The sequence below is a fragment of the Schistocerca piceifrons genome, chromosome 5 (assembly GCF_021461385.2).
Source record: "Schistocerca piceifrons isolate TAMUIC-IGC-003096 chromosome 5, iqSchPice1.1, whole genome shotgun sequence".
In the NCBI taxonomy this organism is placed as follows: Eukaryota; Metazoa; Arthropoda; class Insecta; order Orthoptera; family Acrididae; genus Schistocerca; species Schistocerca piceifrons.
Genome location: NC_060142.1, coordinates 237,586,069 through 237,813,255, shown reverse-complemented (window position 1 = coordinate 237,813,255; position 227,187 = coordinate 237,586,069). Strand labels below are relative to the sequence as shown.

Sequence of the window (227,187 nt, the reverse complement as noted above, 5' to 3'; positions counted from 1 at the left end):
AAAGCTAGATTCACACACGCATATAATTTGGCGCTACAGCTTGTGGCTTGGTGTAGTGGCATCGTGAGCTACCCTTAACACAGGGCGCAACAAATTCTACTTAGTTGCACAGCTTTCAGTATGGTGTCAGCTGAAACCATATAGGGTGGTATGAATTTTAAACTACAGGTCTGGCCTTAGTGCTGTGACAGGAGTTAAATACAAGGAAGACGAAACCCAAATGGTGGATCCGAAAATAGATTTCGCACACGGATAAATCAGGGGAAACAAACACATTTATCACAGAAATGACACTCAGAGACGAAAATGATGTCTGCAATGGCAAAATATAACCAACAGCTGGCATGTAAATATCATCTGCAGAAACACCCCTCTTCCAGCATTTTTTACTCTTATTGTATTCCTTGGTATAGGCATTTCAAATAACTAATTTTTAGTTTAACAGCTCCCACATCACAATCTGGCGTTATTTCCTGCATAAAATCCACAATTTATGCAATACCTGGTCTCACAAGTTACAAAGTTATTATGACTCACTTCTTTGGTTGCTTATATCAAGTTCATTTATTTATTCCTTCGTGGGATGTGTCATTGATTTGTTACACTATGTGATCAAAAGTATCATCTGGCTGAAAATGATTACAAGTTCGTGGCGCACTCCATCGGTAATGCTGGAATTCAATAAGGTGTTGGCTCACCCTTAGCCTTGCTGACAGCTTCCACTCCCGCAGGCATACGTTCAATCAGGTGCTGGAAAGTTTCTTGGGGAGTGGCAGCACATTCTTCACGGAGTGCTGCACTGAGGAGAGGTATCGGTGTCGGTCGGTGAGGCCTGGAACGAAGTCGGCGTTCCAAAACATTGCAAAGGTGTTCTATAGGATTCAGGTCAGGACTCTGTGCAGGCCAGTCCATTACAGGGATGTTATTGTCATCTAACTACTCCACCACAGGTGCTGCATTATGAACAGGTGCTCGATCGTGTTGAAAGATCCAATCGCCATCCCCGAACTGCTCTTCAACAGTGGGAAGCAAGAAGGTGCTTAAAACATCAATGTAGGCCTGTGCTGTGATAGTTCCACGCATAACAACAAGGGGCGCAAGCCCCTCCATGAAAAACACGACCACTCCATAACACCACCGCCTCCGAATTTTACTGTTGGCCCAACACACGCTGCCAGATAACGTTCACTGGGCACTCGCCATACCCATGCCATACCCATACCCTGTCATCGAATCGCCACAGTGTGTACCGTGATTCGTCACTCCACACAACGTTTTTCCACTGTTCAGTCGCCGAATGTTTACGCTCCTTATACCAAGTGAGGCGTCGTTTGGAATTTACCGGCATGATCTGAGCTTATGAGCAGCTGCTCGACCATGAATTCCAATTTTTCTCACCTCCTACCTAATTGCCATAGTACTTACATTGGGTCCTGATGCAGTTTGGAATTCCTGTGTGATGGTCTGGATAGATATCTGCCTATTACACATTACGACACTCTTCAACTGTTGGCGGTCACAGTTAGTCAACAGTCGAGGTCAGCCTGTACGCTTTTGTGCTGTATGTGTCCCTTCATGTTTTCACTTCACTATCAGATTGGGAAAAGTAGACCTAGGGATGTTAAGGAGTGTGGAAATATCGCGTACAGACGTATGACACAAGTGACACCCAATCACCTGACCACGGTCGAAGTCCATGAGTTCCGTGGAGTGCCTCGTTCTGCTCTCTCACGATGTACAATGACTACTGAGGTCGGTGACATGGAGTACCTGGCAGTAGGTGTCATCACAATGCACCTAATATGAAAAACGCATGTTTTTGGGGGTGTCCGGATGCTTTTCATCACATAGTGTAATGTTGAGCTCTCTCTCTCTCTCTCTCTCTCTCTCTCTCACACACACACACACACACACACACACACACACACATACACACACACACACACACACACACAGACGCACACTGCTGCAGAAAATCAAACATAGGTTGCTGTTCTTGTAGCTCTACAAGCTGCGAAAGTGTACCTGTCGACCACCGTTTTCATTGTTTTCAGAAATAAAATAAAAACACGTTGGAGTACTGTATAATACTCGTTTTTCGAAAAACTCCCGCCAGAGAGCAGTGGTGGTAGATAAGTGGCGCAACAAAGTACAACCCAGCTGCACTTCTTGAGGCGAGACAAAAGTTGCATCTCTAAATTTACGCCACTAAAAAGTATGAGTTCACACATACAACTGCAATGCAGCTCCAGTACACCACTAGTTGCCGCGACACTGTTGTTGCATTTGCAAACCCCACTTAATTAGTCAGAAGTTTATCTCATTTAAGTCTGATTCCTCACAATCTTTTACGGGGCAGTATGGTTTCTTTTTAAACTACTTTGCTAAAACACCTTCATATGCACTGTAGGGAACAACACAATGAGCAGGTTTTGGAAGTCTGTTGAAAAATCTGGGGCGCAGATATTTGTGGCTGTTGAGCACCTCAATATAGTCTACTACATTTAGAAGACAACTATACATATAAAGGCTAGCGACTGTCATAATATTGAGTTCTTTTAAGTGATCTATAAAAGGTTTTCTTGGACTAACTGCTGTTATATATCCAATAGCCTTTTTTGTTGCCACATGAATGTAGTTAAGGCAGTTTTTCAGCTGGGGTAGTTTCGGCACAGAAGAGTTCCATAGGTGAGGTGGGAGTGGAAAAATGCAAAACATGCGTACATTAATGGGGTACTGCTTACATTATCCCTCAGTTTGTACAACAGGTAAATGACTATGAGACAGTTTGTAGCATAATTTTTCTGTGCGGCTAAGCCAGCTGAGTTTCTGTTGGAAGTGGAAACTTGTGAGCTACATTGAAGACACTTAAATAGAAAACTATGTGTTAAGTTTTATTGCTATTAATTTGTAAATAATAAGTGCATTGGTCCATTGCTACAGTTACATTACATTGCTGCTCCAGAAGAAGATCGCCAACTTCTGTGATTAGAGTTGTATCTTCTATGTACAATACAGCCTGACACAGTAAGGACGAGCATAAATCGTATATATATAATGAACAGGAAAGGATCCTGTACCTAGTCCTGTGGAACACCTTTTGTAACAGATTATGAGTCTGATCTTTGGTTGTTTATAGCTAACATCTGCTCCCTATTGTGTAGGTATGACTCAATAAGGTGCAGAGCATTCTCTCCAACTCCATATTACTGGAGCTTTTTGATTGGTATACTATGGGAGACAGCATCAAAAGCTTTTCTCAAATTCAGAAGAGTTGCACAGGCTCTTTCCCTACTTTCAAAATAATAATATCTTTTTGTGATGATGGTCTCATCTACTTTGACTGTAGAAAAATAAGGTATGAAACCATATTATGAGGTGCTAAGTAGATTATTTTGCTCGAAGTGCTGGCTCATCTGTTTGCACATACTATATTCTATAATTTTTTATATGATTGGTATGAGTGAAATGGGATGATAGTTATAAGAGAAGGCTTCATCAACTTTATTATGGGTATGGGTTACAACAGATTTTTAGGCAGTCTGAGAGGATTCCTTCACTTAGCATTTGGATAATGATTTTGGTTTGTGGCAGTAGTATTTCTTTCTTTATACAACGTGTAAACAAATGTACAGCACTAACTGCAGGACACATTCCTCACACATACACGAAGTCATTATATTATGAGAAAATGTGTCCAGCAGTGCTTTGTTTCCATGTTACAACTCATTTTCTCCAATTCATTAATCATGGGAAACGCATAAGAACAGAACATTAGAGTCATTGGGAACATGCACTCTTGGTGATGTCTGACTATGTTGTGCACCACTAGTGTTTTGACTTGCAAGTCCCTGTTTCCATGGATGTACATCATTGCTTGTTTACAGGTAACATCAACTTTTCACCGATTGGTGTGACCACTGATAACACACAGGTTACTATATAGAGTTAACCACAGGCTTGGCTCATGCAATGGGAGTGGACACAGGTGCAAATATGGCAGATTCCTATTTGATGCATGAATTAGCTGACAGCAATGGTGCTCAAGCTCAATGCGTGTACTGGGAGAAACGTCAAGGACATCGGTGCCCTGACAGGAAAATGTTGGAAGCCATTGATCGTAATCTTAGGAAACATGGGGATTTAAAACTAATACTCGCTACTATGGAAGGCCTAGAAGGACGCAGACATCTCAATGGGAGGCGACACTTCTTTGTGCAGCTGACGATGAGCCAAGTGCCATTACAAGACATGCAGCTGCAACACGGAATGTTGACTACATGACTATCTGGCGAATGTTACAAGAGGACCAACTGTATCCATACCACTGGCAGTGTGTGCAGACACTATTGGCAGCTGATTTTCCTGCATGGGTATTCCTCTGTGAATGGTTTATTTAACAAAGCGACAACCCTAATTTCAGTGCAACGTTGCTACTTACAGATGAGGCGTCGTTTCAATGATATCAGATTGTAAATTTTCACAATCAGCATGTATGGGCAGACGTGAATCCTCACGCAAATGTTGAACCAAGTCATCAACAAAGATTTTATGACAATGTTTGGGCCATCATAATTGATGACTGTTTGGTAGGGCCTCACTTTCTTCCACCTGGGTTCAATGGAAAAAGTTGTCATAATTTCATAGAGAAGGTTCTATCTCACCTGTTAGCGGATGTGCCTTTAGCTGTGTAACAAAACATGTACTTCATGCACGATGGATCATCTCCTCATTTTAGTGTGACTGTCTATTGGCTTCTAAATACAAAGGGTGTTCAAAAATTTTTGCACAGTCCTCTCTAATTTTTTTTATTTTTTTCAGGAGGAGAATGAAATTTTTTGTTAACATACTTGGAACATTTAGCTATAAGTTGGTAAATAAAAGTATTTTCTTTTATTTACAGGTGAGCCATAATGGACAGTGAAGTAGATGTCAGATTGCGACAATGGTCGGTGATGGAGTTCCTCTTCAAGATCGGCGATGACTCTGTCACATCGATTCACAGGAAGTTGCTCCCTGTTTATGGGCAGGACACAGTGGATTGCAGCAGTATCCAGTGGTGGTTGCAGAACTTTAAAGAAGGCGATTTCTCTCTCCTGGACAATACACGATGTGGTAGACCATCAATGGCAGTGACTTTTAGGAACCTGGCTAGACAATGAACTGGGACCATTACTGTTTATCGTTGGATAAGCTGTGATGTGCCATCTAGATCCACAGACCTCAGCTTGAGGGTCAGCTCATCAGACTACACCATGGCAATGCCAAACCCCATACAGTCTTTATGACACAGGAGAAAATCAGCAAATTGCGTTGGAAAATTGATCCTCATCCTCCCTACAGTCCGGACTTGGTTCTGTCTGATTTTTACCTCTTCGGTCGTCTGAAGGCCCACCTGTGCGGTAAAACATTTGATAGTGAGAAAGACCTTATTTCCTGTGTCAAGCGATGGTGTAAAAGTCAAAAATATTTCATTCACCTTCTGCAAAAAATTAAAAAAATTAGAGGCGACTGTGCAAAACCTTTTGAACGACCTTTGTAATAGACTTGAATAAGCAGAGATGGATGAATTGACTGGCACCTTCTCTCTCTGGGCCTAAAGACACTGGAATTTTATTTGTGGGGACATTTGAAGGCTCTTGTGCAAGGAACCCCAGAACAAAATGTTCAGAGTCTCCAGGCCAGTATTATGTAAGGCTGTAAAACCATACTCAATACTCTAGTGCTACATCAGGACAGCCGAGATTCACTATGATGGTGAATTGATGCATTTATCAATGCCCACGGAGGGCATACTGAACATCTTCTGCGAGAAAAAGTTGCGTGTAGTATGCTGGTGCATTCAGTTCGTATGTGTGCCCATGATTAATGAGTCAAAGAAAATGAGTTTTAAAATGGAAATAAAGCGTTTCCAGACATATGTTCATATAACATAGTTTCTTCATCTACATGTGAGGAATGTGTCCTGTTTGTGCTGTACATTTATGTTATATCCTGTATTTTTTATTACATAATTCGAAGGTCTGTAGAAATCTTCTGCTTTTGAGTTGCTAATTTTAGCAGTTGCTTCACTAACTTGCTTGAAGTTGTTATACAGTTTATTATCTTGAGGTGGGAGTAAAACTTCAACTTTATTTGAGTCAGTACTGATAAAGTGTCATTTACAGTATTTGCTTGATCTGGAATGTTGCTGTGATTATTTTCGGAGCTTATCTCTGTTTTAATAACTTTCCACATTGCTTTACACTTATTTGTCAAATTGAATTATTGTTGTCAGTGGCTTTCTTGTTGGCTGCTCTAATTTCTAATATATACGCTCTTCTTCCTACTGAATAAATTTTCTTCTCACTCGACTCTGATGCAATGTGTCATAGTGCACTATCATTTCCTTCCTAAATTTGCTCAGATGTGGCGTGTACTACTTCCTCAGTTCTTGAGGTTTATTACACTGGTTCTGCTTTGGGTGTTTTTGTGACATATGGCACTACATGAGTCAAAGTTTTCCACTAATAATTCTACATGTTTCTATGTTGATTCATTGACAGATACGTTATTAGTGGTTAAGATTGGTTTTTAACTGATTCAATTTATGTTAATTGTTTGGTCTGATTACCAAGAGTTGAAGAAATGTTAAAAAATTGTTTGTTTTGTTGCGTAGAGGGTTCCTAAGCCATGACCCTCTATGATATGGAATCCTGAGGTTTACAGTTATTTGGCTGAAAGTCGAAGACTGTAATACCTAAGCAGCCAGTGAGCTGCTAGATTTGCCATTTAGGTAGTAGAAGTTCAGTAATCTTAATTTAATAATAGGGGCTTCACATTTTTAGTCTTATACATAAAGTCTGTCTTAGTATAACCAAATATCAATACTCTATAGTTTTTTATTGTAACAGCATTATTATCAATTTTCAAGATTTTCTATAAATACTTCTCCGTTATTACTAGGGGAATGGTAGTCTGCTACAGCTATTAGCCCCTTTCTTAGTATCAGTGTAGCTGAAACTTCAGAAACAGTTTCTTTACAAAACGAACTTTAATCTGTAGTTCCATATTCTACATTATTTGTTTCCTTGATAAAGACTGAAACACCACCATGTTTCAGATTTGTTCTATAGTAACATGTTGCTAATTGGTATCAATAAGATGCACTTAATTCAAGTTCACTTTGAATTATCCAGTATTCATTTACTAGTAAAACATCACAATTTAATTCTTCAAACCAGTCTTCCATTTCTCTAAATTTATTTTTAAGAGAATGTACATTAACACGCAAGAAAAACACACATTTTGCCTTGATGTTTTGAGTCTCCTTGTCTAACTGGTGACACACAAAATACTCTACTATTGTCATCTAGATACCCCAAGTGAAATGTATCAGATGACTTAGTCTGCCTCATCCTTGGGTGGCTGAAGTTTCTTCCTGTCATCTGGCTGCTCCAAGTGAAATACATCAGATGACTTAGTCTGCCTCTTCCTAGGGTGGCTGAGGATTCTTCCTAGAGTCATGTCACACAAGGTGTTTTTTCTGCTAACGTTGTTGATGATGGAGGTGTTGGTGTTATCTCACCATACTATGGGAGTGCCAGTTTAATATGATTTCACTTTTAAGTATTTGATTCGTATTCTTGGAACTACTGTTTATATTTTTAATGAGAAGTTTTCTCCCAGACTATTAAGGTGTAACTCAAGTGACATGTGGAATCTGTGGCCAATGTTGTTAATATCCAGGAGTTGTGCATTTACATAACACTGATTTTTGTTCATTAGCAGCAGCAATTTCCCTGTTGACTGACGATCACAACGGCAAGATGTATAGTGTGGGATATTTAGCACAAAAGCATTTTTATGTGTCAGCTGTCTAAGCACTTATTTTAATTCCAGTTTTGCTTTGCAAGTTTCTTTTCTGTTTACATAATTTGAATGGGTGAAAACCAGCACAGCATAAGTGAAATTTTTTGCAAAACTGACTTAAGTACACTTTCGACCATGAAACAAGGGATACTTGTCAGTGACACCACAGTCTAACATAATCGCGACACTCACTGCTGCAAAAGTTGTTACCATTTGACTGCTGGAACGACAATAGCGCTCAAAGTGGCCATGAAGGAGAACTTCAGATGCGTTGTAAGCATCGTGTTTGTTTTGCATCCCTTTCCTAAGTGATTTAGAAAATATTAGAATTACTTTTCTGCCTCCAAGAGTTTGTGTAATATCAGAAGACATAGATGTTCCTAAAAATGATTCTAAAATAAGCACAAGTAGGGATAAAACTCATAAATCCAGTGACAAGTTACAATATGTTCATGACGAAACACTTGTGATGTTGGATAGAATTGCAACTTACCATGTTGATATCAACGGAATATAAACACACAGATACAGGCACATACAGCACAGACATGTACCTCTACATGCAAAAGGAATCGATGTCCCATTTGTCTTTTCATAGGCCTACTGTATTTTAGTCATTGTCGCCTGTTGCCACAAGTACGACCTTCATCTTTATATAATTCTAAGTGGTGCAAGCAACTACCATATAGTTGGAGAAATATACTGCGAGTGTAAACCCCAAATCCTCAAGGCCAATAACACTGTCAGAAGTGCTATCGTTTGTTAAATTTGCCATTAGAGACTTTTCATCCAATGACATATATACTAGTTTATCAATATCAGAGAAATGCTGTACCTTCTGCTTTAAAAGGTGGAACATACTGTCGCTTATCTTACATTTTATTTGTATGCCTTCCACATACATCTGTAATGTACACACTGACGGAAACATAAAACATTCTGACAAAACCTGTATGCCTGAGTGCTGTAATATAATAAATTTAGAGCAAACAGCTTAGTTTTGTCTTTCTATCCTGCAGATGGCATGCTAATCTGGTTTAACAACAAGCCAACGGCATCTTTTTTTTAAATATTGGGATCCTATAGTCTTCAAAATTCGTTTGTTCTTCTTCACTTGACCCTTCTGATACAGTTTCTGTTACTGTCTGTACTTAAAATGATAGGCACTTTCTTTGTCCCATAACAGTTTTGCATGAAGTGTAGCTACCTGCACATTCTGATACTCCACACGCTTTTTCTAAACCCGAGTAACTGCTCTTAATTTTATCACTTCATCATCGAAGCAGGTCTGTGTTAGCGATTCAGGTGAAACTGGCACTGATAAATGGAGAGTTGAACTGGTTGCTTTTGTGCTGTAGGAGTAGTTTACAGCTTTAGACGGATTGTCGAGCCTCTGTGGCAGTTACCTCACCATCGTCAGCTGAGATGGTTTATTTGGAATGTGGTTAACTGTACACCACACGAGTTTATTATCGTCTGAATTCATGAACTGGTTTTGTTCGATGTCAAACGGACAAAACTTAAAATTTTTATAAAGGTAAACAGGATGTTTTTCATTAGATCTTCTCATCTGCTATTCACTAGCCATTTTCTACCCCTAAAACAAAACATTAATCATCAATATACATGTAATTTACAAGCGAGTCGTGACGATGCAGTATAGTAACATGATCGTTCTTGTTGTTGCTGCAACCGTTGTACAAAACAAAATAAACAACGACTATTCGCTTTCGCTATCACGAGCGCGCCGAACTCAACAGTTTAACTTACTGGCCGCATGGCCTGCTGCTGGCGCAGTAGGCAACAAAGTAGAGGCGAAGTGTCGCGACTGTTATGTTAGACTGTGGTGGCACGAAGATCCAGTGCCTACTGTTAACGTCTGCCATCTACCGATATGTGGTATAACTACATTCATCTTTTTTATTTAATTTAGTCATATAGCTAGGGCCCCCCATTGGGCAGACCATTCGCCGGGTGCCGATCTTTCAATTTGACCCCACTTCGGCGAGCTGCAGTCAATTAAGATGATAGGATGTTGATGAGGCAGCACAACACCCAGTCTCTGGGCGGAGAAAATTCCCCGACCCAGCAGGGAATCTAATCCGAGCCCATAGGATTGGCAATCCGTCATGCTGACCATTCAGCTACTACAATTATCTAAAAACAATCGATAGGCAGTGTCAGGACGGTGCAAGCAACAACACGGCGGACGCTCCAAAGAATCACGATTTAGGCTCTCAATTTCGGACGAAATCTCGATCAGAAATGAGTAATTCTACCTTTTAAGGTATTCAGTGTTGTTCAGAAACGACTGATGACGATTTATCAGGTTATGATTCAGTCGCAAAGGAAGATTATGTTCCTGTTCAAGGTAACTAAAGTTCAAGAATTTTGTGTAACATTTTAGTGTTTACATAAGGTTTTGTTTTGAAATTTTCAATGACTTGTGGCCATTAGAAATGTCTTAAACTATTTTTTTTAGTATATAAGCACACATCAAACTAGCATAATACCTTCTCCTTACTGTCAACAAAAACTATGTTCCATGTGAAAAATAGTGTCACAAAAATATTGTCACTTGTACTGGTATGTGACTGAAATGCATACCATCCTTGAGGTATGTTAGCATTCCTTCGACACAATTACATTCACCAAAACGACGAGATTATTTTGGGAACTATATGTATGAAACTGAGTTTTGTATAGACATTTGCTTTATATCGATGCTTCAATGGTATATTTCCTTTCCTATCCAAATGCATTATCTTCTGATGAAAAAGAAGATCGTAGTAAGCCAGAAAAAACCCTAACAATAAAAAAAATCCATAAACTCAAGAAAACGTTTTTTCAGAAAATAGAAAAAGGAATGTAGAGTCACGGAAAGTGAATAAAAGAAAATGCCTAAGAAAGCTGGGACAAGAATATACATCTACAACAGGAAAAACTATGCATGCAAGAGTCATCCAGCCATTTCAACATATCTGTCGATATGAATGCAGGACTTTCATAGAAGAAAAGTGAAGAACAATCCATGAAGGGTTTTGGAAAACTGTTTCTTGGCAACAACGAACGTCCTCCATAGTAAAATATCTTTCAACTGCCAAACCAAGACGTCCAAAACAAAACTGTAAGAACTAAAAAACACAAAGTACTGTCATAACCCTGCATGGTAATCGAGTGTGTAAGGGCAATCGCCAGTTTACCACAGCTGCATTATACAAACCAAGAGCCGAATGCCTATCTCTGGTTGATCATCGAGGTAAACGTGTTCCTGGAAATAAAATACCACAAGATAAAAAGCATTCCTCATTACACAAATGACTATTCTCATAAACATAATCCTTACAGGAAATACCTGTCACCAGATTTATCTGTCTAAAAAATCAATATGCTTTATACTAAGAAGTGTGAGGAAGAAAACATTTTGCCAGTGAAGGCCTGCATTTACCCTAAAATGTTAAATTTAGAATTTAATCTATCATTTTATAGGCTAAGGATTGATACATGCAACTCTTGTGACCGATTAGAAAATGCCAGTAAAATTAACAATCTAAAGCTGGAGAAAGAGTTTCACCCAAGGAAAGTTGAGCAAGCAAGAGCCGCTGAGAAAGGAGATATACAGAAGTCAAAATAAGGCTCAACACATGTACTTACCTTCAACCTAGAAAAAAACATTATCAACTCCAATGTTAATAACCAATGTTATTTACTACAAGAGACACCTTTAGACATTTAATCTTGTAATACTTGACTGTAGAAAAGATCATGCTTTCATGTATATGTGGTCAGAAAATACTGCCTCATGTAGACCTACAGAAATTGGTTCTTGATTACTGAAGTATGTATAATCATTGCCATCTGATATTAAACCTGTTATTACCTACAGTGATAGTTGCGTTGGGAAAAACGGAAACCGAATAATTGCTCGATTTTGGCTCTATATTGTTGCTCAGACATCTATTGAAATTGTTGATCATAAACTCCTTGTGCCTGGAGACAGATACCTTGAAAATGATGCTGATTTTTCCCATGTTGAGAGGAAGAAAAAGCAAACCCAATTTATATTTGTGCCACAGGATTGGAATAAGTTTGTAGAAAATTTCAGGGTGACATTTCGTGTGAAAGAAATGAAGCAAGATAATTTCCTATCTACAGAACCAATTGCAAAACTTCCATCAACAGAAAAATAGACACTGAGAAGCAAATACTGGTTGACACTCAGATGGATGCAATACAGAAAAGCTGAACCAAAATCATTCTTCATCAAGGAGTCATTGAACGAAGACATACAATTTCTAAAAGTAAATCTTGCACATCCATGCAGTTCTGGAACAATACCTGAACAACTTCCACTACTTTTACATGGACCAGTATCTTTAAAGCAAGTAAAACTTGAAGACTTGACGTCGTTGTTACAGTTTATTCCTCCAGTGTACCACAACTTCTATAAGAGTCTGACACCGATTCAGAGCTCACCAGAAAATCAACCAGGACGTCGTAGTCGCCCTTGTGGTCGTACCCATGGTCGTGTCAGAAGTCAGCATTGTCTTGCACACTTCCCACAGTACACTGCACAGCCAGGTGATGAAGAATGCTACCCTGACAACTGTGATAGTGATGAAGTGAATGAAAGCGAGTAAGAGGAAAGAGTTTATTCTTTAAAGGCATAGTGATACAAGTGACATTTTATGAAGACATTTTGAAACAATAATGGTACATGTGAACTTTATGGATATTTTAAACTATGACGCCTTAAACACCTAGGACCTTCAGATACGTATCATATATATGTCCCTCAAGTATAAAACTTTGTATAAGTCTTTTGTTTGATTTTGTATAACCCGTGACTTTATATAAACACTGAAATGTGTGAGGTCGTTTTTCTCACAAGAAAACTATATGCTACTTATACCATTATGATTTTCATCCATTCATTTGTCCTGCCTTGAAGCACAGTATAACCTTTTGAGGACAAACTCCTTCTATTGTGGACCATCCTTGTTTGCATATTCCGGACATAGGTGTGCCAGGCTTTATGAAGGCACTTGCATTTCTCACATGCTGTTCATTAATAAGAGGAGCAAATCCTTGACCATGACCATCCACCATTACAATTACTTTATTCCTCTGTTCAAGATTCTTACCACTTTCAGATTGGACAATTGTATAATTACAATCGACAGCACATACATTTCTTGGACCAGTTTTTTCGTTATTTTTTCATTTTCAGCTAAGTCCAGCACTTAAAATTTATTAAAAAGTGAGATATTGTCATGTTCCTGGGATTTAACTGTGGTGTTTTGTTTAGGAAACACAAAATCGGACCATCATTTTGAGAATTCGTTTCATTCAAATCATCATTGCTCATGCCAGTACTCTGTAGTTACAGAGCTTCAGTTCTGTTGCAGTATAGTGCAGTGCAGTGTTGACTTGTGCCACTCGCACACGAACGTATATGTATAAATATCGTTATGGCGCAGCTGTCAGTTGGCTTTCCATGCCAGCCATCAGGGGCGCTGGTACCTATGGTGAATTATTCCGAGCCATCAGAGAGATGTTATGATTTTTGTATGTATTCTTGTGTTCTTTTTCTTATCGGAAAGAAATAATTTTGTTCAGAAAAATTTCATCTATACTAGGATTGCGTGTCATTAAGCCACGAACTTGCTATTGTCTTGTAAAGAGTTTAACTCCTTAGGCAAACACAATAAAGGGACAGTTCGCATATGCAGTGATAAGTCATTTCATGCATCTTTAGGCTAGACAATGAACCGGTCGACGACATATCTAGCATTATGGCCATAGTGGTGATCACAATGTGATCTAGCCTGTGAAATGACAGCAGATGAAACAGGTATGATGGCATCATCGGACATGACGATTCTGGCAGTTTCATCACTTACAGCGTGCTTGCTCCATTCTGGCTGCACAACCTGGCGCTGTGGTTCATGCAAGTACAAACCAGTTTCCTCTATGTGGGTATTACAGCAGACTCCACTAAATTTGCATTGGTATTTAGTCAGCTGGAGCATTGGTACGCCACAGAAGTGAAAGATGTCATCACTACACTGCCCAGAGATGGTGCATACAAAAAGCTGAAACTGGAATTGATACTGGGATTCTGCATCACAAGGGCAACGCCTCTGGCAAGTGCTAACCCAAGAGGATATAGGAGACTGAAAGCATTCCCAATATTTATGGCATCTGCACAGCAAGTTGGACACTGCAACTGTGCTGGACAACCTGCTGCACACATCATGGAGCAGCTGCTTGTCTCCACAGGTGAAAAAACTTCACCAACACGATAGCATATGCTACATTTTTGCTCCGGTTGGTGCATGAGACACTGTGTAACAACATCTCAACAGCGTCATGTAATCCAGTATCATCAACGATGAGTGGTGCACTGGCTGTGATGTTTCACAGCCTAACATCAACAATGCTCACAAAGGCAGATTGCAATAATCCGGCAGCTAAGGTCGCGACTCTAACAAAACGACTCGACTAGTTGCTACCCCACCACGAATGCAGTGACAATAGAAACCAGTACTGCAGGAGGTCTAGAAGTCATTCCTCTACTACCTCACTGACATATGAACAACAAAAGCACTTCGTCTGCTCGTATCACAGTAGATTTTGGACCCAGGCACTGTAGTGCACATCACCATGAATGTACCCAAATGCCAGCTGGCCAGAGTGGCCGTTCGGTTCTAGGCGCTACAGTCTGTAACCGCGAGACCGCTACGGTCGCAGGTTCAAATTCTGCTGCGGGCATGGATGTGTGTGATGTCCTTAGGTTAGTTAGGTTTAAGTAGTTCTAAGTTCTAGGGGACTGATGACCTCAGTAGTTAAGTCCCATAGTGCTCAGAGCCATTTGAACCATTTTGTACCCAAGTGCCAGTGGCAGTCAGACACATGCACTGCCTCCGATTGCCAAGTGTTAACCCAGCGCCTTTTTATCAGTCATCGGAAGTTGGGCTAAATCATCTAATGGATACCAGGTCAGACTTGTGTATTTTTCACCAGGGACTGATACACTATCAGAAACCAGCAACCTTATTTGTCTGTCCACTGTAAACATCTCTTTAGTACCAACCTATGGCAACCAACATAGGGAATTAGACCTGGGGCCATGCTGAGCATTCATATGGGGTTTTATGATAGCAGATGTCACTGAGCGCATCATCAGTGCTGATCTGTTGGTTTACTACCACCTAACAGATATGGTAAACATGCAATTATTGGATGGCGTAATGAGCCTGGTGGTTTTGGCTTTCCATCGCTGTGCAGTGCTGCACTCAGCTAATGTTGTTCAGGCGGATGCTGCGGAATGAATGCACTTGCTTCAGTGACTCCTAGCCTTGACATGACCCCAAGAGCACCGAAAGAGGTATGTCATGATACTGTATATTACACTCCTGGAAATGGAAAAAAGAACACATTGACACCGGTGTGTCAGACCCACCATACTTGCTCTGGACACTGCGAGAGGGCTGTACAAGCAATGATCACACGCACGGCACAGCGGACACACCAGGAACCGCGGTGTTGGCCGTCGAATGGCGCTAGCTGCGCAGCATTTGTGCACCGCCGCCGTCAGTGTCAGCCAGTTTGCCGTGGCATACGGAGCTCCATCGCAGTCTTTAACACTGGTAGCATGCCGCGACAGCGTGGACGTGAACCGTATGTGCAGTTGACGGACTTTGAGCGAGGGCGTATAGTGGGCATGCGGGAGGCCGGGTGGACGTACCGCCGAATTGCTCAACACGTGGGGCGTGAGGTCTCCACAGTACATCGATGTTGTCGCCAGTGGTCGGCGGAAGGTGCACGTGCCCGTCGACCTGGGACCGGACCGCAGCGACGCACGGATGCACGCCAAGACCGTAGGATCCTACGCAGTGCCGTAGGGGACCACACCGCCACTTCCCAGCAAATTAGGGACACTGTTGCTCCTGGGGTATCGGCGAGGACCATTCGCAACCGTCTCCATGAAGCTGGGCTACGGTCCCGCACACCGTTAGGCCGTCTTCCGCTCACGCCCCAACATCGTGCAGCCCGCCTCCAGTGGTGTCGCGACAGGCGTGAATGGAGGGACGAATGGAGACGTGTCGTCTTCAGCGATGAGAGTCGCTTCTGCCTTGGTGCCAATGATGGTCGTATGCGTGTTTGGCGTCGTGCAGGTGAGCGCCACAATCAGGACTGCATACGACCGAGGCACACAGGGCCAACACCCGGCATCATGGTGTGGGGAGCGATCTCCTACACTGGCCGTACACCACTGGTGATCGTCGAGGGGACACTGAATAGTGCATGGTACATCCAAACCGTCATCGAACCCATCGTTCTACCATTCCTAGACTGGCAAGGGAACTTGCTGTTCCAACAGGACAATGCACGTCCGCATGTATCCCGTGCCACCCAACGTGCTCTAGAAGGTGTAAGTCAACTACCCTGGCCAGCATGATCTCCGGATCTGTCCCCCATTGAGCATGTTTGGGACTGGATTAAGCGTCGTCTCACGCGGTCTGCACGTCCAGCACGAACACTGGTCCAACTGAGGCGCCAGGTGGAAATGGCATGGCAAGCCGTTCCACAGGACTACATCCAGCAGCTCTACGATCGTCTCCATGGGAGAATAGCAGCCTGCATTGCTGCGAAAGGTGGATATACACTGTACTAGTGCCGACATTGTGCATGCTCTGTTGCCTGTGTCTATGTGCCTGTGGTTCTGTCAGTGTGATCATGTGATGTATCTGACCCTAGGAATGTGTCAATAAAGTTTCCCCTTCCTGGGACAATGAATTCACGGTGTTCTTATTTCAATTTCCAGGAGTGTATATCAAGGACACAGACAACCTGTCAGTTTCCTGTCGAGCATTATATTTGGATCCAGAACAGTTAGCAATCACGAAGGCAGAATTTAACGCCATGCAGAGAGAGGAGATTACACTGTTACTCTTGCTCAATCTCTTGCCGATGGAAGATAGTGCACGGCATCCATGCAGTGATCACAATGCCTTTAATGCTTGATTACGTCAGATCGTTATGCCGTTCTTTTACTACATTATGCATTACACAGCGTGACAATTTTTAGTATAATAGACTGTGCTGAGGCGTACACACAAATATTTGAAGTTGAAGAAGACATTCCAAAAACCGCAGTCATCACTCCACTTGGATTGCTGAAGAATCTGTATATGATATTTGAGTTGCAAAACGTCACAGAAGCATGATAGCCATTTATGAATCTGCTACTACAAGGACTAAACTATTTCATGTACTTAGACAACATCCTCATATTCTCATCAACCATGGAAAAACATAAGCAACAGTTGATAAAAGTCTTGGAAAGGCTAAATAAATATGGTGTGGTACTGAACGCAGCCAAGTGTGTTTTTGGAAAGCCACAGATCGAGCTTTTTGTGCCCCGAATTTCGTCCAAGGGCTCACTTCCTCTGCCTGAGAAGCAGAAGCTAGCTTACAATCATGCACCCAGGCATTGTTTAGAAGTTACGGCGTTCTCTCGGTATGCTGGACTTCTGTCACCCAAGACTGCAACATTCAGTGGTCTACAAGAATCTCTTATCACAACACTTGCTAGCCCAAAAATCAATGGGACTTTGCCAATCCAGTGGACTGACGCCATGGGTTTGACCTTTGAAGTGATGAAGCATAGGATAGCGGATGCAGTTTTCCTCTCTCATTCAGAATTAGAAGCATCCCTTGCTCTGGTGGTCGATGTGAGTCAAGTAGCGGTCGAGGCGGTTCTGCAACATTCCATGAGCTTGAGTGGCAATCTTTGGCGTTCCAATACCATAAGCTGTCGTCATCTCAATAGACATTGAGCACTTACAATCGCGAACTTCTCGAAATAGACGTGACTTTAAAGTACTTCCGTCCTCAACACGAATTTTACAGACCTTAAGAGATTAACATAAGCATTCCGCAGAAAAACAAGTGCTCACCTTGCCAGCACAACCAACTCATAGCGCAATTCAGCATAGATATCAGGCACATATCTGATACTGACAATGTGGCAGCCAATATCCTGTCTCACCTCTACGGCATTTCGAACAACTCAAGCACTAGAAATCTGACAAGAACTTCAAAATTATTTAAACGATCCAACGACAGCGCTGGAATTTAGGTTAGTCGATGTGCCTATCACTGACACCTAAATACACTGTGACCTCTCAGTGGGAAAATCAAGACCATTCTTGCCAATATCGTTTTGCAATCCAATCCCATCTTTGACGACCTGCATAATGTGCCAGGCAAACAGTCACCTAGTCTCTCACTGCTTTGCGCGGCCAAGAATACAAAAAGACTGCCATGAATGGACACCCACGTGTGTCAAATGCCAATGAAGCAAGATCAATCGTCACACATGTGCTCCGACTGGGAACTTTGCTATTACTAATGTGCGATTTACACACATCCATATCGACGTCATGGCCAATTGTCTTCTTCCTATGGGCTACAACATATCCTTGTGTGGTCGATTGCCTTACACTCTGACATGAAGGAACCATGGTGGATAACATACCCACAGAAACTTTGGCATCGACCTTCACATCAAGTTGGATTTCTCGCTTTGTTTGTCCACTGCATATAACGACTGATCATGGCTGCCAATTCGAGTCGGACCTGTTCTCCAATTAACTATGTTCTGCATCACACTGCATCATGGACCACCATTTACTACATGGCCAGTGGTGATATTATTGAGCGCTGGCATTGCTTGCTCGTAGTGGCGACCATGAGCGAAGATTCACACTGGAAGAAAAAATTACCGATGATATTACTAGGCTTCCAAACGACACATAAACCCGATTTAGGCGTGATACCACCAAAACTTTTATATGGCGAAACCTTGCACCTACCAGCAGAGTTTCTGGAAGTGCAACTTTCGCAGTTACTTGGCCTCGATAACAACAACTTCACATGTCGACTGAGGGAACACATCGCCTGGCTTCAGCCATTTCAAGCTTCAAGACATCGCACCTTTGCAACCTACATTCTTGGGACACATCTACAGGCATCCATGTCATGCTCCCCACAGACAGTGTCAGATCGTCACTGTAACCATTGCACACCAGCACCTATGTGGTGTTGCAATGAGGGGAACACACCTTCAAGATACTGGTAAATGGCAAGCCTTCCATTGTTTCCATAGACAAGGAAAAGGCAGCGTACGTTTCACGTGATGATACACTACCCAATGGTTTACGACCTCGCCCACCAATATGAGTGCCAGCGCAGGCATCAACGCTGTCACAACCTATCATAGAACTGAAGCTGATATACAAAGAGATCTGGACGGACAGTACACTTCCTGGCGTGCTATCCACTTCCCCTCAGGTGGCTGATATAGCGACCAAATTTCTGTTCTCACACAGTGTAGTGCTGTGAGCACGAACGTATACTTATAAATATCGTCATGGAGCAGCTATCAATTAGCTTTCCGTGCCAGCCACCTGGAGCGGTGGTATTGTTGGAAAATTATTCCAAGCTGTCAGAGAGTTTTTTGAGTTTTATTTGTGTTCTTGTGTTGTTCTCTTTCCTAGCGACAAGAAATAATTTTGGTTTAGGAACATTTTATCTATACTAGGATTGTGTGACATCAAGCCACGAATTTGCTATTTCCTTGTAAAGAGCTTATCTCCTTAGGCGAGCACAATAAAGAGACAGTTCACTTATACAATGATAAGCCATTTCAGGTACCTACAGGCTAGATGACGAATCAGTCGACGATAAATCTAGCAGTATGACCACAACCCGATAAGTGCTCATTGTTTTGATCACGTACCTCTTTTTGAAGACTTGACTGTTTTTTAAGATTTTTAGTTAATTCACACTTCAGTTTCAAGTCTATTTTGTACCGATGTTCAGTTTCCACGATCCATAAACCAAATCGCCAGGTCGTTATCTCATCTAGGTATTTAAGATTGACGCCTGCACATTTTTCATTAGAGTCAGGTTTTTCATCGCTTTTTTTGACACTTACCAAACTTATTATTATGTAGAAAATCGTTTATATCATCCTTACGTTTCCAGTTGTAGTGGGAACCATAAATAAATTTATCCCCTTAATGGGTGAACATGTTATTGAGCTTTGCCATTGTGAATGCAAAAACGCTGATTACTGTCATGCAGTGGTGACAGTAGTGAGTAGATGTATCACATCGGTAATAAGTACAATACTCCACATAGGTGAGAAGCACAATATCCCATACAGTCCCATTTTCTAGATTTATCGAAACTTATATTGTGTCAATTACACAGCTAAAATTGATATGTTGCTGTTATGATTGCTCATACAGTAATATTATGATTTTCAAAACGAATAGGACGAACTGAACAGGATGATAAATTCCACATAACATAAAATTACGAATTCTACTGTGACTAGTATGAGAACAACAGAGAATTTTATAAATGTCGCTTTAAGTTTCTGGTAGTATTATTCTCTTTCCATGAACCATGGACCTTGCCATTGGTATGGAGGCTTTCATGCCTCAGCGATACAGACAGCCGTACCATAGGTGCAACTGCAATGGAGGAGTATCTGTTGAGAAACCAGATAAACATGTGGTTCCTGAAGAGGGCAGTAGCCTTTCCAGTAGTCGCAGGGGCGACAGTCTGAATGATTGACTGATCTGGCCTTGTAACATTAACCAAAACGGCCTAGCTGTGCTGGTACTGTTAACAGCTGAAATCAAGGGGAAACTACAGCCATAATTTTTCCTGAGGTAAAATAGTCCCTTAATCGGACCTCCAGGCGGGTACTACTCAGGAGGACATCGTTATAAGGAGACAGAAAACTGGCGTTCTACGGATCAAAGTATGGAATGTCAAATTCCTTAATCGGGCAGGTAGGTTAGAAAATTTAAAAAGGGTAATGGATAGGTTAAAGCTAGATATAGTGGGAATCGGTGAAGTTCGGTGGCAGGAGAAACAAGACTTATGGTCAAGTGAATACAGGGTTGTAAATGCAAAACCAAATGGGGGTAATGCAGGAGTAGGTTTAATAATGAATAAATAAATAGGAGCGCACTTAAACTACTACAAACAGCATAGTAAATGCATCATCGTAGCAAAGATAGACACGAAGCCCATGCCTACCACAATACTACAAGTTAATATGCCAACTAGCACTACAGATGAAGAAGGGATTGAGGAAATGCATAATGAGATAAAAGCAATTATTCATATAGTGAAGGAAGACGAAAATTTAATAGTCATGGGTGACTGGACTTCGATAGTAGTAAAAGGAAGAGAAGGAAAAGTAGTAGGTAAATATGAAATGGGGTAATAAATGAAAGAGGAAGCTGCCTAGTAGTATTTTGCACACAGCATAACTTAATCATAGCTAACTCTTGGTTTAAGAATCAAGAAAGAAAGTTGTATACATGGAAGAGGCCTGGAGATACTGGAAAGTTTCAGATAGATTATATAATGGTAAGACAGAGATTTAGGAACCAGGCTTTGTAACAACAACAACTGTACATACAATAATTTTTTTCTCCTGATTTTCGTTAAATTAGTGTAAGCGATGTTCTGATTTCATTTCTTTTTTTTTTCATGTCATTATGTTAAAGAAACTGTAAACAATTTTCGATGTGAATATTAATGTTTATGTCAAATTTCAAGCAATGTTGTAACAAAATGGAAATGTAAGAAATGTTGAAACTTTTGTAAGATGTTAAAGTTGTACTTGTGCGTCTGGTCCATACGTAGGCAATGTATTAGGATATGTGGAATGCAAAACCTTTGGTGAATACCCTGTCTGTAGGGGAGCGGTAAAAGGTGGATGGCAGGCGAGCGCGGGAAAATGCACACGGGCGCGGCATGGCATAACGGGCTCAGCAGTAGTAGTCAGAGTTGGGCATCGGTCTGAGAAACACGCTCTGGATCGAGGAGGCTCTCCTGGAAAACGTGATTTCATTGAGCCTCGGATGTGCCGTTTCCGACGACTATACAGTATGGCTATATTCCATAGGCACTAAATGGAAAAGTATTGCGACGCTAAGAAGAAGCAAAGTGCCGATACATCAAGAGCCATAGCTGTGCTTGTATGTGTGCTCTGCGCCTCGCCATCTCGCCGCCCGCCAACCGCCGCATCGATACGAACAGGTTGAAACTTTTAGTACTGTATTCGTGTGGACCAGTGTTACTTTTGTTCCTGACTGTTCAATAACAACTTAACTTTTACCAGAACTGTCCTATCATTTAATTATCCTCATCACTAACCTAGACAGGGTCCTTTCCACATGTTGTGCAATCCGAGTGTCCCGAAATGAAGATTTAAAGTTTATGTTAATAATACTTACCTGCAGACCTATCTATGTTGGAATGATGTTTAAAGAACTTTGTTGTTAATGAATATATAGGTCTGGCAAAGTTGGAAGATAATGTTGAAATTGATTTAGTAATGAAGTTTAATTATTTGAGGCAGATAAAATGGTAATTAAATGAGCAGGAAATGAGCTAAAAAGAGTAGTAACTAACCTATTGGAAATCTTGAGTGCTTAATGAATCCTTTAATCAATATTTTCAATACAGTGATCATAACAGTTTCAGGGTCTCCCCCTCCCCCCTGTTTTTTCTCTATTCATTTAAATTCTGAAGTGTACTGAACCGATTTGACCAGCAAAGTTTAAGTCAATATAAAACCAAAATTTAGTAGTGTTTTACCCTTTTCAAAATCGACATTGTATGTGTGTTTCGAAAGTGCTATTTCTAGTATAACCTATGCCCGATTTTACTCAGATTAATAAACAGTACGAATTTGGTAGTAAACATTATAGTGTATTGTTGTGTAATTTTGGCTTGTCCATATTAGTACAGAAAGTGAAATCATTAGTTCAGTAGATTTTCTGGTTCTAAAATTTACCATATTATGCAGTATTATTACGTGTTGTTTTGTATGAACGTACTTCAACTTGTACTGGGAAGAAACTCAGTTAATGCCTAATTAGGCTGGCGACCGTGTTATTAACAATTTGGTAGCATCTGCTGGGTTGATTCTTGTCCGTCCTAACGTGTAGCTGCATTTCAGACTTGCTTGACGTATCATTGTTGTTACTGAGTGGGTGAAAGTCTGATTTTGCCTCCATTCAGGTACATGCGGTCAATATCTACACCAAAATCCTTTCTTATGAGGAGAAGCCCGTCAACTTACCATAGTACAGGCTTTAATAAGTATCGTGTGCAATAGCATAGTGTTACAGCTTCAAATTGTAAGACATATTCAGGTGTGGACGTGGACTCAGACCACAATTTATTGGTTATGAAATGTAGATTAAAACTTAAGGAACTGCAAACAGATGGCATTTAAGGAGATGGGATGTCAATAATTGAAAGAACCAGAAGTTTTAGAGACATTCAGAGAGAGCATTAGGAAATTATTGACAAGAAGGGGGAAAAGAAACACAGTAGAAGAAGAATGGATAGCTTTGAGAGATGAAATAGTGAAGGCAGCAGAGGATCGAGTAGGTATAAAGACGAGGGCTAGTAGAAATCCTTGGGTAACAGAAGAGATATTGAATTATATTGACGAAAGAAGAAAATATAAAAATTCAGTTAATGATGCAGGCAAAAAGGAATACAAAAATGAAATCGACAGGAAGTGCAAAATGGGTAAGCAGGGATGGCTAGAGGACAAATGTAAGGATGTAGAAACATATATTAGTAGGGTTAATATATATACTGCCTACACGAAAATTAAAGAGACCTTTGGAGAAAAGAAGACCACTTGTATGAATATCAAGAACTCAGGTGGAAAACCAGTTCTAAGCAAAGATGGGAAGGCAGAAAGGTAGAAGGAGTACATAGAGGGTATGTGCAAAGGCTATGTACTTGAGGGGAATGGAGGAGGACATAGATGATGATGAATTGGGAGATACGGTACTGTGTGAAAATTTTGACAGAGCACTGAAAGACCTACGTCAAAACAAGGCCCTGCTGAGTATACAACATGCCATTAGAACCACTGATAGTCTTCGGAGAGCCAGTCCTGACAAAACTCTACCATCTGGTGAGCAACATGTATGAGACAGGCGAAATACCCTCAGACTTCAAGAAGAGTATAATAATTCCAGTCCCAAAGAAAGCAAGTGTTGACGGGTGTGAAAATTACCGAAATATTAGTTGATAAGTGACAGCTGCAAAATACTAACACGAATTCTTTGCAGACTAATGGAAAAACTGGAAAAAGTCGTCCTTGGGGAAGATCAGTTTGAATTCTGTAGAAATGTTGGAACACTTGAGGCAATACTGACCCTATGACTTATCTTAGAAAATACATTAAGGAAAGGCAAACCTACGTTTCTAGCATTTGTAGATTTAGAGAAAGCTTTTGACAATGTTGATTGGAATACTCTCTTTCAAATTCTGAAAGTGGCAGGGGTCAATAAAGGAAGCGAAAGGATATTTACAATTTGTACAGAAACCAGGTGGCAGTTATAAGAGTCGAGAGCACGAGAGGGAAACAGTGGTTGAGAAGGAAGTGAGGGGTGTAGCCTATCACCAATGTTATTCAATCTGTATATTGAGTAAGCAGTAAAAGGAAACAAAAGAAAAATTTGGAGTAGGAATTAAAATCCATAGAGAAGAAATAAAAACTTTGAGGTTTGCTGATGACGTTGTAATTCTGTCAGAGACAGCAAAGGACCTGGAAGAGCAGTTGAACAGAATGGACAGTGTCTTGAAAGGAGGATATAAGATGAACATCAACAAAATCAAAACGAGGAAAATGGAATGTAATCCAATTAAGTTGGCGATTCTAAGGAAATTAGATTAGGAAATGAGACACTTGAAGTAGTAGATGAGTTTTGCTACTTGGGCAGCAAAATAACTGATGATGGTCGAAGTAGAGACGATATAAAATGTAGACTGGTACTGGCAAGGAAAGCGTTTATGGAGAAGGATTTTTTTTAACATTAAGTATAGATTTAAGTGTCAGGAAGTCTTTTCTGAAAGTATTTGTATGGAGTGAAGCCATGTGTGGAATTGAAACAGGGATGATAAATAGTTTAAACAAGAAGATAAGAGGGTAAAAATTGTAGCAGGAGACCAAGGCATAAATACACTAAACAGATTCATAAAGATGTAGGTTGCAGTAGTTACTCCGAGATGAAGAAGCTTGCACAGGATGGAGTAGCATGGAGAGCTGCATCAAACCAGTCTCTGGACTGAAGACTACAACAAAAATAGTATTATCCTTTCGCCACATCAGTCCAGTAAATGTTATATGATAGCTATGGTACCCAATGTAACCACCCTACTTTATTTTTTACATAACTTTCGTTGGACTGCTGTCAAAATATGTGTCTGTCAGCTTAATTTTTCTGTTGTTATTACCTATAGATATTCAAGATGTCTCAGAAACAAAAAATACATAAATTATTTAATAATGCTGCACCCTAGTCATGCTTGCAGTTTTGGTTGGCGATCGATGAGCTACATTTGCTTCTGATTCCATTACTTTCTGGTGGAAAAGAACATTTTTAGTATGAGTAATAATCCTGAACACTGGTTTATTTGTGTCTATGATTCTTTCTAACAACATCACCTGAAATTTTGTGCATGTGAGCTTATCTTTGATCTGCAGACAGCAGGTGGAAATCAGACTTCGTGTCTTCTCCTTGATGGAGTCACATTCTTCTAGCTATAATTATATTTGGGACTCTCCGTTATGGTCGGTGGATTACATGGTGAAGGTGGCAACTGGCTTATCACCATTGAGCTCAGTATCCAAAAATGACATTAAGTCTTATCTTTTTCAAAATTAGGAATGGAGACAGGGCCTTTGTGTCACCCAATTGTTCCAAAATGCACTGAGCTCTACAAGAAGATCTTACAGACTAATGGCACACTGAATGTCCTAACACTAAAACTGGATCATTGGAAAATCCTTCTTCTACGATGTAAGAAGAATCTACCTACTTATACAAATATCTCCATACTTCAAGATGTTCTGCTTCCACTTCTTTGGATTCTGCAAAAATATTTGTGAAAGGTTACTCATGTAATATTGCTATCCTTCACCCCACGTCTTTGAGCAAAATAATTTGCTGTAAAATTTTAAATATCAAATTTCTAACATTGAAGCCACAACAGAATAAGAGTTGGCGTGTAGAGAATCAGTCCATTATGCACATAAAAAGCAAGCTTAATAATTACTGCACAAACAGCTCTGACAATTTCCATGGAACAAGGTATAGACTGAACTTACTTTGACCAGGAAAGGGTAAGTATAAATTTCAAAAGAGCATTTTCTACCAAGGAATAAAACTGTACAATAAGGAGATTTTTTTTTAAAAAGGTTAGTTTACTGTTTTTGGTACATGGTATCTCCTGTTCAATCTGCACTTGATTTAGTATGGGCAAATTAATTTAAACATCTCATTGCACTGTAGTTATTAAGATATGATTCAAAACATCTTTCTTCCTTTTGATATAAGAATGAAACTGAACAAGAATAAAAGGTTAGGACATCTTGGGAAAGTATGGAAAGGGTTTCAGTTTCAAAGGATATGAGGAAAACAATACAAGGGTAGACCTAGCAACATTTGGTATTTTAGTTGAAAACAGTTTTAGCTGCGTTTGGTCAGAAACAGAGCTCTAAGCGATAACAGAAAATGCACAATCTCAAATCCTTGTAGGACTAATAGATAGCTAAAGCTGGAGATTTCAAGGATAGTTTTTCAAGGACCTAATGGTGTTTAGAAAGGACAGATTAAATACAGTTGGTGACGGAGTGTTTACTGTTGTTAGAAGTGTGGTGTCACCGCCAGGCACCACACTTGCTAGGTGGTAGCCTTTAAATCGGCCGCGGTCCGTTAGTATACGTCGGACCCGCGTGTCGCCACTATCAGTGATTGCAGAGCGAGCGCCGCCACACGGCAGGTCTAGAGAGACTTCCTAGCACTCGCCCCAGTTGTACAGCCGGCTTTGCTAGCGATGGTTCACTGACAAAAAACGCTCTCATTTGCCGAGACGATAGTTAGCATAGCCTTCAGCTACGTCATTTGCTACGACCTAGCAAGGCGCCATTACCAGTTACTATTGATGCTGTAAAACATGTACCATCAAGAGCGATGTTCACCAATTATGGATTAACGTTAAGTATTCCAGCAGCTACGTACGTTTTTTGTTAGTCTCATTTCCTTGACCTGCTCCAGACCTCACACCAGCCTACGTGAGCTAAAACGCGTGCCTTTCGGCTTCCTCTCATAGTGGGTTGGCTGTCTTGCCAATCCAAAACAAGAAGTACTTTACCTTGAAGGGAAATTGAAGTAGATACTTCCTATGAGTTAGGATGTATAGAGGGAATACTTGACAATTAGTAATTGATTCCTTTTGCTGACCCCTCAACTCAGTTGATGCGGTTGTTGAAAAGTTCAAGGAGAACTTGAGTCTCATTTCAAGTACATGCACCACTCATGCAATTACAGTTGGTGACTTCAATCTACCATCGATATTACAGCGAAAATACTTGTCTAAAGTTGGTCATAGGCATAAAACGTGGCCCAAAATCGCACTGGATACTATCTCTGAAAATTATTTTGAGTAGTTGGTACAGAAGTTCACTTTAAGTGCAAATGGTTGCAAATACTTTATCTGTTACCAACAGATAACACAGGCTTGCAAAATAAAATACATGTTCCAGGTTTTTGATCCTGAAGGATGATTTTTATTAATTGCTGCCCTCTGCTGAAGAATTTGAAGTGAAATTTTTGCTATCACATATTATAAAACTGTAACAATACTATGAAGTGTTATCATATTTATACATTATTAAGACATTTTAAAAATTACTAAAGACACAGCTATACTAGTTACCTGTAAACTGTTACAAATGTATGCAGTAAACAATATCATAGTAGGGCAAACTATATTGTGGCGCATTTTGTTGGGGGGTTGCCTAAATCAGGGGCAGGTATGGACTCATGGGCAAACTTATTGTTCTCCTTTGACTGATAGGTGATTAACCTATTGTTCTGCTAAGAGGATCCTTAACCTATTGTTCCCCACCCCTCCTCCCTGCACCCACGCCCCCCACTCCTTAGGACATTCCAACCCCCTCCCCTCACTGATACAAGTACAATTCGGGTCTGAGTTATTGGAATAGCTCCCTACCTTATCAATTTCATTGACTATTTAATTAAATTGATGAATTAATCAACCTATCCTCCTCTGATGAACCGACCCCCTCCCAGAAATTGGCATGAAAAAGATTCAGTGGATTGGTCATTTGAAGGGAATTCGATGTCAGTGTGTGGAATACTGTCTAAACAATTTAGACAATGTATGGAATATATTTTAATTATTAGTGGCAGTGTATGGAATATAGTTTATTTATTTAGTTAAAGAATTTGATAGGAAATCGATTGCAGTGTATGGAATATTGTTTAAACAGTTTAGACAATGTGTAGACTATTGTTTATTGAAACAATTTATGGGATTCAAAGCAGTATGTGTAATATAGTTTATTTATTTAAAGAATTTTTCAGAAATCGATCCCTTCCCACACCACGCAATTCTCCCCCTCTCCCTCCCCTCCTCTACCTGCAAATTGGCGGCTATGTCGTGGAGAGGAACGCTCTCGTGACAGGAAATTCAAGGTATATTGTTTATTTACAAAAAAATTCTCTTTGTGGGGGTTGGATTTCTCTTGCTCATCATTCTCTGCTTTTTGGGAAGATGCAGATCTTGTAAGAAGTAATTAAATGGATCACCTTTCTTTTTGTTCTGATCGCACAAGGAATACCATGATGAAACACACATCACACGTAGTTACACAGTTAAAAATCTTTCGATCGCGAAGCACGCACCACTCGCCGTCCCCTCTGTCCACTGGACCCCACTGAACGCCACTGCACACTCTGCCAGGAATCGGGGTGCACCGGCATGCCCCGCAAAGCGACGACGTGGCTGTCAGCTGCAAAGCCACGTGCAGATGTCCATTCGGGTCCTACAAGCATGAGGCGGTGGCATCCCTTTCATACTTGACACCTGAGGAAACTCCCTTCGAAAATTTCGTTTACCTAGCCACCGTGATTGATGCATAGCCTTTGTACCTGTGGTCCAGCAAAATGTTTGCATAGTGGCTCACCCTCACAGGTGCACCTGAAAGGTTTTCAGTGTTATACTGACATCTCATGTCTATGTTAATAACAGCCAAGTCCCCCTCTGCAAGCGCTAAGAATTGTTTTGCAATGCTTCCCAGAATAACAGTGTGTACATTCTTCCTAGAGATCCTAATGAGACAGCCTGTCCCACATGTGAGACGCCTCTGCCCACGCAGGTTCTTACCTTGCCACTGTGCGTACCTGCGAGTCCAGCGCTGGCCTAATTGCTGAGCGAGAAGTTTCCCTAGCGACTCACCCATGCAGGCGCAGCTAAAAGGTTGTCAGTGTTATACTGACATCTCACGTCTCTTGGAAGTCGTAAAGTGGCACAGAAATAGTTAAAGGTCGCTTTTGTTGTTGGAGCTTTTGTGATGTCTCAGCTTGTCTGCATGGAAGTTCTCGCCCTAAAAGGAACTGTTTACGAAGATAATCCAAAATAACACCGAATGAATCCTTCCTGGTGGTCCTAACGAGGTATCCCATGCTACCCTTCCTGGAAAATGCGACGTCCTGCTTTCAACATACGTCTCAGAAATGGTGAACGTTCTCACCAATACAAGCCTTCATCATGTATGTGCTCGCTTGCAAAAAAACTGTTAATCGTAACATTGTTTTTTTTCTGCTGTAACACACTTTGTACACTGTTATACATTTTGTTTTTACCGCGACTTCGATGTCTGTGTCAGTTCTAAACTGACATTAACACATTCTGATCCATTGCCTCTCACAGAAAACTAAGCGTCAAACGGTGTAAAACACTTTATTGCTGCTGCTACCACAACACACACGTACACACACACACACACACACACACACACACACACACACACACACACACACACACACACGAACCATTGCGAATGTAGATAGATGACTGTGCAGTAAGTCCCTTCATTGTTAACTCTCGAACATATATATCATCAAAGTATACCAGACAGCGATCTACATATTTCTAACAGCTCGAGCTTAGTGCATAATTTACGACCTTTGTCTATGGGGATCGAAGTCACAGGGCTTTCTCTCATTCTTAGGATAAAATTAGAGACTGAAAGATCCCCTCACATTGTCTTTGACCAACCCGCCCTGTAGCTCCGTTAACGATTTAATCCGCAGCTGACCAGAAGTAGACCGCTACATTTCGTGTCTCGTGAATGAAAGGAGCTAGCAGAGTGCGTAACTGCTGTTCCGCACCCATCCAAGTCCACAAGATTTCTCCACGTGCGCACATGTCGAGGAGGTTAGCACCCCGTAATGGTGTGTAGTAGTAGATATGGAAGTGTTGTGAAGTAATTGCTGACAGTTAACAACCATGATAGAGCTCCAGACGGATGGAGTTTGAAACACTTTACGTAAATCAATTATGGTGTCAATTCTAAAGTATTGTTCTAGTGTCTGGGATGGGTATCAGGAAGGTGTCGGTAAAAGAGACCATAAACACATGCACTCCTAAGGCTACATGGTTCTGCAGTTAAAACAGGCTATAATGTTAGATCCCTTCAGTTTCCGACCTATTAGTCATGTGGAATGTAACGATTTTAATATTCCAATGTAAGAAATATACTTCCAGTGCATGATATACATCCTTCTTGCAGGTTTCTTTATGATAAACTATAGTAACACAAAGAAAATGAAAAAAAACTTCTTCCTTAAAACATCGATTCTGTGTCATACACGCACAATATAGCTTTCCAGAGATTTATAGCGTTCACTGTTCACATCCAATTACGGTTCAGAAATTATACTTTACTCACATCAGCCCTTCATAAAATGATCGTTAGTGGCAGAGAATACCTCTTACAGGGAAACAGATAAACGAATAGCAGGGGCGTTTTACATGTGAAATTACGTGTCATGCCCCCACTAACACTGTAAACAAGACATCTGTCAAGCAAATGTATACACGGGGATTGTAGTGCCTGACAAACACCTGTCGCTAACTTGGAATCACCCTACTTATGGAACTGAAGTCTGGATTTTGTACCCAAGATGCGACACAGGAATGGAGTACATCACATAAATCTTAGTTCATGTAATGGATCGAAACAGGATGGTCACGTTTCATCACACATGCGATGGAAGTCGTCTGATTACCGAGAGGTTTGCTGTTAACGATCGCAAGTAGATAGTGCTCTAAGTCACACACAGAACACGCAGTTGTGCACAGGTCGAAGCAGGCGATGTCACACAACTGATGCGTCCTGACACAACAACAGAAAAAAATCTCCCTTCCTCTCTAGAATACATCAGTCTACCATTAAATTGTACTTCGTTACAATTCCATCTCAACTGATCACTCCGTCCACTCTGTCATCCTTTAACGCACATGCATCTAAGTTTAAAGGCAAATGGTTCTCTGTTTTCCTGGAAAGCGTCAAATACAGTAGTCAACTCGAGTATATCACTGTTACCCCAATAGACATACAGTAGAATGTTGTCTCGATGGAAAAAAAGTGACTGTTTCCCTGTTTCCTGGCGCTTCCACGTCAATGTTTCAATGTTTTCTCGGATTCCTCTTACTGTCGCACACTCGTTTCCATGTACGATAATTTGTACGTCATTTTTCGTAATTCTATCGATTTTATGTAAGTTTTACATATGCGATCATGACATCACTTCTCGTTTCGTGTTCTGAAACTGCTTATAAATGTGGTTCAGATGCCAACACCTAGCGCAAATGCACTATTTTTCAGATTGGGCGGCATAGTATAGCACTGTACTCGAATGCATCCAGTCACCTCCACCGACATATTCTACATTTGGAGTGCGTTTGTTCCGTTTTCTGTATGTTTGTGCAAGTGCATGTGTTGCAGACAGCTCCCAGGACCCAACTCCAACGTAGAACACAACGTAATGCTTGGCTGGTCCCCCTTTGGGCCCTATCCAGGATGCGATGTGTGGTGGATCCACCATGCACAATGTCCGGAGCGTTGTTGGGATGCAGAACCACACTCGAGCGCTAACTCGGAGTTGTTATACTGTGGATCTGCTTCCCAACATTGCTCCGGATACAACACGCATTGGATCCACACTCAAGCGCCAATTTGAGTCTACTGTGGAGAATATGTGGGTGGAGGTGACTGGTTGCATTCGAGTACAGTGCTATACCATACCACTCGACCAGAAAAATAGTGCATTTATACTAGGTGTTGGCAGCTGTACAAAATTTATAAGCAATTTTAGAACACGGAACGAGAAGTGATCTCATGATCACAAGGGTAAAAGTCACATAAAATCGATAGAATTACAAAACATTGACATTTTAATTGAGGGAAATACACGGAAATGCAGGGAAATTTAAGAAGTACTTGCGTGTCTTCTGGCTGGCGCAGAACAGTTCTCGTACATGGGAACGAGTACGTGACAGCAAGAGGAATCCACGAAAATGTTGGCATGGAAGCACCGGGAACCAGGGAAACAGTCACTTTTTTCTGTCAAGGCAACATTCTACTGTATGTCTATTGAGGTAACAGTGATACACTTGAGTTGACTACTGTATTTGACGCTTTCCAGAAAAACAGAGAACCACCTGCCTCTAAACCTAGATGTATCTGCGTTAAAGGATGACAGAGAGTGGATGGAGTGATCGGTCGAGATGGAGTTCCAATAAGGTACAATTTAATGGTAGACTGATGTGCGTTCTAGAGAGGGAGGAAGATGTTGCTGCAGGTTATTTGATCATTTTTTCCGATGTTCTCTCAGGATGCATCAGTTGTGCTTCGACTCATACACAACTGCGTGTTCTGTGTGTGACTTGGAGCACTGTCTACTTGCGTCGTTACCAGCAAACCTCTCGGTCATCAGAGGACTGCAATCTCATGTGTGACGAAACGTGACCATCCTGTTTCGATACATTACTGTACACGAATGAAGATTTATGTGACGTACTCCATTCCTCTGTCGCATCTTGGGTTTAAAATCGAGACTTCAGTTTTTAACTAAGGTGATTCTACGTTAGCTTCAGGTGTCTGTAAGACACTGCAATCCCTGTGTATACACCTCCTTGACAGGTGTCTTCCTTACAGAGATAGTGGCTGTATTGGTACGTAGGAAAAGCCAAGGATAACCGCTGTAAGCGCCCACAAAAGATATATTTTGCTACGCCAGAAGGAGAGAACATACTATGTCTTGGATTCTCTTGGAGAGAGGACGTGTTTAGATATGAGATACGTGTAGTATCTGAATAATAATTTTCTCTCAGTGCAAAAATATGAGGCCTTTTTACCACGAAAAGGTCATGTCGCACCTGCTGCCTGCAGATGAGGAAGAAGTCCGATAAATGAAAAATACATTACCTACACTGTTAACAATAAGAAGTTTTGCGGCGTCGGAAGAAGAAGCACCTAACAGAAGTGTGTAGATCTTAACAACATGGAAGTAAGTTCAACTTAATACGGACTCAAAGGAGAGAAGATATGAAGTTACAGATTTTGGCCATTGATTGCAAAACAAAATAATTAACTTCTGGTTACAAAAAAATTAACTTCCTTATTTAGGTACTTTTATTATTACTAAAAAATTTGCACAAACCATTGTGTAAATTAAGCAACATTATTTACGACACTACGATAAATTTTTGCATGTACTAAATATTTTTTTAAATTTTCATGTGCAACATCACGACTGGGAGCAAAATAACCAGAACCAAAAATTCTTATGAAGAAAACCAATCCAAAATGGAATCAAAAGGAACCGGAATTTACGGAAAATTTTGGAAAATATGCTGTACGTTTCATCGCAGTAAAGGTAGGATCGCTACACAACCGCTTGCTTAACTATACTTGGTGGCGCCTCCTGCATAATAATTAGATATACCTTTCCTTATTTTCCCTTCCTAAATGCATTGATGTGAATTTTTTCAGAAATTTTTTGTAATGAGTAACGAGAGAAAAGTTTGAAGTTTTTTGTGTAACAACATTTCGTGCGTCATCAAAGTAGATAAATATCGCTTGACGACACGTAAATCGCATGTTTAAATTCACAAAATAATATATTTCAATTTTCTGTTTTCCATAAATTTTAATTTTAATATTCAGTCAAATATGGCACAAAAATCAGTTTCCATTATTATTAACAATGGCGTAAACGCAATGAGCCAAGATGGCGTACAATTGCAGAAAAGAACATCTGAAGTATCAGCGCCATGTCTTCCACAATTATGAAGTAGTTCAGAGATGAACATGACTGAAATGACAAGTGCTAGTGAGCTTTCACAAAGTTCTAACCACAGTCTAATATATACAGTCGCGACACTCTCGCTGATTTTTGATATACACCGCGACAACAGCGCCCCAAGCGATGGAGAAGCTACGCTGCTGAATACGGTATTCAGTAACTGTAAACAGCATCGTTTATATTCATTTTTAACATGGTTTTTACGAAAGGCAGCGTATGCAGCGCAATCAATCGCAGTAATAACAGGAAGAAGACACCACATTTGTCATTCTGCAGGTTTCCTAAGGACCCTGAGAGGTATGAAACACCACATTAGAGCGCTCTTTATTTACGTTTTTTTTTTCTAAACTGTTTCGAATTACTGCATTTGTTTTTCTTTTTAGGAGCAAGAAATGGTTAATAAATTGTAGAAGACAGGACCTGCTGCAAAAAGATGTCCTTTATTTGCATAATAACGTGAAGTTTTGTGCGTTACATTTCGAGTCAAATCAGTTCATGAGCGCGGAAAAGAAGACATTGGTATGGAATGCAGTTCCTGCGTTATTTGACGTGCCGAATAAGCCACAACTAGTGACAATATAGAGGAAATAGCCATACAAACGTGAAAGTGTTCCTGTAAAAACAATAAAACCCCTGACACAGAAGAAACAGCTACCACAAGTCTTCCTACACGAGATACATATATGAAATCACTAACAACGGAATCTGCAACACAGATATCTTTTGAAGATGAAATGCTTAGATTACGTGAAATTATTCGCGTGTTGGAAAATCGTGTGAAATGTAAAAACGTGCAAATCATTAGACTTCGTACAAAATTACTACCTGACAAGGAAAATGCCCATCGTAAGAATAACCTGTAACCACAACGTCACAGGATACAAGTACAAAAGGACAAGCTCATTTTAAAAAGTATTGGTTCCAAGTACTTGAAAAAAGATGGTCTCGATTTATTCACAAGCCAAATCAGTATACCATTGAATGGAAAACGTGGTGCGAGACGGAAAGATGAAACTACATTATTTGCACTTAATTTGTTGTATTATAGTACCCAGGCATACAGTTTTTTATCACACCACTTTAGCCTTCCATCAGCGCGTACCTTACAAAGGTATGTGGAAGATATACAATTAAATTGAGGGATGAATAATAGCATATTTCATCTTTTAATGCAGAAATTGCAGCAGTTACCAGAAATTGACATAATTGTTAATTTGTCTATGGATGTGGTGTCACTAATGCAAAATTTGACGTATTACGGCTCTAGGAATCGTGTTATTGGATTTGAAGACATGGGTTTCATACGTACATCTGTGGTTGCCAATACTGCATTAGTTATAATGATTAACGGCATCTTCTCAAATTTTGAACAGCCACTAGTATATTATTTCTCCAAAGGACCAGTAGGAGCCACCCATCTGATGCGCATATTTTTTGAAGTTGTCAAAAAACTCACAGAGATTGGTTTGGTTGTAAAAACATGTGTGACTGACCAAGGCTCGAATTTTGTGGAGAGGAGGCACAGACTGGGTATCACACCAGTTAATCCATGCTTAGTACACGAAGGGAGTAAGATCTACTTTTTTATGACACCCCACACTTGATAAAAAGCATACGTAATAATTTATTCAGGAATAACATTATCCTCACAACAGATGAAGGATGGACTGGCACTGCTTCATGGAAGGACATTTATCAGTTGTACTCAAGTGATTGTGAAAGAAGGTACAAGTTGGACCCCAAGCTCACTAAAAGAGCTGTCCAACTGCCAGAATTTTCAAAAATGAAGGTAAGCATTGCAGTTCGTGTGTTGAGCCATACAGTAGCAGCAGGCATTGAGACACTTGTTACTTGTGGCACCATAACTTCTGCTACTGCAGATTTTTGCCAAAAAATAAACGATATTTTTGACATATATTTAATGCATATAGTGTTAAAGGGCCTGTATCCTTAAGGAATTGCATTACAAGTGACTCAAGACATTTGGAAATATTAAGGACACTGAAGCCATGGATACAGTCATGGAAATTTGTAGATGTTGATGGGAAAGATTTTTCATCTAAGATTAGGTGTGTTAAAGACTTCTGGGTAGCATAAGCGCTTTGAACATGTTTGTTGATGTTTTGGATGTATCCAACTTATATTTATTAACACACAAAATTAATCAATATCCACTGGCAAACGTTTTCTCAGTGATAAGGCATAAAAGTGGTTTTTGTAGCAAGCCACCAACACGACAGTTTTGTGCTGCATTCAGTAGTTGTGCTTTAAGAAGATTAATGAACACCTCCAATTGTAAGGGGATCAACTGGGGTCAGACAATAGTGGATATTAAAGCAGTGCCCAAATTACTTGTTTCACCACTGTTGGACATCAGTGACACGTCAGACTACCAAATGTGGAAGTCCAAACAGACCTCGGAGAAGCAAACAGCCTGAGATACGTGTTTGGTTAGTATTAAACAAACTGCTTACAATTCATGACTGTTATAAATGTAGGACAGTACTTGTAGATGGCTGCCAAGACTTAGATGCAAATGACAAAGTTTATTGTCATTTTAAAAGTTATGAAGGCAACTTTAGAAGCCTATTTGTACAGAAGTTCTCAAAAAAATTTTAATTCATTGTGAGACTAAGATGACTTCTACTTTTGATGAATATGCTCACATAACTAATTGTGGTGCTTTCTTTGTGAACATGTTGATGGACATCCCCAATTTTCCACCTGGGTGCTGTGCTGAAACCAAGCTGCTGTTAATAAGACTGTTTGTGCAAGTGAGGCTCTTTTACATTATTAAATTCAGGAATCAAGACTTAGTCTGTAGGAGCAAGAGAAGAAATAAAAAGTGATGAAGCTGGCTCATTTGGAATTCGGGTTGCTAAAGTGTTAGGACTGACTCATTCATTTAATTTTATTTTCGTTAAATGTATCAATGGGATGTAATAAAGTTTTAGAACAGTCATGCTTTTTATTGAGATAGCCTGATACCAAAAGGATAAGACGGAAATTGTATTTTTGGAAGCAGGCTTCCTGCAAAGCAGAACGTAATGAAAAGTGATGTGTCACTTCATTTTTACACAAGGAAGAGCATCTATATACTTCATATATGGGATATACAGAGTGTATTCTCTTACTTTCAGTGGAATAAGTGCAATTGTATGCTACTTCTTAATTATTTCTTCAAGAATATGTTGCAGCTTATGTCACTTCATTCAATAGTTCGTGCTCTGTTTACTTATACTTCACGATCATTTATGTCTCTCACTGTTCTCCTAGCACTTGTGATGCAAAAATATACTAACTATTTTGTAAATTAGGTACAAAACGAATTAAAAACAAACATTATTTTCACGTCGCATCTGCCGTCAGAGGAAGGCGAGCTTTCTGGCCGCTAGGGGCGCTAGTGTCACTTGAACTGTCAAATGGTAACAACTTTCACAGTAGTGAGTGTTGCGACTGTATATATATTAGACTGTGGTTCTAACTTTGAGGACACGTTGATGACAACACGTATCTCCGCGAGCAACATTCTGTTCGCACAGGAAAACATAGAAAGCGCAGATAACATGATTTTTGACGACAGTTTACCGTCATCCATCACACGAAGTTCAAATATTGATTTGCAGAGTACAGTTATCAACAACCAAAGTACATTAATTAGCAACCACAATGACGCACTTGCCGTAATACTTCAAAAAACTGGATAGTATGAACACCAATTACACCAATTTGTGGGCAGGCGTACAAAATACAAACACAATTGCACAATTGCGTGCAGAAATAAAAATTATAAACACCAATTTGCGAACGGACATAAATACAAAATTCGACAGTTTGTCGCAAAACCTTACCTTAGTTACACAAGACATAAACAAAATAAAGCAAGAGCAGAAACAAGTATTAAAGGATTTTCAGGATACAGTCACACAGCAGATCAGTGATTTGATAAAGAATTTTCACGAGGAAATGAACGTAAAATTTAAAGACATGGAACAACAGCTAAAACAAGATGAACTTTCTAAAGTAAACAATTACATTACGGAAATAAAAACAGAAATTACACACTCTTAACGAACACAACGATACAGTAGAGCAGTAAATAAAAGCGATGAAACACACACAAACCTGGAAACAATACAAACACAATTAACATCCACAGTAAAGAACATCTCTACCATACTAAACAAACTGCATAAGGATTACGAAAATTTACTACTTTCTGCGACAATGTCGCAGCTTGAAAAATGTGAAGCAGGAAATCAATAGAATGTGCAAATGGGGGATCATACAGCCATCATTTTCACCATATTGCAGCCCAATACTACCAGTTAGCAAACCTGATGGATCAGTACGACTAGTTTTAGATGCTAGAGGCATAAACCAAGTCCTAGTACCAGTAAGAACCAAACCAGATAATTTAGATGAACGATTGTTAAAATTTCATAACACCAAACATTTCAGCACCCTCGACCTTAAAAAATCCTACTGGTAAATAAAGTTACATGAGAAGAGCAGAAATAAACAGCATTTTTCTGCAAAGGCAGGAGTTATGAATTTCAAGTTCTACCCTTTGGCTTAAACATTAGTGCAGGCGTCTACATATAAGCTTTGGACCAGAATTCTTCAGTAAAGTTACCATTAATGTTGACAATATGTTAATAGCTACACCAATTTGGGCAGAACACATCAGTATAACGGAAAAGGTATTTCCGAGGTTTGCAGAATACAAAGTAATAGTAAATCTAAAGAAATCTAACTTTGGCAAAGAGCAAGGAAAATTTTTGGAACATATATCTGAACAGGGTGTATTACCAGACCCAAATAAACTAGATGCCAAACGTAATTGTCAATCCCCAATGAACAGAAAACAATTGAAAGCATATCTAGGACTAACTTCCTTTTTCCGAAGATTTATACCACAGCAGCTTATGAATAGCGATGCCCTACTTAAACTATTGAGAAAGAATAAACCTTGGTTATGGGATGAGAGATGCCAAGACTTCATCAAAATTGAAAATGCATTGATATCAGCAAACATTTTGAGTCATCCTGACATGTCTAAGGACTCCTATTTAAGCACAGACGCCTCGTCTCAGGTCCTGGGGGCACGTTTGCCAGATGCAAGAGGAAGAAGGAAAAACAGTACCCAAAGTCATCAGCTTTGCCAGCAGAACTTTATCAGAGGCAGAAAGATCATATTCTGTATCAGAATTGGAAAGTTTAGCAGCAATTTTGGCGTTTCAGAAATCCGAGTACTTTCCTTGGGGTTAAAACATCAAAGTCTATAATGATCACCAATCATTATCTGTTCTCTTAACATGTAAGCTGTTACACCGAAGACTAGCAAGATGGTGTTTGTGCCTTCAGGAATTTAATTTTGAAATAATATACATAAAGGGCCATCAGAATATTATTGCAGATGCAATATCCAGGTTGCCGCAGAGACTAGACGAGTTCAGTGAACTGTCTGAATACGATTCAGAATTCCGAACATTATTGATGCAAAGTGTTGTGGGTTGGCAGGAGAGCCAACACCGGGTACTAGAGGAAGCCGAAAGGCACGCGTTTTAGCTCACGCAGGCTGGCGTGAGGTCTGGAACAGGACAAGGAAATTAGACTTTAGAAAAACGGACGTAGCTGGTGGAATACTTAACTTTAATCCATTAATGATGAGTGTCGCTCTGTACATGATTTAGTATCAATAGTAATTGGTAATGGCGCCTTGCTAGGTCGTAGCAAATGACGTAGCTGAAGGCTATGCTAACTATCGTCTCGGCAAATGAGAGCGTATTTTGTCAGTGAGCCATCGCTAGCAAAGTCGGTTGTCGAACTGGGGCGAGTGCTAGGAAGTCTCTCTAGACCTGCCGTGTGGCGACGCTCGCTCTGCAATCACTGATAGTGGCGACACGCCGGTCCGACGTATGCTAACGGACCGCGGCCGATTTAAAGGCTACCACCTAGCAAGTGTGGTGTCTGGCGGTGACACTACACAAAGTAGGACACAAAAATCAAAATACAAAAAAATTTGCAAACAGATGAGAATGATACAAAATATTAACCGAAATGCAAACCACAAGTTAAGTAAGTGGTATCAGTTATACAAAGGCGTTTTGTTTCACCAGGAGCACAAAAGTTTTAACCATTGGTGTGTATGCCTTCCGGAGGAATATATCGACGAATTTATCAAACACACACACGAAATTTGGAGACACTACGAAGTAACAAAGTGTACAGAAAAGATTTCCAAACTTTGTTATTTTCTTAATTTACGACGAAGTGTTTCACAAATATTAAGAAAGTGTGCTATTTGCCAAAGAACAAAACCATCCAATGTGTCAAAATTTACAAAACTACACCTCATACTAACCATAGCCCCACTGGAAATGGTTTCTGGAGATATCGCAGGGCCATATGCTAGAGCAAAAGGAGGTGTCACATACATAATAGTTCTTTATGATATTTTCACAAAATACATCAAACTTTATGGTATCAAAACCACTACAGTCAGTTGCATCATAAGGAGTATTGAAGAGGATTACTTACAAAGAGAAGGGAAACCCAAAGTAATATTAACAGACAACGCAGCCTATTTTGTGGGAAGAAAATGGAAACAATTCATGAACACATAGAGCATTAAATACATCTTAGTGAGTTTTTTACACCCAGAAGCAAGTCCCCTTGTAAAGAGTGTTTAAAGAATTCAATAGATTTATAAGAACATACACTCATAATAAGCATTCACGATGGATTGAATACGTGACTCCATTTATGCAAATAGTATACTGTCTCCCCCAATCTTCCACAGGTTTCACTCCTAATGAACTTATGTTTGACACAAAGCAAAATGACAAATGGGAATTACCCATACCAAAATTACCTACTACAGAGTTAACTTTACAGGATAAAATCAAACGGCAATAATTACGCTGGAGAATAGAGCAGAATACAGAAAGAGAATACACAACAAAAAGCTAAAACGAGCTACACATTTTTTGAAGGTCAACGAGGCCTCTTGAGAACACATCCCAAATCGGCAAAGATCGGTACGTTAAAAAAGAATGGCAATTCATGCACTCAGGACCCTACATTATTATAGAAATACCTTATCCTGGAACTTATAGTTTAGTATATGAAAGAATGGGGCAAGACAAAGGTCTCCACTCCCTCACAAAGATTTAAAGGGTTTTCACGAGTAGTGGTGACACTTTATCACAGCAGTTTTGTTTTCGGAGAAATAAGTATGTACAAATAATATCATGGTTTTCATTATTATTATAACGAGTATCCCCACTTTATTTTTGGAGAGTGATTGAACTAGAACTCACAATTTCATTTCCGGCAGTTTTCTCTTCTTTGCTTCACGAAAACTTTTCGTCCTCTTGTTTTTTGAATTTTCACGTTTGCAATCTGATTCTGGCACCCGCTGCGGTTTTGAGATTTTTATAGTGATCTTCTACAGATCCCTCTGGACCGCTCTCTGACATTCTGTGCCACATTTACCCTTTGTTATAATATTGAGAGTTTTCCTTGGAGTTTTCCATCCTGTAGAGGCACATATAAAATAGTCTTATAAGCAAATGTTATAGTTTTATACAAAAAAATTAATATGCACATTTTGAATGAAATATGTATAGACTTAAGTAATTTACTTGTTTTATAAGCAAAAACAGACATTCGACAAGAGGGAAGTGTAAAAACACAGCTTCATGTAGAGCGAAATGCAAACGGGAGTTGCGTACAAATCAGCTGTGTGCGCTCAACAATGCATTTTTACGTCAGTACTAGGGAAGAGACATTGACTTTGTGCAAGCGCAACAGGCTAACTCGCAGCGCCATTGTCTCCGCCCTCGACACTGTTGTATGTATGCAATGTGCTGCCTCTACTTTCATTTCAATGGGGTTTCTTTCTAATGTAGGCCAGGTTTACCATAAAGCAGGAAAATTAGTGTTCCGCAGTCACAGATCACAGGACACATTATCTGAGCTACAGAAACAGGACATTTTGCCTCACGGGGGACTTGTTTTTCACTCTTGCACCTCACATCAGTTAAATATGACAAAATATTAAAGTTACACTACACTGAATTTTGAAATTATACTTCACGCTAGTGCACTCAAGGACAGTACAATACAGTTGATTTCTCTTATTAAAAGTTACACTCAATCTGAAATTATAGTGTCTTCTTACTTACTATTTATTAAGTAATTGATGTTCTCTCATTATACTAAGTTACTATTGTACTGGCCCACCCGGTTACTTGTGTGATCTAACGCACTGCTTTCTGGGGAGGAAGGCGTGCAGGTCCCTGGCACGAATCCACCCCGCAGATTAGTGTCGAGGTTCGGTGTGCCGGCCAGTCTGTGGATGGTTTTTGAGGCAGTTTTCCATCTGCCTCAGCGAATGAGGGCTGGTTCCCCTTATTCCGCCTCAGTTACGCTATGTCGGCGATTGCTGCGCAAACACTTTCTCCACATACCACAAATACCCTACCACACAAACATTGGGGTTACACTCATCTGGTGTGAGACGTTTCTGAGGGGGGAGGGGGTACACTGGGGGCCGAACTGCACAATAACCCTGGGCTCAGTGTGGGGCGGCGGTGGGGTGAGTGGACAGCTGTAGCCTGTTGTGAGGTTGCAGCAGCGGGGACAAAGCCTCTCCGTTGTTTCTAGGTCCCCAGTTCCTTTCAATACAATACAATACTGTTGTACTGAATTATTGGCTCAAATGTTTTATTTCATGTCACTTCCTTCCACAAGCATATGTTCCTCTAAATTTGCGTTTATACAGTACTTTACATGTGGAGGACGTAGTCAATTTTTGGAGCCATTACCCTGACATTGGCTATAACCATCAGGAGAAGGGTAGGATGATGATGAAAAGACATATTTAGTTGGGTTTGACCCTGGCTGTGTATGTTCACTCTAGAACACGTCAGATGCTATAGAATGATTAACACATAAATAAATGTATTTGCATACATATCTTTGTATTCTACAGACTATCTGCAGTCTCTCTCTGCTCCACAAGTACGGTTATCCATGTTCACCAGCAGTTGGTGAAGCACTAGTGTTGTGTTAGGTTCATAAAGATTTTGCTACACTCGAAACCATATGCTAGGCGTGACCTGAAAGCAGTCTGACGATAATCTGAGGACAACCTGACATGGAGCCTTGAGTATAGTTGCTTAAAAAGATGTGCAGTGAAATCAGAATTGCGGACAGTGAGTGATACGAATTGAGTGTCCTCTGGTGGTGTGTGTAGCGCCACGTGGTGGCACATGGCAAACCTTCTACAGCAGCGGCTTGCAGTGGCCATTTTAAATGTCTATTCTGCGAAGATATGAGTTGCATGATACACATGATGTGCAGTTCATGTAGACACTGTTTCTTATTAAAGCAACAATGTAGGCTTAAAGATTTGCAGGAATTTCTTAACTTCATGAGAATGGAGAGTAGTAACGCTATTGTGATCCTAATTAACTTTGTTTATATTTGTGACATCATATGACCTAGGTCGCTGACATAGTGACATCATCCTTATCATTGGTATCATCATAGTCATCAGTGGGGAGCCACAAGCCCTCCTTACCTCCAGTCATTCATAATGCAGTATTACACATCCTAGATGACAGCAATATTCCAATTTCATTAGTGGAAAATTAAAAACTCTCTTCTATCCCCCTCTCTCCAGCTAATCACTATGTGCAGTACTTCTTATCTCCCGTCAACAATTGCATAATATTTAAAAAAAAATCCAAGATGATGGAAAGAGTCCAGTCATGTTAGTGCGAAAATTTAAAAAACACTCCCATCCCCTTATCTCCAGCCAGTCATGCAGTGCAGTAAGGAGTCAATTGTAGCATAGAAATAGACCAATTGCATGCTTTATACCCCTAGTTAGGACTGTTGATATTTTTAAAAATATCGGAATCCGAAATATCTATAATTAAATTCAATATTATTGGCCCTCGAGTCATTCAAATTATTATCGATATACTGTCAGAAAAAGTATCGACATACGGGCCAAATTGTAAATATACTGCCACAGGTTGTATACGACCCGGGGACAACCGGGAGATCCGGGAAAAACCCGGGAATTTATTCATCCGGGAGAAAACCGGGAAAAACTCGGGAATTTTTCATTGTTTTTAGTTAAATGTTTGTAATTTTGACTGGTAAGAACCGATACTCTAACAAAGGATATTACTGTATCCCGCTACTGCAGAATAATACCACAGTCTAACATAACAGTCGCGACACTTCTCCTCGATTTTGTTGCCTACTGCGCCAGCAGCGCCCCAAGCGGCTGGTAGGTTGAACTGTGAGTTCGGCGCGATCGTGAAAGTGAATAGTGATTGATTATTTTGATTTATACAATGGTTTTTAGCATCGGGAGCGTTTGTAGCAACAACAGGAAGAAGACACCACAGCTGTCGCTTTTTAGGTTTCCTAAGGATTCTGAGAGGTATATACCATCATGTTACTAAACTGTATCGTCAGGATTCACTTGCAAATTATATGTGTATAAATGATGAATATATCGTTTTAGGAGCAGAAAATGTCTTGTAAATAGCAGACGAGAAGACCTTATGAAGAAAGAACCAGTTTACCTGTATAATAATATTAGGTTTTGTCCGCTACATTTCGAAGAAAACCAGTTCATGAACGCAGACAATAACAAACTCCTGTGGAATGCAGTACCCACACTGACATCCTAAATAAGCCGCCTCAACTGACGATGAAGAGGAAACTGCCACAAAGATTCGACAGTCAATCTAAAGCTGTAAAACAGTCGTATGACACAGAAGCAGCCAGTTCAGCTCTCCATGTATCAGTGCCAGATTCGTGCGAATCGTCACCACAGACGTGCTTTGACGATAAAGTGGTTAGATTAAGTGGAGCTGTTCATGTCTTACAAAAGCGTGTGAAGTGTCAGAATGTGCAGATCGAGCGAAACTATTACGGGACAAGGAAAGTGCCTACAGACAGATTGTTTGAAAATTATTCAAATATTTGGTTTTTCGTGAAATGTAATGTAATCAGCTCATTATAATGTTTTCAGCATATTTCTGCCTTTATTTGGCAGTTGCTTTACCCACTTTGAATAATATAAAGATTAAGGTCGTACTTGTGACAACAGGCAACAATGATACACACAGTAGGCCTACAGAACGATGAACGAGTTGTCGATCGCTTTTGCATGTAGAGGTACATGTCTGTGCTTCTTACATGTGAATCTGTGTGTTTATATTCTTTTAATATCAACGCGGTAAGCTGCAATTCTGTCCAATGTCACAAGTGTTTCTTCACGAATGTGTTGTAGCTTGCCACTCTATTCATGGTTTTTGTCCATACTTGCGCTTATTTTAGAATCATTAATAGAAACATATATACCTTCCGATACTAAACAAACTCTTGGAGGCAAGAAAATAACTCGAATAATTGGGAAATTACGTAGGAAATGGACGTAAACAAACATTATGCTTACAACGCATCCGTCTGACGTTCACCTTACCTGCCGCTTTGAGCGCTAGTGTCGCTCCATCTGTCAAACGGCAACAACTTTTACAGCAGTGAGTGTAGCGACTCTTATGTTAGACTGTGATAATACTTCAGCAATAACACATGAACGAGAGGGAAAAAAAATGAAAGCCGACCGGAGTGGCCGAGCAGTTAAAGGCGCTATAGTCTGGAACCGCACGACCACTACGGTCGCAGGTTCGAATCCTGCCTCGGGCATGGATGTATGTGATGTCCTTAGGTTAGTTAGGTTTAAGTAGTTCTAAGTTCTAGGGGACTTATGACCACAGCAGTTGAGTCCCATAGTGCTCAGAGCCATTTGAGTCAAAAAATGAAAATCAAACTTATATTGCCAAGGAAATGCGCCATATACAGCAACAAAACACAGTGCTCATACAAGCGTCTGACAACAGCAAAATGTGTCAAAGGCTTTAGGAAGACTAAGCAATGCTTCATAACAACAAATTGCCTCCGCTGAGTGTGACGCCACAACTGCTTGCTTTTGATTCATTTGAGCAGCTGCGAGCGAGCTCATGCGCATGTGCAGTTGAGTCGCGTCTGAGTAGTACCTTCTCCCGCTTCTGGCTACAAAAGTGTGGCAGTTAGCTGCATATGCAATAGCAGCCAGATGCTACCTGGAAAAAAGTTTACTTGCGCGCCTAAGCTGTCAGATTCACGCATGCGCAACAGGCCTGGATATAGGGGGCGGGGGCAAACTTGGGTATCTGCCCCTGGCAGCAGTTTCTGGGAGAGGGTGAAAGACTTTGTTTCACAAAGCGCCTAGTATCCAGCGTACGTCGGTCTGTCGATTATTTACATGATTATGAAACGCAACCCTGTTGAATAACAGGAAAGAAAGATTACGTATTATGTTCTCGGTGTATCCAAGAAAACCAAATTTTGGCAGAAAGTTTTTTGCCAGAACGCTACACTGGCAAGGGCCAGTTGTAAAGCCCCGGCTAGCAGCCGCTAAAGTTCTATACTGGGAGTAGCGCGGAAAACGCGATGTACGAACACGTAATAACACCTAACCGGAGAATACACGCGGGATAACTGAAACGGTGATTGTGGCAGGGTTAGTCACGTTAACCGGAAAATAAGTTGTAACCCTGGCAAGAATAGTTACAGAATTACTGATGACAAGATTGTTTGTTAGAACGAGGAAGGAGAAGAGACGGGGACATCACACAAATATGACGATTCTAAATTTATATAAAAATTTCGAACTGCTACTTTTCGATCTCATGCTTCAGAAGCTAGAGCATATGAATGAAACGCGTAACTATTTCCTAACATGAAACTTTTTGCTTATAGTAGGCCTAATAAGCATTTCATATTGCTACTTCGTGATTATATTCTGTCGTGCTATAAAATGACCATTTGTGGCAAAACAGTGTCGTTTATTCGGTGTGTGTTACAATTGCTGCAATATTAGGCAGACCTATTTCGTGTTATCTAGCAGACAGTGACAAAATACACGTAATCAGACCGAGAAACCGCACCAGTCTTGGGGTACTATTCGTATTAATAGCTTTTTCAGTATTAGGCAATGACATTTGGTTTTTTCGTGTAGCAAAACGTTTGCCGAACTTTGATGAGCTAGTAGATTCCTTCCCAAAAGGAAAGCAAGCCATGTAAAGCTGTACTAAGGTTAGAGAGAAGAGCAGTGCAAGGACTTAAGGATTGAAGAAATGTGTAATGTCTTGCTTGTCTATTGTTTTTACTGGTTTTATGTATCCTATATTTAATTTTATGTCAAATAATCCCATTCAGCATTTATTGTGAGTTTTTAAAACAGGGGCAAGTTGTCACACTGGCCGACTGGGAGCAGGAGAGGCACCACAGGACATTTTAATTTCCACTGTTCTAAATATACACTCCTGGAAATGGAAAAAAGAACACATTGACACCGGTGTGTCAGACCCACCATACTTGCTCCGGACACTGCGAGAGGGCTGTACAAGCAATGATCACACGCACGGCACAGCGGACACACCAGGAACCGCGGTGTTGGCGTCGAATGGCGCTAGCTGCGCAGCATTTGTGCACCACCGCCGTCAGTGGCAGCCAGTTTGCCGTGGCATACGGAGCTCCATCGCAGTCTTTAACACTGGTAGCATGCCGCGACAGCGTGGACGTGAACCGTATGTGCAGTTGACGGACTTTGAGCGAGGGCGTATAGTGGGCATGCGGGAGGCCGGGTGGACGTACCGCCGAGTTGCTCAACACGTGGGGCGTGAGGTCTCCACAGTACACCGATGTTGTCGCCAGTGGTCGGCGGAAGGTGCACGTGCCCGTCGACCTGGGACCGGACCGCAGCGACGCACGGATGCACGCCAAGACCGTAGGATCCTACGCAGTGCCGTAGGGGACCGCACCGCCACTTCCCAGCAAATTAGGGACACTGTTGCTCCTGGGGTATCGGCGAGGACCATTCGCAACCGTCTCCATGAAGCTGGGCTACGGTCCCGCACACCGTTAGGCCATCTTCCGCTCACGCCCCAACATCGTGCAGCCCGCCTCCAGTGGTGTCGCGACAGGCGTGAATGGAGGGACGAATGGAGACGTGTCGTCTTCAGCGATGAGAGTCGCTTCTGCCTTGGTGCCAATGATGGTCGTATGCGTGTTTGGCGCCGTGCAGGTGAGCGCCACAATCAGGACTGCATACGACCGAGGCACACAGGGCCTACACCCGGCATCATGGTGTGGGGAGCGATCTCCTACACTGGCCGTACACCACTGGTGATCGTCGAGGGGACACTGAATAGTGCACGGTACATCCAAACCGTCATCGAACCCATCGTTCTACCATTCCTAGACCGGCAAGGGAACTTGCTGTTCCAACAGGACAATGCACGTCCGCATGTATCCCGTGCCACCCAACGTGCTCTAGAAGGTGTAAGTCAACTACCCTGGCCAGCAAGATCTCCGGATCTGTCCCCCATTGAGCATGTTTGGGACTGAATGAAGCGTCGTCTCACGCGGTCTGCACGTCCAGCACGAACGCTGGTCCAACTGAGGCGCCAGGTGGATATGGCATGGCAAGCTGTTCCACAGGACTACATCCAGCATCTCTATGATCGTCTCCATGGGAGAATAGCAGCCTGCATTGCTGCGAAAGGTGGATATACACTGTACTAGTGCCAACATTGTGCATGCTCTGTTGCCTGTGTCTATGTGCCTGTGGTTCTGTCAGTGTGATCATGTGATGTATCTGACCCCAGGAATGTGTCAATAAAGTTTCCCCTTCCTGGGAGAATGAATTCACGGTGTTCTTATTTCAATTTCCAGGAGTGTAGTTTTATGGCACCCACTACAAAATGGTATACGTTTGAGTTCCTCAGAGCGAAATACAGTGATGTGCGATAGAAGAATGCTGTGTGAAGAGGCGTGACACTGCACTTTGGCACGTTTAAAACAAAATAATATGTCATACATTTTCTCAAACACACGTTTTATGTATCAGACTCTTCAGAAAGATGTGGGCTTCAAAATGGACATTTTTTGAAAAGTCGATTTTTTAAATTTTTGGATTCCTACCTCAAACCCTTGAGGGTTTCTAATATTGCTCCGGTTTGGAAATGTAGATCCGGGACAGATACTACAGAGCAGCCTTAAGTTGTAATGGGGAGGTGGGCAGTCTCATGTGACCCCTGTTTACGTTTAGTGATTTTGCTGTTTCCTTTTCGTTTATTGCTCTCACGTCAAATAAAAACAAAACGGATTTCTGTGAGCAGGAGTTATCAAGTGAATTAAAATATATTCACATAATTACGGAAGGCTAAAATATGTTATTAGTTTCAGATTTTATTTTATTTCCCCTTTCTGACAGTCAAGCATTAATCGGATTGCAGAACAATGAAGTTATTTTTGTCGATTTGCTAAAGAAATTTGGCTTTTATTAGCTTTTCTGCTTAAACAGCCAATTTATTTGAAACGGACTGTTTAATTCCACATTATTGGCTAGTTTCAACTGTTCGCTGCATTTCAGGTGCACGTTTTTATCTTATAGCACATATGGCCTTATGCCATAATAAAGAACCAAAGATGAGATAATACAATATTGGTACTCCAAGAAAATTTACATCCGAATCTGGACATACGATTGTGCACTTTGAGTCAAATTATGCATTTCAGTATGGTTCACGAAATACCCATGCTCTTGGAGTATCCTCTAATGTCTTGTTTCTTTTATGACATTATGTAAGATCTTTTAATGTTTTACACGTACCAACATACAGGCTTCCTGCGTCATCGTAGCTGTGCAAGCGCCGAGACGCTTGTTATCTAGCGCCCTCTGGCAACTGCTGAAATGAACCTATTTCTAACAGGTCCCGGAAAAATATTGCGAATGGTGGATTGAAAATCGTTACTTCCACAGTAAATTTCCTTTTACGCAAGATGAACTATATGCGAGAATGCACTATGAATTTCTTAATCGGAGTGCTTTTGACTCTCATTTAAAAATCAACTCTTTGAGGACGACCATTTAGAATGATTTCGAGCGCACAAGATCTGACATACACTCCTGGAAATTGAAATAAGAACACCGTGTATTCATTGTCCCAGGAAGGGGAAACTTTATTGACACATTCCTGGGGTCAGATACATGACATGATCACACTGACAGAACCACAGGCACATAGACACAGGCAACAGAGCATGCACAATGTCGGCACTAGTACAGTGTATATCCACCTTTCGCAGCAATGCAGGCTGCTATTCTCCCATGGAGATGATCGTAGAGATGCTGGATGTAGTCCTGTGGAACGGCTTGCCATGCCATTTCCACCTGGCGCCTCAGCTGAACCAGCGTTCGTGCTGGACGTGCAGACCGCGTGAGACGACGCTTCATCCAGTCCCAAACATGCTCAGTGGGGGACAGATCCGGAGATCTTGCTGGCCAGGGTAGTTGACTTACACCTTCTAGAGCACGTTGGGTGGCACGGGATACATGCGGATGTGCATTGTCCTGTTGGAACAGCAAGTTCCCTTGCCGGTCTAGGAATGGTAGAACGATGGGTTCGATGACGGTTTGGATGTACCGTGCACTATTCAGTGTCCCCTCGACGATCACCAATGGTGTACGGCCAGTGTAGGAGATCGCTCCCCACACCATGATGCCGGGTGTTGGCCCTGTGTGCCTCGGTCGTATGCAGTCCTGATTGTGGCGCTCACCTGCACGGCGCCAAACACGCATACGACCATCATTGGCACCAAGGCAGAAGCGACTCTCATCGCTGAAGACGACAAGTCTCCATTCGTCCCTCCATTCACGACTGTCGCGACACCACTGGAGGCGGGCTGCACGATGTTGGGGCGTGAGCGGAAGACGGCCTAACGGTGTGCGGGACCGTAGCCCAGCTTCATGGAGACGGTTGCGAATGGTCCTCGCCGATACCCCAGGAGCAACAGTGTCCCTAATTTGCTGGGAAGTGGCGGTGCGGTCCCCTACGGCACTGCGTAGGATCCTACGGTCTTGGCGTGCATCCGTGCGTCGCTGCGGTCCGGTCCCAGGTCGACGGGCACGTGCACCTTCCGCCGACCACTGGCGACAACATCGATGTACTGTGGAGACCTCACGCCCCACGTGTTGAGCAATTCGGCGGTACGTCCACCCGGCCTCCCGCATGCCCACTATACGCCCTCGCTCAAAGTCCGTCAACTGCACATACGGTTCACGTCCACGCTGTCGCGGCATGCTGCCAGTGTTAAAGACTGCGATGGAGCTCCGTATGCCACGGCAAACTGGCTGACACTGACGGCGGCGGTGCACAAATGCTGCACAGCTAGGGCCATTCGACGGCCAACACCGCGGTTCCTGGTGTGTCCGCTGTGCCGTGCGTGTGATCATTGCTTGTACAGCCCTCTCGCAGTGTCCGGAGCAAGTATGGTGGGTCTGACACACCGGTGTCAATGTGTTCTTTTTTCCATTTCCAGGAGTGTATATGTTGTTCTTAAAAAATTTTACTGGCACATTTGTGTGATGTATCTCAAAGTGTAAAACACGTAAAAAGGGTTAACATTATATGTGAAAGCTTTTCTTTTCTTGTAGCAACACTACGTATATTAATTTAAACCATTTACTTTTCCCATTAGTGTGTTCGCGTTACTTAGTAGAGATGTTGCTATTGGCTGACTACTTCGCTTGTCTTATGTTCTGAATATCCGCTGTTGTCGGCTGGCGAGATCACGTGATGTGAGCTCTGACTGGCTTACAAAACCGCATCACAAACTCGATTTCAATGCTTCGGAAAGTAACATGTGGTGATTGGTGGAATTCGAGTTTATACTTTCGTAATACGAAAATATTCAGTGTACGTGCTGCTGAAAGTCAGACATGTTCCCAAAAAGTTTTTTGTTCCCTGAGTTTTGTTTTCTAAAGTGCCTGGAAAGTGTACGCCAGTGTATAAAACCATAACCATGCGAATGACTGGTAAGTGCTACAGTTCCGAGGAGAGTATACTCACATTTAACACGGAAAAAGTGTACTTTTAACCGGGAATTCCGAGAATAATCCGGGAACTTTTTTTTTCCTCGTCCACATATACACCCTGTGCCAGTTTTAGAGCTGTATTTTTAACACTGGAATAGAGGCAGGGGTCAAACTGACTCCTGTCATACGTGTTTTTCTTCATTGTCTTATCCAATTTATTTACTTCGTTAATGAAATTATATGACTTCTTCTAAGTTTTTCTCCTCTTTCTGAAGATGTTTTAGTATTTACAAAATATTTTAATTTTCGTCGCCATTTCATTCAGTATACCTAGAACGGTGGAAGGGGTCAATTTGACCCCACTGTAATTTCTCTTCTGAATATAAGTAAATTAACCAACAATACAGTGGCAATGGTGGGCAGTAATGCAGAGCAGGTGCTCCTCATTGTTGCAACATGTGTACATTCCAGTCAGCCACAACTTATGTTGTGTCACTCAGGCAGTCTTTGTCTGTGAAACACATTTTCGAACATGCGTTGTTATGAAGAGACTGTGAACGAGGAGCAATTAGTGGAAGAGGATTCAGATGCTGATATACGTTAATTATCATCTCTTACACCACAGCAGCTACAGTAGGAAGCGTCTACAAAGATGATTGCTAGGAATGGAACTGTGTGGGAGATTGAAAATTATTCATCTTCTGGAAGGTGGTCAGCTTTGAATGTTCTGAAGTAGAGAGGAGTTCCCACTGCTTATGCCTGCCAACGAGTAGACAGCTGTATCATCAGTGCCTTCTGTCTTATTTTTGATGAAGCAGTGCTACATCTCATGAAGAAATACACAGAATCAAATGCTCCAAAAGTTCTAAAAAACAATGACTGGACTGTGTCACTTGAGGAACTGGAGAAACTGATAGCCATCATGTTTGTTCAGGGTGTATTGGTATGCCCTTTGGATGATCTCTGGTCTCACTCTTGGGGGCCTGCTATTATAAAGGACATTATGCCAAGGGACGATTTCAGGAGATTTTCAAATTTCTCCACTTTGATGAAAAATCAACCTGGGCTGAACGCCTGGCAGCCAAAAAATTCACTCTTGTATCTGAAATTTGGGGAAAGTTCACCAAAAACAGTATTTGCAGTTACCGCCCTGGAGAATATATAACTGTTGATGAGCAACCGTTACCAAGTAAAGCAAGATGCAGGTTTATTCAATTCATGTCCAACAAACCAGACAAATATGGTCTCAAATTCTGGTTCGCTTTTGATGTAATGACAAAATATATATGTAATGCTTTCTTATACCTCAGCAAAGAGGACATGCACTTCGAGAGTACATTGCTCTGCATCTCCTGGAGCCATTTGTGAATGAAGGAGGAAATGTGACCACAGACAACTTCTTTACATCTCTTCAACTTGCAAAAAAACTCAAAGGAAAGAAAACCTCATTAGTTGGTACAATGAACAAGATCCGCCATGAAATCCCAGATGAGGCAAGGAAGCCGAATGCTGAAATACACTCCATCACAATACTGCATAATAGCAGCAACATGGACTGCACCCTACCCTGAGTGTCTTCTGAGTACGCTGCATGCTGAAGTAGCAATAAGCAAGGAAGGAAATAAAAAACCTGAATCCATAACATTCTACAATGGAACAAAGTACAGGGTGGACGTAGTTGATCAAATGACCCATAAATATACTACGAAGGTTGCATGTAGGAGATGGCCAATGCATGTCTTCTACAACATACTGAACATGGCGGCAATAACATAGTAACAAACAAGAAAATGGAAAGGAAGAAGTACATACTTCGACTGGCAAATGAACTCAGGGGAACAAAAGAGCAAGAACATCAGGCAAAGGAAGAGTATATGGGACTGAAATCACTTAGAAAGTGAAGGAAGTGCCAAATCAGGCTCTGCAAAGGCAACAAGACCAGCGAAAACTGTGTAAAGTGCCACAAAGGGACGTGCAGAAAATGTGCGCGTAAAACAAAACTCGTCTGTGCTAAGTGCATCTAGCAGCTTCAAATGACTTGAGTGAAAAGTGATACAGAGCTGATTGTAAAACACATGTGATAGTACGAGGGCAGTTCAGAAAGTAACCTCCGATTGGTCACAGTGCGGGTTGTGGGGGGAGTAGCGACGCCATCTGTGCGTTCACGCACTCAACAGGTCAGTCGGCATCAAGCCGTGGTCGAGTGAACGTCGTACCTGCGCTAGTTTAGTTTTTGTGGCAGTTTGAAATGTGTGCTGCAATAGAAAACCCCGCCAAATGCGAAGTGCGTCCTGTCATAAGGTTTTTTACAGCCAAAGGATATTCTGCAGCAGCTATTCATCGTGAGCTTTGTGCCGTGTACAGACCAAGAGTTATGAGTGAAGGAGTTGTCCGTGAATGGGTATGTTTATTTAAAAGTGGACGAGAAAACGTTCATGATGAAGAGAGGAGTGGTAGACCATCATTGGTGACCGACGAACTCGTTCAGACTGTTGATGCAAAAGTTCGTGAAAATCGACGTTCCTCAATGTCGGAGTTGTCTACTGGTTTACCACAGATTTCTAAGACTCTCTTGTACGAGATAGTGACAGCAAGATTGGGTTACCGTAAGTTCTGTGCACGATGGATGCCCAAAATTCTTACCGACCACCACAAAACTCATAGAATGGCCTCTGCATTAGACTTTCTGTCACGTTATGAGGACGAAGGAGAACCATTGTTAAACAGAATCGTGACCGGTGACGAAACCTGGATTAAGTACGTGAACCCTGAGACAAAAGAACAATCAAAGATGTGGGCACATTCAAATTCGCCTACCAAACCAAGAAAAGCCTCGCAAGATTTTTCTGCCAGAAAACTGATCGCAACGGTGTTTTGGGATGCCAAAGGGGTGTTATTGGTTGAATTCATGGAACGTGGTACGACCATTAATCAAGACGTGTACTGTGATACAATAAAAAAGTTACGACGGGCTATACAGAACAAACGCTGTGGTATGCTGACTTCCGGTATCGTTTTTTTGCACGATAACGCCCGTCCTCACTCTGCTCGCAGAACAACGGCCCTTCTTGAGTCCTTCAAGTGGGACGTTATCAACCATCCACCTTACAGCCCAGACCTGGCGCCAAGTGATTATCACCTCTTCATGCATTTGAAGAAATGGCTCGGGTCACAGCGGTTTGATGACGACCAAGAGCTCAAAGATGCGGTCACAGGCTGGCTCCAAGCACAAGCGGGTGATTTTTATGCAGAAGGAATTTCAAAGCTTGTGAAGAGATACGATAAATGCCTCAATCGCTATGGAGACTATGTAGAAAAATAGTGCAAAGATGTAATAGTAAGATGTATATATTAAAATATTTTTATTTAACTTGGTGTATTTTTTTAAATCAACCGGAGGTTACTTTCTGAACGGCCCTCGTAAAATGGACCAAATATACTAAATGTGTCTACAAGGTTGTGAAATAATTAATCAATTAAAAGAAACTTGTCAGCAGTAGGAACAATAATTTTGTATGATATGTTATTGTTCAGATAAATTAGTAATTATTATTTACAGTTGCAGATAATTGTTGTGATTACTAGAAATAAAGTGTGAATAAACAAACACTAAAAAAAGTACTTGTTTAAGACAAATATGAAAATATTTTATGTGGGGTCAAAATGACCCCTTTCCGCCATTTTAGGATTGTCAGAAAGTTCACCATTTTAGTGTTAAGTATTGATTTATTACTAGATATTCTGTACATCAACAAGCTAGCCACCAGCTTATCCCCCTCAGAGCAGGAATTGAGAGAAAAATGATGCATGTTACCAGTTGGCAGTAACAACTTTCCTAACAGTGGTAACTGCAGGTAAGTGTCACAATAAAAGATGTCCAATTCCGTCATTCAGTTTCATCACAAGTTAATATATATATATATATGGGATATGTGTGTGTGTGCGAGTGTATACCCGTCCTTTTTTCCCCCTAAGGTAAGTCTTTCCGCTCCCGGGATTGGAATGACTCCTTACCGTCTCCCTTAAAACCCACATCCTTTCGTCTTTCCCTCTCCTTCCCTCTTTCCTGATGAGGCAACAGTTTGTTGCGAAAGCTTGAATTTTGTGTGTATGTTTGTGTTTGTTTGTGTGTCTGTCGACCTGCCAGCACTTTCATTTGGTAAGTCACATCATAGCTGAAGTGGTGTGAACACACAAAGGTACTTGCAAACAGAATGTCATCAGCATGTTGTGCCCTTAGAATCCTATCGTCAGTGTGTAACAGGCAGTGTCTTCTAGTTACATATTCTTCATATGTACACTCAGTTTATAGCTATGGCATTCTTTTTTGAGGAACAAATGCACAAAATAAGAACATAATTTTCAAACTCCAGGAAAGAGCCATAAGAATAATAATGAAAAATAGTATTCGAGCTCATTGTAAAGATCTGTTCAAAACACTGAGGATTTTAACTACTCCATGTGAATATATTTACCAGTCAGTTGTACACATCAAAAATAACATTGGCAATTACTTCACAAACAGCTCTGTCCATGACCATGGAACTCAACTTACATTTACCCAGAAAAAATAAACACAAAACTCAAAACAGTGTTTTCTGCCAAGGAATAAAACTGTACAATAAATTACCAAAAGAGATTAAAGAAATTGCAAAAATACACTTATTTAAAAGGGCAGCTAATACATTCTAGATGTTGAAGGTTTACTTAGATTAAACAGAGTAGAAGTTCGATACAAAAAATGTTATACAAATAAATAATAATAATAATGATTATAAAACATCGAACATTCCACGTAACACTTTCACACTATGTTTTTTTCGACATCTGTCGATGTCTTCTGGAAGAAAATGACATATTGATACTTTAACAGCAGCCTTACACCATGCCCCCTCCTCTTTACAGCATTTTAATGATGTCTAAAAATTGTGTCATATTGTATTACTTCCAACGTACACTTCCCTAACTCCAGCTAGTCAGAGCGTAGCATTAAGTACAGTGTCAAATATGCAGTAAAAAATTATGTAACCCTCAGATTAAAATTAAAGATGTTCATTATTTCCGAAAGGCATTTAGCTTTGACATAATAGTAGTGTCAAATTACATCGTTCACTTGTACATATATACTTGTAATGACTGCAAGGTCAAAGATATGTATTGTATATGAGGACTATCTAGAAAGTTACAGATTTTTTGGTCTAATGCGGCAGTGGGTGGGGCTACAGCCCTTTCTTAGTGCCAGAATATTCCTACACACAGTATGCTTCCAGTGGTGGTAGCATTTGGTCCATGTGTCTGCTGTGTTGCTTTCTGTTTTAAAATGTTTGCTGCAATAGAAGAACCCACTACTTGTGACGTGCGTTCTGTGATTAGGGTTTTGTTGGCAAAAAAAACTGAAAACTAATTGAAATCAATCGTCATTCATGTGCTGCGTTTACGGAAAAGTAATAAGTGAATGAAAGCTGAGTGAGGCAATGGTGCAGGGATTTTAAAAATGGCCATAAGAGTGTTCATGAAGACGACTGCAGTGGTAGGCCTAGCCTTGTGAATGATGAAATATTGATGAAAATCAGTGGCAAAATTCTTCTTTGATCATCCACCATACAGTGTAGATTCGTACTGAGTGACTACCACCTCTTCCTAGCAATGAAGACATGGCTCACTCCACAACGCATTGAAACTAATGCCGAACTGCATGCTGGTATAATAAACCAGTGGTTGCAATTGCAGGTAGCAGATTTCTATGGAGATAGTGTTGAAAAAGTCATGCCACAATTTGATATGTGCCGTAATCCTCTCCTCTTCTCCCCACCTTTCATCCAGTCAGAGCCTACTATCGAAATGCAATAGCGAAGTACAGTGCAGCCCTATCTGGGCTATGCTAAAAAATAACTGAATGACCTGAGTCATTTATTACCCCCACAGGCCTCTCCCTCATCTCCTCCAGTCTATGTTAGTATTGCCCTTTCAAAGGAATCCCATCAGGACTGTGCTAAAATGTATCCAAAATATGTATCAAAGAGAAATCAAAGTATCTGAAACGCATAAAATACCAAAAATATTTGCAACTACGAGAATCACTCCAAAAGAAATGCACACTATTTTTGTAAAAATACAATTTTAATTCTGCATGTGTGAAAGTTTTACAGTGTGTAGATACATCTTTCCCGCTTGTTTTCAAACTTAGTTCAACCTGTTCCCATGAGAGGCACTGTCACAGCATTTCTTCAAAGTGGCTGCTACACTTGATGTTTGTCAGAAGCAAAGTACTGTCATAGAATTCCTGTGCTGTGAAAACAAGACAGTGGGAAACATCCACAAGAGGTTGAAAAAGGTGTATGGAGATGCTGCTGTCGATCGCAGTACAGTTAGTCGGTGGGCAAGCAGGTTATGTGATGAAAGTGGGCACGGCAATATTGAGGATTGTCCTCGCAGTGGCAGGCCTCGTACTGCACACACTCCAGACAATGTGCAGAGAGTTAACGAATTGGTGACTGCTGACAGACGCATCGCATCGCAGTGAACGAATTGTCACGCTACATTGGGATAGGGGAAGGAAGTGTTTGCAGAACACTGAAAGTGTTGGTGTTAAAAAAGGTTTGTGCCAGATGGGTTCCCAGGATGTTGACAGTGGCTCACAAAGAAACAAGAAAAATGGTATGCAGCAAACTTTTGGAACAGTACGAGGATGGTGGAGATGAATTTCTTGGAAGAATTGTGATAGGTGATGAAACATGGCTCCATAATTTTTCACCAGATACGAAGAGGCAATCAACGGAGTGGCATCATGCAAATTCATCCAAGAAAAAAAAATTCAAAACCACACCTTCTGCTGGAAAAGTTATGGCTACGGTGTTTTTGGATTCCAAAGGACTCTTGCTTGTGGACATCATGCCAAGTGGAACCACCATAAATTCTGATGCATATGTGATGACACTGAAGAAACTTCAAACTCAAATGAGTCGTGTTCGACCACATTGGCAAAAGCAGGATGTTTTGCTGTTGCACGACAATGCACAGCCACATGTCAGTCAAAAAACCATGGAAGCGATCACTAAACTTGGATGGACAACACTGAAACACCCGCCTTACAGTCCTGACCTGGCTCCATGTGACTATCATCTCTTAGGGAAACTGAAAGACTCTCTTCATGGAAGGTGGTTTGAAGATGAGGACTCCCTTGTGCATGCTGCCAAACAGTGGCTCCAACAGGTTGGTCCAGAATTTTACCATGCGGGTATACAGGCACTGGTTCCAAGATGGCGTAAGGCAGTTTAGATGGATGGAGATTATGTGGAGAAATGAAAATATTGTTCCTAAAGTATGTGTCTACACACTGTAAAACTTTCAAACACGTTGAATAAAAGATGGATTTAAAAAAAAATAGTGTGCAATTCTTTTGGAGTGACCCTCGTATATTATCATTACTTATTTCCCAAAAATTGTTTATGGACTGTCTTGCCACTCACATCAGTGAATTTTTTTTTATTGTAATCCCCTGCCCCATATGGGCAGGGGAGGGCTGTTACCGGCACAATCCACTGCTCTTCAGCCAAGTGGCATTACAAAAAATAAAAAGTGGAAATTTATACTTAAAAAAGGGTGGAAAAAGGGGGATATAAAAACACAGTAACTGGAGGACAATAGGAGTTAAAATACACACTGACACAGGGACATTCATTAGGGGACACTTATAAAAGTCGACATAAAATTAAAATACACTGGAGTCACACACACACACACACACACACACACACACACACACACACACACACACACACACACACACACACACAAGTTAAAAGTTGGCCACAGTATAAAAAAACACAGGGTGAGAGACACCTAAAAAATCACTGTACGCGGCGGAGAACACAAGAGGAATACGAAACCAAGGGGAGAGGAAGGTGCAGTGGGGGAGGGGGGGGGGGGGTCTGGAAGGGGTGGGAGGAAAAGAAAAAGGGGGCAGGGGGCACACCAAGAGGCAGGAGATGGGTGTGGCAGGAGATGAAGAGGGAAGGCATATCAGGAGGGAGGACAGAGACACAAAAGGGGGGCACGGGAAAGGGAGGGGGTAGGAGGGAGGAAAACTGCTCAGGGGAAGGGAAGAGGAGGGGGTAGGAGGGAGGAAAAATGCTCAGGGGAAGGGAAGAGCAAGGGATAGAGAGCCCTGAGGAGTAGGAGGGGGAAGGTGGGTTCAAATGGCTCTGAGCACTATGGGACTTAACTTCTGAGGTCATCACTACCCTAGAACTTAAAACTACTTGAACCTAACTAACCTAAGTACATCACACACATCCATGCCTGAGGCAGGATTTGAACCTGCGACCATAGTGGTCACATGGTTCCAGACTGTAGCACCTAGAACTGCTCGGCCACCCTGGCTGGCGGGAAGGTGGGGTTAGAGATGGTAGGAGGGGTAGAGATCAGGGCAAAGCTCATCATCCATGTAGGGTAGGTGCTGGAAGTTGTGTTGGGAAAGGAGGTGGAAGGTATGGAGATGGAGAGACAGTAAAAGCGGGGCAACAGGCTGGGGGTGGAGAGGAGTGAAGATACCAGGGGGTGGAGGGGATCAAGTCAGTGGATGATGTATGGGTGTGGATGTGTTCGAGGAAAAGAGCAAGATGGGAGAAGGGGATGAGGTTGTAGAGGATTCACGTGGGGGAAGGATGGCGGATACAGAAGCCAAGGTGGACTGCATGGAGTTCTAGGATTTGGAGGGCTTTATAGAATCTGGGAGGGGCAGATATCCAAGCAACGCTGGGATAACAATGATGGGGCGGATCAAGGATTTGTAGGTGTGAAGTACGGTGGAAGGATACAGACCCCATGTCCAACTGGACAGGAGTTTCAGGAGGCAGAGTCTATCGTGGGCTTTGTGTTGGATCGTAAAGAGACAGGGAGTCCAGGTGAGATGATGGTCATGGGTGAGGCCAAGGTATTTCAGGGTAGAGGTGAGGTGGACAGGAAAGCCATTAACAGTGAGGTAAAAATCGTGGAGCTGGAAGGAGTGGGCGGTATGACCTATGATCATTGCCTGATCTTGGATGGATTGGTGCGAAGGAGCCACTGGTTGCACCCGGTGCTGAACTGGTCAAGATGGGTTTGATGGGTAGGTTGGGACCATTGAAGGGTAGGATAAAGGGCCAGGAAAGCGGTGTTATCAGCAAATTGGAGGAGGTGAATAGGCGGGGGAGGTTTGGACATATTGGCTGTATACAGGAGATAGAGAAGAGGGGAAAGGACAGAGCCTTGGGGCATGCTGGCAGTGGTATAGAAAATATGGGAGTTGGTATTGTGGATAGTCACATAGGAGAGACGATGGGAGAGGAAGGAAGCAACGAGATGGATGAAATTGATGGGGAGAGCATAGGCCTGGAGTTTAAAGAGGAGCCTGGGATGTCAGAAATGGTCGTAGGCATTCTGGAGGTCGAGTGACGGGAGTTAAGTTGAAGGGAAAGAAGATTAGTAAGGTTACGGTGCCGATCATTGTCTGAGGTGGGCCGGACGCCCCAATGGGTAAGGGGAAGAAGGTGCTGCCGATTAAGGTGGTGATGAATATGGAGGGAGAGGATGGACTCAAAGACCTTACTGAAAACGGAGTTGAGGCAGATGGGACGATACGAAGAGGTGTCAGAGGGGGGTTTGTTGGGTTTAGGGAACAGCAGGACATAGGAAATCTTCCACAGGTCAGGGTAAAAGCCAGTGGAGAGGAGGACATTGTACAGGGTAGCAAGGGCAGCCAGGAAAGGCAGGGGGGGGGGATTCCTTGAGGTGGCAGTAGGTGACACTGTCATGACCAGGGGTGGTATTGTGTTTGGAGTGGAGGACGAGTTTGATGTCATGTGCAGTGATGGGAGTGTTTATGTCTGAGGGGGGTAACTGATCAAAGTACCAGAAACCAGGGACGAGTGGTTGGACAGGGGTATCAGTGTGTTTGACGACAGTGGGGAAGAGGTAGTAATTAAAATGGGGATTATTGGGAATGGAGACGACCTCGGAGAAGTGGGAAGCAAAATGGTTAGCGTTACTGAGGTTGTCAGGGAAGGGGCGTTTGTCATGGAGAAGAGGGTACTGTGGGACGGGATGGCCACCAGTAAGGCAGACCAGTACTTGGATAAGTTGACCGAGAGGGTGGAGTTGAGACATGTACATGTATGGCACCAGTCCTGGCGTTTCTTGGCTGTGAGGTTTCAAAAGTGTCGTCGTAATTGCCGGTAGCAGAGGAATGTATTCCAGTCATGGGTGTGGAGGAAGGAGCCTGCGGGATTCACGGAGAAGAGGAACGGCCTGTGGAGGAAGTGTAGGGTGGTGAGGGTGGATGAGTTTGGTAGGAACAGGGGCCTCCACAGCATCAGTGATGGTCTTCTGGAGCAAGGAAGAGGCAGGGGTGAAGTCAGCGGCGTGGTGAAAGGTAAGGGGGTGGCTTTTGACCTGTGAGGCAATGGATTCCCGGTAGGCATCTCAGTCAGCATGGTGGTAGTCATGGACAGACTTTGGAGGGCCAGCAGGGTGCTGGGGCAGGAGGGGGCCATAGGCGGAGGAGATGGTGAGAAGGATCAGGAGATGTTCACTACCAATGGGATAGAGGACATCCACGACGATATGACCAAGGAGGTTGTGGGGAGCGAGGATGACATCCAGGGTGGAGTTACTTTCAGGATGGGTGTGCTGTGGGAGAGGAACAAGGTCACCGTGGAGGATGGCAAGGAACTGATGTCACCGCCAAAGAGTGGCAGGGTCACAGCTGTGGATGTTGAGATTGGCGGCAATCACATGGGTGGACAAGGTACAGTCAACATGGGAAATGAAGTCACAGAGGAGAGGAGCTGCGGGACAGACATAGATAGTGGCACAGGTGATTGTGAGGGAGGGAAAAAGATGCTGAGGAGAAGGTGTTTGGTTGGGTCATTGAGCAGGCATTGTGGCCAAACAGGGATATGCTTCAGGTGGCCAATAGTAACCCCAACTCGCACAAGGGGAAGGGGGTGTGGTGAATGATATTGGGAGAGGTGCGGACAACATAGTGAAGTTGGAGGAAGGTTTAATTAAGGCTGAAGGAGTCGACCTGGTGCTGGGACAGGGTATACATGAAGAGGTATTTGTTGGCAGGGAGGGAGTGAATGTTTAGGCATAGTAGACGATACTGTTGACGCATCAGGAAGGGGAAGGGAGTGGGGGGGGGGGGGAGGAGGAGAGAGGGACTTAAATGATGGTGTCTAGGCAGGTGAATATAAAGGGGGTATGATTGTGGGAGTAGGTTGTGTATATTTTCAAATGGAAGACGGAGCGGGTGACAAGGGAGATCTGCTGGAGGGTGTCGGGGTACTGGAAGGGGTGGACATTCTGCAGGATGATAGTCACGAACCAGATGATGTCTTCAGCTGTAGGGGGAGAGTGGACAGAATTCTTGGGGTGGATGGGCTGGTCGATGGGGCGAATGGAGACAGTGAGCTCAGGGTTGGTGGGAGGGGGTTTAGTTTTGCATTTGGAGGATTAGGTGGGTTGGGGTTTGTTGCAGAGAGGTGACGTTAGGACACTGAGGAAGTGGGAGGCTTTACAATGGGGCCAGGTGGGATGGTTTCTTGCAGTTTTGTGTGACGTGGTCGTTGCAGAGGAGACATCATCAGCAGTGGTAGGATTCAGGAGGGGAACAGTATGGGTCAACAGGGTGGTGACGGTTGAAAATCAGGCCCCTCTCAGTGCGGAGGTGATCTAAGGAAGAGGCAGACTCTGTAAATACATGCATGAGGAAGGCAGGACCAGAGTTGTAAATACGGTGTGCCAAGCAGATTGCCAGGGTGGGGTGGGCATTCAGTTCCGCCAACACCTTCACCTCCGTGATCACAGTGTTGAGAGTTGGTGGACGATGAGGGGGTTGAAGCTGACGAAGAGAGGAGGAGGTAAGGAAAGGGGGTAAGGGATAAATGTGGGCCAAAAGTGATGAGGGGAAGTCGCCGGAGGAGATCAGTGTGGAAAGAGGGAGGGGGGGGGGGTATGGTGAGGATAGAGTCTGCGGGGGATAAGTTGGGTATTGGGGCACTGGGGATGTACTTAGAGATTTTGAGGGAGAGGGTGTGGACATCTAGGAATTGGGGTTGGCAAGAATGAAGGTATAAAGGGTGGGGGCTGGGGAGGCGGGAGGAAGGGTGGTGCCTGCTGAGGGATCATAAGAAAGAGGGGCAGTCAGTGGTTTTTTGAAGGAGGGGCTGGAGATGAGGTCGCCACTTGGGTGCTTGGAGGTTTTTTGGCAGGTGAGGCCTGTGACGGGGTTGAGGGACTGGTTGGATTGGAAGGTGGTGGGAGGCAGGCTCCTTTTGTAACTCTGTGGTGGTGACTGTGCCAGGGTGGGCGGTGACTTTGGTGGGGGAAGCAGGAGCAGTGGTAGCTGGGTGGGTGGGTAGGGGGGAAGTCTCCCCTGTGGGTGATAGTGGCAGGAGGGGGGGGGGAGGAGCAGGAGCAACATAAACATGGGGATACAGGGATGGGGAGGAGATAAAAGGGGAGGGGACTGTGAAGAGGGGAGGTAGAGGAGACGGGGAAGCCCAGAGGAGGCATTCCATGAGGTAATGGTGGTTGCAGAGGAAGGGGAGGTGTAAATGATGGTGGTAGTCAGGGTGTCCATGATAGGATGTGTTGTCCACTGGCGACAGGAGTCGCCAAAGTGGGGAAAGAGAATTAATGTGGTGCTGGACAGCAGTGGTAGATGGCAACGATAGATGGCAGTGGTTGACTGCACCCTGAGAGTAGCCCAGGTGGCAGAATCTTCTGATTTGGAAGTTGTGGGATTCCAGCCCACAGGATGTCACATCAGTAAATTTCATTCGAAGCTATATATCATTCGTTATGGAATATTGCAATGAGTATGCAATATATTCTCAATAAATAACGAACTGTGAAAAATTGTTCCATTTGATAGGATTACATAGTTTTTGTACATGAATTTTAACTCAAATACTATTCTGTAAGCCCTAAAACCGAAATAAAATCCACTGCTGTTTTGCATTCCATTTCCTTACTGTCACCTACAGATGGCTACACTGATAAAGAGCATCACAAGTTAGAGCTCTGTACTACAAATTCTGTCCCCAAGAGGTATCTGCATCAGTAAAAAGTTCAGAATTCGATCTATGGACTACACATCGTTAAAGGCACAACAGAGCTTTAAATTAATTACTTGGCACATCAGTGATGTCAAAAAATTCTAAAACGGTTGCAAAATATGTTGGCAACAAAAAAGTGCACTGTGTATGTCCATTACCACAGTTTTTCCATCACGTTATTTTTTCACTATTAATACATTATTGTGAACTCTAAATTATTTTTGTGGGAAGGGGGTAGGGCAGAGTGAAGATAATAAATCCCCAAAAATCGTAACTGATAACCATCATAAATGACTGGGACACAGTGGAGGATAAGTAAAAAAAAAAACTCTTTTTAAGACTCTAATCAATTATTTTCACTCATTTAAGGGGCTTGTCAAAAAATGTCACAATATTCTAAAACACATCACAAAATGTAATGTTTATGTTGCAACAGTACTTAAACACATATTCATTTATGGTTTTATATGTGAGATTTCTTGCACTTTGCAAGCACTAAAAAGCTTCAAATTAAATATGTCAGCATTTAAATCAGGGCTGGCCAAGGCATGTCAAACTTCACATGGGCCAGGTATACGGGCTATGCTAGGCCTGTTTTCACACTGCTCGTTTCTTCTTGGATGTACTTGGTACAGCGAAACATTTCATTTAATATCGCAAAGTGGCATTTTCTGGTCACCACAAGTCTCTCCAGTTTAGCACAATCATGGTATCACCACTGTTTACCCTTTGCTACATCTTCATGTATGAAGGACATTCACAGGTCCAGTGGGTGTTTGCACAAAAATAGGCAGTCTAGCGGACTATTATCACAAGCCTTTAAGAATGAATGAGAATGACAGAAGAGAGGGATGAGAATCCTCACTGTATTTTATGCACTTGCAGAGTCTGAAATATTTATGTTGTTATGCGAAGAGAGAAAGAAACAGCTTTCCTCTCAGGGAAGATTAATACACTATTGGCCATTAAAATTGCTACACCAAGAAGAAATGCAGATGATAAACGGGTATTCTGTGGTGTCACCGCCAGACACCACACTTGCTAGGTGGTAGTTTAAATCGGCCGCGGTCCATTTAGTACATGTCGGACCCGCGTGTCGCCACTGTGTGATCGCAGACCTAGTGCCACCACAAGGCAGGTCTCGATATACGAACGAGCACTCGCCCCAGTTGTACGACGACATTGCTAGCGACAATACGGACGAAGCCTTCCTCTCATTTGCCGAGAGACAGTTAGAATAGCCTTCTGCTAAGTCCATGGCTACGACCTAGCAAGGCGCCAATTGTAACAGTGCATGTATCTTACGAGTCGCATTTGTATAGTCAAGAGAGATGTATCACAAGGATCATTAAAGTTAAGTATAAAGCAGCTACGTACTTTTCTTGCTACCATTCAATAGTTATCCTGTTCCAGACTTGACGCCCGTCGGCGTGTGTGTACGCGTGCCTTTCTTTCGGCAACTACAGTGTGGCGTAACAGTCTTGTTACGTCACTACAGATTGGCGACGAGTAAAAACTTCTTTCTGATTCCTTACATTTATTTGTGTCATGGCTTCGCCAGATGTACTGTCCGAATTTTATCGCTTGCAGAATCAGCAGACGCAGGCGTTATTGGATGCCCTTGGACAGCTCGTCCAAGGTCAACGTGCCATTCAAACCGATGCAGCCGCCGCCGCTTCACCGGTACCGCAGCCACAACCTGCCGTTGCACCACCGTTTCGCAGTTTTAATGAAACCCACGAGACTTGGCGGGAATGGTCCCGCCAGTTTGCGTTTCACCTCGCCGCCTACAGAATTCAAAGTAATGAGCGGCAGCCGTTTTTGCTTTCTTGTGTCGGTGTGTCCACCTACCGTGTGATAGTGAAGTTGTTTCCCCGGCGCGACATGGCAACTCTGTCCTACGAGGAAATTTTGTCTGCTTTAGATGTCTATTTCAAAGAAACAGTTAATGTGGTTGCAAAACGGTATACGTTTTTTCGTACAAAACGTACGGCCGGTCAAACAAATAGGGAGTGGGTAGCAACATTGCAAGGACTTACTAGGGACTGTGCCTTTGACTGTGACTGTGGCCTTTCTTATTCAGATACAATGGTGCGTGATGCAATTCCACAGAACGTTTCTGATGTTCGCATACGGGAGCAAATTTTGAAACTAGTTAATCCCTCCCTTCAACAAGTGATAGACATATTGGATAGACAAGACACACTTGACTGTGCTCAGGAATCTTTTGAAACTTCGCCAGCAGTGTGTAACATTAACCGGCCCGCCGGGCGAGCTGCGCGGCCCGGTCAACTGCCCTCGCGCAAACAAACGCAGCTGCCGCCGCGCTCTAAGCCACGTGTGCCGCGCCAGCACACAAATGCAGTGCAATCATGCCCGCGGTGTGCTACTAGACATTCGCGTGAACATTGCCCGTCACGCCAAGCTATTTGCTTTTTCTGTAATAGGAAAGGACATGTTCAAAGTGTTTGCCAGAAAAAGCTCCGATCAGACAATCACAATCATTCCAGGCCCTTTGCTTCGCGCCGGAATCGAACCAAGGACACTCAGGATCGTAGACCTTCGCCCATGGACATTCATGTCGTTAATTCCGATTCGTCCAGTGACACTTTCTCTAACAGTGACTGTGTTCGTCCCACAAAAACTGTGCGTCAACGTCGCCGGAAATCACGTCAATTAGCAAGTGATTCTGTACAAGTGTCTGTTCAAATTGCACAAAACAGTCGCTCTTGTCGTCAGCAGGACAATAAACTTTTTGTGGACTTAGACTTTCAAGGCAAAGTGATACCATTCCAGCTCGATACCGGAGCTGCAGTTTCATTGCTCAATCACGACACGTACAAACAACTGGGCGCACCTCCGTTGCGTGCCGCAAATGTTCAGTTAAAAAGTTATTCAGGACAGAAAATTCCTGTGTTAGGACAGTGCAGCCTTCTTGCAACTTACAAGGGACAAACAAAACTTGTGTCATTTTACGTTCTTCGTTCTTCTTCTGCAGTGAACTTGTTTGGCTTAGATTTATTTCAGTTGTTTAATTTGTCTATTGTAAATCAGGTCCTATCAGTGAATCAAACTGTGCCTACAGACAGTGTTTCTAGTGTATGTGAAGAATTTGCAGACATTTTTGCATCGGGCCTTGGTTGTGCTAAAAACTATGCAGCACCATTGGAACTGAAAGTAAACGCGCAACAGCAATTTTTCAGAGTGCGCAATGTTCCTCACGCATTGCGTGGTGAGGTCGTACGACCATTGAACGATTTAGAATCACAAGGTGTGAGTGAATGTGCGCAATGCCTCTTCTCTTTCAGCTCCGCTTCATCGCGTGCACCGTACAGGTGTTCCGTTCGTCTGGACGACAGAATGCGAACGCGCCTTTCGCCAGTTGAAATCGGCGTTGCTTTCTAATACTTGCCTCACGCCTTTCAATCCCCAGAAACCCCTTTTGTTGATGGTAGATGCATCGGATTTCGGGATCGGTGCTGTGCTTGCGCACAAAGTTGGCTCCCATGATCGCCCTATTGCCTTTGCGTCAAAATTGCTCTCATCTGCGCAAAGAAATTACTCACAGATAGAGAAAGAAGCTTTGGCTCTCGTGTTTGGTGTTACTAAGTTCCATGATTTCTTGTATGGTCGTCACTTTACCATCATCACAGACCACAAACCTTTGACATCGCTTTTTCATCCGAACAAGCCTGTACCTCCGCGTACAGCGCAGAAATTCATTCGCTGGTCTATTGTTCTCTCGCAGTACTGCTACGATATCTTGTATCGGTCCACTGCTAAGCACGGAAACGCCGATGCGTTGTCCCGTTTGCCTGTTGCTGAGGATAAAGCATTCGATTCTTCCGAACTTGCTTGCCTGTTCATTGATTCGGAAACCGATGAAGTGGTCGAATCGTTCCCGATTGATTTTCGTCGTGTAGCTACAACCACAGCTGCTGACCCTGTCCTTGCTACTGTTTTACGTTTTGTTGCTACGCAATGGCCTTTGTCAAAGTCTCGGATCGAGGATCTGTTGGTTCGCCGATTTTTTGCTCACAGGGAGAGACTTTTTGTTAGACGTGGTGTTTTGTTGTTGCGTTCTGATACTGATCAGTCCAGAGTAGTGGTCCCACGTTCGTTACAGTCCTCTGTGTTACGGCTTCTTCACCAAGGACATTGGGGTATAGTGCGAACGAAACAACTTGCTCGTCAGCACTGTACTTGGTTCGGAATCGATGCTGCGATTACGAATATGTGTTCTTCTTGCATGGCGTGTGCCGAACAACAATCCGCACCGCCGCGGAAAGTCTTTGCATGGCCAAAAGCCACTTCCCCTTGGCAACGCTTGCACATTGATTTTGCTGGTCCATTCTGGAATGCTCGATGGCTGGTTCTGGTCGATGCCTTCAGTAATTTTCCTTTTGTTGTCCGGATGTCTTCCACGACGTCCTCCGCCACCATCCAAGCGTTGTCTGCTATCTTTTGCATTGAAGGTCTTCCGCAGACTATTGTTTCCGACAATGGCCCACAATTCATGTCCGCAGAATTTCAGTCATTCTGCCAGGCCAATGGTATTCAACATCTGACATCCGCGCCATTTTCGCCTCAGTCAAACGGTGCCACTGAACGATTGGTCCGGACTTTCAAGTCACAGATGTTGAAATTGAAAGAGTCGCATTCTCGGGAGGACGCATTGTTGCTCTTTTTGTCTTCGTATCGCTCTCAGCCCCGAGATGGTCGCTCGCTGGCTGAGTTGCTCCATGGTCGTCCTCATCGCACCTTGATGTCTTTGCTGCATCCGCCGCATCAGGTTCCTGTGCAGCGGCAGACTCCTGCTTTTGCTCCTGGCGACATTGTATTTTATCGCACCTATCGAGGTTCACGGCGTTGGCTCGCAGGGCGCATTCTTCGCTGCCTCGGCCGCGCGATGTATTTGGTTTTGGGGGCCTCTGGTGAGGTGCGTCGGCATCTCAATCAGCTGTGCCTCTGTCGTCGCACGGGTTCTGCCGCTCCCCGTCTGCTTTCAGCGACGGTGCCGTCCGGTCAGCGCCCTGGGGACCCATCTACTGGCTCGCCTCATCCCCAGGTGTTACCGACGATGCCTTCCATTTTGCCCCATGGCAACGCGCTGCCGCAGCCGCCGCCGTCGCCTGTACTCCAGCCGGCGCCGCCCGCATTCGACTCTTCGCTGCAGCCGCCAGGCGCCTCCCAGGGTCACGCGCCGCCGATCGCTTCCCGTGACCAGCTGTCCTCCGCCATGGAACTCCCACCCGCTCTGGACCACATGACGTCATCGCGCGTCCGCTACCCCGACGCAATGGAGGTCGACCCTTCGGCCCCTCCTGTTTCTTTACGGGCGCATACACCGCATGTTGACGTGCACCCTGGACTAGGTTTTCAGGCGTTTCCTAGCTCCCCTCGGACCAAATGGCCGGGTGCGGGTGGCACGGCCTCGCCTGTTGTTAGGCTCCCCACCTCATCGCATACGTCAACATGGGGTCCTCCCCACGGCGGGCGGAAGCCTTATCTCATGACCGTTCGCCGATTTGCGGGGGAGGAATGTGGTGTCACCGCCAGACACCACACTTGCTAGGTGGTAGTTTAAATCGGCCGCGGTCCATTTAGTACATGTCGGACCCGCGTGTCGCCACTGTGTGATCGCAGACCTAGCGCCACCACAAGGCAGGTCTCGATATACGAACGAGCACTCACCCCAGTTGTACGACGACATTGCTAGCGACAATACGGACGAAGCCTTCCTCTCATTTGCCGAGAGACAGTTAGAATAGCCTTCTGCTAAGTCCATGGCTACGACCTAGAAAGGCGCCAATTGTAACAGTGCATGTATCTTACGAGTCGCATTTGTATAGTCAAGAGAGATGTATCACAAGGATCATTAAAGTTAAGTATAAAGCAGCTACGTACTTTTCTTGCTACCATTCAATAGTTATCCTGTTCCAGACTTGACGCCCGTCGGCGTGTGTGTACGCGTGCCTTTCTTTCGGCAACTACAGTGTGGCGTAACAGTCTTGTTACGTCACTACATATTCATTGGACAAATATATCATACTAGAACTGACTATAACAGAGGGAAACATTCCACGTGGGAAAAATATATCTAAAAACAAAGATGATGTGACTTACCAAACGAAAGTGCTGGCATGTCGATAGACACACAAACAAACACAAACATACACATCAAATTCAAGCTTTCGCAACCCAAGGTTGCTTCATCAGGAAAGACGAAAGGATGTGGGTTTTAAGGGAGAGGGTAAGGAGTCATTCCAATCCCGGGAGCAAAAAGACTTACCTCGCACACACACACACATATCCATCCGCACATATGCAGACACATGTCTGTGTGCGAGTGTATACCTGTCCTTTTTTCCCCCTAAGTCAAGTCTTTTTGCTCCCGGGATTGGAATGACTCCTTACCCTCTCCCTTAAAACCCACATCCTTTCGTCTTTCCTGATGAAGCAACCTTGGGTTGCGAAAGCTTGAATTTTGTGTGTATATTTGTGTGCCTATCGACATGCCAGCGCTTTCGTTTGGTACGTCACATCATCTTTGTTTTTAGATATACTAGAACTGACATGTGATTACATTTTCACGCAATTTGGGTGCATAGATCCTGAGAAATCAGTACCCAGAACAACCACCTCTGGCCATAATAACGGCCTTGAGACGCCTGGGCATTGAGTAAAACAGAGCTTGGATGGAGTGTACAGGTACAGCTGCCCATGCAGCTTCAACACGATACCACTGTTCATCAAGGGTAGTGACTGGCGTATTGTGACGAGCCAGTTGCTCGGCCACCATTGATCAGACGTTTCCAATTGGTGAGACATCTGGAGAATGTGCTGGCCAGGGCAGCAGTCGAACATTTTCTGTATCTAGAAAGGCCTGTACAGGACCAGCAACATGCGGTTGTGCATTATCCTGCTGAAATGTAGGTTTTCGCAGGGATCGAATGAAGGGTAGAGCCACGGGTCGTAACACACCTGAAATGTAACGTCCACTGTTCAAAGTGCCGTCAATGCGAACAAGAGGTGACCGAGACATGTAATCAATGGAACCCCATACCATCACGCTGGGTGATACGCCAGTATGGCGATGACAAATACATGCTTCCAATGTGCGTTCACAGTGATGTCGCCAAACACGGATGCGACCATCATGATGCTGTAAACAGAACCTGGATTCATCTGAAAAAATGACGTTTTGCCATTCGTGCACCCAGATTCGTTGTTGAGTACACCATCGCAGGTGCTCCTGTCTGTGATGCAGCGTCAAGGGCAACCGCAGCCATGGTCTCTGAGCTGATAGTCCATGCTGCTGCAAACGTCGTCAAACTGTTCGTGCAGATGGTTGTTGTCTTGCAAACATTCCCATCTGTTGAATCAGGGATCGAGATGTGGCTGCACAATCCGTTACAGCCATGCAGATAAGATGACTGTCATCTCAACTGCTAGTGATACGAGGCTGTTGGGATCCAGTACGGCGTTCCGTATTAGCCACCTGAACCCACAGATTCCATATTCTTCTAACAGTCATTGGATCTCGACCAACGTGAGCAGCAATGTTGCAATACGATAAACCGCAATCGCGATAGGCTACAATCCGACCTTTATCAAAGTCAGAAACGTGATGGTACGCATTTCTCCTCCTTACACGAGACATCACAACAACGTTTCACCAGGCAACGCCGGTCAACTGCTGTTTGTGTATGAGAAATCAGTTGGAAACTTTCCTGATGTCAGCACGTTGTAGGTGTCGCCACTGGTGCCAACCATGTGTGAATGCTCTGAAAAGCTAATCATTTGCATATCACAGCATCTTCGTCCTGTCGGTTAAATTTCGCGTCTGTAGCACGTCATCTTTATGGTGTAGCAATTTTAATGGCCAGTAGTGTATTACAAAGAAATTTTTACAGTTGTCTTTAAAGATGGATATAACACTCCTAGCAGTATTTTCTCACATTGTGTAGCTGAGACTACAATTGGTGTCCAATAAATATTACCTCAAAACAGTTTTCCTTTTCTCTAGAGCTGATAGATTTTGCCATTGTTTCAATACTGATTTTATGCCATGTGCATTTCTAACAGAATGTGATCAGACTTTTTAGCTGTGCTTTCCTCTACCATACATGATTGTTTCAGACTAGTTTTTAAATAACTCAGAGAGAGAATATTTCAAACTTTCATGAAGTATACTTCAATAAAATGTACAATTTTTTTCATGAATTATTCGGACAGGCACTACTTAATGTGTAGCTCATGCAAGTACACAGAACAGAAACGTGAGATAAAAGAAGATAAAAAATGTTCATTTTAGTTAAGATCCATTTGCCCTCTTCATCAATATGTCTTAGCTTTCCTGTACATCATTTTGAAACATAATTACAGATTTTCAATAAAAATTTGTTTTAATCATGTGCTTGTACCATTTGTTATTAAAAATTATCATCTCATTTTTTCCGTACATAAGTTACATTAAAAGTCAATGGGTACTGCAGATTTCCTATAAAACAATATTACAATAACATGCAGAAAGAATTTAAACATATAGTTTATTACAAAAGAGCAAAAAATTACAATGATAGACAGAAGGGATCCATTTAGCACTTTGTACTAAATCAGATATGCTGCACATGAAGGAATTGGTGGTATGATTAGTAAAACTCCTGAAGTCACACACAATATTCCACTGTCAGTTGCGACATTTTTCGATGAAATTGAACTAAGAGTATGGAGGGTGCAAAGTATGTCGTTTAAGTCAAGGGGCATGCCTGGAATGATTTTTTGATTTAAAACTCGGTATTGGTGAATTTATGAAGGAACAGGAATGCTGGAATGACAATTAGAATATCTGGAATGGATTTCAGACCTCACATTTTAAGCAGACTTGACTGCACACTGTAGGACACTACAAGGTAACAAACAACTTATTAATGGGGATGCACTTAAAAACAAAATCAAATTGCAGAAGGGACAAATTCTGACAAAAACACAGTCCAGTTCGACAAGCTCACTGGCGTTAAACAAAACATGAGGTGTGAAGAACTCACTGTGGCCTTTAAAGAATTACGGGGTTTACTTTCTAAACGTTTTCAAGACACTGCCAATCTTACAATTGTTTTCAGGACCGCTATTGCCATTTCAGCTAAAAGCACCCATATGCATGTGCAGGTGGAACTGATCTATCTGCAATGTAATTTGCATTTTAAGGACAAATCCTCTTACATTAAAACTGTCCAGGATGTCTATACTGCTTCCCTCAGTCACAGTTATGTGGCAACCAGAGTGGCACCAACTCCTATGGTGGATCATAGCCCATCATGACTCTGAGCACTGATGTGTTTTGTGCCCATAATGTTGGCATGTGCCACATATATACCGATGAGTCAAAACACTGACACCTGTTTAATGGCGTGTTGGTCCACTATGCAACACAATACAACAGCAATTCTGCTTTGTACAGATTCTGCAAATCCTTGATAGGATTCCAGAAGCATGTGGCACCACAAATCTATGCACAGGTCAAGGAGTTCCCGTGAATTATGGGATGGTGGTTTACGGGTATGCAGCTGGCGCCCGACATGTGTTCCAATGGCTATGTATCTTGCACATTTGCTGAACAAGAAATCAATGTGAGTTCACTATATGTTGCCCCAAAACCACTGTAGCATGATTGTGACCTTGCAACTTTGACAGTTATCCTGATGGAAGATGTCACTGCCGTAGGGAGAGACATGGAGCATGAAGCAATTCAGGTGGTCCACAATAATGTTCATGTAGTTCACTGCTGTCATGACGTCTTTGATTACCACCACAGATCCCATGGAAGCCCAACTCAGTGTACCCCATAGAAAAACTCTGCCCTCACCGGCCTCCATCTGTGTCACGCGGTGCATGTTTTGTGCAGCTGTTTGCCTCGATGATGGTGCGTAAGGACCCAACCACTGACCTAGTGTAACAAGACGTGATTCATTTGACAGACAACACGTTTCTATTGATATCATGGTGAGAACTCAGTGATGCCGTGCCCATTGCAATCACAACTGATGGTATCATGGGGTCAACATAAGAACACACAGGGGTGTGTGATGTGGAGCTCAATGTTCAACACTGGCTTTTGAATGGTGTGCTCCAAAACACTTGTGCCGACACCAGCATTGTACTCTTGTCATCAGATCTGACACAGATTACTGCATCTCTCTACATTTTGTGATGAGATGTGGTCGTCCAATATTATATGGCCCACTCATTATTTCACCGTCTTTCAACCACTTTCCACAGGTGTTTATGACAGCAGTACACCAACAGCTGACCAGCTTCGCCATTTCAGTGACAGCGCAACAACAATGTGCCCTTTGTCAAAATCACTTATATCAGTGGATTTCCTCATTTGCTGGCTGTTTCTTTGCTACAAATACTGCCCATTCATCTCTCTTCCACTTACATTATTTTCTTACTGCAACACATGCCCATAACACCACTGGAGGCAATCAACCTCACGGTGAGCAGTGGTCATAATATTTTGTCTCACAAGTGTATTTGGTGCTGTCTGCATGTATGGTAGTTCATGACCTACTAAATTACAATAATGACATCTCACTGGCTGTGAATAGTATTCTTCTTAATTCCGTTTAAACCGTGACAAATCTACAGGTTCCCATTTATTTACCATGGTCGTGAACAGAAGAAAATGGAAAGGTCACCAAAATAAAAATTCTCACCGAAACCATACTACTGAACCACATACTGCAGCTATAGATGTGGTCCTGGATCCCACTGCAGGTGCCACCTCCACTTATGTCACTAATTGTAGAGGCCACACTGGGGCCTCTATGGTGAGAAATGGAACAGAATAGTTGGACACGAAGTAGATGGACCACTTTACCTCTTATACTTAGTGTTTTATTTCTATTTTTTTGGACAGCCACTTTCTTGTCCATCTTGAGCAGGAACCACAATTGCACCTGCATATGGATTGACACTCATCCAGAAATGCACAAGTAACTTCAGGCATGCCTCAGGAAAGTGTGTTGAGACCACTGCTGTTCAAGTATTATATTAACAACAATATTAACAGTAGCCTTACACTTTTTGCAGTTTTCTACAATAAAGCACTATTAGCAAAGTGTTTGCACAAAAAACCTTAGTAACTTCTGACTGCAGTCTCAGTGATTCACCATTTGACTCTCTCAACTCGTACAAACACTTTTGTTTGACAATTTGTGGGGATATGGAAATGATCAAAGTGACTCAATTGTAGGTAAACCAAGTGGGAAACTTTGGTTTATTGGTAGAACACTGGGAAAATGTAGTTAGTCAGCAAAAGAGATTGTTTACGAAACACTTGGGTCACCATCCTACAATATTGCTGAAGCGTGCAGTACCTATATCAAAAAGTACTAACACAGAATATTGAGCACATACACAGAAGAGCAGCATGAATCATCACAGACTTCTTTGCCTATGGATGAGCACCATGGAAATGCTGAAAAATCTTTACTGGTGGGTATATGAAGGTAGAGGTAAGCTCACCTTCAAAAGCCTACAAAACTGCAACAATAAATATTATGTAATGAACATGGGGATATACTGTACTACAGTTTCTGCAGGAACAGCAGTTACGAAGTTAAACTAGCTCCTGGAAGAACAGCAATTATGAGATTAGACAAATTACACCACACACAGTGTCATTTCATTTCAGCAGTCATTCCTCCTGTGCTCTGTGTGAGGAATAGGAAGTATCCTCTGCCACACACTTCACTGTGGTTTACAGAATACAGACATAAATGTAAAGTGATGCCCATTAAAATAGCTTGACTTTTCAATCAGGTTATCTGGGTGGAAGCACCAAAGAACTTCAGATCCATTCAGCTCACTGGGAAGGATAACATTACACTTTGTCCAGAGTTTTTCCAGTGAGCACATTCCCTTCTTGAAGCTCGATCTTGAAAGGTTTGCACAGCACTCGTCTATGGCTGCTATAGCCTTAATTCAAAGCATTTTCCAGTCACAGATTTCTTTAGACGTTGGGAGCTTCCAGTTTATATGCATGAGGTACATTAAAAAAAAATTCCAAAACTTTCATAATTTCACACCAATGGTGCGGCGGAAAGAAACACAGCTGGGATCCCTGCACAAGCGCTTTGTTAGCTCTGAGGAAGGTCATTACCTGAAAGTTTGCCTGTTCAGTCTTGTTTACACGTGTATTTACCACTTAATGCAAAAACTATATGGTGAGTGTTATTATTCTCGCCCGTTTGCATTCCACCCAGAACTTTCCAGTACTGTATGACTAATTTCTTCTTCTAGTTACTGGAAAACTTTGTAGTGTTAACAGTATGACATCATCCCCAATGATGTAAGCTTGTGCTACCACATCAGTATTCTTCTGTGTACTTTGAATTTTCATGTCTTCTATTAGATACAGCTATATAGTCAAATACTCATGTTTTTATCTCCTAAAATATGAAGTAATGTGCAGATATTGAAAATGCAAGATTTGATTAAACCTTTTGTAGGCCCCTTGCCAGTCAATTGTTCTGTCAGTTCACAATAGTGTGGTGGTTTACAAAATGACTGGCATTGCTGTGCCCTTAACACAGCATGCCATGAGAGAAAGGTCCAACACCAAATCTTATCCAAAAACTGAGCCACTTTTCCTGTCTAACTTTTTGAATTGGAACAAAACAGTGAATTTATGCATCTTCAGGTTATTAAATGATTGTTTTGGTACATTATTTTGAAAACAGTGATACATTAAAGGGGTCTGTGCTCCTGGAGCTGAGGAGCAGGTCTTAATGATAGTGATTATTATTATTATGTACAATGTAGTGCAAAACAAGGTTATCACCACATTTAGTGAGATTCATCCTTTTTTCCTGTAAAATAACTAAAGTAAAAAATACGAGGTACTTCTTTCAGCACAATGTTAATCTGCCTGAATTATATCTTTTGTATACATTAAAGTTACCACTAAAAATAAAAAGTGTAAACATTAATAGCTAAACATTTTATTCTTGCACAGAATAACAGATTAATGTATTTGATCAAAGTTAACAGTAAAACTTGTAAATCCAATTAACATCAATAGCATTTTGTAGTTCTTTAAAGGTTTTTACAAAGTGATTCTTATATCTTTTCTCAGCATTAACGTATTATTAAGTCCAGAAAATACACAACAGTATTTTAATACATATTGTACAAAACAGGAAGACAGTGGAAAAACATCCACAAAACTATATAAACAGCACAGCACTGAAATGCATCATGTGTAATGAACTAAGAATGATAAACTTCTTTTTACATAACATGAACAGATATATTAAACAAGTCTTATGCAATATATTCATTTGATAAAGTCTGTGATTTTAAGCCTACAGGAAATTCTCAGACTATAAGTATCTCTCTCCATTCCAAAACAGGCATTTCCTTTTCAAAAACCCAATTACAACAGTATAAAAGAATTGCGCTTCAAAACAACAGACTGTATATCCCTACAAGCGAGCCACTGATTTATTTCATGGGCTAGAGGTCCTACCAAAATCAAGCTGATAAATCATGGAATTTGAACTGTAATTAAAGCCTTTATCGTTTCAGTATCTCTTACTTGCCTCAGTATCTATTTGCAATATTTTAAGGTTTCCAGAATGAGTACAATATTTAAACTTCGTGATGAGTTTTTCATAGCATGATCATGTCAGTTCTCATTGTCCACAGCAATTCTGACAGCACAAATACTTTCAATGGCAACACGTTACAAGTATCAAAGGATGCAAAACAAAATGCACAAATTATTAAATTTTGCATGGCTTTCTGCAAAGGCCATCAGAGCTTTCATGACTCTAGGATATTATAAACTCAGTGTCTTCTTTATAATAATGCAGGGCTCTCTTAAGTACATACTGAATAGATACTACATGCCAGTGCCGTACTTGAAAATGAATGCACTTTCTCCATCAACCTCATTAGACACCTGGAGTATGATCTCTGATGACTTCTGACAAAATTTGAAATTTTCTGTCCTCTGGAGAATTTTACCTGAAAGACTGAATATTATCTAATCTATAAATATTTTACTTTTGTTATACTGCTCTGCGTAAGTCCTACCTTTAAATGCTTGCCAATATCTCAACAATCTATTATATATTAAGATCAGAATATAATTGTTTTATAACATTCATGAAGTAATTTTATGTGAACATTTGGCAAATGAATGTTTACATGAAATAGTACCACAAGAGGATTTTAGTAACAGCCACAATTCTGCATAAGTTCTACAAGTATTTCTTCCTAAATGACTAAATGAACATGATGTACCATTACATAAGGTGTAGCTTAATGAAACAGAATTATTCAGACAAAATAGGAGTGAAACCTATCTTTTACAGATGTATTTCAACACATATACTAGTTATTTCAAAGCAATTTCCTACAAAGTAACACACACCTGACATATCAGAATTGATCCTAGACTACAAATATTTGTCCTTAATGGCAAGAATGACAAATTTTCCAGTGGAATGTAGAACTACTATTTGAATAAATGTACAAAATATTCATTGAATTATGTAGATGACATGTGATCAGAAACATCCATTAAATTTGAAGGGTGTGCTTTAATATCAATGACAACCTTAATGACTATTGTACTGTATTACATGCCAGTTGAAACAAGTATGTTATCAAGCACAAATTTATTACATTAAATGGAACATTTATTCTGAAAATGACACTCAAAAATAAAAGGCCAGTCTAACTTACAAGCACATGAAATGGATGATACACAAACAAACAATAATAATAAATAGAAGATATAAGCTTTCCCTCCAATTTTCTATGTTTCTCGCAGGTTTTTGTTGTTGGAAAATACATTCTTTTGTTTACTATTCCTACTTCATTTTTTCAGATGAATGAAAGATAAATCTCTTACATCCATTACACTATCAAACATTGCTAACAGACAATTTTCTCTTTCCAGCAGTATCATCTCAAACCAAAGAGAGGTGTCTCATCAAGCACAAGAACAACAAAAGACAAGAAACAAAAATTTGAAAATGCAACCACTCACTTGTAGTCAACCAATAAGTGATGGGGAGGGGGACAGTAAGTCAGAGATAAGCTGTTTTTCATTGTCCACTCAGCACCTCACATACGTCACCACTTAGACAACCAAATACATCCACCAACAGCAGCCACAACAGTGTCATCACAGCCACTATCTGGCGGCACTTTTTGTAGTTGTGTGTGAAAAGGTATGTCCACATGATGCCTTTTTTTCTGTTCAAGTTTGTGCAAGAGTTTACATTTCCAATAGCACAACTATGCCTGTGCTTTTGTGCATGTGTAATTTCCTCAAAGTGAAGGCTGTGCATGAAAGTCCATTGCTTTCCAGGTTTGGTGGAAATCTCTTGCACTGCTCAGCAAATGACAGGCAACTACGGTCCATGTGGGTTTCATTGTGTAGTGTGTTGAGGTTATGTTGACTCCACAGAAAGCATGGGGAAATTTATAAAATATTACAGACAAAGATACGTCATATGGAATGCTGCTTCTAAGGACTGTTTCAATAAAAATTTGAGATGTGATGCCGTGAGTTTCAAGTATTAGATAAAAAGTCTCCAATCATATTACTGTAAAGTAAGAGACAAGTCTCAAAGTAGGAAAACAGAGAAGCAGCACCTTACAAATTTATGAAAAATGCGTATGAAATCTGTGGACAAATATTCATGTAATGGCGACTTAATAGCACAGTTGGGGAGCCTGGCATCTGAACAAAGGAGAAGATGGAATAAGTGGCTTTGCTCAACCACATACTAGGAACTGAAAAGCAAGAACACTGGTAATACAAAATTGGGAAAAACAACTACCCTCTAGTCTATTCTTGGGTCTATGGCATTACTGAAATTGTCAGTCAATCTTTATATAATAATTTTTAATTGAAGTTGTGAGAACAACTTTTTATAAAATTAAATATAAGTGACTCACTGAAAGACAACCTTCACAGAATGACTAACAACCTCCCTTAAGCATTTCTCAGTTTCAGGAATAATCACGGAAATTGTTTTTTTATGTGAAATTAATAGCTCAAACTGGTCTGTAGGTCTCTATTTTCCAGCCAACGAAATGTTATTGCCAGCCTTACTCTTACAGTTACCAAGCAGAAAATCTTAAATCTTGCTGTGACCTCATGAAATTTGCAAACTAAATGTTGCCATCACTTTGTATTTCTTATACATCTGACATTTAGATACTGTTTTACACACAGTTACCCTGTGTGCACTACTACTGTCACCTTTCATCACAAACACAGCACAAACTGTCAAGCAAAGAAATGGATGTATAGGAAACATGCAGACACAAAGACACGCATGTGTACATGCGTTCTTTCCACTAATTTTTGCACTTGCACTTTTGTTCGCATGCCTCAGCAGCTGCATACCAGGAAAGAGGCATTCTGTGGACATACCTTCAGAAAAAGTGCTTACACTAGAAAAAAGCAGTAGTTTCAAAGCTAGTGGCATCTGTATGTTGTTACACATCTGTTTGTGCATTACATCACTATGCATAAGGGGATCAGTTGCCATTCCTCATTATTGTTTCTTGTTTGCACTCTGGAATTACCAGACTGTAGGACAGTAAATTTCCTAATATGGCAAAAGTTGATCTTAATGTAGTAGATCTTAGCAGAGGACAACAGTACATAACACAACAACACATGCTTCATCTTTAAGCATAAGCAACATATACTTGAGAGCGTTAATTGTAAGACACAATACAGAAGTTCTGAAATAGCAGTCACTTAAAAATCACTGCAATAATAATCCAAATAACACCCTTCCTACGGTTCTTAAATATGACTGCAATGGGAATATCTTGCGACTACTGCTGAAGTCCCTCAGCATGCTGAGAGAAAACTCTTTCAGCAGATAAGCTAGTGTACACAGTGTGTAACCGGCGTAAGTGCAGATATTTTTATTTGTGGTATCTTAATATGTACATACAGCAGTGTGTTGGTTGTTTTTCTCTTTGTCAAACAGTCTTCCCATAAACAAGTAACATGATTTGCTACCTGATGTTTTTTGCACAGTTGTAACTGCACCACTAAGTTGACCACACCTATCAATGTAGACTAACCATTTTGTGTCCACACATCCGCACTTCAACACCTAACCTGCTGCCCAGGGAAAATGAGTATTAATGGCTTGCTCTTGCCACACATAGTTGGAGGTACTAACCAACCTAAAAACATTTGTCTTATCATAGCTAGAATTATTAGTCTGCAAATGACATACATACTGATGTGATATTGTTCAGTACACTGACTTCACTAACCAACAGAAATATCTGCACTTATACCCTTTACACCCTGTATAAGGCAAGTCAAAATGTAATCTGCACGATCTCCTCTTTTATGAAATTCATTAACTGCTTTATGGGTTTATGGAGCCACTCTGTGGAGTTCTAGCTTGGTACATGTGAACTAGGGAAAGTTGTCTCAGCACATCCCATATCTTGGTATACCAAACCAGAAAACTAACTGCAGTTGTGTACAAATGTGGTCTTTTGCATTGAGCAGGCATGCTCAGCTTCAAACAAGTAACGTTTCAGTTTACCTCTCAAACTAGTCTGTACCTATTGAACTATACCACAAAGATAGAGAATTCCAGTATTTAAAATATATTTTTTGCTTTTCCTCCTCCAATTCTAATTCCCACAAAATATAAATACAGCACAAAGAATGACAAACTGTATAAAATGGATACATAAACAAAGCCACTGACAATATTACAAAGAAAGTCAAATGTTACCTGTGTGATTAAACACGTGAGTTTATTATACCCATCCTGAGTCAAGACATAAAATGAATATAATATACAAGAACAGATATGCAGAAAACATTCTAATGCACCTGTCAGATGATGAAATATAGTCTGTTTGAGGGTGGCAACCTAATGCCTTAAGCATGTCTGTTTCTTGACCTACAAGTGAAATCTGAAGCACATGATGGACCATCCTGCTACATTTTCGTATGACTGACAAATGAACATGTACTAGATGAAACTGAGAGACCCACAAAGGGAACCAAATTTATAAATTTATCTCAGTATTTTGAGCACACATTTACAATGGAAAAAATATAAAAACACTTCATTCAAAAAATAACGCATTTCTATTGAATCTGTTCCCTCATAAAACCAACTGATAAAGCATGAAGTGCACAACATGATCCATTGCCAATTTAATTTCATTTGAGCATATTTTAAGATCTGAGTTTGGACAGACAAGTCTCTTCGTTGTATCAACAGAAAGCGAATTATGAATCCGAAGGCGATTCAAGCATCTCCATAAGGAACGTATCAATTGGAACATCTCCAATAAGGCGAAAGAAAAACAAATGCTCCAAACACTTAAGGCCTATGGAACGTAAAGAAGGCAGACGAAGCAGAAGTTTCGCAAATCGTCCTGGTTCGTCAGGGTGTGTTGTTCTAGTATATTCTTCCAAAGCTGCATATACTTTTTCACGAAGAAGTTCCACCTCCTGGGCAGATTTCAAACCCCTCACCTCTGCAACAATATACAGAATTTATGAAGTGTTTCAGGAATAAAACATGAGTGCATAAAATATGATTATAAATGAATAAACTACAACATTTCTACAACAAAATGAACACATTATGTAGGGAAAAATTTTTAAAACTGAAAACAACAGAGTAACAACACATTTAAATCTATCCTCATTATGGCAAGAAGCATGGCTATGTCCACAACAAAATTTTTTGATTTAGGAAATATGATATCTTTGTTGGAGATAACAGCTGGTTAACAGTAGATTGGAGGAGGAGACAAGGGGCAGGGGTTCATCTACATCTACATCTACATCCATACTCCACAAACCACCTGACGGTGTGTGGCGGAGGGTACCTTGAGTACCTCTATCGGTTCTCCCTTCTATTCCAGTCTCATATTGTTCCTGGAACAAAGGATTGTTGGTATGCTTCTGTGTGGGCTCTAATCTCTCTGATTTTATCCTCATGGTATCTTCGTGAATTATATGTAGGAGGGAGCAATATACCGCTTGACTCCTCGGCGAAGGTATGTTCTCGAAACTTCAACAAAAGCCCGTACCGAGCTACTGAGCGTCTCTCCTGCAGAGTCTTCCACTGGAGTTTATCTATCATCTCCATAACGCTTTCGCGATTACTAAATGATCCTGTAACGACGCGCGCTGCTCTCCGTTGGATCTTCTCTCTCTCTTCTATCAACCCTATCTGGTACGGATCCCACACTGCTGAGCAGTATTCAAGCAGTGGGCGAACAAGTGTACTGTAACCTACTGCCTTTGTTTTCGGATTGCATTTCCTTAGGATTCTTCCAATGAATCTCAGTCTGGCATCTGCTTTACCAACGATCAACTTTATGTGATCATTCCATTTTAAATCACTCCTAATACGTACTCCCAGATAATTTATGGAATTAACTGCTTCCAGTTGCTGACCTGCTATTTTGTAGCTAAATGATAAGGGAACTACCTTTCTATGTATTCGCAGCACATTACACTTGTCTACATTGAGATTCAATTGTCATTCCCTGCACCATGCGTCAATTTGCTGCAGATCCTCCTGCATTTCAGTACAATTTTCCATTGTTACAACCTCTCGATACACCACAGCATCATCTGCAAAAAGCCTCAGTGAACTTCCGATGTCATCCACAAGGTCATTTATGTATATTGTGAATAGCAACGGTCCTATGACACTCCCCTGCGGCACACCTGAAATCACTCTTACTTTGGAAGACTTCTCTCCATTGAGAATGGCATGCTGCGTTCTGTTATCTAGGAACTCTTCAATCCAATCACTCAATTGGTCTGATAGTCCATGTGCTCTTACTTTGTTCATTAAACGACTGTGGGGAACTGTATCGAACGCCTTGCAGACGTCAAGAAACACGGCATCTACCTGTGAACCCGTGTCTATGGCCCTCTGAGTCTCGTAGATGAATAGCGCGAGCTGGGTTTCACACGACCGTCTTTTTCGAAACCCATGCTGATTCCTACAGAGTAGATTTCTAGTCTCCAGAAAAGTCATTATACTCGAACATAATACGTGTTCCAAAATTTTACAACTGATCGACGTTAGAGATATAGGTCTATAGTTTTGCACATCTGTTCGACGTCCCTTCTTGAAAACGGGGATGACCTGTGCCGTTTTCCAATCCATTAGAACGTTACGCTCTTCTAGAGACCTACGGTACACCGCTGCAAGAAGGGGGACAAGTTCCTTAACGTAATCTGTGTAAAATCCAACTGGTATCCCATCAGGTCCAGCGGCCTTTCCTCTTTTGAGCGATTTTAATTGATTCTCTATCCCCCTGCCGTCTATTTCGATATCTACCATTTTGTCATCTGTACAACAATCTACAGAAGGAACTACAGTGCAGTCTTCCTCTGTGAAACAGCTTTGGAAAAAGACATTTAGTATTTCGGACTTTAGTCTGTCATCCTCTGTTTCAGTACCATTTTGGTCACGGAGTGTCTGGACATTTTGTTTTGATCCACCTACCGCTTTCACATAAGACCAAAATTTCTTAGGATTTTCTGCCAAGTCAGTACATAGAACTTTACTTTCGAATTCATTGAACGCCTCTCGCATAGCCCTCCTCACGCTACATTTCGCTTCGCGTAATTTTTGTTTGTCTGCAAGGCTTTGGCTATGTTTATGTTTGCTGTGAAGTTCCCTTTGCTTCCGCAGCAGTTTTCTAACTTGGTTGTTGTACCACAGAGGGAGGGAGGGAGGGAGGGAGGGAGGGAGAGAGAGGGGGAGAGAGAGAGAGAGAGGGGGAGAGAGAGAGAGAGAGAGAGAGAGAGAGAGAGAGAGAGAGAGAGAGAGAGAGAGAGAGAGAGATATTTCGGGTTTAGCATCGTAGAAGCTCGGATTAGGCAGCATTTGTGTGAAGTGATTTACGGAAATCGAGGAAAACTTATATCTGAAATGGCCAGATGGGGATTGCAAACTCCATCCTCCCAAATACCATTTCAGTGTAGAAGCCAATGTGTCACCTCCCTTGGTGTGAAAGAGAGGGGGGAGGCAAACAGAGGAAAATCTGAGAATGTGGAAGGGATGGTTGACGCATGCGGTGGAGGATAAAACAGACACAGAGGAAATGCAGAACAAGCAGTTTAAGTGATTACTACTACTAGCACCACCACCACCACCACCACCACCACCACCACCACCACCACATTAAGAATGCGCAAGACATTTTTTCGGATGCACATTCATTTGTAACAATATATTCCAGTTCTGTGATTGGTGCAACATTGTAACAGATAAAACCCAAGCATGTGAATTACGAAGAACACAACCACGATTTTCGTAACATTTTTCTCTTTCCTACATTAGGTACGCAGATATATTTACAGATATTGTCTTTTCTCTATCCTTAAAACCTCTAACATGTTCTCTCTCCCCTCTTTTTCTCCTCTAGTCTTGATAAAATGGACTTCCAGCGTAATGCCAAAGACTACGTTCTCATGTTCAAGCCCCAATTCACAGCAATTATTATATTCCTGTAAATATGGCCAGTCAAGCAGTAATGCCTTCTTTTCTTTCTCCTTAAATAAAGTGTGTTAAATGAAAAATTTGTGTTTGGGAGTATTCTGCAAAAATGTTTCTCCAATCCACTGCAGTAGTAACTTTGTGTGTCAACAGAGGTCAATACTGCAGTCACTTACAAAATGGCCAACATCAATGTTCATACAGCTCTGCGATAAAATTCTTGGTAATAGAAGGTGAAAAGCTCGTTCACATTCGTGAAAGAATGGTTTGTGGCTGTAACAAAGCTGAAGAACAATCATCATTGGCTGACGAAACACAGAGCAGCAGGCTGGTGACTGCTGCGACTCCACACAACATTCAGCGAGTCTACAGCATCATTCGCCATGACTGCCTGATGACTGCACATGATTTGTGTCACATTACCCCCCCCCCCCCCCCCCTCTCAACAAAGGCAGTGTGACGACGATTACTCAACAGCTGGGATACTCAAAGGTTTGTGCAACCTGGGTACCAATGCAAGACCACACACCAGTCATCATACCACTGAAGAGATTGTGAAAATTGAATGGGAAGCCTTGCCTCATCCCCCATACTGCCCTAACGTGGCACTATCAGATGTCCATCTGTATGAGCTTCTAAATGTTCATCAAGGGATTCACTGCAACAACGTCTGTGTGAAGTGGCTCCAGAAGCAGGATAATGCACTTTACCACATTGGAATAAATTTCCTTGTTAAAAGATGGAGCTAAACTGAGAAAATGGATGATGTTGAAAAGTCATAAATTAATCATAAACATTGTGGTTTTGAACCTGTATAGTTGCATTTGGGGAAAAGGAGGAGGAGGAGGAGGAGGAGGAGGAGGAGGAGGATGAGGCAGCATTTCTTTTTGACTTACTCTGATAACCCCAGTGTATCAAGACCACTCACTAATACACAAATGACAATGAAAGTTGAGAATTTAGAACATATTACTTGTTGTTGTGGTCTTCAGTCCTGAGACTGGTTTGATGCAGCTCTCCATGCTACTCTATCCTGTGCAAGCTCCTTCATCTCCCAATGTACTGCAGCCTACATCCTTCTGAATCTGCTTAGTGTATTCATCTCTTGGTCTCCCTCTACGATTTTTACCCTGCCACGCTTCCGTCCAATACTAAATTGGTGATCCCTTGATGCCTCAGAACATGTCCTACCAACCGATCTCTTCTTCTAGTCAAGTTGTGCCACAAACTCCTCTTCCTTCTCCCCAATCCTATTCAGTACCTCCTCATTAGTTATGTGATCTACCCATCTAATCTTCAGCATTCTTCTGTAGCACATTTCGAAAGCTTCTATTCTCTTCTTGTCTAAACTATTTATCGTCCATGCTTCACTTCCATACATGGCTACACTCCATACAAATACTTTCAGAAACGACTTCCTGACACTTAAATCAATACTGGATGTTAACAAATTTCTCTTCTTCAGAAACGCTTTCCTTGCCATTGCCAGCCTACATTTTATATCCTCTCTACTTCGACCATCATCAGTTATTTTGCTCCCCAAATAGCAAAACTCCTTTACTACTTTAAGTGTCTCATTCCCTAATCTAATTCCCTCAGAATCACCCGATTTAATTTGACTACATTCCATTATCCTCGTTTTGCTTTTGTTGATGTTCATCTTATATCCTCCTTTCAATTACTTAAGGATTTAAACATGGATAAATTTCTAGGTTCCAGTTGTTCTTAGTGATATTAGAAACACTGAAAAGCCTCTGCTTTCACAAAAGTGCAACTTGTGGTCTACTTTATATAATGGTTGGTTTATAGAATAAGCAATTTAAAATAATGAAGATAGACAAGGTGGAATGGTTGCAACGAGGCTACCAATTTTGCCACTGGCTACATTTTAAAATTTTGGGCAACTACTTGACCTTCAATCTGTTTATGGTTAATTTTGCAAATGCAATAAAAAACGGAGTGCTCAAATTCGATTACAATGTTCTTCTTGTAAATGAATGTGCATTTACACACCATGCATTCCAACTCTCCACCTTCACTTCTGCCATTTCTCCAACAATATAGCAAGTGCTCTGTCTCTATTGGAAACAGCTATACAGAATCAAAAATTGTGACAGTGAGAATTACAATACTGGACAAAGGATAACAATGAAATACCAAAAATATAACAGGCAAACAGTAAGAGAAGGTAACAATCACAGACAGATAACAAAATAAGGTAAGGCAAATACTGTAAAAGAAGGTCAAAAAGCCAGTTTAGTGAACTGAAGAAGACAACACTACTTACGGCAGCAACCTCTTTAAAAGAGTTTGGCAAAGAACATGGCATGTAGGTCGTCTTGCTCAAAAGGAAAAAAAATCAGCTGCCTTGTTCACGTAGAATTCCATCTGTGCGTATTACTACTTGCTTCTGTATCTCATGGCATACTACCCGCGAGTCTCAATTAAAATTTTCAGACTGAGAGATGTGACAGAGCTGTACAAAATCAAATAAAAATTGCAGGAAAATTATACAAGGGACGTCAAGGGTGTGAGAGAGGTTTATTGGAGGAATAGAGCATGAAACTGCTTGGAAGTATGCTACAAATTTTCAAAATAATCAGAAGCAAGATGCCCCACCTCCCTCACCACCCAGGCGTCAATACATTTCAAGGGTGTAAGGAGGTTTATTGGAGGAATGGAGCACGAAACTCTGACTTTTTAAAATCATATCCCGAGACGAGATCATCTCTCACTGATACCCTTTTCACATATCCACTATATCCTTGTAAAACCATACGAATATATCACATTATCACTGTATATCAAAGTTCTTACTCCTGCAATCATTCCTCTACTAAAACCTGCCTCAAGCATCCACACACCACTACTTCCTTCAATCTTATCCTTGGTAAATTCTACATCATCAGAGATAGAGCAACACTTGAAACCACTCATGATGTTTCCCATGTAATTTGACTCAAGAGATCTGAAAATTTGCTACACCACATGTGCAATTTGTATCCTCCTTGAACACAGGGTACAGAAACTGCTCTCCAACATATCCTTGCATCATCCATGACCTTTATTAATACTGGAACAGATGGACTGTCTCTCTTAGACACAGGCAGATTTTGTTTTCAAAATATTTGTGAGAGTATATGGTTTATGAATAAGCCATTCACTGTAGCTTTCACTTAATGTTCCCACAGGTCTCTACCTGTTTCATCATTCCTCTTTGTTAGCCATTTGTTTGTTGACACGGCAAGAAATGTACTCTGGGTCTCAGACCCAGTTTGTTTACATTAGCTTTTTCTACTTTTGCACTTGTTACTTTATCTGCCTGAAAATGGCTAGGCAGCACACACTGAATGAGGAGACAACTGAAGAACTGTTATTTGAATGTGATAATGACGATTCGGACATAAATCACAATTTAGTTCCTGAAAGTGATCATGACACATGAAAGTGATATGAGCGATGAACAGCTGGACAGTGAAGATGGCACCATGATTCCTGTCAGAAATGTGAGTACACTTACAAATCAACAATCAAGATTCTCTATCAACTAGTGTGGTTGGTTCCAGTCCCTATTCCACGGAATCATCACCCAGCGATTTGTTGAGAGACAGACAAAGTAAATCCTGAAAAATGTTCCCGATGAAAATGTCCGTACTAAATCTCGCAATATAATTACACATTTACCTGGTGGCAGTGTAGAAGCCAGATATGCTAACACCATTGCCAAGGCCTGGAAACAGTGCATTAACGACAATTTGCTCGATTTGATAATAGAAAGCACAAATACTTACATGGATCACATAAAATCTCTTTTTAAAGGTTGACCCAAATACTGAAAAAAAGATGAGTTCAAGGTATTTTTTGAGAATTTTGTACATTTCTGGCATTCTTCACAGAGGCAAAATGAATGTGGAAGAATTTTGGGACACTTGTGGCACAGGGACAGGAATCTTCCTTTCCCACAGGTCATTGTGAAGGTTCCATTTTCTTTTGAGATGTGTTAGGTCAGACAATAGTCACACAAGACAGAAACACAGAAAGAGTGATAATTTGGCCCCTGTATGTGGTGTTATGGAGGGATTCACAAAAATCAGAAATCATTAATCAAGATGTGACTACCTTACAGTCAATGAATTATTGTTAACTTTTTGGGGACATTGTCCTTTCAGAATGCTCATTCCTTCAAAATCTGGAAAGTATGGGATCAAAATATTTATCACAACAGATGTAAAAGGACACTATGTAGAGAATTTAGAAGTATATGTGGGACAACAACCTTCAGGTTTGTTCCCAATGAGTAACACAGCTGATGATGTGTTCAGACTTTTAGAGCCAGTGAAGAGAACAAGAAGGAATATTACCCTTGATAACTGGTTCATAAGCTACACTCTTGCTAGAAAACTTTTGACATTTTGTAATCTTACACTTGTTGAAACACTGCACGAAAATAAAAGAGAAATCCTTTAGAATTCTTTCTTCCATGAAAAGAGAAATCCATTCACCCAAATTTGGATTTAATGACAATTTCACATTGGTGTCACATGTGCTGAAGAAAAATAAATGTGTAATTTTAGCATCATTAATGCAAACAAACAATAAAATCAGTGAAGAAACAGGTAATGTGAGTGGATGTAGTTGATGCCATGTGTTCAGAATATAATGAAGAAAGGCAAACAAGACAATGGCCATAGTCCATGTCTTATGCCATTGTGAACATTGCACTGTATACTACAAATGCATTTATACTAGCAAACACAAGACTGGATATATCAAGAGGGCTATTTCTCAAGCAACTGGGTTTGGAATGGATAAAAGCACACATGGGACAGAGCTAACAAAAAGACTCTCTTGGGGAACATTTGCCAACTGGCAGCGTGGGTATCTGGAATTACCCATGAGAAGGTTGTACCAGAAAGCAAATGAGGTGGTTGTTATAAACGCAAAGACAATACAACAAAATATTTTTGTGTAAGTTGTGTAAAGTGGCTCCGTCTGTCCCATTCGGTTATGTTATGTGAAGACTATGTAGAAAATACAGATCAGTAAACATGTATATCAAAAGAAGTGACAACCATTTTTTGTTAGCTTGTACTATGTACTGAAATTGATAAACAGTACTTTTGGGACTGCAGCTGAAAATTTAAGCCTTGCTTATTCCAGAAATCCTTCCTGCCTGTCTGTTGTAAGGGTTAATCCACCTACGTTTCCAGTTTACTTCTTAACTGTATTATGCATTGCACTCATTTTTTTCCTCTTTACCTCACATTAACTCTCAATCCACCCCTTTTATCACCTCTAAACTGAAGTTAAAACAGTTCTAATTAATGTACTATTTTTGACCTACTATCCTTTTTTCTGACACTTTCTCTCTCCTCTTTTGCATAATATGTACATCTGTCTTAACCTAGGATTTCAGCACCTTGCCTTCTTTTTTCAATCCATCCAAACCACTCCCTCTTTGCTCCCTGAAAACGAATACAGAAGCTCCAAATGCTAGGATTAGTGCTTTCTGTTTTAAATATTTCCATCAGTAGTACTAGGAACTTCACCTCCTGAAGGTAATTACCGGACAGCCACTCTACTTGTCTTGCAATTTTAAGTATTCTCAACTAAATTTTCCTTTGCTAGAATTAATACTAATCTTATACGTTTTTACACTGCTAAATAAAAATAATGGTAGCTGCTTCAATAACTTTTGATTTTCAGTACATGAGAAAAATGTTAAGAAACTGGTGGATTGTCTTGTGACCTGCCTTCACCCAGAATTTTATGTAAAAAAGAAACTACTGCATATAGCAACTAACCTATCTTATGATACATGATACATGCTCCCCCCCCCCCCCCCCCCACACACACACACACACGGAGGGAGAGATGGGAAAGAAGGTTTTTTTTTGGGGGGGGGGGGGGGGCAGCAGGAAAGAAAGGTGTTTATAGAGACTATTTTCACAGCTCCCAAATAATGCTTACCTGGATTGAAAAGAATTACAGATCTCAAGCAGCCAAGTTCTGTTTTATCCATTTTCATTTCTCTCATCTTTGCCACCAATTCTGTCAAAACACGGTCAAATATTGTGCCCACTCCCGCTTGATGGGCAGAATTTCGATGCACTGTGAGTCCAGTGGCAAGTACTATACCATCTTTAACATCTACAGATCGATGTGAGAATGCTGCAATTAGCAGCTCATTCCAACCTGTAACAAAATAATTTCAAACTAAAAACAATGAATACATTTGTTAAACTGGCCAAAAATGTATACATGTCTTAATATAAAATAAATCAACATGAAGATGGAAATGTATGACAATTTTTCATTCTTACATTTATTTTGCCCTCTAATAATTATGTTTTTCTCCCTCATATACATATACTGACTCCAATTTGTCTCATTCATATAATATTTTCTGTTAAATATTCCAGTAGAACAGGCAATTTTTAAGTATCTCATCTTATTTAATGATCCACTTGATCTTTATTACCACATGCAAATAACAAATCCTCACAGCAGTCTTCACCTATTTTATCTTTTTCAGCCCACAGTTGAATGACTTGGATGTCCAATTAGTAAAACCGAAACATGACACTGAACTCTAGTTTGGTATTACTTTATATGAATTTATGACTAATTAGGACCAACACATGCTGAAGCATACAAAATGACAAAATCATAAGCAATTATTATGGGCTGAGGAAATAAGAGCTTTAACTCCGGCTTTCACTTATTGCACTGTCTTTTTTTTAATCACAAAAAATAACACAGCATGTGGAAATACATGTGTATAAACAATGACACAATTAAATGAAAGTACGTATGATGATAAACAATTTAAACACAATAGAAAGAAACATATTTTTCAGCAGAAATTTAGTTCTTAGTAATGCAACGGAAAATCCCAGCTGGAATGCCGTTGACGGTATGAGGGAAGTCAACCACTCACTAAGATTAGGAGTTTTACACCCAATGGCTTTACTGGAACTAGAAATGGAGCACTTGTTTCAACAAAAAAGGACATAGAAGTTTCTATGGTGTAGTTCCTTTGAGGGAGATCTCTAAGAATAAAGAGTTTTCTCATTATAAATGAGAGAGGAAATAGCTGAGGAAGTTTAAAGTAGTACTGTTGGACGCTGCTCATGGAAGCGTCTAAAACCGACAAGCATTGTTAAGTACCCTAAGTGATCATACACTTGCGATATATTATGTTAAAAAGGCTTTGACGAAGATACTACTTGCATTTTATGGCTAACGATTGCAAATAAATTACTAGTTGTAAATTTTATAAATGATAATTGACCATTTGCAAAATGTCCAAATACTTTAGTCTGTTAATTTTAAGTCTATGAACCAGCTTATAAGCAGCAATTTATAAAATAAAATTAAGTTTCCTTCTACTAAAAATGTATGAGTTTAGTCTTTCTTGGAATAAGAAATAATAAAAAAAGCAATTATCAGACACGTAAACTATTAACTCATATGAGGGTAGGTGTAACTACACCTATCAAACAGTGTTTGTCAAGATGATGATCTCTAGGTGAAAAATGGTAAAGAAAATTATCTACGTGAGAAAAAAATCAAACATAAACCTTATTCTGAGAAATACATAAATGGTAACACAAAAGCATGATATATAGTTCAAACTTGGGTCAGGATCGGGAAAACAAATTTTTTGCTTATATGTACTCTGTGCAACATATATTCTGCACAGAGTAATTATCAACCATAACAAGGCTCAATGAAGTACAGTTAACTCGTGGAAATGCTTCCCATATTATGATCTACTTATAACCTGTTTTAGTCCATAGGCCTTTAAATAACGGTACCGTAAATAAAAAAAAAATTAATATCAGTTTTCTCTGCAAAAATGAACACTGATTCACTTCCAATCATTCTGTTGCAGTCTTTCTTATTAAATGCAACCGGTATTATGGAAACTATCCATCTGTATTCATAAACAAAGAGCAATGTTTCATAAAGCATATGTAAAAACTGAAATAAAAATTTCAACTATATAATCATCTAGCACTCTTAATGATACATCAGCGGGGGCAGTCACTAGAAGATTTGATACCACTCTAACTACATACTTTTGGTTCCCCCACCGAGACCCCCCCCCCCCCCCCCCCCCCATTTTCACTGATGGTATAACACATTAATAACTGTTGCTAACTATGTAAAGCTTATTTACCAACTGATGCATGGACTGAAATCCTTTCATTATAAATTTATTACAAACATATTTAGAGACTCAGTAGGACAAGAAAGAAAAATGATGCTTACCATGTGAATTAAAATGAATTTACAAAAGCAATTCTTGAACTTTATAATTCAATATGCTCTATATGCTCAACTCTCATGCTTTTTATTTGTCTCTGTCAACACAGAAGAAACAGTAAAAACTAAGCTGCTGCTAAGAATGAAACATATGTCCATCTCCCATTCCAAAGTTTCTCCAACTTTTAGATAATATCTGAGTGTCCACTAATAACATAAATAAAGAGAAGCCTAGCAGAAGAATATGTATGCCATATTGTAAATACCTCATTTCTGGAGTATTTATTTTCCAATGATGTGCTGGCATTATATCTGGGCAATTAAAACCACTTTTATGTCACCACCGTAATTTCACACTGACCTACTGTCATCTTGAGATATACAGATTAGGTCACTGTTTGTCAACTTGATGGCAGTCAGAAACTTACTAGGGGTTTCATAAACTACTGTATCTAACTTCATGACAGCACGGGAATATTTTACTTGCTACACACATGTATGGAAGGAAACATTATCTTACTGATAAGAGAATTAATGAGGATTGTTATCTATAATAAGGAAAACACTGCCATGAAAATGGCTGCTAAGCTTACAATAGCATATAGCCAATGAAAATGACAGAAATTGTGGTGACTGAGTTGTTATTGGCAAGGTCTGATTAACTCGGTGAAAGCAAAGAAACAACTTCAGACATCCAATGAGAAGAAACACTTGTATTGTCCACATGAAAATTGTAATATGGCCGAACAACTGCACTTATATTAACAATCAACATAACAAGGGAAGCACACAATCCGAACGTACTCGTTCCAACTGTGAAGGTTCTGTAATTGTGCAGTCATACTTTTATGTAGAAAACAGATAAGCACCTATTACATTCCTCCAGACTTACTTTGTTGCATGAAGTCAATCTATTGTTACCATAACAATTATAAAAGGGGTACTTTGAAGGAGGGAATCCTAACACTGACCAAACTGAGGATATTATGTGCCTTTAATTCTGATAGGTAACAATAAAACAGTTTTTAAATGAATCTACTGACATAAAGAGCAACAGGAAACAAAAGTTAAGTTTACATTTTCATGTAGATTGAGAAAGTAAATATGTGTGTGTGTGTGTTTAAAATTAAAATTCTGTCTTCATTAAAAGTGGCCTTATGAAACATCTGTCTACAGTGAATCAATGTACTGTAAAAATTTGAATCTCTAACATGAAGATATCACTATTAACTTCCTGTAGTGGTGGAATTCTGATTCACAGATTCATAACATGTTAATATCACTGAATCTTCTCCTTCTTTGCTTCAAGCAAGTGTTTAAACTGAAATGCTTGCAATATTGTTCTAATTCCTACTAACAATGCTATCTCAGAATTTACAGTGCAGCACTATGAGGAATATGTATTTTAATGAAAATGCAGTTTATCAAGCTGACCCCCCCCCCCCCCCCCCATCCTCGTTCAGCCTTTAGTAATAGTGTCATGGTGTCGCATTATGAGAAATGAGCATTATAATTTAACTTGAAATCTGTTATGTTTTGGTACTATTAAATGTAATTGTAAAGTTTCAATGATCACCTTCAAAAATAAAGTTATGTAATTAATTTTTTGTTTGTTTGTAGGTACATGTTTGTAGGCATGGTAAACATTGAAATCTTTGTGCCACAGAACCACAGCAATCCACTAAGAAATTGGAGATAGGCTACTACATCTTGCTTTGGCTCCTCTAATGATATGCAACAGTACTGTGGCATGGGGATTTCAGTGTGTATAATGGCTGCAGACATTTACCTGCAAAACAAACTTTATTATAATAATTAAAACTTGATGACTATCCCTTGTATATGACCAGATTTCACAACTTGAAGACCTGTCAAGAATTTTATTTAAATAATTTGAATTCATTAACGACTTTTAAAATGCGCTTCAAATACTGCAGGTCTTGTGTATTGAACACTTTTAGTAATATCACTGTAATTCACAAAAAATGGAAGCTAGTGTGACTTTTGGCAGTGTTAATTTTTCCTCTGTTATAACCAGCCAACAAACACTCTAACATCAGTAGAAATATGACCACAAACAATATGATATTTACTCTCTAGCAGGGCTAATTATTTTTAGGGTTTATTACCTAAACAACTAAAATCAATCTTCTTTTTATTTTCTATTCACACTGAACTTAGGAGTAAAATGGAGGAAACCTCAGTAACTGGTTTGTGTGTAGCATCACTTAATCATTTAGCTTCAGGAGACCATCTAAATTCTTGAAATGTTAAGGTAGGACAGCTTGTGAGAACTAAAGACAGTGTCAAAAACCTTTATGTACGAACACTGCCATATTACACATGAACATGCTTAAAATAAATGAATAACCATAACAACTGTAAGAGATGGGCATGTTTAGATAATTGTGAACTTCGGAACACAATCAAAATAATGCATCATATTTACTAATCACATGAAGATTTTGACAAACCTCTTTGATACACACATTACATTAAAAAATCAATGGTAATAACCTCCCCCCCACCCCCTACGCCATTTCCAAAGGACACCGGACCTGATGGACATCAGGATATCATAAAGATTCTAACTTATATGTGTGTCCTAGGAACTCTACTGGATATATCTGTGGAAGCAAAAATCATCAGTCACCCATTTGCAATGACTAAATGTGCTGCTATAAAAATAGAGCTCTCACCTGCTCTGAGGAGGAGAACCTGGTCCTCCAGAGGTAGGGATGTGAAGTGCGGGATGTGTTTAGCCCACTCCACCAGCTGAAACAGTTGCTTGTTGGTAGCTTGGCAGATATTGGCAGCCTGGCAAATGTTATTCATTGTACTCTGCAACATTATGTTACAGTTATGTGCTTGAGAATATTCGTATGGTATCTACTCCCAGAGTATATGCTGTTTATGTTACACAACACCTATGCAACTTACAGAAATCAAGATCTCAGTAGTCAGCAAAACTAAATAATGCAGTAAGATTAAATCAAATAGATACATAAGATAACAAGACTATACTCAAAAGCAGTGAAAATTGCACTGTGCTAGGAACATCCTAAATTCTCATTAAAAAAATATTTAACCCACAGACAGGATTTCTTTTTCCTTTTATTCTATTCTTCCATAAGAGTTAAAAGAATGAAATTCCACTTCTGAAAGACAAATGATGTTTACACTGCCTTATTCAGCACACAGCACTTACAGATTGTCACTACAGGTGAGCATTGCCCGTTATTTACACTCAAATTTAATCGTAAACCATATGTATACACTGTGTCTAACATATATCGTGCCACAGCCGTTATTACTGTATTTGCATAAATCAGATGTGAATACTTGAACTTAATCTTTAAAAAAATACAATATGTAGGATGGTATAGCTACATTATTAATTATTGGCAACTATCTGAAAAATAAAGAAAAATAATGTTTATAAAAATAAAATGAAGCAACTTCCCAACCAAGTAAGAAAATTACCTCATATTCCACTTGGTTTTCTGCTTTGCACTCCACTCGTTTTTCAGCTTCGAGAATGCGTTCAACAGGCATGTCTGTATGCAGGCTGCTTGTTGATTCAACTTCATTCTGATCACGTTCCTTTGTTCGCTGCCTTTCCTCCTAACCAAATAAGGCATTATTAATATTAGAGTGCAATGTAGGCAATTTAGCTATCTACAAGGGCTTCACATTAACAACAACTTTATTAAGCATTAAACATTTTCCCAACTATGCCGTCTTTAGATATCTGAAGACTAAATGATAACCAAGGACAAGATATTGCAAAATTGTATCATATAAGAATCAGGCTTCAGAGATTCTGTGTGAAAAAAGTGAAAATACTGAACTAACTCAAGTACAACATGTTCATATCAGAAACAATAACTCACTCTGACTGCAGTTTGAGATACATACACCAAATATTTTTTAAAAATCAGAACATAGCAAAAATATATGTTCAGGGTGTGCAGGGTGTATGCATAGGTAAGGAAAAAAAATTCCCGGATCTCCCGGTTAAAAATACACTTTCTCCTGGGTGAAAATACAATTTTTCTGTGTTAAGCAACAATATACTTTCCCTTGGAACCATAAACCTTTATCAATCTGTCGATTAGGAAACGAACCCTAGGGAAAAAAAAGTGTCTCTTGGAAAGATCTTTGATGTGCAGCAACATGTATGCTGCATATTTTCGTATTACTTAAGTATATAGTCGAATTCCACCAAACAAAGAACATTAGTTTCCGAAGTATTGAAATCGAGATTGCGGTGTGCTTTTGAAAGCCAATCATAACTCATGTCACGTGATCTCGCCAGCCGATGATAGCAGATTTTCGCCATGTTCACATGGGACTTCCAAAACCAGATTTTGTAAAGCGATTTCCCAATACTGCATTGGGTGGTCATGGAAACACTTTAAAATCGATTTTGGCATTCCGCTTCTGGTTGCCGGTTTTCGAATTCTGCAACCGATTTTTGCTCCCTTGTAAACGCAGCCGGTATTTAAATGTGCTTGGGCTGTCAGGTTTCGTCTTGTTTTTAAAATTTTCAGCTAATACTTTTTTAAAGCTGTTTCCGAAATTCGGTTTTCGTCTTTTGGAAGATGTGTCGCAAGTAAACGTAGTGATTCAGACCACAGGATACGTGATGCAATCAGCCTATAGCAACATCACTGTTAAGTAGCACAAACACACAAATAGGAAAAGTTAATGGTTTAAATTAATCTACACAGTGTTGCTACAAGAAAAGCTAAGCTTTCGCAAACAATATTTGACTTTTATGCATGTGTTACACTTCAATAAATCACACAAATGTGCCAGTAAAATTTTAAGCAATGACATAAATGTCTGGTCTTCTGATCTTGAAATTCTTCTAAGTGGCTGGCCCTCAAAGTGTTTAGCTTTAGATGAGACTCAAAGCCGCTGTCATTTAAGAAATTCAAAGCAAGTTCGCCCACACAACATAATTCACGTTCTGTAAAATGAAATGTACTTTGAAAGTAACACTTTTCAAACCACCAATCGCAATATTTTCCCGTGACTTGTCAGAATTCTTTCCAGCAGTTGTCAGAGAGTGCTAGAAATCAGTGTTACTGTGCAAGTGTAGCTACGATGATGAAGGTAGCCCGTGTGTTCATACACATAAAGCATTAAGAGATCTTACATTACATCATAAACGATACAGGCCATCAGAGGGTACTCTAAGAGCATCGGAATTTCGTAAACCATACGAAAATGGATGATTTGGCTTAAAGGGGACATTCGTATTTCCAGATTTACAAAGAAGTAGGCCCCAACCTGATATTAAACCTTTGAGTGTTGTTTTCGGGATGCAAATTTTATTGGAGTATCAGTACTGTTATTATTTTATGTTGCAAGGCAATTAATGCCTGACTGCCAAAAACCTGGAAACAAAATGAAATCACAAAACTGAAACTAATAACATATTTTAGCTTTTCGTAGTTATGTGAATGCAAAGGCTCCCGACCACAGAAATACGTTTTGTTTTCATTTGGCTTGAGAGTTGTAAATGAAGAGGAAACAGCAAAATCACCAAACGTAAACATGATTCACATGGAGACTACTACCCACCCCACAACTCTGACTGCTCTGCAGCTAGGGTGCACCAGAAAATTTTTTCTGGTTAGCATCTGGCTGTTTGTTGCTATTGCAGATACAGCTAAGAACCTCACTTCTAGCAGTCACAAGTGGGAGAAGGTACTGCTCGTATGTGACACTACTTCGCATGTGCATAAGCCAGCAGGTAACTGCTCAAACGAACATAATGTAAACTTGTGACGTCACGCTCATCGAAAGATGTTTTTTGTTATGAAATATTTTAATGGCAGTAATTTCATCAAACAGACAAACAAGAGTCCTACCATGACAAAGATACACAACAGGGAGAATATTGGACACCCATGAAGTATCTTAATGATGTGACAATCAGTCTTGAAAAGATAAAGCTAATTTTTTTGCTTAGTATTTAAATATTTCACAGTAAACTGGACATCATGTTGGGGGACATATTGGGTTTGACAAACTATCTACTAAATATGTTCTGGACAGGTGATTTTCTGTGGGATGGATGAAAGGAGTGAAGATTGGAAAGGAGAATAACTACAGAACATAATAAAGCTGTTAGAATAGTTTTGAAGAGACTCAGCATAATTGCAGATAAATCACATGTAAACTGTAGGGAAGGGTTACCAAAGATGATACGATACCTTTGGTTTTTGAATATGAAGAAAATATAAATGTTGAATAAGTTAGAGGTTTTCTGTCTCCCTCACATGACTTTCCTATATCTATGCCACTCTTCCCAGTGCTCACGTCTACATTACTGAGGACCATCATGTTATTTATTTACAATTGAAACCAAACAGCAATCAGTAGCATTTACTTCAGGAATGAGATATTGTTTTGTGTAATGTGTCAATAACTTGTACAACATTATTTGTAGTGACAAAGTACACTACCTTTTATCCCCATTTGTAGTCTAGAAAATATATTGAGGACATACCACATGGTATTCAATACATACACAAATTTTCATAGATACTAAAAGGCATATTTTTATGTACAAAAACACAAAAATGTTCATGCTTTGCAACTGGACTTTTTGGGGGAGGCCTGTGTCTTACATATCTTGTGTTGATGAATGATGATAATAATAATAATAATAATAATAATAATTAATCAACACACGAATCTTCTAGAAGGGAATAAATCTAGGTTTTGTTGTTGACAATGCAATATGAATTATAGCTGTAATCTGCCCATGAAGGTATATATAATTTAAACAGGCAAGGAGTATTCATTTTGAAACACGATGCATTATATCGTCATGGTACACCATCGGATGTTGGCGATTTTGGAATTCTACGAGTGTTACTGTAACTATTCTGAAAATGTCACAGCATTTAAAAATATGAGTTGACTAAGGAGGAGGAGGAGAAGAAGAAGAAGAACAGTAAGCAGTCACAGTCATCTGCCCGGTCAGATGTGGCCTGCCAAGACTTCCTCTCCTGTGCAAACCTCTTCCTCAACTGCTTATTGGATATATTCCAATCTTGGTCTTTCCCTACAGTTTTTATCCTCTACAGTACCTTCTGGAAGTTATTCCCTGAGAACTGAAAACTTGTCCTGTCCTCTTGTCCCTTCTTTCAATATTTTGCAAATATTTCTGTCCTCACTGATTCTACAGAAAACTTCCTCATTTCTTATCTCAGCAGTCTATCTAATTTTAGGCATCCTTCTGTAGCACTATATCTCAATCACATTGATTCTCTTCTTCTCATGTACTTTTCTCACAATCCACGATTCACTTCCATACTATGCTGTTCTCCAGACGTCTATTCTCAGAAATTTCTTTGTCAACTTATGGGTGATGTTTGATACTAGTAGACTCCTTTTGGCCACGAATGCCCTCTTTGCCTGTGCTAATCTGGTTTTTATGGACTCCTTGCTTCTTCATCAACTTTGTCGCCCCAATTTTGATGTAAATTTTATCACTAATCTCATTTCTTCTAGTTGTCATTACTTTCGTCTTTCTTTGATTTACTCCCAATCCAGTACTGTCCCATTTTCATAGAGGATAACAACGACATGAGCAAATCTTGTTGTTGATGTTGTTTAACCCCAAATTTTAATCCCAATCCTGAACCTATCTTTTACTTCCATCATTACCTCTTCACTGTACAGACTGAACAGTAGGGGAGAAAGGTTGCAACCTTATTTTATATCCTTTCAATCTAAGCACTTTTTTCTTGGTCTTCTTATTGTTCCCTTCTGGTTCTGGAATATATTGTATATTACTTGTCTTTCCTTATAGTTTTCTCCCATTTTCCTCATACCTTCAACCATCTTGCACCATTTTACATTGCTGAGTGATTCTTACTGGTCAAGAAACCTATGAACATGTCTAGACTTTTTGTTAAAAGTCTTGCTTTCATCGTCAACTGCATCAGTGCTGCCTGTGTGCTGTCTTTAACTTTACTAAAGCCAAACTGATCAGACCTGATCTGGGATGTATGAACTAACAAGGTCATTGTGCAACAGTTTCCACAGTTATTTGCCTTTGCTATCTCTGGTCTCATATATTCTATACACTTAACTTGAATAGCCATCTGACTCCCACCTCTTCCAATGGTTTCAGAAATTCTGAAAGGGTGTTATCTATGCCTTCTGCAGTATTTGATCGCAACTCTTCTAAAGTTCTGTTAAACTTTTAACTGTTATAATGGATCACTTATGTCATCCATATCAACTCACAATTCTCCACCTATCACATCATCAGTTAGTATCTCCACCTCATCAAGGCTTTCAATGCACTCTTGTACTTTTCCAGCTGTCCACACTTTCTCTTCTGCATTTAACAGTGGAATTCCAATGGCACTCTTAATGTTGACTGCTTTAGTTTTAATTTCACTGAAGGTTGTTTTGACATTTCCATACACTAAATCTGTTCTGAAGACCATTACTCTTTCTATTTCTTCACATTTTCCTGTAGATATTTCACCTTGGCTTCCCAGAACTCCCTATGTATTTCATTCAGCAGCAACTTATATTTCTGTATTCCTGTCTTTTTCATGAACATTTCTGTACTTCTTTTTTGTCAACCAACTGAAGTATTCCTTCTGTTGTCCAAACTTTCTTTGTAATTGCTTTTCTTGGCCCTATATTTGCATGTCAATCATTTGCGATAACCCCTTTTAGAGATGTCCAGTCCTTTTCAACTGAACTACCTACTGTAGTGTGCATTATAACAGTATCTATAGCCTTAGAGAATATAAACTGAAAATAATCATTCCTTAGTATTTCAGCGTCCCACTTCTTTCCATGTTGATTATGACTGGTAATTTCCTCAAACTTCAAGCTACTCTTCATCATTACTACATTGTGGTCTGATTCAGTATCCGCTCCTGGGTACACCTTACAACCCAATATCTAATTTCAGAGTCTCTGTCTGGCCATGATGTAATCTAGTGCATATCTTTCAATGCTCCCATGCCATCACCAAATATACCTTCTCCTCTTGCAATTTCTGAACAGTGAATTCACTATTATCAGTTGAAGTTTACGGCAAAACTCTACTAGCCTTTCTCATCTCTCATTTCAACTATCAACCCCATACTCTCCCGAGGTCTGTCTTATATTCCTTCTCCTACAACCACATTCGAGTCACCCATGATCCACATATGATCAGTAACTAATAATGTAAACGTGACACTTTTGATTTCTTTGGTGTTGGAGTAATATATTTTAATATTGTTCATTCCCCACACTCACTTTGCATATTGAATAAGAAGAGCATATGTTATGAGCTATTTGAAATGCACGAACTTTCCCTAACATCAAATCAATTTTATAGTCACTGTCTTACTTACCAATATAAAAACATTTATTTTGCTGATAACGTTAACTGATAGGTAGCAAAGCCACGATGCGATTTTATGCTCTTCAAAGAATTTACAGAAATGTAAAGGAAATGGGATTTATGATTTGGTTATCATCTTGAAAGTAACTTACCTGAACTGCCTCTCTCTTCATTCCCATAGCGAGGCATTTTTGATATCTACAATACTGGCACCTGTTACGTTGGCGTTTGTCTATTATGCAGTTTTTGTCTTCCCGACATGCATATGACAAGTCTTTTCTCACTGTGCGTTTAAAAAATCCTTTACAACCCTCACAGCTGTTAAATTTAAAGATAATATCAGTACACCAAAAAGAAGGACAATGAATATGTGAAAGCAGTGGCACTATAACACTCTTCATTTGTTACTATCACTGTTCTCTCAAGATATATTTTGAATAAGAAAGACTGTACCTGTAAACACCATAATGCTTTCCACTCGCTCTATCTCCACAAATAGAACAAAGGTGTTTGGAGCCACTGAGTGGATGATTTGGTGGATACTGTGAAGATGAACCTTTTGCCTGGTTGCTTGAGTTGTTCAACAGGCTACTGTGTCCAATTGTAAATGAACTGAAAGTAACAACGAAAAGGTTAACCATGCATCAGAAAAGAACAAGAATGCTGTACAATGGAAAACAAAAATTCACCATAAACAGGAGACGGATGAAGAGAAAAGATAAGGTGAAATTAATATTATTATTATTATTCACATATGGGCTCAATAGGACCATGCGAGTATAATCATCAATGTCGCGTTTCATGGTTGGTCGTCCTTTGTGTCCAAATCTGTTTCATACTTCCAGAATGAAATCTCTTTCTTTCATCAGACCACAGTGTTACAGTCCGTCGTCTTATTTCCCTCTGACGAACAAATCAAATATTGTTTTTCTGAATGTTTTTTATCTGTAATGTCTACCTGAGTTATACCGGCTACTTTAAGATTCTCCTTAATCGCAGCGATCCATTTAATTGGCTAAGTTTTAGCCTTACTTCTGTTTTCATAGAATTCTATTTGTTTTGTCAATCTCGTGGCTGAAACTCTTTTTTAATGTGCCCATCAAATTTAAGTCTTCTTTTTCTCATGTCATCATGTATATCTGTGTTTTCTTCTATTTCCTTACTATTTCTCAGCCTATAATTTTCTCCATGAGTAATTTTGGCAGCCTAATACTTCCCAAATAATCTTCCTTTCTTTCTTTCAAGGTTCTTCAACTTCACTCTTTCTATTTAAAATTAAAGTTCCTGCTCCATAAAGACATTCAGGTTTTATTAAAGTGTTGTAATGCCTAAGTTTACTGAATTTAGAAAGTGATATTTTATTATAATTATTTTGTGTTAAATCTGAATGCAGTTGCCAGTTTTTTATAGTGAACTTTGTTTGCAGCTTTTTCCAGACCATTTTCTTGTATGATATCCCCATGTATTTAAACTGAGAAACCCTTTTTATTTTTCCATATTTCGTGTTCAAAAATTTTGGTGCTGGTTTGTTGCACGTCATATATTTCATTTTTTCGGATGATATTTGTAGTCCTACTTTTTCCGCAACTTCAGGTGAGGCAATCTACTCTAATATTACTTCTACCCAACTTGATTTACTGATCTATATTTTGACTTGACTTTTGCTCTCACCATTCTGCAATTACCTTTCCCTAAACACAGTTAAACAGTAATGGGGAGAATCCATCTCCTTGCCTAACACCAGTCTTTATATCAAATGGTTCAGAAGTTCCTCCCATGAATTTAACTTTAGAGCTAGTGTCAGTTAACGTTTCCTTAATCAGCGTTAAGAGTTTTATTATCTAGCCCTTGTGCTTCTTTAAAATTCGGAAAAGACATTCATGATCAACTGATTCATAGACCTTTCTAAAATTCACAAATGTACATACAATTTTGATACTAAAATCCTTTGTTGCCTATGGATGAATTTTAAACTAAGAATTTGTTCCGGATAGCACCTGTCTGGTCTAAAGCCTGTTGGTATTCACCAATTTTAGGTTCTAACTGTTCTTGGCTTCGATCAAGTAAACAATGCGAGAGAATTTTCAGCAGAGTGATCTCAAAAGTGTTAGGGCCAGGTGATTTAAGTAGTTCTGCAACTGTACCGTCTTCTCAGGATGCTTTGTTGTTTTTAAGTCTCTTAATTTGTTTGGTTATTTTGATTTTGTCAGATTCTTTAGAGTTAGGATTGTGTTATTAGTTTCTGTGGTTGGAATTAATCTGCTGGTTCTGGACAGTTCAATAGTTTTTCAAAGTAATTAGAAAGTGCCTTACAATTTTCCTGGTTGTTAAGAGCCAAACTGCCATTTTCATTTTTGAAGCAAAGACTTTTAAGGTTGGTAGCCATTAAGTTTTGTTTTGAATGTTTTATAAAAGTTTCTTGTACTGTTCTTCTAGAAATCTCTTTAGATTTCTGTAACTTGGGCATTTTCGTAGTTTATTTTGTCTATTGGATTAATTTAGATATTTATTTTCTTACAGTTAACTTTTATTTGCACTAAACAATGGTCAGAACCAATATTAGCCCCTTTCCTAACTTGGACATTTAAAGTTTTTTTGTAGTTAGGGCATGAAATTGCTACACATGATCAACTTGAAATTCCCCAATAAATGTATTGGGAGCCTGCCATGATTTTTGTTTAGATGGGTTCCTTTTAAAAGGTGTTGATATGATTTTAAGGTTAAAATTTTTGCACATTTCAACAAATCTTTGCCACTTATGTGCAGGAAATCTACCCACAGTTTCCTTATATTTTTTCTCTCTACCTAACTGGCATTAAAAAATTCATTTTAACATGGTTTGGGGGAATTTTCGAGATGATGCTTTCTAATGTTTCATAAGCTTTCCTAAATTCTCCAGTTTTTTTACATTTATCATCACTGACTAGCATAAGGGCTAAGTGTATGCTTTATTTGCGCATTTACGAGAAATTCTCATAAACCTATTATTTATGGGTTTTACCTTCATTACTGAATTTAAAACATTTTTGGAGACTGTAAAAGCAACCCCCAGATATGGTGTATTATTAAGTATTCTTTTATCGGCTTTACTTTTAAAAATACGATAATTGCCAAAATCCATGGAGTTATTGTCCATCACTTCTGTTTCTTGAAGTGCCAAAATTTGAATCTTCTGTTTTTTTAATGTATCTCCCAATTTTTGAAGTTTACTTGGTTGCAAATGAAATATTGATAAAAACACAAAAAAAAAAAAAAAAAAAATTGATCCACATGGTAGGGAGGAGCCGGGCATTCAGTTTACCAAAAAAGTGCACTTCTTTTTTTATGTCAGCACAGATATATTTAAAAATGGGCATCTGGAATGTGACGCGTGAGAGAGAGAGAGAGAGAGAGAGAGAGAGAGAGAGAGAGACTCTGCCAAATTTGTTTAGTTTGCATACTGAATGTGAAAGAACACTGATAAACAACAGTCGTGGACAGCTCTCTACATTGTGCAGTGATCTTCCAAATTCACAAACATCTCACAAAATCAGCACAGAGCTTCAAACTAACACTTTCTTCCTCCTCCCACAACTATGAGTGCTGCTTAATTCTCAGATAACAAATATAATTAAAATACAACTAGCTACATAATAAATGATTGTGTAGTGAATGAATTATGATCTGCTCACTATATGTACAAAGGTAAAGGCTTACAATTTCCCCATAATTGTTTTGCTGGGCTATCTTCTTTGTGTTAATGATACACCTTACAAAAAGTACATTCACACACAAATTCCAGTTAATTTCCCAATACTTTTTAATAAAAATGAAAGATTTTCAAACATCAGAGTTTGCAGGAATAAGAATAATAGTAGCATCAGCAACAGCAGTAATAACAGTCGTACTGGTGAGTAGCAGTAGCAGCAGCAAAATATAAAACACAAATACAATGACAAAGATGTTCATACATACCCTGGGCTGTTAGGTCCTCCAGTGGGACTAAAACTGCCAGAGCTAATTAGGCTAGCTGTATCTGGTTTCATATCCAATGGTGACTGTGGACCCATTGAGCTTATCGAAAGATTGTTCTCTAAGCTTATTCCTGGAACAAACATTGAACCTAATTACTTCAACAGAACTCATTCCATCATGAATGTTTGAAAAACAAGAAGTTATGACAAAATTATTTTTCTTTCATGGTGATCAGTAGAGAAAGAGATTAACAGAAGCCAAGGAGACATCAAGTAATCTGTCTTTTCTTGCCTTCATTCCAAATACACGAGGAATACAAGTCAATTACATACACGAATTTATTGTTTTTGTCTTTATAGAACAGTTCTTGACATGTAGCACCTATCTTTTATCTACCACCATCACAACACATTACTGAAAGAAACTGCTCAATAAATATGTGAAAGTGCCTCATTGCTAGTTTTAATTGAAGACTCTTAACGTTCCTTCCATTGCTTTTCTGAACAATCTTCTTTATAAATCTATTTTTTATGCATCACAAAAAAAACACATTTACACAAAATGTCACAGTAATCCCTGAAGGCATTAATAAAAAATGGAAAGCCTGAGTCTTGGTTGAAACATCTTCTGAAGACCATTTTCTAAATTTTGTAGTAAGGTTTGGCACACACACACAGGCCCATTTCATATCAAATAATAAGTTCTTTGCTTTTCAGTGACTAGCTGCTTGGGGTAGACTTAAAGCCACTATACAGAAACAGCTTTTCTGATTACACAGTATGCAAGATTTACCGTGCAGACTGATGCACGACTCTACCAAAAAGTTTTAAGCAGAAAATATCCCTGAATAACTCATCGGCAATATGCGTAAGAATAAAAAGAGATAAATATATCATAGACGAAAGTCTGTCAGCTTCAACAAAATGGATAAAGGAAAATGTGCATGTAGTGAAACTTTGATTAATGTTCAAACAAATTAAAAAAGTCAAACTGCATTCAGGCATGTGACTCAAACACCAAATCATTACTTTTTAAGGAAGATCTCTTCTAACTGGGTACTCACTGAAGTACAATTCACCCATGACTCTCAGACTCCATCCAAAAGTGCTTCTGTTATTACAGTACTAAGCACCCATAGTTACTTACTATATAAGGACCAAACTACCTGACTAAAACTTATGGTGGCCTTGCAGAGCACCACTACAAGCAATAAGACGTGGTTGAGTCCTGGTGTGACAATTTTTTATCCTGTGCTGACATACTCATTAGTGTCACATTCTCCAAATGATAAAAATTGTTTACTCATTAAATATGAAGACACAAAAACTGTATTCCCAGTGTGAGTGTTTACAGGAAAATAAAATAAAACTGATATTGAAGACTTCTTTGTTATAATAATAATGATGATAATAATAATGATGATAATAATAATAATAATAATAATAATAATAATAATAATTATTATTATTATTACTTTTCACATTAGATTCTAGGGGGTGACCAAAGTGAAATTTAACTACTTTTTTAGTAAATGTTGTTAGTTAAAAATGACAACTAGTTGGTCATGATAACATCAATCATAAAGGTGCAAAAAAATCAGGAGCACAGGTCGTTTCCATGAAGTTTATATTTATAGCTCACATTTTTTTTTCCAATACCAAACTCATCTTCAAGATAAAGAAGATAATAATTTGAATGTACCACATTCATACACAACAGAGCGGACAAGCAAAGAATGACAATATCTGTAAATATCCAACTCTCATTACAGCAGCACAATAGGAACCAACAAGCATAATATACATATATGCATTCCATTTTAAAATACTGACTTCAGCCATGACACATCAAAATAGGCAGCAGCACTTTTAGCACAGTTATTGACATGAAAATATATTTAATAATTGAGTTAATATACGAACTTCAAAAACCAGTCAGTATAAATCACAAGATAAATCAAACACAAAAATCTACTGTGAACAATAGCCAGTTACATTGCATACAAAATCTAATTCAACAAAATACTTGAAGAGGTACACTGTGAAACAATAGGCACTATGTATAGCTCAGTAATAGGCTTCACAGTATTATGAAAAGGACAGATTGCTACTCACTATATATTTTGACATGTGCCACATCATGAGGATCTCCTCAGCACGGATCTAAGGAACGAAAAACTAATCTAATCTAATCCAAAGGAGATGCTGAGTCGTCATTTCTGTACAGGGAGCAGCATTGTCATTATTCCACCTAGCATTTTTCAGTAATAAGCTTCATATTGTGTGTGTGTGTGTGTGTGTGTGTGTGTGTGTGTGTGTGTGTGTGTGTGTGCGCGCGCGCGCGCTCGCACGCGCATGCATGAATAATGGGCAGCGAGAGTGGGGAGGAGGACTTTGATACTCCATTTTGTCTGTGGAAAACTAACAACTCCAGGATACAATTTATACATAAAAGAAAGTAAACAAACCTCTGTATTTTACTGGAAATGAAAGAAATGATTTCATTCTTTTTTCCATCAATAGATAACATTGTAAAAAAGGTTTTTACATTGGGTCTGACACTCAATTTTAACCTGTAACACACTATACACCAAGATTATTTGCTTGACGCTGAGGCATGTTAGCTGTTAGAACAGACTGAGGCTCGCTACTAAAATTATATGATATATGGTGATTATTTTGTGTTCCTTTATACGGCTGTTGCGGAATGGATCTGTTTTATCTTATATAAAATGAGCTTCTTCCTCACAGTCTAGTCAACACTTATCCATCCAAAGCGGTGGAGGGACTACTATTTGCCATTTAGCTACATATTTCTCGACAGCTGATTTTCCGTATGTAAAGAAGTAGATGTGTAAGCCATCAGCCGAATATTAGGAGAAAGGAATGAGGGAACGAACAATCGGGCCTCGTTACCGCGTACTATACTTGCCGCGTAAACTGCCCGTTTCAGTAGCGGACTGTTCTGTGCTGCAGTATGAGACAACTGACTTTGACGCTAGTTTCGTTGGTATACTTCTTCACAACAAAAATAAACTAAAATCCACGTCATAAACTAGTCATCGATCTCTATTCAGTCTGTAGCGGGCAGCAACACAAACAACATAGCTTGACTGCGTCTAACTGACTTCTATTTCCTATATTAATTTTGTACACGGATGTCTCCTGTAGCCTTCTAAAACATTTCACGCTTTGACCAGCGAATACAATGCCAGGATATTTTGGACATTCGCTTTAATTGCATGTTACGTCTCAGTGTACTACCCCGAAAAATTACTGCTCGGAGATCAGGTGCCGCCTACACACTGTGCGAGACTACTTCAGGAGACTCCATTCCTCAACAGTTGGCAAAACTGGCGGGTGACGAGTGTAGCCGGCAGCCAAGTGCGGGGTCAAGCAAAGCTTCCCGAGTCACGGTACGTCCCTGGCTCTTGGCTGCACCTTCCGGCACCCAGGCACAGTGGCCTTGGCTCAAGAATACGGACCAAGCGCGCTCACGCTACAGACAGCTGCCAAGGTCACGCTGTGCAGGCAAACCTTCCACAATGGAGCACTGCGTAAGTGCCCCTCGTCAACCGCCTGTAAAAAGCGGGCGTAACAGTCATGAAACCGCAACGACGTTATTATTATTATACAAACACTATATTCAACGGCATTGGAGCTCGCTGGAGAGATATGCGCAGGGAATTCATAACTAGAAATAACGACAGATGATGTATGTACTGATAAACTTGCTGCAATTCGTAGTATTTGGTAGGATACGACAGGAGTACTTCCTAAACTCTGGAGGCTTTGAGGAAATGTCGACGAACAGTGAGTGGCATTTAGTGGTGGTTGTTGCTGTCCAGTAAAACAGTATATCCCAAGTAAACCACCAAAATAGGGAGTGTGACAGCAAATAGTCATCCGTACTGAAACCTCAAACTTACACACGAAAGGAGAGCAGAGTGGCACCAGAAAAAAAAAATCAGAGAATGAGTGTAGTTGCTGCTCTCAGTTGAGAGGTTAGATGGTTCAAATGGCTCTGAGCACTATGGGACTTAACATCTATGATCATCAGTCCCCTAGAACTTAGAACTACTTAAACCTAACTAACCTAAGGACATCACACAACACCCAGTCATCACGAGGCAGAGAAAATCTCTGACCCCGCCGGGAATCGAACCCGGGCGCGGGAAGCGAGAACGCTACCGCACGACCACGAGCTGCGGACTGAGAGGTTAGATTATCAAACGTGAGCACTCATTTACGTCATACAATATGGGACAGCTGCTCCTTAAAATGAAATGAACAATGTGGGGAACTATACGAAAAAATAATCCACAGCTTCCAGAAAATAGGACTAACAACGAGGTTCACAGCTCTTCATTTTACTTCACAAATGATACTACTGTAGTCAATTATCTTCCTTAGAGAATGAAGATGTCGTACTGAGCACTCTCCACCATGATGAAACCAGTAATAGGGCTGATAAGAAGCCAAAAATGATTTCCGATTACAATTCAACGAAAAGAGCAGTAGGCACACTTGACTAGCTAACCGGTACAGTCGACCAAACAAAACTGTCGGCGTGGAAAATGGGTGAGACCCACATCGGGAATTCTCGGTGCATACAGCCACGCCACAAATTGTGGCAACACTCTCGCCCCATTAATGTCCAAGTTACGTTACACCAGTAACGTATACCAGACAGATGCGCTTATACGCGACATTGGAAAATAAAAATTATACACGGAAGTACAGGATGATGTCAGCGATCGCGAAATACGTAGTGATTTGGCCGGCAGTACTAGATGCGGTTCGAAGGAGGTGTTAGCGTCGCAGTGCAAGTGATTCCCGATCAAAGTACCTAGTTGTCATTTGGTAAATCAGATTTCGGTTCCGCCATCTGGTCAATATTTTTTTTGGCATATGGCCAATATTTTTCAAGTCCCCGTCGTGGTAGGTGCCAAAGGCCTTTCTGTGGTAGCATCTCTTGTCTTGAGTGCATAACTCGTGCATATTATTTGTAGCCTTTGTGAGAACTGATATAGAACGAGCTAACAAAAACTATCACATAACTCTCAAAATTTTACACAAAATTCAAGCAAGTTATATTAAGGGCATTCGTTTTTTACGAGTGAGAAAAATATTATTTGAGGAATATGTGATTTTTAGATCAGTCAAAATTCTATTAAAATTGTATCTTTTAAGAAGCTCGTATTTCAAATTGTGGAGAGATTAATCGAATAACTGTGCAGTTCTTTGGTACTATTGAAATTGGTAATGCTGTTCATATGTAAACGCCAAATTCAATAGCAATCCTTTTGTTCTTTTATTCGGGGACAGTAAAAATCGGGATAGCTCTTAATTTCGAAAACGATAGGTCCAAATTAAATTGTCAAAGAGAAAGTTTTGTCTGTAGGCATAAAACTGTTCACAGAGCTAGCAGATAGACTGGGAAAGTAGATTCGTAGAAAAAACCCATTAAGATGAAATTGAGTAAGAGAATAAATGTTTAATGACTAGCTCATAAATTTTGGTCCCTATATAAAATTAATAATACGTTGAAAAAAAAAAAACACAAATTCAACTATTCGGCGTAATGGGTCTGAATAACACAGTAAATTCTGTCATACTATTTATTAAAATCCGAAAAACGGCAGGTACGAATGATGATGAAGACACAACAACCTGCCCCATCATCTCGGGGCAGGTGAAAATCACAGATGCCGCTGGGATTCGAAACCCGGGACCCCGTGCGCGGGAAGCGAGAACGCTACCGTGAGACCACAAGCTGCGGACAATTATAATTTACTCTGCGAAAATAGTCAAGTTCTGATTTGATTTTTTTTTAATTTACGCAACTGATACTATCATTACTGAAAATGATTTTGAATACAGAAAGAAGTTGCCCCTTGTGTGTGTGTGTGTGTGTGTGGGGGGGGGGGGGGGGGGGGGGAGTTTGGTAATGTGAGGCAAATTCTGTCTACAGTAAGTGCTCAGCTCTGTTGGGAAACATCTGAACATAAAACTTCCTGGCAGATTAAAACTGTGTGCTGGACAGAGATTCGAACTCGGGATCTCTGCTTCTCGTGGGAAAGTGATCTTGGGTAGATCAGTCGGTGGAGCACTTGCCCGCGACTGGCAATGGTTCCGAGTTCTAGTCTGTCCGGCACACAGTTTTAATCTGCCAGGAAGTTTCATTATTAGCGAACACTCCGCTGCAGAGTGAAAATTTGATTCTCTTATTAGAACAGTTCTCACAACACCTGGGGCGTAAAGCTGCGACCATTTCGGAGCTGGGCGTTGTCAAGAATCCTTGATTTTAAAAGAAGTGAATCTCAAGTTTTTTTTCTGAGTGTATGTGCTGCTGCAACAATAATCATACCATTATATTCTTCACAAAGTACTCTTTCATTCGATGTAATGAATTGTTCTTCAAAACGAGCAGCGTAACTATGAAGTTATATTTCTAGCGCAAGATGCTTATTCCTAATATGCATTACCAAGGGTATTCTAATACGCGACGGTATCAACTGTTAGGACACGCTGTCACGTATTAGGACAACTTCAGGTGGTTACCTTAGTAGTTACATTCACACTATATTTTTACCAAGCTGTTTCACAAATTTGTGAACTTTGTGAAGCCATCTTGTGGTGATCTTGATGGTCATAAGCGAAAATCATGTACAAATTATCCGGTCATCACCCAATTCCTCGCATAAAATGCAGCCTTTTCTTGTGGAATCCCGAAGAAATAGAAATCTGGCGGGCAAACAACCCAGGCTGAACAGTAACCTCAGTTTTGATTACGAGATTATTTGGAACGGCCTATTTGGAAGCAGTAACAACGGAAAATGCTATAAACGACGTCTGGAAAACGGGACACTTCCCATGCAGCAAGCATACACTTAAACGAGATGGTGATTTTGCTCAAAATGGCTCAAACGGCTATAAGCATGATGGGACTTAACATCTGAGGTCATCAGTCCCCTAGAACTTAGAACAACTTAAACCTGACTAACTAACCTAAGGACATGACACACATCCATGCCCGAGGCAGGATTCGAACCTGCGACCGTAGTGGTCGCGCGGTTCCAGACTGAAGTGCCTAGAACCGCTCGGCCACAATGGCCGGCGGTGATTTTGCAAGACACCAGAATTTTTAAATACAGTATCCAAACAAAGAAGTAAATGCGAGTCCAACTGGTTTCCGACCAGCTCTAAAAAGCAGCTAGTCATATCAAGAGCCACCAGCTCATGTAAAATCAGCACGCTGAGTATATAATGCCATACAGGAAACGTTTAAAACAATTCAAAGGGAAGAAAGCTTCAGCGGAATCAAAGGAGGGTGAAGTGAAAGTTTTATTCTTGAAAAAGAAAAAAAGAGAGAAAAACATAAGACGCACACTCTTCCAGTCATTCGGGGCCTGATACAAATTTAATTGAGGAAAATGTTTCAGACGTGCAATCTGAAGAAGAAGAAACTGAACGCATATTCTGCTGCGGACATTTCTCTGAAGACTAATACAGAGAAAAGGGCGCAGTTCATCGGATGTCATCTTTGGGCTCCCAAAGAATGCTAACTCGAAGAGGAAATTTTGTATGCCCTGGCTGGACTTCTTTTGCGCAATAAACGCAGGAAATGTTTGAGAGGGAGTAAGAAAGAGAATATTATTATTATTCCAGTGCTTACCTGTTCTTATATTGATCGATACTACATGTTATTACAATTCCATTGTTTACCTGTTCTTATATTGATCGATATTGTTTTCTTTCACTGTTCCATATTAGGACATTTTTATTTCGATTCAAATTACGTGCTAAGAATTAAGTAGAACAAATCCAATAAATACAACTTAAAGTACAATGATTTCAAGCTGATGTCAATTTAACAATCATACAGTTATTAAATGTCGCGATAAAAACTTGAGTAACGAGAAACCAAGAAAGTTTCACAATATATACCGGGCAGCATGGGGTTCATCTTGCCACTGGCATCAATTACTTGTCTCCGCCAATAAGGCCTGCAGGCTGTCAGTCTCTGGTGATGGCCGGTATCGGCCAGTCTTAAGTTCACGTGACGCTTCATTTTGGCCCACAAAATTTTCAGTAGGATTATATATCGGCACTCGAACAGTCTAGTCGACCAGGCTGACGCCAGCGTGTTGCGAAAACAATTGCTGAACGATTCGACTCGTGTGAACCGATTAGTGGTCCTGCTGGGTCTGGATCACTTCCAAGGGAAGGCGCATTCTCACACTCTGCACCAATAGTATGTTTCGTGAAGTACACATACGATCATAAATTCGAAGAAGTATCCCTGCCCCACGTAATGACATTCGCCCCAGCACGAGACTGTTTGCAGCCTACCTGCGAATATTGCTTCACATACTGTGGGTCGTGCCGCGACCTGTAGACCATCAAAGACCTTCATTTACTGAGCATTCATCAGAAAATATGACGCTGTGCCAATCACAGCCTACATTTAATTCTGCGAAGGCAAGCCTATAAAGTTTGTGATCGGAGAGGGCCTCTTTACCAGCAGCCCTATGAGACGTTTGTGAACGGTTTTGTTCATCAGCGGAAATCTGTCTCATTCTTGAGACAAAAGTGGTAGTTCCGTATAGGGTATCTTGCTGAGATGTCAACACCTCTCCTAAACTCGACGCTCTGAAGCCACCGCTTTATCCACTTCTGGGCACAGCGAGGTCGAACGCCGCACTGGCTGCCGCTTCACGCCATACTGGACGAATGCCAGGGTGCTATCTCTCGTGGCCAGCGTATGCTGAGGCGCCCTGGCAATAAATGGCTGTTTGAGTCCCATGCCCGTCAGTGGCGCAGTGTGTTATCACGCTCGACACACCTCGGTTATATTCGTATTACGCTTGCTATATATCAACAAACAATACAATGTAAAGAAGACGACGAGAGGACGCGAATCCTAATTACTTCAGTGCAATTCCAGAACGTCAAACCCTTCCATGCGTCTACCACGTAACTACTGAGATTTGCTCCAATTTGTTCATTTAAGGCAGAAGCATTTCGGCGTTTCAGATAAAAGTGCTAATATGTATTATATATAAAACAATGTGCGTATACGCAGTGACAGAAAATCAAAATGGTTTATATGTAAAATCGTTGGAATAACAAGGGAACAAATACACTCCTAAAGGAGACTCATAGTTTACTGCCACTGATGAATGGTTGGATAGGTGAAAAAAACCCGATTCGGTGTGCGCCAGGTTACCACTAGTGGAGGGGATTTATCTGCTGAGAAAGAAGCTGTGCCTTTGAAGTTACCTGACGAGGAGCGAATTTCTGGAGAACATCTGTACAACTACGATAGAACGATTTTACAAGCTGCTCCTTACGAAAACACTTGCTTCAAAAAATGGAAGCTGCGCACCCGAATACAAGGAAAGTATGGAACCTGTTACTATAATGGCTTGCAGAAATGCAAGTGGCAACCACAAGGTCCGGCTTACATTAACAGGGAAATCACGGAAATTTAGATCTTTCAAAAACCTGAAAAATGAGGATCAGTGATCCTGCCAGAGACAAACTCACTGATGAGGATATCGAAGCGTTAGTTTTACCAACAAATGAGACTGCTCTTTGTCACCTGAAGGACCAAGGCATCCTTGAAATGCTAAAGTAGTAGTATTGCTGTCGTCTTCTCAGTTCGTTGATATCAGTGATTTAGAATAATGAAGATTGTGTAACAATTTCGAAGAGAATTAACTTGCTAAATGTCCACGTGGTTGGCTGCACCGAGGGAAGAGATTCCTAACGTTATCACTTGTAAGGTGTTGGAAAATTCTTTTAGACCATAAAGGCGGACATTTTAACTTTGAATCCATGTGGGAAGCCGAAGTCAAAGATTGTTTTACTGCTCAAAGATGTACCGGGCTGTGAGGATTTCGATGCAGAGAACATGGATGGCAAATGATGAAGTTTATGAATCGACTGATAACGATATTGTGGAAATGGTGATGCACGAGAAAGTAACAGATGAGAAGCTCTTCACTGAGATGACAAGAGAAACCTCAACCCTCATTCGGAAGGGTTCAAGTCAACTAAGGCAGCGTTGCAGTACATTAGTGAGCAAGATGAAGGAATGCCAGCTGATTTGCGTGTGGAGATCCACTGCAGCATGGTAGAGGAAGGGAAAAGTCATCTATTAAAAACTTTTTAAAACCTCAAACCAAAGTTCCATCGTTTTCGTTAGGCCTGGATTTTCACATGTGTGTCATCTACTCATATTTTACAATGCAGATCGGTTTATGTTTATTGTAATCATTTTTGAAGGGTGCAGTGTATACATAACAAACACTTATAATTGGCATATATCAGGTAAGAAGTCAGTAACTTAACAAAATTCGGTTTTTTTGTTAAAAAGAAAGAAAGAAAAGGAAGAATTTATGAACTCCAGCCTATGAGGCTTGACCTTCCGCCACATTAGGTTGGAGAGTCGGTGTGTGTACTTTCACACCTCTCGCTTCATGGTACACACAAGCGGAGACTACGACTCTGATCTACCTGTTGACCAGAGGTATCTATTTCATTCGAACAGTAAGAGCAAATAGGCTGAAAGATTGTGACATCCCTAGCGAAAAAGACATGAAGGCCGAAGGCGAGGAGTCATAGCTAGCCTAGTAGACCATACAGGGCGATTCATTGTAGTGAGATGGTACGACAACAAACCTGTTTCTCTGGTATCATCAGACCAGCTGTTATCCCAGCTTACAACACTTGTATGAGTGATATAGATCTGTGGGACATGCTATCATCACTATACAGATACCAAATAAAATCAAGGAGGTGGTGGTTGGACATCTTCTGGCACCAATTACAGTTGCGGTAGACAACAGTTGGCTAAAATAGCGTAAGGACTGCAAATTTCTGCAGGAGTGACACATTTCATTGCGCAAATTCCAAACAGAAATTGCGGGTGGACTGATATAGGCAGGGAAAGAGAAATCAAGTATAGATGACATGTCGAAGGAGGAGGAGGCTGCGGCAACAGTTCTATTAGTTGTAGAATGCCAAAAGGACACGTACGGTCGTTGGCCTATATGGAAGGAAACAAGAGGACGATGCAAGACACTTATCAAGATGGTATCATATGGGAGGTGTGAAAAAATGTGAAGTATTTTTGTGCTTAAATAAAGACAGAAATTGTTTCAGAAGAATTCCCACATAAAAACTGACAGATTGAATTGGCTAATAATTTCTGTTGCTTTTTTCTATTTTATTGTAAAAGGAATGAACAGTTTAGTGGATCATCTGCTGTTTTATAATATATAACAACCAGGCTGTGCGGAAGTGAGATATATGCGGCTACTTGCTGTTTGATAATAATCATTTACTTCATACTATATGTGGTAATTACTAAAAAGTGCATGTAAAAGCAAGCTGGTTTTGATATATTCATTCATCAAAAGAGAATATTCCGTAAAAATGAGAATAAAAGATATATTGGAACCAGAACCTAAAATTAAATTAAATTTCAGTCTTAACAACCTGTCCTGCTATCCAATATTTTATGCCGCCTATTACCCTGTGTGACAAATACGTCACATTAAAATTTTAGGGTGGAAAATGTTAAAAGAGTTAGAATTGCACATGAAATAGTGGAAAGAGGCAATAAGAAGAGATTTTGGTGAAATAAATTTTTTGGCCAAGGGAATGGTTATTATAGGGTAGTGTAGAGTACATACAGGGTGTTTCAAAAATGACCGGTATATTTGAAACGGCAATAAAAACTAAACGAGCAGCGATAGAAATACACCGTTTGTTGCAATATGCTTGGGACAACAGTACATTTTCAGGCAGACAAACTTTCGAAATTACAGTAGTTACAATTTTCAACAACAGATGGCGCTGCGGTCTGGGAAACACTATAGTACGATATTTTCCACATATCCACCATGCGTAGCAATAATATGGCGTAGTCTCTGAATGAAATTACCCGAAACCTTTGACAACGTGTCTGGCGGAATGGCTTCACATGCAGATGAGATGTACTGCTTCAGCTGTTCAATTGTTTCTGGATTCTGGCGGTACACCTGGTCTTTCAAGTGTCCCCACAGAAAGAAGTCACAGGGGTTCATGTCTGGCGAATAGGGAGGCCAATCCACGCCGCCTCCTGTATGTTTCGGATAGCCCAAAGCAATCACACGATCATCGAAATATTCATTCAGGAAATTAAAGACGTCGGCCGTGCGATGTGGCCGGGCACCATCTTGCATAACCCACGAGGTGTTCGCAGTGTCGTCTAAGGCAGTTTGTACCGCCACAAATTCACGAAGAATGTCGAGATAGCGTGATGCAGTAATCGTTTCGGATCTGAATAATGGGCCAATGATTCCTTTGGAAGAAATGGCGGCCCAGACCAGTACTTTTTGAGGATGCAGGGACGGTGGGACTGCAACATGGGGCTTTTCGGTTCCCCATATGCGCCAGTTCTGTTTATTGACGAAGCCGTCCAGGTAAAAATAAGCTTCGTCAGTAAACCAAATGCTGTCCACATGCATATCGCCGTCATCAATCCTGTGCACTATATCGTTAGCGAATGTCTCTCGTGCAGCAATGGTAGCGGCGCTGAGGGGTTGCCGCGTTTGAATTTTGTATGGATAGAGGTGTAAACTCTGGCGCATGAGACGATACGTGGAGGTTGGCGTCATTTGGACCGCAGCTGCAACACGGCGAACGGAAACCCGAGGCCGCTGTTGGATCACCTGCTGCACTTGCTGCGCGTTGCCCTCTGTGTTTGCCGTACGCGGTCGCCCTACCTTTCCAGCACGTTCATCCGTCACGTTCCCAGTCCGTTGAAATTTTTCAAACAGATCCTTTATTGTATCGCTTTTCGGTCCTTTGGTTACATTAAACATCCGTTGAAAACTTCGTCTTGTTGCAACAACACTGTGTTATAGGTGGTGGAATTCCAACACCAGAAAAATCCTCTGTTCTAAGGAATAAACCATGTTGTCTACAGCGCACTTGCACGTTGTGAACAGCACACGCTTACAGCAGAAAGACGACGTACAGAATGGCGCACCCACAGACTGCGTTGTCTTCTATATCTTTCACATCACTTGCAGCGCCATCTGTTGTTGAAAATTGTAACTACTGTAATTTCGAAAGTTTGTCCGCCTGAAAATGTACTGTTGTCCCAAGCATATTGCAACAAACGGTGTATTTCTATCGCTGCTCGTTTAGTTTTTATTGCCGTTTCAAATATACCGGTCATTTTTGAAACACCCTGTATGTACTCTACACTACCCTATAATAACCATTCCCTTGGCCAAAAAATTTATTTCACCAAAATCTCTTCTTATTGCCTCTTTCCACTATTTCATGTGCAATTCTAACTCTTTTAACATTTTCCACCCTAAAATTTTAATGTGACGTATTTGTCACACAGGGTAATAGGCGGCATAAAATATTGGATAGCAGGACAGGTTGTTAAGACTGAAATTTAATTTAATTTTAGGTTCTGGTTCCAATATATCTTTTATTCTCATTTTTACGGAATATTCTCTTTTGATGAATGAATATATCAAAACCAGCTTGCTTTTACATGCACTTTTTAGTAATTACCACATATAGTATGAAGTAAATGATTATTATCAAACAGCAAGTAGCCGCATATATCTCACTTCCGCACAGCCTGGTTGTTATATATTATAAAACAGCAGATGATCCACTAAACTGTTCATTCCTTTTACAATAAAATAGAAAAAAGCAACAGAAATTATTAGCCAATTCAATCTGTCAGTTTTTATGTGGGAATTCTTCTGAAACAATTTCTGTCTTTATTTAAGCACAAAAATACTTCACATTTTTTCACACCTCCCATATGATACCATCTTGATAAGTGTCTTGCATCGTCCTCTTGTTTCCTTCCATATAGGCCAACGACCGTACGTGTCCTTTTGGCATTCTACAACTAATAGAACTGTTGCCGCAGCCTCCTCCTCCTTCGACATGTCATCTATACTTGATTTCTCTTTCCCTGCCTATATCAGTCCACCCGCAATTTCTGTTTGGAATTTGCGCAATGAAATGTGTCACTCCTGCAGAAATTTGCAGTCCTTACGCTATTTTAGCCAACTGTTGTCTACCGCAACTGTAATTGGTGCCAGAAGATGTCCAACCACCACCTCCTTGATTTTATTTGGTATCTGTATAGTGATGATAGCATGTCCCACAGATCTATATCACTCATACAAGTGTTGTAAGCTGGGATAACAGCTGGTCTGATGATACCAGAGAAACAGGTTTGTTGTCGTACCATCTCACTACAATGAATCGCCCTGTATGGTCTACTAGGCTAGCTATGACTCCTCGCCTTCGGCCTTCATGTCTTTTTCGCTAGGGATGTCACAATCTTTCAGCCTATTTGCTCTTACTGTTCGAATGAAATAGATACCTCTGGTCAACAGGTACTGAACATGCATATCGCTCATAAAAAAGCTGTCGGCATATACCTTGAAACTGTGGTTTTCTGGTTACGTATCTGTTAATTTTACGACACCTCATATGCGAGCCCTTTCCCTCCTTCTCTCTTTCCTTCTTACATTTTTTGTCTGCTGTCCCATGATGTATATCAAAGCCATATAAGCAGCCAGAAGCTCCTGCCGTACCCTACATTTTTAATCTCCACCTTATAGGATTGTTTTGCATAAACTGTTTCAAGGAGCTTCTGCCTTTAAAAGCAATCATTACTTCATCAACATTATTGTGTTCTTCTGGAACTTCTTTCAAGCATTTTTTTCTGAACTGATTCCTCCAAGGTCGAATTTTCAAGAGCTTATCACTTGTTTTAGTTTCATCAGTTGCTAATAAATTGTTTTCGAAGTAGAGGACGCTCAACCGTTTCCCAAGTCTATTTTCTGACAAAACGTTACAAACCAATAGATGGGCCATGTGGGTCTCGCAGTAGCAGCGAGTTTGAGCAAGTCCCATTCTCAGGTATTGCCTAATATTTTTTTACAGTTCCGATTTGCTTGTGTTCACTGTCTTCCGGTCTTTTGTGCGCTGTACTGGTTCGACAGGTCTACCAAGTTGTGAAGAGCATGTCACACATCACCAGCAATCTGAAATATTCCACAGGACTTATTAGTCCAGTAGGAGCTGATACAGGAACAGGAATAAATGGTTCAATGACTGGAACAAAATCTCTTTTCTTCCACTGTAGTCGATCAAACTTTTCTGCAATTGTTGTCCCCTTGTATGAACTATTCATCTTCTGCAGCTAAACAATCTTCAGCGTCATTTTCAGCAGAAAAAGGAATATTTGGGGATACTCGTTCACGTCCTGGGGAGTCTCTTGTCATAATTGCAATCATTTCTGTCATAACCGCAATCGTTTCATCAGTCACCATCACCATCATCTGAATACAAATCTTCTATGTCACTGACGTCAAGCTTATCCAGACTAGAAAGTATGTCTTCAATCGGTAGCTACAAAGGCGATAAAGAGTCATTTTTACTTTTAATTTTATCACGAGTTCCATTGTTTCTGAAATGAAATAGTCTGGGATTCATGCACAACTGTATTACTCATTGCCCAATGTAACATATTTGTAACATGCATTTTCAAGCTATATTACAGCATACTATACGATAGTTATTCCATTCACAAACAATATTTTCTATTTGTGGTATGGCAAAATAAAATGTAATAAAATATTCCAAAAAACTGCAGTAATATGAAGAAACGAATGCAACTACATTATCTGGAGCGACATGGCTGTTTACAGCAGCGGTCGGATGGCGAAACTGACTCGGTGCGCTCTGTCCGCATGAGCGTCACCAGAGATCGCTACGGAGGCGTTGACAGAAATGTCAAGCCAGGCACTTAAGCACGAAGGAAGCAAATTGTAGTTTCTGCAGCACTTCAAACCCTGTGTGACATGTGTCACGCGGGACACTACAGGGTTAAAATAAGAGTGCGACGCGTCCGTGTAGCACCACAATTACGGTTGCCATTCTACCAGGATCGTCTTCGGGACACTCTGAGATGAAGGTGTCGAAATAAAGTAAAAAAATTATTTAAATTACTTTTTTATGTAGAATACAATGATATGGAACTTGTTGCGGCAGAAATAGTTGGTACACCATATTTTTCGGAAGATTTCACCTTTTTCAGCAAGGTTTTTTTTTTCCTTTTACGCATTGCGGAATTAGGGAGAAGAGAAACTTATGGCACACCTTGACTGGAAGAAAGGATCGGTTGGTAGGACATGTTCTGAGGCATCAAGAGATCGCCAATTTAATACTGGAGGGCAGCGTGCAGGGTAAAAATCGTAGAGGGAGACCAAGAGATGAAAGCACTAAGCAGATTCAGAAGGATGTAGGTTGCAGTAGGTACTGGGAGACGAAGAAGCTTGCACAGGCTAGAGTAGCATGGAGAGCTGCATCAAACCAGTCACTGGACTGAAGTCAATAACAACAACAACAACAACAACAAAACTCCATGCAAGTCAGCTTGTACTTAAACTGGCACTGTCAGAATGAGACCACAGTCCCTGGCAGCAGTCGATTTCTTTCGTCGGTCCACTGGGCCGACATCTGCGGTAATACTCTTTCCCCAATGGCGTTTTGTGTGGGAATAGAAAACAAATACTCGCATAATTCTAGAAGTTGGCATTTGCGTTGCGGATTTTTGGTTTCCTTAAGAAAGTAAATGCACCTTTCTTCCACATTTACACGTTGCGTTAACAGATGGCGATACTTCATTAATTGAGCCAAGCTCGTAAAAGGATTTTGCAAAATCGGGATAAAATTGGGTCTTGTCGGGACACGAAGGTGTACAACGGTGATGGTCCCGATATATCGGGACGCATGGCAACTCGCTCCATGCTCAACCCCCCTCCCCCTCCCCAGTTGCGAAAGTGCCCGTTTCTCGCAGTCGGTGTTGTAGTCGGGTTAAAATGGTATGTGACGTCATAATTACAGCACAGATTGACGATGGCGCCCTCTTCTGTTTGTATGCGTACCGTGAAGCGGAAGATTTGAAAGTGATCCGATTTTCAAATTTTACATCGTACTATTATATTTCCGGACATGGGTTCCTTACCAAAACTTTATCTACTAAATTCCTACTACAACTCGTATGGAAGACGCTACCCATTATTATGTTTACGGAGAGTAAGTTTCTCTCTGTATTCGTTAATGCGTGCAGATTTGTTTAAGGTTTCACGAATCGTTGATCTTCTTCAGCTCTCGCAAAATTTCGATCAGTCCACGTCGCACTGCATTTCTTATTTACAATGAAACTTAACATAATTCAAGTGACGTCTTGGCGTCATGATACAGAAGTGCAGGTATCTTTAGAACGTGTACTGTATTCCCGATAAACTGGCGTATTATGCCCGCATTACCACCGTGACACCATGATGCGGGACGTCAAGCGATATAAAGCGTGTGAAACTTATATTCTGCCTTGTGAGAGGAAAAACACGATTCTTCTCTGCAGATGTGTAGCTGAAAGTTCGTGTAACCTCGTCACAGTACAGTGAAAACGGAGCGCAATTATTTTTCTATATTGGCATAGGAGATAAATGACGTAAGAACACACACTTAAAAGTACCCCGTGAAATCATTAACTGCAAAAACTGTCTAACTGTACAATATGGTAAAGCTTCCACGGTATGAAATTAAATTTCTTCGAATGACTCTACTGACGCACGGACATAAAGTCACTCATTACCTTTTGTAGCTAACCGAACTAAACAGAAAAGAAAACTATTTTCTTTGCGAAATATTGTAAAGATCTTTCGTCTTATGGCAAAATTTTACCTAGTGCGTAACGATCAGCACATTTCTTAAGCGTTATGTTAGTTGTGGCAACCTAGACCAAGATGTTCGAGTCGTTCATCTATGAAACATCAGCGAGTAATCAGAGTAATGAACATCAGTTTCGATGTTTTGTGACAATATGTTCTGGTGCTACCCAATCGGGCAGGTTTTCTGTACTTCTGACGAGTGTCTGTAATGAAATCAGCTACATTGTTTTATTCACACCTTTTCAACTATGTTTAGACCAGATGTGGCCTGAATTCAAAGAAATATATGAGGCAACAGGTTTATACCGAATAAATTACTAGAAGATGGTACTGATCCCCATGGAAAACTGTTGAAGCAACGAAAAAAAGGCATACCAAATTTAAAAGAATTCAAAATTTCCGATATTGCCTCAGTTTTACAGTAGCTCTAAATGTAGCAAAGACTTCTATGCGAGATACTTGTAATAGCTTCCACAACGAAACACTGTTCGAAATCTGACAGAAAATCCAGTGAGATTCTGGCCGTACGTAAAATACACCAGTGGCAAGACATAATCAATACCTTCATTGTGCGACACCAATGTAATATTACCGATGGAAACGGCACTGAAAGGCAGTTATTAAACACAGTTTTCTGAAATTCCTTCGCCAAAGACGAAGTAAATATTCCAGAATTCGAATCAAGTGCAACTGCCAACATGAGTAACCTAAAAGCCGATATAACCAGTGTAGCGAAGCAGATTGAAACACTTGATAAAGGGAAGTCTTTCGGTTCAGATAGCACACCAATTAGGTTCCTTTCAGAGCAGGCAGACACAACAGTTCCACACTTAGCAATAATACACAAACGCTCGCTCGACGCAAGATCCGTGCCCGAGTACTGGAAAGTTGCACAGAACACACCAATATTCAAGGCAGGAAATAGGAGTAATCCGCTGAATTACAGGTCCATGCAATGACGTCTATTTTTAGTAGAATTTTGAAACATACCATGTGTTCGAACATTATGGATTACCTCGAAGGTTGACACACAACACAGGTTCAAAAAATATCATTCTTGTGAAACACAACTAGCTCTTTACTCGTACGAAGTAATCAGTGCTACCGGCGGGGATCTCAGACTGATTCCATATCGTTAGATTTCCAGAAGGCTTCTGACATCGTTCCACACAAGAGACCTCAAATTAAATTACGTGACTATGGAGTACTGCTTCAATTATGCGACTGGATTAGTTATTCCTTTAAGAAATATCACCGTACGTAGTAATCGACTGCGTCTGAGCAGCCATCTTGGACTGCAGATGGTGCTGTCATTTACCGTCTAGTAAAGTCATCACACGATCAAAATCAATTGCGAAATGACGAACGCGATATATCTATGGTACAAAAAGTGGAAATTTTCTATGAATATGTAAAAGTGAGAGATTATCAAGATGAGTACGAAAAGAAATCCGTTTAAATTTAGGTTATACAAATTTTAAGGCTGGTCAATTCACCTAAATACCTAGAAAGTACAATTACGAAGAACTTAACTTGGAACTGTGACAGATAACTTTGTATGGATGGCAAACCACTGACTTTTTTTGGGCACAACACTTAGAAGATGCAACAGGTGTACTAAAGAAACCGCCTACATTACCTCTGTTCGTTCTCTGCTAGATTAGGTATGAGATCTTACAGATAGGGTTGACGGACGACATAAGTAGTCCGAGAAGGCAACTCGCTTTGTGTTATTGTGAAATAAGGTAGAGAATTTGACGGATATAATAAGCGAGTTGGGGTGTCAGTCATTAAAACAAAGGCGTTTTTCGTTGCGGCGACGTCTTTTCACGGAATTTCAATCACCGACTTTCTCCTCTGAATGTGAAAATATTTTTCTGTCGCCAACCTACATAGGGAGAAATGATCATCATAATAAAATAAGAGAAACATGAGCTCTCACACGCGTTGTTACAGAATGGAGCGGTGGAGAAACAGTCTGAAGGTGGTTCGAAGAGCCTTTTGCCAAGCACGTAAGTGTTACTTGCAGAGTAGTGATGCAGATGTACGGTTGTCCCCTTTAGATGTTCGCTGGGCCTGGCTGACGGTGAAGGCTTGCAGGTTTAGAGATCCACATTCAACATGGCTTCGATCCCCGTGACTTCTTGGCTTCCTGTGGTGTCTTAACGTCAGTGGCTACGAGTGATGACTATAAAACGCCAGGAGGAGGATTGAAGTTTAACGATCGTCTGTATCGAAGCCACTAGTGAAAGAGCACTTGCTCTGCTTGGGCATGGCAAGCAGAAAGAACCGGCCATACACAGATAAGAACACAAGTGTAAAGTAAGTACGACAATCATACCTCGTCGCTAAAAGAGGAAATATTATTTACGGAACTATCTAAAACTTGGCAAACTAACCAATATGTAGTAGGTCGTGGCTCTCAGCGACTTCCAGAGCACTTACAGTTATAGAACACAACAATTATCTACAGCAGTAATTTTCTGCAGAAATAACGTGCGGTTTGAAAATTGTTGGTCAGTGAGCCATGGCATGCAATAAAAACTAAGTTATATGCGTGAAACAAGAAACTTATTATAACCTTGGTAATACGTGGTCATCCATTCAATATGCAAATATCTCTGTACTCCAGATTCCAGGGTCGAGAAGGCGGGTAGGCCCGTTGAGGAGCCTGTGCCATTGTGTCTCATTAATCCCTAAGTTAGGAAAGCAGCTGCTCCAAGGTCTGAAAAGTCGACAACGTATGGGAGAGCGTGTGCTTGACGCCATGCCCCTCAATAACGCTTTCGCATGACGCCACGTGGTACACAGGCGCCTGGTCGACATTGCTTTGCCTTCAGGGCGTGATTTCGGAGTTTTGTTTTTAGGGGCAACTACATTTTTAAGTTTCGTGACGGAGGCAACTCTACCTTCTTCGGAACTACAATGAAACTAGCTGCTAATCTTTGCATCAGTCTGATTTGTTAGAAGTATCCTTTTTGATCAGTATACGTCGCCCGGACCTCAAATTAAATTACGTGCCTATGGAGTACTGCTTCAATTATGCGACTGTAAGACTATGTTTCAGGTTTTTAGGCCATTAGGAATTGTGTAAATTCACTGACGCCAGTTGTCAGCATTTTCAGTTGGTTGTTGAGCGACGGTTGCTACTGTGGCCTTGAATGGAAATTGCATTGCGGAGCAGTAGTATTGCCCATCACTGTTGTGCTTACATTAGGTCTGCATGTTGCAATGGCATCACCCGCGGAACATTATGTCAGACCTCTGTTGCACCATTCAAGCCAAATGCAAGCACTGCAGAGCAAAACATAACAATCCATAAACGCGCCAGTACAGCCTTATATCGCGTTAACAGCGTCTGCTAGCAGATCTCAACGGCACAAGAGTTGTACAATAAAATGAACATCCATTTCATAAGGGGTAGGGCTTATTTCAGCGCTAAATAATTTCGTGAACCGTTACGAATTGATTCAAACAAGTTTTCATTGGTGGTTGGAATTTTATTCAAATTTTCTGAGATATACTGTTTTATTTCCTTGGAAGGGGAGGAACCGCTACTTTTTTTTTCTTCGTATACAAGGGGTATTACCTCGGTAAAATTTAAATTTTGCGGTTGTGATTGTCAGATAAGAGGTTTTATTGTATCCTAAAACACGTCAAAACTCATAGTCCCCTGCTGGGATTAACATCTGCGATAGTGAATCGAAATGCCCACCGTCGATTTGGGCGTTTAAACAACTGAAGAATCTCCAGCGTAGTTGACTGTTGGAAGAAGACAGTACCGTACATCTTCCCCGGTGTTTTAAGTAAGTAAAGGAGGTCTGTGAGAGGAATCAGTAAAATTTTTGTCGTCAGACAGTATTTTATGTTTCCATTAGTCGCTGGTTATCGAATCACTAAAGCTTTATGCCTGCTATCTTACAGCCTTGCCGACAGCAGTTGGATCATGAATTATTATTTTTCGATTGTTCTCGTCGCACCCTTTGCGGTGATAACAGTGTTCTCTATGTCACGGCTTCTCTAACATTCTCGGCGGCGATCCCTTTCGTACAGACGCATTTTTTCACGACCTCCGCTCACTGTTATAATTACTGTAATTAGTACTAAGAAGGGATATAACACTAGTTTCTACAAAATGACAACTAAGTGATCGCAAGTGGCAGAAGAATTGCTAAATCCAACACCGCCTTTAACACCAAGCCAGAAAGGGTTAGCGATTTGTGTCAAAGAACAGTTCTGCAAATTCTCCCTAAGATTTTAGCGAGAGATGTTTGTCATGTTCCATCCCTATGGCAAAATGATTCTGAAACCAGTTTAGATATTTGCGAACATAATTTTTACAAATATGCCAATATGGTTAAGCAGATCAAAGTCAAACTTTAGTCACCTGTACACAAAAACCTTTCAAATGAAGTATTTCACAACTAATACTTCCAAATTTTGACTTTTTCTCAAAAGTTTAATTTTTATGTTTCAGTGTACAGATACTCGTGTTCCTCCATGGAGAGACATTTTTCTCGTTGTGTTCCTCAAATATAACCGACAGGTAGCAACAGCTACCTTGTATTGTGGAAAAGGTGACCTATGAGGTGAGTCCAAAAAGCAGTGAGAATTTTTTTACTTTAGAGATTTTTATACATCACATTTTCACCTTTTTTATCTTGTTGGTACACACGATCCTGACGTATGTTTGCATTTTCAGCTGTTTTAAATATTTAGTTTATTGTCGACAGTCGAAGACGTTGTATATGGTTTCGAGTGCTCCGCTAATTTTTACTTTAGAAAAAGATAGATCAAACAATTTGCGTTAAATTTCTTGAAAATTGAAATAAAGTGCAGCACCGTATTCGAAATTTTGACTGTGGCTTTTGATGAATGTACTACGAGTAATACAAGACTTTAAGAGTGGTACTGAAGTTTCAAAAAGTGTCGAAAAGACGCTGGTGACGACTACAGTTCTGGACGCCCTAGAACATCGATTGACTGACGAAAATGTGGAAAAAGTAAAGAAAATGGTTCTGGAAAATCGCCGTATCACTATCAGAGATATTGCTGATGGTGTCGGCATCTCCTTTGGTTCACTCCGATTTTTTCGGATGTTTTGGGCATGAAACGTGTAGCAGCAAAGTTTGTTCCGACCAAAAGCGAGGCACATCGCTTAGGAATTTCTGAATGAAAGTCGACGTCGATCCAAAACTTCTATAGTGTTACAAGGAGTGACGAAACATGGGTATGAGTGTAACGTCGAAATCAATGCCCAATCGTTCCAATGGAAACCGCCTGAAGGGCCAAGACCGCCAAAAATTTGACAATTTCGATCACATGTGAAGTTTCTTCTCACTATTTTCTTCGATTACAATGGGATAGTGCACAAAGAGTTCCTGCCTTACGGTCATACTGTCAATAAGGAATAGTACCTGGAAATTATGCGCCGTTTGGGTGAAACAATCCGAAGAAAACGATCAGAACTGTGGCAAAACCACTCGTGGAAATCTTATCACGATAATGCTTACACCTCAATGCTTGTTCATGATTTTCAGCAAACAACAAAACCATTGTTGGCTGAGCCACCGTATTCGCCGGACTTGGCCCCCTGCGACTTCTTTCTATTCCGGAGGTTGAAGAGAACCATGAAAGGACGAAGTTTTGTCACCACTGGTGAGATAAAAACAGAATCGCTGAAGGAGCTAAACACCGTAACGAAATGTGCGCTCCAGAAGTGCTTCTAAGATTGGAAAAAGCGCTGGCACAAGTGCATTGTATGTGAGTGAGATTACTTTGAAGGGGCAAAGTTGGTGATGAATAAATAAAAGACTATTCATGAAAAACAAAAATTCCCGGTACTTTTGGATAACATCTCGTATTCACAATCATTCTCACACAAGATAAGTAATTCCAGTTTGTACTATGAGATACTTTTCAGAGTTCGTACACATGAGAGCCATTACAAGATTAAAAAAGATTAGGAAAAACAGCTTTTTCCCAGATCATTATACGTTCTCCAGATAAGTTCGAGCTTCCCTTAGTGGGGTTAAGACCTACAGTTCGAGAGGCCCTGCTCTATAGTTTACACGCTCATTAACCCTGGCAATCTGCTTCATATGATGGGTGACGATCGTCTTTAATCCTCCACCTGCCTGTAACAGTAAGTTTACCTTTTTATATCATCATTGTGTTCAGGAGACCACTCTGAATTCTGTATTCGGTCATGGTACTTGAGATAGTACCTCTGGAGATCCCTACCAGGGCAGCAGATGTATAAGTTAAAAACAGAGATGAGGTTCTCGACGTATTCAACACTTATCTGGCACCAGCTAAGTGCTAGGCAATCTATTAGGATGGGGCTTAATTTCGCAGCGTTTTTGCATAAGTTTCATAAACACAACAGATACACATAACAGAGACTTCAATCATCAATAACATGTTCTCCTTAGCTATTTACAACAGTCTGCCAACGGTGGGGAAATTTTTAGATTCCGCGGCTGTAGAAATCACACAGTTTTGAGGTGAAGAACTCATCGCGCCATGTTCGGACGCATTTTCCTCCGGAAAGGAAGTTTCTTGAAGATTGTTCGATAGGGAGGGGGAAAGGTGAAAATATGAGGGCGCAACAGCAGGTGAATAAGGTGAGTGCGGAATGATTTCCCAACCAAATTCCTGTGTAGTGTTTTTTGTCAGTCTAGCCGAATGCGGGCAGGAGTTATCGTGGAGTAGCATTACTTCTTTCACTCTTCCTTGTCTCTGTTCTTGGACTGCGTCTGCAAGGCGTCTCAGTAGTTAATAATAAATGTGCGCAGTGATAGTTACACTTCGGGGAAGTAATTCGTAGTACACCACTTCGTCGCTGTTGCACCAGATGATGATGATAATGATATTTGGTTTGTGGGTGCTCAACTGCTCGGTCATTAGCACCCGTACAAAGAACAAATTTTTACACAGTCCAATTTTTCACGTAATTCAATCGAGCCACTGTCACGAATGATGATTATGATGAAATGATGAGGACAACACACACACCCAGTCCCCGGGAAGAGAAAATCCCCAACCTGGCAGGAAATCGAACCCAGGACCTCGTGATCCAGAGGCAGCAACGCTAGCCACTAGACCACGAGCTGTGGACGTTGCACCACGTGCGTAAACATTATCTTTTCTGGGTGTGCTCGGGTCTTCGTACGGGGAGTTGCTGCTTTGCTCAACTATTCCTTTTCTTTTCCTTATGTTAGCAAAAAGCCCTTTTTTCTCGTCACCTGTAACGAACAGGATAAGAATGGTCGGTGTCGTTCACGAGCCAACTGATGACAAAAGCAAAGATGCACATATGCCCACCCCCTGATTTTTACGATTTTGCCTTAAATCATGCTGTACCCATTCACACGATTTTTTGAAGCTTCCCTATAGCATGCAAATGTCACACGATGGCGGAATGATCATAGTTCACCACATTTTCCAGTTCTCGAATACACTGACATGGATCATTGACGATTAATGCGTTTAAACGAACTTCGTCAAACCCTGAAGGTCTTCCTGAACGAGGAGGGTCTCACCAATGTCATAACAATCCTCCTCAAATCGAGGCAACCATTTTCATGCCGTACTCTGTCGAATGGTATTATCCCCATACACGGCACGAATGTTTCTGGCTGCCTCCGCTGCTGTCACCCCTCTACCGTACTGAAATAAAATATGTACGATTTGTTCCGATGTCTGCATTTGGCACGACATTTTCTAGCGTACACGGCTCCACTCAGTACCTCCAAATGATAAAATGACAATATGTGAACTGAAATAGCAACAGTGAACTACAAAATGATAATCGATAAATAAACCCTTAGCAACCAAAATACCAACATGCAAAACCAAAACGGAAAGAACTTAGCACCAACCTATTAATCCTTTTAGACGATGTTGTTCCGCTTAAAGCATCTAGGATTTTCTCATTTTGTGGCATACGCACAGTAGTTAAATCCGTAGCCAACCTTTACGTCTCCAGCAGGTACTACCCTTTAGCGGCTGCAGCTTGCATAACTTCACATGTTTCAAATCTTAGCAGTTACAGGAGCATGGTAAGAACCATTTTTGTATGCAGTGCATGAATGTCTTTATTTTCAAATTGTAATTGAATTTGTCCTTATAAGGCATGTTTTACGCATGGATTAGGTACAGAAAAGGAGCTGTTCTGTTCAAATTTATACTCTGCGCCCTGCGATAATAATGTATTGTTATAATTATTGTGGTGGTTCCTTTTGAAATAACTGTGGCTCCAACAGCTATGTCAGTAGCTGTGACAGGTTGTTATATTTCCACTTTCACACGACGTACTCTCGCATAATAAAAGAAGAGGAAATTCTGGCGTGACTTTGAAAAAGATTTCTTTTGATGCCGACTCAGATTGACAGTAGCAGTGAAAGTGAAGATGATGTGTTAGCTGAAGACAGTGTTCTCGATTTTCGAACAAAAAAAATAAATAAATAAATCAACGTTGTCTTGCATTACTTCAGAGAGCGAGAGCAAAGAAACAACAGCAAAAAATATAAAACTGTTGTTCCAGTTGGAAAACCTACAACGGCGCACAGCATCTACCACTACATGGCACCCGAGGCGCTATGTTCACTGTAGCACGACTAAAGAACCTCACAGAAGCCGGGAGCGTGTGCTGTCTATCAATTAGCGCTATGCCTATCTGCTTAAAGGAACTGCATTTTATCTTAGCACCAAAAGTAATGACATTTCATGCACAGTGGCTACATATGAAACCATTCCGTTTGTGTTTAATTATTGTATCTCACACCACCTGTTCTGTCTCAATGTATGTCTAACAAAAACAAGTAAAATTAAAAAAAAATAATATTTCGAGTCTGAAAGGGTTAATTTACACAAGTGTATGGGTAAAATACAGAAAAAAACATCGAACGGCTAAAATTTTACAGTCGCGAGCAGTGGAAATGCGCGTGTAGTAGGTAATGAACCCCCCCCCCCCCCTCCCCCAGCCGGTCCGCTTCCTGAGGTGGGCGGCAGCCGCGAAGTGAGTCGCTGCTGGCTGGGAAACTACGGGCGCCGGCCGCGCCGGACAGCGTTGCGCACAGCCGGCCGGCCGGCCGCTGCTGCTGCTGCTGCTGTCAAGGCTGCGAGCGCAGCCAAGGCCAGCGACGCCGCTGCCGCTGTTGCTCACTGCTCCGCCAGGACTGTGCTGGGGCCCGAAAGGTGCCGCCGCCGCATGTGCAACGACCAACACTGCCGCTTACGGGAACATGACACCACGCGAATATCGCGGGCAGCTTCACGGGTGCGCACCGCTGCAAGTTAAATACGACCAAGTGCTAGCGACCACAACTCTCACATCTTTGAGAACATTCAAAAATCAACTACGGAATGTTCTAACACGCTGCACTGTTGCTGGTCTTGTGGTCTTCTGTCCGAAAACTAGTTTGATGCAGCTCTCCATGCTACTCTATCCTGTGAAAGCTTCTTCATCTCCGAATAACTGCTGTAACCTACATCCTTGTGAATATGCTAACTGTATTCATCTCTTGTCTCCCTGTATTATTTTTACCTCTCACACTTCCCTCCAGTACCGAGCGAGGTGGCGCAGTGGTTAGACACTGGACTCGCATTCGGAAGGACGACGGTTCAATCCCGCGTCCGGCCATCCTGATTTAGGTTTTCCGTGATTTCCCTAAATCACTCCAGGCAAATGCCGGGATGGTTCCTCTGAAAGGGCACGGCCGACTTCCTTCCCCATCCTTCCCTAATCCGATGAGACCGATGACCAAGCTGTCTGGTCTTCCCCAAACCAACCAACCAACTTCCCTCCAGTACTAAATTGGTGCTCCCTTGATGTTCCTACCAACCGATCCCATCTTCTAGTCAGGTTGTGCCACACATTTCGTTGCTCCCCAATTCTATTTAGTACCTCCTCAGTAGTTACGTGATCTACCCATCTAATCCTCAACACTCATCTGTAGCACCACATTTCGAAAACTTCTATTCTTTTCTTGCCTAAACTGTTTACCCTTCATGTTTCACTCCCATACATGGGCTAGATTGCATAAAAGTAATTTCAGAAAGTACTTCCTAACTGTTATATCTATATTCGATGTTAACAAATTTTCTTAAGAAACGCTCTTCTTACCACAATCTATTTATACCCTCTCTACTTTCGCCACCATCAGTCATTTTGCTGCCCAAATAACAAAACTCGCCTAGTACCTTAAGTGCTCCTTTCCTAATCTACGAGGGCAGTTCAATAAGTAATGCAACACATTTTTTTTCTCGGCCAATTTTGGTTGAAAAAACTAGAAATTTCTTGTGGAATATTTTCAAACATTCCCGCTTCGTCTCGTATAGTTTCATTGACTTCCGACAGGTGGCAGCGCTGTACGGAGCTGTTAAAATGGCGTCTGTAACGGATGTGCGTTGCAAACAACGGGCAGTGATCGAGTTTTTTTTGGCGGAAAACCAGGGCATCTCAGATATTCATAGGCGCTTGCAGAATGTCTACGGTGATCTGGCAGTGGACAAAAGCACGGTGAGTCGTTGGGCAAAGCGTGTGTCATCATCGCCGCAAGGCCAAGCAAGATTGTCTGATCTCCCGCGTGCGGGCCGGCCGTGCACAGCTGTGACTCCTGCAACGGCGGAGCGTGCGAACACACTCGTTCGAGATGATCGACGGATCACCATCAAACAACTCAGTGCCTAACTTGACATCTCTGTTGGTAGTGCTGTCACAATTGTTCACCGGTTGGGATATTCAAAGGTTTGTTCCCGCTGGGTCCCTCGTTGTCTAACCGAACACCATAAAGAGCAAAGGAGAACCATCTGTGCGGAATTGCTTGCTCGTCATGTGGCTGAGGGTGACAATTTCTTGTCAAAGATTGTTACAGGCGATGAAACATGGGTTCATCACTTCGAACCTGAAACAAAACGGTAATCAATGGAGTGGCGCCACACCCACTCCCCTATCAAGAAAAAGTTTAAAGCCATACCCTCAGCCGGTAAAGTCATGGTTACAGTCTTCTGGGACGCTGAAGGGGTTATTCTGTTCGATGTCCTTCCCCATGTTCAAACGATCAACTCTGAAGTGTATTGTGCTACTCTTCAGAAATTGAAGAAACGACTTCAGCGTGTTCGTAGGCACAAAAATCTGAACGAACTTCTCCTTCTTCATGACAACGCAAGACCTCACACAAGTCTTCGCACCCGAGAGGAGCTCACAAAACGTCAGTGGACTGTTCTTCCTCATGCACCCTACAGCCCCGATCTCGCACCGTCGGATTTCCATATGTTTGGCCCAATGAAGGACGCAATCCGTGGGAGGCACTATGCGGATGATGAAGAAGTTATTGATGCAGTACGACGTTGGCTCCGACATCGATCAGTGGAATGGTACCGTGCAGGCATACAGGCCCTCATTTCAAGGTGGCGTAAGGCCGTAGCATTGAATGGAGATTACGTTGAAAAATAGTGTTGTGTAGCTAAAAGATTGGGGAATAACCTGGTGTATTTCAATGCTGAATAAAACAACCCCTGTTTCAGAAAAAAAAATGTGTTGCATTACTTATTGAACTGCCCTCGTAATTGCCTGCCGGGGTGGCCGAGCGGTTCTAGGCGCTACAGTCTGGAACCGCGCGACCGCTATGGTCGCAGATTCGAATCCTGCCTCGGACATGGATGTTTGTGATGTCCTTAGGTTAGCTAGGTTTAAGTAGTTCTAGGTTCTAGGGGACTGATGACCCCAGCAGTTAAGTCCCATAGTGCTCAGAGCCATTTGAATCTAATCTAATTCCCTCAGTATCACCTGATTTAAGTTGACAACATTCCATCATCCTCGTTTTGCTTTTGTGGACGTTAATCTTATATCCTCCTCTCAAGACACTGTCCATTCCGTTCAACTGTTCTTCCAAGTCATTTGCTGTCTCTGATACAGTCACAATGTCATCAGCAAACTTCAAACTTTTTATTTATTCTTCCCGAACTTTAAAATTCCTACTTTGTTTCCTTTATTACTTGCTCGAAGTATAGACTGAATAACTTCCCGGGTAGGCTACATTCCTGTCTCATTCCCTTCTCAACCACTGCTTGCCTTTCATGCTCCACGACTCCCAACTGCCGCCTGGTTTCTGCACAAGCTGTAACTAGCCTATCGCAATCTGTTAACTCTGTCAAAATCTTTCTCTAAGTCCACAAATGCTATAAACGTAGGTTTGGCTCTCCTACCATCTTCTACGAGAAGTCGTAGGGTCAAGTATTGTCTACATTTCCCCGGAATCTAAACTGGTCTTAGCTGGCGTCGGCTTCTACCAACGTTTCCATTCTTTTGTAGGGTACTATGGGCTCTGAAATTATTAGCTCGTGTCAGTAGTCGGCTTTTTCGGAGTGCTGCGTACAAGGTTCTCATGGATATCTCTCGTAATGTTCTCATGTGCTTGCGTCTCTCATTCAAAATCAAAAACAGAGAGTACATTAACTGACAGCTCAACTTCTTTTAACAAGCGTACGAACGAAAGATCTCTAACAAAAAGTGTGCTGTACATTATTAATCTTCTTAAAAACGACCGTGCTGATAGAAGGAAGTAACTTTTTCCCACCGTCGACAAACTTCCCATATAGCGAATACAATAAAATTATTTGAACCATCGTAACACAAACCCTCACCAAAGCACAAGTGCGTTGCAGCTCTTTCCCTTGAGGAAGCCAGTTAGAACCCAAGTGGTGGGATAAATTTTCATCGACAACATTTGGCCCACAAGGGGAGAAATGTTCCTCATGACCATGAGTGTCAGTGTTTCAAGCTAAATCTCACACTTCTCCGCTGTCCCTCACAGAGAAGGCGCATGTGATTTTGGCGGCGATCCGTCCGTCAGATGGGGATGTTGACCTCTGCTATCGCCTTGGTATATTTTACAGAGGAACAAGCTGTGTCCCGGCATAGAATTCCACCTTTTCCCTTGCCTTTCTTGTACGAAACCGAAATGGCAACAATTAGATAGGTTTGAACCATCGTGTGACCCACACAAAATGTGAAGCAATTATGAACTCTCACAGAGCACAACTTATTCTTTCGCGATCTACACTGGGGATGCTGACAGCACATCATTAAATTAATTTCGTGATATATGACAAAATAAATCTAAGATTGCGGCGCTCCTCCTATTTTTACGTGACCGACGGTCACAGGAGATCGGAAGTCAACTGTAGGATAGTAATTCGAGTAAGCACACAAAAGAGATTATTTTTACAAGTATAAATGTTCCACGGTCTAAAAACTACATTTCAATACTTGGGCTGTGTTAAATAAAACAGACGCATCTTTGACACTGACGCTGTACAAGGCACCAAAGTGTACAACGTGTTGACTGCATACACAGACAAGTGCAGACTGCAGAATATCTTCTCCATACATAAGACACGTCACTTCGTATCGTAAAGTGCTAGTTTCACTCCGCAAGTTGGTGCATGGTAGCTAAGACATTTTCCAAACTGACGTACGCTTCTTCCGCCATGAGAAGGTAAACTTAAAACGTACACTTTTGTTATTAGTCCGCTATTCTCAGTGGATTAAAAAGTTGTAATGTGTCTATGTGATACGCGAACAGTCAGCAATATAAAGGAGGGTTTCCGTTAGAGGCACCAAGTAACTGTCACTAAGAATTTACATGCATGACTGTCAGATAATATTGCTAGGCATTAGCTGCAAAAAACTACATTCTTTTCTTGCCAAAATTCGTAACTGCTACATGCAAGGAGCGAAGCATTACTATGGTACGGAAAGTATGATAAGGCAGGCCATAAAACTTCGCTAGACTTTTAATATACAATTATCCCCCCCCCCCTTTCTCTCTCTCTCTCTCTCTCTCTCTCTCTCTCTCTCTCTCTCTCTCGTGGCAAATAAGTTCTCTACATATAACACCAACTAATTAGTAAAATACGTTCGATCTAAGCGTCATATCGAATTCAGATTAATTGAATATGCCCTTAGGCAAAATCTGCGTAACAGAAATAAAGCTCTGGCTTCCCTAATTAGTATTGCTCAGGCATACTAGCCGCCGGCCGAAGTGGCCGTGCGGTTAAGGGCGCTGCAGTCTGGAACCGCAAGACCGCTACGGTCGCAGGTTAGAATCCTGCCTCGGGCATGGATGTTTGTGATGTCCTTAGGTTAGTTAGGTTTAACTAGTTCTAAGTTCTAGGGGGCTAATGACCTCAGCAGTTGAGTCCCATAGTGCTCAGAGCCATTTGAACCATTTTAGCATACTAGCCAATATCTCACATTTCCAAAGAGGCGAAGTAATTGGAGGTTACTTCCCACTTTAAAGAAGAGGTACAGCTGCTTTCAACTGATCGTAGTCGAGAACGTAGCAAATGTGACTCATTTTGCGTTAGGGCCAGGGGACACCGAAAGGAACGAATGACAAGGGTTCAAGAGAAGAACGCAATTTTCAGAACAGTTCTCCGTCACACTGTGTAAACATCTTAAAAATGGGTAAAGGCTTTCATCTGGGCAACATACTGTGGTATCCAAAATTAAAGCAATAAACGGAAATTTTTCAATGTTGCTTTTATTTTGCCACAAAACAGTATATACAGGTGATAGTAAAGTAGAAGCAATGTAAAAAAAAAAAAAAAACTGCAACATGCATAACGGTAGACCAAAATGTTCTTCGTTGTTTCCAACTTAACGGAATTGCACACACATATTGACAACTAGTTAATGTGCTCAATATGGGGTGTGACCACCTCCGGCAGGAATACCGGCATGACAACGGTGGGGCATGCTGTGAATGACATCATCAATCTAATGTTTACGCAATAACGCCCGTTCCTCCTGCAAAGATGCTCGCAAAAGTCTTTGAGAGTGGTTGGTGGCGCTGACGTGATACAACCCGTCTCCCCGTGCATCCAAGACATGGCTAAGGGATTCAAATCGGGAGAGCGAAAAGGGCACACCATGGGTGCAATATCTTCCGTTTCCAAGGAAACATCAACTACCCGTGTTTATAGGTCGGCCGTTATTGTCCATCAATACGAAGTCTGGGCCCACAGCACCTCGCAATAACCGCACTTGAGGTCCCAAGGTCTCGTCACAATTTCGTGAGGTCTTCGTGTGGTTAACATAACGCCTGCCCGCACCATTTAGGATCCTCCTCGATATCGATCTCTTTCCACAGTGCCTGGGTCCCGAAATTGAGTTCGACGTCCCCTCCAGATGCGAATCCGTCGAGAATCACTCTCGAGACCAAATCGGGAGTCATCTGTGAGAAGAACATTAGCTCACTGTTCGACTATCCAGGTGATATGTTGACGACTCCACTGTAGACATTCCTATCTGTGAAGACGCGTCGGAGGTACACATACAGCAGGTCTCCGACAATAAAGGCCACTCTTCCGAAGCCTTCTGTACACCGTTTGCCCAGATACAGCACCGTCCAATGGATGCTGCGGCGTCAGATGCCAGTTGCCGTGCAGTACTAGGACGATACCGCCGTGCCCTTGCAGCCAAATTACGGTCCTCTATTTCTGATGGCACAAATAGTCGGCCCTGCCCTCGTCTTCGGGATACAGTTTCGTTCTCTATAAACTGTCGCCACATCCGAGAAACAACAGAACGATTCACATTAAGCTATCGTGCCACCTCGCTTCACCTTTCTTCTCTTTCAGCAAGCGATGAAGCCTACCACCAAGCCTCTGTCTGTCATGAATATCTACACCAGGATCTATTTCTTTTTGGTTTATTTCCACCAATTCCTCCATTGCTTTCTTCATAGATACTTTGGCAGTGTTGCATACAGCATCATACATTTCTTTACTTCTTTTCATACCTTGCACAAGGTGGAGGCATGTTCAGAATCCACACAATAACTGATGAATTTTTCTCGGGTAATCAGCCAAGTGGTGGCGTCGTCTTGTCGCAACGTTTCAATGAGTTTCGTACCCATCCTCTTCTGGCGAAGTGTCATGTCGGGATGCTGTGTTCCGCATATATATATATATATATATATATATATATATATATATATATATATATATATATATATATATACGCCGCTGCCTTTAGATCGGAGCGTCCCTGACGTACATGGCGACACCCTCCGTTTGTTCATAGAATTTCGCACCACATTTGAAGTACGTTGTGGTTAACACGAGACGAAAGAGTCTGAGTGTGTCCTCATCGAAGTGATCTTCGAGCAGGGCTAAGGAATCATCCAGCGGTACCCGGGTGAAAAGAGAAGTGACATCAAAGCTGACTAGTAGATCCTTCTCTTCCAGGCGTAACCCTTGGCCGGCCTACAGTAGCGGACGACGGCCAAGCAGCTATATAGATATGCAGAACACAGCATCCCGACGCTTCGCCAGAAGATGATGGGTACGAAACTCATTGAAAGGTTGCGACAATACGACGCCACCACTCGGCTGATAACCCGAGAAGAATTCATCACTGGAATACGCCGAGAACGACTGCAATCGCATTAACCACACAATACATTACCTCCTTCGCTGCCCTGTCCAAGGCATATCAGAGCATATACTAACCTAAAATTGCTTCGATAGGTACTGCCCTGTCCAAGGCATATCAGAGCATATGCTAACCTAAAATTGCTTCCATAGGTACCAGTGTAAGTTTTTATGGGGGAGAAAAATGAAAATTCATAGCCACACGAATTACAAATTAATTTAAAATCACAAGCTATTCCCACTCTTCTTTCTTCAAAAACAATCGTGCATTCCGTAATTTTACAGCTAACACATGAACACGAAACTTTATAGCTTAGCAGAGAAGCTCTAAATCAATAAGTCTGAATTCAGTGGAATCCATATCAACATCATTCACGCACCTGTACAATTCTCCTGTCCCAGGTTTCAATGCCGAAGCTGAGAGCTTCCGTTCTTCATTTCAAGCTGCTTCCTCTTTTTTGTTGGTACACAGATTACCATGAAACCTCCGTTTCCTAAACAAAATTTTTCCAGCACTCATTATGCATAAATCTTGACTTCCACGTAAAGGTATGCGAATTCAACCTTCTTCCTACTAACATGTGTTAGGGATTGTCAAAACGTAAATAAACCACATGCAGAAAGTTTTCAGGCAAAGATACAGATGTGAGCCAAAGATATCCTAAGAACATAGCCTTCACACTGACAAAAATTCCCGTGAAGCAAGCAGTATCTCAAATGTCGGTGAGATTGGCCGCCACTGCAGAGTTAATCAGTTTAACAATTTAAAAGCATTTCTAAAGCTGCTATAACGATAAAATTCACACACAACATAGATCAAGAAAATAATGTTTTTGAAAAATCGATTTTTTGGACCAAAATTCATTACATCCCCCCTTAACGACAGCTTTTCGATTTATATAACTTCGGGGTTTGGTAATATAGATACGTTCTTGCAAATACACTCCGCACAAAAAGCCACAAGCGGGCAAATCTGCTGATCCTGGAGCGATCACGGAAAATGTTCCGCACAACTGCTTATGGGCGGAAAAAAAAGCACGATTACACCTACAGCAGCTAGGCACACCACACGTGGGAAGGTCTTTCAGTAGCTTCGCAAAACCGTTGAGCGGGCTCAAGACGGTAGTTCCCTTTGTTAACCGATCGTTTAAGTGATAATAAATCTCCCTCGCCCCTTATAAATACTACTGCATTTGGGTCGGCTTCAAAGATCACATGCATACGTACGGCGATGTCTTCGCGTTGCTGGGAAGTTGCTATTTTTGATCTGCTGGACCACTACCATTTTTTACGGTTGAAACTTTAAATCCAAACAACATTTTGCTCTTTCACGCTCACGGTGCATATGTAGACAGAATGGATGTTGACGTGTGGACCGTCTTAGATCCCTGATGAGCACCTCTCTGACGATGGTAACGTTTTCCGGCGTCCTTGCTTTTCTTTCTATCGAGAGCTGGCAGCTTCTTCTTAAGAATATTTCTTGTGGTTCAGAAAGCTGCCAACCACCGTAGGATTGCATTGCGAAATGAAATGAAATTATCGTGTGGCATTTATTGGGCGGGATATCCCCTTCGGCGTTCGGCCGACGTATTGTAAGTCATTTTAGTTGACACCACTTCGGCGACTTGCGTGTCAGTGATGATGAAAATGATGAGAAAGGACACACAACACCCAGTCCCTAGCTTGGTAGGCAGCAACGCTACCGCTGCGCTACGGGGACAGCTTCTGCGAAATGGAGATGAGCGATTAAAATCGCGACGAAATATCCGCCGCACTACAACGGCAGACTCGGCATTAAGGACAGAAGTATCGCACACGAACACGAGATGCACTCTCGTCCACTGCTTCTGGAACGGCGGACCCGAAGTGAATGAAGCCGCATACGGTAATTAAATATAACAAAAAAGATAAGTATGCACATAAAAAGTTTCTGTGTCTATGTCGTTGACTGCAAAAGTGAAGTTAATTAGCGAGTCACAGACATCAAGAAAATGTCGCTAAGGAAGGCAGAAGAGCTAAGTATTCCGCAATTTCCATCGCTCCTATTCTGCATAAAATACCTGACTGTAAATGCGATCACGGGATCCACGGAAGAAAGGCGCTTTCAAAAGTAAATTCAAGTTTACGTTAACAAAACACCCAATGCCAAACAGGGCACTGAGGACGCGAAGAAGAAGAGAAAATGGGAGAATCTGAGCATAACACGTTAGTCGTTTTTCTAATTATTAGTTATGTGAGGAAACGATAGGAAGAAAATTTAGGGATAGCATAGACGTCAGATTTCAGAGTCGTGATACAAAGACGCCAGGCAACACACAAGCAGATCGCCTCGATTCTATTTACTGAATAGATGACCGCGTCAAAGAAAAGAGTTTTCTGAATAATTTTAGTCATAATAATATTTTACTCTCGCACGCACACCGATAATAAAATGACAATTGTGTGAGTTCAGGTAACTTAATGTGAGAAAGGGAATTGCAAGTAATGGTTTTCCTACTATTCGCTTAAAAAAATAAAGACAGTAACAATGGCAATGAGCTAGAATTAATGATATCTAGAACCCATTCCCGAAAGATTTATATCCAACCAGAATGACAACAGCAAATGAAGCCACGAACAAATCTCAAAGCATTCGTCATACCTTATTTTGGAGTAAACGTTTGTACATGCATTTTACTTGAATTTAACATATCACACAACCGTCTCAACGATAACTCACATGACTTGCAAAAGCTAACAGGAGACTACGTTTTAATTACCTATTGCCGCACACATTTCTTTGAACAGAAAGGTCACACCAATAGTTGTGTATTCGTTCAGCGCTCCTACAAATGCGTGATTCAGGCAAATGCATTCACATTTCATATGCTGGCGCATTATTCCGCTTGCATTTTAAGTGGCGTGGTTCCACATACATATCTCTTCAATCTTCTCAAAATGCAACACCCCAGTCAACTGATTTCCCTTCTGTAAAAGGGTACAGGAGTGCAAAGAAAACAGCGAACATATGCAACTAGTTCTAGAAACAGTTGTCGCCTACTTTTCCGTAAACTGGATACGGGATGTTTACCTCTATTTACCTTTTATATTCAGCAACATTATTTTCAACTCAAAACGCCGCTTCTACACAGCAGTCCCGATTGACGTGACAAAATCTACGAAACAAATACGAGAAGCAAAAACAATGCTCCATTTACTGCTTGCTGTTCTGTTGTACAGAGTGTATTTTGTGGTACACTCATCTGGTACGGTAAAACAGCAGAACGACGTTTTTGCTACAAATCGCACACAATAGGAATGATTTCAGAGTAGAATACTACAACGTAATGTATCATTTCTGAAGTGACTACTTCTTTAAAGCTGGTATCCACTGGATGCACAGACTTTCTAGAGGAGTACGAGATAACAGACTAAGTGGACATTAATAGGGGGTGCACCAAACATTTGCCTTCGTAACTGCTTGAACTCTTCTGGGGACAATTTCAATGATATATGCGAATGTCTGAAGGGCTGGCAGCTCATTTTTCCTCAACAGCCGAAACCTGGGACGAGAGTGATCTTGGACGCTGGAGTCTGAAGCCAAACCGACATTGTAACTCACCCCAAAGGTATTCCACTAGTTTCAGGTCGGCACTCTGTACAAGCCGGTTTATTTTAGGATAGTTATTGTCCACACACTAGTACCTCAGAAATGCTGCTTTATGACAGGACGTACTAACACAGTGATACCAACAGTCATCGTCCCCGAACTGTTACCCTACTGCAGGCAGTAACTGTTGTAAAATATGTTCATATCCTTCCGCATTTAGTGTTCTCTTAAGCGGGTCACACACTATCACAGTGAGACAAACAATCATCGTCTCCGCACTATTCGTCTAATGCACGAAGTAGACAATGCTGTAAAACATCAGCCAAAACATTATGACCACCGGCTTAATAGCTTTTTGCCTTTCTTTGGAACGAAATGCATTACTGATTCTGAGTATCAGGGATCCGGCAATTTGTTGGTAGATTTGTGGAGGTAAGTGGCATTAGATGTCTACGCACAGGTCATGTAATTCGCGTAAATAACGGGCCGCGAATTTGGGTACGCGGTGATGGCGCCCGACAGCGACCCAGAAGGGTTCCACAGGATTTACATCAGGTGAATTTGGTTGCAGAGACATCAACGTGAGCTCACTATAATGCTCCTCAAACCACTGTAGCACGGTACCGGCTCCGAGACACGAACAATTGTGTTGCCGAAAGATGTCACCGCCGGCGAAGACATCAAGCATTAACGGATGCAGGTGGTTCGCAGCTGTCAGCTTGTCTTCGATTACTACCACAAGTGATATGCCAGCGTATGTCTCGCGTAGCATAATACTGCTCTCACCAGCCTGCGTCCGTGGCGCGCTGCACGTTTCGAGCAGCCGTTCGCCACGATGAAAATGAGATTCATCCGAAAAGTCGACATGTTTCATTGATCGATGGTCGAGTTACGATGGTCCCGTGTCCACCGCAATAATAACTGACGATGTCGTCTCAACACGAGAGCACACAAGGGTGGTCTGTGGAGTTCCATGCTCAACAAGTTATGATGAACGGCGTGCTCCAAAACACTCGTGCGTGAACCACCATTCTGATCTTTCAGCACCGATGCCACAGACCACCATCTATCCTATTATACAGAGCAGAGAATCCTTCGAACCCTACGTTCTGTGAAGAGTCGTGGACGTCCAACCGTTTAGCGCCCAGAGGTGGTTTCAATGTCCTACCTCTTTCCGTTGATGCTCACTATAGTAGCGCATGAACACTCGACTAGCTTCGCCGTCATCGAGATACTCGTTCACAGCCTCTGAATAATAATCTGCCCTTTGTCAAAGTCGCTTATCTCAATGGATTTTCCCATTTGCAGCCCATATCTTCGCTAGGGTGATTCCCCTCCGTGTGTGCTCCGCTTACAGACTTTTGTTACAGAGTCACGTCGCGTTGGGCAGTGGTCACAATGTTTTGGCTGATAGGTCTATGTTCACATCCTTCCGCATCTGGTGTTTCCTTAAACGCAGTTAAGGGGGTCATACCCTAGCCACGAAACACAACCCAGTGCCGTGAAACGACTTCCTCCGTACTTCAATGACTTCATAGTTGGCGATACACATTGTGGCAGGTAACATTCCGGCATACGTCAAACCCAGACCCTTCCATCGAATTTAAACAGTGTATAGCGTGATGCATCACTCGTTTCCAGACATCCACTGTCCAATGGCATCGCTCTTTACATCAAAGCAAACGTCGCTTAGCACTGACTCCAGAAATGTGTGGCTGTTGTCCCAGATAATACCAGCGATTTATTTCGCAATTCCGTGAAGAAAATAAGTTTGCTCTTAGTGACATGTGGTTTATAGAAATGCTATGGATATCTCCCGAAGGGAACTGTCACATCACATTAATTTTTCCTATCAATGTAATTAAGGAACTTGTGGAGTATGAATTGTTCGACACAAAGGAAAAGTAGGTCGAACCGGAGGAATTTTGAGTGGCTATCTGAACACTGTTAGCGATCTTGCAAAAACACCGTGTTTTAATCAAAGTGGGCGCTTGCTTATCAGCGGAGATAATTCAGGTCGCATATTTACGTAGACAAGCATAAGCTGCTGGAAATTGCTCAACTCTACAAGAGACCCTGCAATGTCATTCTAATTAAATTAGAACAACTTGCTTTTCAATAGTTTAGCTCAATGCAAAGATCCACAATTTTCGATCGGGAGACCACTTTTAAAAAAGGGGGTTCTCGGAAATGTCCAACTGTAGTTAGATCTGGTTTCACAAAATACTAAGGGAAATAATTGAAAAAAAAACTTAACAAGATCGCTGCGAAGGCAGATTTACTGGAGGCTTACAGCGCAAGAGGCCTGATTTCCAATTTACGATAGAGCCCATAAAATTTGGAGATTCCAAGTCTATCCCTAACAGACCACATCACACTTGATTGCGTGTAATAGTATACGCAACACATCCAATTAAATTACTCTACATGAAACAATCTAATATAGCAGTGAGGACAGCATTCTGCTATTCACACTGAATGTACGAACATGCTTTAACGCTCAAACTGTTCAACTTAAGTGCAGAGTCTTGTTAAAGAAAATGTGGCCTTGATTACGAAAGCAATGGAGAAGACCTTATTCTAGGGACATCAACTCCGCTCCAATATCAAGATACTGCTGTAGTGAAGGTAAAGGTAACTTAAAAGAACTGCTTCTTGGAGTAATCGAAGAGCGAGCCCAACACAATGCTTTCAGAGCACATACAAAGCGCTGCCTACCATTTTCACTGGTAAAAGAAATGGCCGCGAAACACTGGGAACTGGGCTTCAGTCCTCGTCTGGGAGATGAATTTCAACTTGGGAAATGCAGCAACTACGTTAAAGAAAACAGAAGGAATTTATTAACTAAATTGTCACTGAAATTACAAAAATCCAGGTAGAAATATGTAAGTTCTCGGGGGAAATATATTCCTATTTAACTTATAGAGTAGAAAAATACTTTTTCTCTGTTCCGTCTGATTCAAGCGTTGAGGCTAGATTCTGTTTTTAGTCTGCACCTAATTAAGATCGTTCGCTCTCTGCTCGCTTTGCGCTTGGGTGACACGACTGTTACCAGCGCGTCAATACGGGGCTCGCACGTTGTATAAAACACTGTTCATGATTTCGTTAAAACTCACAAATCCGACTGCTAGAAAATTTTAGTCATTTACATATGTCGTGCAAGGTAAAGTTTATACAGGGTGATTTTTTCCACCGTGTACAAATTCTACGGATTGATCGATGAGGATACGGAATAAAAAAGGTCTAATGAACTTCTCTATAGAAATGAATTGTTTCCATGCTAGAGATCCTTTATTTAATCATACACTGTTACAAAGACTGCGGTTTATATGCGCTGTACCATGCAGCCACAGTTACAATATGCATACTTCCTTGCTAGAGCGTGGTAGACCTACTGTTCCTCATAGGTCATACCCTAGCGCCCCCGCCCCCGCCCCCCCCCCCCCCTTCCACGTCGCCTAACAGGCCGGAACTATCGGCGTTTCTTGCGGGTGAATTTCTCTCCCCTGCTGGAAGAAGCGCAGTTGATGATTTGAAGGATTATGTGGCTGCTACAAGATGGTGCTCCAGTCCACTTCACCGTTGACGTTCAGATGCATCTGCCACAAAGGGTAGCCGCGCGGTCTAAAGCGTGCCCTGCGACGGTTCGCGCGGCTCCCTCCCCCGTGTGTGTGTGTGTGTGTGTGTGTGTGTGTGTGTGTGTGTGTGTGTGTGTGTGTTGTCCTTAGTTTAAAGTACTTTAAGTTAGATTAAGTTGTCTGTAAGCCTTGGGACCGATGACCTCAGAAGTTTGATCCCACAGGAGCTTACCACAAATTTCCAAATTTCCAGATGCATCTCAATCGTGTCTTCCCTGGTCGACGGGTCGCCCTATATAACTGCGTTCTCTTTTCACAATTCGTGTTAAGTCCCTCTACTTAATTATTTTCAGTACTCTTTCGTGTATGACATTTCAGTTTATATAATGCGCGTATAGAAGTAGGAATGTGCACAACCAACCTTTCTCTATATCTAAACAAATTTGACTATTTCTGGTTCTGAGCCCGCTACACTACTTAATCATGAGCTGTGTTAATCACACGAACTGTTGCATCCTCGTTTACAAGCAACTTCATAATGACGTGATGTAAGTTATGTTTTTTTTAACTTTAACAATATGTGAATCTCACTCTCTAAAATATCATTAAATCAGTCATTCAACCCATTGTCTTATATGGAGCGGAAACTTGGCCCACTACCAAACGAAAAGACGTTTCACTAATTCGAAAATAGAAACGTCCGCAGAATGAATAGCTTGGTAAGAGATGCAAGAAAATATCTATGGGCTCTCTACAAAAAGAACCGGTAAATAAAGCAAAGGTTCTGGTTTCCAGGTGGTAAGACAGGCACAACTATTGCACGAACAAAGCAGCTTGTACCTGTGCATAAGAGCAGCACTGAAACAGATGACACTATTTGTGTATTAGGGCAAATAAAAACTGGAGCCCTAAATATAGATTTTTACAGTTCTTACTAACTAAGAAGAAAGAATCCACCTTCAATAGTTCCAAAAGGTATCGTTGCCCTCCAATGCAAAGACTTCGCTTGATACGGTTACAATGGATCATGCAGCCAAATAAATTAATACCATGGCAATGAAACCATGAGACGCTAGTGACCGAGACACAGCTGGTAGCAGGGACGCCAGATATAAATTGTTTCGCGTCTGTCCCCGATGGAAGGAATACACTACTAAGATACAAAATACACGCGAGTGCTCATATTTCAACTGAATTATTCGTCGTGGCGTAACATTTGCGTCTGCATTTTAATCTTTAGCTCCGTCCTTACGCTGTGACTAGTAGACTGGTGTGCAAAACCTAACTACGAAAGCAATTTTCGCATGATGTGTTGTGGCCAAGTAACAATATCTTGATGACACTTGACCTATACATAGAAAGAACTGCTACATTGTAGTACAGAGGGTAACAGATGGAAATGCGGAATGAGACTATCAGAAATGACACTTTTATTCAAAAACAATATTACACTGACGTCATCGCGATTTATGATGGTCCCCTGGGCATTACAAAAGGCGGGAAACGGTGCTTAACAGGGTGTGTGAGGTCACCGCACGCAGCAATGCATGCTCTGCAAAGTGCTCCCGCGCTGCCTACAAGGTTGGTTGGTAGCGGTTCTTGTGGTAGGGCGTTCCATTCCTCCTCCAGCGCGGTTGACAACTGCCGAACGGTCGTTGGTGCACGTGGACGCGCTGCGATACATGTACCTAACGCATCCCATACGTGCTTGATGGGATTTAAGTCGGCGACCGGGCACGCCAGTCCATTCGCCGAATATTCTCCGATTTCAATAGCTCCTCCACGTGCGCTGTTCCATGTGGTCGCTCATTGTCAGGGCCGAATGCACCCCTGAAAAGATGTGCATGGGACGGCGTACAGTGTTACAATAATTCGGTGGGTCGAGTAGTTAATATATTGGGTTATTTTACGTATCTCGCCCTTAATTTCTGCAGAACAGTGTATTTCAAAAGTGTTGACACGTGCATAAATTTACATAAGTCCTCTTTTTTTATACTGATGTAGTTTGTAAAGGATCTTTCAGTGCTTTCAGACCTTTTAACTTGTGACAATTGGATGTTGCCTTTTTGCTGACATCGAAGACGTACCTATGACGACTTGCTTTCAGCGCAGTTCCTTAATCGGATTTCATGGTCTCAGCAATCCTCGATACTAACAGATATGCTAGAAAGTCACTGTATTATATTTGCATATTCTTCAAACTATAATAGCCCAGAAAGTTTCATACCCTAATTGTTCCAAAAGCGTATACGTGGTAAGCCATATTTTTACAGTAATAAAAAATAGGCCTACTTGGAACGTCTTGGGAGACCCACTATTTGCTTTACTTTGCTAAATACTACGTTCTCTGTACCTCTCCATCCTTCAGTACCTCTCACCATTTTCGGATGGAGAAGATTAGTAACTTTTCGTAACGTTGATCCGAACGATGCTATTCCATTACTCGATCGGTAACTCTGTAATGAGCTGCAATACTATATGTCAGTTTTTACAGCTTTCTACGACTTCTATTTCTTTTAACCGCGATTCGTCTTTCCTTGAATTAGCTCGGTCTCATTAATTCAGATACTCAGATAAGACCAAAAAACTGAAGAGCTATCAAGCTTCGTTCCATACCAGATATTCGAATAAATTATCGTCTACCGTAAAGAAATAGGAACATTGGATTTTAACCAGGAAAACTAATGCATCGGCAGTACAAGTATCTCCAACAGAACGAACGATTTGCAAATCAAGTACAGTATGAAGCAATAAGTTACCATTTTACATGGGATTCAAAGAGTTAGAGAAAAGTTTAGACATTGTTCCAACAAAACCTCCACTAACAGCCCTTTGGAAAAAAGGCATCGATTGAGCCTATGTTCCATCAGAATAGTATGAAACTCAGAATTGGAAGGAATCCGACAAGATGATTCGGTATCATCAAAATTATTCTCCGGAGCCATAGACGAAGTTTTCATAGCCTTAAAATGGAAAAACAAGGATGGGATAGAAGAAAGTGTTCAATGGTCAGGTTGCGAAAAGTGGCCACTGCAACTTTTTTTCTTCCGAATAGTGCTGCTGCCTGCCGAGAAGTGGTTAAACTATTACTAATATACACCGCCACTGTAGTTGGTGAGTTTGACAAAGGAAGCTTCTTCAGTTATTCTTTAATAAAAGCTTCCTGATTTTTAGTCGTCTTATGCAACGCGAATCATTTACATCATTCCTGTTACATCACAAACTTAGAGTAATACTTTTCACAGTATCAAGCGTTTAAATAACGTGTTTTGGCTTACAAATGTAATTTCTTGTTGTTTCTTTCGGTTTGATAGTGTCATCTGTGAACCTCTAACCATTTTTATTTTATTTACCCCAATAAGAGTTAGTTACTTATAGATATGATACACAATAATGATTGCCTTCTAAATACTTTTATTTGCAGAGCTATCATCCTTCATTACATTCGTATGTGACGATTCTGGATTATTAATTAATTGATGTTACTTAAAGCCGACTGTTTTGTTCTGTTTAGCCTAATACAAAAATCCGATTGAAAACGGTCAGTTGCAATGGCAATACTAGAAAGTACGTCCGAAAATCTAAGTAACAAACATGGTGCCTAGTTGCGATGGAAAATGCGATTGATGCGATAAAGAATAATGAGATGCTTTGTTCTACAGCAGCAAAGCAATTTCATGTTCCCCTCAATACGACGAAAAAAAGAGTTCTAGGAAAAACTAGAGCTGCAGCAGGGGTTAAGAAGATTATGGTAAGCTTATGGAGTATATTTAATAAAGAAGTTAAATACTTAATTATGTTTATGAAATGGAATAGCAATTTTATGGTTTTACAGTGAATGACCCCTGGGTATTACGATTCCAGTTGTCAGAGCGGAACAAAATACTGCATCATTTTAACAGAGCAGGAGATGGCTAGCAAAGACAGCACCCGAATATTAGTTGCAGGAAGCCCCCCTCGATGGACACAGAACAGGTTCAATGTAGGCGAGCTTTTTGAGCTCCACCAAACAATGGAAAAAGCAGTTTCAATTCTGCTCGTCACATTTATAATGTACGTTAAACTGTTGACAGTTCAGTCAAAGAACAGCACTTAAAGGGAGCTGGTGGAGTTACTTCAGCCTAAATAGTTTTGCTACCTACTTTTGGACTACGTACGAATATGTCTGCATTGTCCACTTTATCCCATTAAATTGGGTAAAGAGGCCATTAGGCAATGGTTTCAGAAAAATGCACATAGGTCCTATTCAATATATATTTTCTTACTTATAAATATTTAGTGTGATACCTTATAATATATAGATTCAAGATACGCAAACGCTAAGCTATGTAACCATGGTGAAAAATCAATTGCCCTTAGAGTAGCCACTTTACCCCACAGTCCCCTACATGTAAATAAATCACATCTGAACTACCTTCGTTTTGCTTCTAGTACAGATAAACTTCAACGACTGTGAGAAGACGAAATAGCGCACTTTGAAAGAAGGCCTGAAAATCAACATAATACGATTTAAATAAAAGAAAGGAAATTTTACAAATTAACAACAAAGTCACACATAAGAGTTGATGAGTTTTGTATTTATGCTAGCTGAAGACACCGACTGGATGAACAGTAACAGAAAGAGAGTAAACATGGGGTGGACTTATTTTTGTTAACTAAATAGGGCTTTTAGGACTAAGCTTCTGATGTAACTGAAAATTACAGTTTACTCTCAGCGTCTTACCAACTTTGACTTACTACAGTAGAACACCGCCATTGCGAAAGCCATTCAAAAAGTGAGCGTTCCTTACCGAGTAATGGAGAGATGAGACAGGTTGGAAATTATTGCAATAGAAAGAATAGCAAATAGATCAGCGAACAGATTAAATTGGAAGGAGTAATTACGAGCGTAGCGAGGATGGAATGGAGGTGGGTGAAGCACGTACCAAAGCGAAGCAGAACGACGGTAGATAGACAAGGAAGTTTAGCAGAGACAATAAAAGACCAAGGCAATGACCTAATGGAAGGTGGGTTGATAACATGGAACGTGGATTAGTAGAACTGAAGACCGTAATGCACGAGCTAGTTTGGAGGAGGCCTTTATCCAGTAGTAAATGTCAAATTATTGATGACGACAAAGACTCCCCTTCAACCACTGAACAACATGGCAAGACCAGGGTTGCATTTTACTGTCTCGAAATTATTTTAACGCTTCCTCCATAAGCTAGCTTCAGAATCACTTAGGACCCATTTTCAGATGTTGGGTATTTATATAAAAACTATTTTGTGAATGAAGATCAAGTCATCGCTAGAGAATCCAAACAGCTGTGAGAAACCTGTTGCATTATACATGTTGGTAAAAGCTTAACCATAATCTGACAGTGGTTCAGTAGATAGTACATGGAAACGGAAAGAAACCGAAAATAATAAATCATGACAGTGTTGCTCCTGCCGCAATCGGCCTCTTTTTACATTGGTGTTCACCAACTAGTAGAATTGGAAGATAAATAAAGCATGGCTTCACAGTAATGAAGAGACTAAATCATCGTGCAAAAGAAACCTGATTTTTTGTACTCCCAGTTTCTCACGAGCTATCCTAGGACTAATATTCATGAGTCTACGAAACATTCAAAGAGATACTCCACAACACATGAACCTAGCGTTGGCGAAAAGAAAAGAAAGCTGGAATCAACGATCGTTTGGAAACGCACTATTGGAAAAATTTATGTCCTCCCTGATACCATAACGATGTGGACGAGGACAGGTGGGAATGTGGTGGGGCGGGGGAGTGGAGGGGAAAGGATTGGAAGGTTAGCCACTATGATCATATAGAGGAGAGCTAAACAGGAAAAGGGTGGCCGATGGAACGCGTAATGGCATTATTCAAGCAAGAATAGTATACGGTATTCGTCTGAAGTGACTTAAAGCCACTACATTTGGATCGTCGAAATGAGGTTTCAAACGTCGCTCCGAGATACTAGTTCTGTGCCTTAAAAAGAAATTCTAATGAATCAGGTGTGTCCTATTTACATGTTATATAATTCTGTCTACTAGACAGACTAATATGGCGCAGTGCTTAAAGAGACGGATAGTTTCTATTTACATGGGAAAACAAACACGGAGTGGAGCCAAAATAAATGATGATTCCTCTCTTGCGTGCCGAAGGCCGAGGGTCATATTATCTCACTAGGTGCTTCTCCTGCACAGTTTTAAATGACAGAATATTCTCTCTTTTCTGTCTTTACTTCGGGTATTATTGTATGTTTCTTTTTAATTCTCTACCTTAAAATATTTTTATTCTTTTTTGACCTTGTAGCTTTTTCTTCTCTGGTTTGGGTTGAGAAATATTATGAACAAATTTATATCGTCAAGGATAGGGAATTTGAGAACAAAAATCTTAATATGGGCTAATAAAATACAAAAGACAACGCGACTTAATAATAATAATAATGATTGCAATACAGGATCAAACAATAAATACCAGATATTATAGCAAGCATATTATTGAAGATCCCAATACCACAACAGATAAATGCAGACTTTGCAAACAACAAATAGAAACAGTAGATCACATCACAAGCGGATGTACAATACTAGCAAATACAGAATACCCCAGAAGACATGACAATGTAGCAAAAATAATACATCAACAGCTTGCCTTACAACATAAACTTATAAAACAACATGTTCCCACATACAAGTATGCACCACAAAATGTACTGGAGAACGATGAATACATATTATACTGGAACAGAACCATTATAACAGATAAAACAACACCACATAACAAACCTGACATCATACTCACCAATAAAAAGAAGAAATCAGCACAACTAATCGAAATATCCATACCCAATACAACAAATATACAAAAGAAAACAGGAGAAAAATACATCCAACTGGCTGAGGAAGTCAAGGACATGTGGCATCAGGATAAAGTTGACATTATACCAATTATACTATCAACTACAGGGGTCATACCACACAATATCCACCAGTACATCAATGCAATACAGCTACATCCAAACTTCTATATACAACTACAGAAATCTGTAATTATTGACACTTGTTCAATTACCCGAAAGTTCCTAAATGCAATGTAACATATACCGTACAGTTACAAGGAAGTCACGCTTGATCAAGGTCCGCGTCACCTTCCATTTTTAACCAGACATAACGTCTGAGACAAGAAAGAAATAATAATAATATCTTCTAATTAATAATATTAACATATGCCACCCTATTTCGTATGCCTGCATGTAATGGCAGATTATAGTTTTCATTTATTAAATTAGTACTAATGGCGAACGAGTAGGTGAATATATCTTATTTCTTTGAATGGCGTGCTAGGACCTCTTTGTTCACTGTCTAAGTCTTCGCAAAGAGGGAGAGAAAAGAAATGGAATCCGCATGTGATTACTACTGCCAACACGAGGGCTACGTTATTTCATCCTCCGATAGTTCGCGAAATTAAAACCACGGCGAAAATACGATTAAGTTTTGCGCGGGGACTGATGACCATAGATGTTAAGTCCCATAGTGCTCAGAGCCATTTGAACCATTTTGAAGTTTTGCGCAAATGTCCTGTGTAGTGCCTCTAGTATCCGTTCTCACTTTTCAGTTCTGAGCGCGCAGTGAACACGTTAAGATGCCTAAAAAAGTAGTGTCTCCCGCCAGGTGTGAAGGGGGCTCAAAGGCTTCGCCTGATTTAATGCAGCCCACAGAACCTAACTGACATGCATTTCCTTCGTCATCACAATTCCTTGCCGCATACTGCACGTGCAACGTAGACTTCCTGCAATGTTTTCGATGGGAAGTGTGATAACAACCATACAGCCCAGACTTGGCTCTTTCTGATTCTCCTCTCTTCACTCACATGAATCACTCTGGCTATGATGACAACAGTGTGGCAATCAAAAGGACTGTATCTTCCACCAAGTGAACGCTCCTCACCACACAGGCAGTTTTTGGCTTAAATCAACATGACACAGGTTTGACACACGCTCTATTCACCTCTCTGTGGCTACTGATTCCTAGAACGGAAGCGTTTACGGGGGCAGGAAAAAAGGTGACACGAAAATTCATAGAGTTATTTACTACGCAGCATAACATCTGACGACTTTTAAAAAGATGTTCCCATCAATGGGAGAACGATTAGAACACATTTCGCCTGTGGTCAATATTTTGAAGGAGAGGCAATTTTGAAAACATTCTCTGAGATATAATACGGGTAATTAAATAATCCTAGCCCCTTTTGGTTCCCACTCTAATTTATGGTTCCTAAATTTCAGTTGATTTAAGTTCAATCACCAAAGGACAGGGTAAATTTCATGCGGAGGATGCTGGTGTCTGGGGACAGCTTCACACGTTTCGTCTGCCTGGTAGATATGAGCAGCCACCCGACGTAACCTACAACACGAACGAGTCACCGACGGTTGTGTTTTTGCAGGAGGCGGTGGCCATTAAGTGCACTCCCGCCATAAACGACTCCGCGTGGTCGTTGCGAACATCCTAATAAAGACGTCCCAAAGCCCACGCGCTCTAGGCAGCTGAAGCTGCCCCGTAACGCATTCGCGCTGTCCACATAGCGCTAAAACGATAAATTACGTCGTATTATTTGAGGCAGGGTGAGCATAAAATTGCTAGTTTATTCATATAACATAAAAAATACAATGTTCATGCGCTGCTACATATGCACCAATGGAAACAAGGCGTAATACGAGGGTTGGAACTTTAATAGTGGCAACTATTTATTTACAGCTCGTACAAAGTAGATACGTGTTGCAAAGTTTTACTGACCTTCAAAGTAGTCACCAGCATTGTGTATAACCCATTGCCAGCGATGTGGAAGTCGTAGGATACTCTTTGCAGTGCCAGCTGTGTTGACAGTTCGGGCGGCACGGTCCATTGCCGACGAATTTGTAGCAGTTCTGAAGAGAAATTCGTGAAGTATTTCCTTCAGTTTAGAAATCGAGTTGAACTTATGAGGGTTTAAGTCAGGCTAGTGCAGTAGGTGGTATAGCATTTAGCAACCCCATCGGTCAAACAAATCAGTAACAGCTTGCACTGTACGTGCTTGAGCACTGTCCTGCAAAATGATGGTCAAGTCCTACAGAAAGTGTCATCACTTCTGTCTCTATGCTGTTCATTTTTGGAACACAGCCTACGACCAGCTTAGAGACAGACGGAAGCACTTCACGGCATTCGCTTCAGAACTGCTATAAATTCGTCTGGCAATAGACCGCGCCGCTCGAATTGTCAACACAACTGGCACTGCTACGACTTCCACATCTCTGGCAACTGGTTATACACAATGCTGGTGACTACTTTGAAGGTCAGTAAAACTTTGAAACACGTATCTATTTTGTACGAACTGTAAATAAATACACTCCTGGAAATGGAAAAAAGAACACATTGACACCGGTGTGTCAGACCCACCATACTTGCTCCGGACACTGCGAGAGGGCTGTACAAGCAATGATCACACGCACGGCACAGCGGACACACCAGGAACCACGGTGTTGGCCGTCGAATGGCGCTAGCTGCGCAGCATTTGTGCACCGCCGCCGTCAGTGTCAGCCAGTTTGCCGTGGCATACGGAGCTCCATCGCAGTCTAACACTGGTAGCATGCCGCGACAGCGTGGACGTGAACCGTATGTGCAGTTGACGGACTTTGAGCGAGGACGTATAGTAGGCATGCGGGAGGCCGGGTGGACGTACCGCCGAGTTGCTCAACACGTGGGGCGTGAGGTCTCCACAGCACATCGATGTTGTCGCCAGTGGTCGGCGGAAGGTGCACGTGCCCGTCGACCTGGGACCGGACCGCAGCGACGCACGGATGCACGCCAAGACCGTAGGATCCTACGCAGTGCCGTAGGGGACCGCACCGCCACTTCCCAGCAAATTAGGGACACTGTTGCTCCTGGGGTATCGGCGAGGACCATTCGCAACCGTCTCCATGAAGCTGGGCTACGGTCCCGCACACCGTTAGGCCGTCTTCCGCTCACGCCCCAACATCGTGCAGCCCGCCTCCAGTGGTGTCGCGACAGGCGTGAATGGAGGGACGAATGGAGACGTGTCGTCTTCAGCGATGAGAGTCGCTTCTGCCTTAGTGCCAATGATGGTCGTATGCGTGTTTGGCGTCGTGCAGGTGAGCGCCACAATCAGGACTGCATACGACCGAGGCACACAGGGCCAACACCCGGCATCATGGTGTGGGGAGCGATCTCCTACACTGGCCGTACACCACTGGTGATCGTCGAGGGGACACTGAATAGTGCACGGTACATCCAAACCGTCATCGAACCCATCGTTCTACCATTCCTAGACCGGCAAGGGAACTTGCTGTTCCAACAGGACAATGCACGTCCGCATGTATCCCGCGCCACCCAACGTGCTCTAGAAGGTGTAAGTCAACTACCCTGGCCAGCATGATCTCCGGATCTGTCCCCCATTGAGCATGTTTGGGACTGGATTAAGCGTCGTCTCACGCGGTCTGCACGTCCAGCACGAACGCTGGTCCAACTGAGGCGCCAGGTGGAAATGGCATGGCAAGCCGTTCCACAGGACTACATCCAGCAGCTCTACGATCGTCTCCATGGGAGAATAGCAGCCTGCATTGCTGCGAAAGGTGGATATACACTGTACTAGTGCCGACATTGTGCATGCTCTGTTCCCTGTGTCTATGTGCCTGTGGTTCTGTCAGTGTGATCATGTGATGTATCTGACCCCAGGAATGTGTCAATAAAGTTCCCCCTTCCTGGGACAATGAATTCACGGTGTTCTTATTTCAATTTCCAGGAGTGTAGTTGCCACTATTAAAGTTCCAACTCTCGTATAAAGTACTAAGAAGACTGCTTTTAAAATATACGGAAGACTCAGTAGCATGAGATCCATATTAAAATTCCGACGACCAGGAGACCTACCGTGTTATACGGACTGTGTAAGACGCTACGGACTGTAAGATTTACCTTAATTTTTAAGCAATTTTTAAAAAATTACCATTTTTATTATTGGATTGCAAGATCAGATTTTTAGTTTATAAAACCGACCTAACTTGAAATCCCTGAAAATCATCATCTGAACCTCCTCCTTCCTCCTGCTCCTCTTCCTTTTCGTCGTCATTGTCGCCCTCTTCATATATAATAAGATGGTCGTCGCTGCCATCGAGAGCGTTACTTATGACACACTTCTTGAAAGATTCTCTCACTCCAGGCCACGACTGTTTTACCCACTGACAAACTAGTTTGATTGTAGGTAGTTTTAAAGCTCCCTTCGGCGTGAATTCAGGTTGGGCTTCATCCATCATCCATTTGATCAATTCCTCTCTCAAATACACGTTAAATGGTTTATTTCTCGTGGCATCAAGAGGCTGCAATTGTGAAATAAGTCCTATCTGAATAACAACAAGCTCTGCATTTCTGTATGAATGTCTTTTTCGCAGAATTCTTCAAACGACTGCTACACTGCTCTAGCACAAGACGAGAACTCTTCTTCAATATAGCACCTTTCCTTCTGTCCCACACTATGGTAATACATAGTTCCATACCAGTCTCTTCCATCCAACCCTTGTACATGTACCTGAACAACATCTGTCGCGCGGAGTAGCCGTGCGGTCTAAAGGCGCCTTATCACGGTTCGCGCGACTGCCCCTCTCGGAGGTTCGAGTCCTCCCTCGGGCAGTTTGGTCCCATAGGACTTACCACAAACTTCCGAATTTTCCAAACAACATCTGGCGGTATTTTAGAAGGTTTTGGCATTGTTTTGCTCTTGAAAATGATCACTAGATTACGTTTAGTACTGTAGCACAGCATGAAAGGACAACAGTGTAGTGTATTTTTTTACGTCCATTGTTGCTACAGTCACAGGTTTAGCACTTTTCATGGCAATAGTCAGGAATTATAATTAAACACTGGGCATTTTTGTATTAAAATACGACGCACCTTAATTTTGGAGACAATTTTTACTTACAGACCGTTAAATACGATAGGTATGGATATGAAGCTGCTCTTTAACTCACCTACATTACAAGATATCTACATCTACATCCATACTCCCGAAGCCACCTGACGGTGTGTGGCGGAGGGTACCCTGAATACCTCTATCGGTTCTCCCTTCTATTCCAGTCTCGTATTGTTCGTGGAAAGAAGATTGTCGGTATGCCTCTGTGTGGGCTCTAATCTCTCTGATTTTATCCTCATGGTCTCTTCGCGAGATATACGTAGGAGGGAGCAATATACTGCTTGATTCTTCGGTGAAGGTATGTTCTCGAAACTTCAACAAAAGCCCGTACCGAGCTACTGAGCGTCTCTGCTGCAGTCTTCCACTGGAGTTTACCTATAATCTCGGTAACGCTTTCGCGATTACTAAATGATCCTGTAACGAAGCGCGCTGCTCTCCGTTGGATCTTCTCTATCTCGTCTATCAACCCTATCTGGTACGGATCCCACACTGCTGAGCAGTATTCAAGCAGTGGGCGAACAAGTGTACTGTAACCTACTTCCTTTGTTTTCGGATTGCATTTCCTTAGGATTCTTCCAATGAATCTCAGTCTGGCATCTGCTTTACCGACGATCAACTTTATATGATCATTCCATTTTAAATCACTCCTAATGCGTACTCCCAGATAATTTATGGAATTAACTGCTTCCAGTTGCTGACCTGCTATTTTGTAGCTAAATGATAAGGGAACTATCGTTCTATGTATTCGCAGCACATTACACTTGCCTACATCGAGACTGAATTGCCATTCCCTGCAGATCCTCCTGCATTTCAGTACAATTTTCCATTGTTACAACCTCTCGATACACCACAGCATCATCCGCAAAAAGCCTCAGTGAACTTCCGATGTTATCCACAAGGTCATTTATGTATATTGTGAATAGTAACGGTCCTATGACACTCCCCTGTGGCACAACCTGAAATCACTTTTACTTCGGAAAACTTCTCTCCATTGAGAATGACATGCTGCGTTCTGTTATCTAGGAACTCTTCAATCCAATCACACAATTGGTCTGATAGTCCATATGCTCTTACTTTGTTCATTAAACGACTGTGGGGAACTGTATCGAACGCCTTGCGGAAGTAAAGAAACACGGCGTCTACCTGTGAACCCGTGTCTATGGCCCTCTGAGTCTCGTGGACGAATAGCGCGAGCTGGGTTTCACACGACCGTCTGTTTCGAAACCCATGCTGATTCCTACAGAGTAGATTTCTAGTCTCCAGAAAAGTCATTATACTCGAACATAATACGTGTTCCAAAATTTTACAACTGATCGACGTTAGAGATATAGGTCTATAGTTTTGCACATCTGTTCGACGTCCCTTCTTGAAAACGAGGATGACCTGTGCCGTTTCCCAATCCTTTAGAACGTTACGCTCTTCTAGAGACCTACGGTACACCGCTACAAGATGGGGGACAAAATCCTTCACGTACTCTGTGTAAAATCCAACTGGTATCCCATCAGGTCCAGCGGCCTTTCCCTTTTTGAGCGATTTTAATTGTTTCACTATCCCTCTGTCGTCTATTTCGATATCTACCATTTTGTCATCTGTGCGACAACCTAGAGAAGGAACTACAGTGCAGTCTTCCTTTGTGAAACAGCTTTGGAAAAAGACATTTAGTATTTTGGCCTTTAGTCTGTCATCCTCTGTTTCAGTACCATTTTGGTCACAGAGTGCCTGGACATTTTGTTTTGATCCTCCTACCGCTTTCACATAAGACCAAAATTTCTTAGGATTTTCTGCCAAGTCAGTACATAGAACTTTACTTTCGAATTCATTGAACGTCTCTAGCATAGTCTTCCTCACACTACATTTCGCTTCGCGTAATTTTTGTTTGTCTGCAAGGCTTTGGCTATGTGTATGTTTGCTGTGAAATTCCCTTTGCTTCCGCAGCAGTTTTCTAACTCGGTTGTTGTACCACGGTGGCTCTTTTCCATCTCTTACGATCTTGCTTGGCACATACTCATCTAACGCAGATGGTACGATGATTTTGAACTTTGTCCACTGATCCTCAACACTATCTGTACTTGATACAAAACTTTTGTGTTGAGCCGTCAGGTACCCTGTAATCTGCTTTTTGTCACTTTTGCTGAACAGAAAAATCTTCCTACCTTTTTAAATATTTCTATTTACGGCTGAAATCATCGATGCAGTAACCGCTTTATGATCGCTAATTCCCTGTTCTGCGTTAACTGTTTCAAACATTTCGGGTCTGTTTGTCACCAGAAGGTCTAATATGTTATCGCCATGAGTCGGTTCTCAGTTTAACTGCTCAAGGTAGTTTTCAGATGTGGTGGTTGTTGTGGTCTTCAGTCCTGAGACTGGTTTGATGCAGCTCTCCATGTTACCCTATCCTGTGCAAGCTTCATCTCCCAGTACCTACTGCAGCCTACATCCTTCTGAATCTGCTTAGTGTATTCATCTCTTGGTCTCCCTCTACGATTTTTACCCTCCACGCTGCCCTCCAATACTAAATTGGTGATCCCTTGATGCCTCAGAACGTGTCCTACCAACAGATCCCTCCTTCTGGTCAAGTTGTGCCACGAACTTCTCTTCTCCCCAATCCAATTCAATACTTCCTCATTAGTTATGTGATCTACCCATCTAATCTTCAGCATTCTTCTGTAGCACCACATTTCGAAAGCTTCTATTGTCTTCTTGTCCAAACTATTTATCGTCCATGTATCACTTTCATACATGGCTATACTCCATACAAATACTTTCAGAAATGACTTCCTGACACTTAAATCTATACTCGATGTTAACAAATACCTCTTCTTCAGAAACGCTTTCCTTGCCATTGCCAGTCTACATTTTACATCTTCTCTACTTCGACCATCATCAGTTATTTTGCTCCCCAAATAGCAAAACTCCTTTACTACTTTAAGTGTCTCATTTCCTAATCTAATTCCCTCAGCATCACCCGACTTAATTCGACTACATTCCATCATCCTCGTTTTGCTTTTGTTGATGTTCATCTTATATTCTCCTTTCAAGACACTATCCATTCTGTTGAACTGCTCTTCCAAGTCCTTTGCTGTCTCTGACAGAATTACGATGTCATCGGCGAACCTCAAAGTTTTTATTTCTTCTCCATGGATTTTAATACCTACTCCAAATATTTCTTTTGTTTCCTTTACTGCTTGCTCAATATACAGATTGAATAACATCGGGGATAGGCTACAACCCTGTCTCACTCCCTTCCCAACCACTGCTTCCCTTTCATGCCCCTGGGGTCTTATAACTGCCATCTGGTTTCTGTACAAATTGTAAATAGCCTTTCGCTCCCTGTATTTTACCCCTGCCACCTTTAGAATTTAAAAGAGAGTATTCCAGTCAACATTGTCAAAAGCTTTCTCTAAGTCTACAAATGCTAGAAACGTAGGTTTGCCTTTCCTTAATCTTTCTTCTAAGATAAGTCGTTAGGTCAGTATTGCCTCACGTGTACCAGTGTTTCTACGGAATCCAAACTGATCTTCCCCGAGGTCGGCTTCTACTAGTTTTTCCATTCGTCTGTAAAGAATTCGTGTTAGTATTTTGCAGCTGTGGCTTATTAAACTGATTGTTCGGTAATTTTTCAAATATGTCAACACCTGCTTTCTTTGGGATTGGAATTATTATATTCTTCTTGAAGTCTGAGGGTATTTCGCCTATTTCATACATCTTGCTCACCAGATGGTAGAGTTTTGACAGGACTGGCTCTCCCAAGGCCGTCAGTAGTTCCAATGGAATGTTGTCTACTCCGGGGGCCTTGTTCCGACTCAGGTCTTTCAGTGCTCTGTCCAACTCTTCACGCAGTATCATATCTCCCATTTCATGTTCATCTACATCCTCTCCCATTTCCATAATATTGTCCTCAAGTACATCGCCCTTGTATAGACCCTCTTTATACTCCTTCCACCTTTCTGCTTTCCCTTCTTTGCTTAGAACAGGGTTTCCATCTGAGCTCTTGATGTTCATACAAGTGGTTCTCTTATCTCCAAAGGTCTCTTTAATTTTCCTGTAGGCAGTATCTATCTTACCCCTAGTGAGATAAGCCTCTACATCCTTACATTTGTCCTCTAGCCATCCCTGCTTAGCCATTTTGCACTTCCTGTCGATCTCATTTTTTAGATGTTTGTATTCCTTTTTGCCTGCTTCATTTACTGCATTTTTATATTTTCTCCTTTTATCAATTAAATTCAATATCTCTTCTGTTACCCAAGGATTTTTACTAGCCCTCGTCTTTTTACCTACTTGATCCTCAGCTACCTTCATTATTTCGTCTCTCAAAGCTACCCATTCTTCTTCTACTGTATTTCTTTCCCCCATTCTTGTCAATCGTTCCCTAATGCTCTCCCTGAAGCTCTCTACAATCTCTGGTTCTTTCAGTTTATCCAGGTCCAATCTCCTACATTTCCCACTTTTTTGCAGTTTCTTCAGTTTTAATCTACAGTTCATAACCAATAGATTGTGGTCAGAGTCCACAACTGCCCCTGGAAATGTCTTACAATTTAAAACCTGGTTCCTAAATCTCTGTCTTACTATTATATAATCTATCTGATACCTTTTAGTATCTCCAGGGTTCTTCCATGTATACAACCTTCTTTCATGATTCTTAAACCAAGTGTTAGCTTGATTAAGTTGTGCTCTGTGCAAAATTCTACCAGGCGGCTTCCTCTTTCATTTCTTAGCCCCAATCCATATTCACCTACTACGTTTCCTTCTCCCCTTTCTCCTACATTCGAATTCCAGTCATCCATGACTATTAAATTTTCGTCTCCCTTCACTATCTGAATAATTTCTTTTATTTCATCATACATTTCTTCAATTTCTTCGTCATCTCCAGAGCTAGTTGGCATATAAACTTGTACTACTATAGTAGGTGTGGGCTTCGTATCTATCTTGGCCACAACAATGTGTTCGCTGTGCTGTTTGTAGTAGCTTACCCGCATCCCTATTTTACTATTCATTATTAAACCTACTCCTGCATTACCCCTATTTGATTTAGTGTTTATAACCCTGTAGTCACCTGACCAGAAGTCTTGTTCCTCCTGCCACCGAACTTCACTAATTCCCACAGTATCTAACTTTCACCTATCCATTTCCCTTTTTAAATTTACTAACCTACCCGCCCGATTAAGGGATCTGACATTCCACGCTCCGATCCGTAGAACGCCAGTTTTCTTTCTCCTGATAACAACATCCTCTTGAGTAGTCCCCGCCCGGTGACCCGAATGGGGGACTATTTTACATCCGGAATATTTTACCCAAGAGGACGCCATCATCATTTAATCATACAGTAAAGCTGCATGCCCTCGGGAAAAATTACGGCCGTAGTTTCCCCTTGGTTTCAGCCGTTCGCTGTACCAGCACAGCAACGCCGTGTTGGTTATTGTTACAAGGCCAGATCAGTCAAACATGGAGACTGTTGCCCCTGCAACTACTGAAAAGGCTGCTGCCCCTCTTCAGGAACCACACGTTTGTCTGGCCTCTCAACAGATACCCCTCCGTTGTGGTTGTACCTACGGTACGGCTATCTGTATCGCTGAGGCACGCAAGCCTCCCCACCAACGGCAAGGTCCATGGTTCATGGAGGGGGGGGGGGGGAGTTTTCAGATAAAGCACTTAAAAAAATTTCACTGGATTCTTTGTCCCTGCCACCCGTTATGAATGTTTGGGTCTCCCCAGTCTACATCCGGCAAATTAAAATCTCCACCCAGAACTATAACATGGTGAGGAAATCTACTCGAAATATTTTCCAAATTATCCTTCAGGTGCTCAGCCAAAACAGCTGATGAGCCAGGGGGCCTATAGAGACATCCAATTACCATGTCTGAGCCTGCTTTAACCGTGACCTTCACCCAAATTATTTCACATTTCGGATCTCCGTCAATTTCCTTCGATACTATTGCATTTCTTATCGCTATAAACAGGCCTCGCCCTTCACTGTCCAGCCTGTCCCTGCGGTATACATCCCAATCTGAGTTTAAGATTTCATTACTGTTTACGTCTGGTTTCAGCCAACTTTCTGTCCCTAGTACTATATGAGCGTTGTGACCGTTTATTAATGAGAGCAGTTCTGGGACCTTTTCTATAGACGCTCCTGCAGTTTACTATTAGCACATTAATATTGTTATTCCCTGTTGCATTTTGCCTACTCCTACCTTGCCGCGTCTCAGGAGGCGTCTTGTCGGGCCTAGGGAGGGAATTCTCTAACCTAAAAGACCCACATGTGCACTCCACACGTACTCCGCTACCCTTGTAGCCGCTTCCAGCGTGTAGTGCACGCCTGACCTATTCAGGGGGACCCTACATTTCTCCACCCGATAGCGGAGGTCGAGAAATTTGCACCCCCGGATCTCCGCAGAATCGTCTGTGCCTCTGGTTTAAGCCTTCCGCTCGGCTCCAAACCAGAGGACCGTGATCGGTTCTGGGAACGATACTACAAATAGTTAGCTCTGATTCCACCTCGCGAGAGAGGCTTTCCGCCTTCACCAATTCCGCCAACCGCCTGTACGAACTGAGGATGACCTCTGAACCCAGACGGCAGGAGTTATTGGTGCCGACATGAGCAACAATTTGCAGTCGGGTGCACCCAGTGCTCTATCGCCGCCGGCAGGGCCTCCTCCACATCTCGGATGAGACCCCCCGGCAAGCGGACAGAGTGAACACTGGCCTTCTTCCCCGACCTTTCCGCTATTTCCCTAAGGGGCTCCATCACCCGCCTAACGTTGGAGCTTCCATAACTAATAAACCCTTCCCCCCGTGTGCCTGCTCGGACCTTGCTGAAGGAGCGGCCACATGTCCACTTACAGGCAGAGCGGGCGATGCCACGTGGCCAGCCTCCACATTGACCCTCTGCCTCGTGCGCCGCGAACGCCGCTGAATCCGCCACTCCCCTTGGGGAGAGGGTGGGCCAACCGCGCCCGGTACCCGCGAAGATGTCTCGACAGCAGGGCCGCTACACTCCGAGGCAGCAGCCTGAAGACGGCTGACCGTGGCCATCAACACGTTCAGCTGTACGCGAACAGTGGCCAGCTTCTCCTGCGTCCGTACACAGCAGTCACACATCCTATCCATCCAAAGAAATCAATTTACTGTAGAGAGTTAATCAACTTTTAATTAGACTGCTAATTCACTAAAGGCGGCTGATTGTTGACTAAACTGTGGTTGCTAGCCACTTCTTGTAGAAAACAAACACTAGCACTACTGGCACTATGGTTGACTAAAGGGACTCTCTCTGACTGTATTCAAAACAAACACGAAATCTATAGAACACTATTACTAGCGCTCGACAATTAAAGCTTCCTAAAAGCAAAACCACACGGAAGAAGAAGAGACAACTAAGAAAAATACAGTTAATACTTAAATTAAGGTAGCTCGCTGCACAGCAGACGTGAAGCAGACGGCAGTTACGACGACACTGACACATGCTGTTCACGTATTCTCAAGAGCTAGTTTTATTTTTGTGCATTTCGCTGGACGTAGAGTTGTTTGTGTGTGATTGTTGTTCAGGATATAAAGCCACTAAAATACAAAATACGTTCGCCAGTCTTGTTCAGTAGAGCTAGTGCTCCGTCTCTAAAGGTCTCGACGTTGACTACAATTAGCTTATGTTGTTTCTTTTTTCAACAAATGCGCAACACGAAGCCACAGCACCATAACAGTTATCATTCCCATAGTGGCGACCTATGTTAGGTATTCAAATATATCTTAGATGAAAAGCCATCTCGTTTACTTCAAAAGTGTGATTTCCTAGCACAGACAAATGGTCGGCATTCCGAATTTGTGTCTACTTTGCGCTCGAGCCCGCGACGTCGTAAACCTGGAAACGTACGCGGTAAGCACTGTACACCTATCAGTATGCCGTTTTATCGCCTGCTCGGCCAAAGCACGCTCGAGACTACTGGGTCTCCAACAACGAAGACCCACTGCCCAAGTAAAAACGCGGTTTGACTATCGATAAAATTTTAGACGAGCACGTTTACAATTGCAAGTAGTTTTGTATTCCAGATGTCCGGCAGTCTTCATGAAACTGAAATGATTTTGTACATATAGGGTTTTTGTTTATTTTAATTTTAAACGTACTGGTATCTGGGTTCATGCCGATCTTTAGACGTCCTAAGGAAGATACACCCAAAAAGGTACGCATGAAAATATATCTTTGATGACAAAATATGTCACTGGTAATGTGAAGCACGCTGCCTCATACATAATACAATGAGGACGTGCTGAAAAACGATTAAAAAGTTAAAGAAATGTCTACAGAAACATCTACAGAAATTCTATGAAGGCAAAATAATAAATTAAATATAAGTACTGGTTAAACTGTCAACACATCCCACGTCCCATACCATGTAATATTATGTAGGGTATTGTTTTGTTATCTTCTGTCGGACCGCTGTTTATGGGTATTTAAACCGATACTTGTCCGCCTACAATAAAAATAAGCAAGCAGCCTTATATATGTATATCAATTGCAAAGAGGTTCGATACTTTTTTAACTTCACAACAAATGCCAAGGTAACTGAAGGAAGCCTCTGAAATGTTCAGGGTCTTAATGTCGGTCTTATATTCCACTGGTTAAAATTATTCCACCTCTCACACTTTGCCGAAATCGAGTAGATACGCATTGTTTCCTATATTTTTCTTCTTTTGTGTAGTAATATCTTATAACAGCCCAAAAAGGAAGCTTAAAATATTCTGGTTTCAGTCAGAATGAAAACCTGTAAATTCTTATATATCGACGTGTCATCCTATAAAAAGGGTTCAAACGGCTCTGAGCACTATGGGACTCAACAGCTGAGGTCATAAGTCCCCTAGAGCTTAGAACTACTTAAACCTAACTAACCTAAGGACATCACACACATCCATGCCCGAGGCAGGATTCGAACCTGCGACCGTAGAAGTCGCGCGGTTCCGGACTGAGGCGCCTGGAACCGCTCGGCCACCGTGGCCGGCTCCTATCTATCATTTCTGATAGCATTAAGCGGATTTACAATGCTATCACGAACACACAAGTAACTCGAGATCACTGTGTACGTGAGGACTTCTGGAAGGACGTGGAACATGTGCTAAACTGCAGTTGTTTATATACTATAATCGCATGCGAAATGAATTTGATTAGGTTATCGATCAGTCACAATTCTGAGTTTTTACTATCAGGCCCAACCTGTATGATGCAAAGTGGACATTTTCACATGGTTCATTTCTAAGCCTTGGTGGCACAAAGAACCGAAAGAAGCAGTAAAGCGAACATTAATTCTAAGGTGGTGTGAACTCCACAGTGCTTTACTAGTCCAGAACATACCAGCAACTATTGGACATCCACTGGCAATAAAGGTCCCTTCTGCACTTTTACATGCATTCTGATCTTAAGCCATATGCATCCATGTTGCTCTTAATGTTTTATAATGACATCCCAACATTTAAAAAAAATCTGATATGGCTGCAGGATAGACCAACACTTTTCACATCGATTAAACTGTAAAATAGCTTTTCGTATTAGGCAGCTAGCTAAAAGTTTTGACTTTCGGAATAGGTTCACTGACTGGGAGCGCTGCATGGCTGCTGTGAATCTTGGAGGCTCGCTTGCGACACAGGAAGGAAGGTCGCGTGCTGCAGCGCAATTTCAAGTTCACAATGCTATGCCAATGCCGCTCTCCAGCATTGCCAAGAGTCACGTCAGGCGACCACCTGCCGATGTTGCAGCCCTTTCTATTCACTGCGGGGAATTATGTATGAAACATTCGAAAATTCATTCATGCCAATTAATATCGCTCCTATGACTGCGCGTTCAATAACCTCCGAGGTCACTGTCATTTTCATGAAACAGCTGGCGATGTCTTACAAGACGTACCCTCGCAAGACGACAGCGACATATAAAGCTGCAGATTGCCACATTTCCCTTTTGAAACCTGTTCTTGTATTTCAAACATATTTACTGTAATTCGCAGCCCTGGAACCGCCTGTATCATATATATGAGTCGCGTAGAACAGGGTCCCCTGTCTGTGCTTCATGCCCTCTTTACTAACTAAAACAGATGGTTACACACGTAGATCTTAGAAACCTACGTACAAAACAAAGCAAACAATACTTACACACTTACGAATTTCGCAACGACTCAATAAACGGAATGCAAGATACCGAGAGAGAATAGTTAAGTATTTAGTGCATATCCACGAGTCACTAGGTACAAAATCACTGAAAATCTTCGATGATACAAGGCAGAGACACTCTACAATATGTTACTGATTAATGGCAAATATCATAAGCCGTAAAAGAGTAAAGCAGAGACTCAAATTACTGTTCTCCACTCTCATTCATAAGCCGCACTTGTCGAGACTACAGTCTTAGCACCGCACAAAAAAATGCATCTGCTTGTACAGTGGGGGTATTTCTCACAGCTAAATACGAAAACATCACAAATCTGGTTTAAAACACAGCATAAAAGTATAATATATTATTCATATTCAACAGATGATGATAATTTAAAAAATCCGAACCCCTGGCACACGATCAAGCAATTATGTGAGCAGCGCAAATATTTCCAATTTATGAAGCAAGAGTTGTAGAAATGGAGTCCTGACCCCGAACCCCACTCTGATCCAAACAATACTAATAGGTCAGGGGGTACGCACTTGTGGCATAGCAACCGTGGGGAACTGTAGTCCTAGCAGCGTCATACATTTCTGTAGACAAATTCGTGCAAAATTTTCTACTTAGTCCTTATTCTGCAAGTCCAGAACCGAGTCACAGAATAATTCTACTTTAAACAAAGATTCAAAATATACAAACTTCCAATTGATGAAGCATTTATTGTTTCTTTACCCACCTTACTGTAAGCACACCGTGCAAAAGCAGTACTACCAACTTCCACTCATTGTAACCGAAAGCCCAAAGGAGCGTATGGTCTATATCTAAGCATTTCCCTGCCGCAAAATATTTTGTTTATTCTTGGTCACAGCCAGTGAAGACAAGACTGCGATACAAGGCATGCTTTTACCCAATACCGATTATAAATTCAATATCAGCATCACAAACGCACTACGGATAAGATAAACTTAGGACGCATATTTAGAAGTCGTGCCGATGTGGTTGTGCTAAACTCAAGTTACTTTCGGTACGAGAACAACACTGGGACAATCATAAAACCTGTTATGGCTCCAATACCTTCACAAAACTTACAACAAACAAGACAAAAAAGGAAGGTTAGAAATGAAAGTCCTGTCGGTGGTAGGATCAATAGGGACGTAGATGAAGCACGTATTGGGGAAGTATGAAGACGCAAATCCGTCGTGTCCATTTCAGTTCCTACTCCGGCATTTGTCTTACCTGGCCAAGTTCCAGAAAAGCCTAGGAAAATGTGACCCTGGTGGGGCGGACGAAGACTGGAACGACCGTTCTCCCGAATGCGGTCCAGCGTCTTAGAACGGCGCTCTCTTGCTCGGTACAGCCAATAAGAGAAACATTTTGCCTAAATTGTGAGATGTCTCGGACATTATCGAAAATCAATGATACGATGGTGTCTCAGAATGCGTGACTATTCCTACCAGAATAAACAATCTATCACGACACGGCTTTAGCAAAGACGTTTGTATGGAATGCCCTGCACTTGGCACAGAAATGAAATGTTACTTCCATTACGCTAAATATTTTTTTTAAAGCAACGATATCGTAACAAGATGATGATAAAGTTGTTGCCATTTCAATGCAAAGCGACCGTAACAACACACCGCATGTACAAAGTGTTTTTGTACACACACACACACACACACACACACACACACACACACACACAAAACCACAACCAAAAATCTTCCAAAAGCATTTCATAGACTGTACATCACCTCTTACAATATTAATAAAACGTTGGGACGAAGGTAGTCAATATTTTACATTGAGTAGTTTCTGTTGCACACCCATCTATTACACTGAAAATAATTTTAAAATATATACGTAATTTCCATTAGTCAGTCTCTGCAACACGACTTAATATAGCACGGTGACGTAGAATAAATTATAACACTTTACATGTACAAACTCATGAAAACACGTGATTAGTTCATTTGCTGCGCCGAGACGAATACGTAAATCATTTTAGTACCTTATTATTTGAAACCTGGGTAGCATGTTATAAAATATAAACATTACTGTGCAATGCATTCATATTGTCGCGTCACTGGTAACTATCATCACGTTTGCTTTGCGTTCTTCACTCTTCATATAGCATAATTTGAACACTAGTTTCAAATACAATACCAAATTATTGCGAACTGATGAAAGTTTACATTAGTTTTGGCGCGTCAACGTACTTTTATCTTTTTTGTTGGTTAAGACCTTGTGCTACAAAATTTTGTAAAAAAAAAATGTGTCAATTTAGGAAAAAATTCACATACCAATGAATGGTTATGTGTACAGTCTTAATCCAACTTCTGTCTAAATCGCACCTTCAACTTATTTCATTCTAGTTACATAATTGTGGCGGTTACAGCGATGAACATGTATTGTAAATAAATGAGAAACAAGAAAACAGACACCGACATTTCACCTAAGTGAAGCCACTCGTATTAAATACTGGGTGCAATACATTATCTAAAACCAAAACGCAATTGCCTGATTAAGCAATCTACAGTAAAAACGCAAGCTAAGTGAATGCTAGGCGGTGAGGGTCTGGCGTGGCGGGTACATATCCTTTCTATTTGTATATTTTCTCAAGGGGGGAAAAAAAAAAAAAAAAAAAAAAAAAAAAAAAAAAAAAAAAAAAAAAAAAAGACGAAGCCGTAAACGAAACTTTTGTAGCTGTCAGGAATAAAAATAAATGTTTTGAAAATGAATTGCAAAAACGTTAAGACGATCTTATTTAATACATTTCGACAAATCACGAAGATACACGAACAATTACTTACAATGTGTGCTGATGAATGTAACGAAACAGAAACAAAACCTAATAATTTACTTTTTGTCACAAGCAAGATGTATAACGGTTTCCCACGACGAATTACAACTTGGAGTATATGTCACGAGTTTGGATGCTGTAACATGGCACATTACAAATTAATTTTAAACAAATGTTTAAACGGCAACAAGTACTACCATGATTTAAAGCCACTGTTTAAAACACCGGGCAGCCGGTATGACAAAGGACTTCCCGCAGCCTCTAGTTGTCTTGCGAATTCACTGTACGATGTTGGGAACTCGGAAGCGCCTCCATCAATATACGTCGAACGTTCCAGCCGAGCATTAAGCTCAACTCCTTCCAAACAGCACTTGTCCACAACTTCGCCTATAGTTCTTCAAAAACTAAACGAGGACTGTAATACCGTTAAAGGGGCGGTGATGTGTGTCCTATGAGCAAAAGTTTCTGCCTCATCAAGTAAGTTCCAGGTATGATCGTTAGGCACGCCAAGCGAAATCTTCCATTTTCTAATATTTTTGGTCATCCAGTGCACTTACACGACTTAACTAAACCAAAATTTCGGATGGCGGTACGTTTGCTTCCTACGACTTCTCCAATCAATACTGAAAATTATAAGGGGATATTTGCTAAAATAAAATCAAAGGAAAGTTTAAATACTTAACTGCAAAATGTCAGATCAGCCATACAGAACGGCTTGGCTACCGCAACAACAGTAATATTGAAGACCACGAAAACAAATTTTGACTCAATTCAGATTTTTTGAAAAGTGATTCATTATAGGAGTTACGTGCATGATATAATACTGTATAAAACAGATGGTGTCAAAGAGGATGAGTTCCATATATTCTAAAATTAAATTTAACGCAGAGTAACTACTCTCTTGATCGTACCATGACTAAACAGTATAAACCATACAACTCGTATTTTCAGAAAACACTGAAATAATTTAAACGAAGATTCATATCTGAGCCGTGGCAGCTTATCGTATTATCTTTGGCTCTAAGACGTTGCCCAGGGAGCGCAACTCCCTCTGGCGTGGCCTGGAGGACCGGCTTGATGACCCGTAAGCAAAGTATGAGAGCTAGTACGATAATGGGAGTATGGTGCAGCAACCAAGCGGAAAGGAGGCCTTTTGCCGCCACCCACCTGTCTTGGACAGGCTTGCAGTGTCGGCCGAGTTGTCAGAGGCGCGTTTACCGGAATTTCTGGATGCTCCGGTTCTGTTTATTGATACTATAAGTCCGCGACTCCATGGAATTTTGCTGGCTGAATTGTATTAGCAAGAATTTGTTAAAAAGGTCTGATAAATATTTCAATTAGATCTTTGTATATTGCACCATACTGGAAGTCTGATCTGTAAATTTTAAATGTCCATTTTGTGTTAATGTTAGCGACCGCCTCTACAAGGAAACTTGAAGAGTTCGTTGGCAGCGTAGCATTTGTGTAAAAGTGCTTCTACCTGCCTGTTACTAATTTTCCGCTTCCTTAAGGCAAATAACTACCAGCTGATATTAGTTCTGGTGCTTTGTGTGAAAGTAGGCTTTCGCGATGCGTGAATATTGTCAGGCTTAGTGTTTACCGTATGACTTATGTTTAATTTGAACATTTTGAATAAACCCTGTACTCAATTTGTCCTTCTGAACTTGGCTCCACTGTGTCTTATTCCTGGCGCTGAAGACCTTGCTATCGTGCGTCCGTATCAACATATCCGTCTCGAGTCTAATGTACTGCTTATTCTGCTTCCTGTCATGCGTATCTTTTTTTTTATTTCATTGAAGTGGCTTTTACAGAAATTTGTTTTCTAAATTTTAGTTGTCCGTTCTGAGCTTTTTTGACTGTAAGTGCCAAGGAACGGTAGAATTTGAGGCAATTGGCTCGGTGTAGGCTTAATCATTCGTTCCAGCAGTTATTTGGTGCAACTATTTAATTCTGAAATTTTCCTTAAGCCAACTGCAGGTGGTGCCTTAAATTTTCTAATTCTTAGACAAATTTGGAGTATCGCTCAGTAAGAAATCTATGGAGACCGGAATCTTTATTAGGAGGGCTGTTCAATAAAGAATAATCACAAGCTTTATGTGCAACAAACACGCCGTAGTAGTTTCATTGTTGGGACTCCTGGTTCCCGCCTGTGAGAGGCAGGCAAGGTCAGACATTTTCAGTATGGAGGTAACACGCAAGGAACAACACGCGGCTTTGAAATTCTGCTTTCGTCTCAACAAATCTTCAGCTGAGGCCTATACAATTTTACACACGAGGCCAATGGAGAGTCTGCTCTTTCCTACAGCGCAGCTCGAGGGTCGTTTAAAATGTTTAAAGAGGGGAGACAATCAGTTTCAAAGGAAAATGGATCCGATACACCAGTTACTGCTCTTACGGAAGAAAACCCCAACACTGTTGCTGTCATTATGAGAGAAGATCGACGAATTACCTCAGTATCACTTTCTGAAATACTAAGCATTTCACTGGGTGCCACCCACACGTTAGTGACAGAAAAATTACACACGACACGTGTGTGTGCGCGATGGGTTCCAAGACTGTTGATTCCCGAACAAAAGGACATTCGCGTGCAGGTCTGCATGCAGTTGGTTGATGTTAGAAGATCCAGTGTTTCTTTTAAATGTATTCACTGCTGATAAAAACCTGGCTACATCATTTTGATCCTGAGAGCAAACAGCAAAGCTTAGTGTGGAAATCTTCATCACCAGTCCCCAAAAAAGCAAAAGTGGTTGCTTGTGCTGGGAAAGTTATGATCATATCATTCTTTGATATTCATGGAATGGTTTCAGCATGTTGTGCCTGCATACAAATCAGTAAATAGACAATGCTACAGGGATGTCCTGAAAACATTGCAAGTCCGTATCAGGCACGAAAGACCACACTTCCGTGAAGCAGGCTGGATGCTGCACCATAATGCGCGGCCGCATATTGCCAATGTTGTTGCTGAATATCTTCCAAAAATCAACGTGAAGTGCATCCCTCACCCTCCCTATAGTCTTATATAGACTTATTTCTATTCCCTAACATGAAGAAACACCTTCGTGGGAGGCATTATCAATCATCAGAAGCAGTGGTGAAGGCTGCAGTGACGATTTTGGAGAACCTCTCATAAAATGGTTTTCAGCATGTATTTGAAGACTGGTAGAAACGCTGGGACAAGTGCATCGCATTCATGGGAGACTACTTTGAGAAGAACCATCAAAATTGAGGATGAGTAAAGGTACGTTGAAAAAAAAAAAAATCATTCTTTATTGAACAGCCTTCGTATAATCTTGGCAGTGACTTGAGCTTGCACTTATTGGAATTTATTCGTGTTGCAGGGAATTTTGGTAAGGTTGCTTGGTGTCTGGCGTCGGCGCTGTTTACCGATTCTTGTCCGGTCCATTCATTCTAGACCCTGTCGACCTAGGCCTGTTAGTCTCTCTTCAGTGCAATTTTAAGCTGACGAAATCTTCGGTTTAGCAGCATGGATAATTCCTGTGGAAACAACTGTTAGGCTGCGGTTAACCTACTGCCACATCCTATATTCTAGTTTTAGTCCAACGTAATATCCTGGAAAATACATATACTACTAACTCTTCGCCGACACACTGAAACCTACGGTTGAGCGCGAGTTGTTTGAATGGCTCAGTTGGGAATAATTATACCCCGCAAAAGGCAACCCCTTATAGTTCTAATCTGACGAATATTGATACAAATCTCACAATATTAAGTATTATACGGCCTCACTGTATGCTGCATACAGTTTTCAATATCAGGTCACACTAACATAAAATCTCGAATCTAAGATATTCTCGATGCGATCATCCTTCAATGTTTAGTCTTAATACTAGACATTGTCAAACACTCCCTGGAATTTCGCTACCTTCCCCTCACGACACAGCTTCTTTGGTGTGGAGTAAGGTAAGCCCACTTCAGCTGTTTGTCGGCCCGTTGTTAACGTAGCTTGCAGAGACGTGCCAATGTCGCGGCCGAATCTCTGTTCAAACACTCCCTGGAATTTCGCTACCTTCCCCTCACGACACAGCTTCTTTGGTGTGGAGTAAGGTAAGCCCACTTCAGCTGTTTGTCGGCCCGTTGTTAACGTAGCTTGCAGAGACGTGCCAATGTCGCGGCCGAATCTCTGTTCTGCGAGTGGACTATCGTTAATTTCGCAGCCACTGTTCCTTTCTCTGTTATCGGCTCGCTCCACATTTTTCACATTCTATTGTACTATTACCAAATCGGGATTTCTGAGAATTGTTCTTCTCTAGTCTCACACAGGCCAATGAAGAAAATTCTTAAAATGTACACATACATCAGCCTGTGGGCTCTATTAGGTACGGCCCTGTGGTCCTCTGACAGAAGAAATCCATCCAGCTAGTTACCTTTCATTCACTAACAACCACCCTAGAGCCAACTGATTTGGGCTCCAGGTACTTGTCTTGTATGAACCACGAAATCAATGTTAAAAACCTCATGTGCTGAATTCGAATGACGCTTGGAGTTTAGTGTTAAAAACTTGACAAATACAGGCTTAAAACCAAAAATAATGGAACCCATTCGAATAAAAAAATTTCTGAGTGGCTGACGAAAGTAGCAACTTCTAAATCTAACAAGATCCGATATTACAATTATCAACTTCTTTGTTCCCTTTCATGAACGGGGTACACACACCAACACTGGCCCTAATTTCTCTGAAGTTGCCGTCATAATACTTAAATGGTACGTGTAGCACTGGTAGGGAAGGAGGGAAAAAGTGTTACAAGTTGACTTGTGTTAGCAGCCAAGTTTCAGGACTTTAGAGGTTTCAATTTTTTATTACACAGAGCGTTACTTGTGCGTTCTACTGTAGTGCGTCTGACGCTGAATAATAAATGACGAGTACTGCAGCTATATGTCAACATATTGTTCTTATGTCAGTTCTATTTCGAAAGGACCAAGACTGTGGAACAGCATCCGTTAATGGCACGGGGAGTTTCGTAAACGAACTCTTCCGTTGATAAGTTATATGTTGGAATTCTTCCACTAAATATCCGTCGAATACTACATTTACACGGTTGTCCTACCTTTATATCGCTTCGGAAAGACTCGCTTAGACGTCTGCTGACCTGACTAGATTCGTCGTTCACATTGTAGTTAATATCTGACATCTTCAACAGATTTACAGCACTATATCTAGTTATATTTCGTTTCAATCGCAAATCTCGGTTCAATTTTTCGGTAACATCCATGTGATCCTTAACCACACTCAGATCTACTGGTATCGCAACTTTTAAGAACGCGCACGCGCCAAAGAATCGATCCATTTAAAACTTCCTGAGACTTTCCCAGATCTACGTGGCATTCTCTTGTGATATTTACCCACTGGACACATAGGTTACAGTGTGCAGCCCGTTCTAAATTCCTTAGTCGAATAGCATATTGGTCAAATACATCAACAGCCGTTTTGTTTCCTTGAAGGACGTGTGAGACTGCGTAGATCTAGAATCTGAAGTCCACGCTCGTTGTTATAGTAGACTTCCAGGAAAGTCTCCAGTCGTGCCCACACAACGCGCTCCATGCTTCTAAAAAGGCAGTTGAATGCTGGTTTCGTCCTATCCTGCCACTCCCGATGGTAGCCGGAACGATATGTGCTTTATTTCAGTTACATACGATGCTCTGCCACTTCAGTGATCCCCTGAAATAAATATTTCTACATGAATTGAGCACTGTAACATATGGCCCAGTGGTCTTTCCTTCACCCAGTGTGTTGCTGCTTTTCGACTTCGCAGTAGTTTCTTTGTATCCTATTTTATGTCCGAGCAACAACAGAAAACTTGAGACTGTGGTGAATTTTCCTCAGTGAAAACAGGTATGAAAAACAAAACAAAATTTCTCAATGATCTTTTATTTTTATTATACTCTACGATCAAGGAGGAAATTAACAGATGTCTATTACCCTTCTCAGGTAGTAAACCATTTGACTGAAACCGAAGACAGATTTTGGGAGATCTGAGTAGGAGGAACTGGTACTAATGGTCCCATTGCCAGTTAATATCGCACTCTGTTACTACAGGACTACTACAAATTATTCGTTTCTTGAGTTCTATATTTTGCAACGTATTACATGTAAAAATTTGATGCATGAATAGGACCGTAAACTCAGTTTGCTTTGAACTCAGTAGTTGGCGTTACGAGTGCAGTGCCTTGACAGCAAGAAAAGATTGTGTGTGTTGCAATCAACGATTTAGGGACACTGGCTGTCTCCACATACCGGAAAGTAGAGGTCGACCAAGTGTGCCAGATGCAACCTTGGAGAGGCTGAGGGGAAAGTTTCGTACGCAGTCCAAAAATAATCAACCGTCCGCACAAGCCACGAACTTGGAATATAGCAGAAAACTGTGTGGGAGATTTTTCGATGGCGGTTACATTTCAAACAATCCTGTGTGCAACAATTTAAACCGGAAGATTATCGCCGTCGCCTTCCATTTTGCATCATAATGCAGGAAGTACTTGATGAATATTTCCCTTTCAAGCTGATATTTAGCAACGAAGCAACTTCCCCTGTATGGAACGGTTAATCGCCACAATGTGAGCGTGGGACTGAAAACCGTCATTAATGCATGAAAGAGATTCGCCGCAGATTAATGCTTTCTGTGAAGAGTTACGGAAAGAAGGAAGATGGAGTTTAACGTCTCGTCGACGTAGAAGTCATTAGATACGGAACACAAGCTCGGATTGTGTCAAGGATGGGGAAGGAAATCGGCCATGCCCTTTCAAAGAAACCACCCTGGTATTTGCCTGGAGCGATTTTGGGAAATCACGGAAAACCTAAATCTGGACGGCCGGACGCTGGTTTTAACCGTCGTCCTCCCGAATGAGTCCAATGTGTTAACCACTGCTCCACCTCACTCGTCCAATGTTAGATGATTCTATAAGGGCAGTTTTTCTTCTGTGAGAAAACTGTGACGGGTAGCTCCTACCTTGATATGTTGCAGTTGTTTGTTCCCACAGCTGAATGGGGATTCCGAGAATTTCATCTTCAAACAAGAAGGCGAAAATGATGTGGCTGTTCTCTTGCCGTGATCCCCCCCCCCCCCCCCCCCCCTCACCTGTCGCCTAACCTAAAGCCTTGTGAATTTCTTTTGGCGATACGTTAAGGATTGTGTTTGCATGTACCAACATCCTGCCTACCGCTTGGACATTAGTCGTGTGACCAGGGATGCACATCAACATTTGTAGAGTGCAACATTCAAACTTGGGGAGTTTACTGTTCTATTCATGCATCAATGATATTTGTACATGTAATACTTTGGAAAATAGAGCTCTGAAAATTACAGTACTCATTTATAACAGCCCTGTATCTTGCACGTGGGTTAAGTATGATCATGTTGCTTTGCTGAATAGCGGCAGTACAACTGCCTGCTCTCTTTGTTTACCATTGCTGACATGATGGATTCGTCCATGTGAAAGTTAATATTTCCTTCTTCACTTGTGCATTGCTTCCGCTCTATAAATATCAAAACCGCTACAGTTCATTACGATGGAGCCATCTATACAGTATGAAAATTAATACAAATTCTAGAAGCGACTGTACTTTCGAATTTACACCAACGGGCCGGTAATTTGGGACTCTTTGGCTTTCCAATACGCCCGAGCGCCACCTGTTCACTGAGCGAATTGATGACTTACCTGGAGACGCACGTCAAAACTCTTTCCAAAGAAGTGATGCACATGATGAGTGAAAAAAAAATTCTTTTTTGCGGCACTCGTGTATATATCACGGTCGCGTGAAAAAAGTGCTGACGTAACAGGTCGTGTAAAACTCCGCATTCTAAAAACTATCTAGTTCTATTTCTAGAGTAGTTAGCGCAGGAATACTGAAAATACTGCATGATCTGTTGACTACTGAGAATACTAGAGCTGTCCACAACAGCCGCTATGTAAGCGTCTTTCAAAAGGAATGTCGTCCTTAAGTGCTGTGTCGAGATCGCATGCAACCGCGAATGAACCAAGAGCAATTGCTATCCAGCAAACAATATTTGCTTGATGAGCGAAAGAAAAAACACGTGTGCAGCAGCGCTCGCTCTCTCTCTCTCTCTCTCTCTCTCTCACACACACACACACACACACACACACACACACACACACACACACACACAGAGAGAGAGAGAGAGAGAGAGAGAGAGAGAGAGAGAGAGAGAGAGAGAGATGATGCTTCTCATGTCGAAGGAGTGCAATGATGTACCACATGTTTCTTCTCTACTCCGAAAGCTTAATTCGTTGTCACTGTTTCTGTCAATTGTTCTTAATTATAATCGGTAATAGTACATAACGATAAAAATATATGCTTCTTAACTTCGCTTAGTGTCTCTTACAACTTCCAATCGAAAGGACAGAACCTTTTATTCAATTCTGCCATAGCTTCGCATACCGCGAAGTTTGCGAATTACGCAAAACAAAAACAAACAAAAAAAATGCCAGTATAGTACACGTAGAACAACAGAACTTTGAGGGTGGCATGGATCTCTTATTACACTCATCCTTAACGTGTGACTACAACTGTTAGCCTCATAGTATTCAGTTCCATTCCTAAAAGGTGGGTGAATTGTTCCTCAGCAATATTAGCGGGGAAGACGACGAGAGATATCGGTGTTAGTTTCTCGTCACCAGATTGTACGCGAATATCCTGACTGTCTCATGAAATATAGGGACGTGAAACTGCGGATGGTGATCCTGCTCCGCTGCCGGTGTAGACAACGCAAACTCAGCGGCTGCCTTGAGTCTATTAGAGGAGGTTAAGCGACTGTCACACAAACACCTACGAAAGTGAACCACAGCTTTGGCATACAAGTCAATTAGTAGGTGGCACACAACGACGGGACAAGACAAACTATAGGCATCGGCGCTGATCAGAGGTACTACTGGTGTTACGACTTTATGAAATTCGGGCGTATTAGGGTCTACGTTCTGTTTACTACGTGGTTACTGAAGCACGAGAACGAGCTCCAATTCAGGAGCTCCAATTCAGAAGGATGTGTCTCATTTACAATGAAATATCTCGGCATTTAATACTTTGGGAAACCACATAAAATCTACACCTGTATGATCAGGCAGCGATTTTAACCCCGATGTTCCCAAATGAGTGTCAGTGTCTTGAGAAACTTCCCTAGACAATGAGCTTGAGGAGATGTAACATGTTATCTAATAACAGCGTGTAAGCGTGGATTTACCTCTGGTCCAGTGCTGCGTCTGCGCGCCCTGTATGATAGCGGCGACGGACATCATAGGCTTTTCCTTCTTGAGCATGGTGGCGTGCGGCCTGACTGCTGTTCCGGTATCGTGACCTTCCAAGACGGCGCCACGGCCAACGGAGCCCGACCGCTGCGCATCCCCGCACGCAATTTACAAAACGAGCCCCATCTTACGTAAAAAGCACACCAACGTAACTGTCTGCTACTCTTTTTTACACTGCACTGCTTAACATCTGTTTAGCGTACATGTAACGGAAAGGAACATTAAAACAAACTGAAATTCTCATCAGATATGAGAGTTTTGGCTGGGTAAAGGAGGTGGGGAGCAAATGAAAGGCTGGCGTTCCTTGTTATAAATTTCAATGCGAGTGTCTTTCGCAGTCCTAAAGTGTGCCAGGTCGTAGCATATGAAATCGGGGATTTTTAAGGATCTAATTCAAAAGTGACAGACCAAAATAAATGTACGCGCTAACTTTTTTGCTCTGTCTTTTGACCTGGTTTGGGGCGACCTCTCACGACTTCCTGTCCTGTGCCAACTTCATCTCAAACTAGCACTTGTCCAAGCAATAATAGAGTACTTTGTTTGTATACATACTAATGTCTTGACCTACAGGTTTTGCTCCCTGTGTGCTGCCTGGAAGGTATTTCTTGATGCCTTTCATTTCGTCAGTTATGGTCAGTGCTTTCCACATATTCCTTACCTGGTCGATTCCGCTAATAACCTATTTTCTCATCTTACGAGTCTACTCATTTTAGGGCCCTCATATAACTCAACACCCCAAACGCTTCTTTTCAAGTTTCGCCACTGTCATTGTGGTTTCATATGTATACGGAAATTTCAACCTGACTGCAAACGAACACGGCACAATTTTTTAATGCATCATTTCTATCAGTATACCCAAGTCTTAAGAGATTTCTCCTGAAAACATAGGAAGGCACCTACGATCGAGCATTAAAAATGTGACCTTAAGCCATCCTTCAGATACATGTTCTTCCGCAATATAACAATTTTTATACAGTAACCATCACTAAGGAAAATCGGCTATATACACGAGGTAGGTGCTGCTGTTTACTGTCATTTAAACTGGCGAAAAACTGCCATCTACTGAGAAGTAATTTATTTTTTAAAAAAATACATAGTTTATGCGCAATATATCAGCCACAAACCACAAGTTTTTTATAGTCTAAACAGAAGTACGTCGTTTTCGTCCTATCAAATTAACTAATACTTGTGCATATAACTGCTCTCGATCAAATGGAACAGTGAAAAAGTCCATAAAAAGCATGAATGTAACTTAAGACACTAAATCGAGTTCCCTACTCATTTGTACGATATGCAATGAAACGGTAGTCAAGCAGAGCCTCTTGGAAATGGAACATCAGTGCTTAATGTTTTAGATTGCTTCCTTTCTCTGCTGAAGAAGTAATGAGAACGAGAACTCCGAATTACCGGATAAAAATTATAAAAAAACTGATATTCTCATGTGGCTCAAGAACGAACCTGCTACAGCCATTAAGGCCGACTTATGTACAAGCAACTGGTCTGAGCAGAAGACATGTTGGAGGCAGTTTGGCTACAGTTAAAACCCCTTAACCACTCACTTGTACAAAATCCAATAGCTAACATGGATTCTGTAGCTACATCAAGCACATACCAGGACACTGACACAGAAATCGTGATTCAGATTGTGTATTTTACTACAAGGTAGACAACTATCCAAAAGCAAAAATCTTGGAACGTAGCGTACTACTGCTGAGAAGGCAGTTTGCTCGTTAGGGTCCTATAATCAAATCCATCTAACAAGAAATTTGTAATACGCATCATACTTCGCATTTGTACTTGGGACGACCATACTACTGTCAACGATGATCAAGGCAAAGAAAGAAAGTTACATTCGGATACGAACTTTACTGTGAGGTAATTTTCATTGTACGATTCTGAATTATTACGAAGATGACATGAAACTAAGCTGCACCCATTATTATCCGGTATGCGCTCCAGGAGCGCGTCTTCTTTCCCATGGTGGAGAGTACAAATTTGAGGAATGTCGGGGGAAATGAACCACGCTCCGGTCGTCCCAATCAGCACTCACAAAAGCGGCGAGAAACTGTGAGCACATTTCAGCTAGAACCTTTGGCTTCTATTTGATCCCGGAGACAGAAAAGGGAGGACAACAAACCACTTAAGACTGAAGAGGCTTAGCGTCATGTATCAACGTGCTGCATTACGTTCTCCTAGAATTACGGAATAAAAATCTTTACAAGAGGTTCCCAAGAACGAAACATCAATTTAATGAGGAAACTGACGCTTAACTGTGAATACATTCATTATAATTAATTTAGCTCAATCGTTTGCTATGGCACAACAATGTTTGGCTGCTCCACCCTTTTTCAACAGCAGAATAACTAAGCCTACCAATTCGCGTGCACTTTAATCACGTGGACTGTCGTAAAATGATTCACAAGAAAAAAGCATTTCAGTAGTTTCTTCTATGCAACACACAGAACTTGCTTGCAATCTCATTAATGCCCTAGTATTGGCAGTAAAATGGAAAACGCACTGAAAGACGTCCCTCAGATTGAATGTTTCCATAGAGATCTCGTCATCTGCATTATTTCATGTACTACAGTCTACCGTAAGCAAGGTAAAAAAAAAATGCTACATAATGCTACGGCGGTTTCTCTTCCGTTGGGCAATATTTCAAACCGCGTAGGTCTGTATTATGGCTGAACCGGAAAATGTAATTCTCTCCCACGAATTGTACAAACCTACTGAATTAAAACGACCTTCTGACCGACAAACTGAATTATTTGGAGACAATCCTCACAGAGTTCATATGTCAAAGGAAAATACAGTATGCCAGTTAGTTAAAAATTAAAATAACACATGCCATAAACAGTTAAATCCAAATAAGCCATTGGAGAACATTGTGCAATAGGCTGCTACCATATCCCTTGTTCCTACCTACATGTTGTGTCGATGGTGTCTCCGTGTATTTTATTTTAAAGTTTGCCTATCCTCACAAGCTTCGTGCATGGATGGCAGGAGGAGAAAAGTGGTTTTGACGAAGTGACGGCAGGTTCAACAGTATGTAGTAAAATCAGTCTCAAATAATCATACTTCAGAGCTCCACGATTTGAATTTCATCTATTAACGCAATATGGTAAAGATTAACACGATGAATAGCTTTAGAGTTGTCTCTAGGAAAAGCGCTAGAGTAAGAAAGTCTGGTTACTTCAGAGCTCCACGATTTGAATTTCATCTATTAACGCAATATGGTAAAGATTAACACGATGAATAGCTTTAGAGTTGTCTCTAGGAAAAGCGCTAGAGTAAGAAAGTCTGGTTACAATGTGTCGTCGTCCTGGAGTCAAAAGTTTTATACCAAGACAGAAAACTAAGGATTTTTCGAAACTAGACAAATGTTACCTAGTTTCATCGCTACCGGCTAACGAATGAGAAAATTTTAGTGTTGGAGCAACCTGCTTAAATATGCCATTTCAGTCTTTAATTTTTAAGGCTGAGTGTGGTTGATACATATTGTAAAATGCACAAAGTTAACATTAATTTGCAAATTTCACAAAAGTTTAAAACTTCTGGTCATAAATTTCACAAGGAAAGAAACTATCAACCTTGCAAGTAATAGCAGACAGCTACATTGGTTACGCTAGCAATGACAATTTTCAGATACATCTAGAACAACGTCAATCCGAAACAGTGTTGCGACTAGTACCCTTAAAGTGTGCTTCACATAGAAATTTTGTGTTTACATATCATGATAGGGATTTGGAACAGACGAAATATGACAGCGATATGCTGCGAAATCGACATGTAAGACCAAAATACGTCACGTAGTTCCCTTTCTATTTCTAGATTAATTTTCCCTTTCTCCAATCGCGAGCCCTCGTGATGGCCTCGTGAGAATTGCACGCGAAGTCCAAAGGGGCGGAAACTTGGCAGTCGACCGCCATGTTAGTGACGTCAGACGACACCTGTAAGGCAGTGTACACTTCTGCCACCATAAAATGCAACGGTGACTTTAAAAATGTAAATATACACCTGCTGGTTTGTATGCTTTCGCGGATGATGGTATATCGGATCACATAGAAATGTTGACTTTTATTAACATTACCAAGTGAAAACACTAAACATTTCGGCGCTCTAAAATATCGCTCTATGATGTGCTAAAGTAGCATGGCAAGGCAGCTAAAAGCAAGGTCGAATGTTCATAAAGTTTGGCTATGTAATTTGACTGAGTTATAGTGTTTGTACCAAAAATTACGGGTTACTGAAAAATATCAGTGCACTTAAAGATAGTGATGTATGCAACGTCTCGCTAGCAAATTGTTATCAAATTTTTTCCTTCGTTTCAAGTGCTACGTACGAAAAGTCAGGTGTGAAATCTCTGCCCAAGGTTTGTTAAAACTCAACTTCATAGTTATTTTACGCGAATGTGGTACGCAATAATATACATAAATAAACAATTCTGAAAGACGCAGCCGTCTATGCAAACTGAACAGATAGGCTACACAATATTACGATTATTCCTCCGCCCATTACAGTGTACTGAAACGGTTTTCAATAATATCGACTGACTTTCATATCCGTAACGTCCTCACGTAATTATTATATTATACCCTTGCGCTGTTAAACAATGAAGTGTATCATTTGCAACAGGGACATATCTTTTCTTTGATGCGAGCCAGACTCTTATCTTACTCCGAAAGGGCGAATACCTCGCCGTGAAAATTTCACTGGGTTAATAACCCTACTAATGAAATCAACAAAATTGTCATTGTTCGTCGAACTGCAAATGACTTAAATCACCTACAATGCAAGTATAAATACTACGGTTCGCCACAGATATGAAACGATGCGGAATTCCACACTTTATATGCGAATCGTGCTGCATAGGCTTGTCAAATGTTTTAAGATAGGAAGCAATGTAGCAGCGTGATTCAAGTCACAACAAGGGTGCAATAAAACCCATATAAATCGAGTTTACTGATCTGTATCCTGTGCTCTAAACGAGGTTGAAGAACCAACAATAACCACGGTAGGGCTGTCACCGTGCAATATAACTGCAACACCAACGAAACAGGTTGTAAAATTTTCTAGCAATAGTAAGCGCTCCAGATTAGTATCGGGCTTTCACGGATTTTAGTGATACGTTTATAAGAATGCCTATCTAGAAAAGTCGCAGAGTTAGTCTGACCAAGGGAGGCAGAAAAAAAAGATACAAAGTTGCGCAGGTAACTGTCCGCAAAATGTAAAACAGCGCAGTCTGCCAAGCACACTTTAAGAGCTGGTGCCACTAAGCGAATCTTAAGCGAACCAAAAGACAGCTATACAACCATCATACAAGTATGAATTCCTGCATGGACTCAAAAGAGCAGCCGTCAGGTCACGCGAAAGTGCGCTCTTCACAGGTCCGCGCACAATGCCACGGCTAGACTAAGCCACACAATACACCGTACACCACGGAGCAGGTGGCCAAGTAAAGCACTCTCACTGCTGCAGCACAGCGATGTCAGTAGGTCAACCTCGCCACCCGGCTCTTCACTGCGAACTGAGGATAGACTGGCCTGACATACTTTTTCGCCGAGAGCGCACAGCGCGTTAGCCGACCGCAGCCGACAACAACCGAACGGCGCTGCACAGGGTGTCGAAGGAACCCACGGTCCTCCGTACCAGTTCTCGCTGCCGAGCGGTGCGATGCTAGGAGCGAGGGACGCCATGCGTAACTTTTTTCTTTAAATGGAAAGGGTCAACATACACTTTATCATCAAGTCCTACAATCTATTATTCCAGTTTCTGAATATTGTCTCCCCAGTTTTATGGCTGCTGCGCCTTCTACAGCGGTCAAAATTACAACATATCAAAGAAGCAATTTTGCAATGCTCAACTATTTCATGGATTCAAGAGAATGAGGACTAATATCTAACAAGTTCTTATCATGTATACAGGGAACGTGTCTTTTTATCAAATACGGCTGAATGTTGGCGGAAGATTCGGCAGATCGGGGCAGAAAATAGAGATATGACACTATTGAACAGTAACTGGCACTGAATATCAACTCAAAAATCAACCATTGTCAAAAATGGCTGCCTGTGTTGTTTGTGTCCGTTTAACGTAAGACTGCGACTTCATGGTATGATGAAGCAACATTGTCACACCACATTGAATGAAGCTGCTTTCTGATAGAAAATCACATTCGTATTAAACTGGAGTGAACATTCTGTAGGCTTAAACACTTTGCCATGAGGGCACACTAGTGCCGCGGCCAGGAATATGCATAGTCGGACATATAAATTTCACAACTGTTTTTGTTTTGCCGCAGATTTCCATAAATTATTTCTCTTTTCTAAATCAACGGAGATTTTCCAATATTTTAAAGGGCGTTCTTTCTCAGGGTCCAAGTTTGTTGGGCAGAAGTGTTTAATATGTTCTATTTCTGGTGTATGAATCACTTTGATTTGCAAAATGTTTCTATACCTGTTCTTTTTCATTTACGTAAAACATTCACTTGATAAATAATTTGGACATAAAAACTGGATATTTTAAAGTCTTTTATGTATAAAATTTTAATGTAGAGGTATCAGTACTAGAAGTGTCCAGGAAATTCTGCAGTTTTCTCAAAAGTAGTGTGTTACTCTTCATACGCAATACCCCTTTCAAAATATGTATACAAGAAATGTAGGAAAGAAGTGTATGAGAAATGTGACATCTGCTCCTCATTAAAAATGCTACATATTCATTTAGAGTTTCATAACTTTTATGATGTTTTAGGATATATCTCTTAACACTAAAACAGGTTTAAGTGCAAAATTAAAACTAAGGAACTATTAACTTAAAGAAGTGAATGTTCCATATGTGACAAGATAGCAAGGATGGAGCGCTAACCCATATAATGTAGGAAAAAGGGAAAAAGGCTGTGATTAAAATGAAACCCATATCTTAATAGCTGGTTATGGATTTGAACCACTGCTCAAAAATGATTCTAATGTGCCAACTTCTGTGTCACCTAGCTCAGTGGAAGGAATGTAATACGTTACTGCACTCAGATTTAAATAAACCTGATGCAGGAGTGTGGACTGCACGTGAATACTGACTGCAACAGAGCTATTCCTCCTCCTCAAGGACGATCTGTCTACTCACTAGCAAATACCTCGTCTGTAAGTTAGGGTGGTCATACAAAAATAAATGACTCTGTTCTGGGGTAGACAGATGTAATTATTACAATAATCCTTTTGATTTCCAACACAATTCAATGCTACTCCCCATTACTGAAAATCAAAATTCACACAGCTAAGCCATTAAATTTCACATTAAGATCTGATTAGGGCATTTTTTTAAATGTTTATCCTTAACACATTGACTCCCATGTGAGTGCCAGTGGCCACAGCAGAGCCTCACAAATAACACTGCGCACCTGGCCTAGTGGTGAAACATACATCACTAGAGCATGCAGCAATCAACCTGTTAATCACGTGAATATAACAGAAATCATGTAGAACTGTGCCAGGGGACTAGTCAATTGAGGAATGTCATATTTCGTCCTGAAAAATCGGCGTATCATATTATAAAATTGCCAGTCCGAGCTAGTAATATTTTGTACTAAACACCACCATAAAAAAAAATCGCTTATCAGTAAAATTCCTGATTTTTGGCCTAGCTTTCTACTTTGGTAGTTAAAATGCAGAAAATGTAAGTACTTGGGAAAATTACACTGGCAGCTTCTACCTTAAGCTCTGTATAAATTTGTACTGTTCCAGACCATTGCCTTGTCAATGCACAGGGCAGCAAGCAAGTCGAGTTGTACTATGTACATATTTTGGCTACAGACTTTTCATTAAATATCTCGCAAAAAATTGTATTAAAATGTGTCATATTTACCATATTTTGTTAAAAGCTGGATTGATACATTGAATAATATCAAGTATAGGTGTACCAGATTTCATCAAATGTAATTAAAATATCAAATGAAAGCTCTGAGAAATATGAACTCTGTGAACAGTGGAGTGCACATTTCACTTAGTTTGAAAATCTCATATGGCTAAACATTACTTCTAATTATACCTTTCTCTGATTAGAGACTAAAGTGTGAGAAACGAGCTAATAATATGAAAGTTTCTTTTCCATAATAATGTCTGCTTCTTCCATTTATTTTCAGAGTTTACCAGCGGGAACAAATATTTTGCACAAATAAGATGTCAAATAATATTAATACGGAATAGATAAGTTCAGACTTAAATCAAGATTTTCTGGTCCTCAAAGTAGTCATGATTCAACTTTATACAATAAAATCTAAGTCATATTATATGCAAAAGAATTCTCGGTGTTTGCTTTGACACAATGTGCCCTCCATTAGTCTATTATGAAGATTAAAGATAAATGCACACTACGGGGCAAACATCAATGATTACTCTTTATAAAACCGAACTGTGGTTTCATCTGGACTTGGCATTATTATTATTTCTTTCTTGTCTCAGACGTTATGTCTGGTTAAAAATGGAAGGTGACGCGGACCTTGATCAAGCGTGACTTCCTTTTAACTGTACATGTTACATTGCATTTAGGAACTTTTGGGTAATTGAACAAGTGTCAATAATTGCTGTGGGGAAATTTTCTAAGTTTTAGATGAAAAATAGTGAGTTTTAAATTGTTTAAGACTTTTAGATATATAATCAACATCAGAACCCCGAAAATTGGACTCTCGATAACTCTACACTCCGGGAAACTTGACACACCAGACACATTTTTGGCTTAAAAAAAAACACTCGCACGATATTTTCGTAAAAAGCTAATTTAATTTACAGTAATGATCATGCTTATAGACTATTACAGAGCAGTGAATACAGAGCTCTGCAAAGACTGAAATTATATTTAAATAAATCCTAAACTATCATTACAAGAATAAAACATAAAATATTGCTCTTGTACAGTAATAGCACTTTGATTAATAAGTGAAATAGCTAATTTAAGATTACTTTCAATAAGGCTCTGGGTTCATTAAATAAAAACAATATCTCAAAGTTAATGCTTTAATACAGTCAATAAAGTTAATACCGTAGGCCTAATACTTTCAGTCAAAAAGTATGTAAATAGCGGGATATAATTGGGTCCTACAACCTAAAAATATTTAAGTATTTGAAAATAACTAATACAGTACTATATATCTAAAAACAAAGATGATGTGACTTGCCAAACGAAAGCGCTGGCACGTCAATAGACACACAAACAAACATAAACTTTAAATATGTCTGCTTTTTTGTGTGTGTGTGTGTGTGTGTGTGTGTGTGTGTGTGTGTGTGTGTGTGTGTGGGCGCGTGCGCGCGAGTGTATACCCGTCCTTTTTTCCCCCTAAGGTAAGTCTTTCCGCTCCCGGGATTGGAATGACTCCTTACCCTCTCCCTTAAAACCCACATCCTTTCATCTTTCCCTCTCCTTCCCTCTTTCCTGATGAGGCAACAGTTTGCTCCGAAAGCTTGAATTTTGTGTGTATGTTTGTGTTTGTTTGTGTGTCTATCGACGTGCCAGCGCTTTCGTTTGGTAAGTCACATCATCTTTGTTTTTAGATATATTTTTCCCACGTGGAATGTTTCCCTCTATTAATTAATACAATACTATAGTAATACAGTACTACAGTACTAAGCTAGTACTAATATTCTGAAACTGAAAATTTAGTATTATGTATGTATTTAACTCTCTATTTTATAAAGATATTTAATATTGCTCTAAATGTCATTATTAGGGTACAGTATCTTTAGAAAGGTGCAAATGTCAACCGCCTGACTGTATTACTGAATATGAAGTCACTGATGATCCAATTCATCCAAAACATCTCGGTGGGCATGTAGAACAGCCAAGTTGTTCAATTGCTTCTGTCCCATTGCTGATCGGAGATATGACTTCAGACGTCAAAGGGCCGTTCTGCTGTATCATGATTGGAACTACTTGGAGAAGCTTCATGCACTTCACTACTTCACATAACATTTCTCCAACTGCAGGCTCTTGTGTAAAGTACTTTCTTACATCACGCATGTTTTTTTAAGACCAGTTGTTTTTTTATTAGCGATATTGGCTAACATATTCAAGTGTAACTGCAGTCTCAAAATGTCTAGGTCATTTTTGAAAATCGCAGTTGATTTTTCCAAATTTTTTTCACCTCTGTTTACTAAAAGCAAGTGTTCTTGTTCAACTGTGATGACCTGCGCGAGTTTCAGTTGAAGCAAACCGCTCAGTAATGGAAGATTGCACTGTTTCACAAACTTCAATGTAAATAGCTTTGTAGTATTCCTTTGGGGTTTTGAACGTTTGCAGTGAGCTGGCTTCGTTGTTTCCATACTTCTTTGGTATACTTTGATTCTGAGGAAGCGAAGAATCATCAACTTGTGAAGGTTTTTCTTTTAAAAACAATTCCCAGTAATGTTCAAAACTATCATGCTTCCCACTCAATATACAAATCAAGCCCTCACATATTTTTTCCAGATCAGCAACACTTAGATGAGGGCACTGAATTTTTTTTATTGACATCCTCTACTGGGTTCAATGCATGGCAATGAAGACATAAAAAGAAATAAGTCTTGAATTGTAACATAAGCTCAAGGTAGCCTGCACATTTGTAACCTGCCTCTGTTTTGTCCTCTGCAGAAAGTGTTTCAAAAAACCTCTAGAAATTCTTCAAAGTTTTTCAATATTTTCAAGATACTAGAAGCTCGCATAATCCATAGTCGAGCAAAGGGGTCGTAGACCAGCTTTGTCGTTGGCGCTCTCACAGCTTATGCTTCTGAAAAGTCCCATCCTTTTGTTGGATTCCCTTATGGTGTTTATTAAGTCCTTGGCTAAAGCCATAATATCCCTCATAGACATAAGATGGTGGAGACTGTCTACAACTGTCAAGTCTAAACTGTGAGCAGTGCAGTGCACATAACGTGCTTTTGGTTGTATATCCAAAACATTTTTAGTCCTTTGAACTTACCTCTCATATTCGAGGCACCATCATTGCACTGTCCTCTTAAGTTATCCATTGACAAATCAAGACAAGCAAAAACGTCTTTTAAAATACTAAACAGAGTTTGTGATTCAGTGTTGGGGGTCTTGTATAAGCCAATAAATTTGTTGATGATTAAGGAATCATCGACAGTACGAATACAAAATGACACTTGTTCGTGAATCAAAGAATCATTTGTTTCGTCAACCATTATAGAAAAACGTTCAGTCTCCTTGATTGAAGCCAATGCCTTTCTCAACACACCTTCCTATTACATCAATGATCTCATTTTGAATATCGTGGGACATCCGCTTATACCACGAATTCCCTAACCAATCTTTAAACCGGGTATGTCAGTGTTTTGGAGTTCCACCAATCGAAAAAAAAAAAAAAAAAATTGAGTTTACATATTTGTGCCCTCTAATTGTTAGTCCTTGTCGGTATAGAAATTGCACAGTAGTAAAAATTGTCTCGAAAGCTAAACACCCTTTCTTCATATCACTAACTGTTCATTCAATTGGGAGGCCACATTTCGGTTAGTGATAGAATTTAGTTTCAGAACACCTCCTTTACACATAAATGTACTTTCATGAAGATGGAATTTTTCCAAAGCCAGTTCTCGCCTGAAGATAATGAAGCAATTGATGATCTAATAATTGTTCGAGGCTGAATTGCAGTATCAACAACTTCCAAGTGTGCCTTTTTGGTAACAAATTTATCCATTGCAAACTTTAATTCCCAAATACACTAAGAGACTAAAGTAAATGAATAAAATATAGTTATAAAATAGTCCACTAGACACTACTAAAGTTGGAACACTGAACACGTCTGCAGCATGCACTGAACAAAACTACCCACACCGAATGACTGCGACAGCAGGGTGGACTTTATATGGCCGCATTGTTGTAATGCCCCGAAGTGTCAAGGCAGACGATTTCAGGCGCTTCTGCTCCAGTCCTTTTGATGTCTTTGCGGCCTCAGTGCTGGCCCGCCGGCGCCAGACTTTACTCGAAGGTTCGTGCACCAGCACCGTAACACTGTTATGATTCACACCACTCGTTTTCAGTTAACCTGCTTACTACCGTAATAATTATTTAACTCATTACTCCAACAAGGAGGCCCACAGTCCCTTTTGTGGGTACATGGGTAGAGCGCACGGGGCCCCGAGCTATTGCAGTCTCCTTCCTTTTTCCAGACTGCATTACCTCCCTGTTCCTGTCCTTTCCTATCCTTGCTCCTTTCTCCCTGCTCCCTCCTTTCCCTCTTGGTGGCCTTCTTTATATCGACTTGGCTATCCTCCGGGCTTTGTTTTGGTATGTGCTATTGTTTAGTTTGCTGTTTCCACCTCCTTTTCGGCATCTTTGGTCCCCCTGGGGTTTGGTCTCCATTTCCAACGTCTTCTGTTCAGTGTGAGCCATTTGGGGATAAACTCCCAACCTAGTTTCCATGGTGCAGCCTCCTCTCCCCCCTCTCCTCCCTTTTCCCCTTGCACGCTGTCCCCCTTCCTGCTAGGTCACTAACACGGTTGCCAGTCTGTGTGATGGGGATGACCCACTTGGCTAAGCCCCCTGACAACACAGGGATCACACCGCTAGTACCAGAGCTGTTAATGCCCCGTGTATGTCAAGGAGTCGATGCTCATCACTTTGGGGCATCAGAGCTCCTGGCAATGGCCGCCGAGCCAGATGGCCCTTGCTGTGGCTGGGTGGCGCCCACGGGGCGAGCCCCTAGTCAGAGTGGGTGGCACTAGGGTCGATGCCTTGCGCATGAAGCGACAAAAGCTTCAACATCCTGGCCACCCGGAGGCCGTCACTAAAAGTGATAGAAGACATGACACTCCTCCTTCTGACCCTTCAGCCTTCCCCTCCCGGCTTGGGTTGAAACCTTTCCCTTAGTACCTGGTTTGTACGTGGACAGATGGCGAAAGTTTTGCCACGACCAAGCCTTTGTTTTTCGTGGAGCCGATTGAAGGTAAGTAAGGCAAAGTGGAATCCATGAGTAAAATGTGGTCCAGTTCTTTGCTCATGATCTGCTGTGCAATCTGTAGCCCTGCGTGCTTGTGACCATCTCGGTGATATTCCAGTCTCCGTCGCACTCCACCAATCTTTGAACTAGGCATAGGGCATTATTTTCCACCAGGATCTTCTTCTCCAAACAGACGAAGAGCTCCGTGCAAACCTCAAGCGGCGAGGAGTCCGATTTATCCGCTGTGTACAGCGAGGCCCTAAAAAATAATCACACTGATACAGGTGCCTTTATCCTGGCTTTTGAGGCTGTGACGTAAAACCTTACATTCCACCACTGATGAGATGCTTTAAATGCTTGTGGTTTGTACACGTCTTCCCGCTGCACCAACGATCCCCTCTGCAGTGACCTCCATGAGGGGTGTACCTGTTCTCCCCTGCCAGTGTACGCAAATTTTAATGCGCAGCATCCTCCACACTCGCATGCCCGGTGTAAGTGAAAGAACAACGGATTCAAGAGTACAAGACCTTAGATCGATTTACCACAACCGAGGCTTGTCGAAAGCATGACCGGCTCCATCTCGTGCCTATAACTTCTACTTTTGTTTCAGTTACGTCCATTCTCCCTCCTACCCCGTCCTCTTCCCAGCCCCGCCCCCATTCGCCACACACCTTCCACCTCACCCTCACTCTCCCACTCCCCCTCCCCATCAGCACCCATACCCACCCCTTCAGGTGCTGCTCCTCTCCCCCGCCGGAGAAGCGCTCCCCTTCTTCAGCAGCCGCCGGTACTGGAGCTCCCTCCCGGGACTCCTCTTCCCGCCACCCCTGAAAGGCGATCTGCATCTCCACATTGACCGTGCAATCTGCAGCTGGTGGGCGTCAAGATTTCCAGGTGTAATTCCGTACCGAACCTCACTGCAGTCTGCCCTTCTCTTCCTTCACAAGAGAAGAAGCAGAAACACAAGAACAAGGGCAAGCCCCCCTCTGATGCCCCGAGGTGCCGCCTTCCCCTCCTCCAGCCAATGAACCAACGAAGTCTGACCCCACCTATACAGACATTACCCAATCCTCATCGGTGACGGATGGCGACTCGGCAGCATGACCGGCTCCAGTCCGTTTGCTTCCCATTTGGACTCCACCTTGAGAATCCTCCAGTAGAATTGCAATGGATATTTGTGTTACCTCCCGGAGTTCTAGCCGCTTCTTTTCATCTACTCTGCTGCTTGCACTGCTCTCCAGGAGACCCATTTTGTCAATTCTTACTCACCCACGCTTCATGGGTTCCACGCTTTTTGTCGGAACCGAATTGGCCCCTTGCAGGCTTCTGCTGGTGTTTGCACCTTGGTACACAAGAACATGAGTTCCACTCCATACCACTCTGGAAGCAATTGCTGTCAGGGTCCATCTGGCCACTCCAATCACAATCTGTAATCCCTACCTCCCGCCAGACAGGCTGCCCACTTCCCTTACCCTAACCACCCTTCTTCAACAACTCCCTTCTCCCTTCCTGCTTCTAGGGGACTTTAATGTCCACAACCCTCTTTGGGATAGTCACACAACTACTGCCCTGGGCAGGATAGTTGAAGCTGTTCTGGCAGGGCTTGACCTCTGTCTACTAAACATCAGCGCTCCCACACACTTTAGTGTGGCACACGGCTCTTTCTCTGCCATTGACCTCTCCATCTGCAGTCCTGGCCCTCTTCCCTCCATTCCATGGGGTGTCCACAATGACTTATGTGACAGCAATCATTACCCGATTGTTTTGACCTTCCTTCGGTATATCCCGCTCCATCACCCTTCCAGGTAGGCCTTCTCTAAAGCTGACTGGGGTACCTTCTCCTCTGCTATAAACCCCTCTGTACTACCACACATGGCAGTATTGATGAGTCTACACAGACTTTGACTGCCGCCATTTTTTCCTCAGCTGTTTCAGCCATCCATTCTCCCTTGGGTTCTCCCCCATAGGAAAATGGTCCCTTGGTGGTCTCTGGAAATTGCTGCGGCCATAAAAGACCGATGCCGTGCTCTTCAACACTTCAAGTGGCACCCTTCTACTGCTCTCCTTCTGGTCTGTAAACGATTTCGCACCCGGGTCCGTTACCTAATCTCCAGACTGTCGCAGAGCATTTCGCTCAACACTTTGCCCAAGCCTCTGCATCGACTCAGTATCCATGCATGTGTGCTTGGCACGACTGCCTTTGTCTTTTGTTTCTCACTGCTTGGAGCCTTATAATGCCCCATTTAGAGAGTGGGAATTCACCAGCACCCTCACCCTTTGTTCCAACACAGCTCCTGGACCGGATCGGATACACAACCAAGCGCTCCGATACTGACCCTTTTCAACCGTCTGTGGAATGAGGGGGTATTTCCTACCCATGACAAGAACGCATTGTTATTCCGGTGTTGAAGCATGGGAAGCCACCTCTTCAGTTGGGTAGTTACCGTCCAATTAGCCTTACCAACACATTCTGCAAGCTCCTAGAATGCCTGATGATTCAACAGCTGTTTTGGATCCTTGAATCCCACGAGCTTTTGTCATCGACTCGAGATAGTTTTTGCTGTGGCCGCCCTACAGTGGATAACTTGATCCACCTGGAGTCTATCCGGTCGGCTTTTTCCCATTGGCAGTCTTCTTTGACCAGCATAAAGCCTAAGGCACCACCTGGCACCTCCACACCCTCACCACCCTTCACGAATGGGGCCTTTGTGGCACTCAGCCCATTTTTATCTGTAACTTTTTTTTGTAGCTCTTTCCGGGTCCAAGTTGGTTCCTGCTACAGCACTTCCCATCGGCAAGAAAATGGGGTTCCACAGGATTCCGTGCTGAGTGTCACTCTCTTTCTCGTAGTCATTAATGGCCTGGTGGTGGCTGCTGGGTCGACAGTGTCCCCCTCTTTGTATCTACGTCACTTCCTCCGTCATGGGCATTGCAGAATGCCGTTTACAGGGGGCAGGCACAATCTTGGGCTCTCTCCCATGGCTTTCGGTTTTTGGTGGCCACGTCGTGTGTCATGTATTTCTGCCGTCGCCGTACGGTCCATCCCCATCTGGATTTGTTCCTCAATGGCCAATCCCTTGAGTTGGTGGACACCCATCGCTTCTTGGGTCTGGTCTTCGATGCCCGGTTGACATAGCTCCCTCATCTTCGCCACTGAAGAGTACACGCTGGTTACATCTCAATGTTCTTAGATGTCTGTGCAATACCACCTGGGCTACCAACACGCCATCTCTTGCTATTGGCATTCTGAAAATAGATCTTCACTTGGCATTACGTCGTCAGGTTTTGGGACTTTGGAATACAGAATGGCACACTCTTTCTTCACCAAACAAGCTCTGGACGATAAAGGACTCTAAAACTATGTGGCGGTCCTCCCTACGAGCCTCTCGTAAGGCCTCTGTCGTTCTTTGCCGGGTCCGCATCGGCCATACTTGGCTGACTCACGGTTATCTCCTCCAATGTGAGGACCCTCCTCTCTGTCATTGTGGATCAATGTTGACTGTGGTTCACCTCTTCCTGGACTGTCCCAACTTAGCTGCCCCGCGACGGACTTTTAGCTTTCCTGACTCACTACCCCTGGTGTTAGCTGACAATGCCTCAGCGGTTGATATAGTTTTAAGATTTCTTCGTGATGGGGGTTTTTATCGCTTTATTTAAGCATGGGAACTTCAACCTTATTGGTGGGTGGAGGGGTTGCCAGGCCGTCTTGCTCCCCCCTTCATCCCGATTGGACTGGCTTCGATTGGGCTTGGCGGTTCACTCCCACCCTCTGCCTTCCCACTCCTTTCCTTATGGGGTCTGTTTTATCTTGAGTGTCTATCTTGTCTACCTGTGTTTCTTCCATCATGACCGTCATTAGTCACTTTCTTTCCCTCCTCTCTTCTTCCGCCTTCTTTCTTCCTTCTCTGTCGATAGTTTGTAATTTTATGGCCATTGTAGTTCCCTCTTATAGTGTGAGGTTTTATCGGTTTTTGTTATTCCAAGGTTGGAGGGACTGATGACCGCAAAGTTTGATATCTTCTCCAATCCAACCAACCTACCTTAACTCATTACTGAATGTGTTTTAAAATGTAACTATCATCAAACAAGGAAATACAAAATTCCAACAAAATTTTGTGATTTTGCAAAGCATAATATAACTAATATTTTTCTTAAATTACAAACGAATTTTTGAGGGGGCTCAGGCACCTTCAGGCCCCATGGAGTCAGTGCCTGTGACTATAATATCAATGAATCACAGTTGGAATCGATCAAGTCATACAAACACCTCGATATGAAACTTTGTAGGGATATGAAATGGAATGATCACATAGGCTCAGCTGTGCGTAAAGCAGGCAGAAAACTTCAGTTTATTCGTAGAATACTGGGTAAGCGCAATCAGTCTATAGCGATGATTTCTTAAAGATCACCCCTTCTAGAATACTGGTAAAGTGTGTGTGGTCCATACCAACTAGGACTAAAGGGGGATATTGAATGTATACAGAGAAGGGCTGCATCAATGGTCACAGGTCTTGTTAATCTGTCGGGAAGTGTCAGAGATGCTGAAGAAACTCAACTGGCAATCTCGAAGACAGTCATGAACTATCCCGAGTAAGCCTATAAACAAAGTTTTACAAATCAGCTTTAAATATGACTCCAGGAATGTACAACAACCCCCTACATATCTCTCATATAAGGGTCACAAGGGCAAGATTAGAATAATTACAGCACACACAGATGCATTCAAACAATAAATTTTTCCCACCCTCCACATGTGAATGGGATGGTAAAAAACCCTAATAACCGGTGCAATGGGATGTACCCTCTGCCATGCACTCAATCTTAGTTTGCAGAGTATCGATGTAGATGTAGAAGGTTTACTATGGAGCATTTTCTATTGCTGCTGTTCTACTTATCTGCCTGGGATATTCCTGATGGGCTTTGTGCAGTGACAAGAACTGTAGTGCTATGCTTGACATCAGTACAAGTGCAGAAAAGAGACTGATTTGCCATATGTGGCTTCAGGGAACATCAATATAACATCTTGTTTTAATTAGTTGAATGGTCAGTGCTGAAATGTATTCAGTCTAACATAAAGACACATGCTAATCTCTTGTCAGATGTACAGTCAATGCTTAATAAAGTCTGACAGTAACTCCAAGTTGTCAGATTATTGATTTAGCAGACATTGGCATTGAATAAAGATTTAAGATGATTTCATCCATTCTGCAGTTTGAAGACAACTGCATATCAAATGTGTAGTCTTGTTAGCAACACACATACTGATCAAATGCTCACAGTGGCAGTGTGTTATGCTCCTCATTTAAAGCACAACCAATGCTCTAGGTCAGGACTGATCAGCTGGAAGAACTTGGCCTTCCAATTTTGGTACAAAACACAACAGACTACTAGTATGTAATAGATTCCAGTTTTACTCAAATTCATCAGCAAAATGTTTACTTTATTGATATATCCAATGTGAACAATGCAACAAACTGAAAATGAAAAAGAAGATTGTGAGGAACAGAGACATGAGACAAACTAAAACATTTCAATGAAAAAATACGTAATAATTAAAGGAGGGCAGCCAGTTATGAAAGAAAGACCAGAAGAGGACAGTGAAAACCTAAATCTTTACTTGGAAGACTTATGCATATATAGACAATTAAAGTGTTCCCACGTAGGTATGAAATGTATAAAAAAATCCATGTGAAAGTAAGAAACATAAGCATGTGGATTTGAATGTGCAACATCCTGGTGTTGGTAATTGCTTTAATCCCTTCACAAACTCTCCAGCTGAAAGTAGAGCTCACATATGACGAATGTTAATTTCTTCAAAAACTATGGCCTAGTGACCTAATCCCTCTATGGCCACATTTAGATAGTCCAAACTGCTCAGCTTCCTTGTAGGATCACAAAACCCAATAAGGGATATCATTCTGGAATAATTTATCATGTTGGACATCATTTGCACCACATTAATCTGCAATGTTTGGACACACAACCAAGAGTGAGGACTGTGTGCCAGTGGTGGCACAATTTTGTTTTTAGTAGCATGGTCGGTACAACTCTGGTTCATGGGATTGTTGGGCAGAGAGTGTTTGCTGCCCCTGACAAAAACAGGGTTATCTGGCAATTCTGCAAGTGAAGAGGGGGCTTAGTTGTGAATGGAGTGCTAGCTTGTGGAATGTGGAGTGCGCAAGGTGAGGCCGGCAGCAGTGGAGTCAGCCCCATACAGCCTATTGGGCGGAGTACACACTGTGTTTTGGAATATGTGGCTCGATGGTGTGTGGAAAACTGGCTTGTGACTTTTAGAGACCTACAAGTAATGTTGGTTTGATCGTGTCTAGGCCCCAGTTATGGCCACATTAAGGGCAATTCGAGATACACCACATTTTTAGTATAGGAAGAAAGTGTACAAATTACTTCAAAAAATCGTATCTATTGCTTCAAAGTCTACACATTACAACCATGTAAAAACAAATATTCTAAGTTATTTAACAAAAGCAGAAAAAAATATTGAAAAATAAATGGCGCATTTTCCCAGTTTTGGCCATGTTAGCCCTACTTATGGTCAGTTGTTTCCCCACTTATGGCCACTTCATATTATAATAAAACTATGGCTAAAATAATTGTCAATCCATGTGCCAGAAAGTAATTTGTGCTTTATACAAGTATATAAGACAACAAACAACAAACATACATCAAATAGGTAAAAGGTACAGAAACTGAATGAACAGAAAAAAAAAAAATCGTTAGGCAAAGTATTGTCCCAGTAATTACTTAAATCAACTTCCACACAAGTTTATTTCTCACGAGTATCAATGGAACCAGGGAACTTTGTTTTTAATGAACGTCCTTCTTGCATCAAGACTGGATCTGGCAGTTTCCCTATAATATCTTCACCCGTTATAGTCGAAACATGATTTTCAATGTATTCGAAACAGGTTTTCTGAACATTAGAACTTTTTAGGCACTGAATTTCATATTCAGAGTCAGAAGGCACTTTCAAAATTACAGATACATACTTAAAAATTACAGGTCTTGTTCTTCTATTTCCCGTTAAACTAAATTTTACCAAAATAAAGTCCCCTACTTTCAAATTCTCAATCGAAGATAGTTTCACATTTTCTGTATTTCATCTTCATCTCCTTCTATGTAGTCATCGAAACCGCTTCCATTGTCTGTCCATTCTCGTTCCTCAGAAGAACTATCACTTAACTCTTGTCTGTTTCTTGTTTTCCCCTTTTTTACATGAGATAATGCCAAGTGCTGCTCTTTGGACTTTAACTCCTTCATAGCTTTTCTCTTCCTTTTTTCCTGCTCCTCCTCCTGCTTCTCTTTTTCCTTTCTCCTGCTTCTCTTTTTCCTTCAGTTCATGATATTCCACCCACTTGTCACTTGTCACAACAGTGGGTGTATGTTCTTGCTTTCTCTTTGTGCCTCGTTGTTTGGGTTCTGGCCAAGTGATGACACTTTCAAAAACTGTTGCTAATGATTTTGGTGGTGTCACTTGGATACGCACTGAAGATGGACTATGGTTGGATATTGGAGTACCTGAATTATGTGAAATACTGTTGGGGGTTGTTGATATATCTGCAGGAATAAGACTGTTGGTGGGTGTTGAAGGAATATCTGAATTGCATGTTGAAAATATGTCAATATTATCAACATTTTGATTAAGTCTGTCTGTGTTTTGTGAAAAATTCTCTGTTTGATTATCTTCAGAGGGAGGCGCTATGCTATCTGTCAGAATGTCATCAGTGTTACCACTAGCACCATGCATTTCAACCTCATCAGCTATTTTTCTCCAGAACTTGAAAAGTAATAATGCTTCTTGATTTCCTTCCCACTCATGATTGCTTCTCTTGGTTGCTCTGAACTCATCTAGAAGGACAGGATCAATTTGCTTTTCTATGTATGAGAAATGTCTCAGAAGTTCCTCATTTGTCTGAACTGTGGTTGAGACTGGTATACTGCGAACAACTATCTTGCTGTAATCTACATTGTTCACATTAAATGGAAACAGACCAGTGGCCCTGAAACCAGCACGAATATTTGCCACCATTTTAGGTTCTGTAATAATTTGTGACAGAACAGAAGGTACATCAGATTTTGAAATTTCAGTGCCATTATTTTTCAAAATGCCATTTCTGAACAATCTTCTTTCACATTTTTTTCATAGGTCCAAAAACAGCTACATCTAATGGTTGCAAGATGTGTGTAGAATTGGGATGGAGAGCAACTAGAATGATCTGATTTTCCCTACAATATCTGCTCAAATGAAGCGTCAAATGAGAGCAGTGCCCATCTAAAAATATTACTACAGGCCGGAGAATTTCAGCTTCTTTCAAGAACGGATCATATACATTTGTTATATACTCAAAAAAACTTTCACCTGTCATCCACCCATTTTCTGTTTTTCCAATGCCCCAGTTTGGAGAAGCTGCTTTCACAATGATGCTGGAATCCTTGCATATTTGAACAGTGTTAAGGGAGGAGCAAATTTTCCAGCAGCATTCACTGCAAACAATGTAGTAATGTTATCTTTGTCAGAGTTACATGACTCATCATAAACATGATGGCCACGAGGACCTATGATTAATTCCCCTTTAGGAGCCAAAAAAAAGAAGTTTCATCCATATTAAAAATTCTATTTGGGTCATTTAACACATCCATATCATTTAAAGTGATGGATACTTCGTGAAACCAATTTCTTATTTTCTCTTCTGTAACAGAAGCTCTAGCCCTATTGACATATTCTACATGTTTTTGTGACAGAACCTTGTGTCTCTTAAGAAATCCATAATACCCCTTTTTTCCAGGTCGATTGTTAGTAAATGTAGCCTTACAACTTTCCATATCTGCATTCTCAATAAGTTTTTGCACAGAGATTTTCTTTAGTAACTGGAAATCCCATGCTAGAACAGTCCAAAACCCAGTCCACCAATTTTTTTTTTCCAATTTGTTCTAAGACAGAATGTGGACCACAGTGCCCTGTAGATTCTTTTGGAGATACACCAGAAATTTTGTTTCTTAATGTTGTCCTTGGAACTTTGTACAACTTGCTTGCAGTAGCAACCCTCATTCCCTCATCAATAGCCTTTAAAGCGTCTTTAACTTTGCTGGGAGAATACTGAAACTTCTTATTCTTTGGTTGACTCATTTTTCCTATAAATAATGCACAAAGATTTAGTTAAAGAATGTTGCATATTTGAATAGTGCCTATTGCATATTTTGTATCTTACAAGCATATGTAAATTAGTATGATATGCCAAGACAATACTAACAATGAGGTATATATTGATATAAAAATACCAAAAATATTTTAATAAACCCATTTAAATAAAATTAGCCTAGTGTAATGTAGGACAGAACACTAATATTGATGTTTTTGTATCAGTTTTTAGAAGTGGCCATAACAGGATACATATATGTCTCCACTTATGGCCACATGCATGGCCATAACACGGAACCAGGGCTAAATATGGATCTGTTAATGGCCACATACTTTTGATAACATGTTTTTAGGCTGAGCGATATAAAACTTAAAATAAATGAAAATATAATGTCCTATCTTACCTCTGAACAGATTAAGTTTCTTCTGATGTTTTATTTAAACAAGTAAAATACAAAAAAACAGATCATGTGTTGCTTAAAGAAAACTTCTGCAAAACCCAGCTTCTGCAACACTGATCATTTCACAAAATGGTGTCTCCAAACAAAAACAGACAAAAGAATGATTATGTAGACAAATGAAGAGAGCCTTTCACAAAGTTTATAATAATCTATAGTAGAACTGGCTGGTATTCCAGAGAAGCTTCAAAATTAACCTTTGACATCAAGGTGGCCAATAGTGGGGTAGTGGCCAAAACTAGAGCTTTCACCCTATCTGTCTATCAGCTGTTGAAGGCAGGTGTTTTGCTGCTTCTGCCCGCACTTACCCACAGTGGCTCAACAGTTTTCTACACTGGAACCTTGCAACTTCTTGAGAAATTTACGGCCAATTAGTACTGAAGTTACATGCTGCACTGAATGGGGCTTTTGTTACATGTGAATAGGTGCAAGCTATAGAATGATGTGTTTTAACTGAGTCTTTCATGAAAGTGTTCCCAGTGGCCAGCGATTTGCTTTATTACATGCTGATGTAGCTTGTCTCTGATACTAAGCTGTTTCAGGTAATCCACTGGGTAATGGCTGATTTGATGTGAATTATGAAGAAATGAACATGCTGGATGCAACCAAGTGGATGTGTCACAGCAGCATTATCAAGGATCCAAACCTGGAACCAACCAATTTCTTTATAAAAGGGAAGCTTTTCATTGTTTGGTTTCGGTGTCATTAAGCTGCATTTCTTAAAAATGCTCTGGTAAACATGGTGTTTAGATGGTTGTTGATCTTTTTATAAGGTGGAGTCACTTTGCTCGTGAGCTTTGATTTTTTACAGTTGTTCTTTCCATTAATATTGTCTCTGTTCACCAGAGATGAAGTGAAATGAGTTTGTTGTGGTACTATATGAAACAATTTAATGTGATCTATTTTGCAGATTTTCCTAAGTTGTGATTTAATAAAGCTATAAATTTGTTATTGCTAATTCGTCTCAATCAATCTCATCCTACTGCTCAGTACTATCAGAACTGCAAAAAGTGTGTTTGGAAAACCTGATCTTTATTATGTAAGGCTGTAAACAAAGCACATGTTCAAACTGCACAGTCGGTTTGTATGAAATTAAATGGGACTTTTTTCAGCAGAGTGTACTAAAAACAAGGACACTACTACTATAGGTAACATTGCAGGAGAAAAGAGTGATGTAATGAAAAGATAAGAGACCCGGGGTATTATAAAAAAAACATGTCTTGTACAAGAAGGAATATTCAATACCCAATTTTGGAAGAGCAAAATGTTACACACTACAACCTAAGTGGATGGTTCCACACCCACACGGAGATGTCTTTGTATGTGTTGTGGAAATTTTTTTTAACTTTTCTTGGTAAATTTGAAGAACTTACTTGAATCTGCTACAAATGGCTCCTTACTTGTAAGTATAAGTTTTTAATAGTAGGCCTATTTGATGTATTGTTCCAAGAATATGCTGTTTGTCCTGGAAAGCGAGCATTCTTCTAAAGTTACATATGTCTTTCTGGAAGAGAACAAACTAAGAAAAATGGTTGCCATTGACTCCTTCACTGGCAAACTTTGAAAATGAACAGCGAAAGCAGTAACACACCAATGTCTTAATGAACTTCAACACCATACTGCAAAAGTGAAGTGTTGTCTACAGATTGAACAACTTTGCTTGGTGCTACACTGATTTTGCCAGAGACTGGTCTGGGATAAGAAGAGTAAAGGTGCCATTGCAGTAATGGTCACATCACTTTTTACAAAAGTGAATATTCACAATCCAAGCCAGACAGGAGTGATATACACACGAAACAAGACAAAAGTGTTGCAGTTGTAAACAATGACAGGGGGCATGACTCAGAATATTACACAAGATGTTTCAACAGTTGCATTCATAGGCACAGACAATCGGTATCAACTGTCTGAATTCAAAAAGTCATTTGTGCCAGTGGAGTGAGTAACCAGCTTTGTGATGGTGTAGGAGAGGTGCCGAAGCACTAGACTACAAACATTACCTTTCCAGCACATGCACAGCAGTAATTTAGAATGCTATGCATTTTACAAGAATGATGAAGTGATGCAAATCATTAGAACAACAACTCTTATCCTATTGCCAAATGTGAAAATTGGAGAATCCTACCAGAAGAAAATAGAAGAGTAGCCCACCAGAATACCTCTGTGAAATAAATACAGAAGACACAGGACTGGACTCAAAGGTTATAGATATCAGTTGTGAATTAAAGGAAATCATCATGCACTGGCTGCTTGATACAGATTTCCTTGTAAGACAGAAACACTACCAACAGTGTTCACTTCTAATGATTTGAAGATTATGATAACTCAAATTCCTATTGCTTCAACGAGAAAGCATCAGTTGGTATCAAAGGAAGATACTGTCTCAGTTGAAAACACACACACACACACACACACACACACACACACAGTTCACTGAATTACTGATTTCAGTTTTACACAGTGTACAAAAGTACTATTCTTTGGAGCCTGTATGTTTTGGAATTCACATAGATATTTTCTTCTTTTTAAGATGTTTGAAAGCTGTGTGTATTAGATATCCTTAATGAGGTTAAAATGCTACCATAAAGTAAGACTAGATTTTTATTTCAAGATAATATGGCGATACTTTGGTGATGGAAACTGGTTTAATGTAGCCAACAGCATAATTTTCAAACATTTCAAAAACCATTACACATAACATTTGTTTTGGAATTACTACTTTAAAAAAAATTGAATTTTGATTTTACTACTATAGATGCGGAACTTGGGCCCATATTTCAAAACGATGATTTCATTTTAATCAGAAAATTAACATAGAAAAAGAGGGGACAACAAAATATCCAGGAATACCCAATTTAACATTGTCACCCAAGGTGCCATCTTTAGCAGCCTGTATAACTGAACAGGAAATTTTTGGCCAAAACAAGAAAAATACTGTTAAGGTTCATGCCAAATCCTTATAAAAACAATCTAAAAAAGCAAGAAAATAGAATAAGGATTACAACAGTAACCCAAAATCCTGCAATAAAGAAAGCCAACTCTTTTGTCTTATAAGGGAAATACTGTACACTAGCTACTTGACTTCAATCTTCGCTAGTTTCTGTACTATCATTTTGTAACTTCACGCATCCCTTCAAACACTACAAATTTTTAGAGGTATATGACAATTATGAAGAAAGTTACAGGCATGCAGAGTTGACACTGTGTGATATTTACATGTATATGTCTCAACATAAATAGCTATAATCCAAGTTCTAATCGAAACATAATAATGAAACTTTATCGTAAAAAGCTAACGAGTAGAGCTTTACACTGATATGCAGCATGGAGGGTTTCTAAGAATTTTCACATTGAAGGTTATTGACCTTAACATTTGACCCCACCTTCAATTATTTTGGAAAAAAATATACCGGTTGCTCTAATATGCTAATACACACATGGTAAATATCAAGCTGCCAAACCAGAAACATCATCATGCCTAAAAATTAACTTTGTCAGCATCAGTACACTATCAAGATGCAAACGATAGCACATTGCTATGAATCACAAATTATTAAAAAATACATTTTATAATAAGTAATGTTGTGTAATAATATGGTTTGTATTAGTGCAGTGGTATTGTGAATCATTTAGAGGGTAGTTTCAATGAAAAAGGCAATAAAAGGCGGTTCCATCTTGTTTCACAAGTTTACTCGGAAACTGTTAATGTTCATTAGATCTGACGCATGAGTATATGCTTCCAGTAGGTGTCACTGGATACAGTCTTGTCAGAATGTCACATCTTCTGATAACACAGGTGTCTGGTGAAGCATGGAACACAAATGCTGGAGATGGTCCATGTGAATGCAATAAGTTGACCCATATTTCATCTGTTTCTTCATAAGTTTATAAGATATGTGGAACCCACCAATGACTGAAATACATACAGGCAACAAATCCACATATGCCTGTTAACAGCATTTCTGACTCTTCTCTGCTCACTAAAAAATCACAGTATGCCTTTATTTTTACTACATCTTTGTTAACTATTATGGTTAAGGGTATCTGGAATTGTACTTTTACTCTTAAAATGTTGCTTCAGCTTGCTCATGTCTTAATCATGATAGGAAACTGACATGCAGTTGAAGAAACATGAAGGAATATTTTCTTTGCACCATTGAAACAACTACTATGGTGTCAAAAAATGGTTTTCATGGTTTGAAGCTAGCAGGTGTGGCTAATCTCTTTACAGCTCCTGCAACCACATTAGGTCCTTTACAATGTGCTGTAGCAAAATAATGCAACTGAAGCTCTTCCTGGAGGCAGGGCAGAGTCATGAAATTCATTCAGTTCTCCTATAAAGGGCAACACATCCACCCAAGAAATGATAAATGTGCTTTAGGGTTGGAATGTGATGTTTTAAGAAGTTTATGAAATTGTGCTGGGAATAATACACATGCACTACATCATGCTAAGGCAATCAGATATTTCTGCATAGGACACATGGTGTATTTCAATAGTATTTGCGTCTCTGTAATACGCTACAAACTGGTGAACTGACAGAGAATGTGTTGCCACAGCCTTTCTGCTTTCATTTCTGTTCTGCTTTTCTCATCTAACTATTAGAAAAATGTCACAAAAATAAACAGGTAATGTAGATTAATGTACAATAAAAGTATATGAACGACCTGATCATTCTCATGGTTTAGTCACTGTACCTGTGTTATGTCACAATTTAGCTATGATTTCACAAAATTTAAATACGGAAAAAGAATAAGTGAAGATTGCTTTCCATCCAATAATAATGTCTTAGACAATGAACTGTAAAGCACAAGTTACGAAATAGCCTATTAGGATGGGCTTCAAGATATTTTTATGTCATACCACTACTCATTTTCATTGACAGTATGTTTCTAAGATTTACGTTAATAAAATCCATGAGTGTTTCGCATATAGCAGTACATACTTCAGGAAGTTTTTGGAAACACATGCGGTTGATATAAGAAATAGAAATTACTTGCATAATTATCTATTGACATACGGGTCTGAAGTTTTGGAATAAAGCCATGTGATGGTTGCAGTTGCAAATCATTGATCAGGGCCAAACCACAACTTCTTTGAAGCTTATGCAAAATTCAGGCACCCACATTTTTCTGTGACTATGTTGTTTTGCCTTCACAACCAAGAGCTGCTCATTATACAAAATAAACCACGTTGTATGTTTCTGATCTCTGTCATGCCGTATGAAATATAAGTGACTTTACCACGACAACATTTCAGTGTCAAAAAAAATGACACACATCAGATGCCTGCTCTTCTATTCGCTCCAGTGTAACTGCTTAATGAAGACTAGCACACGCAAACCCACTGCGAATTGCTTGCGAATGCACATTCATTTGTGTTTCTTCTGTGTACAGGGGGCTTCTAATGTGCAACATTCAGCTATCGCTACCTGCATGTGTAAGAGCTCTATATGCCCTGACATCCACATTTTCTTCCCCTGCTTACAAACTAGAATGGATGTTTTACAATGAATTTTCTGCCTGTGACAGTTCTGATGTAAGCGAAATTTAAATGAAAAGATTTAACAATAACTGTCTGTCAAATGTGTGCAGATATTAAACCTTGAATGTCAGGGAATACGATTTCCTAAATGCAGTTCCAACTGTATTTTTAGAAATCTTGTGGCACGTAAGCATAGCACAAAATCACTAATGGGACTACTGAAGCATGGATAGAAACAGTTGGAATGTAATACAATGAGGTGACAAATGTCATGGGATGGCAATATGCACCTCTACAGATTGCAGTAGTGTTGTATACACATGGTATAAAAGGGCAGCTGTCATTTGTACTCAGGTGATGGACGTGAAAAGATTTCTGGGGTCTAGTGCAGCAGGGGATACAACCCGTCGGCTTTGGACAAGGACGTCACAAGCCGCCAGAGAGCAGTTTCCCATTTTCGCTTTTGCTGTTATGTTTCAGTTTCGTTTTTTTACTGATTGCTTAATAAAGTGGATCTGTTTATTCTATCTCGTGAGATTTTTTTTTAAAAAAGCCAAAAAACACTTATCAGCCACTGAAGGGAGCCACAACACTAAGAAGAATCGCTTCTCGATTGGCCGCTTGTGACGTCATTGTCCAAAGCCGACGGGTTGTATCCCCTGCTGCACTAGTCCCGATTTCTGATGTGATTATGGCTGCACAATGGGAATTAGTAGAGTCTGAATGCAGAAGAGTAGTTCAAATCAGACAGACGGGACATTCCATTTCAGAAATTGTTTTCGAAGTCCATATTCAAAGATCCACAGAGTCAAGAGCATACTCAGAATATAAAATTTCAGGCATTATGCCTCACTGCGGACAACAAAATGGCAGACAACCTTCACTTAACAACTGAGAGCAGAGATGTTTGCAAAGAGTTGTCAGTGCTAACAGACAAGTAATATTGTCTGAAACAAACACAGAAATCAATGTGGGGCATACCACAAACATATCCAATAGGACAATGTGGCAAACTTTGGTGTGAATGGGCTATGACAGCAGTCAACTGATGCAAGTGCTTTAGCTACAGCTGGGCTTGTGACCGTATTGATTGGATCCTAGATGAGTAGAAAACCGGGCCTGTAAGTCCCAATCTCTGTCGGTATGAGCTGATGGTAAGGTTTGAGTGTGGTGCAGATCCAATGAAGCCATGGACCCAAGTTGTCAACAAAGCACTGGCAAGCTGGTGGTGGCTCCATAATTGTGTAGACAGTGTTTACATAGAATGTACTGGGTCCTCTGGTATTGCCATTCATAGACTTTACGTTCCCAAACAACAATGGAATTTCTATCGATTACAATGCTAAATTACACCGGGCCACAATTGTTCGTGACTGGTTTGCAGGACATTCATTCAATCAGGTGAATGATTTGACTAGCCACATCACCTGACATGAATCCCAGTGAACATTTATGGGAGATAATTGAGAGGTCAGTTCATGCACAAAATTGTGCACCAGCAACACTTTCACAATTATGGACAGGTACCGAGGCACCATGGCTCAATATTTCTGGAGGGGACTTCCAATGACTTGCTGAGTCCATGCCACATCAAGTTGCTGCACTACGTCGGGCAAAAGAAGCTCTGACACAGTATTAAGTGGTATCCCATGACTTTTGTCACCTCAGTGTAAACTCAGTAAAAATTCACAGCAATTTTTATTAAATTTTGACTTGGCTGTTAGCACAGATCTTCTAATGGAAATGTTGAATCAAAATTAAAAGTACTAGTGTTTACTTCCACCTCCACAAAACCGGACTATTTATCTTGCAACATGTTAACTCTGGTCACTAATTATTCATTATATTTACTATGACATATATTTTATAGCAGAAACATCATTCATTTGATTAGTATATCTAATATAGCTTTTACTTGGCAGCTGTTAAAATAAGACAACCATTACTTTTACACGAATTCAAAAACTATGAAAGAGGCAGAACATATATTTCCTGTCAGTGACTGTGTGATGGGCTCCTCTGGTCCACTGGCTGCTAGCTTCACATTCTGTCACCATCTTACTTTAAGTAACTCCTGACAAACCCTCACCCCAAAAGTTCCACAATCACATAGTAACTATTGGACATAGACAACCTCGCTAACTTCAAAATCATTTCCTACACAATGCAAAGATTCGGTAAAAGTTACATATTGGTTTTTCACTAATGCACATGGAAAACGGAAGGAGAAAAGCATGAAGTATCACTCTAAAATCACACTTACTAATACTGTAGCAATATATCTGAGACAGCTTTAGGCTTTGATACTACCTGTCAACTTAAGAGTTGCGACAAGATGGTGCTATGTCTGGCAACATCATACGTCTGTGGAGATTTAGTCTGTTTCATTTGGGGCCACTAGTAGTGTCAGTTTTGCACGTCATTTCTATTCTCTCAAAATTACAATCCTATTTGTAATGGCAAAACACAGAATTAGGGTAACAGCAGGCCTACAGTTAAATCGAAAGTGGACTGTAATACTTGAGAACCATGGATTTTTGTTCCAAAACACACAGTGACTCAAGACCATATGCTGTTACTAAATATTCAAATTTAAAAGTTTGACAAGATGCTTCAACAAAGACAAAAATATGAATTATTAATAGATGTTAAAATTAATGGAAGACAGTTCAATACACTGACATTTCAGGAGTTTGTCATCTCAAAATTTGGTTACAGTTTTGATCTTATATTACTAAACAACTTGGCTTTTGTGTGACCTGTTTGTAATGTAGCATTTTTTTTGTTTGTAATAATCTCTACCAGAACACATTGTGATTTTTCTGCAATGCTCTTTGAGATACCTTTCAGAAACATTTGTGTTCAAAGCTACAATTCAGTGTTCCAGAATGGCAGTCAGATACTGATTTACACAGAAAATGTTACATTTCAACGAAGTACCAGGATCACAGAAAATAAGACAACGAAATACTCCAGTTCAAGGTTTTGAAAATATGTAACACACTGTATCGCTGCCAGAATGTTAAAACAAAACTGATAATTTGTTCAGTAGATAACTCAATCTTATTTGTTTGATTAGTGTCTCAATGATCCATGTATAATGTCTGCAACAGTTCTGTGATACTAAGTGTATTTGGACTTGCAGCAACGAAGTGAATAAATCGCCATGTGCTGGTAATTGACACTGAAATAGTGCTGTGTTCCGTCTAGTGAGACCTGCAGTTCGATCGCCATACTTTTACGTCAAACTGAAAAAGTTGCCTAAATTCAGATTTCAAACACACATTTAATCTGAGTGCCGATATGTTTCTACAGTGAACTCCATTTAGATATGCAATAATTAGAAAAAAAACTAAAACCTATTTGCTTAGTAGCTAAATGACCAGCATTCAATCGGTTTTACATTGTTCCTTGAAGTGTCCTGCAGCCAATCCACTGATAATGATAATTTATCACTTTGGCTTCTGCGAGGATTATTATTTGCACGCTTTCCCGAGAAGTGTAAACTTATCGATTAGGATTTACAAAGAGGAACACACTAACATTACAAGCGCAGTGAACTAAGGTTTCAGGAAGAAATAAAACTGACGTCGAGTAGGCCTACTTGAAAACTGTTTAGGAAATTCACATCCAATTAACTTCTGAGACAACTGTGAAAACTACTCTTCAGGGTCAACCAGAGTTTCTGCTTAGAGCGTAATTATACCATTTAGTAAAGCAGACATGTGGAGTTATATTGATAATTGCTGGAAAATCTAAAATAATTTCTAGCAACAAACGAAAGTATATTTAATAGAAAAGACCTAAATGCGACATGTTTTGGCTCTGAATTCCGACTTCGTTGTCAAACTGAAATTATTTTTCTGAGAAATATGCTGCCCAAAGAAAAAGAAAACACATAATTGCGGTCACTGAACCATTTCTGTTCACGACCCTGACACTGCCATTGCCCTGACGCAAAAAGTGTCAAACAGGAACAATGACACAGAACTGAAAAAGCACTTACCTCTTTCACTTCCTTCCATTCCTTACAGTTTCTCACTGCTTCACGCAAAATTACAGTACAAAATCACTCAAGCTGCCTACAAACTGATAATATTCAACCCACTTGCAGTACAACAAACATGGCCGGATCTCTGTCACAAACATTAAGTTCGTTGAACTCTGGACGATCATTATATGATGTTCTATCCTCGAATACATCCCTCATAAAAATCATATTTTAGAAAATGTGTCAGTCTCATATGCGTTTAATGGTGAAGAAGCGACGAAAATAATTACTTATGCAATACTTCTCTTGACTCATTAAGTCAAACTTATTGATTCAAATAAATTTCCCGTATACTTTCGTAACAATGAATTTTTTCAGTTCGTACGGAAATTTCTCTTACATGTGTAATGTGAATGCCATTTATAGTTAAATTATATACTTCAGTCCTTCATTCTGAATGTGCATTATTTGAACAGGTAGTAATATGAGTATACTCTTCGGAGTTTGTTTATAGTGCCCCAGTAGCGATATTCATTTGTTCAGGCATGTATGTTTCGAAAGTGGGCGCTGAGATATTTTGTTTATATCATCCATCGATTAAATGTGTGATTTGTTGTGCAGTGTGTTTTTCAGTTGTGACGCCGGTTCGTTATCTCCCAATAATGTAAAATGAGATTAAAACTCTTTCGTGTAAATAAGAAATGGATATTGTTATTTTCTGTGACTGTGTGTTTCTTTGGATATTTCGGGCTGTTCACGCATTTATTTGAACGAGATTATAAAAGCAGCTTCAGCTATCCGTATGAGGGTGATATACGACGTTTTGTAGACCAGCTTAAGAATAACGAAACACCTGACGTTAAGCCAATCAATGTGTACAATTATAGTTTCATTTCTGCGTGTACGAAGAAGTGTAGCACTCCAGCCAAAGAAGTCCTTCGAATAGTATACATTGTAAAATCTGCACTGCCTAATTTCCATCGCCGAAAGGCAATACGAGAAACGTGGGGATTTGAAAAGAGATTTTCTGACGTGCAAATCAGAACAGTTTTTGTTCTTGGTGTGACTGCAGATGATCGAAAACTGCTACAAGAAGTTCAGAAAGAAAGCGCAAGACATGGTGATATTGTGCAGGCAAACTTCATCGATGATTATTTCAATAACACTATTAAGACAATGATGGGAATCTCATGGGCTATCGCATATTGTCCCAATGCGCAATTCTATTTTTTCAGTGATGATGACATGTATGTATCAACAAAGAATGTATTGAGGTTTATACGGAATCCGGCTCACTACCCGGAATATTTAGAGACTCCTGTCATTTCACTAAGGAGACGCGAAAAACGGAACGTAATTGAAGGACGTGCCTCACACGACCTGCAATACAATACTTCTGGTCAGATGATGCGACGCTTACATCAATTTCAAGATTTTGAATTGGCTGACGATGTTGTTTTATTTGCAGGGTATGTATTTGTATCTTCGCCTCAGAGACATTTTAGCAGTAAGTGGTATGTACCATTGTCGGAATACCCATATAATATGTGGCCCCCGTACGTCACTGCAGGAGCATACATTCTTTCCCACAACGCCCTAATTGACATGTATTATGCTAGTCTGTACACAAAACATTTCCGATTTGATGATATATACTTGGGAATTTTGGCAAAAAAGTTGGGGATTGAACCTTTTCATTGCAGTGAATTTCATTTTTATAAAATGAATTACAATGTCTATAGTTACCATTATGTAATAGCTTCACATGGTTATTCTGACCCTGATGAAATAATCAGAGTATGGAATGAGCAAAGAAGTGTCGGCAATGCATAAATACTTTTAATTCAGTATGGTGTCACCTGGAGCTGGGAGGCAGATCTTATACATACAAATAAAACTGTAGATGTTTAAATCTAGTCCAATAGCCAAAAATGTTAATTAATTTTAAATATTGTGGAAAATCAGTTATCTAATATATAAACATCACTTGTAACTGACAAAGCGTGACATCCATTCAGTAATAGTGAATTTCACCAATCTGTAATACTCATAATTAGGGACTAGTGTAGCAGGGGATACAACCCGTTGGCTTTGGACATTGACGTCACAAGTCGCCAATCGAGAAGCGATTCTTCTTAGTGTTGTAGCTCCCTTCAGTGGCTGATAAGTGTTTTTTGCCTTTTTAAAAAAAAATCTCACGAGATAGAATAAACAGATCCACTTTATTAAGCAATCAGTAAAAAAACGAAACTGAAACATAACAGCAAAAGCGAAAATGGTAAACTGCTATCTGGCGACTTGTGACATCATTGTCCAAAGCCGACGGGTTGTATCCCCTGCTACACTAGACCCCATAATTATGTAAATGGTGAGTAATTAGCTGATATTATTGCCAGTGTGACTGACAAAGAATTTGCTTATATATCGTCTGGTGCTATAGTTGATATGCCAATTCAAAATTTTTTCAGTTTAAGAAACCAAGTGATGCATGTGATCTAGCAGTACAGGAGTGATGGAAAAACTTTGAGCTGAGTGGAATTTTTTTAGTGCACCTACTGTTTTTGTAGAACACATTTATTGTGACAACCTCTGTATCTTACGTCCAAGGTAAACGTTATAATTAAAATCTATTTAAGATAATGTACTGATAATGTAAAAATATATAAATTCACTGCTCATTTACAATTAAGATGATCTCATTTATGGTGTTAACAGACAATGCAGAACAAGTTTTAATCATATTTCATTTAGACCATTTTTTTAGTAGAAATAATTTATAATTAAGTTTTCACTGTAATAATTATTTTACTGAGAGGCAGAGAAGAAGCAAATGTTAGCAGTAAGGCACTGTTGGTGTCTTGGCAAGGTTGAAATTATTAGCAAATTGAATTACGATATAATTTTTTATTGTATTCTAAATGGAGTATTTCAAATCTTGTGAACAAGATGGCTCATTGTCTGTTAACTTTAATAGATGTTCCTAAGCTCACACTAAAAGACTGACAAAGAATGTATAATGGAGATGTTAAACAAGTGGAGCCAGAAATTAAAGAAGAAAGCAGTGATATTGTTAATTACATGGATCATTTTGGGTAAACTTTTATTATTAGGACTGATGTTGTTAATCTCACAACCAAAAGACTGACAGAGAATGTATAATGTAATTGTAAAAAAGAACCAGGAACTAATAAAGCAGAAATTCTGCTGATGAGATGAATTATTTCTACTTGTCCAAAATGTTCCTGAGTTACATAAGAAATGTATTGAACTAAATTATAGTTGACAACGGAGGCATCCGATGCCACCCGTCGATTTTGATCCGTGATGTAAGGGGGGTGTTGTGTGTGACGTCACGATGGCATGGAGTTCAGTTTATGAGTGTGTTGTGTTTGTAGATGTCGTCTTGTTGCGGTTGGTGTCCTCTGGTGGTGTGTGTATATGGTCCATGTGTTATGTTGTGTATTGGGTTCATTTGGGTGTTGGTGCTTGAAGTGCGCATTTATCGGTCGTGACTGTTGTAGAAGAACGGAAATTTTGATGTTATTGGTTTGCTGTTTGTCGCGCGGTAAGTCATTTAATTCAGTTTGGAGATATGTGGTTTTTGGTGTCATGAGCTGCTGTTGACCTGTATAGGTCAAGGGAAGTGTCATATTCCAATTTTTGTTGTTTTAGGTGTTGGTTTTGTGGTATCGACAGTCATGGTGTGATTATAATTTTTGGAATAGTTGGTTTTCATTTTGTGGTATCGACAATTGCGATTGAGCTCTGTAGGTGAAGGGAAGTGAGCGATTCCTGTTGATATTGCAATTGTAGCGGAATTTGGGAATTTTGTGGTGTTTTTAGGTCATTTTGTGTGGTTCGGGATCATGGTGTGTGTATGTGTTTATATTTAGTTTGTCTCCAGCCAGAAACCCTTAATTTCCCACACTGGTCCAGTTAGTCTCATTATATTTTTGGAGGGAGATGTTTGTTGGTTTTATATGTATTTTCATGTCTGTTGGCGTGTTTATGTAATGATGTCATAAGCGCCGTATTGGAGACGTTAAGAATGGTTGTTTCCGCCATATTGGTGATGCCATAGGTCAAAGCAGACGGGTGAAATCGGACTCTTCTGTATTCTCGTTGTTGCCTACCAACTAACTTTTTTACATACACATTTTGGAGATATATTTTATAACAGGTCTGACATGTTTTATATTTTAAACAATTGTTTTGTAGTAGTTATGAGGACCACTGACATTAGCCTTCACAAACTGTATTGTATGAATCAGGATCAGTAGGCAGAAGTAATGTTAGAAGTCTCAGACTAGCTAACACTCTTGTTTTCATTAAATGCTTGCATTTGCTATTTTGCCTATACTAAATTCATCAAAAATTTCCTTACATCAAAATGACCTCTTCTGTTTTCTGGTTATATAACTGTATTGAGAGAAATATGAGATTTGTAATTTTTTCTTTCATCTGGCTTTAGTCATAATGTTCCAGTGCCATGAACCAATTAAAAAATTCAGTTCTCCCTTATGCTACTGTAATTAGAACTCGTAGTCTAAATTTGATGGAAGGTGCATATTTTCAATCCAGGTAGGTTCAAAAATTTAATACCTCATTTTGCAATGGTACAAGGACCTATTCATTGAAAAGTACGTTAAAATATATGTAAAAAGAATATTCATCTATTGGAAAAAGATCTGAGATAACTCGCTTCTAGTGCGATACTTTTGCTTGTGCCTTAAAAATATGCAAAATTGTTTTATACTATTATAATGTATCATCAAGAGTATTTGGTGTTTGAGTATTTCGTTCCCCCACGTACATCATTTATTACTTTTGCTAGTATAGATGCTTTCCTACTCATCTATAATAATTGGCATTATTCAGTTTCCATTGCTTCTCTTCCTCAGCCACATCTGTGGGCGTTTTGAACTGTGCATCAGTGCAAGCATATTCAGCAGTGATTGTATATATATGTCATAAAAACCGATTACTTTCTTTGTTAAGAAACTAATATCTGTATCTCCTAAGTTTGTTGCCAAATCCAAGATTAGATGAAAATAATGGTGGTGATCCGGGAGGGGGAGAAGTGGTGGCATAAACTCGTTGATCACCAGTCTTTGTGCCAATGTCCTGTGTTAAATCCCAAATGTCTCCACATTGTCTCATGAGGTGAGGCCATTTGGCTCTGTTGATGGTGGTCCATCTGTAGTATGGGAACGTTAAGTTCTTCGCCCCTCTGATGCTATTTGAGAGAAGTAGGCTAAGTGCTGGCACCAGGTTTCACCCCCCCCCCCCCCCCCTCCCGTCCTCCAGCCATTTGTGCCATACAATTTTAGATTACAAGTAGAATTTGTGAATGACTTTTGCAGTATTTTTTAGACTTCTAATTTAACTCCCATGGGTCACCAGTGTGGCTTCATTGAAGTGCACCACCACCACCTCTAGCAGTAAGTTATAACTTCATGGTAAGATAGTAAGATTATAGTTTCACCTTTGTCATTGTATTTTCCTGCAAATGAGAGGTATTTTGTTTTCTATGATAATGTTACTGGGAAACTCCTATTTTCACCTATTAAAAAAGAAATTTATCCACTGTTAACACTCGTTTTTTCTAAACTGCTTACAACAGTGTGTCTTGTCTTCAGTATTTTCTGTCATTTACACAGAATTTTTATTTTTCATTTTAATTTTTTTTATGAAGCCTCGATTCTTGATTCTTATTCTAGGTGTAGGAAGATAACACATTGACAGAAGTGAAACTCTAGTCCATGATTTCCCTAAATCACTTCAGGCAAATGCTGGGAATAGTCCCTCTGAAAGGGCATGACCGATTCCTTCCCTAATCCGATGGGGACTAATGACCTCACTGTTTGGTCCCATTCCCTCAAATGAACCAGTCTATGTTAGAACTGGAAAGGAGAAAGTAAGACTGCGCAGGATCTGCCTCATATAACAGAAGAGTTCTTTGAAATGTACATTGGCAACTCTGTTAAAAACTAACAGTCTTTTATTTATTTATTTTTTATTGAAAGTGTGTGATGAAGACAAAATTAAAGAGTACTAAACTGAGAATATAGATTTTAGTGATGTCACATGAACTTTAATGATCTGTATCTGAGTATGTACACCAGTAGTATGGGAAGGTATGTTAGGCAGTCAGTTGTTCCAAAAAGGGAAACAATTCATTAATGTTAAAGTTGTAAATTCGGAGCCATGTGCTTCCAATCCCTGTACTAGTCTGACAAGTCTTTAGGTTTCTTAGTTGTTTAAGGCAAATGCTATAATAGTTCCTTTTGAAAGGCCGTGGTTACTCATACCCCCAATCCTTCTGTTAACTGAACAAGAGTCCTAACTTTTATAGTTCAGACCATCACACCCTTTCGTATTATGTAGGGATGTAAATTATTACAAAATCATGTGTATTAAGCAACACACAATTTGATCATAGCAGAAATGGGACAAGATTACTGCTTACTTTTTAATTTTCCACTCTTATCTACCCAGTGACACAGGATTTACTTTTGACACAGCTTATAGCTTTGTCTTTTGGAGATACAAATGAAAGTATCATTTGAACCTAGAAATTTATCCACCTATTCAAAGAAGTAAACATTCCGTCAACTTTTGTACATTCACGTTACCTTGTGGAAAATTGGAAATTTGTGATAAGGACTTATGGGGACCAAACTGCTGAGGTCATCGGTCCCTAAGCTTATACACTACTTAATCCAACTTAAACTAACTTATGCTAAGGACGACACGTTACCTTGTGTGTTTCGTTGTTCTATTCATACTTTGTTATTATGATCCAGATATAGGCATAAAATACAACTGAGCCGTCCATAAGTTGTATGTCACATAATTCTATGTTTGTACTGAAATATTTTGTGTTATATCAGTTTAAAAAACTATTTGTATGAAAGTTATTGTAAACACAGTAAAATGTTTAATAAAAGTAGTACTAAAAATGCTGCAAACTAATCATTGACAGACACATCAGTGACAAAATGAACATTATATCTCATATTTCAGTCAGGCCCTTACTAATTTCGAAAAAAGTGAAGTGGTGCTGCAGGACACAATTTTAAATTAATATCAAATTTTTTGAAAAAATAAGAAATATAGTGATGTGGAAATTTAAGGTTACAGGAGCTCTGTTAGTGGTCTGGATTAATTCTATCCTGACAGCATATTATTGCAGTGACAGACATCTGCAGTAATGCAATTAAATTTGCATGTCATTTCAGCTTTCATTTATGGTGCCAAACATACAGCATTGGTGCCTGAACAAAGCATTCTCATCCCATAAGCACCATCTCTATTATGTCATGTGCCAGTAACCCAACATTCATCAAAGCGCCCAAGGACGGTCTATCTGATCCTGATACTACACTGTCCACTGCTTGAACATACTTTTTGAGCTATATAATCATCAAAGACCATAATTTAAGGGTATTACAACAGTCAAACGATGGAAATTCCAGGATGGAATGGAACAGTATGAAAAAGAAAGTTCCTACTCATGATATAGCGGAGATGCTGAGCTGCAGATAGGATTGCCATCTCTCAAGGCTCACGAAGAATAAGAAAATTATTGAAAGGTTGTTAGTAAAGGTGATGTCGGCATGCTATTGTAGAGGCCAAAGAGAAATACACTTTTATAGTAATTGGTGTTTCAAAAAGGACTTTAAAACTTTAAAAATTGATATATATTTATTGAAAAAAGATACAGAGTTGGGATTAGTGTTATTTTTTAGGGAAAAATAAGCTTTTTTATCTTAAACTAAAGATGTTGTATGTGGCTTCTGTTGCTTATCTTGCACACATCCAATCAGTTTAGAGCCATCACGAACATGTTGCAATGTTTGATGTGGAGTTTTACTGCCCCAAATCCTGCAGTTGTGTGTGTTAACCTCGCCACTTAAATGAAAAGTTGACTCGTCAGAAAAGATTATTTTGTCCAAGAAATGTTCATCCTTATGTAATCGATTTAACATATCTGCACAGAAGTTCTGGCGAGCAATTTTATCATTGTCTTTTATTGCTTGTACAATCATCAATCTCTACGGTTTCAAATACTAAACAGTCGTATGAGGGATTTGCAGTTTGTGAGATGCCAGGTTGATTTTGCAGGGCTGTTGACAAAACGTTGTCTTACTCACTCATCACTACGTCATCTGATGTGCTTGGACGACCTGATGATTTCCCATGTCTTACCGAGCACCTTGTTTCTACAAAACATTTATGCCACTCATAAACTGTCGGCCTGCTAGGAGGATCTTATGTGTACTTGATATGAAAATTACACTGAACTGTTGTCAAGAATTTTGATTCTTCAAACCAAAACACGCAGCTAGCATGCTCAGGCCCAGTGAAGGCAGCCATCTTTAACACAACTGCCACTAGCACTCCTTATGGTGCAATTCAGTGCTTGTGAAATACATGTATCTCCCACAAATTGACACTATAATCACCTTTGTAGATACTGTGAATTAATTTTTATGAATTTTCAAAATTGTAAAGTCCTTTTGAAACACCCTGTATATAAAGAATCTGCCATAGATGTAACTGAAGCCACTAATTTCTGACAAATATAATTTGTTGAAAAAAAAAACAGTATACTCATACAAACCAAACACGATCAACATTCAAAAATGACTGACAGGCTGAAGACCTCTGTTCAACTACTCAAAGTCTCGTACTTGGTCGAGTTTTCCACAAGCTAATATTTACAAATGTCTACTGCTGCACACAGAAACCACATTATACAAGAGTATACTTTTAGTATACATACAATGATATAGATCCTTGGAAGAACAGAGTACAGTCAATGTTGTACCAAAGTTTGTGAACCAGGTTACGACATCCAACCACAGAGACTGGACCACTGGCAGAGCTGCAGAGGCCAGACTGTGTCTGTCAAGGAGGCAGCTGGTTGGCGGTGGCATCGTACACAATCGGATGTATGGCTCGATGTGAACTGATTCTGCATGGCTGTGCACAGGCCTAAATACTGTCGCACAGCAGGATATCGCAGGAACTAACAGTTGCGTGGCAGGTAAGCAGTCCACGGCATTGTTATGCTAGATGGGTTGCCGGCCATACAGGCTGAATGCTGCAACATCGTAGTGTATGACACTTTTTTGTGCTTTTTTACAGTACTGTCAACAAGTATGAAAAAGAGAGATTGCTGCTAACTGTAAAGATGACACGTTGAGCTGCAAACAGGCACAATGAGAAGACCGTTACACTGAGCTTTCAGCCAAAGCCTTCTTCAGAAAAGAAAGCAACACTTTCATGCCCCACGCATACATGACCGCTATTTTTGGCTTCTCTGGGCAGTTTGCGACTGCTGCATTGAATGAAAGCAGCAATCTGGAGTGGGGCAGGGAAGAGGGAGGGATAGCAGGATACAAGTGGGGGAGGGGGAGGGGGCGAGAGAGAGGAGAGTGCTGTCTGACAAGAACATGTGACTAGATGGCAGGGATTAGAAAAGGAGAGGACCAGAGAAGGGCAAAAGACTGATGGGTGTGTTGGCAGAGAGCAGCATACAGTGATGATGAAGGAAAAGGAGTTGGGAGGAGGACAAAGAGGGAGCAAACTGTTGGGTGGAGGAACACTTGGTCGAAGGTGACATGGCATAATTTGGGGTATGGAGAATATGTTTTATGTGTAACTGTCATCAGTGGAGTTCAGAAAAGCTGGTGGTGGAGGGAAGGTTTCAGATGGCCCTGGTTGTGAAGCAGCCATTGAAATTGAGCATATTATATTCAGCTGTATGTTGTGCCACAGAGTGGTCCTCTGTGTTCTTGGCAGCAGATTGGCGGTGGTCATTCATCCTGGTGGACAGCTGGTTTGTAGTCATATCAATATGTGCAATGATTGTAGTGGAGCTGGTATACAATGCACCTGATTTCACCGGCCTGGCGGAAGACCTCTGCCATTTGTCTGATTCCTCTGCCTATAAACTGTGCCAGAGTGATTTCATCCAAGAAGTCTAACATAGCCTCCAATCCCTGTTTAAAGCCTTAGGCCCTTCCCAGAACCTCTCCCTTGAGTCCATTTCCCTCCTCACCCATGTACACCCACCTTATACATGCTCCCCAAAATCAACAATCCTGGATGACCCATTGTTGCTGATTGTTGTGCCCCCAATGAAAGAATTTCAGCCCTCATTTTCCAACACCTTCAACCAACCGCCCAAAATCTAGCCTCCTACATGAAACACACCAACCACTTCCTTCCTCAACCCTCCAACATCCCCTCTGCATTACCTCTTGGATCCCTTCTCGTCACTGAATCTCTATACACCAACGACCCTCTTGCCCAAGGTCTTGTCACTATTGAACACTACCTCTCCCATAATTTTTCAGACTCCAAACCCAATAGCTCATTTCTCATATATCTTACTAATGTTATCATAATACACAACTATTTCTCCTTTGAAGGGAAGGTATACAAACAAATCCTGCGCAAAGACATGGGCAGCCACATGATACAACACTATGCGAATCTGTTTATGGGTCATGTAGAGGAAATCTTCCTAGCTTTCCAAAAACACAAATCCCTGGTCTGTTCTTGTTCATTGACAATATCTTCATCTGGACTTGGAGCCAAGGCATCCCCCTCCTCATTCCTTCAGAATCTCAACATCTCTCTCATTTTGTTCCCTTCATCCCTGCATGCCACCTTCCTGAACGACGATCTCCTCATCTCTGATGGCGCCAACCACACCTATCTACATTACACCCACCAAACACCAACAGTACCTGCTTTCCAACAGCTGCTATCCCTTCCACATCACCAATGGATGGCCTATCTGCAGTTACAAGAACTCGATTGCCCGTTGTGCTCAAGGTCTCACAAAGGCCTTCACAGACAGGCAGTACCCCCAGACCACAGACTGATTTCCCATGCCGTATCTTTACACACCCCCAATCCTCCCACGATCCCAAGAACCAGCTACAAAGGAGCATCCACTTTGTCACCCAATACCACACTTGGCTGGAACAACTCAACCATTTCCTTTGCCAGTGTTTGGATTATCCATCATCATGTCCTGAAATGAAAGACATACTACCCAAAATTCTTCCTATCCCTCCTAAAACGGTGTTCCTTCACCCACCCAACCTCCACAATATCCTAGTCCCTCCCAGTCTTCTTAGCCTCTTGTCTCAGGATCATATCCTTGGTGTAAGACTTTCCCAAATCCACCCAGCCAGCACTTCCTAACCCAGTCCTGTCACAGGCTTATCCTCCCTCATCAGAGGCCAGA

General features: G+C 40.9%; 2 protein-coding genes across 7 annotated transcripts; one reads left to right on the top strand and one right to left on the bottom strand.

Moving 5' to 3' along the window:
* Positions 1-78,275: 78,275 nt before the first annotated feature.
* Positions 78,276-216,061, bottom strand: LOC124799225 (retinoic acid receptor RXR). Of its 5 annotated transcripts, none has more exons than XM_047262761.1 (9): positions 189,225-189,425; positions 183,849-183,999; positions 108,381-108,510; positions 104,880-105,038; positions 104,579-104,744; positions 98,531-98,671; positions 97,747-97,888; positions 92,747-92,971; positions 78,276-83,783 (listed from the first exon to the last, which is right to left on the bottom strand). In XM_047262761.1, exons 1-9 carry the CDS (start codon positions 189,228-189,230, stop codon positions 83,533-83,535), a joined length of 1,371 nt encoding a protein of 456 aa, XP_047118717.1. In that variant the 5' UTR covers positions 189,231-189,425; the 3' UTR covers positions 78,276-83,532. The 5 variants fall into 5 exon arrangements, with proteins under 5 accessions (XP_047118717.1, XP_047118716.1, XP_047118718.1 ...); XM_047262760.1 differs by having other exon boundaries at positions 189,233-189,425; XM_047262762.1 differs by having other exon boundaries at positions 97,747-97,822; positions 189,233-189,425.
* A 348-nt stretch (positions 216,062-216,409) lies between these two features.
* LOC124798411 (beta-1,3-galactosyltransferase brn-like) lies at positions 216,410-219,126 on the top strand. 2 transcript variants are annotated; one of them, XR_007016940.1, is made up of 3 exons: positions 216,410-217,387; positions 218,387-218,525; positions 218,893-219,126. XR_007016940.1 is itself a non-coding variant. In XM_047261807.1 (2 exons), the coding sequence occupies exons 1-2, from the start codon at positions 216,588-216,590 to the stop codon at positions 218,415-218,417; spliced, it is 831 nt and encodes a 276-aa protein (XP_047117763.1). In that variant the 5' UTR covers positions 216,410-216,587; the 3' UTR covers positions 218,418-219,126. The 2 variants fall into 2 exon arrangements, 1 of the variants encoding a protein (XP_047117763.1); XM_047261807.1 differs by having other exon boundaries at positions 218,387-219,126.
* Positions 219,127-227,187: the final 8,061 nt, after the last annotated feature.

Bases quoted from the DNA above. Each gene is read 5' to 3' on its own strand.
- LOC124799225 (XM_047262760.1), bottom strand. The intron at 105,039-108,380 runs GTATGTATGAAC...TGTTACTTTCAG, and splicing joins GGAGGACCTAACAGCCCAGG to TTCATTTACAATTGGACACA. The intron at 98,672-104,578 runs GTAAGTTACTTT...TTATTTGGTTAG, and splicing joins TGAAGAGAGAGGCAGTTCAG to GAGGAAAGGCAGCGAACAAA.
- LOC124798411 (XM_047261807.1), top strand. From the start codon at position 216,588: ATGAGATTAAAACTCTTTCGTGTAAATAAGAAATGGATATTGTTATTT. The intron at 217,388-218,386 runs GTATGTATTTGT...AAATTTTTTCAG, and splicing joins GATGTTGTTTTATTTGCAGG to TTTAAGAAACCAAGTGATGC.